The sequence below is a fragment of the Mesocricetus auratus genome, unplaced genomic scaffold (genome assembly GCF_017639785.1).
Source record: "Mesocricetus auratus isolate SY011 unplaced genomic scaffold, BCM_Maur_2.0 Super-Scaffold_15014, whole genome shotgun sequence".
In the NCBI taxonomy this organism is placed as follows: Eukaryota; Metazoa; Chordata; class Mammalia; order Rodentia; family Cricetidae; genus Mesocricetus; species Mesocricetus auratus.
Window position 1 is genome coordinate 10,362,641 of NW_024429186.1, and position 252,402 is coordinate 10,615,042.

Consider the following 252,402-nt stretch of genomic DNA (forward strand, 5'->3'; position numbering starts at 1 on the left):
CATTTATCGTCTGTATATAATAGGGCTACTGATTTTTTTTTAGTTAATCTTATATCCTGCCACTTTGCTGAAGGGCTTTTTTTTTTTAATTAAAAACAAGCTTGTTTCACATGTCAATCCCAGGTCCCTCTCCCTCCCCTCCTTCCATACTCCTCTCCAACTCCCCTAAACCCCCACCCAATCCCCACTTCACTCCTCCATGGGGGAATCTCTAGAGTCAGGGCAGGGCCTAGACCCTCCCCCATGTGTCCAGGATGTCATATGCAAGGAATAAATATTTGTCTACTACCTGAGGCCCCATAGATTGCCAAGGCATCCTCAATGACACCCAAATATGGAGATCTTTGCTTAAGGTTTTTATCAGCTGTAGGAGTTCCCTGGTAGAGTTTTTTTTGGTGGTCACTTATGTAAAGTTTGACTTCTTTTTTTTTTATTTTATTTTCCAGTTTAAATTTAGATAAGAAACAAGGTTGCTTCACAAGTCAGTTCCAGGTCCCTCTCCCTTTCCCTCCCCTCCTCCCATGCCCTCCCCCCAGCCCCCCCTCCGTTATCCCCTCATTCCCCCAGGGAGGGTGAGGCCCTCCATGGGGGTGTCCATAGTCTGTCATTTCATATAGGGCAGGGCCTAGACCCTTCCCCAAGAGTTCAGGGTGAGAGTGCACCTCACATTGTTCTATGGGAGTCCAAAGTCCGTGTGTATACTTGGGATGGGTACTGATTTGCTGCCCAAGGCTCAATAGATTACCTAGGCCTCCTCACTGACACCCAGATTCAGGGGGTCTTGATCAGTCCCATGCTGGATTCCCAGGCTGATGCCTGGGATTCAAGAGTTAACCTTTGTCTGGTCAGCTGTTTCTGGGGGGACTTCTTTCCAATCTGTATCACCTTGATCTCCTTTTGTTGTCTTAATGCTCTAGTTAGAACTTCAAGTACAATATTGAAGAGATGTGGAGAGAGTGGACAGCCTTGTATTGTTCCTGATTTTAGAGGAATCACATTGAGTTTCTCTAAACATAGTTGGCTGTTGGTTTACTGTATATTGCTTTTATTATGTTCAGGTATGTTCCTGTTATCCCTGATCTCTCCAGGATCTTTATCATGAAGGGGTGTTGGATTTTGTCAAAGGATTTTTCAGCATCTAGTGAGATGATTATGTAGTTTTTCTTTTTCAGTTTGTTTTATATGCTGGATTATATAGATAGATTTTTGTATGTTGAACCAACCCTGCATCCCTGGAATGAAGCCTACTTGCTTATGGTGGATGAGTTTTCTGATGTGTTCTTGGATCCCATTTACCAGTATATTTTGAGTATTTTTGCATCAATGTTCATGAAGGATATTGGTCTATAGTTCTCGTTCTTAGTTGTGTCTTTGTTTGGCTTGAGTACAACGGTAGCTGTAGCCTCATAAAAAGAGTTTAGCGATGAACCTTCTGCTTCTATTGTGTGAAACAATTTGAGGAGTACTGGTATTATCTCTTCTTTGAATTTCTGGTAGAATTCTGCACTGAAACCATCTGGCCCTGGACTTCTTTTGGTTGAGAGACTTTTGATGACTGCTTCTACTTCATTAGGGGTTATAGGTCTGTTTAAATTGCTTATCTGTTCTTGATTTAATTTTGGTAAGTGATATATATCCAGAAAGTTGTGTATTTCCTTTAAATTTTTGAATTTTGTGGAGTACAGGTTCTCAAAGTATGACCTGAAGATTCTCTGGATTTCCTCACTGTCCATTGTTATGCCCCCTTTTCGTTTCTGATTTTGTTAATTTGCATGTTCACATTCTGTCATTTGATGAATTTGGATAAAGGTTTGTCTATCTTGTTGATTTTCTCAAGAACCAACTCTTTGTTACATTGATTCTTTGTTTTCCTAGTTTTCTAGTTTCTGTTTTATTGATTTCAGCCCTTAATTTGATTATTTCCTGGTGTCTATTCCTCCTGGTTGAGTTTGCTTGTTTTTGTTCTATAGGTTTTGGTTGTGTTGTTAATCCTCTAGTATGACTTGTTCTCCAGTTTCTTCATATGAGCACTTAGTGCTATGAACTTTCCTCTTAGCACTGTTTTCAAAGTGTCCCATAGGTTTGGGTAGGTTGTGTCCTCATTTTCATTTAATTCTAGGAAGTCTTTAATTTCTTTATTTCTTCCTTCATCCAGGACCATGCAATTGTGCATTGTTCAATTTCCATGAGTCTGTAGGGTTTCTGCCATTTGTGTTGCTGTTGTGGGTTATTTCTTGATTGATGGTTGATGTAAGGGGGCCCAGTCCCATGTGGGCAATTTCATCCCTGATGTAGTGGTCCTGGGTGCCAAAAGAAAGCAAACTGACCAAGCCATGGGAAACAAGCCAGTAAGCAATGTTCCCCTATGGACTCTACATCAGTTCCTCTCTCCAGGTCCCTGCCTTGAGTTCCTGCCCTGACTTCCCTCAGAGATGGAGTGTGGCCTGGGAGTGTAAGATAAAATAAAACCTTTTCTCTCCAAGTTGCTTCCTGTCATTGAGTTTTATCATAGCAACAGAACCTAATTAGTGCTGTTTTTATTACAGCAATAGGAAACAAACTAAGAGGGGTAGTGGTGGTGTACCCCTTTAATCCCAGAACTTGGGAGGCAGAGGCAGGTGGATCTCTGTGAGTTCAAGACCAGTCTGGTCTTCAGAGTGAGTTCCAGGACAGGCAAAGCCACACGGAGAAACCATGACTCAAAAAAGGAAAAAAGGAAGGAAGGAAGAAAGGGAGGGAAGGAGGGAGGAAGGGAGGAAGGGAGGGAGGGAGGGAAGGAGGGAGGGAGGGAGGAAGGGAGGGAGGGAGGGAAAGAAACTAGAACAGGGAGAGGATACTCAGGGTAGAAATATTCAAACATGGAAGGGGTGGGGAATATGGAAATGAGAGGATAGTGAGGATTCAACCAAAATAAAATATGAATGAAACAGCTATTTGGAAACCCATGGTCTTGCAATCAAAGTAAAAAATGTAATTTAAAAAAAAATAGCAAAACACAAGTGACAAGAGGGAATACTCCCAGTGAAAGGTTTAAGTGGGGATGGGGTCAGGGAACACAGCAGGGATAGGATGTAGACTAATAAACATTAAGGGTTATGAGGGAGCTTCATAGAAGGCCACTAGTTTACAGGCTAATTAAATAACATATTTTAAAGGAGTTGCAATGGGTGGACAATGTTTCTGTCAAAAGACATGAGTTGTTAAATGAAAATCTCTATGCTAGGCACAGGTTATCTCCCTATAAGTTATTGGTCAGGGTAGCCCCAGAGATACCAAAAGAAAGACAGGCTATTACCATTGCTTCTGGCTGTCCATCATAACTAGATGGCAAGACCTTATTCCTGAAGACACTATTCATTTGAATGCAGGACACAGAGAAATCAACTATGATTGACTGGAAATATCCTTCCTGCTAGCTAGCTTAATTGGTGCTAGATAGTTCTGTCTAAGCTGCTGGGGAAAAGAAGACATAGATGGGTCTACCCAGCCCTGGACCCTGGATGTTACAATAACCATCTACCAGGCAAGATATGCCCAATAGGACAAGTACTAAGTGTAAGCAACTGTAAGTTCTCATCTGTGACTCACCTATATCAACCCATCTAAGGTTCAGAGAACAGCATGAACAATGAATAGAAAGAATGTAAGAGTTGGCAGGTGAGGGAAGCTACGTAATGCTGTCTTCTGTACATAACATGGCTACTGCACACATTGTCTCACAGAAGGTGCACAGGATCGCCCAGCCAAAGTGCCATGGGATTGTTAGTAAGAAACTTCTCTGAGTAAGGCCTGAGAGTGGCAATTGCCTGAGGGAAAAACACACGTTGTAGTTTTAGAAGGCAGCTAAACAACAGAATTAAGTTTCCCCCTGGGACCTATGACTTCTCCACCAAGGGCTTTTGACAGGGTTTACAATACCAGGAACAGATCCCCTTCTGTGGAACAGGCCTCAAATCCAACCACCAAGAGACTGGTTACCCCCATAACTCATGCCACTGTTACACAAGTGGGCACATCTTGGCTAGCAGTCAACTTGCAATTTTTATTGTAGGTATTGGTGATGAACATGTCACTGAAGAAATGACTTCTTTAGTGCCCTTGAGAGGCACAACTTATGACTAGCAAGACACAAAATAGCTATATGCATGGCAAAAATATGTTAAAGCAATTTTCTTTGTCCATTGTCAGTATATCTGGTATAGTAACTGATGCTCCCATATCTATGGCAGATAAAAGAGAGGGGAGTTTGGAAAAATAGTAGAAAGTGACACAATTTCCTCCCCAAACTCAAATTTAATGAATTATGATTGCATAGTTTATCAAAAAAATGTAAAAGCATTAGAAATGGGCTGGGACAATGACTCAGTTGGTAAGGTGCCTACCACACAAGTGCAAGGACCTTATTTGGGAACCCCAGCACCCATGTAAAAAGTGGAGCATGGCAGCATCTGCCTATAGTCTCAGCCTTGGGTATTTGGGCACAGGGTAGGAAGGAGAAAAGTAGATACTTGAAGTTCATTGCTTCACCAGTTGATTAGCTTTCAAGTTCAACCAGAGACTATGCCTCAAAAAACAAGAATGAAAGTGATCAAGAAGAAACACTCAAAGGCAACCCCTGGCCTCTGCCCATATTAGTGCACACACACACACACACACACACACACACACACACACACACGCACGCACGCACGCACGCACGCACGCATATATGATTTACAAATAAATAAAGTCATACAAATCATCAAGACCAGACTTCATTAAGTCATCACCAGTTCTAGGTACTCCTTAAAAGTGTTGATGGTGATGTGGGCAGGAGGATGGCTGAATGGAAGCCAAATGTCAAAGAAAAAAAATATTTTATATTTGTGACACAGCAAGTCAAAAGCAAAGTTTGTGCTGGTACCTAATGTTGAAAACAGGTCCATGGATTTGGCACATGGGCTGACTTAACCTCTCGTTTTTAAATGGGTAAGAGCTTTGTGTTCATGGTGAAATCCAGCTTAATACTGTGTTTCAAAACACTGTGCTTCTAAATGAAACAAATTATGGTGAACTCAAATTAAGGCAAATAGTTTTAATCATTTCAACAACCTGGCTAACCACAGTCCTGCAGAGAGCAAAATTATGTAGACTTGGTTTTCTATTTGAAACAGGAATTTGAAAGTGAATTCTGAGATTTCTAGGAAAATAATATCTTGGTATGTTTACGACTCCATTTTCAGCCAGCAGAAATTATAACAGTAATTCCCAAGTGGAAAGCAGAAAGAGGACACTGGACATGCAACACGGAGACAGACATGATCTGATCTCTTTTCTGATGTCCCTCCTCACAAGCACACCTCTCTGGTGGCACCTGCATGGTGGACCACTGCTTTCTAAGAACAAAGGCACAAAACATAAAATTAGAAGCCACATATCTGACAAGTCAACGAGAGTTAGAGGGACATATGTGGACTAGGAAAGTGGAAGCAGGATTCGTAAAGATGGCTACCTTTTCCCCAGAAGACACCGCAAGAGAGTGGATGGAGTGAGCACACAAACGGGAGCGATGGGAGAAGGGAAGGACTTAGGGACCCTATAAAATAGCTGAGCCGGGCATTTAGCAGACTTTCAGTCTCTGCTGTTAACCTTCCCCTCCTCCGCCTGGTCTTCCATCGTTTCTGGTCATTCAGCTCTTTGTTGGTGCCTGGAAACAAGCTTGACAACCCTAAACAACCGTCATCGCTACCATTAAAAGGAGCACAGTGAGATCTCACTGAGAGTTGAAAACTTCCATTGTATTTGAGAAAGGAATGTCAAAATCCCACTGTTTTACGCTGCCCTCTTTTTACTTGTATATTTTAAAACATAAAAAAATAAATCAACGAAATTTTATTACTTAGGCATGCTCTTTATCTTCATTAGTGATCAAACTTGAGACCCACTAGGCGATTTCAAAAGGCTCTCCTAATGGGACATTGCTTAGTAGGACGACCATGTGAGGATTTTGCTGATTGCCAGTGGTTTGCCTCCTTAGTTTTTACTTTTGAGACAAGGTCTTACTGTGTAGCCATGGATGTCCTGGAACTCCGTATATAAACCATGCTGGCCTCAAACTCACAGAGATCCAACTTGCCACTGCCTCCTGAGTGCTGGGATTAAAGCCCTGTGCCACCACCCTTGGCTTCTCCTTCACTCTTGTGTTTGTGCATGTGATAGGTGACCCAGAGAAGGCTGAACGCACAAGGTCTAAACAAAGAGGCTGAATAGATGGTTTGCCATCTTCTGTCTTTCTCTAGACCAACTATCCTACAGCCAACAGCCACACCAGATTAGCGTGTTGGGGCTAGCTCTTAACCCTGGGAGCTACATGGATGCTGGTGGAACAAACCCCTGCTCCCTTCCTTACATGCGCCGAGCCCTCTTATTGCCTTGGCATTAGGCAGGGCTGTCTCTGAATCCCCAGATGTGGAATCAGGCACGGCCTAGTCCCCGAGTGCTGCAAATTGAACATGATGGGGGAGAGCGTGAAACTTCTCCCAAGAGACTCTCCAAGGCGTTTTAGAGACATCAGTCCATGAATTGAAGGAAACTGAGGCAGGGCCTTCCTACGACATATCCCAGAGGACCTTTCCAACTTCTCGGGGTCTGCTCTAGGGTTAGCACTTGCGCCTGCCCACTGCAGTGGCTTAGTAGACTCACACTATGGGCAGATAAAGGTCCCTCCAAGACAGAGACCTGTCTGCACTGTGGAGAGAAGAGCAGGGGCTCTGTTCTGACCTTCCTACACAGAGCAACTCCCAGCATGAGTCGTCCAGGTAATACAGTTAAAGAAGGGAGATTGCAGATGCTCCCAGTATCCAGGCAGCCAGGCATGTTCTTCATTTTCTCTCCCTGCAAAGCCCACAACACTGGCTGCAGCTCACCATAGTTTCACAGCTGCAGGAATGGCAGTTTCCTACCAAGAGCCACACCCAGGAGGGACATTCCCATGGGAACACAGGCAAGGTCAGAAGGATAACTCACATCTAGGAGGGGACACAGCAGTGACTGACACCTTCCACCCCACATGATAGGGCCCAGCACCCTAGACATCCATTCAGTCGGAGCTCAGAGGCTTCAGGAAGTGCATCTGAGTGTTCTCTGAGGTTTGAGAGATGTCATGCCACTCTCCAAGAATGACCACAGCTCAACAAGGCTCACTCCATTGCCACCCCCAGCCCTGATGTTCCCCAAAACTCTACCCCTGTCCTATCCATGTGCCATGTCTACCCTACCAGGTGCTGCCTGGCATCCAGAAGGCCACAGAATGGATGTATTCCCAGGATAGATTCCAGGCCTGTCTCCCACCCTGTCCTGGCTGTCTGGTAACCTCCTCGTCAGGCTCTGGGCACAGGTGAGAGTGGGCCTGTGGGTAGGAACCCTAGGCCACAGGCCCAGCCTCAGCAGGAACTTCAGATACAAGGTCACAAAGAATGGTGACAGATGTGGACTGAGCCACCGTGGGGGTGGGACATGGGTCCACCAGGAGTGAGCATCGAGCAGACTGCACATGGCTCCCAGGGAAGCTGGGAAGAGGCACACTGTCAGTGCCCTAGCAGCCCAAGAAGAAGGCGAGAGTCGTCACCAGAGCAAGCTGTCCATGTGAGAAGCATGAGTCTGGACCTTTCCAAACGAATGAGTGCCTGTGAGCCTGTGGGGCCCAGTGACAGGGTCTTTGAACAATCAGAAAATTGAGACAAGGTAGGCAGGGATCTCCCAGACAGAGCAGAGGAGAGAAGCGGGCAGCGGCTAGGGTGCAGGAGGCTGCCAGAGAAGGGGCTTTCGGAGGACAGAGCACAACACCCCTGCTTTTGCCCAGCCTTGAGATCCTGGGGTTTGAAAGTTCCTCACGCCACTTCGGGAGACTCCAAGCAGCCTTCATCCCTACTGAAGGTCACCCAACTCCTCCCTTCCTATCACTTGTAGCTTGGTCCCTAAGTCCTTGACACCCTGACTCTTACCATCTCCAACTATATCCTTTTTTTCCTCTGATGCCAGGCTCCAGGCTCCGGTCACTGCTGGTTCCATTACCATTCTACACTGTGACTCTGGGTCTCTGGGTTGGCAGTTCTCAACCTGTGGGTCGGGACCCCCCTAGGGTTAGAACCACCCTTTCATAGCATTGCCTAAGCCCATCTGCATATCAGATGTTTGCACTGCAATGCCTAACAGTAGCAAAATTGCAGTTATGAGATAACAACGAAAATGATTTCATGGTTCGGGGGGCGGGGGTCACCATGACATGAGCATCGCAGCATCAGGAAGGTTGGGAACCAGGGTTCTAGATTAAAGATTCTAAGCTCCAGGCGCCACTGAACCCCAGTTCTTTCCCAAAGATACTCGGATGCTTCTATCACTAGCCGGCTAGCTCACTGACCCCGTGAGGCCCCATGTCTGCCCACCCACCCACCCCTACAGTTTCTCTACATTCTCCATCCTCAGCAGTGTACATGCATGGCTCCAAGGTGTCCTCCCTTCCACTCACAATCACATCTCTAGGCTCTTCCACACTGTTTCTTCTGCTTACGGGCCTCCCTCCACCTTCACCCTCTAGACCAGCCCATGTGGCCCTGCTCAAATGTCAAGAGCCTTTCTATCCTCCACCTGCCCCCCCTCACCAACCCCTGCATTCTTATGGGTGGACTTCTCCACCCAGACCACACCTCCTCTACACATTTGACCTGTGGGCATCTTTGAGACTGAAACGCCCAACCCTTCCCTTCCTACCCTGAAGCTGAGACACCCAGCCCCACCTCATCCTGCTGCGTCCCCCTAGTCCTTGGTCCCCTTTACAGGTGACTGCAGCTAGGAGCCCGCTCAGTAACTATTAAGTGGGGGAATTAACAAACAGGTCCTAATGGAGAGCTAAAGCCGTGCTGCCCTCCGGGGCCTGACCCACTTTCCCAGCCTACACCAGCTGCTGGAGAGCCGCTGCCCCACTCCTAACAGTCTGCTTCTTGGTGAGCCTTTGACTGAGTGGCTCAGCCTGCTGCAGGACTCAGGTGGGGGTGACACGGAGGAGTTCCCGTGCCAGCTAAGTGAGGTCCTGTGTGGATGAGTCTTCCCGTCCTATGTGCCAAACCCCTCACGTCTGACCATACCACACGCTTGTGGTAACGGTAAGCTAGTTCAGAAGTCATCACACTATACAAAAGGGATAATGATGATGGTGGTGGTGGTGGTGATAGTGGGGATGACGATGATGATGACGATGACGATGACGACGATGATGATGATAGAGAATAATAAATATTGCAGGCTTTGTGGCCCAGATCTTCTCAGTTGCAGTGAACTCTGCAGTCTTACATGAGATGCACAGGCAGGGTCAAGAGTGTGGAGCATGCATGGATGTGACTGGGCTCCCCACTGACATGTGCTGTAGAAATATGCCCTCTTTGACCCCTCCATGATAACACAGGCTATTGCAATTCCTCTTGGCTGCCCACCAGAACTTGATGGTGAGACCATGATGTTGAAAACACCATATGCACTGGTCACAGGACATGGAGAAATCAAGTGAGTAAACCTCCTCCATGTTCACCAGCTTTTCTATTACCAGAAGGAAGGTGCTATGTAGTCTACTAAGGGAGAAAAGTCATCAACAACCTTTCCCAACTAAGAACCTGTGAAACTACAATAATGACTAGCATGGTGACATTTGCCCATTGATTAAAAATAGTGGTACAAGTGTTATGAGAGTAACGAAACATTCTGAACTCCACTCCACAGAAGGAAACACACATCCGGTACCATAAATCTGTTCAAGAACCCATGGTTGGGAAGCTCACAGGCCCCAACCATGAATCCATTCCTATTATTCTGCTAAATGGACATAGTCTAGAACTTCCCTCTATGTCTCTCTACACATAGATTAGTGTTGTTCTCGGCCCTCATTGGAGAAGTGTGTACTGTGGCTGGTGATTAACACAGGAACTCACAACCGGTCAAGGTGAAGAGAATGGCAAAGGAGTGTTCTGCATCGCTCCACTCCCCAAGGCCCAGAGACCATCATGGAAGACATAGTGGAAAGTCTGTAAGAGCCAGAGGTGCAGCTGGACCAGAGAAAGTCTTCCTGACATGACAGGACCACTGCACTCATGAACTCGCTGTGGTTGCCTCACGAGACCAAGCCAGTCAGTGTTCTAACATAAAGAGGGAAGTGATTCATGAGCCCCCAACACTGACTGAGGAGCTGCGGACAGCTGATGGCTTCTGGGAGACGCAGAGTCAGTTTTATTTAACAGCGTGGACCCTGGCGAGTCAACCATACTCCAATGGATGACCCTAACCGTGGGAATGTGGGAAACACAATTGGACTCCACGAGTTAAATGTTTTAAAGAACAGGAAGGTAAATGGGGTGGGAGACGGAGAGTGGCTCGAGGAAGAGTTAGGAAAAAGAGTGGGGAGAGAATTAAGCAAAATCTATCTGTGAAAATCTCCAAATATTAATAAAACTATGATGCTTTCTGAAAGAAACATTTCTCCTTTCCTCCCACCTTGACCCGTGGCCCCGTTCTGCTTCTTTGCTTCAGCCATGTACTCAAATTCAAGACACAAATCTAAATACTGGAAGCTAGGATCTACATATGGGAGAGAACACACAATGTTTATGTTCGGGCCTGGGTCATCTCACTCTATAGGATTTTTTTACAATTCTAATCATTTCACCTACAAAACTCATAGTTCCTTTCTTGCTCTCCTTTTTTTGGTTTTTTTTTTTTGTTTTGTTTTTTTGTTTTTTGTTTTTTTTGTTTTACGAGACAGGGTTTCTCTGTATTGTTTTAGAGGCTGTCGGTCCAGCCCGGCCTCGAACTCACAGAGATCCGCCTGCCTCTGCCTCCCGAGTGCTGGGATTAAAGGCGTGCGCCACCACCGCCCAGCTTCTTGCTCTCCTTTTAAAAGTATATGTCTTTTATTTAGTCTGACAACTTTATACAAATAAACAATGTGTCTTGATCACACACTCCCCAAATGCCCCATCACCTCCCTCCAGGAACCTCTAACAAGTCCCCTCTCCCCTTCATCCCCAACCCCACAGAATCCAATTAGTGCTACCTGATCTTGTTGGCTTGATCCTGTGTGAGTCTTGAGCAAGCATCTGAATGCAGTACGTTCTTGAGTGAAATGACTGTGTCATAGTCATAGGAAACATTTCATGGCCCTTCCCTGTCCCCATTCTTTGTATCTTATATTCTTTATGTCCCCCTTCCACAGTATTCCTTAAACCTTGTTGGAGGGGGGTGACGTAGATGTCCCAATTAGAGCTTAACACTCTATAGATACTTAATCTCAGCACTTTAACCAGCTACGTGTCTGATTTAACTGCTGATGAGTGCAGAGAGAGGCTTCTCTGGACAAGACTGAAAGCAATACTAATCAATGTATAAATATAAATATTTAGATGGCAGTTTGACAACATGCCCACTTAGCAAGACAACAGTGGTAGGTTCCCCAATGGAGGCCTTTGGCCTCCTGAGTCATGGCCTTTTGACTGGGTTTATAATACCAGGCATGAGTCTCCTTCTGTGGAGCAGGCCCTGAACCTAATCATAAAGTGATTGGTTACCCCCTATCACCCTCACACGGTTATTGCACCAGTGAGCAAGTCTTGCCAAGAAGAGAAGTATTGCAGCATTCAGGGTTTCCCTCTGGGTAATAGTGTTGACTAATTTTCATCCTCGATGCATTTCATTTTTTTCTTTACGGCTGAATAAACATCTCATTGTGCACATGTGCCATGTTTTCATTATCCATTCGTGTGCTGATGGACATTAGGGCATTTCCATTTCCTAGCTGCTGTGAACAGAGCATCGTGGTGTTGAACATGGGTGTATATGTGTCTCTGTGGCAGGAATAGAGTCCTTTGAGTAAATGTCCAGGGACAGTGCAGCTGAATCACACAGTAGTTTTACTTCTAGATTTTTGAGAAACCTCCACACTGATTTCCACAGTGCCTACACCAGCTTGCATCCCCACCAACAGAAAGTAAGCACTAACTGTCATTTGTTTTCCTGATCTTAGCCATTCTGACTGGGGTGAGACGAAACATCAAAGCAGTCTTCATTTGCATTTCCCTTATGACTAAGGATGGCGAACACTTTTAAAAATACTCCTTAGCCACTTGTGGTTCCTCTTCCGAGAACTCTCTGTTCAGTTCCAAAGCTCATTTTTAACTGGGTTGCTTGCCTTCTTGCTGTTTGGGGTTTTTTTTCCCAGGTTTCGTGCATTCTGTTGGATGTGTAGCTGACAAAGAGGTCCCTGTTCTGGAAGCTGCCTCTTCACCTATTGATGTTTCTTTTGCTGTATAGAAAGAAGCTTTTTGATTTCATGAGTCCCATTTGCCCACTGTTGATCTCACTCTCTGAGCTCCCGAAGTTCTATTCAGAATGCCCTGACCTGTGCCTACAAGTTAAAGAGCACTTCCTATTTTCTCTTCTGTAAGATTTCAGGGCATCAGGTCTTATGTTGAGGTCCTTGGTATACTGGGAGATGAGGCTTGTGCAGAGTGAGAGATAAGGATCTAGCTTATTCTTCTACCTGTAGCTACCCAGTTTTCCCAACATCATGTATTTAAGATGCTGTCTTTTCTCCAGTGTGGCACCATTCTGTGAGCATGTGGTCCTAGGCTGTATAAGAGAGCTAGCTAACTGAGTATGGCCTGCCTGCATTGGTTCCTCATGTGCTTTGGCTGGAAAGGGAGCTCCTTGGTCAGAGGTAGTACCATGTGGACTGGCAAGCAGACTTGCTTCCATTTTCCTCCTTGAGTTCTTGCCAAGGCTTTCCTTGAATTATGGACTGTAAAACTGTGAAGTGTGAGGTAGAACACACCCTTTCTTTCCCTAAGTTGCTTTTGGTCATGGTATTTGTCACAACAGAGTGACACTGATGCAGTTAACCACAAGACCTATGACTGACAACACAACACACTTGGGCCACAGGACGTAGAGAAGTCAAGACAGTTCTGATCCGGCTTTCCCGGTGCCGTGAAGGTTTTTGTAGGCTTTGTAGACCACCTAGACCAATTTAAGGCCCACTCCACAGAATGCTGCAAGCTAGGCCAAGAGTCCATGGCTTGGGATGTCATAGAACATACCGCTATTATATCCATAAATGGACATAGTAATATCACACTGCCTCCTAAACAATTGAATCATGCTGCTCTCAGGAATCACAGAAGCTCCTGCTTGCGGTAGATGGTGATTAAGACCAGAGACCCACATGGATCAAGGTGCAGAGAATGAGAGGCTGTGGGGTGCTCAGGCCTAAGCGAGACGTCTGTATCACACCCTTCTCCTCACCCTCCAGAGGACACTGCGGAAGGGAGAGTGGAATGATTGGAAGAGCCAGGTGGCAGCGAGGACAGGACTTAAACGGTCTCCTCTGGACATGACAGAACTGCCACTCTCATGAACTCACAGCAGCTCTGGCTGCCAACACAAGACCTGAACAAGTTCACACCAGCCACCATTCTCACATGGATCAGAGAGGCTCATAAACCAACCCCTAGCTGGGGAGTGATTGGCAGCTGAAGGCTGCTGGTGGGGGAAGAGCTAGTTTTCCTTTAAGGGTGTAGCCCTGGAAGGACACTGATACTCCAGTGCATGGTCTCACACCCATGCACATGCACACACCACTATTTGAAGCCAGGGGGCTATAGAGGACAGGAAGTTGGGGGGGGTGAGGAGGGGTGGCTGGGAAGAGCTGGAGATGGGCAGTGAGGGTAGATGTTGTCAGAATGGATTGTATACACGTGTGAAACTCTCAAAGAACAGCCCAAAAATATTTTAAAGAAATATCCCCATTTTTCCCAGGGCATGTCATAGCTGCCCAGGTGGGCCCTCAAGCTCCCAGCTCTTAGCTCAGAGGCTCTCTCCAGCCCTGCTCAGGAGTTCCTGAATATGACAGGGTCTAGGCACGGTGGGAGAGACGTGCTTGCAAGAGGCAGAGAACCCACAGACCGGTCATCTGCTCTTCTGGCCGAGAGCAGCAGCCCCCAGGAGGAGCATAAGGGCCTGGCAGGGCAAGACTCATAGGACTGCTGGGCAGGCCAGGGACACGTCCTGAAATCAGAGCAGGGCCACTCGGCACCCTGCCAACGGGCAGCCCAGCGTCCGCTGTCTTCCATTTCAGAAGAGTACAGGAACAAAGCCAGCACAGCTGCGTGCTGCCACCAGGCAAGGACAATGACTGGCATTCTGTCCTGATTGTTTCCACTCTCTCCCTTTCTAAATGTAAAACCCAGAAACATGCCTAATAATATTGAAGTCCTCTGTGTGCCCTGTGGCAGAGCCAGCCAGCATTTCCTGCCATCCCTCCACTTCTGCTCAGGGGATAAAGTGACCTTCTGGGGCAACGTGTACCCAGAACTGCTCAGGAGTTCACCTCCATCAGCCTTTGTGACTCTGGAAGAGGAGTACCAGGGACAAGCTCTCTCCCTACTGCGCAGAAAGGGGCTCTAGGCAGACACGTGGAGGCTGATAGCTTTTCTAGCCTGGAGAAGGCACAGTGTCCACACCAGCCACGAGCAGATTGTTTCAAGCTCTGGGTGTCTACACCAAGCACTCTGACTCTCCTTCCTCCATTCCTTCCACTGGGGTCCGTGGTCCAGGCAGGCCATGGCTCAGACATTTGCTTTCCATAGGTGTTACCTGCATGTATTAATGCATCTTCAAAATAAGGGCCACTGCTGCTTTCCTCGGTCTCTGGTAAGTGGTGAGATGCCGTTTCACATCCCTGTCTGATCCCCTTGGGCAGCCCCGGGGGCTGGCACACCCTGTACTGAGCCACAGCTGGCAGGAACAGGGCACCTGGCACCGTCAGCTTGGTGGTCCTCGTAGACGAAGCGGCACGGAGCGATGGGGCTCCTCCCACGGGAAGCGAGGGGAGCACCGTGGTTTGAAAGAGAAACGTCCCCCATGGTCTCCATCGTTTGAATACTTGGTCCCCAGTTGGTGGCCCTGCTTGGGAGGTGTGGTCTTGCTGGGGGAGGGGTGACACTAGGGGTGGGCTTTAAGAGCTTAAGGCTGCGCCCTACTCCCTGTTTCTCTCCCTGCTTCGTGTCTGAGCATAGTTCTGCTCCCTTCTGCGGGCACCATGCTGTCCTCACCATTACAGATGTTAACTCCCTGGAACCACAAGCTAAAATGAACTCTTTCTTCTATGCGATGTCTCGTTTATGGCATTTTATCACACCCAACGGAAACGTAACTAATACAGGGAGGGAGTCGTGTGAACAGTCTTTTAAGATCAGCATCAGGGTTAGCTGGGCATGTTGGCGCAAACCTTTGATCCCAGCACTTGGCAGGCATAGGTAAGCAGATCTCTGTGAGTTCAAGGACAGCTTTGTCTACAAAGTGAGTTCCAGGACAGCAAGGGCTACACAGAGAAACTCTGTCTCAAAAAACCAACCAACCAAATAAATAAATATATATAAATAAATAAAAAGATCACCAGGGTTGCTGCTCTTAGGGGTAGGCACCAGTGTTTGGCAGGCACGGGTGAGGGGGCAGTTCATCCTGCAGTCACACCCTGCCTAGCACCTCTGTGTGAAACCCCACCCACTTCCAGGACCAAGCCACGCCCTATCAAGCTCTCAGAAGACCCTGACAGAACAGTTCTCAGAAAAGCACCACCTCAACAAGGCGTCAGATGACCGACCACCTAGGCTCTCAGAGAACAGGACCTGCTTATGAATCACAGAAGCAGGCCTGAAGAAGGGTCCAGGTGTCTCCCAGTAATTTGGACTTAGAGAAAAGCTGAAACACATTTAAACTGGAACAGGAAAAAGTCCCGTACCTATCAAGGTCGAATTCCAGCTCCTGGCATCCAGTCAAAGTTACCAACCAGGCAAAGGAAAAAAACAAAAACAAAAACAAAAACAAACAATGGCCCCTAAGAAAAGGAAACATAAGTGAATAGAAAAGGTTCTGGAAGTGACCAAATGACAAGAGGAGCCAGGGGACGGAGAACAGACAGATGCCGGGAAAACAGAGATGCCAATGAGCATGGACGAGAGCAAATGGGGTAGACTTTCAAAACTACAAACTGAGCGTGTAGACAGCGTTAAAGCCAAGTGCTTGGGGGCCGGTGAAATGACTAACTTGGTGAAGGCATGTCTTAGCCACATTGCTATTGCTGTGGAGAGACACTGTGACCACACAGCCACACAGCCACACTTGTTCTGCTGTAGGGAGACACTGTGACCACACAGCCACACAGCCACACTTGTTCTGCTGTGGAGAGACACTATGACCACACAGCCACACTTGTTCTGCTGTGGGGAGACACTATGACCACAACACTCACTAAGGAAAGCATCTAACTGGAGGTCATCACTTCCAGTCGCACAGGTTTAGTCCATCATCGTCATGGCGTGGAACGCGGCAGTACGCAGACAGATATGGCGCTGGAGAAGTAGCTGATCAATGAGCCTACGTGGGCCACTCTTATTCAAACCACCACAAGGTGTCTGAGAGCAAGCCTGACCATCTGCGTTCAGTTCCCACAGCGTGCCTGGCGGAGGGAGAGAGTAGACTGTCCTCTGGCCTCGCACACTTGAGCTGCTGCAGGGATGCACGTGCACACACATACAGGCACCTGTGTGCGTGCACACAACAAATAAAAGTAAGAGAGTTAAGAAAGTGGATGAGTTGGCAGTGGCTAGTTGGGACTAACGGCGGGTTTAATGCGAAGGGAGCTCCAAGCAAGTACAAAGGCATGTGACCGCGAAGACAGTGCAAAACGAGCGAAGAAGATGACCCCAAATGAAGAAGACGCATTGTGCTGTAAGACGCCTTGAGGGGACTAACGCATGTGCAGCTGGTTCTCCTGGGTGGGGAAAAGAACCCAGAGAAACAAAATGGAATGTCCAAATCAGAACTCTAGGGAGCTGAGAATCCCGGTGAATGCAATGTAGAAACAGAAAGAACCAAAGAAAGAAATGGAGTGAGCAAGCTGGGCTCGGTGGCTCACACCTGTAATTTCAGCAGTTGGAGGGGTCACCATGAATTCCAGGCAGGTCTGGGCTGCAAAATGAGACTGCCGAGAGAGAGAGAGAGAGAGAGAGAGAGAGAGAGAGAGAGAGAGAGAGAGAGAGAGAGAGAGAGAGAGAGAGAGAGAGAGAGAGAGAGAGAGAAGAGAAGAGAAGGAGTGGAAGGGGAGGGAGGAGAGGAGAGAGAAGGGGAGAGGGGAGGGGGAGGAGGAGGGGAGAAGGGAGAGGAGGAGGTGGGGAAAGAGAAGGGGCAGAAGAAGAGGAAAAGGAAAGAAGGAGAAGAGAGAGGGGAAGAAGGGGGAGAGGGAGAGAGTCGCATCATAATCAAACTGCTGAAAACCCACAAACGCACAGGAGAGTTATACAGCGCAAAGAAACAACAGTGCAGGATGTCCCACCCAGCAGCGGTGGCGGCAGCAGCAGCATTGTCCTCCTTAAGGGAGCATACCACATTTGTCAAAATAACATCTCCTGGGGTAATCAAGGCCCCAACAAATCTGTAGAGGGCTTGCGTCCTACCAAACATGCCCTCTGTTCACTGTGGGATTGAGTTAGGCACCAGCTGCAGGAGACACCTTGCGTGCTGGACAGTTTGATGTCGCTAACCAGAGCTGTCTGAAAGAAGGGAAGCTCATTTAAGAAGACGCCTCCATGAGACCCAGCTGTAAGGCATCCTCTTAATTAGTGACTGATGTGAGAGGGCCAGCCCCTTGTAGGTGGTTCCATGCCCGGCTTGAGGCGCCTTGGTTCTGTGTGGAAGTGGGCTGAGCAAACCATTTGGGAACAAGTCAGTAAGCAGGACTCCTTGGTGACTCCTGCCTCCAGGATCCTTCCATGTTTGAGTTCCTTTCCTGACTTCCCTCAATGATGAACAGCGACGTGGAAGTGTAAGTCGAATAAACCCTTCCCTTCCCAGCTTGCTTTTTGGATGTGGTGTTTTCATCACAGCAACAGAAACCCAAACTAGGCCATAAAACATCTGGAAAGCACAAAATATCTCGGTGCCAAATGACACACTTTTAAGTAACCCACAAGTCACGGGGGGGGCAGGAATCACAACGGATTAGAATTTCTTGGGGCTCATAAGATGTCTCAGACAGGGTAGTGGTTTGGATGAGAACGACACCCATAGGCTGGTGTATTTGAATGCTTGGTCTGCTGTTAGTGGGGCTGTTTAGGAAGGGTTAGGAGGTGTGTCCTTGTTGAAGAACATATGCCACAGCGGGCTAGTTTTGAGGTTTCAAAAGCCCTTGCCAGGCCCAGTCTCTCTCTCTGTGTCTCTCTCTGTCTCTCTCTCTGTCTCTGTCTCTCTCTCTCTGCCTCCATTTGCAGGTAAGTAAGATAGCTGCTGCTCCAACATCATGCTCGCCTGCCGGCTGCCACGCCCCCCACCATGATGGGCATGGACTCACCCTCTGCAACTGTGAACAAGGCCCCAGTTAAATGCTTCCTTTCCTAAGTGGCCTTGGCCATGATGTCTCTTCACAGCAACAGGACAGTGACTAAGACAGGCGGTCAGGGAACCTGCCAGCCAGCCTGAACACCTGAATTAAATTCCCAAAACTCACACAGTGGGAGGAGAGTGCCAATTCTTCCTGCAAGCTGTCTCTGACTTCCACGTGTGCACTGTGGCTTGCGCACGCAAGCAGGAACACTGGACAGATGGAGAGAGGGCAGGCAACTTGAACTCAAAGAACAAGACAGCAAATCGTTACCAATTATCTAACCACGGATGTGAAGAACCGAGACAACCTGTCTCCTCCAAACACGATGAGCGTCACATGAGTGATCGATCACCTATCAAAATGACTTTGATGACATTTCGGATACAGAATTCAAAAGACTGATTATAAATATGGTTTAAAAAATTGAAAGGTGTGGTGGCACTTGCCAGCACTCAGGAGGCAGAAGCTGGAGGGTCTCTGTGAGTTTGAGGCCAGCCTGGTCTATACAGCAAGTTTCAGTCCATCCAGGGCTACCTAGACCCTGTCTAAAAAACAAACACATAACTCAAAGAAGACCCCAGCATTTTCCAAGAAAACACAAACAGACAGCTGATGAAGTAAGGAAGTCAACCCATAATATGAAAATAAAACTTAATAAAGAGTTAGAAATAGTGAAGGAAATTCAAACCAGAATGGTGATGGTAACAAAAAAATGCCATAGGTCAAATAACAAGGTCAGTGGGTACTGGAAAGAAGGCAATTTTCCAGAGGACCCAGGTTCCATTCCCATAACCTATGTGGCAGCTCACAGGCATGAATAACTCCAGTTCCAGAAGACCCAGCATTGTCTTCTGGCCTGGCATACGGTACACAGACAGGCAACACAATCATATACATGAAAGTTTGAAAAGTTAATTAAATATCAAAAATATTTGACTTTAAAAACAAAAAAGTTCAGCAGAAATCCTCACCAATAAAATGAATCTTATGGAGGACAGGATATCAGGATATGAAGAAAAGGATGGAGGAACTGGATCATTTAGTCAGGGTGCAAGACAAATTTTTAATTACTGATTTATTTTACAGCCAGACCACAGTTTTCCCTTTCTCTAATCCTCCTGTTTTCTCCCCCTCCCCTTTCCTCCCCTCCCCTCCACCTCCCCCCCAATCCACTTCTCTTCCGTTTCTGTTCAAAAACGGGCAGGCCTTCCATGGGTATCAACAAAGTATGGCACATCTAGTTGCAGTGAGACTAAGCACCTCCCCTTGTATTAAGGTTGGACAAGGCAACCCAGTATGAGGAATAGGTTTCTAAGAGCCAGCAGAGGCATTAGGGACAGCACCTGCTCCCATCGTTAGGAGTCCTACAAACAGACCAAGCTACACAACTGATATGTATGCATGTATGTATGTATGTTTGTATGTATACGTGTATACATGTATATATGTATGTATGTATGTATGTATATAGAGGGCCTAGGTCAGTCCCATGCAGCACCCTGGTTGTTCAGACTCTTGAATTCCTCTGAGCCAAGTTAGTTGTTTTTGTGGGTTTTCTTGTGAAGTCTTTGACCTCTCTGGCTCCTACAATCCTTCCTCCCTCTCTTCACCAAGATTCCCCAAGCTCAGCCTAATGTTTGGCTGTGGGTCTCTGCATCTGTTTCCAATAGTTAGTGGATGAAGTCTCTCTGATGACATTTGGGGTAGTCTCTAGGTCTGTGGATTGTAGAATACTTTATAGCTAATATCCACTTATAAATTAGTATATTCCATGTTTGTTTTTCTGGGCCTGGGTTACCTCACTCGGGATGATTTTTTCTAGTTCCATCCACTAGCCTTCAAATTTTCTTGTGTCATTGTTTTTAACAGATGAGTAATACTCCATTGTGTAATTTACCACATTTTCTTTATCCAGTCTTCAACGGAGGGGCATCTAGATTGTTTCCATGTTCTGACTTTTATGAATAAAGCTACTGTAAACATAATTAAGCAAGTGCCCTTGTGGTATAATGGAGCATCCTTTGGGTATTTGCACAAGAGCTAGGTCTTGAGGTAAATTGAAACCACCATATCGATTTTCAAAGTGGCTGAACAAGTTTGCACTCCCACCAGCAATGGAGGAGTGCTCCCTTTGCTCCACATCCTCTCCAGCATGAGCTGTCACTTGTTTTTTGATCTTAGTCATTCTTCCAGGTGTAAGATGGAATCTCAGAGTCATTTTGATTTGCACTTCCCTGATGGCTAAGAATATTGAACATTTATTTAAGTGTTTCTCTGCTATTTGAGATTCTTCTATTGAAAATTCTCTGTTTAGGTCTGTACCTCATTTTTAATTGGATTACTTAGTCTAGTTTCTTGATTTCTTTATATATTTTGAAGATCAGCCCTCTGTCCCATTCTGTAGGCTGCCATTTTGTCCTATTGACTGTGTCCTTTGCCTTACAGAAGATTTTGGTTTCATGAGGTCCCATTTATTAATTGCAAAGACAAAATTTTTATGTATAAACAGAACATGATGAAACTCTGGGATTTCCAGAAAAAGCAAAGTCTGTAGGGTAAGAGCACATAGGAAGATAGGTTTCAAACAAAGCGTATAGAACATAGTTTTAATAAAATCAAAGAAGAAAATTTCCCAAATCTTGAAAACTAGAAGCCCATCTAGGTGCTGGAGGTACACGGAATACCAAACAGATAGGACCAGAAAAGAAACTCCTCACGCTGTATCATAATTAAAACATTGAACGAGCAGAGCAACATCAAAGTATCCTGAGAGCAGCAAAAGAGAAGAGCCAAGTTACATACAAAAATGGGACAAACAGAATAGCCACTGATTTTTTTACCCAAATCATGGCAGTAAGAAGGGATTGAACTGATGTCTTCTTAATTCCAAAAGGCCACAACTGCCACCTCAGTCTAACATACCCAGCAAAACTCTCCATCATAATCCACAGCACACACACAGAACAAACTTTCCATCATAAAGGCAGATTATAGGAATTCAAGCTTGCCCTACAGAGGATGCTGGAAGGAATGTTTCAGTCTGAAGAGAAAGATAAATACTCTCAAGGGGCTACACTAGGGGAAAGTAAATGATGGTAAGGCATGACTCAGCAAAAGGAGACTAAGAAAGCCCCAAACACTACCAAAATCAACAAAATAACAAGAAACAACACACACTGCTGTTGGGGAGGTCCTGTTATTTGCTTGTTATTTGTCAATAAAGTACTGTTGAGCCAATAGGAATCTAGATGGGAGGGACTAGGAGTCCAGGAGGATTCTGGGAAGGAGAAACACAAGAGAGTTCGAGATGTAACCGCCATGGGGTAGGAAGCCTGGAACTATTCTCTGGTAAGAGAAATACTTAGATTAACAATTATGGGGTAATTACTTAAGTCAGAGCTAGCCAGTAAGAAACAAGCAAGGCCAACAGCTTCATAATTAATATAGGGTCTTGTGTGTTTATTTGGGGACTACAACGCGGCAGAGCCCAGGCGACTGGCGGGGGATAAACCAAAGCGGCTGGCAAGAAAAAGCTTCTCTTAACACACTGCTTTAATCAGAGTTCTGTTGCTATGAAAAGATACCATGACCATGGCAACTGTTATAAAGGAAAACATTTAATTGCAGCTGGCTTATGGGTGCAAAGGTTTAGTCCATTGTTGTCATAATGGAAGCATGATAGCATGTAGGTAGACATGGTGCTGGAGTGGTAGCTGAAAATTTTACATTGGATCAGCAGACAGCAGGAAGACAAAGAGATAGTGGGTCTGGCTTGAGCATTTTAGACCTCAAAGCCCACCCCCTAGTGACACACTTCCTCCAACAAGGCCACACCTCCAATAATGCCACTCCCTACAAGTCTATGGGGGCTATCTTGATATGTTCAGAAAATCATGAAGACATATTTTAAAAATTTGTATTTTTTAAACTGGAAAAATATAAAAGAAATAGATGAATTTCTAGATGCATGTAACCTACTAAAGTTGAGCTGAGATGAAGTAAATAGATCTATAACAGTGATTTAAAATATTACAACTAAATCAGCTCAGATCCTGGTGGGTATGGTGTAGAGTTCTACCAAGCCTTCAAAGAACTAACACCAATATTACCCAAATTAGTCTGTAAAACAGAAAAGGAAATAACATGTCCAAACTCTTTATTAAGCCAAGATTCCCCCTGATATTAGAACCAGAAAATAATCCAACAATACAAGAGAATCATGGGGCCAATCTCCCTGGTGAACATAAATCATAAACTCTGGAACTTCTGCAAGAATAGGGAGTATACCTCAAGATATAGGCTTAGGTAGATAGGAGTCTGGTTGCCCAGGAAATGAGAGCAATAATCCAATAATCAGTAGGTGGGACCTTTTGAAATTAAAAGGCTTCTATACTGCATGGAGATTGTTAAGCAACTGAAGAGACCAGAGATGGGGTGGGAAAGTCCTTCCTAGTTGTGCATCTGACAGAGGGTCAGAGTCCAAAGTATAGAAGGGACTCAAAAAACTAAATGCCAAGTAGTCAAGCCACCCAATTAAGATGTGGGTGTAGCTGGAGTTTTCTTGTCCGTCCTGGTATCACAGCTGAATTGGCCCCAAATAAACACATAGATGCTAATTAATTATAAAACTGTTAACCAATGACTAGGGCTTCTTATTGGCTAGCTCTGTCTTAATTATTAACCCATTTCTATAAATCTATGTATCTCCACCTGGTCTTGGCTTATGGGAGAATGCCCGGACCTGTTTCTCCTTTGGTGGCTACAATGCATCTCTCTGTGGCACCTCTCTGCCTACCTTTCCCAGAATTCCCCTTGTCTCCTAGTTCTGCCAATATTCCTGCTGCCTCTATTGGCCAAACAGTGTTTTATTCATCAACCAATAAGAGAAACATACATACAGAAGGACATCCCCCATCATGTGGGCTACAGAACAGAGAGTTCTCAGAAGAGAAAATGCAAATAGGTAAGAAATATTTTTTTAAAGTGTTCAACATCCTAAGCCATCAGGGAAATGCAGATTAAAACTACCTTGAGATTTCACCTTGCCCCCGTCAAAACAGCCAAGATTAAGGAAATGTAAGACAATAGATGCTGGTGAGGATGTGAGGAATGGGGAACCCTCATCCACCATTAGTGGAGATGAAAATGATGCAGCTCCTATGGAAATCAATGTGATGCTTCCTTAAAGACCTAGGAATGGGTCAGCCATGTGACCCAGCTTTATCACTCTTGGACATCTACCCAAATTACCCAACGCCTCACTATTGAGGTGTATACTCATCCTTGTTTATAGCTGCTCTATTCACAGCAGCTAAGGCATGGAATCTCACTGGATGTCCACCAACCGACGAGTGGATAGTGAAATGTGATGTGTATGCACAAGGGAATTTTAATCACCTGTAAAGAAAAAAATGAAATCATGAAATTTTTAGGTAAACATTACAATGAACGAGGAAACACAGATCCAGCTAGACAAATGTCACATGTTCTCATGTATTTGTGGAGCTTAGTATTAAACCTTTAGGTTTATGTGTTTAACACAGAGTTTCTGTGGGACCCAGGAAACTAGGAAGGGACCGTTGGTGGGGAATGGAAAAGAAGGTCTTATTGGGATGGGGGAGGGGATAGCAGAACATAGGTGATACAAAGAGGGAAGGGAAAACAATGGGGAGAGGGGTTTAACTGGGGAGAGGGCTAAACAGCAAGTCAGAGGAGTGGGGAGAGGAAGGGGAGAGGCCCATAACATTAAGAATATTTAAAAGCTATATTTTATTTTATAAGCTTCATAGATAGATGCATATGTAGATAGATGATACATGCATAGAATGATAGATAGATAGATATTTATATTTTATAAATCTAGTTGGAATTGCTCTATACAGGGATTTATAGTCCTGCCAGAAGCCAGAGGGTGCCAAACAAAGATGCCAATACTGGGTGTGGGCTACCTCACCGCAAGTTATTGATCAAAGATATTTTGGAGAACACCCCCAAAAAAAAGCATTTCTCTCAGTTACCTACCAGAACTTGATGGTAATATCCTATTACCACACGGCATGAAGAAATCAAGTTGATACTGACCAGGGGGCTTTCTCTTGACTGGATAACTTTCTTTTTTTTCTTATAAAGGAAAAACATTTAATTGAGGTGGTAGCTTACAGTTTCAGAGGTTCAGTCCATTATCATCATGGCAGGGAGCATGGCAGCATGCAGGCAGACATGGTGCTGGAGAAGGAGCTTAGAGTCCTACATCTTGCAGGCATCAGGAAGTCAGCTGAGACACTGGGCAGTATCCTGAGCATAGACAACTTAAAAGCCCACCCTCGAAGTTACACACATCCTCCAAAAAAGCCATACCCACTGCAGCAAAACCATGCCTCCTAGTAGTGCCGTTCCCTGTGAGATCATGGAGACCATTGCATTCAGACCACCACATTCAACTCCCTGGCCTCATAAGCTTGTAACAATATCATGGTGCAAAATACATTCAGTCCAACTTCAAAAGTCCCCATAGTATATCACAGTCTCAATAATGTTAAAAAGGCCAAAGATACAGTTTCTTCTGAGATTCATGCAGTCTCTTAACTGTAATCACCTGTAAAAATCTAAATTAAAAAGCACATCATACACTTGCAACATATAATGACACTGGATATACATTACCATTACAAAACTCAGGAAAAGGAGCAGAGTGAGGAAATACTGGACCAAAACAAGACTGAAAACCAGCTGGGCAAACTCTAAACTCTGCATCTCCATGTCTGATGTCAAAGCACTCTTCAGATCTCCAATTCTGTTCAGCTTTGTTGGGTGCAATACACTTCTTTCTCTTGGATGAGTTCCATTCCCTGTTAGTAGTTATGTAGTTAGTTAGTAGTTCCATGCCCCTGGAATATCTCTAATATCTTAGGGTCTCCAAGGCAATCCAGGCTTCAACTTTACAGCTTCACACAATGGCTTTCCTAAACCTCCATCCAGGGACACCCCTGACATATGCCTGGTCTCATTGGCTTTCTTTAGGCGTGGAGGCAAATTCCATAACCTGTTTCTTCTATCCTTAACTCTAAATCCAGACCATGTGGGCAAAACTGCCAAGTTCCGCTGCTTCCCGAGGCTAGAACATGCCCTCCTTGTTCAATTCTTCCCCCATTTTCTATACTTCACTGTCTAAGCTCGGCTATCCTGAAACTAGATCTCTAGACGAGGCCGGCCTGAAACTCAGAGATAAGTTTCAAAGGACTAGAAGATGTATACAGGCTGTGGGGTGGGAGTGGCATCACCAGTATCACCCAATTGTGAGCATGGCAATAATGACCAGTGGGGCAACATAACAACCATGGGTACAACAATGGCACCAATGTTATGTGGGTAACCAGCTTCCTTCTGGGTAGATTTAAAGACTCCATGTCTGCTACTATGAATCAGGTCAACGGCCCATGATCCAGGAGCTCACAGGCCCCAGGGTGAATCTCCTATTGTCATTCTGCTAAATGGACACAGTATCAAATCACACTCTAAGTTTGTAACTGTATGCCCTGATGCCGCTCAGACCTCATCAGAGAAACCCCTTTGTTCAGTGGACTCAGTTAACTCAGGAAACTGAGTGGTGGAAACCCTGAAAATGAGTGTCAGTGGAGAGAGTTCAGCACAAATGCAACACCTATTTCATCTCCCCACCCCCACAAGTCCCCGGGACCATCACAGAAGGGCGGGGTTGAGGGCTGAATCAGAGGTTGTAGAAGACTGGAGGGAATCAGTATTTTCCCAACAAGACAGTGCTACTGCTTTCATGGATGGTGCAGGCCTGAGAGTTTACAAGCAGCACAAATTGAACTCAATGAGTAATTTTTTTTTTAATCTATGGCATGAAGTTGTTGTGGGCAGGGAGGTTGTCTGGGGAAAAAAAAAACAGAGTGATTCTTTGGGAGTAAATATGATCAAAATACATCATATGAAATTCTCAAAAAATTAATAAAATACTATATTTAAAAATAAACACATTGAAAGGCAACGTTCTCTTGTGTGGAAATAATAAAAACATGACATGTGAAAATGAAGCTACAATGATGATTTTAGGGAATATTGCAGCACTAAAGTGCTTATACGATAAAGAAGAAACAGAGCCTTGTGTGGTCTGTGTGTAATCACAATATTTGGAAGATGGAGGCAAAAGGATCGGGCTGACCTTGGCTACTTAGTGAGTTAGAGGTCAGCCTGCGCTACATGAAATTATGTTTCAACCTCCTCTCACACCCCATCCAAATAAGAAAAAAATCCCAAATAAGTAGATTTAAAAAAACAAAAAAACAGTAGAGGTAAGAACAGAAGTCAGTGAAATGGAAAACTCAACCCCACGGGAAAATCGGTTAAATCAAAAGTTGGCTCTTTAAGGATCAGAAGTCAAGGCTGTAGTGCTTGACTAGGGTTGCTAGAGCCCAAGAGGGTCCAGAGGAAAGAGAAAGGAGGGAGGGAGGGAGGGAGGGAGGGAGGGAGGGAGGGAGGGAGGGAGGGAGGGAGGGAGGGAGGGAGGGAGGATGAGTTACTGGTACCAGTACTGGGGAGAGCTGGAACACTGTAGATCCTACAGATGTGGAATGATAACAAGGGAATATTTTAAACAACTTCATGTTGGAGAATCTGATACCTTAGGTGAACCAGAAAAAAATTATTTAAAAGAATTCATAGCCACATTCATTAAAGAAATGGCATTTTTAGTCTTAAAATGTCTACAAAGAAATTTCCAGAGGCTATCAATTTGCAAGGAAGTAGGGGTGAGGGCTTGGAGGAAGGAAAGGGAAGAAGGAAGTGTTGTAATTATATTTTAATTAAAAACTTCTTCTTAAAAGAACTGCAAAGCTCCTCAAGACCTGAGGCAGCAAACTGCAAGATTTGAGAGAAAAAAGAAATGTTCAGATCCGGATGACTTTTCTGGCAAAACTACCAAAGTCTTAATGAAGACATGGGAGTCATTCTATTGGAACGTTTTCAAAAACCCGAAGAGGAAAGGAAGTTTTCAACTGGTTTTTTGAGGCCAGCGTTATCTCAGTACCAAAGCTAGACAGCAAGATCACAGAGAAGAAGGCCACAGAACAGACACAGAAAATGTTAGCATATTAGGCTAGGGTGACAGGGAGATAAGTAAGTAGAGTGTTTGCTTCAGAAGCAAGTTCCATCCCCTGTGTCCTTATAATCCTAGACCTGGGGAGCTGGTGGCAGGTGGATCCTGAGGGTTGCTGACCAACCAGCTTGGACAAATGAATGAGTGTCAGGGTTCAGTGAAAGACCTGGTGGACAGTTTCTGAGGAACAGCACCCAAGATTGCCCTCTGGCCTCTCTGCATGAACACACACACACACACACACACACACACACACACACACACACACGTGTGCATACACACAAATGTTTTCAAATGAAGTGCAATAGAATACAAACCCATCAATCATGTTGAAGGAGATTATCTCAGCAATACAAGGATGGTTTAAGATCTGAAACTTCATGGAATCTAACGTGTTAACAAGCTAAACAGAAAACACCCACAATTCTCTTGATAGATACAAAGTTATTTTTTGAGAAGCTTCACAGTCCATTCCTAAAGATCCAGTAAGGCTCAGAAGTGGCACCTAGAAGAACCGGGCACTGGCTAATTTTTTTGTTAACTTGACACAAGTTAGCATCATAGTGGACAAAAGAAACTCAGTCCAGTAAACACCCTCCATCAGATTGGCCTGTAGAGCAATTCTGTCAGGCATTTTCCTGGTTAATGATTGACATGAGAAAGTCCATCCCTGGGCAAGTGGTTCCTGATTTACATTTGAAAGCAGGCTGAGCAAGCAATTGGGAACAAACCAGTAAACAGCACCCCTCTGAGGCCTCTGCTTCAGGGCCTGCCTCCAGGACCCTGCCTTGAGCCCCTGCCCTGACTTCCCTAAGTGGTGGACTGTAAGATCCCCCGTCCCAAACTGCTTTTGGTTATGGTCTTTATCAGGACAGCTGTCTGGTGGGTTACAGTTAACCAAGGCCTTAAAGCTTATCCCAGGCAAGGATGACCACGCCTACCACTTCTCCCAAGCATTACATCCAAGCCCTAGGTAGGGCAGGAAAGCAAGGAAGTGAGAAAAGTCACGAATTGCAGATGAGAGATTAAGCTGCCTTTGCGTACATACGACAGCACACTGTTGTGATGGAGTGTCTATGGTTTGTACCCATGTGCAAATGGCATTGCCATAACAGTTGGAAGGAGAGCCTTTGAAAGCAGCTTTGTCATCAGGGGCTTGGTGCTGGGGATGGACCCCGAGGCCGCCTGCATGCCAGATAGCTCCTTTGCCACTGAACCTCAGACCAGCCCTTTCTTAAGGGACTGGGTCAATTCCCACCAGAGTGAGCTCTTGCTTTGGGGACTGGATAAGTTTGTAGGTGGCCTGGGCCAGGGAACCCTTGTGTTCTTCCTCTCCTCCTCCTCGTTTCCCTTTTACCATTCGATGCTGCCAGAGTCATATGAGAGGCCGGCCAGCACCCTGCTACCTAGAAACCTCCAAAGCCATGAGCCAAATAAACCTCTTTCCCTACTCATTACCCGGACTAATGTGTTATTGCAGCAACAGAAAGCAGGCTGAGATAGTCACCTACATAAATGTTGCTTTGGGCTTTGCAAAAAGATACTGCTACAACAGCAAGCCTGTAAGACACCGAGGTGTACTAGTGGGCAGAAACTGTGTTAGCAACAACTGCTTAGAAACACTGTCCCGTTTGTTTTTCCTCTTTTCTTCTTCTTTTATTGATTAAATCTATTCATTTATTTTACATGTGACCACAGTCTGCCCCCTCTCATTTCCTCCCACTCTTCCCCCCATCTACTTCTCCTTTGTTTCTGCTCAGAGAGGGGCAGCCCCCCCCCCAGGGTGTCAACAAAGCATGGCACATCAAGTTGAGGCAGGACCAAGCTCCACCAAGGCTGGGCAAGGCAAACCAGAGGGAGAGGTTCCCAAAAGCCAGTCAAAGTGTTAGGAACAGACCCCACTCCCACTGCCAAGAGTCCCACAAGTACACAACACCCTACACAACTGTCACGCATATACAGAGGACCTGGGTCGGTCCGTGCAGGCTCCCTGATTGCCAGTCCTGAGTCTGTGAGCTCCTATGAGCCCAGTTAGTTGTTTCTGTGGGTTCCTTTGTGATGACCTTGACACCACTGGCTTGTACAATCCTTCCCTCTCCTCAACAGGATTCCCTAACCTGGCCATGAATTTCCACATTTTTTTTCAACAGTTGTAGAGTGTAGTCTTCCTTGCCAGTCGCCTGGGCCCTGCCACGCTGTCTGAACCCCCAAATAACACACAGGACACTATATTAATTATGAAGCTATTGGTCATTTGCTTGTTTCTTACTGGCTAGCTCTGACTTAAGTATTTAACCCATAATTGTTAATATAATATTTCTCTTACCAGAGAAAAGGGTCTGGACCTCTTAATCTGGTGGTCTACATCGTGTCTCTCTCTGCCTCTCTTTCCCAGAATCCACCTCGACTCCTAGTCCCACCTATCTTGCTTCCCTGTTAGCCAACAGTGCTTTATTTAACAACCAGTGAGAGAGAGAGATTTTAATATAGCCTCCAGTGTGTTCATTTGGGACTGATGCGGCTCTGGAACCAGGCTGGCAGGAAGACAACACTCTACAGTCACTAGGTGAAGGCTCTCTGATGACGATTGGGGTAGCCACCAATCTGATCATAGAAGATGGCCAGTCCAGAATACCCACCCACCATTGCTAGGAGTCTTAGCTGGGGGTCATCCCTGTAGATTCACGGGAGTCTGTCTGCATCAGGCCTCTACATGACCCCCATCAAGACATATTTTTCCTTACTCTACCCCTCCATACACCCCCAACCTGATCCTTCATGTTCCCATCCCCACTCCCCCAGTCCACCCAGGAGATCTCTTCTAGTTCCCCTTCCCAGAGATCCCCACTTGGGCCCTTCTTATTACCTAACCTTTCTGGATATGTGGATTGTAGCATGGTTACCCTTTACTTTACAGCTAATAGCGACTTATGAATGAGTACATACCGTTTGTTTTTCTAGGTCCAGGTCTGATGGGGAAGTCCTGTGTATATGTAAGTAAAGCACTGTTGGCCAATAGGGAAGCAAGATAGGTGGGACTAGGAGTCTAGGAGGATTCTGGGAAATGTAGTGAAGGAAGCCGGGATTCCCGGGAAGAGGGGACGCAAGTCTGCGGTCTCAGAAACATGAGTCCTTATAAAAATATATTGGTGACTATGGGTCAATAATTAAGTCAGAGGTAGCCAATGAGAAACAATAGCAAATAACCAACAGCTTAATAATTAATATAGTGTCCTGTGTGTTATTTGAGGGCTGAAACTGTAGCAGGGTCCAGGCAGCTGGCAGGGAATACTACACATTACACAGGTCCATTTGCTTTCAAATTTCCTGATGTCATTATTTAGAAAAGCTGTCTTAACACAACTTATTAGAAGCTACTAAGGATGGACTTCATTACAATGAAAATTCCTCCTCTCAAAAAAAAAAAAAACACTTTTAAGAAAGTGAAAAAGCCAACCAAAGACTTTATAAAGCCTAGAATACATAAAGAGCATTACAACTGAGTAATGGAAGCACTAACAACCCAATTAAAACATGGGCCGAAGTGAAGTAGGCCCCTCCCCCACGCAGTGTCTGCTATCCTTTGGAAAATGAGAACTGAACGCAGGCTGCTAAAAAGAGCATGCCCAGTGTTGACAAGGATCGGGGCAGCCAGAGCACTCAAGCTCTGCCAGCAGGAATGGAAGATGCTTCCAGCATTTGGAAACAGCATGGCAGTTCCTGGGCATAGCACCTACTGTGTGGTCCAGCTCTGCTCCAAGGTTCTTACCCAAGGGAAGTCAAAGAGCTCTGTCTACACATGGTGATTTTTGCATGGATGGTCACAGTGACTATGTTTACAGTAGCCAAAGTAGACCTGGAAAAAGCCAGGTGCCCATTCATAGATGGATGCATTTTAGAAACAATGGCATATCCAATGGAATACTACTCACCCTTTAAAAAGGATGAGCTATTGAGACACAGGCTTGGGCAAATCTCAGGCTCATTCTTTGCGCACAGACACACACACACACACACACACACACACACTCGTCCACACACCATGAAAAAGAGCTTATAGAATATTACTCCACTTACAGAAGAGTCTAAAACATGCTAGGTAATCTGTAATGATGGAGGCAGATCAGTAATATTGCTAGGGCGGAGGGAGGGTGATTTACTACAAACACCAGAAAATGCTCGCAATTGACTGAAATCCACGTTCTCTTGATTGTGGTGATGGTTTCTCGGCATCTGCATATGTCAAAACTTATCATGTTACACTGTAACTATGAGCTGTGTACTTCACGCCTCAATAAAGCTGTAATGCGCACAGCAAAAAAAAGATTTCCAAAGGCTCAGCCTGCTTCTGAGCCATCGTCTTACAACCGCGCCATCGATGCAACCTCCTAGGCACACTGGGACCCAAGAGGGCTATCACAGTCTCTGTTCCCTATCTTCAAAACAGATGGTGTTCTGGAGAGGGGGCTCAATGCTGCCAACGGAAATAGCATAAGCATCTCAAGGAGAGGTAACATACCCATGGGTAGCAGAGCAGATGGTCAGAATGTGTGTGCACAGTGAGCCATGGGCACAGTTACGGAGCTCTCTCTCTCTCTCTCCCTCCCTCTCTCTCTCTCTCTCTCTCTCTCTCTCTCTCTCTCTCTCTCTGTGTGTGTGTGTGTGTGTGTGTGTGTGCGCGCGCGCGCGCGCGCATTCTACATGTTTACATATTCTTGTGCACACATGTTTGAGTCCTTAAACATGTACAAAAGGCTAAGGGGTGGATGTTGAATGTCTCTATTGATCACTCTCTTTTTTTTGAGACAGGGTCTCTCACTGAGTCTGTAGCTCTCAGGTTCAGCTAGACTGGCTGGCCAGTGAGTGTGAGATCTACCCATCTCTCCCTCCCTGATGTTGGGATAAACAGGTGTGCGCCATGGTCCCCAACTCTTTCCGTAAGGGGTCCAAACTCATGTCCTCATCCACGCTTGTGGGGTAAGCACTTTACCAGTCTGAATCCTCTCCCTAACATCTTTATGTATTTGAGCTGGAATTGATCCAAGAAATCCTTTTTTTTTTTTATCTGACCATTTTCTGGACCCCCATGAGACCCTGAGGCCATGATCCACCCCAGGGCAAGGATGGGCCAGTTGGGCACAGAATTTAGCATAGCCCTGGCAAGCACCAGACTCTCAGGCTCCCCTGTCCCTGGAGGTGCGTGACCAGCCAGAGAAAGGTGCTAAGGAGAGGCAGAAACCCAGGTGGCCCTGGTGTAGGGAGACCAATGGTGATAGAGGGTGAATGCAGGCCTGAAGCTGGAACAGGCAAATCCCATGTCAAAGCAGCCTACCTCTGGGGAGTGCCCACGGATGCTGGTGGAAGCTTAGCAGACGCTGCCTCCAGAGCTAAATGCTCGTTTTCCCTAGTGCTGGAGCCCTCACTACTTGCAGCCAAACTCTTTGCCTTGAGTCATCAAAAGTTCTTTATTCTAAGCCTAACGAGACCAACTTACCGTCTGCTTTGTTTGTTTCTGTTTTTCAAAATTGTCCCATTTTGAAAGAGAGAGACTTGTTCTAGGAATTTGGGCAAACCGGCCACCTTACTTGTGTTTCCAACCCTACCCCAGCCTCTGACCTCACAGGAATAACACTCCGGTCTTCTAAGCCTCAGGTCTGGCCACAGAACATTGAAGGTAGGGCACCTATTTTGTGTCCCCTATGCCCAGATTGAGGGAAACAGACCACCAGCCCGTCCTGCTAGAGACAACCTTGACCCTTGCCACCTCTGACTGTTTTGAATCTGTTCAGACCAGTGACCATTACAGAGACTGGGCATGGGGTGGTCAGATCGCGCTGACTCCCATCCTAGTACCTCTTCTAAGGTAGGCCCAGGGGCTGTGGGTGTCTCCATTAGCCGAGCCGTGTGCCTAGGAGCCCCTCTAAGGAGCACCTTGTGGACCCTCTATCCCGGTGTGTGAATCTGGGAATGAAGCCAACACTCTGGTTGGGGGTCACGAGTAAAGTGCCCAGAGAAAGAGATGCTAAGGCTGGGAATAGCCCTGCCAACCTGCAGGCACCAGAGGAGGCTAGTGGCTGAACTCTGTCCACCTGCTCAGCCAGGGCTTGTTCCCCCCTCCTGCCATCCAGTCTCACTGGACTAGGCCAGTCCTGTCCTCAGAACAACTCCAAAACTCCTAGGGCTGACAGACTAGATCTCACAGGCACGAATACTGTCTGGGACACACAAAACCGGCAGAAATCATTTTCCTGCCCAGTGGAGTGAAGAAAATTGGTGGCCGCTTCAGAGCTCCTGTTTTCAATGAGGGCAGCCTGCTCATGTCCCGGCGGCTGCTGTGGCCCTGCTGCCACCTTGCGTCCCGGTGGGGAGTCCGTGCCTGGCACACTGGCTGTGCCCGGTGTCGAAGCGTCCGGGCAGTGTGACCCCTGCCTGAGAATGCAGACTCTTCCTGCAGGGTGAATCTAGCCCAGACTCTGTCCACTCTGTCTACTCTGAACAGTAGACGGGAAAGCGCACCGACAAAGGTGGTTTCCCATTCCAAAAGGGACATGAGGACACTCAGAACAGAAGCATAGCCATGCTCTCCCAGGGCCCATGCCAGCGGTCTGGCCAGTGGCCATGTGGGGGACTCAAGCCTTCCTGGGTGGGAATGGAAGAGAACGGGGACATTCAGAAAACAACACACCCACAAGGGGCCACGTTCTTGCTGGGAGACGAGTGTGTGAAGGTATTGGAAGTTGGAATGGAAACCCAAGTATCCCCTTAGGCCCAGAAGTCGGGGATCTGGGCAGAGCTGAGGCCAGGTAACCCTGTCCCACCCCACCATCCCAGGGGCCACTGGAGCTTTCTTCTTCAGAGAGTCGCCTCTTGTTTGAGCACGCTACAGTAAGCATGCCCGCGGGTGGATGGGGCTGGAGAGGCAGCCCGGAAGGACTGTGAGATGGAAGAAGCTTCAGGAGTACCTGAGGTGGGCTGCCCTGGGAACCAGACTCCCTGCTGTAGATTTGGGGAGATGGCAGGAACCTTGCTTGCCTGCCAGACTCGCAGAGTGACAATAGGTGCAACCCTGTGACGTCTGGGGTATGTAGAGACGCAGCAGTGACCTGTCAGGGAGGAGGGACCATGGGAAAAAGGGAGGTCTCTCTGAGACAAATGCTTCCTGAAGAACCCTCCTGCGACTGTCCAAGCCCAACAAGGACCCTGATGAGGGAACGGCCCCACCCCGTTTCCTACACGGCACAAGTATAGGGGACAGGTATGGAACCCAAGGATCCAGACATCTGGGGAGGTGATGAGGGCTTCGGGGACAGTGTCCCTCCCAACAGGAGCTAAATGGGGACAGGAGCTGGGGACAAAGGGTAGTGCTCCCCCAGCCTAGACACCTTCTTCCTAGCCCAGCTGAAGACACGACTCCTCTAGGAAGCCTGTTGGGTTGCTGTGCTCCGCGGACCTGAACACAAAGGCCCTGGGCTCTGCAAACGTTTGGCTACTCCAGGTGGAACCTGATGCTTTCCTCCACCGGGGAGAGGGTCCCGCGGCAGGTCTGACATGGGTGGGAAGCGTTGAGTCAGACTGAACCACGTGCTCAGATCCTTGGTCAGCTTTCTCCTTGCCAGTGGCCTTTGGGAAGGGACATGGCCACCTGCAAAGGGGTCTAGTACCACCTCCCCTACGGAGCATGGCACGGACAGGGACCCACAGCAAGGGCCAGCTATCTGCCTGCCTCCCCGCCACGGAGAGGAGAGGGAGGGGGCCTGCTGGGGGACGCGTGGAATAAGACCTTGGGAACACTCTAGAGCAGGCCTGGGCAAAGCCTTCCCAGGCAAGCCTGGCCTGAGTCTGCAGACTTCCTGAGTGTGGCAGGAGCCACCAGCCCCTCCTCCCGCTCTCCAGCCATCTGTGCGTTGGCAGCGGAGGAGGAGGAGAACGTTCTGGCTTCATCCGAGCAGGACCCATCTCCAGGGAAAGGCTACAGCCCAGGGCAGGAAATGCAGACAGAGCCTTGTTCCATGGACTGCACCCGCGTTGTTTTCCCTTCGGGCCTTTGGGGGTGTATGTGGAAGGAAGTAGGACCTCACGGGCTGCCTGGGCCCTTCCACCTCTGTTAGAGACCTGAGTGAGGTCAGGACCTCAGAGATCAGGCGTGGTGGTCCACGGTACCCCTCTACTCAAGATGTCCCCAGAGCAAATGGGTTAGCCTGAGCTGGCCCCCATGGGCTGTAGCTGCCTTCTTGTACCTGTCCCAAATGTGCTTCATGCTGCAACAGTCAAGAAGGGCACCCTGAGGCTCGCTCACACCTTCCCTTCTGCACCGGTTACCCAATAATGTCCCCTGGTGCCTGTGGGGGCAAGGGAGGACAGTGGGTAACGTCTACCTCGTTGGCTGCCTGTCCCTTCTGCAGACTCGGTTTTATTGCCTTCTCTCTCTGTGTGTGACACCGGCGCCTTCTCTGCACTGTCACAGTGCCTGAACGCCCCAGCTACTCCCTAATTAAAGGAGAAAGAAGAAGCTGCAGTGTACACAGCACACGGGGCGGATGGCGGTGACAGCCCCGTGACAGCGTGGATGGACTAGTTGCCCCTGGACTATACATTTATCTAAAGGTGATTAAAATGGTAACTCTTGACGTGCGTATTTTACCACAGTACAGAACCAACATACATGCCTTATTCACCAGCAGTACCCTCTTATCTGCCTTGTGTTTGGAAACCATTAACAAGTGTGGACCACTGAACCCACCGGCCCTGAGGGAGGCCAAAGGCAGACTCTGTTTTCTCCTCTCACCCCAGAATCTTCCTGGCCCCATGTGTCCTGCACTCATATGTTGGCTGCTGCTGGACTGGAGACAGACCCCAGGGAGACCCTGGAGTTCTCAGGACTTATGCTGGCCTCACCCAGGGCCAGGATCGGGCAAGTCCCCCCCCCGCACAGTGGCCCTCCTGTAGTCACTCTCCCTTTCTTGTTACATATATACGCCCCAAAAATAAAAAATAACATTTACGGGTCAGGCTGGGAAAGGGGTGGGGAGGCTGTGGCAGTTTAAGGAGTCCCTGACTGGGATGGGGTGGTCAGGCACTGGCCTGGAGTGTAGGCCATACCCTTGGAAGCTACTTTCCTCAACTGTAAGCTCCCTGAGGGTAGGCACCTGTCTCTTACTGCCAAATTAGTCCCTGGGAACCTGTGGGGGGTGTGGGGGGGGCGCTAGCTGGTATACACCAGGTGCCTACTAAATGCTGAAGCCCCCACCCCCAAAAGGTTAATCTAGGCAGGGCCTGGGACACAAGGCACTGCGCCCCGCACTCCTCCATTCATGTCCGCCGCCATTCATGCGCGCGGGACTCATTCACCCCGCGCGCCGCCATTCCGCGCCCTGTGAGCCCCGCGCCCACCACGTGCGCCCAGCCCGGCGCGGCGCGGGGAAGCGCCGGAGCAGCCGCGGCTGCGCGGGGCCGGGGCTGGCGGGGAGCCGGGCCGGGGGCGGGGGGCGGGCGCTCCCTGCGGGAAGCGGGGCGCTGGGGAGCCCCGGCCGCGGGCTCGGGCGCGCAGAGCCGGGGCCATGTGGACGGGTAGCCGGCGGCCGGGCCGGCTTCGCCGGGCGGTGAGTACCCGTGAGCCGGGCGGGTAGGGCGCGGGGCGGGGCGGCGGGCACCACGCCGGGGCGGTCCCTGCGCGCGCCCGCGGCGGCCCTGGGTGGCGCCGGGGCCCGGGGCCCTCGCGCGGGGCGGGGCGGTTGGGCCTCCGCGGCTGCAGTGCGCGTGCGGCCTGAGGACGTGCGGAAGGCGGGTGCGGGGGACCCGGCTGAGCCCACCCCGCTCGGGGAGGGGGGCCGGCCGCAGAGAGGCCGCAGAGCCGGAAGGAGACTGGACAGGGGCTGGTTCCCGAGCGTGGGCCGCGCGTGTGCCCGCGCAAGGCTCGGGCACCTTCATCTCAGGCGGCCTTAGCAGGCCTCCAGCAGCCCTCCCATTGACAGGAGAGAAAACTGAGGCTGGGGAGGCAGGGGCTGGGCCGGGGCCCCACTGCAGGCGCTGACCTGCTCACAGAGCCCCAGCACGTTGGCTGGGAATGTCTGCCCCTAGTATTTCCGCTTCCTGCCTGGTTTAGAGGTGTTTTCTTCCTCATATGTGCCCACTCCATCAGTGCAAGGTTCCTTTGGGGCAGGAGCTGTATGGGCAACATCCCAGAATCTCCTGAGTGAGCAGGACGGACCAGGAAGGTCCTGAGGAGCAAGGGCAGGAGAAGTGAGCCATGCAGGTGTACAGCCCTGATGACCAGGGGTGGCCCAGCCCTGCAGTCCCTGGACTAGCGCCTTGAGCACAGATAGGGTATCATCTTCATGGACTCCCATACTGCCATGGGACGGTCTCTTCCGTTCTCTGAGCCTCAGTTCCTCCACCGGCCAGGAGCAAGTGGTCATTGCTACTCACAAGTCCAGGCCATGAGAAGGTCTCTAGGAAGAAGCCCCTTATCCACTGTGGTGTGTCTGGACAGCCCACTAGGGCGAGTGGCCTTTGGGGGCGGCTCTGCCTGGCATCTGTGACAAGCAGGGCGGGGAGGCAGCAGCAGGGCCTGGCAGTCTCCTGCAAACCCTCAATTTTCCTACATCTCACTATAATCAGGGCGGCTCTGGAAAGCGAGCAGTGGCAGATGCAGCACAACACCTAGGACCCTCGCAAGTTACTGTCTCCCGTGGGCACATTCCCGTGGCCTGTTCTGTGCGACAGAACCTGGAACTTCTGGAGCCTGGGGAGTGAAGTGGGGTAGCAGGAATGCCTGGGGTCATACCTGTAGGAGCTTCCCATAGGCTAGAGGTTGGGTAAGGGGCCCTCAGGCGCCCAAGAGCGGAACTCAGTTTGAAGCAGTCCGCACAGGAACTTTCTAGCTACTCTCTCTCTCTCTCTCTCTCTCTCTCTCTCTCTCTCTCTCTCTCAAAGGCCATGAGCACCCGGTTGGCCTGTGGTGGCTGTCATTTATAGACTACTGACTGTGTATTGGGCGATGTTATCTGCACCCTCCCTATGGCAACACCTTGGAGAATGGATGGATGAATAAGTGAATGAATGAGTGGGTGGGAAGGAGGGACAGAAGTCCATCAACCCATGCCATCCGTCCATGGCTTGGAGACAGTCCACAGGATTTCCCTACAACTCTCAGGAGAAGTCCCACAGGCTAAGTTGGAGGGGGTGCAGTTAGTGTTGGGGTAGAGGAGCAAGGCTTGCAGGGAGGGGTGAGAAGGCATGAGCCTAAGGACCGGAAAAAGCATCTTGATGAAATGCGGCTGTCATAGGTCAGGGGAGCCCTCCTGGCACAGGTCTGATGTTCAGAGTACCTAAGCTCACTGTGTTAGTCCACAATTGCCCCAGGGTCCCTTCTCTACTCTCATCCTGCCTCAGAGCTGGTCTTGAGACTGATGAAGAAATCTGGATTCGGTCTGAAGCCCTGGGTTCCTTTCTCTGTTCTGTCAGTGGTTTGCTGTGTGACCTCAGAGGCAAGGCCCTAGACCTCTATAGAGACCAGTACCAGAGGCCAAGCACCTGACACAGCCTGAAGAGTGACCCAGAGCAGGCCCCAGCAGGTGACTGGTGGCTGCAGCTGGACAGTGTTGTCCCTGTAGGGTCAGTCATAGGAATATGAAGAGATGAGTGAATGAGTGAATGAGTCGGGACATTCTCTGTTCACCTTGTAGAGTTTCCTTGGACACACCTGTCACTTAGGTAGATGGCCTTCAGGAGTCCACAGTCTAGTAAGAGATGTGGCCCCCTAGCCAGTGCAGCAGAGGATGAGAAGGTACTCCTATGCCTCGGTAGTTGAGCCTGGAGGTCAGGATGGTGCCTCTAATGGCATCCCCTGCAGGAAAGCAGTAGCCACCCAGCCCTAGGCTGAGCCAGGGAGCTGCAGTTGCGTCCGATCAACAGGCTCTGAACCAAGTTGGGAGATTGGGTAGGGAGACACGTGAAAAGATCCTAAGTCGTGCCACTGGTGATGCATGCTGGGATGGAATGGAGGGGAGACATCGGGCCTGGGGAAAGTGATGGAGATGGGTGGTGGTGATGTATTTGTGGGAGTTTGGAGCGGGACAGACAGCGCATAGCGGGACAGACAGCGCATAGTGGGACAGACAGCGCATAGGTGAGTAGAAAGTTGGAGAGGCAGGTGATGGTCGTAGAGGAGAAGAGGGTGGGGGGCGATGGAAGAGGGTGGGGGGACGGTGGAAGAGGGTGGGGCCGATGGAAGAGGGTGGGGGCCATGGAAGAGGGTGGAGGCCATGGAAGAGGGTGGGGCCGATGGAAGAGGTGGTCTAGGCGGAGGACCCAGGGGGCAGAAGGAAGCGTTTGTGACTGAAGACCCTAGTGCAAGGCAGATGGCTGAACGGATGCGTGACTGTGTAGATGTCGGGGGACAGATGGGTGAGCTCAGGGGTGGCATCAGACTGTACGATTGTAGACATGGGAGAATGGGTGAGTAAGTAGATGGGGTAATGAGAGGGTGCTGGGGTAGGCAGGACCTCCGATGGCGCTAAGATGAGGGTAGGATCGGATGGGCGGAGGGACTCAGGAAGAGCGGTGGCATGTGGGCCTAGGCGTGCAAGGGCAGGTCTGCGCACAGATGTGCGCGTATCAGCCCGTGAAGACAAGCCAGGGGGATGGTGCACGGCGGAGCCGATAGATTGAGGAGCGAGACAGCGAGTAACGGGTGGGTAAGTGCCTGCCAGCGGATGGGGCGTGGGCCTGAAAGCATGGGTGGATAGTTACAGGCCCTGTGGGCGGAAGACGGTGGGTACAGTGGCAAGGTGGAGCGTCAGGCCATGACCTGACTACTGTCTGCTCATGTGCCCCTCAATCCCTCTGCTCCAGAGGAGGACCACTGAGCAAGGCTGAGGGAGGATCAGGCCCCGGTGCTGACTACTGACGGGTTTCAGGGTCGGGAGGAGGCCCAGGCGGCCACTGAGCTCACCCCACCAAGGGATGTGCCATCGGGAACCACGTGATGCCCCATCCAAAGATGATCAGGCAGCCTGACAGCCCCACAGGGGCTTCTCTCCTGGGTTGGGTGGTGGACCCTGTGGAAGGTCTGGGTGGACAGAGTAGATAGGAAGTGTCAGATATCCAAGAGCTGTGACTGTCCTGGAGGATGCTTGGGTTATCAGTAGGAAGCTGGGTGTCCCAGGGCACTTTTCAGAGTTCCCCCTGTGAAGGAGAGCATGGTACAATTCGGTACTTGGAGGAGAATGTGGGAAGGAGGCCAAGGTCTCTGTTGTGCTTGTTCCATAGATGGTCTGTGTGGGCTGTGTGAGGCTGTGGTCTTTGTAGCATTTGCCCCAAACGTGGTCTATGGTGGCCGTGTGCATTTCCCAGTAACCCTGCCTCTTCCCAGTTCTTCCTCTAGATACAGAGTGGCTGGCCCTAGCTTGGGTTTCCAGGGCTTACCACCCAGGAGAAGCAGGCAGCACCTACCTCTTCTTCCTGTCCGCAGGGCCTTTGACAAGCTACTTCACCTAAAAGACCAAGTTCCCTTTGCCACTACAGGGGAGACTGAACCTGCCATGCAGGACACCAAGTGGGACAGTGGTACTCTGAAGAACTCGGGCAGTATGCATGCTGCTCAGGAGCAGGGCTCACCTCCTGAGATGGTAACCCAGACTACCAAGAGGCCCGCAGGCCCAGACGGCAGCTGTGATGGCCTCATCTTCAGGGCAGAGAGCCAGTGAGTTGTTATGACAACAGAAACTTGTCTCAAGTGGCTGGAACTCAGGAATAGGCTCAAAGTACCTGTTGGCCAAGGCCCTAGGGCTCTCCAGGGACCATACATGCTAGTGCCAGAGACAAATGAGCGCCCCTGCAAGTGAGCTCCAAGTCCTTCTGGGACCCCTGTCCACCACACTCCCTACTGCCCTGACCACCCTGCCAGTCTGGGTAGTTAGATGAGGTGGCACCCTAAGGTCTGATGGGTCATTGTTCTTGCAGGCAGTGAGGTAGGCGATGGAGGGATGTTGGGAGTACAGGGGAAGCTGTTGGGGATTGTGGCAGGGTACACTGGTTCTTCCAGGAACTGGAGATTCCTCCTGATGTCTTCACCCAAATTCCAGCCCACAGCAGGTTTCCATCAGACTGGGGTGATACTTGTGAGTCAGCATCTGAACCTGTAGGTCTTTCACTCTGCCCACCTAGCCATTGACATATATTCCCTACACAGCCCTCCATTTATTCATCTACCCTCTCACCCATTCATCCATTCATCAATCCACCCACTTCCCTACATACCCATCCGTCTTTCCACCTACTGATTGATCATCCTCCTACCCATCCATCCACCCATCCACTCACTCCCTTAACAACCCATCCACCTACCCATCCATCCACCCATCCATTCACCCATCCATCCACCCATCCATTCACTCATCCATCCACTCACCTATTCATCCATTACTCTGTCCATCTATCCACCTACCCATCCATTCACCCAATGATTCATTCATTCATCACCTATTCATTCATTAGCTTGTCAGTCCATCCACCTACCCACCCATCCATTCATCTACCTACCCACTTAGCCATCCATCCATTCACTCATCTCTGCAGTCATCCATCCGTCCACTCACCTACTTCCTTGTTAAGCCTGTGCCATGAGCCAGATGCAGTGCAGAAAGCTGGCATTCACATGAGAGCGACGGAGACTACGCAGATGAGCTCTGGGGGCCATGTCATGAGAAAGGCAGTGGGTATGAAGGAGACTGTGAGTGGCACATATGATCTAAATGTGGGGACAACAGGGGAAAAACTATTGAGTTGAGCCTCTAAAGGGTAGCCAGCAGTTAGACGGTGAGAAGATTGGGGGGTAAAAATAGTGGTTGCTAAGGCCCCTGGGCCACACAGAGTTTGATCCATCCAAGAACTAGACACATTCCTCTGGGGGCAATGGAGGGAAGGCTCTGGGGTCTTCAGAATTCTTCCAGCTATGTGGACATGTGACACTGTCAAGTCGTCCAGGCTGGGGATTTACAAAGCCAGTGCTGCCATACGTAGGAGGCAGATGATCACAGGGGTGCAGGTAAGGCTTGGCGGCACCTGTGGCCTGAAAAGTGACGATGGAGATGGTAGGGAGGTGATCAGGACAGAGCGGAGCTGGCTGTGGTTTGCCCGCGTTGGCCCGTTGAGCCTTCTTCCTTGGTGCTGCTGCATGCTGACTCGTGCAGCCCTTCAGCTGGCTAGTATGGGCCTCAAGGAGGGACCTAGCAGCACCCAGAAAGCCAGGACCCCGGGGGCTTGTCCTGTGGCATCTCAGCAGGCTTCCAGGTGCACAGTGTGGATGGGCAGTGCCAAGGTGGTGGTGGAGGCTGCCAGCTGGCTGAGGGCCTGGGCCTGCCACAAGCTTTAGTTTCCTTTGAAGCCCAGGGGTGACACAGCTTCCCTCCCTTGTGGCTCTACCCCCTGTCACCGCACCTGGGCCAGAGCTACAGGTCCCTGCTCCAGAGTTGGCAGCCGCCACCACGCACCCCATGCCCGTGTATCTCAGTTGTGTGTAGTTGCTAGCAACCAAGGCTGGAAGTAGCTGTGAGTAAAGCGACACAGGGCCATGTCTCTCCGGCTGAGTGACAATGCAGGCGGGAGGTGTGGGGCTCACGTGAGGTTTCAGTGCTCAGCAAGGGTCCACCTTCGTTTCGTCTTCCCGTTCCTCCTGTCTTTGTGTGGCCTTGGCCACAGGTATGGTTCATGGTGCAGTGTGGCTGCCACAGCTCCAGCTATAGAGCGTGATGAAAGAGGATATGGAAGCGGGAGCCTGAAGGACGTAGGAAGCCACCTGGTCTGTGTTAGCTCCCTGACGGATGCTCCCGGCGGTTTTATATCTCCCTGGTAGCAAGGGAGCCTGGGAAGTGTGGGGTGTTAGTTGTTGATGAAAATGCGGGTTCTTTTTGAGAGGGAGAGGTGTGTGTGTGTGTGTGTGTGTGTGTGTGTGTGTGTGTGTGTGTGTGTGCGCGTGCATGTGTGCACATGAGAAGGCTGGAGGTTGAGACTAGTTGTCTTCCTCCATTGCTTTGCACCTTATTTCCTGAGACAGACTTTCTCCACTGGACCTGGAGCTCACCAATTCAGCTAGGCTGGCTGACCAGAGAGCTCCCGGGGAGCCTCCTGCCTCCACCCATCCAGTGCTGGAGTAACAAGACATGCACTGTCAGCCCCACCTTTGTATGAGTTCTGGGGATCTGAATCCAGGTCCTGATGTTTGCATGTTACCCACAGGGCCCTCTCCCTGGCCCTGGATTCCGACTCTTGGTCAGGAAGAATAGGGATGCAATGGGCGCCAGATTATAATCTGATCCAGTTGTTGAAGTTATGCTTTCCCTGTGCCTATACTGAGTGGTGGCTGTGACAGTTGTCTGTCCTTCTGTCCTCTGTACCTAACTCCAGCCATGGCAGCCCCTGTCTGTCCACCAGGCAGAGCTGAGGACATGACTTTCTCTTGGATACCAATCCCCAAAGCTTACATTTAGTGTCGATCAATTTTTGGGGGTGGGATCACCACGTGCTGGCATGGGGTCGATGAATAGGAGGGCATTGGCTGGCTGTCGTGGCCTGACCCAGGAGGGCATTAGTGTTCGGCCGGGGGAGACAGATGATGGAAAACATGACTCTGGGCCACCTGAGAAGAACGCTTACGGGGGCCAGCTGCCAGGCCCAAAGCCCTGGCCCTGCTAGCACCGGGTGGGGAGATTCCAAGTGCCTCCTGCCATCCAGGGCAGAAACCCACACAAGGGAGATACACAGCCACAAGCAGAACCTCGGCACAGGCCTGGAGAGCACTGTTTCTCACCCCACCTGGAAAGCAGGTCGCTGCCAGGCCAGGGCACTGAGGTCTCCTGGCTCTCCTTCCCCAGAAGAACCCCCTAACTCAGGCTGCAAGGTGGCTGGGGGATCCCTTGCCTGCTTGGGCCGCCGGCGGGAGGCCAGGCTGCCTTTCTCCAAGTTCCTGGATGAGGTCACTGTGCGTGTGTTGGACCCAGTGACCCTGGAGGGCTTCAGGGGTCCTCGAGGCCACAGCCAGGAGACCTCTCCAGGTGAGCACAGCAGCGGCCCAGCCCAGGAACCCCAGACCAGAGCCACAGCCTCCGAGGAAAAGGACCTGACTCAGAGCCCCTGGCATTCCTTGGAGGCTACAGGCACCGGGGGCCCTGGCATGGGCAGCAGCAAGCAGGGAGATCCAGCCGATTCCCCCAGCACATACCGGGTGAGTCCCCATCCTACCCCAGTCCCCAGCATGAGCATGAGTCTGCTCCCCACAGGTCCAGTCCGACCCCTCATCACACTGTTTTCTATGATTGTGTCAGAGGCCACAAAGGCACAAAGCATGAATCACTGAAGATGAAAGTGCGTGTGCTGGCTTTGGTGTAGCAAACTGGGTGGGGTCTGGGCTCAGAGTAAACAATACTAGTAACAATATTAACATCATTGCTGGGTCAACAGAGCCTTCCTGGTTCACCACAGGTTGGAGGCTCCTAAAGATATCCCTCCTATACACTGAGGACAGTGTTCATTCTATGGTTCCGATTCCATCTAAGCTGGCTCATTTAGCAAAGCACTATAGCTACCAGGCTAGTTAGTGGTCTAGAGAGAGGCCCACCTGCCTATTGATTGGTTCACCCTGCTCTAAGCTCCTGAGTGCACTATCTCATTCTCTGTTACTCAGTGTGCAGGGAAGGGCACTGAGAGCCCAGCTGCGGTGAGCCTCCAGTCTGTCCTCGTGGCCTCCAGGTGGCCTGCCTGCAGGGCCCGTCTTATGAGGGGGACATAGAGTTCTGCTTCTCAGAGGTCCCCAAAGCATCCCCTAGGGTCCACCAGGACCAGCTGCCTGCTGTGTGATTGGATGACTTTGCCTCCCCTGGCCTCGGTTTTCCCAACAGTACATGGTTCCCATCTCTGCCATGAGGTACTGAGGTACTGATAATCATCTGGGATCCCCACTGTCTGCAGCTCTGGGCTCTGTATATATTCTCTCTCTCTCTCTCTCTCTCTCTCTCTCTCTCTCTCTCTCTCTCTCTCTCTCTGTCTGTCTCTCTCTGTCTCTCTCTCTGTCTCTCTCTCTGTCTCTCTCTCTCTGTCTCTCTCTCTCTCTCTCTCTCTCTGTCTCTCTGTCTCTGTCTCTCTCAGGACTGAGGACATGGCCCCAGGGGAGTTGCTGACACCCAGGCTTCTGGAAGGCTCTGTCACAAGGCTCCAGTTAGAACCTTGGAGGGGTGCCTTGCAGCCGAGAGTCCTGGGGACTTGATAGCCCAGGGGTACATGGTGAGGCGGGACCACCCTGGAAACCCATCTGTGAGAGCCAATGCCTGGCCTTCAGCAGCTCCCCTGGGGACGGAATGGATGACTAGCATGAGGTGCTGGGTTTTAGTCCTGTCTCTGTCCTGTCTGAATGAGTGGCCATGGGTAGATGAATAGGAAATCAGTGTGGAAGGTCACAGGAAACTATAGCTACTACAGACTTGGGACTGAGGATCACTCATACCCCACTGTGAGCGACTTAAAAGTCAACTCTTTTTTTTTTTTGAGAATCAAAGTATCAAAAAAAAAAATCAAGAGGCACCGAGCCAATGATATGGAAGAGTAGGGTTGTGACAATATTTTGATGTTGAGTGACCTTGAGCAAGTGGTTACACATGGGTTTGGAAAGTACCTCCCTCATGGTGCCCTGGGCGCCTCTGAAGGGCGGCTGGTGCATGCACCCTGTCTCCTACCATGTGGGAATGTGGGACGGAGTTGCTAGATCTTCCAAATTTTTCAGTAGAAGCCAAAAATATGGATTTTAAAATGTAAACTCTTCCAATTTTTAAATGTTGGCTCAAACATTTAAAAAGAGAGAGAGAGAGCGAACGAAAGAAAGAAACCTCAAACAGACCAAATACAACATGCTAGCAGGCCAGATTTAGCCTGGGAGGCCAGTTTGCAGGCACAGGCCTGGGTGACGAATGTAATGGGGTTGGAGGGGGATCCCTGTGAGCCCCGTAGCTCCCAAAAAGCCCAAGGATGCAGGGCCTCTGTACCCAAGAAGGATGGCTTGCCCCCTTCTTGGGACAGCGCCAAGCCAGGCTAACTTGCCAGGCAGCCTTGGATGGGCATTCTTCTTGCCCCCATCAGCTGAGGTTGCCATGGGGACCCCACAGCACAGACAGAGCCCTGGGGGTTGCCTGGGGATGCTAGATCCTGTCCTTAGCTCTCCCATGTCCCAGCCGTGGCGTAAAGATGACCTCTCCCTCGTAGAGACTCCGCATGGAGCCTGCAGGTACCCTCCTGAGTCCTGTGACTCTCTGTTGGCTACACCGACCAGCGTAGGGGTCTTAAGTGCCACCTGTGGTCTGACCACCCCCAGATCTGCATTTCCTGTCCCTGTTCCCCAACTCCAAGCGCCTATGTCTCCATCGATGCCTCCATTGACTGTGTGGGCAACTTGAGACCCTCTAGAGCAGAGTCCTGTTCTCTCTTCCCCACCCTCCAGCCAGTCTGCATCCAGGAGTCTTTCCACCTCTACCCGGTACCCACCCGGCCTGATGCAGGGGCCTCTGCTAGACTCCTGGAGTGCTGATTGTTCCCAGCTGGGGTACACACTACCCTTCTCCAGTAGTGGGTCTCGGCACCCAACTCGCGCTTGTTGAACAAATGCAGGAATGCCAGGAGCACGGGAGGAGTCTTCCCCAAATAGCCATATAAAGACTGCCTCTCTGGGGCAGGCACGCTCAGCCCCTCCCTTGGGGCCACCTGTCACTCAAAGCATCCCCCTCCCCCAGAGGATTGTTCTTCCTTCCTTCCTAGAGGAAGCCTGGGGCTCAGACAGGGAGATAGCCTTGCCTCAGGTCACATAACTGATGGAGGGATTCTCACATTGCAGTCAGTGAGGGGTAGGCCCTGCCCATCTCCCACGTTTTAGGCTGTTTCCTCAGCTCCTGTTAGGATGGACGTGAAGGAGAAATAGTCAAGGACAGAGAAGTGAGAATGAGCACAGGTCTCAGGGTAAGTTCGGAGCCCAGGCTTGATGCAGGCCCTCCCTCCTCCAACCTGACTTCCTCCTTTGAAGTGATTTTGGTATGTACCTCAGATGTGTGTGGAGCAGGTAATGTGAAGCCATTTCCATGTCTTCAATGGACAGAGCTATTTGCTGAGTACCCAGGGGCCCAGGCCTCCAGCTGGCAGAGGCAGGCTCCTGGGAGGGCCAGGGGTGGCCTGTGGCAGCAGGACTGGAGTAAAAGCACTTTCATTCACAGACCGTCCCTTACCTGTGTGTTAGAAGGCCCCCTTGCTCTGGCCACAGTGTCATAGTAGCCATTGAAGGGCATTCTGTGCAGCCTGGGAAGCTAGAGAAGGCATCAGCTGGACAGAAGTCTGAGCGTAGCATCCTAGAAGAACAAAGCTCCTGAGACAGAAAACTGGGTGGCCCAGTGGTGGCCTGTGTAGGGAGGGATAGGGTCTCTGCTAGGCAGGATTGAATGTTCCAACCCTCACCAAGGCACAGCCACCTACCTCCTCAAGGGAGTATGTGGGGTATGCAAGCCACCATGCCTAGGTGACACAGGGAGGGCGCCAAGTCAAAGCGAGCCTCTGGGCCTCTGGCCATTTTGCACTTGTTTCATGGGGATTTTCAGGAAATAAAGACAGAGGTGACAGGAAGAAGATGGTCCATCCTGGTCAGAAGGAGCCCCGTTTGGGGCTTAGGACATGTAATAAGGAGGGTGCTCAGGGCATTCCTGCGGGCCCTGCAGGAGTTGGCAGGTGCCTGAGAGAAAGGCATGTCCTCAAGCATGCTCAGGTGAAGGGGCTGGGAAGCAAAGGTCCCCTGGACCACGCTTCCCCAGGTTAGTGAAGAGGAGCACCAGTCCTGAACAGTACCAGGGCCCAGGAGGGCCAGCCTCAGGTTCCCAGTTCCCTGAAATTCCTTGTGTCTGGCTGCCCCTCCTCCACCAAATCAGGGTACTCTGGATGGCACCAGCAAAGACGTGGGCTTCTATCTGGCTGGAACTAAACACAGTAGCTACCCTGCATGCAGAATTGCTTGTGAAGGTAGACTGTAAAAGCCAGGGCCATGCTGACCCACCAGTCCTGGGAGAGAGGAGGATCAAAGTCGTGTGCCAGAATCAGGGACAGCCAAGGAAAGGGCAGGGGCTGCGATTCCATTGTCTCCTGCCCGGCCCAGCCCCCACCCTAGCCACTGAGCTGCCCATCGCCTCCCTTGCTTCTTTCCCAGTCCCCTGGGAGGTGGGGGGTTCCCAGACCAGCCTTCTAGAAGAGCTGAAATAGTCAATGTAAATAATTGATGCTAGCTTTTTAAAATGAAATTTTAATACATTCTTATTAATTCCAGACAAATGCCCTGGCAGGTCATTCACTGTGAGTGATTGAGGAGGCCGAAGCCAGATGAGGGATGGCCCTACCTTTGGGTAGAAGAGGCCTCTTGTGAATGGCGTCAGACCCTGAACAAGCACTGTCATGTCAGCTTGAGGGCCCAGCTCCCTGGTAGATCTAGGGCCCTGATGACTGGAAGGAGCTACTACCCTGGATCTGGGGCAGGTAGCTTTCCATAATATAAACCCCAGACTTGGAGTGGAGGTGCACCTCCAGATTGGCCCCTAGAGAGCCTGCTGGCCTCCTTTGCCCTCCTCCCGGGTGGTAGAATTCCCGTCAGCCACCGAATGAGTGGGGAGCCATTGGTGGATGGATGGGTAGAGGAACACTTGGATTGGGGGGGTTGGTTTCATCCCGGCTGGCTCTGACCCTGCCAGTGGACGGCTCCTCCCACCCTGCGCTGGCTAGAGGAGGCCAGGACTGCTGGGTGCTGGGTGTCCTGGGGAGATCCGGGGCTCTTGCGTAGAAACTCACAGCCAGCCTGGGGAAGGCTGGAGAAGCCATACTTCGGTGCCATAGGACCCAGGCATGCACTGTCCGTGTTTATTGAGTGCCTGCTATGTGCTGGGACCCAGTGCGAGAGATGAATGCTGTGATGGGGACTCGGAAAGGTGGGCCTGGGAAAGAGGGTCGCTGGGGGTCGTGCTGGTATGCGTCAAACTCTTAACTAGAGAACTCTGATCTGAAGGAGGAGTCTTAGAAGGGGGTCTGGGCTCGTGCTTTTTGTAAACTTTTATTAAAGTGTTCAGGGAGGGAAGCCCACCGGGCGCCCCAGGGGTCCTTTCTCAAACCCAGCCCCTCTGCAGCCCGCCAGAGCTGGAGGGCAGCAGAGCGCCTGTCCGAGCTCCTCCCGCCCTCCCACCTCCAGATTTGAGGGGAAGAAACTGAGGCTGGGGGAGAGCAGGGGAGGCCTGCTCGGGCGCCCGGGAAGTTGCTGGCCGAGCTTGGCCGAAGATACGAGGCCGGGCTGCGCCCTCGCTCGGCGGGGCGGTGGGGGAGGCGGCGTGGGGCCCGGACTGAGCAGAGCGCGCTCCCGGCGGACGCGGCGGCGGCGCCCGGCGCGAGGGTCCGGGATGGGCAGCCATCAGTCTTCTCAGGTCTGTGGCGTCGTCCCAGAGCTCAGTCTCCAGCACAGCCTTTAGCGGGAGGGCGGGGGCAGCCCCGGGGACGGCCTCGGCCGGGCTAGAAGAGCCCGTTGTGCGCAGGAAGTGCGATCCAGCTCCGGCCGCTCGCCGTCCCCGGGGTTCGCCGGAATCCGCAGGGTTAACAGGGGCTGGTGGGTCCCGGACGTAAGGAGGTGCCGTCCGGCACAGAGGGTCTTCACATCGCACGCGGGCGGGTCTGCGCCAGCGGCTCGGATCCCCGCAGGAGAACCGGGCGCGCCGGGGTTAATCCCTCGGGCCCAGAAGGGGGGGCAGACCCCGAACCCCAGGATCAGAGACAGCAGGGTCCCGGGCCAGGACCAGAGTGCCTGCTTCCGATGCCGTTCCCCTCGGGCTGCGTGAGCGCCGGCCGGGTACGAGGTTCCAACACTCTCTAGCGACTCAGCGCTCTTGCGCTGCCGGGCTCGGGAGGGACAGAGGGAGGGAACGGGGCAGCAGGGGTTAACGGCGGGCCGGGGAGCGGCGGGGGCCGCGGCTGCCCGAGAGTCGACGGGCACGGAGGGGCCCCTTTTCCAGCGAGACCGCTAGCCGCCCGGGCCGCTGCATCCTGCGTCCCCGACCCGTTCCCGGTTCCCGGTTCGGTCCGGGGGGCGTAACTCGGTGGCGGCCCGGGCGGGCTCACCTGTTACACGGCCGTGGCCCGGCGCGCCCACTGAGGCACGGTGGGTACGGGTTGGGGCGCGTGCGGGGCTGCCCACGGAACGGGCCGGCGGGGCGCCCAGCCGTGCGCTGACCCTTTCCTTTGCTCTCCGCAGGCCTCTGCCGCAGACATGGACAAACTCAGGTGAGTGCTGCGGGCGGGCTGGGGGTGAAGGGGAGAACGGGCCGGGGGTGCGGCGGGGTCCGGTGGGTGCGGGGTGGGCGCAGGTGACGGGCCGGGATGCGTGGATGGGCGCGGGACAGCGCTTGGGGCTCGGGGCGGCCGCTGCAGGGGCGTCATCGCGGGCCGGTCCCCGAAGCCCTCACGCGCTCGCCCCCCTGGGACCCCAGGACCCCGGTGATGCGTCCCCGCCGTTGAGCCGACAGTTGTCGCGGCCGCGGTGGCGAAGTTTTCGCCGATGGCGACGGGAGGGGATGGAGCCCGCGCGGCTACCCAGGCCCCGCATCTTGGAGCCATTTTGGGGGAACCCCGCGGCCGCGGCCCGGAGAGCCCCCAAGGCCTTCCCGCGCACCCCAATTTAGAGCGGGGGCCCGGGCTCCGAGGGGCCCGGCGCGCGGCAGACCCCGGACCAGCCCATTTGAATATTCTCGACTTATGACGATGTCGCCCTTACCTTCGGACCCCCCTTCCCCCCCCACAGTATTTTCCTCCCGAGCCAGGGCCCAGTCTATGTGGTCAGCAGGCCCAGCCCTTTGGTGCTGGGTTCGGGGCCCTCGCACCTAGCCTGAAGGGTCTTTTATCCTCCCTTGTCCAATACCAAAATTGTCAGTATGGAAAAAATTGGGTAAGAGGCCCCCAGTCCCTGAAGGGTAGAACCTGATCAGGCCTGGCCCAAGGTGGGGCCTGCCTCTAGGGGAGGGGCTGGGCCTTAGCAGCTGACCTTCAATACTGGTAAGTGGTCTCAGATACCCAGGTATCTGGAGACAAGAACAGAGGGGTCAGCAGATCCTGAGCTGGGAGGGGTCCAGACTCTTGGGACCTCAGAACAAAAACTGATGTGTCAGTGGGCCAAGGCCCACCTTGCATGGTCCAGGCCCAATTGGAGGCATCCAGGCCTAGGGAGCCATGTTCTGTCTGTGGTCATTGCAATGACCTCAAACCCAAACCCAGACTTCCTCCCCAGGCCAGACCCTCCCTGGTACCCCTCACTGACTGTTATTCATCACCACCCCCACACTGAGGCCTGGGGGGGGGGGAACACTGCTCAATCAACTGGGACTGGGGAAAAAATCAGAGATTTCCAGAAACATGATGGATTCCCTAAGGTTCCTTCCTCTCTCCCTGTCCTCATGCTCAGCCAAGGGTCTTGAGAGTGGTCTGAGTGTCGGTCTGGGGTCTGATCCACCTGATGGGGGACATAGGTAGGCAGATGTCCAGCCCTGGACTGAAAGGGGAGGGCTGGGAGCAGTGATTAGGACCTGGGGCCCTGGACTGGATCAATGACCTTCCAGACTAGGTGGGGTCTTGAAGATGGGATTCACTCTGCCTCCTGGAATTGGGGTGGGAAGGGTCCTATCCCCTGGGGTTGGGGAGGGCCCCATTCTTGTCAGCTGCTGGCCCTCCAGCTCTCTGCTTGCACAGCTTCCTCCAGAACGTTCCTCCCCTGATGGTATGGGTACTGAGAGCCATAATGGGTTTCTGTCTGGAGATTAGGGTTGTGCCTGAGGACCAAAAGAACCAGAGGCTAAGGATAAGGAAATCCAGTCACATGACCTCCTTTCAGGGTGGTCACAGGATTTGGGGTCCCACAGATCTAGCTTTTAGCAAAGCCTTCCCCTTGATATCGAGTTTCCTCAGCTGCAGAATGAATGTCCCTATCAAAGGATGTTAGGAGGGGGAAAGGGGTCTGGGGCCAGGAGCACACCAGGGGCCCAGACAGACTGTCCCCCTGCCAGGAGAGAATGTAACCTTCAAGTCCCAGACAAAAGGAATGGTATTTGTGGTTGAGTGAAGGGGTCCTGGTCATCCAGAGATAAGGTGGTAGGTATGAGCTTGGTTCTGCTTCCTGGGACAGGGAATGGGGACCTCTGTCTCTGCTGTAGCCTGGGCTTTGGACCTAGGCTCAGTTCTGGGAAGTCTAGCCTTGGCTCCACCCACTCCTCCGCCCACCCACTCCTGGCTTGAGCCTGGCTGGCTAACCTGCAAAAAGACATGAATAGCAGCCTTTTGTGAGCAGATAAGCTGCTGGGACCTCACTGCCTTCGCCCCTCTGCTGGACTCGCCCCCCACATCATGATCCCGACATGAAGCTCACAGCCCCATGGCCCTCTCTGCCCGGGGAAGCCTTTTCCTTACTCGGTTAGTACACAGCCAACTCAGGCTCAAATGAAGCCTCTTCACCAGGATTCTTACTCCATCTGAGCACCTGACAGTGCATTGGATGCTGAGAGGCAACCCAGCTGTCCAAAGCAGGCACACAGGACAGGGATAGGTGACAGTGAGGTCTGCCCAGGATGCTCCAAGTACCTCTCCTGAGGTATTGAAGGATGATTCTTAGGATGCCTGAACTAGGGCTCAGAATGACAAGTTAGACAACACCCCCCCCCAAGAGCGCAGGGACCTCCAGCCTTAGGAAGCAATGCCCGACAGAGGAGGGATGGGGACTGGAGGTCAGGGGGCTGTCCCAGACACTTGGAATGAAGTCTCTCTCCTCCCTAGTGTCACATGTGAGCACCCTGAGAACTAGGTTTGGCTACTCGCCCCAGTGCCAGGAAGGGACTTGCACACAGTAGGACTCCTTGGGCCCAGTGGCACATAGTGGGTGCACAGCCACACCTATTGATGACCTGGCCACGTGGCTGTAGCCCAGTATCTTCCCCCTCCCTGAGTCCTACACACCCCTGCTCAGCTACTCCACCCCCTGCTCAGCTACTCCACCCCTGCTCAGCCACTCTGCCTCCAGCTATCTGTAAGACTCTGGGTGACACTGCAGCATTGGGAAGTCCCTGCATCTCAGCTGCCTGATGTGTGGTGGCCATGGGCCCCTCTCTGCTGCCATCTTAGGCAGCACCCCCCCCCTTGAGCTGCAGTTTCTCCTCCATCCTGAGGTGCAGGGGGGGCTACTCAGCAACCCAGAGATTCCCTCACTGGGGACCACGCCTTCTGCCCAAAGCAAGTCCTTAAAGGGATAGTGCAGAAAAGCAACACAGAGCCAGTGATCAACTGCAAGACTAGCTGTGAAGTTAGAGCAAGCCTGGGGACCGCCTACCAGCTGCCAGCCACCACAAACCTCCGAGGTCCTTCCCCCAGTACAGCCCCCCCCCCTTCAGAGTTACCAGGACCCTGGCTTTGTAATACAGGCTCCTGGCTTTTGAATTCATGAGCAGCTCCACTGGGTCTCACTGGGACCCCCTCTGGGATTCATCTGTGTCACCCAGTGACTGGCCATCCCACTGAGCCACAGGCATTCCTTAGTGATTGGATCAAGGTAAGCAGAGCTGCTGTGACCATCCGTGGACAAGTGCCCTGGGTATGCCCAAGTCCCCACCAACTTTGCCCAGCAGATGTGGGCATGGGGTCCTCCCTAGCCGGATTCCTGTCATTTGATGTCCCTCTTGGGTGCCATCTGCAGGCGCTTTCCCCAGGGATCCCACTGTGACTTCGGATTGTGGGAAATCTTTATACAGCCGACTCCAGCAGGCCGGTGCCTCCTGCCACTGTGCACTGCTCACCGTGGTCCTTGGGTAGATGGGACTTGGTGGCTTCGGCGCTGTGGCTCAGACTGGGCTACTGGGATGGCCTTGGGGCGTCACGGTGCTGGCAGGCACTCCACCACTGAGCGAGCCCAGCCTGCTCCTGTTTTCCTACTGAAGTCTTCTGTGTGCTGCTAATGGATTTCCAGGTGCCCTGCACGGCCTTCCTCTCCTTGAACTTGGTCCCCGTGTCCCGAGGCCAGCATTATTTTCACACAGACCTGCTCTTGCATTTTCCCACAGTTTGGTCTGTTCACTTCACGGTTTCTCAACCAGCCGCACACAAACCAGGCTGTTTTTACTGCTGGGGCAGTGGAGGGTGGGGGAGCAGCCACTGGCTCCAGATAAACAAGTGGCTGTCAGGCAGCCTTATGCCTGTCTCAGCGCCCCCTTCAGGACAACAAGGGTACTTTTCCTAAAGCCAAAGCTGAGGACGCATAAGGCAAGCCTCCAGACCTCTGCTCCTCAGCCCCCCCGCGCTCCCCTGCAGCCCCCACCCCACCCCTGACTTGGCACATCTGCCCTCATGCACTGGATCTGCCCTGCCCTGGAGGCCTAGCCTTAGTCCTCTGACTTGTCACTTAGACTTTAGTTTGCTCGTTGATCACAGGCTCAACTCACTTATTAAGCACCACTGTTTACCAAGGGCATTTTAGTCAAAGGAGAATATAGAAAAAAACCCTGCAGTTAATGGAGACAGAGACCTTTTCTAAGCAAGTAGAATTTGCAAGCGCTTTGGGGACAGAGATGGGGCGGGCGGGGCAGTTGTGCAAGCCTGAAAACAGCAGGGAGGCAGGAGATAACCGCTGCAAGGGCCGGGTAGGGATGATGGGGATGGGGGTCCAGGGGTAGAGGTGGCCCCAGAGATGGGTTCTGGGTGCATAGGGGGTCCATGAAGCCGAAGCTGCCGATGAGAGGGCTGCAGTAAGACAAGCAAGAGCTGGGCCTGAGCTCCTGACAGACGTGATGGGGACAGCCGTGGGCAAGTCTGTGCTCTGGGGGTATGTGGGCTTGGGGCTCCTTGCATGTGGGGGTGTCTCCCCGCATTAGACCCCTACTCAAGCCCATCTACCCACTACGCCAACTGGCCAAGCCTCTCACCAGATGAGGTTCTTCAAGGCTCCCACCTCTACTTCTAAATCTGATGCTCCTAGAAGAGGTCTAATTCTCACTAAGGTGTGAGTGACTACCTCCTCTTGAATTCTTCCTTTAGGGGTCAGACCATTGTAAAGGGTCCTGGCACATGTATTTCCCACTCTGTTTCCCAGCCCGTCTGGGACCCTGCTCTGCCAGTCCTCCTTCATGGAGCATGCCATTTTATGAAAGCGGGGTCGCCTCCCTAGCTTGAAGGCCAGTTCTCTATTTAGTGGCTGTGTGGCCTTGAGTAAATGTCTGACCCTCTCTGATTCTCTGATAATGGTGCTTGCTTTGATATATTGAATGCATTTGCATAAACTTGGCACTCAGCTGATGCTATAGAGACTTAACTCATTATAGCAACTACATGCCTCTTTCAAAGGGTCAGTTATTGCCCCTCAGGGACTATGTTGCCCCACCCATTAGGCAAGTGACATTATTCCCATAGTGAGGAGGAGAACGGAGGCGGGATGGAGAGAGTCTAGGGTTTGTGGCAGGACTGTGTTTAGCGTTAACCCTATCAACCCTGGACAGGAAAACACCCACGGGACTAGAGCAGGTAAGAGCGTTTGGTTCTTGCGAAGAACTCAGGTTCAAATCCAAGCCCATACACAGTAGTTCAGAATGGTCCATAATTCCAATTCTAGGGGCCCCAACACTCTCTTCTGACCTCTAGAAGTACCAGGCACACATATGATGCACAGACATACATGCAAGCAAAATATTCATACTCATAAAATAAACCTCGTATGTGAGTACAGGACTTCCTCAGCTGAGCAGGGGTTGCCTGCTCTATACACACCTGGCAATGGTCCAGATAGCCCCCCACCCACATTTAGGCATTCTATCCACAACCATAACCAGGGCACCACATGTCAAGAGGCCTCGTGACCCTTCTACGGGGCTGGAAGAAGGCTCGGGCCATGGAGCAAGCTTCTGGAGAGAAGCCATGATGGTCACCAGTGACTCCATGGGATTTTGTTGCAGATAGGGAAACTGAGGCACACCGAAGACAGCCTCCTTCCACTAGTGAGTTTATCTATGTCTGTTGATAGTGATGAGGACCCTGAAGGTTTGACCTCAAGACAGATCAATGCCCAGGTGGCTTTGCAGCCCCCTTATCTAGGCTCAGAGGAACATGGCACCCAGGAGACGTTTGGGAGCCCCTGAGGAGACACTGTTGACATTGAGGCTCACTTTGAGGCTATTCATCCATTGTGCTGTCCTGCATGCTGACCCTGTCTTAGGGTGGGACACAGCCTCTGGGGAGGGGACAGGGATGAGAGGGCCAGGCAGGAGACTCAGGAGCCCCAATGAAGCTGGGGGCTGTAGATGCCCCAGGAACCCATGTAGCTCCTCTGCTTAGCCTGTACCAGGCTCCCGCTCTGACTCTACCCCCCAAGGGTGGCCCCCAACACAGCACTTCCAGCTCTCCAATGCCGGGCATCCCTGAAGCCTGTGCTTTTTTTTTTTTTTTTTTTGTGGCTGATCCAAGCCCCACCCCACTTCCAGACCCCAACACAGTCACAGCCCATCCCAGGATACAAACCCCAGCACAGCCTGGTGACCCCCCCCAACACAGGGTCACTGATTCAAGACTAGGACCCGAGGCTGAGAGGGGAGCACGGGGGGGGGAGAAAACCCTTCCTGAAGGCAGAGAGGCTGTCTGTGGAGAGCCCCTGAGCCCTGCAGACAGGTAGAGGCAGTGCTGTGGGGATACCTGGAATCAGATGCACCAGGGGACCGTGGCAGCCCGTGATAGTTGCTACTGGGGATTATTGTGAGCGTGTGCACCCAGGGGAGGAGAGCGATTGCTGATGGGAAGCAGAAATGAGGAACACTCCAAGGATGCTGGGAAGGAGTAGCCAGCCAGCCAGACACCAGGTGAGGGACAAGAAGGAACTGACAGGTGCCATTCAAAGGTGGGGACATAGAGACGGACAGCAGGGGCGGACTGCCTGGGGACCAGAGAAGGTGGTTACTGAAGTGTGAAAAGAAGCCACCTACTGGACTGCTGGAGAGAATGATCTAGAAGGAGGGGGGGGCTCGCTGATTCAGAAAGGAGGGGTTTGCTGGAGCTGACAGAGAGCAGGCAGGGCCCAGAGGGTTGTCCCAGGCGCATAGCACAGGTGTCAGGCAGATGTAGGTAGGTGGCACATGGGGGTGACATCTGTGGAGGTTCCCTTGGATGGCTTCCTGTGCTCCATGCTGTAGGTGGTGGGAGGAGGAAGAGGAGGGTAGGGCAGAGACACGAGGATGCTGGTGGCAGGATTCCAGGTCAGTCCATCTTTAGGGGCTGAGGCCAGGTGGCAACCTCCTGTCCTTGGGGTGGGGGAATGGAGTGACAGGGAAGCATGGAGGAGGAGTGTAAGAACAGAGAAGGGGGCATTCCTGGGGGCAGGGGGGCTCTGTGTACCCAGGCCCTAGGGCTCTGTAGCTGCCCTGGACGCCTAACTCTACCCACCCGGGGGCCTCTCCATGACATGGGACCCAGCTCTCAGCTCTTGGCAGGGGGTGGGGGGTGAGGGTGGATCAGGACTGCAGCTATCTGATGAGGTGAGGAGCTGATTTTTAGAGGCAACCCCCTTCCAGACAGCCCCCTGCTGTGGCCACAGGACCACATATGACAGTCCTGTCCCCTAGCGCATGCCCAACAGGACGTCACAGAGGCGTGCACGACCTTTCCACGGGGGCTGTTCCCTTTGTGACACCTTAGTGACCATGATGGCAACACAGTGCTGAGGCTTACATTAACATCCACCGGGGTAATAAAGACAGCACAGAGCTGAGCCCGGCCAAGTTCTGTGACCTGGACAGGCTTGACCTTACCCATGCTGCACCTGTTTCCCCAGCTAGCAAGTGGGGGTGGGGGAGGGGAGATCTAAGAAGACGATGAAAAAGATGGATGGGGACACCTGGGCAGGAGCTCCATGACTCACCTGCCCTTGGGGGAAGGCAGTCGCAAGCATGAAGGATAGAATCATCCAGGCTGTGACCAAGGTGCGTCAGACCCTGAAGATGGACAGAAACGTAGCCACGGGCATAATGCAGCACAGGCCAGAGCCCCTGAGGGTGTCCCCGGCAGGAGATACCCCGCTGACGTGCTGAGGGTCAGTTGCCCTGGCTGGTCCATAGGAGCAGAGGTGGCCCGCACTCTCCACAGCGAGGCTGATGTTTCTACCGTTGGGTATGTGGTCCCCAGGGAGCTAGTTTGAGGCTTGGGAGAGGACAGGTTAGTTCTCTGGGGCTGTGTTAGTAGATAGAGATAGCCCTTGGCAGTGGCTTTGAAGAGTGGCATTCTAGGTTGGTTGAGAAGATGAACTCAGCCCCCGGTAGTCATGCCTGGCCTGGCTCCTTCAGCACCAGGCAGCCATGTGCCTCCCAGCCTGGCTGGGTGCTGATACCTGAGGTGGCCCTGTAGGCTTTAGTGGCCAGGTGACAAGCCAGACCGCCACACCGTCCACTCAGTACTAAGACTAAGCAGGTTGCCAGAGGAGGTGGTCTGCAAGTGGAGATCCTCCTGAGGGAAATCTCCCAGGCCCTGAGGAAGCAGGAGAGCAGTCAGGGGCTCCAAGACAAACAAGCAGAGGCCAGGGGAGTAGTGACCCAAGAAATGAGAATCTGGGCGTTTAGACTGGGTACAGAGGCCAGGGCAGGGTGTGGTCTGCTTAGGTTTAGAAATGAGCTACCCAGTTGCCAGAAGGTCTTGGAGCTGAAAGATCTGTGCACCCTTTCACTCAAAGGTAGACAGGCTGGTAACCTGACCATTCAGGGGAGCAGTTCTTTTCAGGTGAGGAAGAGTTAACCTGGGGTAGACAGAGAAAGATGCTGGCAGAAGGGACATGGGGACAAAGTCACCAAAATGAGAAAGTGCTTGCAGCATGTGAAGAATGACAAGCAATTTGGCGTTGTTGGAGCATGACTGCCGGGGCCAGGCTGAGCTGTGCTGGAGAGCAAGGCAGACTGAGCGCAGGCCTTCCGCGGGGCCCCACAGAATGCCAGTGACACCGAACCAGACCGACCCCCGGCCCTCCCCTGGCCCTGGAGCAGTGACCAAGAGTCCAGCCCCATCCCTCATCACCATATGGAGCAGCAGGCAGTCACCAGGCCAACATAGATAAGAGTCCCCGGCAAGACAGGTAGCCCCAGAGACCGGAGAGCTGTCAAACCGTGCATCCCAAAAAGGGGAGGGAGGACAGATGTCCCGGTGCGAGGGACAGCCCAGCGGGCAGGAGCGGGGGCAGTGGCTGATAAGAATTAGGAAGGATGCAGAGGAAACGGATGCCCTGGCTAGCTCGGGAGCCTTCAGCTACACGTGCACAGAGTCCGCAGGTGGGTCTGGAACCTTCCTTTTTGCCTGGGTATGCTAGAGCCAGCACAGGCAGCCTCTAGACTGCACAGGTGCTGTGGTTATCATCTGCATCTAAGATGAGTGGTGACAGTAGCCTTCTTGTTTGTTTTGAGAGGAAGGCTCTGGTCTATGCCTACTGTTCCCTCAGTGTCCTGTGCTTTCTCTACCCTCAGGGACCCTTGCTGGTCCCTGGGGTCCCTCGGAGCTTATTTGCCAGGCATTTCCTGGGAGAGGAAGACAGTTTTGTGTCTACAGATTCCCTCCATGGAGAAAGGATTGCTTCCATGCCTAGAGGGAAGGAAACGGGCTAGGAAGCAGTGCATGGCAGGGCCCCGCCCCGTCTCTTCCTGAGAGGCACCCAGTGTCAGGGATCACCTGCTCATATGCCCCCCGGGGCACTCGTGATCAAGGTAGGGCAATCACTGGCCCTGCTGGGTGCGGGTACAACCCACACCATCCCCCAGCAGGCTCAGCTTTCTTCTGCCTGTCTTCTCTCCTGAATGGGGCGCAAGAAGGTAGTGAGTTAGTCCGCATCTCAGCCCTGGGACCTGCCTGGTGATCTTCGAACCGTGGTATAGCCTCCCCAGAGCCTGCTTCCCTCATGTCTGTACCAAATGCTGCACTGACAGTTTCCATGTGTTTACCTGGCTCAGAACAAAAACAGACATTCGATGGTGCGTGAACATCCCGTAAGTGACCACAATCAGACCTTGCATCCGCTCTCGGCCCAGGTACATCCAGCCCCTCCCTGCACCCCAGTTTCACTAGTGGTCCCAAGCTTCATCTAGTGCTGAGGCCTCCAAACTGAGGCCCCCCGCAAGGGGCTATTAAGTGGGAATTTGTTGGTTAGGGCTTCAAGGAGAAGAGTGTGGTCACTGCTGGCCTTGGCCAAACCAGGAAGGGAGACAGCCTAGACCCTTCCACCCTCTACAGCCCCTCCACACCCCCTCCCCGCCCCCACCCCCTCTCCACCCCACCCCACTCCCACCCACCAACCACTGATGCTTACAGTGACAAAATTTGATCCTAAGTAAATTTTTTCTTCTGATTTTCTATCTGTAGAAAAGATGACAAATCCAGAAAAGTATACATTTCTTTTTCAATTACCCAGCATTCCACCACCCAGGCATAACAAATGAACATTTCTCTTCTTCTGTGATGGCCTGTACAGCCAGTCTTTTGGATGGGATCGAGAGGCTCCTCGGCACATCTGCCTCATCCTCCAGCCCTCTCTGAGAGCCTGGTTTCTGGGCCAGCCGGGGAGCTCTAGTGGGTGTTACTGGCTCACCTCAGTGGTCAGCTCCGAGCATGCCTGCACATGTGCCCCTCAAGTTCATGTGTCAGGCCTGACCACAAAGGCTCCGCGCCCACCATGACCTTGCGGCAGGCACATGTGTGGTACTGTCCTCCAGAGGGGCTGAGGCAGACCTGTGTCCTTCATTATAGCCACAGTCACAGGCAGGGGTGGATGGGCAGGGTCCCAGCAGAGGATGAAGAGACCCTTGGTATCGCAGATCCCAGACTCGCATGCATCAGCTAATGTGGGCTCCCTGCAGACAGGAGCCACCTGCCCCTCCTTGCCCCTCGGACCCAGAAGTCACGCATACCAGGAGCAGAGCCTTCCAGAAACCAGACCCAGGACAGGACAGGCACTTGATAGATCCAGAGGGCGGGTGTGGCTTCTCCCTACAATATACCTGAAGCTAAGATAGAGGATGCAGGCCTGTGGGTGGGAAGAGAAACCCCCCAAATAAATCAGAGATACCAAGAAGTAAGGGTGAGGACCTGGCAGCCCTGCAGGACTCGGGGCTGCCTGAGGCACAGGGCAGCCAGGGACTGTGCAGCCCTGTGGGAGACGAGGACGGAACTTTTCAGAACATGTGGGGCCTCAGGGTGGGGCTGCAGCTCCTGACTGAGGCCAAGAGGGAAGGATTGCTGAGGAGCAGCTGTGCATCTGACAGCCCTTGCTGGTAGCGTTAGAGGCTCTGAGCTCTTTGATGGCACCGGGTCCCACTGTGGTAGTGTTCCTTGGTCACTGGGGGTTTCTGCCACCATAGCAGATGGACCATGCTCTCACCTCTCCCGGAGGGCACAGCCTCTTCCTATAGCTTCCCAACCTCAAGGGCTGCTGCCCACTGCGACTCTGCTTTGCATGGAGTGGGTACTGCTGGAAGCTTGCCACCCCACAAAGGAGGAAGGGCCTGAGTAGCGGCTGCCTGGAGTGGGCTGGTGCAGCTGGGCAGGCTGCCTGGAGGAGAGCAGCACAGAGACAGCTGGGTGAGGCGGCAGAACACCTGGCAAGCCGGGCCTGTGTGGGCAGCAAGGCCTTGCCTTTGGGTTTCCCTTGCTACTTTGGATTCTCTTTTGGGGACTGACTCTCAGGAGGACCCGCCCCCTTTCCTCAGGTCTGGGCAGGAATCCAGGAATGCGTTATGGGGGTGGCTGGGAGCGTGCCTGTGGCATGTGTAGCTTACTCACGGGGTTGGGGACACTTCTGGTGGTGCCTGCCTGCCCTGCACACCCCTCACTGGGTTTTGGAGTCAGGGAGGGGGTGCCTAGACCATAAGCCCCACAGTGCATCTGGGCAGTTGGGTCTCCCAGCTCCTCCCCCCTCCTGCCCGCCAGGCACCTGAACTTCCTTCTTGCTCCCTACCTACAGCAAGTCTACTACAAGTTACACTCTCAGGTGTTGGGGCTAAGATGGGATGGAGTGTGAACAGCGGGCAGCAGAGTCCTGAGGCCGCCTCCGAAAGGGACATGAGTGCCGGCAAGGCCGCCACAGAGAGGGCAGGGCTACGCCTGAGCGCGCACACTCAAGTATTAGTGGGGTCGCGAGCACAGTGCGTGCCCACGGCATGCCTGGCTGGCCAGTGTAGCCTCAGTTTCCCCGTGCTCAGCGGCACAGCAGGGCCAAGCTGCCTGTTGTCTTGCAGCGCCCTGCAGGAGCAGAAGGGCGAGCTGCGCAAGCGGCTGTCCTACACCACTCACAAGCTGGAGAAGCTGGAGACGGAGTTTGACTCCACTCGCCACTTCCTGGAGATTGAGCTGCGGCGCGCTCAGGAGGAGCTGGACAAGGTCACTGAGAAACTGCGCAGGTGAGCACGGGGCTGGGCTGGGCGCAGGGGAGGAGCTACATCATGGCAATGCCAACTGTGGCCATGACTGGCAAACGTGGAGCAGAGCAGCCTGCCCAGGTCTTGAACCTGCGGCCCACTGATGCCGTTGGCAGGCTCTTCCAGTGCCCTCTTCCAGACCCGGCTTCTCACCCCCTCACCCCCTCATACGTGCACTGCTCTGACACTGGACGAGCCAACAGCCGAACAGGAGGGGCTGCTTCCAGACCCCAGCCCACTGGCCACAAAAGCTCCTGAGATGAGCGTGGACATAAGAGTGGCATCTTGAGTGACTTGGGGACTCAGGATGCATTGAGAGGAGGACCATTTTCCTTCTGGCATTGATTTTTCTAAACCCTATTGTGGGTATCCCCAGCTTAGAAACACAAAGAGAATGCAGGCTGCTGCTGGCTGAGTTTGTTTTAAATACTTAGAGAAGCAGCTGGCACTGTCCCGAGGGCAGTGTGTCCCTCTTCGAATGGTCCCATTCTTCTGGGTTTTTGAACATCACCACCAAGCTGTGTGGGAGCCAAGCTTGGTTAAAGTCCCAGCTCTGCCACTTAACTCCATTAAGCGTCTTTTTGTGTCCCTTTCCCATCGGCAAGGCAGCAATAAGACTGCAAAGGTTGTCTAGAGGACACTGCTACCATGCCCGGTCCCCCAGCCACCAGCAAGAGAAGCCCAAAGCATATTGCTCTATCTCTACCTGCTTCTCCAGGTGGATCCATGTCCTCCCGGTCGCTGGCACTCATGCCAGGGCCACATATACCTGTCTCCTTCTGGTGTGCAGTTGACCTGTAAAGCACCTGCCAGTTTCTAAGACCTGAGCACAGCTCTCACAGCCTCTTATGCACACAGGCCTCCCTGTGTCCTCTCTAAAGAGCCCTACTGTGTGTGGGCAGAACAATGGGGCTTTGACCATGGCCTCGGAGAAGCCGTGACAGGAGTTAGCTCTGATCAGATCTTAAGTGCAGACAATGAATCAGGTAGGGCTGGTGGGACAAGCTTGGGTGCCTGACAGCCATGTTAGGCAGGGCGTGATGGCTGTGAGGCTGCTGGGGTTGTAGGGAAGGCCAGGCATTGCAAGTCTTGACTCTGCTGCCTCCTGCTGCAGGATTCAGAGCAACTACATGACGCTGCAGCGTGTCAACCAGGAGCTGGAGGATAAGCTGTACCGGATGGTGAGGCCCCAGTTCACGGAGTAGCCCCTTGTGGCTTGTTCCCCAGAGTGGGAGGTGCTCTCAGGATGAAAATGAGGCGGGGTCCAAGGAAGCCAAGCCTGTGCAGGCGGCACAGAGGATGGCCGTGGGGTTCTGCCACCCCCCTGTACTAGATGAGGTTCCTGCTTGATCTGGTTTGGTGACAGTTGGTCAGTGCCTGCGTGCCTTCAATCTGAGAACAAAGGGGGCAGGGTAGGAGGGGCTGGGCCATGCTGAGTAGCCCTCTCTCAACTCGTTGAGATAGATGGGCAGGGCAAGCCCTACTTTTCACCGCAGGTGCAGGTAACTGAGGCTCCGGGAAGGACTGGCCTAGGCTAATCCGTTTTATCATCAGTGCGATGGGATTAAACCTGAGTTAGTCTGTGGTCTTAACTCTTACCCAGTTAGCCTTTTGAGCACCTTGTCATCAACAGCTGTTGGGCTCACAGAAGCCTTGACCCAACAGCCGGGCTTTGGCACTAACCATTCCTCCCCTGCCCCTATAACCTAGGGCCAACACTATGAGGAAGAGAAGCGTGCGATGAGCCATGAGATTGTCGCCCTCAACAGCCACCTGCTGGAAGCCAAGGTGACCATTGACAAGCTGTCGGAGGACAACGTGAGTGCCGTATTCATTTGGCTCCTGGAGGGATGTGGCAGGTGGTTTTTGTTTGGAGGGGGGGCTTCCTAGGGGAAGCCTTGACAGGCAGGGCCTTTCTGATTCAGAGGGATTCCAGCCTGGCTCCAGACAAGGGGAGGGACAGGGCAGCGAGGACTTGTCGAAGTGGCCAGGACAACTGGGAAAGGGCAGACTTCCTGATGTGAGGGCTGAAGATGGGATGCAGGAGGCCATCTTCCCCACCCACACAAGACCTTTGGCTTCAGCCAGCCCCGGTGTCACACCACGGCTGTGTGACTGTCCAAAGGAGCCCCCTGAGGTGCTCAGCTGCTCCCCACCGTCCCCCACGGGCTGACTGCGGACACACTAATTAGCCCGTGCTCCCTGCCATGAGATTGTACGAGGTTCTGAGATTCTGGTCTGACCAACACAAACCAAGGAAAGAAAAATGGCTGCCCTTGTGAATTTTGAGTCCATATGGGGAGAGCAGACAGTACATCGGGCAGTCAACAGTCAGAGTAGCCTGTTAGAAGTGCTAAGTGCCGAACTAAGTGTGCCAGTGGAAGTTTCTGTTAGTTCCAGGAGAGCGTGTCACTTAGGATTTGGAGACAAAGCACTCAGTGGCCAGGTGGCAGAGAGTAGGGCAGGGAGGTCCCAAGCACAGGCGACTCAAGCAAGGAGAGCCCCATGTTGACAGGACATCCTCCATACACCAGCAGCTCCAGGTCAAAACAGGCCCTTGACTTCAGGGAGAGCGCAGAGCCCGGGCAGGGACTGGCGAGAACCAGCTGTCCTGCCTGCCCTGCTCTCCCCCCTCCGATCGCCCTGCTGGCACTGAGCACTGGGGGGGGGGGGGCTGTGCCAAACACTTCTCTTGTCTTGCAGGAGCTCTATAGGAAGGACTGCAATCTAGCGGCCCAGCTGCTGCAGTGCAGCCAGACCTACGGCAGGGTCCATAAGGTGTCCGAGGTAACGTGGCCCCGCCCCAAAACCAGGCCCGCCCCGTCCCAGGACCACCCGGCTCCTTTTGGGCCACCCCACCCCGAAGCCTCTCCCCACCCTCCAGGAAGAAGCTACCCGGTGAGCCTGAACCCTCGTCCCTCGTGCACCTGGGTCCTGGCTTCCTGATGGTGAAAGGTGTCCCCACACTGCACTTCCAACGGCCACTCTGACCTACTTGGGCTACATACCTGTTTCCTTTGGGGGCTGCACAATTAGAGCCAGGTCCAGAAACAAGACACAGACATCAAGGACAGGGCACACACTGAAGGCATATACAGATAGATCTAGCAATAGAGCCTAAGTCAGCCCTAGGCCTCGGGGTACCAAAACTGGACAAGACAGAGCCCACCCTGCCTGTCTGAGACCATCCTGGCCAGACTGTCCCTCCCAGCCCACATGCGCAAGAAGTCTCCTACACAGACCCCTGTTCATGTCCCCTTCCCCCAGGCCTGACCAAACCTGAAACACTCACAAAATAGATCAAACAGTAGCTGGACACCCCCCACCCCCCACCAGGCACTCCTTGGAAACCTTTGGCACTGACCCCTCAATCTTTGTTGCATCATCTATTTTCCGAGTCTGTCTGTTCAGACACTTAGGGCCGACAAGAGCAAGTCACCGCTCACTAGACAGGACCCAGAAAGGGTGCAGAACAGGAGCGTAGCCAACCTCTGCTGAGCCGGTTGGAGTAGGGTGGGGTGGGTAGAGGTGATGGGGAACCCCCAGGTACTTGTCCTTGGGAGTTAAGTTGCTCCCACTAATGCGAGGTGAGATGCCTGGGGGGGGGGGGCTGTTGTCTGTCTGTCTCTCTGTCTGTCAGTGATGCGTGTGTGGCCCTGACCTCGAGGCTAGGGCTGAGCGGCTTTGCTGACTATGACCTGTCTCCATTCTCCCCTCCTCTCCTCACGCCCGTTCCAGCTACCCTCGGATTTCCAGGAGCGTGTGAACCTGCACATGGAGGAGCATGGCTGCAGCCTTCCTTCTCAACGCTGCCACCCTGTCTACGCTGACAGCGTGCCCACCTGCGTCATCGCCAAGGTGCTAGAGAAGCCAGACCCTGGCAGTCTGTCCTCGCACCTGTCGGATGCCTCGGTCTGCGACCTGGGCTTCCGCGATGGGGTGGAGAAGTCGGGCGCACGACCCCAGTACAAGGAAGACATCTACTGCAGCGACACGGCTCTGTACTGCCCCGAAGAGCGTCAGCATGACCGGCGACCCAGCGTGGACACGCCGGTGACCGATGTGGGCTTCCTGCGGGGGCAGAATTCCACCGACAGCGCAGCGGATGAGGAGGAGGAAGCCGAGGCGGCAGCCTACCCTGAGGCCTACCGCCGCGATGCCTTCCCGGGCTACGCGGCCTCGCTGCCCACTTCCAGCTCCTACTCGAGCTTCAGCGCCACGTCCGAGGAGAAGGAGCACGCGCAGGCCAGCACGCTGACCGCCTCGCAGCAGGCCATCTACCTGAATAGCCGCGACGAGTTCTTCAACCGCAAGCCGCCCTCCGCCACCTATGGGAGCAGCCCTCGCTTCGGCAAGGCCTCGGCCACCCTGGCCTCCCCGCTGGAGGCCCAGGTGGCCCCAGGCTATGCTCGGACAGTGTCTCCGTACCAGGCCGAGTCCTACCGCTTCCCGACCTCTCCAGGTCCCCAGCCGGCTCTGATGCCTCCAAACCTGTGGAGCCTGAGGGCCAAGCCAAGCGGTAACCGGCTTGCTGGAGAGAACATTCGAGGCCAGTGGCGCCCCGTGAGCGTGGAGGATGTCGGCGCCTACAACTACCAGGCTGGCGCCGGAGGTCGCGCCTCGCCCTGCAACTTCGCAGACCGTTTCTACCGCGGCTCTGGCCGCGGTGGCGGTGGCCGCGGCAGCCCAGGCAACGCTGAGGGCCGTGGCAGCCCCCTCTACGCCAGCTACAAAGCTGATAGTTTCTCGGAGGGCGATGACCTCTCCCAGGGCCATCTGGCTGAGCCCTGCTACCTCCGAGCAGGTGGCGATCTGAGCCTCAGCCCTAGCCGTTCAGTTGACCCTGGCTACGCAGCCAGTGATGGGGATGGGGATAGGCTGGGCGTGCAGCTGTGCGGGGCTGGCAGCAGCCCCGAGCCCGAGCATGGTTCCAGGGATTCCTTGGAGCCCAGCTCCATGGAGGCCTCTCCTGAAATGCACCCTCCTACCCGTCTCAGCCCCCAGCAGGCCTTCCCCAGGACTGGAGGGTCCGGGCTGAGCCGTAAAGACAGCCTCACTAAGGCCCAGCTCTACGGAACCCTGCTCAACTGACTGCTACCAGCAGGCTGCAGTCAGGGGCCCCCGCCTGTCCTGCCCCAAACAGGGAGTAGTCAGCCCCCACGTGCCCAACCCCTGCCAAGGAACTCTAGTTCCTTTGACCCCCTTACCAACACCCCAGTAAAACCTGAAAGAGCAACCCTCTCTGCTAAGCGTCTTGTTCACCCCAGCCTCTGCTACAAACTCCCCCCAGAATATTTACACGCTGCGCCCTTCCCTGAAGTGAGCATCCCCCGTTTTATAAGTGAAAGTATTTTTGTAGGGAAAAGGGTGTTGCTTCACGAGCTTGCCTCCAGCTTTTGGATGGCAGCCTTCGCATTCCCCACATGAAGCTCCTTCACTTCCAGTGAGGGTGTATGGGGTCTGCCCTGGAGAAGGGGAGGCAGGGGTCCTAGGGGGACCAGTCTCCACAGGTGGGGAGAAGCTAGCAAGCCAGCAGCAAGGAAAGCCAGATGTTCTGTCCACTGAGAGGGGGGACCAAAGCCACTTAGGGCGCAGAAAACGTCTTACGCACCCACCCCATAGTGCAGTCAGCACTCTGCCCTGATCTACCCTGAGCTCTTCTCCCATGGCCCGGCCTGTGGGCCCAAGAGGGGCCAGAAACACCCCCAGAACAGCCGGTGCTCGCTCCTCCGCTCCCCCTCCCAGTACCACCTGACTCTACCTCAGGTATGAGGCTCCTCCCACTCCCCACCCCTACCCCACTCCTTGTGAAGTTGTCTTCTGTGATGCATGCTGTCAACTAGTACTGTGTGTTCTGTGGTCCGCACTCCCGACTCCTTCAACTCAACTACTCCCGACTCCTTCAACTCCTTTAACTCCTTCAAGTCCTTCAAGTCCTTTAACTCCTTCAACTCAACTCCTTCAAGTCCTTCAACTCCCGACTCCTTCAACTTAACTCCTGACTCCTTCAACTCAACTCCCGACTCCTTCAACTCCTTTAACTCCTTCAAGTCCTTTAACTCCTTCAACTCAACTCCTGACTCCTTCAACTCAACTCCTAACTCCTTCAACTCAACTCCTGACTCCTTCAACTCAACTCCCAACTCCTTCAACTCAACTCCTGACTCCTTCAACTCCTTCAAGTCTCTCAACTCCTTAAGTCCCTCAACTCCTTCAAGTCCTTCAACTCAACTCCTTCAAGTCCTTCAACTCAACTCCTGACTCCTTCAAGTCCCTCAACTCCTTTAACTCCTTCAACTCCCTCAACTCCTTCAACTCCCTCGACTCCCTTAACTCCTTTAACTCCTTAATAAAGCACAGCAGTGAAGAGTTCGGCTTCACGGTTCTTTTTTTCTCCGTGTTAACCACTTAACCAGAAGCAGGAACCTTGTGTCCCTCGCTGGCCCCTCCCTCTCCTTGCAGTCCTCCCTGGCTTAGTGTCCAAGCTTTCATCTAGGGCTCATATGGCCTTCCAGCCGGCTCAGCATTTCAGGTCCCTGTCTGCTACCCTAGCCGGCTCCTTTCTCTGAGATAACCTCTCCAGTGTTGCCTGCCCAGCCCTAACCCTAACCCCTGCAGACTGTCCCTGTCCCCCCTTGTGCCCCAATGGGCAGTCAGTACATGGCTATGCTCCCACTGGTTGGCTATCACCAAAGGTATGGCTAAATTCCCCTTCTGTAGCCTGAGGACACTGGTCCTTTCCTGGGGCCTTCTAGAGCTGGCACACTCTGTATGGAGTCCAGCTGGGTTGGGGGAATATAGAGACCTATCTGGGGAGTCAGTAAAATGAACCAAGAGTACAGGCTGCAGGAATGGGTGGTCCCAGAATGTCTCCGTGCTCTTGGAACGCAGCCTCCTCAGTAGGACACTGAGGGTCCTGGCCACGCCATGGGGGCCTCGCATGCTAGTGCTACACCCGCACAACCTGACTCGGTGAACAAGCCGCCAGCAGATTCGGCCTGTGGAGGCATCTCTGGCCAGGGCTGCTTTCCTCCCGGGGCACCTCTGATCTGACGTTGCAGGCTGCAGATGTGAAGCGGGATGGGGTGAGTTCGGCCCAGGAGAGTGGGTGGAGGGAGAACCCACACTCCAGGTTCATACTGCTCTGTGCCTTCCAAATTTAGCTTTCCTATTTTTAAATTGCAAATGGTGAACTCCCGACACCTCAGCCGGGATCAAAGTCAATCTTCCTGAATGTTCTTTGGAAGGAGACATTTGAAGAAAGCAGGGGCGCAGGGGACACACCTGCCCTCCTGCCCAGAAGCACAGGGCACCAGCTCCTACAGGACAAGCCAAACACTGGGGATGACACCAGGAAACAACCACAATGAGACTCCTGGGGACCCCTGAATGGTCCCCCCGGACCTGAGTTAGAGCATGGAAGATTCAGATGGTGTCTGCCTGTCCTGGTAACACCAACAGGGTGACAGTCTGTAGAGCACCTTCCTCTAACCTTTGCCCACTGTGTACCCGAGAAAGAAAGCAGAGGTTCAGAGAAGCCAAATCCCACACTATCAGGGGACAGGCCCAGAGCCTGATCAGGGGCAGGGCAGGAGGGGGCTGGGCACTGAGGCAGACAGGAAAGCCCTCTACAACCATCTGCTAGCCTTCCCTGAAAAGCCTAATGGCCAGAGCCAATCAGTGATGACACAGTGGGGACAGTGATCAGAAGACACCCTGGAGTACGGAGAGACCTTGGGATGGTAGCTGGGGGAGGGGGGCATTGGGAGAGGCAGGAAGAGGAGGAGGATATCAGGAAAGGCTGAAGGAGGAGGAGGAGGAGCATTGGGAGAGGCTGAAGGAGGAGGGGGAGCATTGGGAGAGGCTGGAGGAGGGGGAGCATTGGGAGAGGCTGGAGGAGGGGAGAACATTGGGAGAGGCTGGAGGAGGAGGGGTGAGCATTGGGAGGAGGCTGGAGGAGGAGGGGGAGCATTGGGAGGAGGCTAGAGGAGGGGGGAACATTGGGAGGAGGCTGGAGGAGGAGGGGGAGCATTGGGAGAAGCTGGAGAAGGAAGAGGAACATTGGGAGAGGCTGGAGGAGGGGAAGCATTGGGAGATGCTGGAGGAGGGGGGAGCATTGGGAGGAGGCTGGAGGAGGGGGGAGCATTGGGAGGAGGCTAGAGGAGGAGAGGGAGCTTTGGGAGAGGCTGGAGGAGGAGGGGGCACTGGGAGAGGCTGGGGAGAGCATTGGGAACAGCTGGAGAGAGGCTGGGCCCACTGCGTCCTGTTCTATCTGGCCTGAACCTGGGGAGACACTCATGAAGACACCATCAGGGGCCCTGAGTCCTTCGTGGAGCACATCAGCCCTCTGGCTCAGGATGGGAGCTACTGATCACAGCTCCCCATCTGTCTGGGCAAGGAGTCCTAGTCTAGTAGGGCTTGAGGCAGTAACCAGCTGGTCTAAAGCTTCCAAGAGTTTGTCAAGTGGGGAGGAAAGAAACAGCCTTCTGCCAGCTTCCTCTACCAGAATTAATTCTGGGCCATGCTAAGACCCCCAAAGCAAGAGGGACAGCAGCAGGGTCCCACTAGACCCTGGGCTGCCACAGCAGAGCCTCAGAATGGGACCCGGCCCTGGCTCCACCCAAACAGGCCCAGTTAGACAAGATGCCGCAGATCCAAGTATCCCGAGTTCTCACTGCACTCAGGCTCCACACTGCTCTTTGGGAGGGGAGACTGAGGCACAGCTTGACTAAGGCCACACAGCAATGAAGGAAACAGAGGCAGAGTTCAAATTCAGGTCTGACTGACCCTAAAGTCTGGGTCCCGACAGGCTACAAGGCCATTATTTATAGCATGCTTATGTGCCGGAGACACAGCAGGACACCAAGCTCTGCCCAGGGAGCTTCCTCTATACCTGAGTGTCAGTCACACAGGACAGCAGGGGGTGGAACCCAGTGCTTGAGGGAGAAGGAGGCTGTGTTGCCTCCCTGCGGTTCCCTGAATGAGGGAGAGGGGTATCCTTGTGAGAGAAGGACAGTAGCCTAGGGCCAGGACGTGGTACAAATGGCCCTGAGGCACCCAAGCACTGAGGAGGCAGCCATGAGCTTGGGGAGAGGGCACCTGAGCTGACCTATTGTGGCAGCAAGAACAGAGGGGCTTTAGCACAAGCCTCAGCCCAAGCCCTGATCTGCTTTACTCTGGTGGGTTCCTTGAACACTAAAATCAATGTCCTTACACAGCATCCCTCAGCCACCTTTGGCCTCAGACTTGGGCTTCCTATGACCAACAACACTGTTCCAGCCCCCATCACATCCCAGGCTGCTCTCCTGACCTGTGGCTTCACTGGTGAGGCATTGGGGCACAGAGGGAAGGCAGCAGGTCTTGCCTGGGACTAGACTGTAGAAAGGGGTAAGTTGTGAAGTCACTCTGCCAAGTCCCCTCACCCCAACCTATAAGTGAGTCCCTGGGCCATCAGGCAGTTTCTAAGTGACAATTCTGGTAGTGTTTGAGACTCATGGGCCTGCCTAGTTTCCTAAAGAGCTAGGCCTCCTTTCTCAGTCACTGTTCTATTGCTGTGAAGAGACACCATGACCATGGCAATTCTTGTAAAAGAAAGCATTTAATTGGGGCTTGCAAACAGTTTCAGAAGTTTAGTCCATTATCATCATGGCAGAAAGCATAGTAGCAGGCAGGCAGACATGGTTCTGGAGCAGTAGCTGAGAGTTCTCCATCCTGATCTGAAGGCAGAGGGCAGGAGAAGAAAGAGGAAGTGGGGGGGAGGGGAGAGAGAAGATAGGAGAGAGGAGACAGAGACAGAGACAGAGACAGAGACAGACTGTGCCTAGCATGGGCTTTTGAAACCTCAAAGTCCATTTCCAACTACACACTTCCTCCAGCAAGGCCACACCTCCTAATCCTTTCAAACAGTTCCCCTCCCTGGTGAGCCATATTTCTTATTCAAACCACCACACTCCCTACCAGATCCCAGTCAGTCTCTGAAGGTGCTTCTGGGACCCGGCTCCTCGTCACCCCTTCCAGGATAGTCACATAGCTGTGGCCAGCACAGACCACCCACCTGGCAGTGGGCAAGCAGCAGGGTAGAGGACCAGAGAGGCGACTAGGATGGAGCAGAGTGGAGCTTTGGTGTCTAGTAGGGAGCAGCTGAGTGGCAGGGCCCTGTGGAGGTCCTGCACAGAGTTCCTGGGCAGATCACAGACCCAGAGTCCCGTTGTCCCAAGGATAACACTCTCAGGACCAGCAGGTGACAGTCCCACCTTAGCATCCCATACCTGCAGTATGAAGGCAACAGGAACTGCTGGTCTGTGTTCATTTCCAACATCACATTAAGAGAAACCACAGAACACACACTTATTGATTGGGTATCGCCAGCCATTTGGCAATGCCTTTACTAACACGGTCCTTACACCCTGAGACAGCTTCTCATGTCCATTTCACAGAGGAGTCACTGAGGCCCGGCAGGCAGAGGGGACAGCCTCCAGCCAACTTCAGTGTCACCCACCCAGGGGCAGGGTCTCAGTTGCCATTAGTGCCAGATCTTGATGTCTCCTCCCCAGGAGCAGGTGCCAAGGACAGAAGGCAGCACAGGGTGGTAGGTGGTGCCAAGGCAGGCCTGAGCATGCCCTTGTAGTGTGCACGCCCGTCTGGCAGTGCGGAAGCTGAACATCAGAACCCGGCCATCAGCGCTGCCTGTCACCAGCAGGTCACCACACGGGGAACACTCACAGCCCACAGCATAGCCTTCCACCTGTGAAGAAAGACAGAGCAGGCAACCTGTAGGGTGACATGACTCCACACTACAATGGGTAAACTGAGGCCTAGAAGCAACCAAGCACAGGGTTGGTTTTACACCCAGTGACCCTCAGGCCAAAGGCTGAGCTCCTGCTATGAGACTACAGGACGGTGGGGGACCTGGTGTCTCAAGGCCACTAGCCTCAACAGTCATGTCACACCCGTGGCCCGTGGGCTGCAGGTCTCTAGAACATGAATGCCCACACATTAAAGCAGTATGTCGTTTGTTTTATTGTATGGTGGTTTGTTTTATTTTACTGTGGCTCAATTGCACGGCACTTGGGCGTAAACTGAACAGATGACAGCATCTAACCACAACGTCCTTGTAATGGAACCCAGATGCTGCACCTTCTGCAGAGCTGGGGTTTGGCAGCATAGTCATTGGGTCCCCAGCCTCTTCCACCCCAGCCAAGTGGGCCTCAGGCAGGAAACGGGTACACAGAGAAACGGCTCCCGAGACTAGCTCACCCTGTCGTCACGCCATGACACGTGAATGGGCATGCATGTGGCTGTCATCACGCCAGGACACATGAATGGACATGCTCCCTTGCATGTGGCTGAGCATGTGTTCTAGCCCTGAGTGGACCCTCATCCACATGGCCAGTAGTCATCCACCTAAGCAGCAGGATGCCCACAGGGGCCACATGCCCCGGAGTCCTGGTGATGCCTGGCTGGAAGCTTTGCGGCCAGTGGTCAGCGTTTGACCTAGGTAACAAAGATGGGGTACCTTGTGCCCTTCATAACGGCGCCGTCTGCTCATCCGGTAGGGCCACACAGAGGAGAAGAGAGCCAGGTAGTTGCCATTGGTTTGCGCCAGGAACACAGGCTCCCTCGGATGCAAGGCAAGGCTGGGGCAGGTGTACCTCTCCTGTGAAAGCAGGACCATGGAGGGATGGAGGCTACCACGGTGGGGGTTCTGCCTCCCACAGACCCCTACCCAGCCCGCACTCTGCTCTTGGGGTTATGTCCGCTTCTCCTGAGCCTTGGCCTGGGAGTCTGCATGGGCTGTTGTTACTGTAATAAGTTACCACACACTCAGAGTTTAAAACAATGTCCTGGCCGGGCGGTGGTGGTCCACGCCTTTAATCCCAGCACTCGGGAGGCAGAGGCAGGCGGATCTCTGTGAGTTCGAGGTCGGGCTGGACCAACAGCCTCCAAACAATATAGAGAAACCCTGTCTCGTTAAAAAAAAAAAAAAAAAAAAAAAAAAAACAATGTCCTGTCCTGCGGCTCTGCAGTCTGAAGTGGAGCTCAGTGGCCTAACCAGTGTCAACACAAACACACTGTGTCCCTTCTGCAGGGTGCTGAAGAGGGTCCCTCTCATTCATATACATACATACATACATACATACATACATACATACATACATTCCAACTCAAAAAGATCAGCCTCTCTGCCTCCTCAGTGCTGAGAGTAAAGGTGTGTGCTACCACACCCAGCTCTAAGACAGCCCTTAAGCCACCTTCTTGAAAGCATCCCGACAGAGCAGACAGCTCTCTGGGAACAGCGTACTGGGATAGCAGGTGATGTGCTGGTGAGGTATATCAGCAAAGTACTCACCTGTCCCTGAGCGTGTGAAGAAAGAGGAGAGGTAGGGGACCAGAAGCACACTCACCCCGCTCACCTCATCTCTGCCAGGCTCTCTGATGACGGGGAGCACAGACGTGACAGTGGTGACCATTGCCACAACAGTGGTGGAGATGGAGGTGGCGGTGACTACAGTGTTGGTGATAGTGGGGGAGATGGTGGTGGTGGTGGTGGTGGTGGTGGTGGTGGTGGTGACTACAGTGTTGGTGATAGTGGAGGAGATGGTGGTGGTGGTGGAGGTGACTACAGTGTTGGTGATGGTGGAGGAGATGGTGGTGGTGGTGGAGGTGACTACAGTGTTGGTGATAGTGGGGGAGGTGGTGGTGGTGGTGGTGGCGGTGGTGGTGGTGGCGGTGACTACAGTGTTGGTGATAGTGGGGGAGATGGTGGTGGTGGCGGTGACTACAGTGTTGGTGATAGTGGGGGAGATGGTGGTGGTGGTGGTAATGACTACAGTGTTGGTGATAGTGGGGGAGATGCTGTTAGTAGTGACTACATTGGTGGTGATGGTGGTAGAGACGGTGGTGGTGATGGTAGTGACTAGTGTTGGTGGTAGGGGTTGAGATGATGGTGATAGTGACTAAAGTGTGGTGGTGGAGATGGTGGTCATGGTAATGACTACAATGTAGATGGTGGTGGTGGTGGTAGTGGTTATAGTGTTGGTGACGATGGTGGCTGTGATCGCCGTGTGGCTGAGTTGGTGGTGGTGGTAATCACTGATGGTAACAATTGTGGTGGCAGTGATGGCTGTGGAGGTAATGAGTACAGAGATGGGAATGATGGCAGTCGTGAAAGGAGTGATAATGATGGTGATCACAGTGATGGTGAGAGGTGTGGTTGCAATGGTGATGTTGGTAGTGATGAGTGGTCTCTGTGTCTGACACCTGACGCTCTGTTAGATCTGTGTAAGCATTTTCTCTCTGTAGTTCTTAGTACTCTATGAAATGAGTATTATTTAAAATATTATTACCACCATGGGTAGCTGAACCAGAAAGGGCAGTCTACAGAGGCTGTGTGCACCAGACCTGGGCCTGACCTACGCCTACCCCTATCCTAGATATTTCAAATAGCTGATCTCCTCCCCCAGACAGAGAGGGGTCCAGGACTCAAACCTAGGGCTACAAGAATATCCCCCATGGCTGATACCACGAACAATGCCACACAAAGCTTCTCACATGGTAAATTTGGTTGGAGATTTTTGCAGCAGTCCGGAAATCCCAGGCAATAATGGTTCGGTCAGCAGAGTCCCGAGTGGATGCGTCAGTGCTGCTCAGGAACTCGGACCCTTCTTGGAGGAAGAGGATGTCCAGGGTCTGTTGGATGGTTGCCTTGTAGCCTTTCACCACCTGCAAGAATGGGCACTAGTCACCGTGGTGGGTCCGGGAGCATGGTGTAGGTGCCAAGGAGAGCCAAGGAGAGTTACCAAGTCCTGGGCATGGGCAGAGTTAATAAAAACATACTAGGCCAGGCACACATGTAGTTTCATAGGACTTTCCAACCTCACCAGGCCAATGAGTACTGATCTTGGGAGTGACTGACCTCCCAAAGGCAAGCTGACCTCTGGTTATGCCCATCCCACCTGTCAACACATGGGTGTGTCCAATGAGATGCACTTGTCTCCTGGGATGACAGGGTCCCTTGACAGCGGCTGCATACAATGGAAGCACACTAGGAATGGGGTTCCCACCTTGCTCTAGGTCCCTAAGGGGTAGAGTGACATCCAGTGATAATGGTGTCATACTTCTGAGAGACAAGTCAGGACTACTTACTGTCCCTGAATAAGTAAGGATAGCACAGGGAGCACACATTCTTCTCAGCATGCATTTTGCTTTTGTTGTTGTTTGTTTGTTTCCTGGAACTAGCTCTGTAGACCAGACTGGCCTCAAACTCAGAGATGAGATCCACTTGCCTCTGCCTCCCAAGTGCTGGGATTAAAGGTGTGTGCCACCACAGCCAGGCAGAATGTATTTCACTTTTAAAGGCATTCTCTATGTTCTGGGGCCCAGAACAAGGACTTGATGCAACTACAGGAATGATCACACAGCATGATGCCAGCTGCAATACGGGAGGACTACCCGACCCACTGCGGTCTGGACAGAAGAACAACAGGATGACAGCGCCCCCTGGGGCTGGCCACAGGGTTATCAGCTCCCTGGGCGCCACCATGTGGCTACAGCAGACACACACTTCTCAGGTGATCTGCTCCACTGGCTACCAAATGAGCTGCAGTCACATAGCCAGGTGAGGCCAAACCTCTCCCAGCCCCGCTGCTTCCCTGGGGCACACAACTGGGTTACCTGATGGCCAGTTTCTGCCTCTGGAAGTTCCTAGGGACCAAATGGGAAAATATGGGTAACAGATGACTTGGCCTCTTTACAAGCAGCCTTCTACTAAGGTGACATGCGGGTGCCCCCCCAGCCCTGCAGAACCAGGAAGGCAGATGGATGCTTGTAGCAGCTCCTCAGGCACCAGGAGCTGCTTGTTTTCTTGCAGGTCACTCCCCAGCACCAGAGCTCAAAAGCACAGCTCATAGGGTAGCAGGCAAGGGCACCAGGGAGCCGGGGTCCACACTCATGCTGAGATGTATCCTAGGTAAGACCCAAGAGAGGACAGGATATATCAGTCCCCAACACCTGCTCCCACAAGTTTCCACAGCATCCAGTGTTTGAGTGCAGTTGCTGGTGGGCAGAGGGGTCTGGAGCCGGCAGGGCTCACCTTGACTCTGCAGTGTCTTTACTGGCTTTGGTCATCCCCCTAAGCCATCGAGTGGTTCTCAACCCTCCCAACACTGGGACCCTCTAATACAGCTCCTCATGCTGTGCTGATCTCCAATCATACAATTATTATTGTTTGCTATTTCACAACTGTAATGTTGCTATGTTATGAGTTGTAATGTAAATATCTGTGTTTTCCAATAGCCTTAGGTGACCTCTGTAAAAGGGTCATTTGACCCCCAAGGAGGTTGAAAACCACTGCCCTAAGCAGTTCAATCCACCACCCTGAAAGCCCTTTTGGTGTCACTTGGCATCTTGTGGCCATGTTAAGATACACCTCCTCTCTCCTCTCTCTCTCTCTCTCTCTCTCTCTCTCTCTCTCTCTCTCTCTCTCTCTCTCTCTCTCTCTCTCTCTCTCTCTCTCTCTCTCTCTCTCTCTCTCTCTCTCTCTCTCTCTCTCTCTCTCTCTCTCTCTCTCTCTCTCTCTCTCTCTCTCTCTCTCTCTCTCTCTCTCTCTCTCTCTCTCTCTCTCTCTCTCTCTCTCTCTCTCTCTCTCTCTCTCTCTCTCTCTCTCTCTCTCTCTCTCTCTCTCTCTCTCTCTCTCTCTCTCTCTCTCTCTCTCTCTCTCTCTCTCTCTCTCTCTCTCTCTCTCTCTCTCTCTCTCTCTCTCTCTCTCTCTCTCTCTCTCTCTCTCTCTCTCTCTCTCTCTCTCTCTCTCTCTCTCTCTCTCTCTCTCTCTCTCTCTCTCTCTCTCTCTCTCTCTCTCTCTCTCTCTCTCTCTCTCTCTCTCTCTCTCTCTCTCTCTCTCTCTCTCCTCCTCTCTCTCTCTCTCTCTCTCTCTCTCTCTCTCTCCCCCTCCCCCCTCTCTCTCTCTCTCTCTCTCTCTCTCTCTCTCTCTCTCTCTCTCTCTCTCTCTCTCTCTCTCTCTCTCTCTCTCTCTCTCTCTCTCTCTCTCTCTCTCTCTCTCTCTCTCTCTCTCTCTCTCTCTCTCTCTCTCTCTCTCTCTCTCTCTCTCTCTCTCCTCTCTCTCTCTCTCTCTCTCTCTCTCTCTCTCTCTCTCTCTCTCTCTCTTCTCTCTCTCTCTCTCTCTCTCTCTCTCTCTCTCTCTCTCTCTCCATCGACCACAGGCCCAGTTGGCAAGCACTCAAGAGACAACTAGGAAGAAGATTAAATGCACAGTAAGAAGTAGGTCTAGCCCAACACCCATCTCTGGAAGTGGCCTGTACGCTTCTCCCTGGCGAGTACAAGTCAGAGCCCTCCAGTTCCTAGAGAGCAGCAGTTAACAGGTGCCATGTGTGCCTTGGGATCCATGCAGCCTTAACATCATGTACTCTGCAGCCTCCTTGAGCTATGCAAGGGCTAGGGCAGGAAACGATGGAGGCACCTGGGAGCTGGGCTTTCCCTGTGTTTGCTGAGTCAGGACAGCATCCCAGAAGCACCTTTCTCAGAAAGACATACCCAGAGGCTATCAGCCACCCATGACCCAGCTTCCCACACCCATACCTTCCAAGTAAACTTTATCAGAACAAAAGGCCTGCATCTTCTCAGAATGGCTAGAAATAGTCCAGTTCATTAGGGCATCATAAAATCAAATGGATGGGAAACACGCCTCGTTATGGACGTAGCCTGCCAAAGAAGCACAGCTGTGGGCAGGAGGCTGGCCTTTTGAGTGCTCGTCACCCAACATGACAGACTTTCCTTCCCACTGTGACGTGCCCTGTAGAGCAGACACGCCATTTGTGCAACTGGCTGGTGAGTTTTACGGCAACCTTGGTTATTACCCTGGCAGCTGGCACACCCTAACCCAGGACTAGAGCCAAGGATCAGAACCTCCACTGGCAGCCGCAGGCCCGCTGTGAAAAGCCTGGCCTTGGGGAAAGTAGAGGACAGCCCGTGCCGAATCTGGATAATGAAGACCACCTGTGGCCAATCAGCCTGGCCCCCACTGTATTGTTGGTGCTGACGAAGGCTCAGCTCTGCCTCTTTTGGGCCCCTGGCTCTCTCAGTGAGAGCTGCTACAGTGAGGTTCTGGCCCTGGCCCAGGTCTCCGCTCCCAGACTGTTCCATTTCCCTGATAACAAGCATATGGGCTTCTTCAAGTGTGAGCATGTGACAATTTGTACATGGCAGCTCAGAGCATGTGTGCAGGGCTTGTCTCTAAGACTCAAAGTAACGTGGGTAAAAGCAGGCAGTCACATGACCATCAAAGTGTCTGTAGACATTAAAAAAGCAACTAAAATTTTACATTGAGAAGATAAAGGAAACCATATAAATCCAAGAAGGCAACATGGTTCGATTCCTCTATGGGCCAGGTCTCGGGGAACTTCCCGGCTATGCCTCTGGAGCCGGGCAGTGGCAGAGAAGCCAGTAACACTGACCAAGTGAAAAAGTAACTAACACGACTCACTTGCAGGCAGCAAAAGAGCAGATAAATAATAGATGCATAAAGGAGAGCCAAGCGGGAGAGGCGTTTGTAACTTGTATTAGACGCTAAGGTCACCATCTGCAGCACCAGAAGCTTCTGCGACTAGACGAGAAAGCCTGCGTTCCACAGAAGCTGGTGAGAGGATGCGGCTCATCAACAGGGAAATGGCTTCGACCTTGCTCATAACAAGAGCAATTTAAGCAAACTTAAATGTCATCCTTGCCTATTAAATGAGCAAACTCCCAGAGTTTGACAGTACCTCTGTTGGGTGGTGTCAGGGTGTGGACAGCTATAAGCTGCTGGCAGAAATGTACAAACTCAGGGGGAGCCGAGCAACACTACAGATGGGCTGGTGTTCAACTGCCCACCCGGTACGCCCCCGCCCCACCCCGCCCCATCTAAGAACTGGTCACAGAGCTGCACCAGCAAAGTGCACTAAGTCGATGACAGTCAAGAACCAGAAACAGTCCAGCATCCACCACAAGAAGCACAAAGAGAACATGGGTACCGCCGTGCCCATCACAACACCAGGGAGCGTCTTGCTGAAGCCATCTCCAGGGCCCCATGTTGCTAAGGCAGAAAGTGAGCAGAGGGTGACAGGCAGATACGTGTGCTGGTGTTGAAATCATTAGGAACAGCCAGGAGAGGTGGAGAACATTTGTAATTTCAGCACTTGGGGGGGGGGGCAGACAAGAAGGTCTGAAGTTCAAAGTCATCCTTAGGTACGCAGCAAGTTTCAGACCTTTCGATACTTAAGGTTCTGTTTAGTACCCAAACAATGGAAAGTTAAGCTTCAAGTCAAAACAAGTAAGGATGCTTTACCTGTAGAGGAAAGGAAGGCAGAGAGTGGGGGAGATGGGGTTAGCGGTACAATGTGATTCTGTCTCTGGGGGCTGGAGAAATAGCTCAGTGACTAAGAACACCCACTGCTCTTCCTGAGGACCTGGGTACAGTTTCCAGCACCCACACCCGCTCACAACTTCCTTAGCTCCAGCTCCAGGGAGTCTAACATCCTCATTTGGCCTCACTGGGCACCTGTACACACATGGTACACATACATACATACTTACATACACACACAAAAATTTTTTAAAAAGCCTTTTAATAAAGGTATCTTATTTTGCAGAATTTACCCACAAATAAGGATTACTTTTTTTTTTCATTTTTGTGCAAAGGGCCAGATGATAAATAGTTTAGGTTTTATGAACCATGCTGCAGTGTGTGTGTGTGTGTGTGTGTGTGTGTGTGTGTGTGTGTGTGCATATTATAGTTGATTACAGGCATAAAACTCACTTTTAGCCCAGGGGCCATATAAAAGCAGGTCATAGGCCAGATGGGGCCTGTATGCTCTGGCTGCCAACCTTTTCTCTAGATTCATGGACATATTTTATTAAATTAAATTATACTACAAAATTAACTTAAAAAGCAATTTTTAAAATGTGAAGGCATAATTAAGCAAATCAAATTAACCAAGTATTGATTTGGTAGGTTAACCACACAAATAGGATTGCTTTTAAGAGAGTTTAAAGCACGATAATTTAATGGCAGCTCCTTAGTTGAATACACATTATTAATGGGAAATCAGCAATATGATGGTAGGTCCTAAGTGGAGGTACACTGTAGACCAAAAAAAGAAGAAAAAAGAACCTACAAGAAGGCCAGAGCATTTCCCAGCTTCCACTGCTAATACCCAAAAGAAAAGTATTGGGGTGAATAGAAGTAAAAATTCTCATAAAAAAGTGTAAAAAATAAATGTAAAGTAAAATAAAAAAAAGCCTGCAACCTTACATTTGCACTGGAAGTCAACACAGGTGATATATTTTTGTCTTAACAAGAAAAATACTGTGGGGTGTGGAGGCAGGGGGATCTCTGAGTTCAAGGCCAGCCTGATATGCAGAGCTAGTTCCAGGACAGTCAGGGCTGCACAACCTGTTTCAAAAAACTGACCAAACAAACAGTACTGCCTCACTCTGTCCACAGAGAGGGCAGAGAAGTGAACCCCACCAGACAGCAGACTGTGGTTCCTAAACTCAGCAAGGCTCCCCAGAGCAGTAGAGGCGACAGGCCAGAACTTTTTACTGCTGTAACTGTGGCATCATTCACTTGGTGGAGGGGGACCGAGGTGAACAACATGTCAGACAGCACCGATGGCAGACATGGCACTGCAGAGGGTATCTACACAGAGCATGGGGGTGGAAATGTCTCAGCATTTGCCATGAAAAGAAAAGTCACTGATTTTAAAGGAAATGAAACAATGTTAACACGAGGTGTTAAGGGTCCCTGCTCCTAGCCTACCATCTACACATGGCAATGGAAGCTCTGGGTTAAGCTCCAAAGGCAGCTACCTGAAGAAAAGCAAGCAGGGGCAGGTGGGCTGGGAGGCGGGAAACTGAGGCACACAGACTAAGTAAAACAGCACACAGTGGGCACTACTGGCAAGCCCACTGTTCTGATCAAATTACTGTTCCAAAGTAAAATCCAACTGCATCTTAGCTATCTTGTCAATGGACTCCCTGAAGGCTAGGGGGAAGGGAGGAAGGCACTATGTACGAGCCATGGGGACACTAACCCAAGTATAGCACATGACGTAAGAGAAAACATTCATATAATCCAAAGAAGACAGGAGAGGAGGAACAGAGAAAAACCAAGACAAACAGAAAACAGTAAATGGTAGGTGGTAGGGCCCAATTTAACCACATCAATAATCATTTTGCATGTAAATTATTTAAGATACCAACTAAAAACTATCAAATTGGATTTTCTTTTTTTTGAAGACCCAGCAAAGCAAGACGCATTACCACCCACCTTCAGGCCAAGCTGCATAGGAGGCGGAGGAAGGAGGGTTCCTTGGATCTAGGAGTCTGGGGCCAGATCCTGTGTCAAAATAAATAAATAAAAATGTAAAAAAAAAAGACTCGATGGGATCAGCACCAGAATGCCACTCTAAATAAAATGAAACAGATAGACTGTAAGTGAATGGGTGAAAACCACACCACATTACAGATAATCAAATGAAAGCCAGAGCGGCTGTGGTAATACGGGGAAAAGCCACTATGAATAAGAGGAACATTTGCAGAGACGCAGGTGTCAGGTTACGTAGCAAATACATACCGGAGGACTGGTTTAGTGTGCAGAGCAAAGATGGCCAGTGTGCCAGGCAGGGATGAGCCCAGTTAGACCCGGGGGTCTTTGTGACAGGTAAGACATACCATGACCAGGCCATTCTTCACGTGGGGAAACTACACAGGCCCATGACATAAACTACCAGACAGGAAGAGGCCAAGCACCCTAAGGGCTTCCTACGGTCGGACAGAACTGCACATGCCCACTGGCCTGAGTGTGAAACCTCACAATACACAACAGCTCCCTGCTAGGGCTTGGACCTTGTCCCCCAGGCTCATGTTTTAAGTGCCTACCTCCCCGCCAGTGGTCATGTTTAAGGACCTATAGGAGTGGGTCACCAGGGGCAGGCCTTTGAGGTTCCAGTCTGGCCCTGGCTTCTGGCCTTCCTGCTCCTGGCCTGCTGTGATGAGGAGCCGCTACCATTCACCCCCCTGCTGTGAGCTCCCCCATACTGTCTGCCAGACTCTCCACTATGCCAGACTGAAATTCGGAAGCTGAACCAAAAGCAGCCCTCTCTCCCTTGAGCTGTTTCTCATCGTGGGTTTTGATCACAGAGACACAAAACTAGCAATGACCACAAGTCAACAATACGAAGGGAGCTGCATGGACAACCGTCCTGTTTCCACTAGACAAGCCTGACAGAATATGGCATATTAGTAAAACATACAACACGTTTCACTGTCCCATTTTTAAAAACTAACTATCCCCACCAAAAACAATAGCAATGTATCCTGGAGTGAAGAAGTCTTACAGAAAAGAGATCACATGACTGAGGAGGCCACACATTAAGAACTCTCGACCCGGGGCTGGTGACACAGTTCACTAGGTAATGATGCCTGCTACCAAGCCTGATTAATTGAACCCAAGTTCTGGGACCTATATGGTGGGAGGAGAAAACTAACTTCCAAAAGCTGCCCTTTGACCTCCATTGTGGTACACATGTACACATACACACCAAATAAAGATAAACGTAAAAAACTTTAAAACCATAACACAGATTTAGGGGACATTGGAAGCAGTTTCATGAAGTTTTTGTAGAAACAGCTTTTGTACAGCAGAAAATAAGAATCCTGGCCCTTAGGCAACTGGTATAGAACTTCAAACAGAAGCAGTGAACTTGAAACCGAGATAGGATCAGATCTGAATCTACTCACCAGCATCAGCCAGCCTGCTGGGGTTCAGTGGGATGAGAATGTTATTTCTCACCGTTTTGCATTTGGAAAGCTCAAGATCAAGGCACCAGCAGACCCAGTGTCTCGTGAGGTTCTGAGCCTTCCTGCTGCATCTCGCCAGGCAGAGGGAACAGAGAAGAGAAGCACTGTCTTCACAGGGCAGGAGGGCCATTTTATAAGGATGCTAGTTGTACTTGAAAGAACAGCGCTTTATGACCTAATTGTGAAGGACTCCCAGAGCACCCATCCCCTAACATATCACTCACTGCCCAGAGCACCCATCTCCTAACATGTCACTGCCCTGAGCACCCATCCCCTAACATGTCACTGCCCTGAGCACCCATCCCCTAACATGTCACTGCCCAGGGCACCCATCTCCTAACATGTCACTGCCCTGAGAACCCGTCTCCTAACATGTCACTGCCCTGAGCACCCGTCTCCTAACATGTCACTGCCCTGAGCACCCGTCTCCTAACATGTCACTGCCCTGAGCACCCATCCCCTAACATGTCACTGCCCAGGGCACCCATCTCCTAACATGTCACTGCCCTGAGAACCCGTCTCCTAACATGTCACTGCCCTGAGCACCCATCCCCTAACATGTCACTGCCCAGGGTACCCATCCCCTAACATGTCACTCACTGCCCTGAGCACCCATCTCCTAACATGTCACTGCCCAGAGCACCGATCTCCTAATATCACTCACTGCCCTGAGCACCTGTCTCTTATTTAAAAGTTTTGAATTGCTTTAAAATGTATTAATATGATTTACAGTATGTGTCTGGCACATGAACCACCACACACATGTAGAGGTCAGATGATAACTTTGCAGAGTTGGTTCTCTCCTTCCATCTTCCCATAGGTTCCAGGGACCAGACTCAGGTCACCAGACCTGGACCCATCTCTAAATTTGTCACTGCTGTCTGAATGTGAGCGGTCCCCCCGCAGGCTGCAAGTGGACACTGGTCCTCGGCTGGTGGGGCTGGTGGGAAAGGCTGCAGACCTTCACGAGGTGGAGCCTTGCTGGAGGAAGTGGTTCGCTGGGAGCTGGGCCTTGAGATTCCATAGCCTGTTCTACTTCCTGTTCACCCCCTGCTTCCTGGCCACAGATGCATCTGAGGGGCCACCATGTGCCTCTTCAGTAAAGGATTACCCCACTTGAACTCCAAGACAGACAAAAGCCTCCCCTCCTTAGATAGTGTCTTCTCAAGTGCCAGCAACATGAAAAATGAGCATTACATTCACATGAGGGTTCATGTTACAGCACATGAACATTGGAAAAATATAAACATTCAAACAGCCCAGCTGTTCCTATAGAAAAGACAGAGAACCAAAAATGATTTAGAAGACCTGCACAATTCTGCCAACCAAGCTGATATAATTGATGTTTGATATCCTCCCAATCACAGTAGAATATCCACAGTCAGGATGAAACAAACTGTGCTAGAACGTCAGACAAGCCTCCATTTAAAAGGACTGAAATATACAATGTACATCCTGTACCCACAGTGGAATTAAGTTAGAAATGAATAACAAAGGCATTTGGAAAACTCTCGTGTGTTTGGAATCTAAATACAAACTTTTAAATAATCCACAGGTCAAGAATAAATCAAAAAGGAAATGAGAAAGTATTTCAAACCGAATGAAAATAAAAACACAATGCATCAACATTGTTCAGCAGAGATGTGATGCCTACAGGGGAATTGACAGCGCTGATCAAGTAAAAGAATAGAAGTCTCGAGCAATGACCTCAACTCCCACTGAAGGGAACTAGGAACAGAAGAGAAAATGAAATTCCACAGTAGGCGGAAGGAAGGGGTAAACAGGATAGGAAAGCAATTCCTGTTTCTTCAAAAGGCAAAACAAATACAGAAAAACAAGTGAAACCAAAGAGTGCTGCTTTGAAAAGACAACATTTATAAATCTTTAACTGGACTGACCAGGTTTGGGGAGGGGGTGTGGGACAGGAAGACACCACTAGGGATTATTCAAATATAAACCACCATCAAGACAAACATTGTATCCAAACTGGTAACTTTGATGAAATGGATAGCCATCTTGAAAGAGAAATGACACCAAGAGTAACTCAAAGACAATACATAATAGGATTAAGCAGGGGTTTATTAGATACATTTTACTTAAAGTTCCAAACCTTTCCGAGAAAATCTCATGCAAAATAGCTTCACTGGTTAATTCCAGCAAATATTTAAAGGAGAAATAACATTTCGATTTAACAACTCCTTCAGAAAACCAATGAAAAGTTCACTCCTGAGCTCACCCTGACACCAAACCCTCAAGGTGGATGCAGGAGCCCTGAGATCCATCCACACCCTCACAATGGATGCAGGAGCCCTGAGATCCATCCACACCCTCACAATGGATGCAGGAGCCCTGAGATCCATCCACATCCTTACAATGGATGCAGGAGCCCTGAGATCCATCCACATCCTCACAATGGATGCAGGAGCCCTGAGATCCATCCACATCCTCACAATGGATGCAGGAGCCCTGAGATCCATCCACACCCTCACAATGGATGCAGGAGCCCTGAGATCCATCCACATCCTCACAATGGATGCAGGAGCCCTGAGATCCATCCACACCCTCACAATGGATGCAGGAGCCCTGAGATCCATGCAGGAACCCTGTGATTCACACTCTCATGATGGAGGCAGGAACCCTGAGATCCATCCACACCCTCACAATGGATGCAGGAGCCCTGAGATCCATCCACATCCTCATTATGGATGCAGGAACCCTGAGATCCATCCACACCTTCATGATGTATGCAGGAGCCCTGAGATCCATCCACACCCTCACAATGGATGCAGGAGCCCTGAGATCCATGCACACCCTCACAATGGATGCAGGAGCCCTGAGATCCATCCACACCCTCACAATGGATGCAGGAGCCCTGAGATCCATCCACACCCTCACAATGGATGCAGGAGCCCTGAGATCCATCCACACCCTCACAATGGATGCAGGAGCCCTGAGATCCATCCACACCCTCACAATGGATGCAGGAGCCCTGAGATCCATCCACACCCTCACAATGGATGCAGGAGCCCTGAGATCCATCCACACCCTCACAATGGATGCAGGAGCCCTGAGATCCATCCACACCTTCATGATGTATGCAGGAGCCCTGAGATCCATGCAGGAACCCTGAGATTCACACTCTCATGATGGAGGCAGGAACCCTGAGATTCACACTCTCATGATGGAGGCAGGAACCTGAGATTCACACTCTCATGATGGAGGCAGGAACCTGAGATTCACACCCTCAAGATGGAGGCAGGAACCTGAGATTCACACCCTCAAGATGGAGGCAGGAACCTGAGATTCACACTCTCATGATGGAGGCAGGAACCTGAGATTCACACTCTCATGATGGAGGCAGGAACCTGAGATTCACACTCTCATGATGGAGGCAGGAACCTGAGATTCACACTCTCATGATGGAGGCAGGAGCCCTCACATTGACAGAATAAAAACAACAACAAAACATCACACAATCACTTGCATCAAAGCAGAAAAGGCATCTAATAAAATCCAACAACTCCCAACTGAAAGATCTCAGAAAACCACAACAAAAAGGAAATGCTCCTTGACAAGACAGCCACAGTCAGCATGACCTGAAAATAGGGGAAGAATACTCCTCTAGGATCAGACGCCAGTCAGAGCTCTCCACTGACAATGCTGCTATACATGTCTGAGGCAGGGCCCAAAGCAAGGAAATAGACAGGCAGGTAAAACACGGTAACTGACAGACGTGAATAGCATCTAAGCTGGAAAAGAACTACTACAATTGGCTTTGTTTACAGGTGGCATGATGACCTGTAAACCCACTAGCATCTTCAAAGGATGCACAAGAAAAGGACTACAATAGAACTGCAGGATTCAAGGAGACTATTCAACTGCTTATTGTTTCTCCAACAATAAACACTCATAAGCTGGAAATTTAAAAACTAGTTACAAAACTAGCTCATAGCTACAACTATAGCATCAAAAGCATCAATACTCAGGGATAGGCCTGACCAGGAACCAGGAAAACCACAGACATTCCTGACAGGTATCCGAGATTACTCCTGTATCGGAAACCTCACACTCATCAGGAGCTCAGTTTTCTCTCACCTGCAGACACAATACCAAAGCTCGTCTCATTTTGTTAGCATTTGGCAAAGTGACTGAAAATCAAAAACGTGTATGAGATAAACTCAGAGCAGTTAAAAGAACTGAAAAAGAACAAGGCAAGTGCCAGATAGATCCAAGATCCCTCATAAGGGTACAAAACAATTCACAGTTTAGAGAGACAAGGAACTCAGAGCATGAAGACAGACACACACAGGCTCAACTGCTAGCACCCTACTGAGTAGAAAGGCACTACATACAGGAATATGGAAAAGCCATAGCTGGACACACGAAACGCCATCCAACCTTGACCATATGCAAAATTAATAATAAATGGATCCAGTAAAAAGCCCCAAACTATGTAACATTTAGAAGTGAACACAGGGCCATAACAACTTGAAGGTGATGGATAGATTAATTATTTTGATATTGTGTGGTTTTGTAGAGATACGTATTAAACATATAGACATTCTATATATCTATAACATATGTAGCTGAGTGTGGTGGCGCACACCTTTAATCCCAGCACTCGAGAGGCAGAGGCAGGGGGATCTCTGTGAGTTTGAGGTCATCCTGGCCTATAAAGCAAGTTTCAGGACAGCCAGGACTGTTACACAGAGAAACCCTGACTCAACCCCCCCCCAAAAATAGTATGTATATCTATATATGTCAAAGTTCATGAAACGTCCTTCATGCTTAAAGCATGTGCTGTTTATGATTTATCAACCAAGCCTCCACTACAGTATGAAGAGGGAGAGAAGGACATTTGTCATGGCTGAGAGGACCTGCTCTCATCACAGCTGAGTATGAGAAATGCTGAAGGAAGCTCAGGAGGAGCTGGGAGCTGCTTCAGTACGAAAGGGATGAGGACACGTGGAAGACAACGGAGTCAATGATCTTAGATGACATTCAGACTTCCTTGAAAGGCAAAGGGCCCAAAACTAATCAAAGGAGAAGCAGAATGCCTGTGGAGCCCTTTATTACACTAACATGACTATGTATTACATCACATTGTTTTATATATATATGTGTATTACATTATTATATATCATGTTATTATTATTATGTGTGTTATTACATTATTATATATCATTATGTCTATTATACTATTACATGTTGTTATGTGTGGTATTATGTCATTGTATATTGTTATATGTGGTAAACTATTATGTAGTGATGTGTGGTATTACACTATTATATATCATTATGTGACATTATATTATTATATATTGTGTGATATTATGTTATTATATATTGTTATATGTGGTGTTATTACATTATTATATTTTGTTACAGCATTTTATTATTATTATTATTAATATTATTATTATCACCTTCCTACTAGAAGGTGAACTTCAGACGGCCTCTCAGTGGACTCTGTCAAGGATTAAGAAAGAACCAGAGCCAATTCTACACAAATAGTTAGAAAACATGAGGGGCGTCTCAGCTCACTTCTCTGAGTCCAGTATTAGTCACACACTAAAACTAGACAAGAAATGAAATAGAGATTAATGATCCCCACAGATTCAGAACCTTTAACAATTCATTGCCAACTTGAAGCCAGTCACACAGAAGAAGGAGGGCGTATCACATGTGGGGTGGACTCGTGCCAGGAATTCAAGGGTCGCTGTTTTTAATGACACAGCCCGTTAACAGAATATAGGAGAACATAATGCAGTAGGAGTCAGATGAAAAAAAACAACAACAACAACATGGAATTTTAGAAGTTCAGGTGGCATGTGCCTTTAATTCCAGCAGGCGGATCTCTTCTGAGTCTGAGGCCAGCCTGGTATACACAGAGAGTTCCAGAACAGCCAGGGCTACACAGAGAGACCCTGTCTAGAAACAAACTAACATCAAGAGAAATGTGAGCCACTTTTCTCTCATAAGAACTGACATCATGACTGGTTCCTGGAACAATGGCCTCAACACAAGCCGCCCCACTCCAGGGCCTCATGTGGTGACCCCACCAATGCCCAATCTCACCAGACTGAGGACCATTCCAGAACATTAGCCCTGGTGAGACAAATCCTATCCAAATCAGTCTGTGCATGCCATGGAATCTAACCTGTAACTCAAGTACAAAAAGAGATTAATACCAATAACTGAAAATTAAATGGGACAATGATAATGATATACCATAAAAACAGCTAAGTAGATCACGGTGTGTGCTGAAATGTCTTCATGTGTCGGGGTGTGGCAGCTTGAATAGGAATGGCCCCCACAGGCTCATGTTTGAATGCTTGGTCACTAGGAAGTGGCACTACCTGACAAGGAGTAGGTGTGGGCTTGGTTGGAGGAAGTGTATCACGGGGGTAGGCTTTGGGGTTTCCAGAAGCTCTCTCTTCCTGCTACCTGTGGATTAAGATGTAGAAACCTTGGCTCCCTCTCTAGCACCAAGACTGCCTGCAAGTCACCATGCTCCCTACCAGGAAGATGATGAACTAAACCTCGGAACTGTAAGTCAGCCCCAATTAAATGCTTTCCTTTACAAGAGCTGCTGTGGTACAGAGAAACCCTGTCTCGAAAAACAAAACAAACAAACAAAAAGAATTGCTGTGGTCACGGTGTCTCTTCACAGCAACAGACATGGGGCTCTCGTCAAAGCACCAACCACACATGACCGACCACAAGGCTCTTCCCAGACGGCTTCCCTCCTGCCTGAAGGAGGTACCTCACATCGTCTCCTCCACACATGGAGCAGTTGGCATCACTATTCTTGGACTCTGGGGTCTGTACTGGCTGGGTTTGCATGCCCACTTGACACAAGCTAGAGTCATCAGAGGAAGGGGCCTCCGCTGAGGAAATGCCTCCATGAGATCCAGCTGTCAGGAATTTTCTCAATTAGTGATCAATGGGGGAGGGCCCCGCCCATAGTGGGTGGTGCCATCCTTTGGCTGTTGGTCCTGGGTTCTATAAGAAAGCAGGCTGAGCAAGCCAGGTGAAGCAAAACAGTAAGCAGCTCCCCTCCATGGTCTCTACATCAGCTCCCACCTCCAAGAACCTGCCCTGTTTGAGTTCCCGTCCTGACTTGTTTCGATAATGAACAGCAATGCTGAAGTGTAAGCCAATAAACCCTTTCCTCCCCAACTTGCCTTAGTTGTGGTGTTTCATCACAGAAAAACAAAACAAAACCCTAGCTAAGACAGGGTTGTTATTAAGTAAACAATGGTTATGTGAACACGACCCCTGGGATGCCGCAAGACTCTGAAAACGGCGACAGCAGCAGGACGACTGGCAGGGGGTGGCATGCAGAGTGCAACTGTAGGCAGGGTGGGACTATGTGAGCAGCTTCAAACTTGTGGACTGCTGATTTTGGAGATTTCCGTTGGGTAGTGTGGGCCGTGGCTGAGTATGGGTCGCTAAACCCTGGAAAGAAAGGCCCGGCTGAAGTGGCCCCGTGTCACGGGGAGGGATGGCGAGGGCTGGAGCGGTGCAGAGTACAGCCCCCCCCCCCCCGGTGACCTGTGTGCATGTGCCACGGTCGGGAGCTTCGGGGCGAAGAGGCTCATGAGACTCGCAGAGACCACAGGCATGGGTGAGTGATTCCACAGGGACAAACGTCAGGAAAATAAGGGACAAGCAACCAGTTTATTACCCAATAAATACGTTACAAGGAAAACCTGCAGATTAAACAAGACTGGAGAGACTTATCAGCCAAATGTTTAGGCCCTGATTTGAACAGGGCAACTATTTAAGGCAAATTATGAGGCTATAGGGAAATCTGAACAGAGACTGGATATTTGATGGTATTAAGGAATTACTGCTAAAGTCTTAGAAGGGATAATGGTATTATAATAATTTTTGAAGTCCTTATCTTTAAAAAAAAGTATTTGCAAATGAAATGGATGTCTGAGACTTGCTTCTAGATGATGCAGTGGGGGGAGTGGAGGCTGCTGGTGGGAGAACAGAGTGAGGCCGGCCACCAGCTCCTGACTGCTCAGAGGGCTGACGGGTGTACAGGGTCATTAGGTAGCGCCTCTACTTCGGTGGATATTTAAATTTTTCAGTAATGAAAAGTTTCTTTAAAGTGCTCTGCAGGGAGGAATTAGCTCCGCAAATGTTCATCCACCTCTCATCAGCTGGGCCTGAATAATAGGCAGGGTGGGGACAGCTGAAATCGGGCAGTAGGTGGAGAAGAGACACAATTAATATCACATGTTACAGCTGTAGCAACGCACATCTGTCCCCGCGTCCCACAGGAGCCACCGTCTTCAGAGGCTGGGTGTGCCCAGTGTTGCGTAAGCAAACCTGGAGCTTGGCTGTTCTCCTACCTAGGTGCAGGCCGTTTCTATAGAAACCACCAGAGAGATGCTATTCCAGAGCGCACAGCAAATCACCACTGGCCTTACCGCTCTGAGCACACTTGCCCATCAGCATCTGAGAGCTGGCCTATCAAAGAGCCCTCGCCGCTCACTTTTAAAATAGGTACAGCTCATTATAAAGCACCTGCTCTCAAATGTTTCCAAGGAAACAGCGGCCCCAAGACACCCCTCTCTAAATTCATTAGCATTTAACACTCCCTAATGAGGCTTAAAGACGGTGCACTTTAATAACCATATGCTGGGAGGGCACCTTCCCCTTCACACCTAGGTGTGACTGATGAGCTGCCTGGCTCCCTGGGGACAAGCTGAGAGCAGTCTAGGATACGTGAGGAGGTCCCCATATCCAAAGGCTCCCTTCAGAGCGTTTGGCTCTGGGTCACAATCCACAAATAGCAGGGGTGGAGGCCCTGCCCTGACTACCACAAAACATCAGCCTGACTTAACCTTCCTCTGAATAAGCATGTACACACACATGCATGAATGCACGCATGCATTCGTACTCACACACGCGCGCGCACACACGGAAACAATGTGGTCTCCCGCCACACAACCCTTTACCACACGTTCTCTTATGTATGATATCCTGCCCAACACTAATGTTGGGCCTAAAATAACCCTAGTGTGACTTGTTACCTGGAAAACTGCTATGCAAACTGTAAAACCCCAAACGTTCCTATGTGAAATCACTAGCTCATCCCTTTGAGATCTGTCATCTCCACTGTCTGGCCCCCCCACAGACCACACAGTGGAACCAGTTCCCTCCTCAATAGTGACATCAGGGCCGGGTGGAGATGAACCTCCGTCGTCCTCCGTCTCATAGCCACGCAGCTCTTCCTTGTTTGTAGACTCCTGAGAAGTGCCAGGGCTCTGGCGGAAGCACAATCGGCAGTGGAGTGCAGCCTGCATGGGTCCCACAGTTCTGAGGGAGGAGCTGACTGCCGGCAGTGTGGCTCTCAGCTGAGCCCTCCAGATGGGCACTGGGGTTCTGATTCCCACGGGCCACACCATGGGGCTTGACAGGAGAAAGAGGATCTGAGGGAGTCAGCCGACAAAGACTTCCAGCCTCCTAACCCAGGAGACTTGGGGACACTGGCCTCCAGCACTGTCCAGGCCAGAACAGCCCCACACATGGTCTTCCTGGTGTGAGCCTCACGGGGCATCCCAAGAGCTGTCCTGGGAGTCCTGAGGCCTTGGACTTAGGAGTGTGGAGCAGAAGCAAAGAGAAGCCTGGCCCCACTGCGACCATGGCCACCTCTGTGGGCCTCAGTGGCTCCTTTCTCAGCATGAGGTGTCAGTGGCCAGACTTCCATGTGAAATGACAGTTCCTGGGGCACCTTGAGCTACACCCTCCATGGCTGACACACAGTTCCTGGGCCATCTTGGGCTACACCCTCCATGGTTGACACACAGTTCCTGGGCCATCTTGGGCTACACCCTCCATGGCTGATACAGAAGACTCCACCTCGGTTATTCCATGCAGTCTGAGTGCCCACACTTACTTGGAAATAATTAATTTACTTTTGCCTTTTAAAAAGTTATCAAAGGTGCAGGAGAACCTTTGCTGGAGCCTGTGATTCCCTGCGCTGGCCCTGCCTTTGCCCTGAGTGATCATCTTGCGCCCTCAGCAAGATCATCTTGGCATTTTGGTCAGAGTGCACCCAGCTACAGGAACAGATCTACCCACTGTTAGCAAACAGAAGACAGCTCAACTACCATGAGCTCACAGAAGAGGGCTGGGTTGCTGTGACCATTTGAGCAACCAAGATCTTCCCCGAGGGCATTCTGGGAAGTCAAGGTTAGCACCCTCACTGTGCAGATGAGGACTCTGATTCAGAAAGGGGCTACACCCTGCCCAGGACCACACAGCTACTTGGAGGCCATGCTACAGTCATGACAAATCTGCAGTCTGACACTTGTGCCTGACCCTGCCATGCTATAGTCCACAATAGCAGTTGCTCAACTAGTGTCTCCTGGGTGTGACCGAGACCATGGCTCAGAAAAAAGCAAAACCCTGATCACTGTGAAATTTCAAATTATGGATAAAGAACACGAGAGTGTAAAGCAGAAAGAGCCAAAGGCACATGTATCCATGTTGCCAGTCCTCAAAAGTGAAACCCTGCCTTCCCTCGCAGTGGAGCCATGAATTAGGAATGGCTTCCAACAGTGCAGCTCCCCAGCCCCCCAGCACTAAGGGACCCAAGCTGGTGCTGCAACTATACATCAGTCCATCAGGCATTTCCAGCCCCAGAAAGCAACACAGTAGGAGGCAGAGAGGCTCTCCAGGCTATACAGGATGCTGGAGGACACAGACTCACCTACTCTAGTCATCACCAAACCACAGAGGCCGTCAAACCAGGCACTGACATCCCTGGAACCTCTTAGAACTTTAAGGGGGAGTGGGTCTCTCTTGGATGGGGCCAGGGTGCCCTTGACTGGGCTGCAGGGATGTCTCTCCCTGCTTCATGTTCCTGCAACAGCAATCACCCCTGTTTCTGTACTCTCCAAAGCCAGGGCACCTGGGAAGGAGAGTCTGAGAGGAGCTGGCCTAACTAACTAACTAACAGGCCAGTGAACTGGGGACAGAGCCTCCTCTAGGGACAAGCAGACCCTGAGCAACACAAAAATGCAAAGGAACAGAGGTAAGAAAGAGGCGCTCCTGTGCCCACATGCCTGAGCATACACAGTGCACATCAGAGAGATCATATGATCCAAGCAAAGGACAGCAGCAATTGCCTGGACGCTCTGGGTAAGGCCAGGCAGGCTGCAAGACCCACTTCCTGATACTGGCCACACAGGGAGCAAATCCCATATCTTCTTAGGGCTCCCTCTGTCTCCCCATCCAGTGCCTGCCATCATCCCATCCATCCAGACAGACCTTTGACTGCTGTCTGAATGTCAAGGATTCTGTGGGACCAATGAGCAAAGAGCAGAGGCGCAGGGACATCAGGAACTTCATACCCTGGACCTGCTCCAGACCCAGGACGCCCAAGGGAAGGAAGGCAGTCTCCCCCTATCTATTTACCTCAGTTTCTGCCTGCTTCCTCCCAGGACCCTAGCCCAGGACCCTCCTTGGCCACCCTACCTATCCCCTCTCCCTGTACCAGCTCCTCTCCAGACAGAACAGGGCCTACAAAAGCCTCACAGCGCCCCAGGCAAGCAAAGTGATGAACGAGTCTGGGGCTCAGGCAGGCAGCTGCTCTCTGGAAGGAGGTGGGCTACCCAGACTTAACAATGATGCACGCATCTGACCAGCACCCCACCCAGGAAGCCAGACGCTTGTCTCAGTGTTGTAATAAAGAAAACACTGAAATATTATAAATACCCACAACAAAGGACTGCTTAAATACATCATGGCATACTGGATAATTGTTAAAAATTATAGCGTCCAAAAGTCTTTTAACAATATGGGAAATGCTAATGATGTGATATTAAGCCGGAGAAAATCACATTAAAATGCAAATGCATGAGCCCGAAGAGCTGCAGTGGAGGGTGCCAGCCACTGGCGGAGGGTGCCAGCCACTGGCGGAGGGTGCCAGCCACTGGCGGAGGGTAGCCAGCTGGCTAAGCAGAGCACTGGTGGGCATCTTCTTCTTCATACCACTTGGGTCATCATGTGACATAGAGATCATAACTCCCCAGCCCACCCACACCTATCTGCCCTGGTCCTGGGCCATGCATGGATCTCTAGTGTCTCTCTATTCTAAGGCACTCTAAGTGACAGGGGACATCACCACACCCTCTATACAGCTCATGGTCCCTCTCATACCAAGTAAGGAACAGCAGAGAAAGAGACGGAGCCACTACTCTTCTGGAGGAGAAGGGACAAGAGAGGATAATGGGGTGAATATGATCAAAGTTCATTATTATATATGTGCATAAAATGCCATAATGAAACCAATGTTTTGCATAATATACACTAGTAATTATGTATGGAGATAGTCCACATAAGGAAAAAGAAACAGGCACCCTTCGGTGGAGCTCACCTGCATATGGCCATTGCTTGGATGCTTACCGTCCTCTGGCCAGGCATCTGTGTGCAGTGGAAACCTGAGTGGCTTAACAATGTCCTGGAGGAGGAAAGTATGAGGACTTGGATGGGGTAGGAGACTGTAACCCTAAAGCTGTCACAGAGGTTTCTGGTCTGGGCCAGTATCTGTGTTTACGGTGCTTCTATAGCCACAGGCAGCCTCTTTGAGCCTTGTGAACCGGGGAGAAATCATTCATACCGCAGAAGCCCAAAGCATGCTCAGTGAGGACGAGGTAGAGCAAACAACATCTTATAAAAGAAAACAACAAAACTTCAACGTTCTGGTGAAGAGCTAAGCAGTGTTCTGGATGGGGGAGCGTGCCGAGGCCCAGCCTAATTTTATCTCAGAACGTGTATGGGGCACAGACACTACATGACTACAGCCTGGACATGCCACTTCCTCTTAGCATGGCCAGCACATGCTCAACCTACCCATGGGACCCACTAAGAAGTGGCCATCAGTTTTCTGTGGGTGAGGGGAGGCTGTGCCAGACAGCTTGTCTACTGACAGATATACCCACATATGCTGCATGAGCATCAACTGGTATGCAACAGAGCTCTGACCTGTGAAAGCCTTCTGAAGTTAGACTCTGCAGAGCTCCAGATTTACACAGGTGAGACCCATCGGTCACTGAAGTCCAGTTGTCAAGCCAGAGTATAAGCAAGCTTCCTAGTGATTCTAGTCAAGTGATGGCAGGAAGCCTCAGGACAGCTACAGCCCAGGCTGTGGAAGGCACAGCTAGTGATCTGGTAGGGGTGAGGGGCTGCGGAAAAGCTCCTGAAGAGGGACTTCCATAGGGACCCACAAGACAGCTGACATCGAACCAAAGGAGGCCCAGAGGAAGAAATGAGCTAAGGGCAGACCCAGAGCTGATGGGAACAGGTCAACGATAGCCCAGTGCCACCAACCCCAGCCAAAGTTCTAAGAAAAGACACAGGTACTAGCTGAGGAGAAAGCAAGTGTGTGGGGAGGAGTACTGGGACCTTCCTTCCTCCTCTCCTTCCTCCCTTCTCTTTCTTCCTTTCTTCCTTCCTCCTTCATCCCTCCCTCCCCTCCTCTCCTTCCCTCCGTCACCCCTCCCCCTTTCCTCCTTCCTTCACCCCTCCTCTCCTTTCCTCTGTCCCTTTCCCTTGCTTCCTTTTCTCCTTTTCTTAGTTTCTCTAGAAGCTTCGGCCTAACAGCAGGACCTTGGTGGAGCTGTAGAAGACAGAGACAAAAGGAGAGACAAATCCACAACTACAGCTGGAGACCTCAAGGCTCACATCCATGTATTCTCCCAGTAATGGAAATAGCAAGGGCAGAAGAGAAGGCCCCGGCTGCAGTCTGACCCCAGCGCACTGCTGGATCCCCTGCCTCACAAGGGCAAGCATGACTTCTGAGCAAGCCAGTCAGTGAGTAGGTACGCCCCATTCTGGGTGAGGAGAACAGGGGGCCACACAACTTGTGTTTTCCAATCGCAGCAGAATTAGGTTAGGAGTTAACAACAGAAAGATCTGGAGAATCTCTTCATGTTTGGAAATTAAATAATATGATTCTAAACCCATATGTCAAAGAGGACATCAGAATAAGATTAGAAAACTTTTAAATTAAATTAAAACAGCATATTTTATTTGTAGCGGGCAGAAAAGGAACCTGCGTAGCATTTAGCTGTTTCCATTAAAAAAAAAAAAATCAAATGACCTAACTTGCTTGATAACTAGAAAAAAGACAGGTAAAAACAAATCAAGAAGATAAAGAAAATGAAAGTTAGGGCAGAAATCAATGAGGTTGGAAATAGAAAAGCAATTAAGAAAATCGATACTTCGCCGGGCGGTGGTGGTACATGCCTTTAATCCCAGCAGAGGCAGGCAGATCTCTGTGAGTTCGAGGTTGGGCTGGTCCGACAGCCTCCAAAACAATACAGAGAAACACTGTCTTGCAAAAACCAAAAAAAGAAAAAAGAAAGAAAATCGATACCTCATCGAGGTGACCAGTAAGACTGATAAACATATGACATGAACACCACAGTCAGAAATGGAAAGGAGGCACCATGACAAACTAAAGACACCATGGACATTAAGGGACAGTCAACAAGTTTTTGCAAGCACATGTCACAGCTTCCATGAGATGAGATTGTTTTCTGAGATCGGAAGGTGCTTGAGATCACTCATGAAGAAACACATGTTTGAAATAGTCTTTTCCCCAACCTCTGAGAGACCAAGTGACACCAATCCGCTCCACTGGTAGAATGTAGAGGACACCCAAATGGTCTGTGTTACTTCCAGGAAGACCAGAAGGAACCCACACCTGCTTAGACATTCCAGGGTCCCCAACCCCAAGCTCTGGAGAGCACTTCAAAGACTGAAACCTTTGAGCGTCAATGAGATGCCACAGTTGAGAGTCCACACCTGGCCACGTGGGATGCACTGTAAGCACACTAAAATTAGTATAGTAAATGAAGATCAAGCCATGTACACAAGGTGAAAATGAAACATAAATGAATTTTATGCTTAGTCTTCAGTCCTGTCCTCAAGTTATATCAGCATGCATATGCAAATATCCTAAAACCCAAAGGAATCAGAAATCCAACCCCACTTCTGGTCCCAAGCAATTGGGATGAACACACATGGGAAGGTCCTGAGCATTCTGTCAGTAAGGCCTGTCCTCAGGAGGAGGAGGCCTGCCCTCAGGAGGACTGCTTAGAAGAGCCCAAGACACTGAGGCTTTTCATAGCCTAACTAACAGGAAGGAGACAGTCAATCCCAGCTGGCTCAACCAACCCTCTGTGTGGCAGGAGAACACACAGTTCCTGCCATGCTGGCTTCCATTTGGGGAGGTAAATACCCAACCCAGCTCATTCTTGCTTGTCCCATCTCAAGGGTAGGACATGGGTGCTGAGGCACAGATAAAGATTCACAGGACTAGGTTCAAATATTAAATATAATTTATTCCAGGGAGAAGTCACTTACATAAGAAGCAGATGGCCGCTGCAGGTACCCGCTCTAAGGATCCACACACAAGAGAGCCACCTGCCCAGATCCCAGACCTAATCTCACTTCCCATCATGTCCTCACCCATGAACACGCCCAAATGGGCATGGCCAGCGCTACAGGTGCTGTTGGGGTTGACATCTCACTACAATTCCCCCTTTAGTCTAAAGAAAAAGATTTAGGCTTGATATAAAAACCACATACAAAGACAGTAAATATCAAGTGTGCTCTAGGAGAAGGAAAAGTAAGAACAAGCACACTTAAGACCCACAGCTAGAGCCAAAGGCAAGAACTACATATCCAGTCCTAGGGTGAAGACATAACAGAGATTGCTACAGAGCTGTCCTAAGCTGGAAAGCTTTCGTCTTGTGCCTAATATTTCTGTCTAGGAGGAAAGAACATAACCTTCAACATCATCAAAGACCTGAGAAGGAAGATAAAAACACTAGGGTATTCAGGAAGCGCAGGTGAGCAGCTTCCAAAAGGTGCAGCGAAGACAGAGACAGCAGGCTACCTGGACAGTCACCCAAAGTCTCACAGCAGCGTAGGGGAACCAGCTTTGGCTAAGGCCTGGAGTATCTGACTGACCAACACAGAAGCAGGGAGGTAGAAAGTCTGTCTTACCCTGACTTGGCAAGGTTCAGCAGTCTTCTAAGTTTATCTCCTGCAAGCACAGTAGGACAGCTCATCCAAAGTCAACAGTCAAGGTGGAGGCCGTTCTTTGCCCAAGAGGTCATTAGCAAAGGAGAGAACGGACTCCAGAAGGAGTGACATCGATGCCCAACATTTTCTTGGGAATAGCTTGGTGCTATCAGGAGCAATTGTGTCTCATGTCAACAGAGTACTAATATTAAAACATTTAAATGCCATATTCTGCAGGTCTGTGAAATGCTTGAAGATCAAATATCTATGTCTGGCTAATCTCATAGATATGAAACATGGGTGGTAACAGTCTATAATCTTCAGAAACATAGTTGTACAATGACTGAAGCTTCCCAAAATAATTTAACAAGGACAATGGCTTCAAAAACTGAGGGAAGATGGACATCGAAGAAACTTGTTATGGAGTTTGCTTCCAATATGGCAAGACTAGCTACTTGGGCAAGAAACTGCTCTAGTCTGGACTGTTTGACTTTATGATGTATAAAATGGACATGCAGGACCCACAGGAAAGTGACTGCTGAAACAAGATGGACATTGCTACAGGGTTTCTGCTTCATGGAAGAGTCTACCAGACATCCTACAGGACACAGAGAAAAGTGACTGACAAACTGCCAATACAGGCAGACAGTTTAAAGTTTGTGCTTTGCTGAGGAGTCTGCCAGACACACTATGGCCTATGGGCCAAAGATGGAACATTACGGAAGAACTTTGGGTGACTGACCAGGCAGCGAGTTGTCTCTGTCAATTCTAGAGTTTATATATTATCCTTCTGTGGTTTTTGATGGAGTTGAAGACAGATAGTCATGGTTATAGTTTTCCTTAGTTATGATAAAAGATAAATTACAGATAAGACTTTAGACTCACAAAGATAGGATAGATAAAATATTTTCTTTAAATCTTGCTGAATGTTATTGGACTAAATATTGTAATTATAGCTCTTGCTTAATAACTATTTTGTTATATATAATTTTACTATGTTAAAATCTTTTGTAGGGAGAGATCTTATTAGGCGCTTTGGCATTTAAACAGAAAAGAGGAGAGGATGGGGGATGTTCTTCTGTACATGTTTCTCTTATTGGTTGATGAATAAAATACTGTTGGCCAATGGGGAAGCAAGATAGGTGGGACTAGGAGACAAGGAGGATTCTGGGAGGTGTAGGTACAGTGAGTCATGATACTGGACACAAGAGGAGTAACACGTCTCCAGACGTTTCTCCGGTAAGATAAGACCACGTGGAAGTGCACAGATTAGAGTTACGTGTTAGAAATTAAGTTAGAGCTAGCCAATAAGAAGCCCTAGATATTGGCCAACAGTTTCATAACTTATATAGTGTCTCCTGTGTTATTTGGGGACTCTGTGGCAGCTGCGGAACTGGTGGGAATCCAGTAACACATAGGCCCTGAGAAACACATGAGGTTTGGTAGAGGCACAGCTCACTAGAGGCTTGCCCTGCCCATAGGACTAAAGAGCAATACCTCCCCAATACAAATAACCTTCACCATCCTGGGAGCCCTACGTCAGATGTGCTCACCTAGCACACCCACCTGACAGACAGGTAAGCATGACAAGGAGCATGAAGAAAGATAAGGTGAGGTCAGAAGGAGCAGAGCAATTTGAGGCGTGAGGGAGGCGGAACCGACTGATAAAGAGAAATAGCTGTGGTCTCCGTGCTATGGGCTCTAGTGAAGTGAGTGACGTGGGCAAAAAAGGGCATTGTAGGCAGAGGGAAGAATCCCAGAAAGGATTGCCAAAGCAGAAATAAAGGATCCCTTTAATGGGCCAGTTAGCACACTGAGATGGCTGAGGACATTTCAACAGAGACCTCCAGAACTTATAAAGGCAAAGAGAAGAAAGACTAGAGGAAAACCCCCAGAAGGGACTATGGAACAACTGCAGGACACATGCAGGACACACGCAGGACACACGCAGGACACATGTAGGAGTACAGTATCAGGGTGGCTCCGGGAGTCTGGATCCTCACCATCAACACAAAATAAAAAGCTGGGCAGGCACCAACCCTCAACTGTATTTCCAGCACTCAGGAGGCAGAGGCAGGTGATCTCCTGGGTGAGCTAGCCAGCTAGACTAGTCAAATCAGCAAGTTCTGGATCTAGTGAGAGACCCTGCCTCCAAAAGCACAATGGAGAGCAACTGAAGACCTGCAACATCAACTTCTGACATCTATGAACTCCCACATACAGGAGAAACACACACACACACACACACACACACACACACACACACACACACACACACACGCACGCACGCACGCACGCACGCACGCACACACAGATGTAAGGAATGACATAGCGGAACAAAATACTTAGGATGGTAATATGTGATAATTTCCCAAAATTAATGACAGGCAGTACATGGGGGGGGGGGGAGTCCAGAAGCCCCAGGGAACACAAAGTGGATAAAAGGGAGAATAGACAAAAATATAACACAGCTATATCTAGGTGTAGAATTTTAAACTACAGAAAATTGGAGAGGAAGAAGACACCATGCCAGCAGCCAGGCAACAAACAAAGAACTTTGCCGAGGAGCAAAGCTAAGAACCACACTCAGGCTCTTCCCAGATTCACACAGAGAACAAGGCAGAGTAGCCAAGGAGCGGAGAGAAAGAACCCGGCGGCCAAAAATTCTTTACCTTGCAAATCTAGCTTTGAAAAGTGGACAAGCGGCCAGTGAGAGGGCTCGGTGGGGAGGAGCCCTGGATGCAAAGTCTGACCACCTGAATTCAATCCCGGAATCCACAGCAGAAGGAGAAAACCAAGTCCACAAGGTTGTCTACCGGCTTCCAAAGCACTCTGTGGCACACATGCGTGCCTGTGTGCACACACAATAATAGTGATGATGGCAACAATAGCAATATGGAAGAAAACTAAAGGCTTCTCAAAAAAGAAAAAAAGCCACAAACTTGAATGAATTTGTTTCCCACAGGCCCGTCTTATAGAAATGTAAAAAGAGATGTTCTTTAGAAAAAAAAGAAAATGATAGAAGTGAGGAGCTCAGTACAGAAAAGGAAGAGGAGCCAGTGAACTAGCTCAGAGGGTAAAGGCACTTGCTGCCAACTCTGGAAACCTGACGTCAGTCTCTGGAACCCACTAACTCCCCAAAATTATCCTCTGACATACCACACGAGTGCGTACACGCACACACATATACACACACCATATACTGACACAGAAACACACACACGTACACTTAAATAAAAACAAACCCTAAAAAAGAAAGGCAGCCAGGTGGCCAGGTGTGGTGGCTCATGCTTTTGAAAGTCCCAGCACTCAGAGGCAGAGGCAGGTGGATCTGTGAGTTGGAAGCCAGCCTGGTCTATTGTGGGTTTCAGGACAGCCAAGGCTATGTAGCGAGATCCTGTCTCAAAAACAAAACAAACAAACAAAAAAACAAAAAAAAAGGAAGGAAGGAAGGAACATACAAGAAGTATAAAACGGAGTTAAATAGAAACCCAGTTCTCTTAACACAGCAAATAATGAATCTGTTCAAAAGAATTACCATAGCTATGTACTGCATGAGTGGCAGCTATGGCAGAGGGCAGAGGGCAGAGGGCAGAGGGCAGAGGGCAGAGGGCAGAGGGCAGAGGGCAGAGGGAAGGATCAGGATTACTTTGCTACTATAAGGTACAGCTCCTACACAGAACAGGGGTCCTGTAACTCAACATGAGGGTCACAGAGACAGGCCATGAGGGGTTTCTGAATGCACAACCACTAAACAGTAATTCAAACTCTAATATGTGCTTAAGTGCACCTGTTTCGGGCAGCACGCCTCCCAGTTTCCTGAACAGGTGAATGCCATCACATCACAAGGCATTGACCAACACTGCCTGCCACGCCTTGGCTCCAATTCTAGGCCATTCCATTATGAATCATGGGATTTTTCACTGTATGTAAGACTTTTCTATCCTTATATAAATGCAATGGTCAAATGAACAGAAAACAAGACCTTTGATTACTTTCCTGCGGTCATTCTTTGGCATGTCAGTATTAAAGCCACACAACATGGGTTTGTGTTAGAATGTCTGGCTTAAAAGCTGACCACTACCACAGTTACTAACTTGAGTTTCATAAAAATCATTAAATGAGACACTAGGGAAAGAGTCTGTTGGTAAAGCGCTGACCTCAGCAAACATGAGAACCTGAGTTCAATCCGTGGGACCTACATTTTAAAGAGCCAAGCATGATGGACGGCGTTTGTTTGTAGGCCCATTGCAGGAAGGCAGAGGCAGGCAGACCCCTGGGGCTTGGTGGTCAGCCAGTCTAGCCTACTGAGCAAGTTCTAGGGCAGTAAAGAAAACTTGTCTCAAGAAAAGAGAGAGAGAGAGAGAGAGAGAGAGAGAGAGAGAGAGAGAGAGAGAGAGAGAGAGAGAGAGAAGAGAAAAGGTGGACGGCACCTGGGGAATGACACCTGCAGCTGTCCTCTGGCTTACACACACACACACACACACACACACACACACCTATTAAGTGGGTTTTGGCTTAGCTTTAGGGCAGAATTTCTAACAATTTTTAGTGACCCCAAACATACCTATGCAGTTTTATACTTCATGTTTATGCGAAGCACTGTTCTCAGCTTCGGCAATTAGAACATCCATCAAGTCTGGGAAATGATGAAGATGCTCGCCCTTCAGCGTCAAATAGTCTGCCAAGACTAAATGCATCGTGTAAAACACAAGTGCACCTACCTACCTCATTAGTACACACATTTGTGTTCTTCTTTAATAATGGTATGTGCGTAAATCATATGCACATCAAAGAACTGTTAGAATAAATTTCCTTACGATTTAGTACCAGTAAGTGCTTGATTTATAGATGTATTCTTATATATCTAGACACCTGGAATTGCATAAAAACTTGGGCAAAAGGGGCTGCAAGTGGGAAAGCTGAAGAAGCCCTCTTGAAAAGCACTCAGCATAGACTAAGGAGAGGGCTCAAGAGAGGGTAACAGCACTTGCTGAGCAAGCCTGAAGACCTGAGTTCAAATCCCCAACCCCCATGAAAAACCTCCTGGTATGGTTGCGTATCTATAACTCCAGCACTGGGGTAGGGGTGGAGAGACAGAAAGATGGCTGGGGCTTGTGGGACGCTGGCTTAGCTCCAGGATCAATGTAAAACCCCGTCTCAGGGGATAACATGGAACAGTGACAGAGCAGAGTACCTGACATCTTCCTCTGCCCCTGTGCACACATGTTCTCTCTCTCTCTCTCTCTCTCTCTCTCTCTCTCTCTCTCTCTCTCTCTCTCTCTCTCTCTCTCTCTCACACACACACACACACACACACACACACACACAAGTATTTAAAAAACAAAATTAAAACACTAAAATGCTCACCAAGCCTGGGAGTCCTATCCTACAGTATCAATGGAAAGTAGACTTGAATTTAGCTTTAACGTAGCAAATCCCATAGAAATCATCGGAAAGTTAGAGACGTAAAACCAGTGTGCTAAGAAAGCAGCAAAACCATGAGTGTACAAACACTCAACTACAGCCAGAGAAGGGAGCAGGTTTGGTGGCATGGGCCTGTAATCTCACCACTGACAATACAGAGGCAGGAAAATCAGGAATTCAAGAGTAGCTACATAATGAGCGCAAGCAGCAGAGGCCACGTCACAAATAAACAAGCAAGATTATCTCACTGTAATCAAAAGAGAGCAGAAACGCCATCTTAACAGATGATGGGGAAAGCTAAGTTATTAGGAACGCAGAGGGGACAGTTCTTCAAGCCTAACAGTGTAAGCAACGGATAATTGCTGGGGGTGTCCTTCTGTTTACATGTTTCTCTTACTGGTTGATGAATAAAACACTGTTTGACCAATAAAGGCAGGAAGACAGGAGGGACCAGGACATGAGAAAAATTCCGGGAAAGGTAGGCAGAGAGAGACCTGAATAGATACCATGTAGCCACCAAAAGAGTAACAGGTCCGGAAATTCTCCAGTAAGCCAAGACCAGGTGGAAATACATAGATTAATAGAAATGAGTTAATAATTAAGACAGAGCTAGCCAATAAGAAGCCCTAACCACCGGCCAACAGTTTATAAATTATTATAAGTCTCTATGAGTTCATTTGGGGCTGAAGGCAACTGCGGGACCAGGCTGGAAAGAAAAGGTCCAGCAACACATGATAAAGTATCAAAATGCATGAGGAAAGCTGACAGGCTTGCAGTGTGAGACTGATGTAGCCACACCACAGCTGGGCCTTCAACTCTTCCTTCGGGAATGCACAGAGCCATGAAGAGGAGCACAGTTACAATCCCAGCACTTTGAAAGCGGAGGCAGGGGGATTGTTGTAAGTTGAAGGCCAGCCTGGGCTACAGAGTAAGATCCTGTCTCTTTAAAAATGAAAACGAGAAAAAAATCTGATATGAAAAAGAAATATGTCCAGTGGGGAGAAAAATCAATAAGGACACCAGTAAGCTCAACAAGACTCATAACTGACAGCTAGAGACAGGAACAGACCTGTGGTCTCAGGGCCCAGGGACAGAGGCCAGGCTGCTTTAGGCACAGGGCTCCTTTACGAGTAATGAAAATGCTCACAACTGACCGGGGTGATGGCTGCTGCGTGCTGGAAACACACCAAAAACTACTGTACCAACACTCTAAACAAGCGAGATGAATGGTTTCTGACTAATGTTGTCACCAACAGATTACCAAGTATTTAAAGCATATTCAGACAAAATAAAAAGAACTTGGACATCAAGTCGGTGAGTTCTGGACACTGCTGGCCATGGAAAGGAAGTCGAGTAAAGGAAGAGAATCGATATTTAAATTGAAGCTGTAAGCACCTCAGAGTGAGACATTGGTTGGGCACAGAGTAGAATTGTCCTTAGTGGCAACATGTTTGGTAGAGGACACACAAATCAGGAATTTACATAGTCACCACACATCTAAGGACCAGGTCTCTAGTCTCTGCTCTTCAAACTCTAGTTTCCTAGGGGGTAGGTGCTAATGACAGTCCTGGGCTACCAGGTCTGCGCTCCCACAGTCTCTCATCAGCAACTCACCCAACAAAACAGACTCATGAAAAAAAGCGAGGGGGCAAGTCATCTGGACTCTAGGAACTAACTGCCCTCCTCTGCCTAGGAGACCACAGGGGACCCCAGTCACTTGTAAGGCAACCAGTGGGGCTAACAAATGCATCAGACATCCTAAGGCACAGATGCCTGTTTTTAACAATGGGCTTTACTCTGCGGACTGAATCCCTTGAAGGAATGGATGGTCCAGCTGGGCTGTGTTATCATGCCCTGAGGCAACACCTGGTATCTGGTGGGGCTCAGAAAAGCATCTGTGACATTGACAAATGGCATGCTTCCTCTTCCTGCACTGGCTTCAGATCCAACCCTCCATGGCTGCCAGTCCCTGCCTTCAGAGCTGACCCTGCCATGATTAGCTTCTCCTCTAGACTACAGGCAGTGGGCTTACTCTTGGAGAGGGCTAGGGTGATGCTTCCTGGCCTGAGGGTGTACTGCAGATGTTGCCAGCTCTCCCACCCCCCCCCCAGGTCTACTAGGACGGAAAGAGCTATAAAACAGGGTAGACCCACAGTCTGATAGCAGAGGTTTGGGGGTGACCCAGAGCCTCAGCCACCTCCACCTGACAGGTGAGGAAATGCGTCCTGGGGAGCAAAGCACCCCCGGAGCCCTGCGGCATGCCTCCCTCTCCCCGCATCACTGCTCTGTGGCTCTCCTGGCCTCATCTGCATTGAAAAGTTTGCAGCACAGCTTAGTCAGAACTGTAGAGAGGACAAAGAGTCCGGACAGAAAGGCGTTTTAATATGAAACAGATGAAAGAGACGGATGGAAAGTAATCAAAACCTCATTAGGGCAAATAAGCAACCTGCCTACAGTGTCACCAAAACTGATGGCATGGAGCACAGCGTGGGCGAAGCTGGGTCTCAAACGGCTGCCGTCAGGGAGATGAAGTCACACGAAACCCTGGCAATCCCATTCAGGCACTGGCCTAGCACCCACACTAAGGCCTCAAGGCTGTGGTCACCAGGAGTTTTCAAACACCCCAACACCAGGCCACCCAGACAGGGGCAGGAAGGCAGGCAGCCCCCAGATGCGTCCATCCATTGGACCAATGCAGCTCCTCTCAGCTCAGGCTATCCCTGCCCAGAGAGGAAGCTCCACCGGGAGAAGGCCGCCCACAGCAGGGGCCGGCAATGAAATCAGTGGATTGTGCCTCTGCTTGCATGCCAACGGACTGGTTAATTACTCGGGACCTTTGCATCAGTCTTGATTAGAGCTATTAGTCATTCTTGTAAATTTTTCACTCCCAGAGCCTACTATGTGTTTAGCACCATGGCAGATGCTAGGGCACTGCAGCAAACAGGCCCAACCCCTTCCTCGGGGGAGGCTGCCTTTTCCTGGGACATTCCAACTTAAAGGCAAATAACTGCAATGGCAAAAAGCCAGGCTGAGGTCCACAAAGTAAGGGCCAGCCAGGGCCCTGCTGTCTGTCACCTCACGTTAGGGCACATGCCATAGGGGACTTAGCACATGGCTCCAGAAAAGGGGGGGGGGGTCAAGAAGCCAATCAAGAAGTCAAAATGTCCCTTTAAACACTTAAGGAAGGAAGGAGGCATGGAGAACAAGCATGAAATATTGACGATCCGTGTCAAGGCAGCATCAGGGTGTGCTGAGCCACAGTCAGTTGGCCTGTCAGAGCTGGTACTATCGGGAGAATTCTGGAGGCTCAGAGGAGCAGCAGGGGCCTGCAGCAGGAACGCAGCAAGTCTCAACTCATCACAGCTGTCTTTCTCAAGGGTCGAGCAGGAGGCAAGGCCACAGCGCTCAGCCCTCTGCCTGCCCAGCGTCTACCCCACACAGGGAGGAACTGGGCCAGAGTCCAGCCTCCCTAGTTCTGGGAGACACTCGTCCTAGATTCTCAGAGGCTGCTCCAGTTCCCAGCCCAGGCCTGCCTTATTTGAGAGGCAACTTGCTGCGGCTGGCGCTCCGTCATCCACCCTTGCAAAAAGACAGTTCCTGAGCACGGGATACAGTCTCTGAACGTCTGTGGGGTTTCCTTAACAAATGTTAAACAAGAGGGTTGGAGTTGCTTTGATGACTTATCCTAACTTTCACCTCCAAGCACAATGAACTTGAAGGTGATTGTCATGGAACACAGTGCTGGTGGGTCCATGTCTCAGTGTTCTGTCAGCTGTATGGCTCCCACACCATGCAGGGCTCAGAGCCAGGCCAGCGCCAGACTAGAAACCAGGAGGCTATGGTTCCTGTTATTATTACTCGTGTTATAGCTGTTATTCCACTAGAACCCAGGAGCTGGAGGCCAGTCTTGGCCAAGAACCAGAGAGCCTGGCTCACACAGCACCTCACCCCACACAGGATCTCCTGGGAATTCCCTGCAGCCGTCATTCTAAGCTGAAAACTGCCTTCACATTCATTGTCAGAGAGGCCTCTCCCACTACACAGGTCCCAGAACCACCACTGGTCAGGCCACGTGATCCTGGGTGCAGCTAAAAGATACAGTGCAGAGATAAAGAGATGACTGGGTAGCCACTGCTAGGCATCTGGGGATGAAGAAGCCACTGGTGCCTAAGGAGACTAGAAGCTGCCACCGTCATGAAGAAAGGTCACAGCTGTGGCAGATTCACTGAGATGAAGGCCCAGAGTGCTCACATGAGAGAAGCCAGGGACCACTGGGTTTAGAGGTCCTTCCAGACTGGCTTCTCAGAGATTTTCACTCTCATCTCCTGCATCCTCTGGAGCCTGATGACACCTAACCCTCCCCACCACAGGAGACTATGGAGGCAAAATCTACACCCTACTAAGGGCTGGAGCCCTCCTCCATGGGGCAAGCATGAGAACCCTGCTCTGCAAACTCCCTCACTATTTCCCTCTGCCACAATGATGGCGGACTGTGCACCATAGCAGGTTTGCCTGTTTTGCCTCGGATCACCCAGGTAAGCGAGTAGGAAAGGGAAGATTTGAACCTAAGTCTCCTGTAGCTCAAACCCCTGGCTCTGGAGAGAGGGGAACTCACAGCACCATGAAAGCCAGACTAAGGACAGCCTGAGTACTATGCAACAGCTCTCCCAGAGAAGATGCTGGAAGAAAGTAGTCACGGAATGTGACCCCAGCAGCATCCAGCCAGCTCGGTGTGACTGAGCGCATCCTGCAGATGCTGGAAGTGAAGCACAGCACTTTGCTGTGATGAAATGGACCCCAGTCATCAGGTCATGCCAGAGAGAACAGCCAAGAAAAGGAGGAAGGAAGAGAGCCAAGCAGTCCATTTTTCATAATGAATTGGGCTGGGCTGGATGGAGTCGGAATCCCAACGTTTGACATTTTGCTGAGTTTAAAGATTCAGAAAAATCTATTGCCTGGCATGAAGCTTTAAAGTTATACTTCAACTATTCATCAAAGCCTGTGCCTGAAGTCCTTGGTTGAGGCTACTGGCCTGAAGTGGTCCCGCGGCGATGGACTTGGGACGGGACTCCTGGTCCTGATGGCAAAAGCCTGCTTCTTGCCTGCAAATTGTTGGCTTGCTTTGACTAAGAACCTGAGTTATTACACTTGAGCTTAAGGGTCTAAATCCCTGGTGTGGAAGCACTCCCAGAACAAAGATGCCACGACGGTGAACTGCATGACAAAGTAAACCTTAACAGTCCACTGTGAAAAAACAAGAAAAAATAACCCCAACACCACTGGCTAGAGAAACATCCAGAAAAAAAAAATTCTCTGAGTTAATGGTATCTGTAAAGATGCATGCAAAGGGGCCAGGTACATCAGGCCCCACTTTGTCAGCAGCTCACGAAGATTGGTCCCTACAGTTATCAGAGCTCGGTCCCTCTATGTTCGGGGTCAGCCAGACTGTACGTATCTGGGGCTCTGCAGGCTCTGCAGTCTCAGCTCTGCCACCGTAGTAAGAAAGCAGCCACAAACAGAGCATAAATGAATGCACGTGGCTGCGTTCAAATAAAACTTTATTTACAAAAGAATAAATAAATAAACGGTGAGTTGAAGAAGTCCTTTTCCTGATTCCTTCTATGTAGAAATCTACCAGATGCCTAGCAGATACTGTGCTGGGCACAGGAACCAAGGCAGGAGCATCTGAGGAAGATACACTAAGCTAAAGGCATCACTGAAGCTTGATCTCCAGAAAAACCCTTATAAGCTCCATTAAAAAAAAAATAACAAGGGAACCAGACTGTCTCTATATTTAAAAGAGACCAGAATGTGCTGGAAGCAGTGGGAGGAAAGCAACCAAACATCTCCATGCCCCTCTGGCTGGTTGGCTCTCTGGCCTCTCCCCTAAGTTGCCTGTCCTAAGACTGCACATTGCTATCCCGTAAGCACCCCTTTCCCAGGGTGGAGACACAGGGAATCTCAGCTCGACGGTGAGCCAAGGTCTCTGTCTCTCCTGCTTCTATCCACTGAGCCCACTGCAGCCCCGGCAGGAAGGTCAGACACGGACCACACTGCTAGGTGTGGAGGGAGAGGCAGGCAGATCCCCTGTGAGTCTGAGGTCAGCCTGGTCTACACAGAGCTCCAGGACAGCCAGGACTACATACTGAGACCTTCTCTCAAAACAAAAATGAAACAAGAAGAGGGGAAAGGGCCGCGTTGTTCAATGCAGACTTCAGCACCAGGGACAGAACCTCGGCAGGCCCCACTCAGAGGGCCCAGTAGCAGCAGTGTCAAAGCAGGAAAGAAAGGGCCTTGTCCCCTGAGCCCAGCTGATGCAAACAGAGCCACTGTGCCCCACTCTCTGTGACCCTGTGTGGGAGGACTGTTGGTGAAAAGAAAGCAAAAACAAACACTGCACAGATCCCTTCACCCACGTTATTAGCTTGGGAGAGCCTCGCAAACGTGCCCATAGCAGCAACAGCAACATCTGCTTCTAATTGCTTCTCCCCAGAACTCGTCAGCTGGCGTCTGCCCCAGGAGAAAAGCTGGTATTTGCAACAAACTCTTAAATCAGATGGCATCCATAGTGAGTAATTTCTTACATGTTTGGTCTTTGAGGCTAAAAACACAGAATGTACCTTTACGGGAGAGCTGGGCCATGGGGCGTCCCACACCAACGGTCTACTTCCACAGTTTCTCTTTTGGTTTTTCAACACAGGGTTTCTCTGTGTATCACTGGCTGTTCTGGAACTCACTCTGTAGACCAGGTTGGCCTTGAACTCAGAGATCCACGTGCCTCTGCTACCAGAGTGCTGGGATTAAAGGTGTGTGCCACCACCACCCAGCTACAAGTTTTTGATTAACATACCATGCTCAAATGTTTCCTTCTATTAATTATGTATTTGTGTCCTAAAAAAAATGAAGAAGAAGAAGGAAGTGTTCTAGCATTTTCAAAAATTCCTCTGTGTCCACTAGTTTATGGGTAATATTCCCAAATAATTTTGCAAAAAGTTTCTTTTGCAAAAGAGAAGTGGTATTTTGAAAGTGTATGGCTCTATGCTGCCATTTAACGTGTCTCAAGTAAGAGACCCACCAAGTACTCTGAAGCAAGGGTCTCTGTAGGTTCTGCTCAGAAGCCCACAGACCTTCACAGTCTGCAGGGCCCCAGATTTCTAGGGGGTGCACAGTGTGGGCATGAATATAGAATCTGGGCTTCGGAAGCTTTGATGTGCTGTCCACACCAACTCCACAAACAGGGTCTCCAGGACAGCAGCATCCCCAGGTCCACCTAGTGCTACAGACCCTACAATACTGGTCCTCTTCGTGAGGAGACGAAGAGGACGCTACCTGGGTCCGTACCTCTTCCTTCCCTTTGAGCTTCTGTGCAAGTGGAACTGGGCACAGGAATGGCACAGGCTGAGCCTATGTCTTCCTAAGACAAACAGAGAGCAGCCTGGAGTCACCAGGCCCCTCGGTCACAGTCCTGACAAGCCTCATGCACAGCTCTGGCTCCCCACCTCCTCCACAGGTCCACAGCACGCCGTCCAATTGTACAGCCCTCCTCAGCCCAGGCCGAGACACAGCACTGAAGGATTCTTCCAAGCCTGTCCTCCTGCCTAGCACCCTCACCACCCAAGCCCACACAGCTCTCACACAGCTCACACTCGCACTTCCCCTGTATGCACAGTCCACACGGCCATCTTCCTTAACTCATTCAGACAGTCAGGACCAGGCATTTCATCAAACAACAGAGCCTGCCCCCCAAAAGCTCACATTTGAGTGGAGAGAGACAGGCAAATACAAGAACGTGAAAATTCCTCACTGTGCCAGGTGATGGCAAAAACTATGGAGAGAAAGAAAGTGAATTCAGAGAGGGTGGTGGGCAGGGAAGTGACATTTGAGTGACACTCCCTCTGGGGACATACTATAGTAGAGAATCAGAGAAGCACCAGTCCACGGGGCTACGGCAGAAAGTGTGCAGCATGTTCTGGGAAAGGCAGAGCATGGCAGGGCTGGGCTGATAATCAGGGGCTTTGGGAAGATCGTTTAAGCCTTGTGGATCATGGGCTTTCACTGCAATTAAGACAGGAGCCTGGAGATGCTGCCGGCCGAGCCATCTGACTTAGATCACTCTGCTGCTACGTGGAGAACAACGGAAAAGTCCAGCAGCAAGGCTAAGCAAACAGAAACCCCAGGCTCTCGTAGTGCAAGACGATGACAGCCCAGGCCAGCCACACAGCCGTGGACACGGGCAGAAGGGCTGATGCTGTGAATGGAGGAGCACGCTTTGCTGGCAGTCACCACGGGGCTTCTATGGGAAGAGCAGAAGCTGCTCGTGTCTGGGGCCCAAACTGGAGTCATCATGTGTTTGTTAAAAGACAACTGGAGTAGCAGGCTGCAGCAGGGCAGGAGTGGAAGTGCCCCCTCCCCCAGCTTTTAAGCCCCCTGAGGTCAACACCTCCTCCAGGAAGCCCCTGGAAGACAAGCCGACAAGTATTGTGCAGTTCACGTGTACACACAGAACGGTCCCCACTGGAGTTGTATATCTCCTGGAGACCTCAAGGCTTTCCACACAGTAGGTACTCAACAAATCCTCACGGTGATACGCTGTAAAAACTTGTACCTCTGATATTTTACTATCTAAATTGTTCTCTAAAACCTCTGAAAATGATGCTCAGCCCTTGTGAAATATGAAGCCCAAACCATTCTGCCTCAAATATGCAGGTGCAGATCTGTCCCTACTTAGTCAATCAAATTACAAAGGAAAATTCTCCCATAGAAAAGCTGTCCCAGCAGGCACTAAGTAGATGGCTTAGTCAGAAAGTGCTCACCTCGAAAGCCTTGAGTCCCTTAATTCAATCTCCAGAGGCCATGTAAAATGTCAGGTGCAGTGGTGTGAGCCTGTATGCTCACTGCTGGGGAGGCGGGACAGGTACAGCCCTGGAGCACTCTGACTAGCCAACCTACCCAATCCGTAAGGCCCAGGCCCCAGTGAGACTCTGTCTCAGAACACAGGTGACAAATCCTGAAACAGCCAGGGTTTATCAGCCAGGGTTGATCACCGTTGTCCTACACACACATATGCACAGCCACACACACACACACACACACACACACACACACACACACACACACACACACTTCACACATGAAAGGACAGCCTCAGTAAAAGAGTGTCACCTTGCCAGTCCTCATGTCCCAAGCTTTGATTTCAGAGCTGAAGCCGCCACATAAAAAGACGTTGTGATCTTTTGGATGGAATTTCAAGGTGGTGACTCTGAAGTCGCTCCGACCACTAAATACTTGGGTTCCTGCAACACAGACAGACAAGAAAGAGCGAGAAAACACTCAGATCACGAGTAAAGTGGAGACATCCACACAGCTCACCAGAAACAGAGCAGGGTGGCAGCTTATTTATGTTCCCTGTCAAAGCCCTCCTCCAAGACCCCAACTAATCCAGGCAGCTGATCCCAGGACTCTACATTTCCCTGCCCTCTGACGGTTATGTGTGTCATCTCCTTTAAAACATATACCATCTAACCACGGGACAGCCAAAAACAGGCTCAGGGGGGTTTGGGGAATTTCTCAGGCTGCATAGGCAACACAGAGGATTGTATATCCAGGAATCTAAAATCTAAAAGCAGAGTCCATTGGGATTTATTTCAGGGTTCATCTTCTAACCCTTATGACAATGAAGATGGGTTTGTGACAGAGTGCAGCAGGCGAGTGACCTGACGTGCTGGGCCACAAATGACCATGACACGCACAGAGGCCCAGCCACAGAATGAACATCAGGCATGGCTCACCGGGGTCTCACTAGCTCTACAGGACTCGAGACAGCCCTGGTCATTTTTCACATCATCATCAATGGTTGTTGATCCCCTGTGTGCACTGTGGTAAGTATCTGACACAGACAGATACACACGGTGTGGAAACAGCTGTCACTATGGTTTCCTAGAGGTGAGCAATACGAACTTCAGAGGTGTTCATCACTCAGGGACAGTTAAAGCCAGCACCCCCTCCACTGCCCAGTGTGACTTGTACGCCCCACGGCACGGATGGGATTCTCATCTGTCAAAATTAATTTGTCCAAATCTGCACCAAGAAGTCAGACCTGCTTTGAGAGACACCACACAGGGAAGTGCCTATGTTTGGGCCCTGACACATCCCTAGGGGCCAGGTTCATACATGGGGACAGCACCTGTCACCTTCCAATAGCATGGAGGAGACTACTCTAAGAGACAGCTGAGGGGATCTTGGCCACCTTTGGCTCCCAGGACTCTTCCACTGAACCAGCGCAGTGGTAGAGTAGAATATGCCGGGGAGCTGGGAAGGTAGCCGTCTCTAAAATGAATGCCAGACAAGTCTGAGGAGCTGTTTGATCCCAAAACCCACATAAAAAACCAGACTTGGTGGTCATGCTTACAACCCCAATACCAACCAGAGAGGGGGAGACAGGCAGATCCCTAAGGCTCGCTAGCTGGACAGCCTTGCCTCATCAGTAAGCTGAGCTCCCAGTGAGAAGGTGAAAGGCACCTGAAGTTGGCCATCAGCTTCCACACACATGTAAACATGCAGGCCCTGCATGTACACTGCTGGCGGCAAAGACAGCGACGAGATGCCGAGACCTAAGCCCTAGAAGTCTGTGTTGGTGCACTGTGTGCAGAGAGCACACCCAGATAGCCTCCTCTGTCTGCTGACCCACAATATACTGAGTGAGAACTCAGCCAGCTCCAGGTCGTCGGGTAAGGAAATGAAAGTCATCAATCACAGCTTATGAGAGCCACAGAGGGACCACACAGATCCAATGACCAGGGCCACTGTCTCCAAGCCTGTCTGCCTATACCCCATTCAGGACAGACCTAAACAGACAACACTGTCGTGCAGTGGTTTGTTTATGAGTGACAAAATGTACCAGTATGCCAATATAACATAGACATGGTTTTTAAAGACTTTTTAATTGTTTATTTGTGTGTGTTTGTCCAGTATGTGCCATGTATGTGCAGGTGCCAGCATAGGCCAGGAGAGGGAGTCAGGCTCCCTGGAGCTGGAGTTACAGGCAGCTGCCTGACATAGCTGTTGATCCTCCGAAAGGACAGCAAGTGCTCAGAACCACTGTCTGTCTCTCCAGTGCTATTATCCACATCTTTCAAATACCAAAATTCAGACCTCTTACAGAGTGAGGCAAAAAGAAAACAGTCGCTTTTAAATATGTCTTAATATGCCATATATTAAGAGAATCAAGCAGCTTATTCTTTAACCTGTTATTTGTTAACTTGGGGTGAATGTGCATGCGATACAGCCTGCAGAGGTCAGTGGGTGACCTGCAGGGTTGGGTCTCTCCTTCAGCTATGTGAGTCTCGGGGAGAAACTTGGTTCTCCAGGCTTAGAGGCAGATGCCTTTACCTGCTGAGCCATGGTGCCAACCCAAGGGCATCACAACTTCCTAGAAATCATAAAAACCACATGAGCTATAGAGTTACAGCTATGGTACTTTTACTGAGAGCAATAGAACCAAATATGCTTTCTCTTATCTAAATGCAGATGGTGTCCTGTGACTCAGGGCTTGGAAGTCATCCAACTGTAGTTTCTGTTTACCCACTGAACCCAGTGAGGCTGACAGAGACTCCTCCAGGGGACGGGCCAGGATGCAGGGTGCTGTCTGCTGACCACATGGAAGGCATTCTCCACTCCCAGTCTCCAGTGGCACAAAGGACTTAGAGCCCATTTTCTCTGGCAATTAACAGCTCTGCAACTAACCAGAAGGTGTTATTACTATATTCTGATGTTTTCAACAACTTGGTTCAAAGTCAGATGAAATGTTCATTTTAAAGGTTTTAAAACAGGTCAGAAGGTCATGGTGCAGACACGGGTTGTTTTGTTTTCGTTGGGTTCTTTTATTTTGAGACAAGGACCTTGAGTGTGCTAAACAAGCATTCTACCACTGAGCTACACTTCCCACCCCCAAAGTAAAGTCTTCAGTATGTGACACTTAAATCGTTTTTGGCAACACCAAATAATAAATAAATAGATGCATTTTCAGGTACCAGGGCAGGCATAGTGCTATAGTAAAATTTGTGATTAATATGCCCACATTTCTTGGTTCAAATGCCACCACAGAAAAAAAGAAGGAAAGGAAAAAAGAAGTGTGTTTCAAAACATTCTCTCCAGAGTGAAAAACACTAATTATTAATTTTAAATTTGGTGAGGGCAGGGAGATATTTAGGTACGTAAAGTGCTTGCCGTATAAGCACAAGAATCTGAGTCTGAATTTCCAGCACCCACAACAAAAGCTCAGCATGGTGGCAAATTCATGTAATACTGGTGCTGGGAGGAGTAGAAATGTGGGGTTTCCCTGGGGCTCACTGGCCAGACAGCTTAGCTGAATCAGCGAGGCCCAGGTTCAAAGAGGGACCCTGTCTCAGAAAAATAAGGTGAAGAGCGAATGAGAAAGACCTCACTGTCAATCTCTGGCTTCAACCCATGTACACACACACACACACACACACACACACACACACACACACGGAATAGAGTCTTGTTGTGTAACCAACCCACAAAGGCCCCTACTGAACTGCTAACACTCAAGATACTGTCTCCTTTGCACAGACAGGCCCATCCCTGGGCAAACCTTGTTTTGTTTTTACATTTGTTTGGTTGGGGTTTGAGACCAGCTGGGATAGAACTCACTATGTAGCCCAGACTGACCTCTCCTGACTATCTTTATGCCTCAATCTCTGAAGTGCTAGAATTACAGGCATAAGCCACCACTCCCAGCTGGTATGCATTTCCCAGGGCATGGTCACTCTGACCCTGCACCTGCACCCACCCCTGCCCCTGCTCCTGCTCCTACACCTGCACCTGTCCCTGTACCTGCACCTGCTCCTACACCTGCCCCTGCTCCTGCTCCTGCTCCTACACCTGCACCTGTCCCTGCACCTGCTCCTGCTCCTACACCTGCACCTGTCCCTGTCCCTGTACCTGCTCCTACACCTGCACCTGCACCTGCACCTGGTCCTACACTTGCCCCTGCACCTGCTCCTACACCTGCCCCTGCACCTGCTCCTGCTCCTACACTGCACCTGCACCTGCTCCTACACCTGTACCTGCCCCTGCACCTGCTCCTACACCTGCCCCTGCACCTGCACCTGGTCCTACACTTGCCCCTGCACCTGCTCCTACACCTGCCCCTGCACCTGCTCCTGCTCCTACACTGCACCTGCACCTGCTCCTACACCTGTACCTGCCCCTGCACCTGCTCCTACACCTGCCCCTGCACCTCCACTGCACCTCCACCTGTACCTGCTCCTGCACCTGTACCTGCTCCTGCTCCTATACCTGCACCTGCTCCTGCTCCTATACCTGCACCTGCACCTGTACCTGCCCCTACACCTGCACCTGTACCTGCTCCTACTCCTACACCTGCACCTGCTCCTACACTGCACCTGCACCTGCTCCTGCTCCTACACCTGTACCTGCCCCTGCCCCTGCTCCTGCCCCTGCACCTTTGCCTCCAAGAGCACTTTTTTTTTTCTACTCTCTTCTGGAATGAAGGATTGGCAGTCACTTGTTGCCATAGGGAATTCTGGGAATACTTGGCTTTTTGTAAAGGAATACCTGTTCTTCTGTAAGCTACGCATGTGCTCAAGGCCTTCAGGTATGCAGCAAGGTGGATAATGCTTACCATCTGCCCTCCAGTAGCCCAAGTATTAAACAGAGTAAAAATGGACCAAGCTGGACTGAGAAGGAAATCAGAGAAACATCACCCTTTACCATAGCCACAAATAACATAAAATATCTTAGGGTAATGCTAACCAAATGAGTAAAAGACCTGTATTACAAGAACTTCAAGTCTTTAAAGAAAGAAATTAAAGAAGATGCCAGAAAATGGAAAGATCTCCCATGCTCTTGGATAGGTAGGGTAGGACCAACACAGTAAAAATGGCAATCCTAACAAAGCAATCTACAGATTCAATGCAATCCCCATAAAATCCCAGCACAATTCTTCACAGACCTTGAAAGAACAATACTCAACTTCATACGGAAAAACAAAAATTCCCAGGATAGTCAAAACAATCCTGTACAATAAAGGATCATCTGGGGACATCGCCATCTCTGACTTCAAGCTCTACTATAGAGTCATAGTAATGAAAACAGCTTGGTATTAGCACAAAAACAGGTGAACCAATGGAATCAAATCAAAGACCTCGATATCAACCCACACACCCGTGAACACCTAACAAAAAAGACAAATATAGCATGTACTCACTCATAACTGGATAACAGACATAAAGCAAAAGATAGCCAACCTAAAATCCACAATCCTAGAGTAATTAGAACCCTCTTCCAGAAACAGATGGAAGCAAATGTAGAAATCTACAACTAACCATAGGGCCGAGCTACTGGAGTACAATCAAAGTGAGGGAGGAGCAAAGAGTCAAGACCATGATGGGGAAACCCACAGAATCAGCTGACCCAAGCTAGTGAGAGATCACTGACTCAGGTCTGACAAATGGGGAACCTGTATAAGACTGAACTAAACTCCCTTAACATAGGTGACAATGGTGTGACTGGAACAATGTATGAGGCCACTGGCAGTGAGTCCAAGATCTAACACCAATGCACAAACTGACTTAGTGGAGCCCATTCTATATGGAGAGATACCTTGCCCAACTTAGACACAGCGGTTTGAGGGTGGAGAGGCGCCTTGGTCCTGCCTCAACGAGATGATGGGACAGACTTAGTAGACTTCGTAGGGGAGGCCTTTTCCTCTCCGAGGAGCAGATGGGAGGTGGAGGCAGGAGGAGTCGGGGAGAGGGAGGAGTGGAGGGAGGGGGGACTGGGATTGGAATATAAAAAAATGGACCAGGCTAGGAAGAGCCACTGACACCAAGCAGGCGAGAGGAGGGCCTGTCAGCCTTTGTCACCCACTGACCCTTTTCATCCGAGACGGTTTATACAACCTCTGGGACACAGGCACACACAGCAGGGGCAAAGACCAAATATTGGCTGATAATAAGCATAAAAAATTAAAATAATTATCTGGTATACATATAATTTTACCATTTACTAAAGATGGAAGCAAATTTTCATAACAAGCAGATGGATTATTTGTTTAATTTTACATGAAAAACTAAGTCTTGAGTATGTGTGGCAGGTCCTGTGCTTCCAGGACTCGGGAAGAAGAGGTAGGAAGATAGCCTGGGCTACACAGTAAGTTTCAAGCCGGCCTAGGCTACAGAATGAGACCCACACTCAAAATATAAACAACAAAAAGAAACAAGAATTGTATTTGACACAACAGGATATGTCATACTTTCAAGGTTTTTAAAAAACTAATGGATGTTCAGAGATTTGAGAACACGACTTTGCATAAATCCATTTTAAAAAATGGTAGAAGTCTGTCTAGAAACTGTTGGAAATTTTGTCCCAGGTCAAACTTCATTCAACACTTTTTTTAATGAAGCCAATTTTAAGAGCAATTTTCAAGTCAGCACTCTAACACGATACAATCCAAGGATGTACTAACCTGACACCTACATGCTGAGGAATGTAAAATATTAAAAGCCCTTATTTCCCAGAATGGAAATTTCTGTTACATTTCTGCAAGAGCAGAAAACTTTGTAAATACGGGATTCGCTCTGCACTGTATCACACAGCAGTCTTGCCTCTGAGCTGAGGTGTTTGGGCAGGGCTCACTGGCATTATACTGCCCGGTGGCATTCACAGTACATAATGCCCACAGTGTGTGCTCAGGCCAACGCTGCAGTGAGGTCATGCAATACAACTTAGGTGAGTACTGCTAGAAACATCTTGGATTCACTACTCATTTGAGCTGGAGTTAATTTTTGGTCACTACACATTCAGAAACCTTTAACAGTTGCTGAGTTTTTCACAAGCCCACGTTCAGTGACACAACCCTGTGGAGCAGTGATCACAGTTTTCAGAGCTGGTGTTCTAGAGAGAGGATGCTGGCCTTTTAAAACTACAGCATGTTGTGTTATGTTGTTGCTCGGGGAACTCAGCAGACTGTGGGTGCCCCACTAAGACTTCACACCCTCAAACCACCCTCATCAACAATCACTGTACAAAAGCTATCTAACTGAAAATAAGCTTTCCCCCAGCTTGCTCTGATTTTCTTCCACAACCCAAGCTTTTCTTCAGCTGTTTCCTAAGTGTATGCTTGCATGTGGGTGTACAGGGAGGATATGGAGACTAAAGGTTGATATTGGATGTCTTCCTCAACTTGCAATTCGAAAAAGTCTCTCACTGAACCTGGAGTTCTTCTATCTGGCCAGACTGGGCCAGTAAGTCCCAGATATGTGTCATCTCTGCCTCCCCAGTGCTGGGATGTGGGTGCCGGGGGTCCCAACTCAGGTCCTCATGCCTGAAAGGCAGGTGCTCTACCCACTGAGCCATCTTTCCAGACCCTCTTCCATACCCCTTATATATAAGCGGCAAATGTGCCACTGAACACAATGAGGAGAGGGTCTCTTCCCCTCTGCACCCCCAAACTTGAATTTACTGACCATCCTCAGACCCACAGCAAAGGGAAACTCTCAGGGCGAGGTGGGGGGGGGTGCTTTCCTGGGTCCATGGACCACAGCACGGGACCAGTCATGTTTTTATTTTGAAATCACAGCAAGTCGCTGGATGCTTGTTAAAAGGTGGGTGACAGGACCTTGCTGAGGACAGGGAAGACAGGGAAGGAAGGCTGAGCCACTAAAAAGTGATGACTGAAGTTTTCCTGCTTACAAAGAACAAAAAGCTGAATGTTATTTCCCTCAATTCCCAAAGATACTGAAAATCTGTCTTTGAAAGGACTAACATTTACCACATAGAAAGAGGCTGTTACATGTTATTTCCTCCTTCTAAGAGCTGGGGTCTTGCTTTTTTCTTTGTTAAAGGGGGTCCAGATTTTTAATAAGCTAACAGGTACTTAATGGAAAACACTTGGGAAAAATTCTGCTAAGACTTTGGTTCAGAAACCAGCATCACGGCCACCATCATGGCGGGACATTTGAGGCAGTTAGGGATGATGATGCCAGAGAGACCCAGCTCTGTCACTTGTGATGGGACCTTGGGTGGTCCCTTCACTTCTGAGTCTCCTGGAGTCAGGAGTACTGAACGCTAAGTGCCACACACAGCACTCTGTGGAATAAGCAACCAAAGTGAACCATTATTATTTGAAAAATTAAACCCCAACCAACTTATTGAATTCATCTGTGGTTAAATTAAAAGCTGAAGCCAAGGGATGCTGGGTTCTAACAGCGGGAACCTTAAGAGACTAATGACTGCCGCATCTTCTGCATGAGGCCGGGAGAACAGAATACAGCAGCCTGGGCCGGCTTCTGCCTTTGCTGAAGAGCAAGACTGGGGGACATTCACCAGGGAGCAGGCTTGACTGGGACTACTAGCCACTAGGTGGGTCTTTCTCCTGGAATCTGTGGCCACTCTCTCCCCTCCCAGATGGTTGCCTGTCTGTCAGTTGTCCCCTTGGGTAGGGCTTCTTCAGCTCTTGAGCTAGCTGTAACAGACCTTTTACCTTGGGACTATCTTGCTTGTCTGCTTGTTATAGGAAATTCTGTTTATTCACTGCAGCTTATAGGAAATTGAGCTTTAAAATATGGAATCCATTGGCACTTGGCTGTATTGATCTGGTTATAATGAGCTCAACCAGTATAAAAACTGTTTGGATCTTCTTGGAGTTAAGAAAAATTACTTCTTTTCCTTTTTGGATCAATAATGATACAAATAGAAAATATGTTTCTGGGTTGGCGGGATGTGGCTTGGTGCAGAGTACTTACTTATGAGTATGAGGCTCTGAATTTCAATCCCCAGCCCTATAATAAATTAAATCATCCTGAAAGCAAAGTCATGCTTCAAGAATTCTGCAGAAACCTAGAATCTTCTCCTGACACCATCACTCCCATTGCTCTATCATTCAGTATCACTGAGTGATGCTGGGATACCCTGGAACCCAGGATCTTTTCCTGACATCATCACTCCCATTGCTCTATCATCCAGTATCGCTGAGTGATGCTGGGGTGACCCTGGACAGGCAACTCCTTTGAGTTGCACCTCTTCCTTTCTTAGGTAGAGCCGTTACGCTTCCCTGAGGTAGCCACCCATGTAACCAGGGTAACCTCATCTGTCAGCCCAATGTCTGCACCAGGGGACACGATGGTCAGTCAGGCTTCAGGACCCTGAAGGCCCTCTATTTTTATTCAACATGTCTGGCTCCCAGACCATTCTGCCACATCAATAGCATTTCAGGTTAAATGAAAACCAAGTGCTGGTCCCTAGGAAGGAGAGGGTACATGGGTGCCCCTGCAGAAGCTCACCTTAACTAAGTTACTGTGAATGCACAAGTGGGAAGGGACCCAAGATGTACAATAAGTCTGTCCTTCAGGCCTCTCTGGACCTTGCACCACAATCCTGGGTGATGGCAGGAATTAACCTGCGTCTCAGAGCTGAGGAAAGGGAGTTGGTAGGGGGAGGACATCTGGCCCTATTGTCCAGCCATGCAGACAGTGACTGGGCTTGTGTGACCCCAGAGTCCCTCTGTCTGCATTCCACCTCCAGACCCGCCAGATACTCATGACCTTTCCTTCTCCACGGCTCTTTGTTCCTAGCCACAGACTCACGAACATGTAGGAAAAATGTTGACAAGGGAAAGCTTATGTTGTTGGCTCGTGGTAATTGAGCCTGTGTTCCCAGGCAGCAGGCATATGACTCATTTCGCTAAAATCAATATCGTTACACTCATCCTCTGGGAAGTACTCAGCCAGCTGTAAATTTAACCATCCTGACTCAAAGTTAACGAGAAAAGAAGCTTGCTAACTTTCCAATCAACCTCCATGGATCAGGAGCAGGGCCATGTTGGCAAGTGGGCAGAGGCCCGGCAGGATGCCGGCGGAGGGCCAGGTAGGCCTCGTCTGGATGCCCACCAGCAGGGCTCTGGACTCACTGGCAGTGCAGCTCTGAGTCTGGCATCCTTATTGTAAAACCAGGCTCAAAACTGCCCCTCAGAGGCAGCTGTGGGAAAAGACACAGCAAAAGCAGGAGCAAGCCCCAGAGCAAACACAGTAGGGCCACATGAACGGTGGCTGCTGGAGGCTGGCAGTTGCCATCATGCTTTTCTTTCCAAGCCCAGCCAACTTTCAATTATCTGGACAAAACTGAATTTCTTAAAATTAGGGGGTGGGGAGTTAGCTTGCAAACCAGCTGTGTTTAGCTGTCAGCGGCTTTGTTGAAACACAGAGCCAACCACGCTGAAACCGAACATGCCCTGGCCTCGTTCAGCTCCAGGGTCAGTCAACAAAGGCAGCCTAACCTAAGAAGGGCCAGTTGCTCACTGGTGACTTCTGCCTACACACAGGAGACACATAGCTTCTGGGAGCCCATATCAATTGACACAATCATGCCGGGGCCTGGGTGCCGCCTTCTTCATAAGGAGGGCTGACATGAGCTTCCCAACTAAGGGTGACACTGGTTTATGGAGATACAGAGACCCTCTCTGGAGGGAAGCCAATGAAAGGCTGCTTGGAGAATGTGCAGGAGAGGGGTCATAGATGGCTGACACATACGGAAGGGGGTGAGAGGGAGCTCTTGGGGTATGGCTAATGAGGGTGGTGAGCGGGCAAGACAGTACCCAAAGGACAGTGACCAGGGACCATCATCAGCTCAGACCCTGCCAGACCTAGCTGCAACATCACTGGGCCTCGAGTGGTAAGCAGACAAGAATGCCAGTCGGAAAGGCCTGGGACACAGCCAACACAGGCTGTTTCCTCCCTGGTGGTCAGGGGCGCTAAGGACCCTAACTAAGCAGGTTCTCCTGGAATGTGCTGGCAAAACGTGAGTGTGCCACAGAGCTTGGCAACCCACAGAGGCCCTGGCTGCAGTAAAACACTTGCTTCAAGCACCAGTGGGAGCCGGTGCCACTTCAGAGGCTTAGCCTGACGCGGAGCCTTCTTCCACGGCCTCTCCTCCAAAGCTTCAGGAGCCGGCAGTGCTCTTCCCCTCGGCCTTCATTTGGACACTACTCACTCTTCCTAAGCCAAGTGCTCGGGAGCTGTCAAGGCTAACACTGCTCCTCCTGGAGCGCAGCTGTCCGGAGCTCAAGAAGCATCCTTCAGCCCGTCACTTCATCAGAGGCTTAGTCAAGACCGTGCAGGCACTCACTCCATTCTCCCAAGGCCTGTATTCAGCAGATGTTGAGCCACTGCCTGCAGACAGCCAAGCACCCTGCCAGGAGTTTGTGAGGGGAGAGGGGAGTGGAGAGCACACCAGTCCATGTACTGGCTGTCAACACTTCAAGGAAGTCACCAAACACTCCAAGTCTCAGTTTCTGCATCAAAAAAATGGGGATAGAGATGGGTTTCTCACAGGCCAGTGCAGGGGGGGGGGGCTAAGCATGATACTCAAGCAAAGGGCCTATTCCATTTATCTGTATCAGCTCAATATAGGCCTAGTGGCACATGGGACACCAGGGCTACAGCAGGGACTTGTGACATTAGCCCAAGTCATGATGGGGCCGAAGACAATTCTTAGAAAAAGAATAGGCATGTGGAGTGCAGTTTCACCTGGCCAATCCCTCCCAAGACACAGTGGCACTGAGACAGGAGGATATGAGCATCCCAGACAGGAGGGCAGATGTCCCTGGCCATGACTGCCTGGAGCTCTGCAGGGGGCTGGACCTACCTCAGACACCAAATATAAGTCACATGTCACCCCACTGCCAGGAGGAGCTGCTGCCCACCAAGAAGAAGAAGTGCAGCTCTGAGGGGCTAAGATATGCAAGAGGGACCCTCAGAGCTGAGCAAGCCCAGGGACTCTAAGGAAACGACCAGCTGACTGGTTTGCAGGACAAGTCACGCACAAAGCCGGTGACACTTGGGACCTGGGTGGCGTCTGCCAGTGTTCCCTGAGGCCGCCTGTGCCTAATGTAGCAGAGACGTTTGTTAGGGAGATTGCAGACGGAAACAGGAGCGCCAAAAATAATTAATCTGTGAGCAGATTTGATTAAGTGTTGATTCATGGCTGTTCCGTAAGCCAACAGCCCGTCAGAACTATAAATTAACGAGATAAAATGGTACTGGCCCTCCATATTTCAGGCCGGGTATTGACATTTTAGAATCCACAGATTTTTAACTGTATTGATTGAGGACACCAGGATAAATGGCCTTGGCGCCAAATTCCCATTAATGACAATGGGCACCGAGTGACTAATTCCCAGAGCACTGCAGAGAGAACGCCCTGCGCTGCCTTCTCCTGGCAGGGCGCTCTAATTAGATTGAAATGAAAAAGCCAACTCACCATGGGCGGGAGAAGCAGAGGAAGAAAATGGAAGATCAGACTTGGGGAAGAGAAAGGACGAGACTGGTTAGAGTCGAGCCGAGGCCACAGGGTGCTCAAGTGCTGGGACACAGGCCGAGGAGGGGTGCACAAACACACGGGCCCACCCCAGCAGCCCGGAGTGTCATCACTCGGGACAGGAGGATACAGCAGCGGCCAGCCTCAGCTCTCCAATTATGGAGATGAGAGTCAGCCTCGCCCAAGCAATGGACAAAGAGACCACCAGGATGGACCCAATCCTCAGGGAGACACCCTTGCCAGGACACAGACAGAAACAGCAGCTATCCTCACAGGAAAGGCCTCATTTGGGGTCTAAAGGCCTTCCTGGAGGCTGAGATCCAAACCATCCCCTCTGTCCTCTCTGGGGACAAAAGAGATCCAGCATACCCCAGCACAGGCTCTGCACACAGTAGGTGTATAGTAAGTAACAGATTAAGGGAATGAAAGCAATCCTTCAGTAGAGGAGCCCCATGCAGACACCATTCCTAGCAGAGAAGGATGAAGTGCCTTCTGTGGCCCCCTACTGGACAGTAACACTTGGACATGGGACCATGTCTCTCTAAACCTGCACACAAGAGCCCCAGCATGCTGCCCTCCATGACCCACCTCCTCCCCTCCCCCTCCACTAAGACACATGTCACATGATAGCAGCTGCAGTTCCTCCAAGATGGAACGCTCCAGACTCATCATCAGTCACCTACTGCCATGAGTCCCTAACTTGTCAGGCTTCAGGACCCACTGCCGCTGACAGCCAGAATGAGAATTCTGTTAAAAGTCCCAGAAGCGAAGGCTGAGTTGGGCAGTGTAGTTAAGACCCCTTATCAATAGTCTCTAGTCTCCCTTGCTGTCCCTGAGTGGCCCATCCCGGGACTCCTGCGTAGAACCTGTCTGGAAAATGCTTCTTTTGCTGGCTTCTCCCTCCCTCCCTACCTGATGAAGGGTTCCTGAGGAATTTCCTACATGAAACTGCCTTGCTCCGATGCCTCTCAGTATAAATGCTGGGAAGAGCCCCTCTGAAGACTTCCCTATGGAACTCAGTTCCACCCCATGGACTGACAGGAATTCTAAACTGATGCCAACCAAAGGACACCGTGATATTTTGGTCCCAATTACACAGCACAAGTTGATTAAAAATCTGCCTCTTTATCCAGCCCTGCAGCTTGGGGCTGAGACAAGCGTGGCTGTCCTTTGCTGACTGGCGGAGGACTAGTTCCAGGGCTTTGCAGACAGCTGCAGTGACACTGGCAAATGATCTGCACACCCGTGAGGGAGAAGAGTCTGTCCCGAGGCCCCCACCACACCATGACTGTGGGTGGTTTGCAATCAGGCTGGAGAGGCCTGCCCAGCGAGAGGGCTGACCCAGGGCAGTGAGACATCAGAACACACCTGTTTCCAGGTCCGTTAGGTGCAGGGCAAAGTCGAAGCCACCACTGAGGATGCGCCGGCCACACGGAGACCATCGTGCAGCCCGCACTGCCTCGCTGTGTACAGAGTAGGTCTGCAGGCAGTGCCCCGAGTCCACAGCATTCCACACCTGCAAGGGAAGCACAGAGAGGCAGCACCAGACGCTGTGATGAGGGCCTGAGCTCCAGGTAGCAAGGGGCTCCCTTGTTTCTATTATTTCCCATCGTTACGACAGCGACAGCTGCTTTTCCTCACAGAAGCGCGCAAGCTTCCTTTTTCTAGGGCTAAGAAAACAGCATTCCTGTCTCCACTCAGCCTTCACAGCTGCTCCTACCTGCTAGCCACAGACACGTCACAGGCCTGCCCCAGCCTTCTATAGCCTTCTATGTCCTGGAGCAGACAGAGCACATGGCCAGGCCACAGCCAAGGGATCTCTTGAGGACCGAGACCCAGACAGAGGCCAGTCACAGAGTACAGGGAGCAGACTCAGGGCAATCGTGCATCTTCTCAGGAGAGGGGTTCTTCCCCCACACGTCATCCTGGCTCCCCATCGAGGAACGAGGCTCTCAGGAGAATGTCCAGTCCACAACTGACCCCTACAAGTGGCTTACGAGCCCAGGCAGGAGAGCTGGCAGACCCCAGCTGGCAGGCCTGGTTCTCCTGTCACTACAGGGCGACTGGGACACACTGTGAACACCTTCCCCTTGACAATGCATCTTGCTGGTCATGTGATAGATCCAGTGACTCTACATCCCTGGGCCTTGTTGTCTCACTCCGCAAACTGGAGAGAAAAGCATCACCTCAGACAGGAGTAAGGCTGCAGCAGGAGCAACAGCGGAACTGCTGGACAGGGCTTGCAGAGACTGGGAGGGGGCTTGAAGGGATTGGGGGTTTGCAGGAATGGGGAGCAGGCCTGTGGGGATTAGGAGGCTTGCAGGGATTGGGGTGCAGAGACTGGGAGGGGGCTTGAAGGGATTGGGGTGCAGAGACTGGGAGGGGGCTTGAAGGGATTGGGGGTTTGCAGGAATGGGGAGCAGGCCTGTGGGGATTAGGAGGCTTGCAGGGATTGGGGTGCAGAGACTGGGAGGGGGCTTGAAGGGATTGGGGTGCAGAGACTGGGAGGGGGCTTGAAGGGATTGGGGGTTTGCAGGAATGGGGAGCAGGCCTGTGGGGATTAGGAGGCTTGCAGGGATTGGGGTTCTGAAACAGCAAGGCTCCATGGGCATCAGCAGCACCAGATTTTCCTGAGTAAGTTCTAGAAAAGCTGAAGCAAGCACTCCCACGCACTTCCACAAACCTGCTCCTAGGGCAACTCCCATTAAAGATGAGCTAACTCCACCTGCCAAGTCCTGAAGGCTCTCAAAATCAGAGTTCTGAAAGGTTTCCTGGGAATATGTAAATGTCTACGCTTATGCAAACAAGAGGTCATGAGGAGAAGGTCCCACAGAATGTGGGGAGGGCCCCTCTATTCTTTCCTTCCACACCAGGGGTCAACAGCTAGGTCCCATACTGAAAAGAATAAAACCCGGAGGCAGCCTTAGTTCCATTTAAAGACACAGAGCTAACAGGAGCAGCAGCCAGAAGGCTGGCGAGCACAGTGAGGACTGGCAGCAGGGCAGCAGAGAGCAGAACGTGGCTGCTCCTTCAGAATTATGTGCAAGCAGGATGCTAATAGGAAAATTAAGTGAGCACGTGAAGCTCTGCAGGGCTCACACAGCTAGACAGTGAGAGGCCAACACCACGTACACAGGGCACACCGCATCTGCAAAGTGTGATGTCACTGTCTAAGACACATGAACTACAGCATCACACTAATTAGGCAGGCTGGTATTAAAAAAAAAAAAACAAGTGTTGGCATGGACGCAGAGAAGTCAGGACCCCTACACTGCTGGCAGGAAGGTAAGGAAGGTAGTGTGGGCATGATGGACCATAGCTTGGTGATTCCCAGAGATCTGTAGCATTACCATGAAGGCCAGCAATTCCACTTCTGAGAATAGACCCAAACATCTGCTACTGGGGTCTCACAGATGTTTTGCCCTTACCTATAAGGAAAGAGGGTGGAAGGAGCTCACTTGTCCATGCACAGCTGAGAGGATAAACAAGAAGCAGCCCACCCCCACAGTGGAGCGCCTCTTAGACAGGCTTCCCGACAGCAGCCGCAGCATGGAGGAGCTAGAGCCGCACTGTGGTCCGTGGGCAGGCCGGCCCCAAAAGGACGAATTCTGTGTGGTTTCCCTTCATGGTGTTCCCGGAGTAGTCAGAATCACAGGCAGGAAACAGAAAGGCTGCTTCCGGGGTCAGGAGGAGTGGAGTGTGGATGGAGTAAGAGTGTCCTGGGGGTGGACGTTGGCAAGGCTGCCCAACAGTTTGAACTGCATCCCTAAACCTGGCTACGGTGGTGAAGTTACATTACACTGAGTCTTTCCAAACACACACACACCCTCGTTCACTCACTCACTCACTCATTCACTCATTCACTCACTCACTCACACATTTGCCGTGAGACCCTAAAAACAAGCTCAGGATGGCTGTTACTGCAAGCACTGCCAGGAGCCGTGAGCACTGCTCAGCATTCCTTCGAGAGAGTGAGCGGCATGTGGGAGGAGCAGATGGGGAGGAAGAAGGTGGCTCGGAAACAATGGCGTCCAAATGTTTTCCCCGTAAAGTTCTTCCACTTACTCACTCAACAAACACTCCCGAGTGCTCGCTAACTAGCCGGACGCTGCTCACGGGAAACAACCAAAATCAAGGCTCTTGCCTTCCAAGAGTTGACCTTGCCATCAGGAACACAGGTCCTACACAAACTAGCAGAATGGGATGTGTCAGGCACTAAGGCTAATGTCTCAAGGTCAGCAAGAAAGGGGGCTCTAGAGGCAAGAGAAGGGGCTGGGAGGGTGGCCATGGTGGACCACTCAAGACCTGAAGGGAGAGAAAAGCGTTCTGCCTGAGTATGCAACAGTGCAAAGGCCAGTCCGGCCAGAGAGGTGACCAGGATGTGGCAAGAAGGGACATGGCGAGAGTGTCCCTATGGGCAGTAGGGCAACCAGGGTCTCCTGGGGTGGGGGGGGGCAGCTGGCTCTAGCCTACAGGACCCCTTTAGCTGCCCTACAAGAAGAAGATGTGGGGGAGGTGGTTGTGCGGGAATTGGGGACAGGCAGCAGCAGTGGGGACGAGGTCCATACGGGAGTGAGGAGCAACAGAAAGCCCTTGGAGTACAGGCGGCAGAGAAGGACAGAGGACAGGACCACTTTAGGTCTGGAGCCTGTGCAGCAAGAGGAAGCAAGGCCAGAGCTCAGCAATGAGGGAAGGAAGCAGGCCACGAGAAGGGAAGAGCAGGAAAGTCGCTGCCCCTACACTTGTGTGTGACACACTCACTGACAACCCTTCGGTGACGGGCAGGGAGATGTCCAGTTAGCGAGGATGGAGAAGAAAGAGGAGGCGTAGAAGAGATGCGGGGAGCAGGGCAGAGAGGCAGGGACGAACATGGAGCAGACAGGGGTAACAGGGAGCAGGGAGGGGTGGAAGGAATAAGGCAGAAGAAAGTTCAGACTCCAAGATGCCGGGAACGGAAGGGCAGCACGGTGTGGTGTGTATTAGGGTTCTCGGCAGGGTGTCCTGGTTTAAGGAGACAGAGCTGAAGCAAGGTGTGACAGCCCCCCCCCACACACACACCAGGTGACACTGCACACCTGTCTGCTGCTGCACTCTGCCCACTGCAGCAGTTGAATCGATGAGGACCAGTCAGTCCCGGCTTGCTTACCAAGGGCGAAGGCGAGAGGAATCTTCGCCAATTGCTCTCCCTAATTGAATTGAATGTTCACTGTCAGGCTTTAGAGATTAATTCCCAAACACTGCTGCAGCCCTGAGTAGTCTGCCTTTTTTCAACCAAGTAATTAGAGATCCCAAACTGCCTTCACAGGATTAAGGAGCTCAGTCTACTGTCGAATGTTCTGAGATGGCTCCATGTATTAACTACAATTATTAACACGGTCTGTGTGTCCAACCAAAGCCACAGATTTGACAAGAACACGACTAGTAAAATGCAACAGGATTGGGTGTCTGCGCCCTGGGTGCCGCCACTTCCACCGTGGATTTTCTGGGTCTTCAAAGACTGTCCAGCCTGTTGCCTCACTCCCAGGCCACGGTCTTGATTGCCTTTTGGTTTGGGCTTTGCTTTCGTTTTATCTAACTTATCATCATTATTGGGAGGGGACACATGCATGCCACAGCAAACGTGTGGAGGCAGAGGGCAACTCCGAGGGTTCAATTCTCTCATTCCACCATGGGTTCCAGGGATCAAACTCCAGTGGTCGTGTTTGTGCAGCAAGCAACTATACCCGCTGAGCCATCTCTTAGACCCTATTCCATTCTTTTTTTACGAGACAGGGTTTCTCTGTATTGTTTTGGAGGCTGTCGGTCCAGCCTGGCCTCGAACTCACAGAGATCCGCCTGCCTCTGCCTCCCCAGTGCTGGGATTAAAGGCGTGCACCACCACCACCCGGCCCTTATTCCATTCTTTAAGAGAAATGCAATCTCCTTACAAAGCACTCAGACTTTACAAAAATGCAAAGAAGGAAAGCCCTGTAGGGACCACGATGGAATGGTTGTTTCTCAGGTTACATGGGAAATAAGCAAAAAGAGTTGCCTGTATCTCCATACCTGGAGACCATGACTGTCACATTTCTGGGGGTGTCTGTGTGATCCAGCCTCAGTAGCTCCTCCAGTCAGTCTTTTACACAGCTGAATGTGTTGACGGAGCTGTCTTTGTGGAAAGCTCTTATTAATCTAGAAAGGCTTCCTTGTATTTACTCAACATTGTTTAAAACAAAAAAAACTTTTGTGTGAAAAAAAAACTGTTCTGTGCATGCTCGTGTGTCTTTGGGGTGGGGGGGGGGGAGAGTTGATTCTCTCTGTCCACCATGAATTCCGGGAACCAAACTCAATCATCAGGCTTGCTTGGCAAGCATTTTCACATATGCTGAGTCACTGTACTGGCCCTGAAAAGTTGTTTTGTTGTTGCTGTTTTTTACATACGCAATCAGGAATGAATGTTAAGTATTACCAAATCCATCTACCTAAATGGCCTTATGGCTTTCTCTTTATAGCTAATCACTAATATTACAGTTCTACTGCCAAGCACTGTACTGATTGATACTCACACCCTTCACTAAGATCCCATTCCTGGGACTGACCCTGCTTAGTCATGACATTTTAAGTGGATAGTTGGATGAATTTGCTAAAGGTTTTTTTTTTTTTTTTTTGTCAAAAATACCTTGCCAGTTCATCAGAGATAATGGATGGATGCTCACTTCTATCATGTCTTTTTCTTGTCTCGGTGTCAGGAGAATTGGTTAGGGGAGGTGCCTCCTCTTTGATGTCCCAGGATAGTTAGTGTAGCCACTGTAACAACATCCCCAAGCTGAGTGGCTTGGACAGCAGATGCCGACACAGTTCCAGAGGCTGGAGCTCTGAAATGAAGGTACCAGCAGGCGCCTGGCCGCTCTGAGGGGGGGCTGGCTCCTTTCTCTGATGCCCAAGGGCTGCCTTCATGTCTGCATGCCAGTCTTCCTCTACAGATGCCTGTCTCCTGACCTCCCTTCCATGGTCACACAGCACTGGAAGCCACCTTATGGCCTCATTTTGCAACAATTACCTCTGTATAGATTCAGTCTCCAAACACCGTTATGTTGTGAAATACCAGGGGTTAGGAATGTAGAAAGAGAAATTGAGGGTGACAGGGATACGTGTAATTCAACCCACAGCAAATGGATACTCCTTTTCCTTAGATGTTTGTTAGAACTCATTAGTGAAGCCATTAGGGCCTAGAGTTTTCCTTGTGGGAACAGTTTGAACTAAAAATTCAATTATTTCCATAGATATGAGCTATGTTTCTTCTTGAGTGGATTTTATTATTAGGGTCTTCTGGGGGATTGTTCGTGTCACCTAAGTTGTAGCATTCATTAGCACACGCTGATCATGCATTACCTCTATATCCTTTTAATATCTGTAGCATCTATAATTAGCATACTCTAATCATCTCTCATATTGGTAATTTGTGTCTTTTCTCTATATTCCTGATTCTAGCTAACAGTTTAGAATATTCATTCATCTCCGAGAACCACCTCCTGAGCTGGGCGTGGTGGCTGGCTCCTCTAATTCCACACTCAGAGCATCACTGGGAGTTCAAGGTCAGCCTGGGCTGCAGAAAAAATAAAAATAAAATAAAACAGGGACAGAGAGATGGTTCAGCAAGCAACGGTGCTTGTCATGCAAACCTGATGACCTGAGTTCAATCCCTGGAACGTGGTAGAAGGAGAAAAACATGCATGCCACACACGCACACTAAATAGATGTTTTAAACTTTGCCAAAAATTTAAAAAGGCAGTTTTTCACTAGCTGATTTTCTTTGCTGCTTCCTTTCCCCGTTTGAGGTCCCTGCTCTGCCCTCCATTATTTGTTTAGACTCGGTTGCTTGGCCTTTCCTGGTGTTTAAATGGAAGCTGAAGTCACCGGAAATTTCCCCTAACAAGCTGAGTACTCAGTGCTACCCACCTGCAGCAGCAGTATGCTCGTCTGCCCTCCCTCAGAGCACTTCCTAGAACCATGTCTTCCTAAACATTCAGCATGGTTTGTTCTGTCTGTGATGGGGTTGGGGCTGGAACTCAGGCATGCTAGACACAGATCTACCACCGAGCCACACCCAAACTGACCCGTCAGCCATTAGAAATGTGTCTAGTTTCCAAATATTAGGGAGTTTTCCAGTTATCTTCATTATTGATTTTTTTCTCGTCTAATCCTATCCTAGGAAATCAACTGAGAATGATTTCAATACTTCTGAATTTCCCAATTAATTTGTTTCACAGCCACACCATGGTTATCTTGGTAGATAGTCCATGTGTACCTGAAAGGAATTTGCACTCTGTCTCGGTGATGTGGAGAGTCAATCAGGCCAGCTAGTGACACTGCTGTCCCAGTCCGCCACATCTAAACTAGTTTTCTGTCTATGTGATCTACGGATTATTGAGAAAGGGCTAGAAATTCTCAAGCCCGTTGGTGGGTTTTACTGTTCATACATCCCATCCTGGCAGCTCTACTTCCTGTGTTTTAGGGCGCTCCTATTCTGTGTGTATATAAATATCTGTGTGTCTGGTGTTATGCACCTTGGGGATGTGCTGTGATGAACTGATCCTTCCTGTTATTATAAGATGACTCTCTTTATCCCTGCAATATTTCTGCTCTGGAATCTGCTTTGCCTGATATTTATATAGCCATGCAAGCTTTCTTTTATTACTGTTAGTACTGCTTATCTTCCTCCATCCTTTCAACTTAACCTTTTTCTGTCTTTATATTTAAGGTGGGTTTCCTGCGGGCACTGTATAATTGTGTACTGCCTTTCTATCTGACCAAACAATCCTTGTCTTTTATAAAATGGAGCGTTTGAACCTTTCCACTTGCCTTTGATAAGGTTTAAGTTTTTTTTTATTTACCCAGCTTGTTTTTTCGTCACTCTCTGTGCCTCTTTTCAACCTTTTGTTATTTCATTATACTTCCCATAACCATAACCATAAATCTTTCTGTTTCTCTTATTATTAGTCACTTTAAGGTTTACAGCACACATCTTTAATTTATCCTGACCTACTCTCAAGTCACAGCACTTCTCATATAAGAACAAAAACCAATGCACCCCGTTTCTCCATCTTTCATTTCGTATGTTACATCTCTACACGTTACTGCACGCTGCATTACAATCTTACTTCAAAAGGTCAGTTGTCATTGAGAGCATTTTAAATAAGAATGGAGTGCTTACATTGCCTCCAATGTGCACTGTACATTCACCATTGCACACTCATCATTCCTGGAACAGATGGAGAATCCCACCTAGCATCAGTTTCCCTCTGCCTCAAGAAATCCCCTTCCTAATGAAAATTTCCCATAATGCAGACTTGCTGGCGATGCGTCATTTCGGCTTTTAAGTGTCTGAGAAAGTCCTTTGTCCTTTCAAGACCTTTCACTGGGGATTATGAGCAAAGGTTCCTGAAATGACCTCACCTTCCAATGAGTTTCTGCAAGACCGGTTCACTGATCAGAACTTCAGGGAACTGTAGAGAGGCTGGAATGTCGAAGATCCAGAGCCTAATCACATTTATCTTGGGCTACCTTTCCCACCTCTGTGTGCAACCTAACATCCTTGTATGTAACAGGTCAGATCTTTTGGGATATATTAACCCACCACTAGCTTTCACTGACCCAAAGACTAAAAAACCATCTGAGGCCTGGAGTGAAGACTCCCCTTAGTTTAACCCCCCCCACATGAGACTCCACAAATGCATTTGAGAAGTGTCATGACTTATGACTTTGTCTTGTTACTATAAAACCCCAGTCACACGGAAACATGAACTTGAGGCAGCCTGCATCTGTTTCCAGGCCATGGACATGCTCATCTGCGGCTCAATAATAAACTATCTCTTATTCCCACTAAGGTGAGAATTGTGTTTGGTTGTTTTCTAGTGTTTTCAGGTGGGTTTTTTCTCTATTCTCATTTCTCTGTTTCTATTATGTGGATGAGGGTTTGCAGGCACAGATGCCTGCATACACACGCATACCTAGTGCCTGAGGAGGCCAGAAGGCATCGGATCCCCTAGAACTGGTGTTATGATGGGGGAATGTCCTTCTGTACATATGTTTCACTTATTAGCTGATGAATAAAACACTGATTGCCCAGTAGCCAGGCGGGACGTATAGGCGGGGCTACAAGACAAGGAGAATGCTGGTGAGAGGAAGGCAGAGAGAAGCCCCCGGGGAGACACTACGCATTTGCTGAAGGAGTAACATGCTGGATTATGGGTAAGCCAGTCTCGTGGCAATACACAGTTTAATATAAATGGATTAATAATTAAGAGAGAGCTAGCCAGTAAGAAGCCTAGGTCATTGGCCAAACAGTTTATAATTAATATAAGCACCAGTGTGTTTACTTGGGACTGAAGGGCTGCAGGACCAGGAGGACAAGAACCTCCATCTTCAGAACTGACAAGGTTTGGAGCACCACGTGGGTGCTGGAAACTTAGATCCCCTGCAAGAACAACCAGTGCTCTTCACTGCTGAGCCACTGCTCTAGTCTGTGAGGTGTGTTTTTATATTGACAGTATTAAATTTTCACTTGCAGTGGCTTGGGTTTCTCTTCTCGACGCTTTATAATTGAATTTCTTCCGGCATTAATCTTCGCTGCTCTGTATACATTGTGTCTTTTTCTCCTTTTAAGATTTCTAAGTCAAGCATGCATGAGCACCTGAGTCTGAATGCCAAGACGTAAAGCTGGGTGCAGCAGTGTGTGCAATCCCTGTGTTCCTAGCCAGGCAGCTAGGCAGGCACACACAACAGCGAACAAAAGACCCTGTTTCAGCTGTCTCAAACAAGAGGGAAGGGGAGAGCCAACACCTGAGCCTGTACCTACCTCCACATGTACCACAGCGCGCGCGCGTGCGCGCGCGCGCGCACACACACACACACACACACACACACACACACACACACACACACACACACGACCGGGGGAAAGGGCTGTCCTGGAAACTGCTATATACCAAAGGTCTACCTGCCCCTGCCTCCTGAGTGCTGCAAACTTTAAAAAAATAATAATTTATTTTTATTTTATTTGCATTGGTGTTTTGCCTGCATGTATGTCTATATGAGGGTTTCATATCTTGGAGTTACAGACAGTTGTTAACTGCCATGGGGGTTCTGGGGAATGAATCCTGGTCCTCTAAGAAGAGCAGTCAGTAAGTCTCTCTCTCTCTCTCTCTCTCTCTCACACACACACACACACACACACACACACACACACACACACACACACACACACACACAATGCAACTTCAAAACAGTTTTGAAATACTTGGAAAGTACTGCCAGTGTTCAGCTTTCTCTTTACTTGGTGAGTCATGACTCCTTACTGACCTAACCCCACTGTGATCAGAAATCCTTGGAATTATGCTGACCTCAAGGAAACAGGATTGAAACTAGGAAGCGCATGTACCCCGCACTTACATAGTCAGTCCGTGTCAGAACCCAGGTGGGCTCTCTGGCCTACTTTTGCTGGCTTGTCTAGTTCCTACAACCAACTGCTTGGAGAAGGGCATGAGGACTGCTGCAGCAGCTGTGGATTGGCTCTGACTCTTCATTCTGTGAAAACTGCTCTCAAGGACTCGGACACCCTGCTGTCTGACGTGCACGCATGCCTGATGCTACCTTCCTAGGGGACCTAAACTTTTTTTTCCATGACAGTCTCTTCCTGGTCAGCCTTCACCTCCCCTTCATGTCCACTGTCTGAAACTGTTTCTTTGTTCAGTCTGCTTACCTTTACCCTGGTTCTCCCTCTCCTGCCGAAGCCACACCACCCCTCAACAGCACACAGGCTGACCTTTTCTTAATGCACCTTTTAAAAGACTTTTAGAAACATTTATAGGTGTTTGCCTGCCTGCATGAATGTTTGTGGAACACAGAGGCCAGATGAGGATGTCTGATCCCTTGGAGCTGGAGTTGCCATATGGGTTCTGGGATTCGAACCCAGGTCCTCTACAAGAGCGGCCAGTGTTCTTAACCACTGAGCTATTCCTGGTCTAACTTTTTAATCCACTCTGACAATCTCTTTTCATTGTCTCATTTACTTCATTTAATGTAGTTGTTGATGGAACCAGATTTCTATTTGCTATTAGTTTTCTTTTTACCTCTCTTTTTATTCTTATCTTTCTCCTCTACTGCCTTTTTTAAAATAACTGAATATTTTGCAATTCCATTTTACTTAGCTCCTGGCCTTTTCGCTATCTCTTTACATTATCTCTTAGTGGTTGCTCTGGGGATTATAATATGCATCCTTAATGTCTTGTCACCTTCTCACAAATAAGATTGCACCAGTTCCCACACACAGAACTATAAATGCACTTCCACTAAGCCCACCAGTCACCCTGGAGCATCACGTATCGCACTGATGTCTGTCACAAACCACACAATGCAGCACTGTCTGCCTTTAACAGTTATGTGTGTTTTTAATTTAAGGTGAAATTGTCTTCCAAACAGCCGCATGCAGATGGCTGCTCCTGGGTCCTGCAGTCCTTGCTCTCACTACCTAAACCGTGAAGGGACTCTAACACCCAAGGCAGTGAATTCCCCGAGTCTTCATTTACCCAAAACACATTCCCCTCACCTTCATTCTTGAAGGACACTGAACCACAGCTGGGCAGTTTGGGGGTTCAGTCGGCCCTCTGGAGGCACTAACCCACTGTCTCTGGACACCACAGCTAGGCAGTTTGGGGTTCAGTCGGCCCTCTGGAGGCACTAACCCACTGTCTCTGGACACCACTGTTTCTGGTGAGGGTCAGTGAATTACTACCACAACTCTCCTTGGGTGAGAGTCATTTTCTCTGATTGAGATCAAGATTTCCACTTGAACCTCCAGAAACTTGAGTATGATGATGTGCCCTCAGGCTTGCCCTGTGTGCATTTTTTTCTCTTCTATTAATGGACTTGAGACGTTTCCTGACACTTCATGCTCAAGGTATTTTTTTTTTTCTTCCTCATCATTTGAAACTTGCACTGTTCATATAATCGATCCACAGCACTGTGTACAATCCCTGGGCGTCTGCTCTTTCTCTCCTCCTTTCTCCCCTTGGTTCTTAGGCTGTGTAGTCTCCACTCAGACACTACTGTTTGGTGCTGGTGTTTCTACTTGCTTACTTCGATTTCTCTGCTAAAACTTCCTGTGTTTACTTATTGGAGGTGTTTCCCTTTATGCTCCTGGGCATATCTATGATGGCTAATTTCAATATCTGGACCACCATGAAAATAAGAATGTTTCTGGAACTTCCAATCCTCCCTTTGCAGTTGCTGCGGTTGTCCCCAACTCTGCCCTCATCCAAGTCAGCAACGTTGCTGTCTTTTATACAACTTCTCAGCACTGGGCCTGCCCACAGGGGAGAGCACACTGATGCGGGAAATCAGTGCCACCATCTCCCGTCTTCTCTGCCTGCTTCTGTGTCCGTCCGGTACTTTCCGGGAGCATCACCACTGTGCACTGAGGACAGGTATTAGTGATGAGGGGGTCAGCCCAGCAGGTACCCTAAAGCCATGCCTAAATTCCAGTTCTGAGCTTCTGCTTTACAACAGGGGAGAGTGTTGGCGGTCAGCCAGCACGTCGCGCGTTTCACTGGCCCTCCCACCTGCTCCACACATGCTCCAGGATCTCATTACTCAGGTAAACATCTCCTCCTCACAGCTGGGGACGGTTAGGACAGTTGGGGAACAGAGGTCTTATTTCTGGGGTGCATCATTACATCACAGACAGCAAGAAGGCTCATAGGAACGCAGAAATGGCTATAACCCACTGCGGGCATGAGAGTGGGGCTGCACCACAGTGCAAATGAAGACACTGAGGCACACGCCTCTTTACTCTCAACAGCGCGGGCAATCTCAGGTGGATTCCTAAGGGCAGAGTACCCCAGTCGATACCTTGCATTTGCTCACCCAGCAAGAACAAAACCAGTGTTTTCTTCTTACACCAGCCTCCCACCCACTTCCAAAAATGTCCTGGATGCCTCAACACACAAGGTGTCCCGGAGTATGGGCTGAGGAGAAACTTAACCAGAATCTGTAAGTTCATGAGCATCCATTACAGAGAATTCCAAGCACTTACTCTCTCTATTCAACACCATCAGAACAAAGGACAGAGTTTTAAATGTCAACAAAAGATGTAAAGTGCAAAGGAGAGAGAGAGAGACAGAGAGAGAAACAGATTAAGAGCAAGGTATCACAGAATGCTCCAGAATAGGAGGTGGGATGTGGGGAGATCACCAGGGACACCCACTTGAGAGTGGCCCAGCAGGTGACAGTGGGGGACACAGTAGTGTTGGGAGTAACTAGTCCCCTTTCCTAAAGCTCTGCATCTTATACCTTCTTCTAAGAGGGAAAAGAAAATCTATTGTGCTTACCACCTCCCAGTGACAATGATGTCTTGAGCAGGTACGCATAGAATGCCTTAAGGACTTCACCGGAATTAACTAGGTCCTTACCACAACCTCATGGAGCAGGTGTCATCCACTCCCCTGCCAGAGATAGAACGAGTTCAGGAGATGGTGTTAGCTGTGTGTTTAATACCACAGAATGATGTATCTTTACGGATGGTTGTGAAGGAGCTGGGCATGGAGGTGCACATTTGTAATCCTAGCAACAGGGAGCCAAGAACTCAGAGTTCAACGCTGGCCTGGTCTATACAGGAAGACAATATATTGGACATAAAAAGGTTACAATTAGAAAAAAAAAATCTTTTCCTGCAATTAGAAGGTGTGGAATGCAATAGGGTTTTGGTGTGCACCTTTATCCCACAGTCTATGGCCACAGAAAGCAAAACTGTGCTCAGCTGAAGCCCATTCCATCTCTCCTCGCTCAAAACTCTTGTAGGTTCTCATCCTATGCTAAAAACCCGTCAGGGGCCCTGACATAGGCGTCCCCCGGCCCCACCCTGCCCCGCCTCCCAAGACTGACATCACACCAGGCCACCTCTTCCAGCCATGATCTTTGTACCCTCCTGTCCCTCACTTAGAGGTACCTCTCTCCTGCTCTCTAGCAGCCTGACTGATGCCAACACTTCCTCACTTCAGGCGAGACATTTCTTCCTCCAGAAAGCCCCCCCCACCCTCCCCAGGCCAGGTGAAGACTCAACAGATGTTTCCATGGCACCTAAGACTTTCATGGCCATGTTCTGCCCCCTCCCCCAGGCTGAGGCAAGGGTGTGCGGTTAGCCGGCTCTACACTGTCTCGTCCACCTCTCCTCCACTGTGTCACCTGTAGTGTTTTCGGATTGAGAAGAAATGCACACATCGTTACGATGACCCTTGCTGCACCTCACACATCGTGGCTTAGATCCCCGCGCTCCACACTGCCGGGTGCTTACCCAGCTAACAGGGTCCATGTGATGCCTGTCACCCTCTGACATGGCTGTGCCCAGGATACTTTAGAGATGAAGGGGTGGAGACTCTAAGCAGAAGGCACTTGTCCAAGTTGTACAGCTGAGCTAGGAGAAGGCCGGGGCATGGGCCAGAGTGCTCGAGCTTGTGGCCTGGGAGGCCTCCGCCATGTCCACAGCTGGGCAGCCGAGAAAGTGCAGAAAGGAGACAGAGGGTGACACCGGGTCTAACCCTCACACGCACACACAGGCAAGAGCTGCGAGCCTGCCAGCAATTTCCACTCAGCATGCTTCTGTGCCTGCTGTTCTTTCTGGGGATCCCACAGAATATAAAATCGTCATCCTGTTTCCACAGCTTAATGGCTTGCAGTGTTCATAAAACCCCATTTTCAAAGGTGCTGTTCTTCATCAATCCCAGAATGGAGAGCACGGATATGGCGGGGGCCTTGAACTTGACCGTTTCCCCTCGATGCCAACAGCAACATGCACACAGCAAGAGGATGTAATGGCCTGATTTGGCATGGTAGGAAGGAGTAAATTGCTTGAGTCTGCAAAATACATTACCTCAATCTCACAAATGGTTTCTGAAAATCATTAGGCTGCAGGAACGTCCCCTGCAAGCCTGCTTCTGCCGCCTTCCCCACCCGCTCAGTGCCACCCGGTCCCCCGGTCCCTGCTTCAGGCACCACTGACCTCAGAGTGCTCTCACGCCTGGGTGGAGCAGGCCGAGGGTCTAGCCTGGGACTACCCCCAGTCTGGAGCCCCATGAAAGGCAACAGGATGTCCGCAGCTTCCCTAGTAACAGCAAATCTGAGACATGAAGACTGACCAGATTTGAAAAGTAGTGCTTTCCTGTCTGGGACCCACCATCTCTCCCGTGTGCGGTAAACCCCAATCCTCACACACATGGTGACCCACATGCCACCACCCATGTACTGCAGTGCACGCACTGGACCTGCCCACACGACGTGATCACGTACCTCCTCCACAGGTGTAGCTGCCACCTGCCTAGACACCATCTTTGAAGACTCCCTGGCTCTGCAGAGTTACAGCTCCCTCGTCCATCAGTTCCTGAGAAACAAGCTCAAGGTCTAAAGGGATAGTTGGGGGCCAGGTGGATGGCTTTCAGCTCACCCAGCACGAGGCAGCACAAAGCTCATGCCCAGGCCTGGGGTTCCTTCAGGATGAACATGTACTGGACCTTCACAAATAGTTCTATGTACGCTCCACTGGAGTAACCATGATGGGAAAGAGTATTGAATTCATCTGTATACTTATGTGGCTTCAGTACATATAGATTTATTTTTCCCATAAAAGTTCAGCAAGTGACCCCAAGGATGAGGCTCGGTCATGGGACGGTAACAATGTGTCCAAGGCACCTAAGTTCACGTATCTCTGTGGTCTTGCAGCCTGAAGCTGACCGAAGCAGGATGGATGGAGCACAATGGGTAGGAACCACTGAGCTGGGCCCGTGCAACAAGTTCTCACGTGTGAGTGCAAAGCAGCCCCTGCAGAGTGGTGTGGGCTACCCCTGCACCAACTGTGGATTATCTGTCACTCTTAACCAAAACTTTCAGGTGTGGTACATGACTTCTACATTTTTTTACTTGTTTGCATGTGGGTGTGTGTACACATATGGACATGTCACAGCACACACGTGGAGGTCAGAGGACACCTTGCAGGAATCAGTTCTCACCTTCCATCATGTGGGCTCTAAGCACTGAACTCAGGCCGGGCTTAGCAGCAAGCACCTTTACCTGTTGGGCCATCTTGTTGGCCCCCAGAGTTTTTAAAACAGGAAAAAAGCAACTACTGCTGCACTGTGTTTCTTACCAGTTGTGGGAAACGCACTCACCAGGAGACTCTGGTTCTGAACCCCAGCTGCTCCAGCCTTCCACAGTAAAAGACAGTTCTGCCAGAGTGCACTAACACTCAGTTAAGTCTTCACTCTGCCTCACCCTTACAACCCTGCCCTGTCTCAAAATTAAAAGTTTTGTTTTGAGTAGATAAAGAAAAAAGTCCAGGGATATATTGCTTGGTATGCTTGGAGCATATACAAGATTTTTGGTTTAATACTGTGTGTGTGTGTGTGTGTGTGTGTGTGTGTGTGTGTACACCCTCTTGTGTAGAGATTTAAACCTCTTGAAGCCACCATGGCATATATTACAGACAAAAGAACAAAGCTGAGTCTCCGAGGCACAATTTTATTAGTACCTTGAAGGAGTTCCATATCATTTTTCTTGCAGTAAACATGCAAATCTGGCATTCAAAACAGTCTAAGTTGCTTTATTCTGTTCTTATTTGCATGACTTTTAATGGCAAACAGTAATAAAGTGTAACCGGATCCTCTAATCCTGAATGCGTCAGCCTTTGCTGTAGAATAACGCACTGATAATAGACTTCAAAGTTCCTAGGAGGACTTGTAGGGCAGAACCAGGAGACATGAACAGTGCCAGAGGAGCCTGGGTGACACAGGAGGACAGCAAAGAGGACACAGACTCCTGCTCTCCAGGATGCCTCAGGTTCTGAAATCTGCTCTGCCTCCCTGACCCGAGGCCTGGGTGAACGGCCATGCCTCTGAACCTCCAGTCCCATAGCTAAGGTTATCTGTTCCCAAGGCCATGGGGGCACTTGAGCGCATTAAAGCAATGGCAGCAAAGGCACCACAGAAGCCATAATTAGCTCTTGGCTCTTTCCCAGCCTTCCCTGCGTGCTGCCAAAATCTGTGTTGGTATACAAAGGGCTATGGGCCAAAAAGCATATGGGGAAGGGGGAGATGAGGCGTCTCTTGCTTCCTTTAAAGACAGCCCTCCAATGGGGCCACCAGCATGTGGGAGTGTACATAAGCCCTTGGTTTAGACCCGGAGACCCAACACAAGGCCAGTATAAGCGCTCATTAGCTAGATACGGCATGAGTAAGAAAGGCAGCCACTCCACATAGACCCAGCCTGGGATGGGCACCATGCACTCTTACTACAAAAGACATTTGTCCTGCCCTTCCCTGGGGCAGCTCTCCTGGAGAGTTCATCGCAAGTACACCCCCCAGCCCCGCCAAGCCGACCAGAAAGGAACCACCATGTTCCAAGGAACAGTACTGCCACCAGACACTGGGAAACCATGTGTTCAATATTTACCAAGACACACTGTGACATGCCTCTCAGGCAACCCCAGCGAAGGAAGAGACAGGGGTGTCTTCTTCCTGGGGACTACACCTTTGTGGTGCTCAGAGGGCTAAGGGAGCCCTGGACAAGGCAGGCCCAGGCCTTCATTCTGGAGGTTCACCCCCTGGAGGGGCCTCAGCTCCTGGGAAGCGGGGTAGGGACGGTAGCGTTGCTGCTGGAGGTGGCCAGGAGGATAAGCATATGCACAAAGAGCTTCGCCCAGAGCCCAATTATTACTCATGCGCCATTCAGTCAGCAAATATTCCTCACGCCTTCCAAAGGCCCTCGCTTCACATCAGCCTGCAGCACTCCCAATTAATGAGGGAACAAATTAAACTGTCATTACTTTGGTTTAATTCTGTAATTAAAGAACTTCAAGAGGCGACAGGCTCTAAATAATGCATGCTTTTGTCAGAGGAATGTGGAGTTCTGGGCAGAGGGAAAATAAATAAATAAATAAATAAAGGGAGGAAGCTTTTGGGGGAAAGGAGGAAGCAGAGAGATGAGGTACGAGCAACGCTGTTCACCCCCAAACGTCAGGGAACAACCTAGACAGCTAAAGGACTCAATTTGGTTTTGAATTAAGGCTTCAGCTATCAGAAAGGCAGGGGAACATGGGGCCCCTCCCCTCGGCACATCTGCCATAAACGGCAGTGCTGAATGGCATCAGGAGCGATTCAGTCGGTGGCTTTTCCAGTTGACGAGGCAAAGCTCAGCCGTCATTCTGACATCTGCTTCTTGTGACTCTCCTTTTTATGTCAGTTCAGGGGAAAGAGAAATTTAAAAAAAAGGACCGCATGTGGCATGTAAGATTTTTTAAATGTGTGTCCCTCATCCAGCAGATCACGCAGCTACCACATGCTACAAACCTAATGAGGCTGTTACATGCAGCTGGGGAGAGAGGCCGGCTGCACAGGATGCAAACCCATCTCAGGGCGCCCTGCCCCAGGCAAGAAGACACTCACAGACCCAGCCTCCAAGTCCCCCACCTTCTTGGGCCCAGGACTCAAGGAGACAGGCTGCAGGGGGCATGCATGCCTGTGCCCTGGTACATAGTGCAGGAGGCCTGAATTAGGAGCCAGCACCCAGACCTGTAACTCCAAATTAAATAAGTTACTGGAATGTTTTCTCCTTGTCAAGCATTAATGTTTGCATAAATCCCATCCACGGTGTAATTGCTGTGTCCCGATTCTCTGAGTCGCATAAAGAAATGGTATTCAGACACAGCCTCTGTTTATGTTTCTATTAGCCACAGAGCCCAAAGGATGAAACATTATTAAATGGGACTTCTGTTTCCCCTGCTCCATTTCGAAGTTCCAAGAGCAGTTTGGAAGTTTCCCTGAAAAGACTGGCAGTGTATTCAGTACACAGAAAGACGCTGCTTTACAAGCTGCACGCTCTTACCTAATTACTGCCCCTGCAGCATCCTGCCAGCCATGGGATTAAGAAGCAAAAGAAATTAGGCTGACGGGAAAGGCTCTAAGCAACAGGTTGAAGGCAGGGATGCCTCTAACTAAGACCATGCTGTCAGGGCAGCAGAGACAGATCAGTTTATGCAGGTTATCTGGCACATGAAGTACTGAAAGTTCTGATTCACGTTGCAAAATGGGACAATTTCCCCTTTCCAGTCTGAAAGCCCCGGTCTCTGGCTTACACTTACCTAGCCAGTACCTATTAGACTGCCGGGCATTCAGTAAACGCTTACTGAATACAGGCTTACTGGCAGGTCCATCTAGACGCAGTGTGAGGAGCCCACTATCACCTGTCAGGGAGCATCCTGACTCAAGGAAACTGAGTTGTCAAGGAAGAGCTCAGGCTGCACAATGAAGGAATTTCCTCCTCTGGCCCCTGAACAAGTAGCAGGAAGGCCTGGAGTGGCAGGAGCTCTGGGATGCTCACTCTGCCTCTTTAGCACTCTGCTCCCAGAGCAAAGAGGGACTTCTTGGCTATAAACAAGGAAACTGAGGAACATACTTCAACATAACAGGAATTATATACCACAAACCTAAAGCCAACAGTATACTAAATGGGAAAAAAGCTGAATTTCCTCTAAAAGTTGGGAATAAGACACGAGTGTTCACGCCACCATTCTCATTCACTATAGTGCTTAGAGTTTTAGCGCAAGCAAGAGGACACGAGAAAAAAATAAAAGGATACAAACCGGAAAGGAAAAGTCAAAGGATCCCAGTTTGCAGGCATTATCCTATACTTAAACGACCCTGAAGATGCCACTGGGAACTCTGAGACCTGATAGACTTCAGCAAAGTAGCAGGATACAAAGATCAATACACAATAGTCAGTAGCTTTCTACATATCAACAACATGCCGAAAAAGAAACTGGTAAATGCAGTTTAAAAGCTGCTGAACATTCTTATCCACAAGGAAAATGAAAATTAAAACAGCTCTGTGATTCCCTCAGTTAAGAATGGCTAAAATCGGGGCTGGAGAGATGGCTCAGAGGTTAAGAGCACTGACTGCTCTTCCAGAGGTCCTGAGTTCAATTCCCAGCAACCACATGGTGGCTTACAACCATCCGTAATGAGATCTGGTGCCCTCTCCTGGCTTGCAGACATACATAGAGGCAGGATGTTGTATTCATAATAAATAAATAAAATCTTTAAAAAAAAAAAAAGAATGGCTAAAATCAAGCAAACAGACGTATGCTGGCAAAGATGTGCGGGGCTTCCTCACTGCTGGTGAGGGTGTGAACTAGTGTGTTCTCTAGGAAATCTACCTTAAAATAGGAAAGGAGACAGGGACCCCTGCGGGGCAGGGAGACAGGGTAGGGTAAGGAGAACACAGCAAGTGAAGCATGGTGAGCAAGAGCATGCGCGCTGTGCGTCTTCCTGAGCTCATGGTTGGCTTTGCTGGTTTTGGTTTTTGTTTTTTGTTTTTTGTTTTTTTTTGTTTTGTTTTGTTTTTTTGAGACAGGGTCTCACTATATAGTCCTGGCTAGCCTGGAACCCCCCTATATAGACCAGGCTAGCTTGGCTTGGAAAAAACAAACAGGAAAATACCAGCCCCTGCCTCCAGAGTGCTGGGATTAAAAGAGCACGCCACTACATCTCTCTTGAAATGGGGGGAGGGGGGACAGAAGGAGAGCTACTGGGAGAAAAGGACCCAGAGAGAAGGATCACCTATGAGCTACACACAATGGCTTACACATAAAAACACAATGAAATCCATTCCATCACACATTAACCAAAAGTGACTCTTTAAACCGGCTTCCTGCACTGGCTCCCTCTCCCACGCAGTCTGGCAGGACTACCCTGCCCCAGTAAGAGACTATGACCATTCCCAAGCAAACCTTCCTATGCTCCTACTCTGCCATTATTGCTCCTGTGGAAAGCCCCCCAACCCAACACCTTAGAATGCAGCACACAGTAGGAACCCTAGTAACTAAATGGGTCATTGAACAGAGTGCCTCCTATGTGTCCAGGATGGGGATGCCAGAATGTTCTGGAAAACAAGCCGGAAAGCAGAGTCTTGTCTCTGGCCCAGTTTCAAGACCAAATCAGGCAGGGCTCTGTCTGCCTTGGCTGATTAAAATGATGAACAGGAAGTAAACACAGGCTGTTTATTGGCCCCACACCGTATCCTCTCAAAATGCCAGGGACCCAGTACTTTGACACAAATTCAGCAACAGCATCTTTAATCATTTCAGGGTTAATAAAAAATGTCAATTACGTTTGTCATCATGGTTATCCTGGGGGAACAATCCCAGCACAGACAATCTCTGGCCAAATGACAGCCTGGTCTGTTTGTCACACATCCCTCCAGCTGCCTCACTGATGAATTAATCGGGTTGGTTGCCTCCCCCTGGCCTGTCCGTTCATAAATAATCAGAAGTAATACGGATCTTCCCAAATAAGCCTGACCTGCTCATTGTTGCTCTGACCATCCCTAAATAAGAAAAGGGAATGAAAACTAGGGACAAGGGTCTGAGTCCATCCAAAGATGTGCTGACTGCTTGGGAAGGGTGGCAAGGAGGCAGCAGAGCAAGCAGGCATCCACCGCAGGGACAGGACTCCTGTCCTGTCTTTACAATGGTACCCTCTCCCTCGGAGCTCAGCACAAGTCCTCACGGGATTCATCCTTTGAATCAGGCTCATCAGCCTCTCTCTCCCTACCCCCACCCCCAACCTCATTATGGGGCCTCATTCTCTAGCCATCACAAAACAGATCAGAACAGCCTGGAGAGGCAAGCCTCTCGGGGACTCAAAGCCAGGTGTCTAGCGCCACCCTGCTGCCTGCCGCCAAAGGGCTGGCTGAGCAGCTGCCTGTCTCCATTGCAGGAGGTGTCTGCAGCCAAGGAATCCCTGAGCACTGGCTCTGGCAGGAGCACAGGCAGCAGGAGAACACTGCCCAAAACAACTGCCCCCAACATGCAGAGGGAAATGGAGTGGGGGGAGACACACTACCTTCTACCCCCCCCAGCTGCTTCAAACACTGAAATCAGAAAACCTGTCTCAATTAAATGCTATCAAAGAACAGCTTGACATGAGCATGCAGCTTCAGGGCCTTTTACGGGACAGCTCTCCACATGTGTCTGTCTGTCTCTCAGGAGTCCTCTTCCCTTGACATGTGGATCCGAGCCCTGGGGCCACCTTCCCACCTTCCCCTAGGCACCTGAGAACACGCCGGCTCTGTCCCCATTAAGACAGATGCTTTACCAGCTCCTCAAATATTTGAGCCTTTGTATTTTCAGAGAGAACATGAGCAGCATGAGGAATCTACAACTGTTCCCGGAGTTGATGTTAAAGCTGCAGCAATTCAAAGGGTTAAGCTGAGCATAACTCCTCAGAGATCACTGTTAGCTTCCCTGCCTTGCTGTCACATAAAAAGTGTCCACCCCCACGCAGCAATCGGGAGATGCCAACTGTCCTTCCAGTGAGTTCTGTTGCCAGTGAGAAACCCAGATGACACACTGCTTCCACAACCCAACAGTCACTAGGTTTGAGGGTTCACTTTCATGACACAGGCAAACCTTCATTCTGACAGCTTCCCCCAACTGTTGGCAGTTTTATCTCCTTCCTAAACATTAAGATCCCTTGAATGACTACTATGAGTGGAGTATACAGTGCCAGGCTGCCCTTCACAAAATGCCATCCCCGTCCCTTTTGGCGGTCAGCCATGTGGTGCACAGGGCTGAGGTGGGTCGGTGGGCGGACCTGACCAGCCGGGGATGCCCGCGGCAGAATCCTCCATGTTCCAAGTGCCTGTCAGGATCAAGACATGACGTCAATCCATGCCTCACACACGCTGCCTGTGGCCAGCAACCACCTGCGATGGCATAGTGCCATTCACTCACCAACAAGTAGCGTAAAGGTGACGAGGGGACACGCACCTGCCCAGGACACAGTCAGAGACTGCCCAGGAACAAGCCTGGCTCTACCTACTGCTCCACACTGCCCTGCAGGGCTGTCTCACAGGAGTATAATCTGCTCATGAGCCAGAAACAGCACAGACCCTGAGGGAGGCTCTAGAAGGAACTACAATTTGGAAGACTGACCATTGTGAACTGAAACCTACACTCTGCCTATCCTCAGCTGTGTGACCCACAGCCTCAGACTACACCTCTCTGAGTCTTCCATTTGTCGGATGTAAGATAGGAAACAAGGAACTTTATGGGGTGTCTGAGAAGACAAAATAGGCTAAGCAAGAAGCACAGCCACTGACCTAAGCCCCCTTAGTCAACTGTGAGGAAAGCCATCTTCAGAAGAATGAGCTTGAGTCAGACTCACTTCCAAACCCACCGCCAGACGGGCCAGCCGGCTGCAGGAAGGTGGATGTGGAGGACTAACTCTTCAGGCCCTCACCGGCTTAGCTCCCCACAGCCACGGGGCAGTGCAAGGGTTAAGGAGCTGGTGTCTGGCACAGAGTGGGTGTTCAATAAAAGCTCATTCAATTCAATTTGACTTAATTAAAAAACCTTACTCATAGCCCCAGGAAGGGCAGGAACACAGAGGGCTAAAACTGCAAGCTGAAATCCATTTGAAGCCATAAATCCCATGTCCTGCCAATGGATGCATTTTCTTATTAAGCGACAATATTATAAAGCTCTTCTGGATTCCTAGCAATGTTTAAGAGCCCTGTCTTCATCGGGCTGGAAGCTGCTGTCAAGTCACAAAGAACTTGAGGGGGAATCTAAAGACAACTGATGAAAAGGAACAACGGAAACCAAGTTTGCCGAACATATCAATGATTCCGCGGCTGTGCCTGCCTTAGCAAAGCCCCTCCAAATTACACTTCATTATGAGACTCGGAAATTAGACACCAGTAACAAAATGAGAGCGCCAGAACACATAAATATTTACATAATCGTCGGGATGATATTCGTCTCCTGTGCAAATCGACCTACCACTTTGTTTATTCTTATTAACTCAAGTTTAGAAATGGGACAATCATGTGAAATGGGACCCTGGGGATCGTCTCCCCCAACTTAAACCATTTCCTTTCTTCTTTTGAGAAAACAATGGTATGTCAGGAGAGGACACCACAGAGGAGCAAGGAGGGAGGGAGGTATCCTCAGCCTCCGAAGGATGGGAGCAGCTAGGAAGTGGGGGACATGGGGTATGGCGGTGGGGACGGGGCACAGTAGCACCAGCAGAAAGAGTGACAATAGAAGCAGCTTCTGTCCCTACACAAGGTGCCAGGTCCCTGTTGTTTTAAATCCCCACAACTGTTCTGGGCCAATGGGGATTCTGATCCTCATTTTACAGTGAGGGAACAAAAGGTCACCAGGACCAAGGACCCACCATGCCCAGGCCACATGGCTAGAGAGGGTCAAGGCCAAAATCATGTCTAGTGACTTTTTCTGCCTTGCTAGTACTACTTCTAGGGTGCTAACAACTACATTGTAATGAGGCTCAACCCTTGGAAGGGCACCAGGCTGGTACCTGCCATGGAGTCTGAAGGAGACACTGGGGGAGAGGCTGCAAACTGTGAGAATGGCCCCTGTGCCACCAGGCACTCCTCCTGACTGGCCATGCATGGGCGAGGCCCTGAAGAAGGCCCCTGTGCTGGGCCTCTCTCTCCTCTCCTGCAGTGGTTTCCAGCCTCAGGCACATTCAATGCACACGGTGTGAGTCCTGGTTCCAGCTTAGCCCACCACCATGCACTGGGGGCCGCATGCAGCTCTGGTCCAGTCCATGCTGAAAGTCCTCCGGGGCCCACTAGACAAGACTTTGCTAGGTTATAGTCTCCAAAACCAAATGGTGGGGTGGATAGCTCAGTATCTAGTGTAGCACAGGGACAGTTGAAAGCAGGGCATTCACATCAAGGTCCCCGGGAGGCTTCCAGGTGAGCTGGTCACCTCCTCTACCACAGAGGCTAGAAGGAAGAGACTTGAGCGTGCCCGACACTGCTAGGTACAAAACAAACGCTAGAGAGCTCAGTGGCACGGCATGGGAAAGCTGCAGAGGACAGCTAACGCCAGGGGACTCTGCACATGTGGCTCAGGAGAGAGTTCATAGCCATCCCACGGGGATGTTCCGGTGACAAAAGTAACTGATGAGGCAACATTAAGATGCCATTAAAGCCCCATCAGAGCATCTGAGCCTCAGGTAAAGCTCTTCAACACTGCTGCAGCAGAAACAGATGAGTTTCAAAAGGCACTGAGCACCAGGAAGGGAAACTGAGCCCTTCTCGGTGCCAGCGAACTCTGGGTAAGACAGGCTTGCAGCTGCAACAAGAAGACAGGCGTGGCAGGCCCGTGCTGTACCTCGCCGCAGCCTCCATGGAGCATCCTGAACAAGTACCTCTCCTCTCTGACTCCAACTTACCCTGCCCTGGGAGGCCTGGAAAGAGAAGTCACACAGCAGGCCCAGGCAGACAGGGTCCCAAGGACAGCTATTAACTGTGGCTCCGGGTATGGTCTCTGAGCAGACGCCCAGAGGCAGCACCGCCTTTTCCCTTTCTAGGGAAGGTAACTGTAGGGGTGAGCCCACAAAACGCTCAAAAGGGTGGGTGGGGATAGGGAGATTAGCACAGGTGGGTATTGAAGGAAAAGAAAAGTAAACGGTCTGTCTCTTTGGAAGCCTGCCACGCTTCTGACCTTTCAGCTTGTGTGTAAGTTCTTTCTCTGGTAAATAGATATATTATATTCCATATGGCATTGACCTCCTTCGTCAGGTAACAGAGGCCCAAAGGGACTCTTGTGAACTTGATAAGCACACGGTCAACTCACCTGTGAGCAGGTGAGCTCCCTCCACTCTAAGCCCACACACACACACACACACACACACACACACACACACACACACGGATACTCTCTCCTAACCTCTGTCCAGCTGTCCTGATCACTGTATGGGCTCTACTCCATAAATGCATGTCCACATGCCTCCCTATATAGACCACAAGCTTTCTTCTGTGGATACCAGGTCAGCCAGGTGCTCACACTCCCAAGAGCTGAGAGAAGGCCTCTTTCAGTGGTTTCCCAACTACTGTAAGCACAGATTGCTACTAGTTTTCAAAACTTTATGTATACACATATGCCATCCTGAAGCACACATGCAAATCACAGTTTCAAAAGACAAGTGGAAAAGTAAGGATGAGAAGGGTATCTCCAGATCTCTTATGGAGCCCCTTCCTCCCTGAGGTCTTAGTGGTATGTGTGCTGTTCTTGGCATCTCAGGAGTAATGGATCCCACAGGAGGGCCTAAAGGCAGCCTCATGCCTGGCTCTAAGCTCTGACACCAGACAGCCTGATCTGGACTCCATGACAGCAAGTGGCCACACTACCACCCAGCCCCTCTTTCCACCAAACACAGCCACTCTCCTGAAGTCAGACAGCAGACACGAGGCCCAGTTAGGGCCTCTATTATCTGTGCTATTAAGGGCTCTTAGAGACCCAGCACAGTTCCTGCACACCTAAATAACAGTCCAAATGGCCCAAATGATGGTGAACAATGGGCAATGGCTTTGCAGCCACAGAAGGAATCTAGGCGGCTCTAAGAAGTACTGGTATGGCCTGATTGGATGTATTGTTAAATGGGGAAAAAAAGCAAACTGCAAAAGAAGATACATAATGCCCTACTTTTATGAAGAAAGAAAGGAAAATGAGACTAGTCATTTGTGGGGACAGGGGTGGGAAAAGCCAAGAAGCCTGGTTGTCTACCTAGCAACACGGGGTGGGGAGCTGGGATCAAGAGAATTGGGCAGCGTCAGGGGACTCCTCCCAGAACAGAACTTTTTGTGCTGGCCTGAGTTTGAGAGGTATCATGAGGGAAGGGAGAGAAGGAGAGACCTGAAACAATACAAAGAGAAATAAGTAAGCCAAAGTGTCTTTCCGGTGAGCAAAAGGGCCAGAGCGAAGGGAGAAAGGACTATCTGAAAGCTCAGCTGCATACTCTCAGGCCAAAGGCAAAGCACATCAGTAGACTTCTTCTAGACCAAGTCAGCAACCCTGACCTCTTCTTCATGCTGGGATCAAACAACTCTACAAATGGCCTATGAAAATGAGAGCTTCTGGGTGGAGAGATGGCTTAGAGGTTAAAAGCACTAGCCACTCTTCTAGAGGGCCTAGGCTCAATTCCCAGCACCCACATGGCAGCTCACAACTGTCTGTAACTCAAGTTCTAGAGGATCTGGTTCCCTCACACAGACATACCTGCAGGCAAAACACCAACGACATAAAATAATAATAAATCATTTAAAAGTGGAAGTTGCAAATGGTAGACGGCAGGAGGAGCTTTGCTATACTCAAATAGAACTAGAAACATCAGTGTTCAGTCCTGGGTTTCCACACAACTTGTACATGAGCATGTAGGATGTCCAGATCAGACTGCTGAGAAGTGCAGCCCATCAGTGATGAGCAGAGCTAATACCCAAAGCCTGGTTTCCAAATGCCTTTCTCTACCCAGAGGAACCAGGACTCCTGGATACAGCTGGTTTTAGAACTCAGGCAGAGAAAGAGCAAGTGAGTCTGGAGTCTGGAGTACTCTGCTACACACACACACACACACACACACACACACACACACACACACACACACACACACACACACACAGCGCACTCTAATGATGGATTCATCTCAACTAGACAGTGAGCTGGCATGAAGGGGCTTCATTAACCAAAAATGGATACAGTGTATCATTAAGCTAAGAGTACAGGGAGTCCACAGAGATACAAATTAAATAAATAGACTGCTGGGAAAAGAAACAACTCTTTGCAGCCAGCAAGCAATCTGAGAATTAGAAACTGCCTTTTGACAACCATCATCAGAGGTCTGGTTCCCGTAAGAAACAACGCCAAGGCCAATGAACAAAAGTTTGGGAAATAGCAGGGCTTTTATGTAGACTCAAAGTATGTCCTATATAATTTTTAATGTGGAAGGTGTCATCAATAGGACTAGCTGGTGGCTATAGCACCCACCTCCTGACAGGATGCTCTGAAAGTATACAGCAGGTCACAAAACATTCCTGCCCAAAGTGCAGAATTAGAGTCCATCACAAAAAAGCACGTGGCAGAGCCACAAAGGTAGCTGTTGTGTGCCTTCTAAGCTGTGGGTGCCATGAGACACAAAAGCTATCCATACTAAAGGAGACAACAAGGGACGACAACGCAGGTCCCACCAGGACCTGAGCTCCCTTTGACCAGACAGGACATTCCTGGGCTGGGGACGTCTCAGGCAGTGAAGTGCTTTGTCTAGCATGCCACGAGGCTTGGGTTCCATCCCCATCACCACGCAAATGGAATGGGCAAGAAGGCCAGTAATCTCAGCACTACTTTGACTACCTTGCTGGCTTATTTTATATCAACTTGACACAAGTTAGAGTCATCTGAAAGGAGGCAACTTCAACTGAGAAACGGCCTCCATAAGATCCAACTTAAGCCGGGCAGTGGTGGCGCACGCCTTTAATCCCAGTACTCGGGAGGCAGAGGCAGGCGGATCTCTGTGAGTTCGAGGACAGGCTGGACCGACAGCCTCCGTAACAATACAGAGAAACCCTGTCTCGTAAAACTAAAAAAAAAAAAAAAAAAAAAGATCCATCTTAAGACATTTTCTTAATTAGTGATTGATGGGGATGGGCCCAGCCCATTGTGGGTGATGCTTGCTATCCCTGGGCTGGTGGTCCCGGGTTCTATAAGAAAGCAGGCTGAGAAAGTCATGAGGAGCAAGCCAGTAAGAAGCACCCCTCCATAGACTCTGCATCAGCTCCCACCTCCAGGTTCCTGGCTTCTGTCTTCACTGCTTTTGATGACAAACTATTATATAGAACTGTGAGTGAGATTAACTCTTTCCACCCCAAGTTGCCTTAGGCCATGATGTTTCATCACAGCATTAATAACTCTAAGACAACTACATAGCAAATTTCAAGCCAGCATAGCCTATGCAAAACCCTGCCTCAAAAAACAAACAAACAAACAAAAGGCATTTTTAAGACAACTGACAAAAATCTCAGGAAGGTATGCACACAGCAGATGAGTCGTTAGTATTTCAGTGCTGAAGAGTGGAAGAGGCTCTCTCACTTTAAGAGACCTACCCTGGAGTATTTAGGAACAAACACAGTGGTTCAGGAATGTGTGTGAATACATATCAATGACACACACACACTGGGTGTGAAAAGATGCTGACACTCAGAATTTAGTAAAGAGTGTCAAAGAACTCTCTAACTTAAGAGGAGGAAGGAAGAATAGAAGATGGGTTTGTGGGAGCGCGTGTATTTGCTAGGCTTGTTTGTAAGGTCTCCTTCAACAGGCTACACTTTTGAAAGATTCAGACATTGTGACATGAGCTTGCAGAAAATAAGAAGAAGAAGAGTCAACTCTTCGAGGTGGATAACAACCCAGCGCTTGCTACACTTTGCAGCCCGGGCTCGTGTGGGGCTCCTTCCTCTTCCTTCGCTCTTTCGTTTCCTTCTTTCCAAACTGCCAGCTTTGGCAGACTCCCTAACCCGTGTGGGAAGAGAAAGAAGCTCCTGGATCCACCTCAGGTTCCCATTTTGACCACTGTCATAATGTCAGCTTGCTGACCCTGAACTCGGGATGCTCAGTGTAGTGCGTGACAGCACTCGGGGACAGCGGGAGAACAAAGCGCTCATCTTTGAGAAGGGGCTGCAAAGGACAGAAGGGAGCAGAAATGCAGCCCTGGCTCTCTAGGCCAGACTGCTCTCACAGCCGTGGGTGCTTCACATCATCCTCACAATTAATCCAGCTCTTATGGGTGTTACCCGATACAGAAAGAGGGAGACGTTAACAAATAATCCTTTAACTGCCTTTATCAAATATATATTGCTTTTAATTTGAATTAAGAAAAAAACAAATAAAAAACCAATTTCTTTTCATTAACTAGGGAATTGATGTAACTTGCCTGGACAGTTATGTGAGTCTAGAAAAATCCTTTGGAAAATATAATTAAGTATAAAGGCTCTAAAACCATTGCTCTTATCAAAAGTTATTTTATTAACTGAAGTGCCAATGATACAGATACTCAAATCAATCTATGATGATGTTTTAATGCCATACGTTAATTAGCCACGCTAATAAAATCAGAATGCACCTAATCACATGTGTCAGGGGCCAACCAGAGTGACAGGTTAACTGGCTGAGCAGAAATGGCATCGACTGAAACCTGGAAGTGTGCTTAATGTGTTCTTTCATTGATTTGCTCAGAAAATACTTACAAAAGGCTGGTCCCATGGAAACCCAATGCCAGAAGGAAGGACTTCTCCAGCAGTATGTCCCACAGGCTCAAGTCAGGGGTATCTTGGGCATTTCAAGAGTCAGTGGCTAAAAATGACCCACAAAAAAAGGGCGTAAGCACCCCCCAAGGCCCCAAGCAGCCAGTCCAGAAGGTGCAGCCATCAAGCTGGGAAGCAAGCGGCAAGGCTCCCCCAGCACAGCCTACTTCCTGGGACTGCTCAGCTTCCCAGCCCCACCCCCACCCATCAGGATGCAGGCTGCCTCCCCCGAGTTACCCACAGTAAACCACCCTTTCCTTCTGTGCTTCAGTGGCCTCGGCAACGGAGGCGACGCTACTTGTGTAAGCTGTGAGTCCACAGTCATTCTGCACAGCGACCATTCTAGTTCAGTCAGCACACAGTGGGTCAGCAGTCACTCTGTGCCAGACAGTTCCCTCATGTGTTTGCAGTGCTGGAGCTAGAGGCAGGGCCTTGAGCCCTCTGTGCAAACACTCCACCACTGTGTCAACACTCCACCACTGTGCCAGCTCCCCAACTCTCACTCGAGCAGGGTCTCGCTCTATAGCCCAAGCCAGCCAAAAGCTGTCCTCAAACTTGCAGTAATCCTCCTGCCTCAGCCTGCTGAGTCCTGGGAATACAGACATTCAGCTCTTACTGGCTAGAAAAAGGGCAACATTAAGTTGCTATGAACAGAAACACTGAGAATCTGAGTTGAGAGTATCGTGCCCCTCTTCTTAGTCAAGGTCACAGTTTCTCTGTTGCAGAAGGGGCAGGGGTGGAGGAGTGTCAGGATGTGTCCCAGGCTTTCATCTGATATACTCACCAGAGTAAACAGGCAGAGCTGGGCAGGCCCAGGATAAGAGGCCACTTGCCCTAAGGGCCCTTTTGGGATCTAGGTAGAGCCTCTGAGACCAGTTCTGTCTCGTTGTTTGAAATGTTTCAGACTCAGTCACAGCACAAACTCATGGAGCATCTGCTAAGGACCAGGCAGTATCTGGGTATGCTCAGGGTCATATCTTTCCCTGGAGTCCCGTATGACTGCATTTAGAGACAGGCTTCTAAGGAAGTAACTGTCATCCTAAGACAGGGGCCCAGGGTTCATGTCCTTCTGAGAACAGCCATTTGGCAGAGTATGTGAAGTGTGATTCCCCTGCCCATCGTGCGTGCACATGCACACGCACACCCACTGCAAACGCCTGTGAGCACACAGTGATCAAGCACTTTTCTACAAGGAAACGCGAGGGCCCCTGCTGACCCCAGCCCTGCTAGCACTTTGATCTTGGGCCTGACTGTCTCCAGAGCCATGGGAAAGAGTTTCCTGCGGCATGTGCCCCTCAGTCTGTCACACGCAATTGCACATGGTGAACCCTCCGCTCCCGGATACTCACAGGTTGAGTGCACAAAGTGTTGCTTAGGCTTCGCTGGGCAAGGGGCGCAAGTGGGTTTCTAAAGTCTTGTGATGGATACCCCTAAGACCTGAGAAGCTGCTCCATTTCCCGTCTTTATTTTCAGTCTGCATACCTACGTTAGAGGACTCTGTCTCCCACCCCCCGCCAGGGTGCGGGGGAGGCCGAGGAGGCTCCCCATTCACGGCATGTGGCCTCTGCTGTACCACTTCTCTTCCCCAGGAATGGAGGAGCCAGGCACAGGACAAGTGAGGCCCCTGGAGAAGGGCATACTGTGCCCTCTATGAAGTACAGGGTCACTGAGAGGTGCGGCAGGTCCTGCTCTACAGCCCTGACTGAAGCTCAGGGGATAAACCACCTCAGAGTTTCACAAGTGAGTGCCTGAGGCTAGGTGGAAAGTTTCCAGTGGCAGCAGCACACTCTGATTCACCCAGGGCAGGATCTGAGAAGGTTGATGGGAAGCGAGGCTGACACGCTTGCTGAAGAAAACTGCATTAGATGAGTCAGAGTGGCCCGGGGGATAATGATGACACCGACGCCAAAGACACCAGAGGAAGCTTGGCAACACCGCCTTGTGAGAGGTAGGAAGGAAAACAGCCCGATTTCATGAAATTAATTCCTATGAGATTTTAAATATGAATGTGCAACTGAATTAAAGTTCTATTCGGAGAGCAAAGCGAAGGCACAGTACTTTGGAAAGCCGTGTCTCAGATTTTTAAATGTCTCTACCTGACAGAGAAGGAGTGCAATGGCTCCTCACAGGGGCAGCTGTGGGGAGGACACCTTACGGAGAAGTAGCAGGGCACAGTGGCTTCAGCCAGTGAGCCACAAGGAGTCTCCTGCGTAGCATAGGGATGAACTGAGGGTAGAAACAGGCAGCAACTGCTGTAGGTGACACTGCCAATGAGCCCTCGGAGTGACCAGCACAGTGGAGCATTCAGTACACGGAGGAAGAAACTGAGTCCAGAGAGCCTAAGCTGCCCGTCTGCGCTCCATCAGTGGCAGAGCCAGTACTGGCACCCAGGCAGCCTGACTCTTGACTCCATATCTGATCTGCTTTACAAACACACTAAGCCCAGTCAGTTGCTTCTTCCTGCCTCCTGCACTACTCAGAGGTGGGAGAGCCTAGGATAAGCAACACAGCCTCGACTCTTGTCTTGGGCTCTGTGCTCTGAGGCTCAACATTTTGCTCACATGCACCAGTGGCTTTAACACCACACTTAGAGCACATGACAGGTGTTTCCTGATGGGAAAGTGACACTGGGGAGTGTTCCATGGGGAACAATGGTGCATCCCCAGCTATGAGAGAACCAGGCAAGCCAGGGAATGAAGGAAAGAATACTGGGTCTTCTGAAGGGAACCCCCACCTCTCAAAGATGCATCCGGGCCACAATAGCAAAGTCAGAGCAAGCTATCAGCTGCGTACCTGGTACAGAAACTGGTCCTGGCCACCATGGGGGTAAACAGACAGATGTGCATAAGGAGCCCTCCCAGCCTGCCACTGGGTTCCTGCATACATGGAAGGAAGGCAGTCAGGGCGGCCATGGGCACGGCACACACCAGCCTTTCCCAGCCTAGCAGTGCAGGCAGCTCTTACAGCAGTATTGGTCCAGACACCCTGAACTTGCACTGTGACCCAGGCTACTTCTCCATGGCTTGGGAAGGAGGCTAAGTGACAGGATCCATCCACTCAAGAGAGTGAGATCTGGGACCACGGTACATTCTCCTCCCTGTGGTCTCCAGCTGCAGCCCGGCTGCTGCTGCTAACCTAGACTGGCTGCACAGGAAGCTCCTTCGTGCAGTGTTCACAATGTTCCAAACATGTGCCACCTGCTGTGACCACACCAGGCGCAGCAGTAAACAGGACACACAGGTCTCTTCCTCACCATCCCTGGGAAGTGGTCCAGGCGGCACTTAAGTGCTACGATGGAGGACAGGGGAAACAGCAACAGAGAGGCATTCAGGGTGGCCTGGGGGGGGGGGCAGGGAGGGCTCCCTGGAAGGACAAGCAGGAACTATTCAGATACAGTGGGAGAGACAGAAAGAGGCAGCCAGGTCATGACAAAGACAGACACATGAAGCCTAGCATGACCGTACACACCTGTAATCCCAGCTGAGACACATGACACCTGGCATGACTGTACACACCTGTAATCCCAGCTGAGACACATGAAGCCTAGCATGACCGTACACACCTGTAATCCCAGCTGAGACACATGAAGCCTAGCATGACCGTACACACCTGTAACCACAGCTGAGACACATGAAGCCTAGCATGACCGTACACACCTGTAACCACAGCTGAGACACATGAAGCCTAGCATGACTGTACACACCTGTAACCCCAGCTGAGACACATGAAGCTAGCATGACCGTACACACCTGTAATCCCAGCTGAGACACATGAAGCCTAGCATGACTGTACACACCTGTAACCCCAGCTGAGACACATGAAGCCTGGCATGACCGTACACACCTGTAACCCCAGCTGAGACACATGAAGCCTAGCATGACTGTACACACCTGTAACCCCAGCTGAACCTGGCATGACTGTACACACCTGTAATCCCAGCTGAGACACATGAAGCCTGGCATGACTGTACACACCTGTAACCCCAGCTGAGACACATGAAACCTGGCATGACTGTATACACCTGTAATCCCAGCTGAGGCTGACAGAAGGACAAGGCCAACATGGACAACACAGTAAGTTTGAGACCAGTCAGTTACATGGAATTCTGTCTTTTAGAGTGAATGAGTGAATGAATGAATGAGTGCCAGTTATGGTAGCACCAGCCATTGGGAGGCAGAGGCCAGCCTGGTCTACATAGCAAATTCTTTGACAACCATGGCTACACAGTGAGATCCTATCTGTGTGTGTGTGTGTGTGTGTGTGTGTGCGCGTGCACGCGCACGCAGGTATATAAAAGAGAAGGCCCAGTCCAGGCAAGGGTAGAGAGGCAGAAAGGAGAGGAGAGCCAGGAAGGATAAGGAAAGGTCCCGGATGCTCGTAAGATATACTGCGGACACATGGCTCTGTGTTCTAGAGGCTGAGGAGGACTGTAAGGGCTTGGGCAAGTCTCTAGGTCATCAATAGCTATCCCTAGAGAAGTCACCAGGGTAGGTGATAGGTACAGAGTCTCCTAGGGTTTGAGTAAATGATAGCAGGACCATCAGCACCCAAGCCAAGCAGCATAGCCAGGGCATGGGTATGTCTTGTTTTCCTGTGTCCCTAATGCCTGACATAATACCTAGTCCAGAGCAGTTCCTCAGTAAATGAGGGACAGAGGGCTGTCCTTCTGGGGACAGATGAGTAGTAGGACTGGGCCCTGGCTCTGGATAGCAGAGGCTGCAGCAGACCCCACCCCAGGCGAATCTGGGACCAGAGGATTAGCAGAGCTTAAATTCTTCCTCCAGCACTGAGTGGAGGGCAGGAGAGCATTTGACAGACACTGGCTGGGGTAGCAGGCCTCTGATGACTTGATGGACCTCTGATGGTTCTGCATGCCCACCTGACATTCAACGCCCAGTGCCACTGTGCGAGAGTCTCCATTTCTTCAGAGAGCCTGGAACAGATAGCTTTATAACTATTGTCAAACAGATGCCCACTGCTCTCTGGAAGGGCAATCTCACTCTGGAAAAATAACAAGTAACTCTGTTGAGTTGGGAGCCCATTCTCAGGTTGCTTTCCCAAGACATAGAAGAAGAGGAACAAGACAAAGTATAACTGCATAAAGCGACAACCCTGTGAACACAATCCAACATGGATTCCACTATCTTCTCTACACTGACGACAAATCTGCTATGGATTCTTCCAAAAGCTTAATTTGTACCTTTAATTGCAAGTTAGTGAGTCAGGAAAAAAAATTAATTCTAGCTTAGGTTCACAGAGAAAAACTCAGCGATGTCTGTTAATATTTTAACTTCTCCACCGGGGGCTCTAGGTGCACATTCACCACAACACTGTGCAGAGAGCAGCCTTGCACTCATTTTGTGCTGGCATAGATCTGATTTATAAACCTGATCTGTGGTGGAAGTATCTGAAGAGGCCCTCAGAGGGCCTGAGGTCTAACCCTGCCCCCGCTGCATACCCATGGTTCACACAGACTGTCAGCTCCCCCAGATCATTTCTCTGTCTGCATATTCTACGCCTGAGATGAGGCTGAAATTGTCTTAATTTTGTCCCTAGCACACAGAGCTATGGAGGAAAAAAAAAAAAAGCCCACAAATTTCAGCCAGGGACACTATTAGATTAACAAAGACCCTTGAAATGAAGCCTGTCATTTTCGAGAACTCCTTCAAAACAAAATCGTGACAGGGCCTTCAAAATCAGCCGGCTGAGTCTGCGTCAATGTGAGACCTTGCCCGCCATCATCTGCCTGTGACAGCACTGCCTAATGGGTTTTGTGCGTGGGAAAGCTGAGCTGCCATGGACGTTTACGTGAAATACACAAGCAGGCTCTGGCCTGAGTACCTGCCCTTGTCAAACTTCTTCTGTAATCAATGGGGAGAGGTGGAAAGGCCCTGGAAACTAACAGATGTAGGTCTTGCTGTTTTCTCTGTATGCATTCACCCTACAGCTGCCCCCACACACCTGCTACATGTCTCCCCACGCTAGGTGCTAGGGTAGCTGCTGCTCAGCCCTGCGAGGAAGAAACAGGACATGCATACTAAAGAAGATAGGCAGGAGACCAGCCTCCAGGAAACCAGGACCACCTGAGCCTGGTAGGCTGTGAGGCCAAATCCCCAAGCTTAGGATTATAGAAATGCTGGCTGCCTGAGCAAGGTGGAAGCGTCTGCCTGAGACGCTTGCCTAGGGCTGCTCGCTCACTCTAGCCTGCCTGAAAGCAGATGGTCTGGACCTCAGACTGAGTGAAGACACACCTGGCTCTTCAGAGAGCACACAGGCATATAACTGACCCAGCCACTGAGCAGCTACTAACATCACGTGCTAAGAGTGTTAGGGAAGGTGCAGCCTTGCCAGGCCTCTGTTTCCTTGTCAGTGGGATGGGACGATCACACTCTTGTGCTGTGAGATGGTAGGTGTGTGACAAAGCCAGGTCCAGACTAGATGGTGACAGCTGCTATTGCTGCAAGGACTCCTAGTGACAGTCCAAGCCTCACTAACTAGAAAACATTAGGCCAGGAAGGGTTGGTCCTAGAATCAAGTGCCACGTACTGCCCTGGATACTCCCCAGCAAGCTAGGACACTTGGATGAGTAGGAGTAGATTACACTTTATACAAGGAGCCATTTGGTTCCTCATTTCACCACAAAGCCCTGGGGTCAGTGAACAAATCTCCAACAGCACGGGCAGGCCCTGTAGACTCTCAGCATGCAAGTAGGGCCTGGGATTTGATGAGAACAAGAGGCAGAAGGGGTCTGTGTATGGAACTGCTAGGCTGTGAGCAGTCTATCTCAGAAATGGAAACAAAAGCCCGGCCCCTTGTTTGGCTCTCTGGTATCAAGAGCGCTGCTTGAAAACGCCAAGGCTCTGCAGCTTGGCTGCCTGGAGGGTGGCAGAGTGTAAGTGCATGGACTCAGGAACAGTAACCATGCCAACCTGGGAAACTGGCCTGACATGTCCAGGACACCCTGGTGGATCCATGGAGCGATGCTCAGACTCCAAAGCCTTCCTCCTTAAGATAACAGGAAATCGCCTGGTGTGGTGTGCACATCTTTAATCCCAGCGCTGGGGAGGCAGAGGCAGGTGGATCCTGTGAGTTTGAGGCCAGCCTGATCTATATAGCAAGTTCCAGGACAGTCAGAGCTATATAATAGACTGTATCTCAAAACAACCATTACACACACACACACACATACACACACACACACACACACACACACACACACACGCACACACGCACACACACCAGGAAACCAACTCCTTGTTTATACTCACTCAGTTGGTACACCAAGAGCCGCATGCAACGGCCGGTGACACACCTGGCTTTTTGGTCTCCCGGGGACTGGCATGGAGCCTATCCAGGATGCTGCTCCACCTACCATTCCTGCAGAGGCCTGTACCCTCTCACTAGCTCTGGACAGTCCATGTTCACAAGGCACACCACATCCAAACAACCTAGGACGGATGGCTTGGCACACGTGGCTCACAATGTGATGCTCTGGGGGCAGCAGGCCACTTCTGAGCACTACGGGGCTGCAGCTCTGCTTCCATGGAGCTCCTGTTTCTGCAGCCAGGCTCTAGGCCCAAGCACTGTAAGAGACCAGCAGCCCTTAGGAGGAAAGCAGAGCCACAGGCAGAGTTCTGAGTGTTCAGTCAAAACTAGCTTAACTTCAAAAGGAACCCCAACTTCACTTTTCAAGGGTAGCTAAGAAACTCATCATAGCACTCCTGGTCAAACACAGCAATTTTCTAGATGTTTCTGAGAGAAATTAGTAGGTCAGACAGATAATTGTAAGAACTAAGCACTCCGTATTATTTGGGTAAAAGTGTTATCTCCTGAACACCACCCCCATGTCAGGCTTCACCCCAGTCTCTAAAGGTTATGGACCATCCCTGTGACCTCACAGTTAAAGGTGTGCCTGAATAACTAGGTACTGTGTAGTCCACAAGGAATCGAGTTTCCTCCACAGGTTTTATATAGACCATTACAGAGATCGCAGTAAGGGAAAGAAGTACCAGAAGTAATCAAATGTCCACAGAACTCGAAGAGCTGGCTGCGCACGCATGAGGCCCTGGGCTGGAGAGGTGGCTCAGATGTTAAAGAGCACTGACTGCTCTTCCAGAGGTCCTGAGTTCAATTCCCAGCAACCACATGTAGATGGCTCATGGCCATCTACAATTCAATCTGGTGCCCTCTTCTGGCATGTAGGCAGAACAATGTATATGTGATAAATAAATCTTAAAAAAAAAAAAAAAGCAACAACAGAAAAATGCCCAACATTGGCCCTTGGTACACGCGCATACACACATATAAAATAAAAATTTTTAATTTTTAAAAGTCCACAAAGACATAACTAGGAAACACACATTGACACCATTTCTTACTTCTATCATTTATTGTGTTTCAACCTACTAAGAAAGTTCCCGGACGAAGAGAAAGCAAGCCTCAGGCATTTTTAAACTGGGTAAATTACAGAGAGGTGAGAGATTAAATGGAAATCTATGGCATTACAAATGCAGCCTGCAGTTACTGGGATCCTTTTTTCATAAATGAGTCATGCCAATAGTAACTCCAAGGTCTTCACAGCAGTTTGCAATAAACTCTGTGGGAAATTCACCACTTCTCTCTTGAAAGATCGACATCATAAGCCAAAAAATAGCACTTTGACGTTTCTGTCTTCTTCAAGGCAACCAGCTGGGAAGGGAACATAAAGCCATCCCCACAAGGTCCCTAGGGTTCAGCCTCACCAGTGGGCAGACAAATAAAACAACAAGATCTAATCCCACACCCACCAGAGGAGCAAAACTCAAAATCCAAACAGCAGGGACTGGAGGGGGTGTGAAGGCGGGGAGCTCTCGGTACATGGGTGGGTGTCAAGGAACAAACATGTGGGACAACAATTCAGCATCACCCAGTGGGGCCAAGAGGGGCCCATGCTAAGACCCACCTGTGCACTGAGCAACCCAGGCCACAGACACTCTCCTGGTGTATACAGAGAGGCAGACCTAAGGGTACTGATCATAAAACGCACCTGCCAAACCTGCCATACTCACCCCGTTCAAGATGAAATCCGACTGCTCTTGCCCTGGATGGCATCCAGCCTTATGGACTTGCTAAAGGGCAGGGCCTGGGTTAAAGAACACACGTGACAGTGAAGTCCTAAGTTTCAGCCTGGATCACTGATCATTAAGACCCTGAACCCTACAGTCCGGCTACTACAGGCCACCAGGACAGTGCAGGCCATGGATGGCAGCACTGCTTGGCTCCCAGTTGACAGACAATATCATTCGTCAGACACCAGGTAAACAAGCCTGCAGATGAGACCAGATTCGGCCTGCTAGCTACCCTGTACAGTACCAACTCAGACAGATGACAGCTTTATACAAATAACAAACGCCACCATTCTAAAGTGCCAAGTTCAGAGGTGACTATGCAGAGACAGAGAGCTGGAACACACATTCACCACCGTTTCATTGTCAAGAAATGAAGCATATAAAGAATGAAAATACTTAACTCTCAGTTATTCATACAGAGGAATGCTTCACAGCAATTAAAAGCAAATGAAGTCAGGGATAGAGAGATGGCTCTGTGGTTAAAAGCACACACTGCTCTTGCAGGGAACCCAAGTTCAGTTCCCAACACCCACCTCCTGTTGCTCCAGGAGGTCAGATGCTTCAGGCCTCTGCAGGCACCCACCTCAAGCACATATACCCACCACCTCCCATGGGCACAAGTAAAAATGATTTCTAAAAGTCTTTTAAAGATGAATGAAGTAGATGAGTGGATTGATAGGTAGAGTGGGTAAGCGGGTGGATGGATGGTTAGATAGCAAAAAAAAAAAAAGAAGAACCATAAAGCTTAATGTTTTATAAACTAAAAAGGGACAGAATATGATGACTTTTTTTGAATCTTAAAATTTTAAATGCAAAAACATGGCCAGCAGGATGCTTCATTGGGTAAAGGTGACGGCTGTCAAACCTGATGGCCAGACTTTCAGCTCTGGGACCCACACTATGGAAGAAAGAAATGACTCCTGAAAGTTGACCTCTGACCTGCAAGTATATACGATAGGGCACCCACATACCCACTAAATAAATAAATAAATAAAATTTGTAGATTTAAAAAGTGCAAAAACAGTATCATACATTGCTTATGTGTGGTGATATCTTGTTTGTACAAATAAAGCCTGTCTGAGGGCCAGTACACTTATGGATAAACACATAGGAAACATTCATACGCCCACCAAAGGCAGGAGTGCCGTGCCCAGACAGGAAAGGAGGAAGAGCTTCAGCTGCCTTTTCCCAATCTTATTCCCTATAAAGCAAAAAGAGGGTCCAACGTAAACACGGCAAATGCTTGCAACTGTAAAACCTGCTCGTAGGTATGTGGGAGGCTGTTTCTCATGCTTTTCTGTAGAGTTAAAAGAGGCCGCAGAGCACTCATTTCTACTCTGCCAAACCCAGTTTGCTTTACATGGGAGCAGTGAGGCAGTTTGGAGAGCTTCAGTCATGTGGCTCTCCTTTCTGCGAGTTCCCTGAGAGCTGCAGATGCCTACTCCCAACCACACCCAGTGGGAGCTCAACAAACTTCCTTGCAAGACTAGCCAGCGGACCACTGAGCCTGGAAGCCTCTGCCCTCTTCCTGGCTCCACCACATGGGGAACAAACGGTGTTTTCTAACTAAAATGCGGGAAGAAAGGCAGTCCTGTTAAAAAAGAATGGAGCTCTTTCCTGGTCCCAAGCTGGGCTCTTTCGCTTCTCCATCAGGACTAAGACAAGCTTCTGCTTTGGCCAGATGGAGTGCCATCAGATAGGCAGCTGAAGACTGAAGGAACACAGGAAAAGTAAGTATCCCATGGTGACCCACGTGCAGGAGGGGCTCTGAGAATCAAAACTGAGCAGAAATGGCTCAGCTGAAGCGGGAGAGGCCCATTAAAAGCAGGTGGGAGCTGCCAAGGGAGTGAGACTCGCAGAGGAAGGACAACCACCACACTGAAGGGCGAAGGGCACGGGACAGGAAGCGGCCGATGCCAGGCTCTCCAGTGGCACGCCATGATCACTCTGAGACCAGCCCAGCGTCTCCCTTAAACAACCCGGTTCCTACGGTTCCTGCTGTTTGCAGCCCAGTGCGATCCTGGCTGACACACTGCCTGGGGCCCATGGCTCATCTTTATTTCTATTTTCCAAAACTATGAGAAAATTTTAATTAAAAAAGAAAAGCTGTTCTTAGTCTTGGCTGGTTAATTCCAGACGTGAAATGAAGCCTAGGAAAACAACTGCACAGACACTAAATATTATGCACCTAAGATAATTGTTGCAGCACCACCTATGAAACTACAGTAAAGATGGCTGGAACAAACCTCCAGCACTTAGCACAAGGGGTGCAATTCTGCTAACCCTGGCTCAGCCACAGCACGGAGGGTGACTATCAGAGCCTGTAAACATGAGCCAATTTACTAATTAGTTTGGAAAACATGACCCAAAATGACACATGAAAAAAATCCCTACAGAACTAAACAATATGTTCACAAGTGAGAGACACAAAACAGAGGTCATTTGCTGTGGGTCTGGGTGCCCCAGCCAGCAGAGGGAGGCAAGGAGGTGGGCAGCCGGGGCCGGGTGCCATACCCAAACACAGCTGTGGAAACAGCAGCTTCAGGCCCCTGGATGCCTCTTGGCAAGTCTAGTGTTGGGAGGCTCTTCCCTGGGATGCTGTAGGCAGTTACAGACTGACACCAGGCAGGCCCTGGGGCACAGTTTGCTCTCAAGCCCCCATCCCACAATCCAGAAAAGATCCCAGAAGAGACTTCAGAGCATTTGATAATGTATGCTAAGTCCTTCAGCTTCCCATGATTTCAAATATCCACATCCTTGGGCAATTAGCACAATAAAAGAATCTAACCATATGCCCTGGCCTTTAGCACTGAGCCTGGACCAGGGGGCATGGGCTACCTGGGGGCACAGCACAGACCCATTTGTGAGATGCGGACATGTCCACATCTCTACCCACGATCTTCCTCCAGCTACAAAGATAGCTCTTGACATTGTTATCTGAAGCTACTTATCAAAGTTATTACATTAATGTGAATGAGCACAAAACTATACCTCGTCTCTAAATGAAAACACCAGGCTGCCAAACCTTCCAGCAGATACAAGATTGTTAATGTGGTAAAGACTATTACATCCCCAATGACATTACCATAGCCCCCACCCTTTCAACATGGAGAGATGCTGAACTATATTGGAAACCTCTGTGAATTGCCTAATTATAGTTAATAAGGTCATCATCTTCCCATGAAATAGCCTTTTTGTTTTCCAACAGAGCCCTCCACAATTCTAAAAGCTTCATTTGAAGACTCCCCAAGAAGGCTATCACAGTACAGGGCAGGCAATAGCAGAAAGGGGTGAGTCGTGAAGGAGAGGAAACGGGATACTTTAGGGTCAGCATCTCAAGGCAGGATTCTAAGAGAGAAAACAGAGGGGGAGGCAATGAAACTCCCATGAGTCATGGGTATGAGGGCTACCATGGGCCCAGGGCTATGTCCATACTGGAACAAATACAGCTGAGTGTGACTTCCATCTCCCAAGCTGCCCCACAAACTCACCTTAGCACTGACTGTGTGTGCCTATGGCTCTGCAGTCGAGACATCACTCAAATTTTTCACTTTTAACAGTTGCACAGAAGCCAGGCAGATGACTCTGGGGTACCAATGTGTGAGGCACAAAGTCGAAGGCAGCATAAAAGAAAGAAGCAAGAAACAAAAGTGACCTTTGAACAGAGTCCATGCTAGGAGCAGGACAGGGCAATGAGTCCCATGACAAGAGATGATGGAAGACAGATGACAGCAGGACCAAGAAGAGTCCAGAGTCAGGCAGAAACCATACTCTTGCCTCTGTGCCCAATCGGGCAGCCAAAGGGTGAAGGCAAGCTAATGTGTGCAGGCCTGCTCCCGGCTCTCCTAGCCACAACCACAGAAGGGTTCAGTGTCTAGTGCCCCCATCCATGAGAGGAGGAATCACCAAGGGTGAGGGAGGCTCACCTGAGCCTGCTCAACAGTGGGGAGTCAACTGGGAGGGGCAGCCAACAGCTCAGGACCTTCAAAGGTGTTCCCTGGGTCATGGGAGATTGCCTGGCGCTACAGATGGGCGTTCCCAGACCTCTGCAGGTGGAAATACTGCCTCCAATCGCATAGGTGACTGGCAGACCAGCAAGTGGGCAAAACATGCACCACACAATAACAACCCAAGGAACTCGCCGGGCTCAGCTGCTTACTGCCACTTCCACCATGAGCTGGTGTGGGTACAAGACTTGGCCCAGGAGACAACCAGAACTTACCATGACCGATGATGGGAAACGGTGGTCACACAATCACCACGTGGCACCTGCTGCTTGCCTGGGGCACATGAAGCACTTCAATGTGCTTGCTCTGACCATCAGAAAATGTACTTCAGTGAGACACTCAGGAAGACTGCAAGCCAATGAGTCACAGCTTGGTGACCGACAACTGTGAAGGCTACACTGCATGTGCCCGCTCTATGAGGGCTGGAACACAACCCCCACCCTCTATCTCCTGCCCCTGGGACCACCACCTGGTAGAATGTGCATCAAGAGCAGCAGGGTAGTGGGGAGGAGGTGGCACAGCCAGTTGTACATGGTAGCTCACGGGCACTGTCAAGAACTATGTGACATTTGAACTAACCCTGCCAGCAAACTCAAACTAGACTGCCAGAGTCTCAACACACTGCCAGAAGACACGGGGCTCCTGGGGGCAGACAGAAAAACAGCCCACTACTCATGGCAATGACAGCAGTCAGGAAACACCTCCAGATCCCACAGGTGACGAGAGGAAGGCCGAGTGGTACCTGAGAACACCTTAGGGTGCACCACGGAAGAGGGTTCCAACCCTGGGAAGGCCCAGCTATTTATGAGAGGCTATGCAACCTCTGGTCTGGGGAAGGCGCCATCTTTATTAACCTGGAATGTAAATAAACAACTCCACATAGACACGCTATCTTCATTTTCTAAGCTGCTTGCTATACAAGCATACTTGAAAGCATGCCTGGGCAAACTGTCTGTTCTTGCCTTTGATCAGGGGATGGTAGAAGGAGCTTACTTAAAGCAGGGGTCTGGACACGGGTCTGCTGGTAGTTGCTGACAGATTGCAGGATGAGGTTCTGGCTCCAGTAACTGAAAAAGTGATGTCAACCTTGACACATGACAGCCTACCCACAGCACACGGCATCCTACAGTCCATCACCAGAGTCCCCCGTGGAACTTGTAACTACCACACAACCTGTGGTTCCACTCCTAGGTATATGCCCAAGAAAAACAGAGTTTGTCCACTAAAACAGTCTGCCCTAACTGGAAACAAAGAAGATGTCTACCAACAAAAGAACACATGGTAAATCACAGTATTTTCACACAATGGAACACTATTCAGAAATAAACAGGAATTTAGGGTCAGTGAGATGGGTCAGCAGATAAGGATGCCTGCTGCCAAGCCTTACAACCTGAGTTGGACACCTAGAGCCCACGTGATAGAAGAAGAGAAGCAAGAGTCACACACATGTGCAAACACACACACACACACACACACCCCACACCACATGCATACGGGTGAAGAAATAAATAGATAAGTAAATAAAATGCAATAACATTTAAAGGACTACATGATGGCCATCATGAATGAATCTCAGAAATATTTTGTTACATGAAAGAAACTTGAGTTGGGCATGGTGGCTCATGCACATAATCCCAACACTCGAGATGAGTCAGGAAGACTTCGGGGAACTCAAGGCTACCTGTGCGTTCCAAACCAGCTAAGACTAACAGCCATACAATGTCTAGAAGACAGGAACAGTGAAAAGGGCATGAGATGGGAGGAGGGACAGGGGAGGGAGGGAGGGGCAGGGGAGGGAGGGGCAGGGAAGGGAGGGAGGGAGGGGCAGGGAAGGGAGGGAGGGAGGGGCAGGGAAGGGAGGGAGGGAGGGAGGGGGAGGGGAGGAGAGGGCGGAGGGACAGACTACAAGTTGCCTAGTTCCATTTCTGGAAACTACCAACAGCTATGTGTTTCCTAGAGCTGGGGCTGAAAGGGTGACTGACCGACAGAGGACACCAGTGACCCTGCACCAGAACAGATGGGATGACAGTCACCAATGTGTAGACTGTCACACTCACCCCAGAGTATTCTCACAGTGGCTACGTTTTTCCGAATGTAAACAAAACCTTACAAAGCTAATTTTCCAAGTTCTAACCCTTTGGCAGCTCCCTACTTTGCCATTTCGGCATGAGGCAAAACAGAGACCCAGTTTTCCCAAGGAGAAGATGACAAGCAACAACCAAGAAGGCAGGACACCTGAGTCCCAGTGGTTCATGACAAAGGGGAGCTTATCTTTGGTTACATTTGCAGAGGTGTAGAACATATAATTGAAGGTCTGTGTTTACATGGTAACCGCCACACACAAATATACTGACAGTCACCCACTGCCAGAGACACTGTACATCCAAGGCCGCCTAAGGAAGCACCAATGTGCTCCTCTCCCTGGGCATCGAGGGTGGCATCTGTTGTTCCTAGGAAAGGCACCCCAGGGCTGAGGGGCAGCCATCGCAGTGTATCTCATCCTGAGCCCTGTCCAGATCACCGTTTAAGGATCTTTGCACTGCATCATTTCCTTGGTCCTGTCACAGCAGTTCCCAGCACCTCCCAGGGGCGCCTGCAGGCTACTCTAATTGTTTAAGAGAAACCCAGCAATAGCTACTCAAGGGTGTGCCAAGGCTGCAGCCTTCATTTTGACATCCGATCTCTTGCCATCTCTTTGGATATTACCTCTCAGGATGACGTCACCTCTCTGCAAAGCTGGGTTTTGGGTAGCTGTTGTGACGAAATAAATGTAAGTATTGGGTGAGAAAAGCTAGAAACAGTAAAGTAAGTAAGGTAGCCTGAGAGCCTGTGGGTGCAAAGATAATAGGGCCATGCTTATCACAATCTTTGGTTCTCTGTAGCATGAATAATAAAAACCCAGAAAGATCTTGGGGTTCAAGCTGAAGATCAGAAAAGCAAAGTAGCCAGCCAGTAGCTCTTACCTCTACCAAGGCGACAATGGAGAGCCTGTCTTCCCTGTGACTGGTGACTGAATCTCACATGACACCCTTTGCTTCTTCCTTATATTACTTCCTAGTGCTGGGTTTAAAGGTGTGAGCTGTTTCTCTCGTAGACTGATTTACTCTCATTTAGCCCTGGGTGACCTTGAACTCAGAGAGATCCATCTGCCTCTTTCTTCTGAGTCCTGGGATTAAAGGTGTGTACCACAGCTGCCTGGCATCTACGGCTAACTAGTGTGGCTAGCTTTGGATTCTGATTCCCAGGCAAGATTTATTAAATCATAAACAATATATCACCACAGTTCTCCTTGGTGGTCAGGACTATGAAGTTGTGCTGTTCCTTCTGGAGGAGTTCCTTCCTTCCCCAAATCCCTTCCACTCCATTATGAGTTTCTGTGAGATTCCCACAGTTCTCCCCAACCTGTCCAGGCATTTCCCACATCCCCACTCTATGGAAGAAGAAAAAAAAAAACTTCCCAATTAAGAATCACCTAATTGAGGAATGGATTTATCATGTCACGAGTGAGTCACTGCCAGCCCTCCAGTAGTGCCTGGCCAATGGTAGGGAGTCATTAAGTGGCTGCTTTGGGGGCTGGAGAGATGGCTCAGAGGTTAAGAGAACTGGCTGCTCTTCCAGAGGACCTGAGTTCAATTCCCAGCAACCACATAGTGGATTACAACCATCTGAACCATCTGTAATGCCTTACAGTGCCCTCTTCGGGCTTTTAGAGGAGGCACATGTGCAGGCAGAATACTGTATACATTAATAAATAAATAAGTAGTAAAAAAAAAGTGGCTGCTTTATCTGTGTTCCCTCTTCTCATTGGCCTCTCTACCTTCATCACAAAGCAAGGTGCATACCCTCACTCCAGATCTCTGGGCATGGCCAAACCCTAAGATGGATGGTCCCAAAGTCCCAGAGACAGGTACCTGCTAGCATCAATGATGAAAGACACCTCTGCCTTAGCCTCAGCGGCTGCTGGTTCTAACACAACTCGATTATCTCCCTTCAGAAACTCAGATGGCTCTGGTCCAGAGTGTTCTTACTTTTAAAACACTTGTTTTCTAAAATGGTAAGCTTTTGCAGCTACTGCAAACAATTAAAATTGAGAGAGCCATGGAGAGATGGAAGGGGGAGGGTAATTATTACTGGCAAAACCAATGAGAAGGAACAAATGTATTGGGCCAAAATCTAATAAAATAAGTATGCGAATTCTGCAGCAGCGCCACAGGAAGCAAATTACTCTTCAGCATCTTCGCAGACAATATGTGGGAGAGGCAATTTATTAACTTGCACCACGTCGGCCTCAACATTAACCTGTCCCCCTCACGTACTTAACTCTTACCCAGGAAGCTGCTTACTTGACTTGCATTAGGACACGCAGGGCTGATGCACGTTTGCTATTCACAGCCACAAATTCAATTTCAAGGGATCCCTGTTCCAATTTCCTGTAGAAAGTTACTCCATGTTCTAATACATCAGTGTCAGGAAACATGGCCTTTACTTAATTTCTTCTCATTGTTCATACAACCAGGGATCACCCAGAGCAATTTCTCCTCCTTTATGTGCCTAACAACAATGATGGGCTTTTACTTTCCATCTTTTCAAGTGCCAGCAGCTCTGGGGTCTCCCTGTCTTCAAAAGCAAGCCCTTTGGGGACCCTCCATCAGCTTGGGGGGGGGGAGGTCTCTGCACAGTGCCATAGCTTATGACAATGATTCAGGCTAAAGTGCCAATATTTCTAACTGACTCATTCTAAAAGGCAATGGTGAGTCAGAAGGCTGAAGACTAGCCCAAGCCACCAACCCATCTTGGGTCAGTTACATCTCAGTAGCCTGAACTCTCTCACTTGTCAAATGAGACGCTAGGCTAGATCCTGGGTCTCAACCTGATTAACCCACAACCGTAATAGAGAGGCCAGTCATGGGCCAGCGGGGCAGGACTGTTTCAGAACTCTGAAGAGGAAGTCAATACAACTAGTTTCCTTTCCTGAGGTACCCCTAAAGACTTTCATGGAGCCTGTGGAGACCCTGAAGCATAGCCTGCAAACGGCCTATCTCATTACCTCAACAAGCCCCTCAAATAAGTCTGGTGCTCCAAATTCCCTTTGCATAAGCAACTCATCCTTAATAAGACTGTAATGGAAAAATAATTCATGCATTTTATTTCCTAGTTAATGCATTCATGTGTTTTCCACAGTGAGCATACATTAGTTCACTAATCAGAAGAAAACAAACATTATTGAAGAGAAAATCATTCACATAGACTTTTAAGAAGAAAACAAAACACCCTAGGCCCAAAAAAGAGCAGCCAGGCAGGTCTGCGCACTGTTGGCGTCATCTGCTACCGTCCTGGTAATTACTTTCATCCCTCCAGACGAGGAAAATATCACAAGTGTTTGGAAAAGGTCTGATGAGCTGCCTAACGCTGCAGCGCTCAGCTGCGTCACCGAGTCCTGTGCTGCCTGCGTAAATATTCATAACCTTCCAGTTCACCTCGGGCTTCAGAGACAGGTGCGGGGGTGGCATGGGGGGGGCCGCAGGCAAAAGACAGCACTGCGGGGTGAGGGCTCTAGCCCAGACCTTAATGTGCCTGGGTCTTTCCATGAGAATGTGACCTTTTCAGATCTCAGCTTTCCTCCACATTGGCACCCACCATTCGGGGCTGAGAAACATAGAAATTCAATACTCCTATGCAAAACACATCGGTTTTCTATAAACAAAGGGGTTCCTAAGCCCTGAAAATTTAATTACATTATGCTCATATCTAGAGGATCTATGAGGGAGGAGGGGAGTCATGGCAGAGCTACCTTCTGAAGTCAGGATCAGTACTACCCCACCGTCCTCAGGCCTGGAGCATCACAGGGGCCTTGTGGCAGGACGCCCTAGGAATCCTACTGAACAAATTGTTGATAGCTCCCAGTTATACAGTCAAACCTCCAGATTCACCCTCATGCCTCGAAAAACCCCAATCCTCATGGCAGACCCTCGCTATCACTAACCTGGCCATCCCTCGCCTGCCCACAGTGTCCCCTTACTCCTCCCTATCACTAACCTGGTCACCCCTCGCCTGCCCACAGTGTCCCCTTACTCCCAGGCCAGTTTAAGTGCCCTTTCCCACAGGCTGGGACTAAGCCATGGTTCCTGCCCATTTTCCTTCTCTGTTTATCAGGAAGGGCCCTCACACTTGGCACCACAAGGACCACAGAGGAACTACCATCTCTCTGTCCCCACACCCAGGCAGGCAAAACTGGGTGTCCGGGCCTGCTGAGGCGCCAAAGTGTGTAAAAAGTTTTGGCTCCTGGGAGAGCTATCTCCAAAGTCTAAGAAAGAATGTGCCACTGTTCTCAGGGTATTTATGGTCCAAAAGTTTTCTTCAATTTGTATGCGAGATGCAGCCACCGGGAGCCGCTGCTCTGGGAATGCACCAGCTTCCAACAAGGGCACACTGAAGGAAGAAGCATGAGAACCTAAAGCTAGCCACCTGCCCCGCCCACCACTCCAGCCCCGCCCAGGGCCAGATCACCACCACCCAGAGGGCTGGCTTCCCTCGCCTCATCAAGCCCCTCCAAATGTCCCGACCTGAGCCCAAGACTGAGAGGGCTGAGTTACAAGCCTCTCTGTACTGTCGTCTCCTGAACTCTCGGAGGTGGTACACCTGGGAGTGAATGGGCAACTAATGCCCCCAAACTGTACACACATCAGTAAGAACAAGAAAACTCAGAAACATAAGACACGTGCAAACAAATGACTGAGCACTGAATACATGCCATCAGCTGACCTTCCGGAAACTTCCCGGTTACTACTAAGATGTTAGCTGCAGGTTCAGTGAAGCATCCTGTGTTGACTCTGCTTGTCCCTGCTCACCCTGCTCCATTCCACACCATTACCTCATGCTGGTTGACTAAGCTGGTGGATCCCCACCCCCACAGGATCTCCACCCCCACACCTCTCTCCTTCTTCCTCTAGCCACCTAGAGTGTCCCTCATTCACATTCCTTCACAGCCTGGGTGTCTATCCAGCACTTGCTCTGTGGAAGGCAGGAGGTACAGGACCTGCCCTGACCTTGATGAGTCAGGTGGGACAGGTACGGCTCTAAGATGCCCCCGTGGGAATCTACAAAGGATGCACTCCAGATGTATCACCAGGCGGGATGACTTTCCATTCTGGTCCTTGTGTAAGCCGCCTGTGAGGGGCATGGGCCATCCACTCCCATCAGTGCATTCCCCTCTTAGACTCCAGATCTTCACATGAAACAGGCACCACGAGCACAAGTCTCAATTTCTTCAACGACAAAATGACGCAGGGGTGCCTGGAAGGGACTCCTGTAAGACTATGGCGATGCGTGTGCAGACCCTGCACATGGCGGACGCTCAGTGAAGAGCCGCTGCTGGAATGGCTCTTGCTCCACTTTCTAACTGCTGCACACACAGCCTCAGAGTGTGCCAAGAACAGAAAACACACCTTCCTGTGTGGTCCTTAGTCAAGCCCACATCCTTGGTACTAACAGTCCATCTGACCTCCAAGGCCACTCTAGGTCAGCACTGGAAAACTTGTTTTGATGGGGGGAGGTGATTCAAGCCTCTTTCTCTAGCCTATGCTATAAACATGGGCCCCAACCTTCATGTGTGGGCCAAAGCATCCATGCCCTGAAAGAGGCTAGTCCACCAGTCTTTCCCTTGCACAGACAGCTGGTCTGTCCTTGGCTAACCAGTCAGGAAGCACTGCATAATCTCTTTGGGCCCCATCTAAGTACCTAAAAACCCTGGAAGACTACACATGGCCAGGCCCTGCCTCCAAATGGCCACTTATAGGAGCCACACCCAGGTGAATTCCTTCCATAGTAGCTTCTCTTGACCATTGTCATCAGCCCTTCAAAAAAGTGCCAAAAGTCAAGGTACATCTAAGCTTGGCTTACCAAGAGCATGCTGCCCAAAGCAGAAGCTGTCTCTCATGAAAAGCTCAAGGAGAAAACAGATGAAGCACTTGGTTTCTGGAGACCAGCACTCACTGCCCACAGTTTCTCCAGAAAAACAAGAATCCAGGCTCCAAACTTCTGGCCACTCCTGGGAAGCATGGGAGAATGGAGAGCACATAGGTTCTGGAAACCAGCAACCCTAGACTAGTTCCAGTCCTGCTGCCATGTCCCTAAACACTATGTGTATGACAGGTGACTCGGAGGTTCTAGAAGGATGAATCACTTGCTCGTTACATGCTATGCTAAATGAATGGTGGAAGCTTGGAGAATGTGGAGCTTTCAGTGCTACCAAAAGTGAGCCTCAGGGAACGAGGCGTGGAGAGGTATAGGGACCAGACAGAGACCCTGATAGAGCGAGCTCCAACGTGGCCTAGCTCTACTTGAGGCACTCCATCAGGCAAGCCATAAACAGGCAAATGGGAATAACTTAATGCTCTCTTGGCAGTGCTTCCCTGGGTCCATCATCCATTCTGACTCCCTGCAAGCTGCCAGCCCAGCAAACTGGAATATTGATCGCTGCAATCATCTCGATGGAAGTCTGAGGGCCAAGCACTTTATGTGTGTTTCAATTAGAAAAGAAGGTTTGCCATCTGAATTCTGCTTCATTCCAGCCAGCTTCATTTTGGGCAACAAATGGGCTCCTAAAAAATTCAGTTAATCAGCCATCTATTAATGGAATCACACCTCTGCATTGATTTTATATTATCATTTCAAAATGATACATATTCATCTCCATCCTCAATTTTAAGCACAGGAAAGGAGCAGCAGCTACAGTGCCTATGCCAAGCTCTGGGTATCACTCCGGGCAGTCACCTAGCTGACCATGCACATGGTCCTGCAAGCTGTGCATGAGACCACAGGAGAGGCAGGGAGGGGTCTCCTGGGCCTAGCCTAGCCATAGCTCCAACCTAAGACCATGTTCCTTTCAGGAATCCTTTACCTCTAATCTCCTCCCTGACACATGGTCAGACACGCTTTGGAACAAAGGCAGCCAGGCAACAAGACCCAAGCCAGCTCTACCTCCCACAGCCGGCAGGGTGCCCTTAGGTATGGAGATGAGGCAGGTATAAACACCCCCCCACACACAAAACCAGGCAGGAATAGGGGGAGGGCGTTTTTCTCTCTGCATCCTTTTATCTCTTTTGAATTTTGTACCAAATTCATGAAAGAAATTCTTAAAATAATTAATAATATTTTAATTCTATTCTTAAAAGAAATAAGAATATTTTCTTGCCCCTGCAGAAGAAGCTTACAACAAGGAATCGGGTGCAATCTATACAAGAAACTTTAATTCGCCTTGACAACAATTTATCGGGCACTTCTGATACAGAAGAAAGGTGAGACAGGGTCACAAATGTAATGAGACTCAGCTGTCAGTTCCTCAGAGAAGAAAAGACCCTGTGCAACCTAAACAATACGCACTTAGCAAGGCTCTAGAACTCAGGCTGTCTGTGCTGTCCTCACCCAAGTGGCATTTTTTATACAAATGCATAAGAGACAGGACTAACAGGTACCTTGGTCACACCATCCAAGAAAACAAAGCCCGCAGGCTCACGTGATACTTTAAGCATCATTCACAGGATGCTGAGGAGATGGCTGCTCTTGCAGAGGACCTGGGTTAAGCTTCCAGCACCAAATGGCAGTTCACAAGCATCTGTAACTCCAGTTCCAGGGATCCAACACCTTCTTATGACCTCCACTGGCACCAGGCACACACCTGACACACATATATACACGTACAAGCAAAACACTTTATACATAAAATAAAAATTAACAAATCTTTAAAATATATATATATGTAAAAAAATATTCATGGGAGGTGAGGAATGCTGGTGCACATCTCGGGAGGGTCTCAGTGAGTTCGAGGCCAGCCTGGTCTACAAAGCAAGTTTCCAGGACAGTCAGGGCTCCATAGAGAGGCCCTGTATCAAAAAACAAAAGCAACAAAAAATTATCCATGGGCCAGAGAGATGGCTCAGCAGATAAAGTTTGGTTGCCACCAAGCCTGACAACTTGAGTTTGATTCTTTGGGTCTATGTCGTAGAAAAAAAAAAGAGAGAGAGAGAACCAACTCCGAAAAAATAATCCTCTGACCTCCATAAGAGTGCTGTAGCCCATGTAACCCTTCCCCGCCACACACACATAAACATATACATATATGAAAGTTTTTGCAATAAATAAATATTATTTATGACATCTGTATTGGAGTAGGTGTTTAAAGAATCAAAAGGAGCCTAAGGACACTGCTCAATGGTAAAGTGCTTCCTGCATGTCTTAGATAGGGTCTCTATCAATGTGGCAAAGCACCATGACCAAAGCAGGTTGGGGAGGAAAAGATTTATTCTGCTTACACTTCCATACCACTGTTAATCATCGAAGGAAGGCAGGGCAGGAACTCAAACAAGACAGGAACCTGGAGGCAGGAGCTGAGGCAGAAGCCATGGAGGGTGCTGCTTACTGGTTTGTTTCCCGTGGTTTGCTCAGCCTGCTTTCTTATAGAACCCAGGACCACCAGCACAGGGATGACGCTACCCACCATGGGCAGGGCCTGATCCTATGGAGACGTCTTCTTAATTGAGGTTCCCTCCTCTCAGATGGCCCAGCTCGTGTCAAGTTGACATAAACTATCCGGCACACTGCACAAGCATGAAACCTTAAATTCAGATCCCCAGTCAAGTCAGGTCCAACAATGCTGCCAGTGATCCCAGCACGGGAAAAGACAGGCAGACCGCAGGGGCTTGCTGGCCAGACAGCTTGACTGAAATACCAAGCTTCAGATTCGGTGAGAGTGACAGAAGACAACACTCGATGCTGTCGCCCAGCCCCCACACCCATGTGAGCACACATACACAAAGAATCAAAGGGTATAAAAATAAATGGTGAGCCGGGCGGTGCTGGCACATGCCTTTAATCCTAACAGTCGGACGCAGAGACAGGCGGATCTCTGTGAGTTCGAGGCCGGCCTGGTCTACAAAATGAGCTCCAGGGGAGGCTCCAAAGCTACACAGAGAAACCCTGTCTCGAAAATGAACAAATGAATCGTTTGAAAGGTGAGCACACAAGTTTGCACAGATGAACAAACTCGGGTGCACAGTGGCACTTAAGGGAGGCGAGGGTACAGACAGGTTCTGCTTGACCTGGCCACAGTGGCCTTCTAGATACACAGACGTCTCCAGCACCTGCTCTTCCTTGCCCTGGCTCACAGCCTACTATGGCAAGCCTGTGGCTCTATTCCAAAGTGGTTGCGAACTGTTAGGAACTTCTTCTCTGTTTGCTTAATGACCTCCTCTGGAGGTCACATGGGGGGAGAAAAAAATCAATGGAGAATAGCAAATGCTCACTGCAGTGGCTCTGCAGGAAGGGCTGCCACCTGCAATCCTTTCGGAACCGCACCGCTGCCGCTAATCTGGAGACCTCAGAACCACTGCAATAGAAAGGGCATCGGGGACTGGTCACATGAGGAACCCAGCACCCGGAGGCTGTCTAACCTGCCCAGGGCCTCAGCTGGTGACTCAATGTGAACCTCTGGCCCCTGGCAGCCAGCTTCATCCCTCCATCTGTCCCTTGGGTCCCACCTGCCTCATAAAGAAATGAGTCACTCCTCCCACAGACCATGCCTGTAAAGTCAGGAGGGCGGTTTTTTGTTTTCGTTTTTTTTGGGGGGGGGGGGGTTGTTGTTGTTTTGTTTTTAGAGAAAGTAATAACAAAGGAAAGGGGGAAAGTGTCTTAAATAAAGGTTGTCCTTCCTACACGACAGGTGGAAAGCTTTTGGGCACGAGATGGAATGGCGCGTGATTACACTAAAGTAATAACGGCTGTCACATGTCACTACCTTTTGACAGAGGGCACTAGGGAAGAAGAAGTCACAAATAGAAAGCTTTCCCTTTACCTTCTGAGGGGCAGAATAATAATTCACCTGAATTGTCGGGATCTGATCCAGGCAGCATTTGCGCAATAAAGAGAGGTTCAGAAAAGCTCCCGTGCCATTATGGGCATTCATAGGAGCAGCAGTAATAACTGGGTTTTAAAAGCCTCTCGCGATTGAGCAAAAGTACTTTCAGCACTTACTCCTCCTTCATCAGTACCAACCGATGCCCATGGCACCTCAGGAAGTGTGCTGAGAGTGCGCAGAGTTAGGCCCAGCCCTTCCTAGCACTCACAGCACAAAGACACCCAAGCCCTGGAGCCCGGGGAGGCCAACAGAAGCTCAACCACTGAGGGCACCCACCACGGCTTCTAGGAGAAGGCCAGGGGCCAGAGACGCCAGTGACTACCAGCTGCAGGGAATGATGGATCCGCCTGCTTCCTGTTTCCTCCAGTACTTTTCCATTCCTCTAGGCAATCGTGTTTCCCCCAGAAACAGAAGCAAAGTAAGAAGGCGGCCAATATGAAAAATTTAAACAAACAAAAAAGACCACAATCTGATAGCACAAAGCTGTAGGAGGGCTACGGATTCCCACAGGGAGTGAGGGGTTGCCTCCAAGAAAAGACCCAACTTGAGGCAGCCATAAAGGTCAGGAACCTACCTGGTGGGGGCATAGGCAGAACCCTCAGGGTCATGCATGCCAGGGAAGTCTGTGACCCTGAGTGGAGAGGTGCCAGCCCCCAACAATACTTGGAAATCAATGTGCAGGACTGCTCTGAGTCCCTGAGCCACCCAGAGGTGATTAATAAGGAAGTGCTTAATTAGGCAGTGCACAGGGGACTGCTGTGGACTGAAGGCAGGAGCAGGGCAAAAGCAGGGACCGGAGCAACCCCACACTCAATCGCTGAGTCTCAAGGGAAGCAGGAGGCCTCTCTGCCCCAGGAACGGGGGAGGGGCAACCACCGGCGCGCCCCAGAGGCCCAGAGGAAATATTATTGCAAGACAAAAACTGAATTATGAAATCCGCAAGCAATAATTAGTTTAAATTACTACTTCTACTTGAATAATTAAACACGCTTATTTTCACTCACTGATGTTTTATTCATTACCATACATCTTTCCTGAAAGTTGTTTTTAACATGGATATTCTTTTATTTGCAAAGATCCCACAGAGATTTACTATGCTAATTTCAAACCTTTCCTCTAAAATAAAAACAATAACAAAACACTCCCAGATTGTCACCCATTAGCAACTGCTGTGTGTGGTCCATTATCAATTTAAGTCCCAGCAACTGACTGGAAATACTGAGGGCAGCCGTGAAGTTATTCGCATAACATAGCATCCTCCCTTGAAAATTCACTACTGAAAGGGCGATATTTAAATAAGCTCCAAGTGATTATGAAAATAAAAAGACCCAAGTGCAGAAAGACCGTTCAGGCCGACGGAACTCGCCTATGCTTCCAGCACACCCTCTATTAATGAACATGTTTGTGCACCGCCACAAATAATATTTGAGTTTTGTAAGTCATATTTGTACACCCTGGAGCCAGGATACCCATAAGCACAGTAATAGAGGCTTAAGGTTTTTATTAAACAAAGTTACCTTTGGGAATAAGGACTAACTTAAATATAATCCATGGACTAACTCTTCCCTGCTGGGCTATTAGCTGGTGTTGGCTGAATGGCAGGATTCCAAATCCTCACTAATGCCAACAAGCTGGGCCTGAGTCAAACCCAGATGGAGTGTGGCTGCCACCACTGTCAACCAGCTCCATGTCGGACCAGGAGCCAAGTGCTTTGTGGTCCCTCCAACGGGACCACAAAGCCTAGTTAATGTGCAGGCAGAACAGGCACCAGCTGGACTCACTGGGCCAATGTGACAAACACCCATGTCACATTAGTGCAGCAGTGTATGCCTACACCAGCCCTGCTAATTAAAGGACAGACTCCTTCAGGCAGCACGGGGGCTCTGCACGCCCCTGACCCAAGGCATCAGTCTTAGAACCAGCGGGCTTCTCTCAAACACCTGCTGAAGGAGACTAAGAGCTCAGGTTTTTAAGTTCCAACTAGACCTGAAGTCCCTCCCCTAAAGCAATCATTCTTTCATCCCAGCAATTCAGCAAAGACTGTATGCAACTTGCTCCTGACCCCCTCTGGCTGGCATCCCCATGTGGGTGAGTCCAGGGAAAGCTCTTCCACACAGATGCAACCAATATTTTGGAGTGGCAGGAAAGCAGATTTCTCAAATTTTGCAGTTTCCAAATAAAAAAATGACCATCAGCTAAACAGAACTATGAGCTGTGGCGCTGGTTTGGCCTTTGGAAGATGAAGGGCCTCCGGAAGCCACAGGCCAGAGCTCAGAATCTTCTAGAAGTCAACACAATCTGCGTCATCCTGTTAGACGCACAGGGAAAGCAGAGCAGAGCCTCTGCTAGACTTCTGTTACCGTGGCAACAGCTTCACTGGCCTGTTGCTGGGAAAGGAATGCAAGAAGGGAATTGAGGAGGGAGTGAGGAATGAGGGGAAGGCAAGCGGAGGCGGAGGCGGACAGAGATGGTGGAGGACTAGGGGCAAGCAGAAGGGGAAAGTAAAAACAAGATGAGAGGAAGGAAGGAAGGGAGGGACAGGAGGAGCAAGACTGAGAGGGGAGTGCCCACAGGTGTGCAGCTATCTGTATGCAAAGACAGCTTGCCTCACTCATTAAAGGCAACACATTTCACTCTCAGTCGCTGCCTCAAGACACACTCAATTACCCGATAAACCACAGAAAAAAACTGTGAAAGCGTCAATGTGGTGGAAATGCCTAAACACAAACTCTCGCTAATGTCAGCAGTGGACCAAAGGGCTAGCCGGGTCAAACCTGGAAGGAAAAGAGGGGAGGAGGCGGGGGCGAGGGCATGAGGCACCTGTAGTGGGAAACAGCTACCCTTGCACGCAGCCTCGCTGAGGGTCAAGCCCTCACTCGTGTTCATGATTTAATGAGGCAGCAGGCCTTAACATCTGAGAAGTCTAGACTCACTAAGCATCACCATGCTTGACCTCTGGTGCACTCCAGGTAGGAGTTGGTGCAGCACAGGAAACTCAGAAAAAGTGGTCAGGACAAGTTCCAGGCAGATACCCCCAAACATACCACTGGCAAGTTTCAAGAGCCATCTAAAGGCAGCAGCATGGTGCCCTGACTTGACCCTGAAACAGAAAAGGGGCATCAACAGGAAAATGAGTAAAATTCAATGCCGTCCACAGTTACCAGGGCTGCCTGACGCTGCCTTCCTAGTCAGTCCGATGCACTGGGGCTAGGTCAGGGGTCGACCCTGGGAGGTGGAGAAGAATTGGGTGCTCTGTGCTGTTTCACAACTCTTCCATAAATCTAGGGTTATTTTTTAAAGTTTTACAAGGAAAATAAGAAGGGTTGTTAGAAACTAAGAGTCCCGTTTTTCTCACAGTGATTCATCTCTTTCGTATAAACCAGCACCCCTGACAGGCTTAACCGCCATAAAGTTTTATTGGAGTGCTGGCTGAAGCATTACAGCAAAGCTGCACTCACACAGCCAGAGTGAATTATTAAACCCTGAGTGTTCTGGCAGCGTCCTTCCCTCTGAAGCTGGAACACAGGAGTGACATGCCTCCACGTATCAAGGAGCTGCAGCTCGGACCGTGGAAAGTAGACACACTCTGAAGACCACGAGAATCTCTTTGCCCTCCCTGCTCCTCAGCTCTGGCTGCACAGGTCACTCTGGACCATCTCCCTCCTGGGCCTCAGGTGTCCAACCAGCCAGCCTCCCTGCACTAACTCAGTTTGCTGGCACGGGTGCACTCTACCTACCACACGGCTAGGCCTTTGCAGTCTGCTTGCAATACCCTTCCACGGCCTTGTGCGCCTACCCAGCCTCCTCGATGCCCTAACTAAGCCCCGTGCAGCTTCCCCATGCGTTCTTCTCTGTATCCCACTCTGTCCTAGCACCCGACTCTTGCAGCAGACGCGGGATGAAGGAAACACTGAGCCAGGAATGCAGGCCGTTCTTCCAACTCTTTCAAAGGAGGAGATACCATTAGCAACCTGCTGCCTCCTGTGAGGAGGTCGGGAGATTTATCAGTTAGAGGAAAGGAAATGACCCCTTCAGAAGAAACAGATTTTGCTACAGAAGGACAGGTCCATTCCCACAGACAATGTGAGTGTGGTACAAGAGTCTCTTCTGACAGGGAAGCTGAACAGCTTTGCAGAGGCTTTGGTTTCCTTGACAACAGCATTGCTGTAGACAAGCAAGGAAATAATTAAAAAGTATGTTCCCTTTGCTCCAAACACCCTAAGAGTTTGCAAGCAACAAGAAACAAGTCATTCTGGGTGAGATCACTGTGGACAGAGCCAAGGGCACACAGGGAGACCACCCCATTCTGTCCACCCTCCACATCCCCTCTGCACTCGGGGGACTGAGAAAAGGGCTCACAGGGAGACCACCCCAGTCTGTCCACCCTCCAACCTCCTCTGCACTCGGGGGACTGAGGAAAGGGCTCACAGGGAGACCACCCCAGTGTGTCCACCCTCCAACCTCCTCTGCACTCGGGGGACTGAGAAAAGGACAGAGACATCAGCCCAGTACAACAGTGACCACAAGAATTCTAAGTCAGATTAAGAGCAGTACTTTCCAAAGGCCAAATTCTTGACAGACACAGGAAAACAGTTCCCTGAACTGACTCTCATTAGCATCGTGTGCTGGAAAGAAACTGAGCCACATAAAAAGGAACTCCCGTGTGTCCAGGGGCCCACATGGACACAGCCTCTCCTCAGGCTGACTTCCAGAGGCAGCCACCCCTGGAAGGCACTCACTTCCTGTCCTCTGAGCTCTGGTCCCCAAGGACAGCCACTCATGCTGGGGAGCCCTGTGCCTCCTGCAGAGCAAGGGTACACAAAGCTGGGCAGCAGGCTGGCCCTGCCCCCGATCCGTGTGCACCCCTCTTTTTTCAGATGGCTCTAATGTTGTGTTTTAACAGCTTTACTGTGTTCGTGTCTTTTATTGTAAGCTTCCTCAAATCCTTCTTGGGTTTATGATTTATAAATAAGTAATAAATAAACACACAAGCTGCAAGCAGCGGCCCAAGACTATTACCTGGGGCATGAATACAAACATCTCAACACATGTGGCACAATCATCATTTTGATTTAGCTCCTGGCAGCTTCGAAGGCCCTTGAACAAACCTGGACACGGTTAACACATCACCCTCCACCAGGATGCTCCCTGCATGTCCTGGAGGCCAGGCCAGGACCTGGAGGGGAGTGCCTCTGAGACCTCTGGGAGGTCTCCCAGACTCTGAGGCTCAAGGGGTTCACCACAAATGTCTTCCTAGCACTGCCTACATCTCCCCCTCTCCTCTAGGACTGGAACTACATGAAAAAGAACTGAGTCCTGTGATCATGGAATCTGCGGTAGAGCCTACTCATGACAGACGAGCGCAACAAAGCACAGAAAGGTAAAGGGCCTTACCAGAGTCACGTGACTGTCCTAGGACAACCCCAGAGTGGAAACAAGGGCCGAGTCCAGAAGACAGCTCTGAGCTCACATATCCTTCAGAGGCCCCTCTGGTCCTCAGTGTTCTCACCTGTCAAATGGGTATGAGAAAGCAACCAACACCAGCTGGCATTAAGAAGTGTCCATCACAGGCCTGTCACTCACCTAAGAGCTCTCCCATGAATCTCTGGTTGGAACCTCAGAGGGCTCAGGTGGCTGTTATCAAGCTCCTTTGCTCACTAACTGGCAAACTAAAACCAAGAGTTGAAGCCAGTTAGAGAGAATGGGGTGTGAGGTAGAACCCCAAAATAGGACTTTTGACTTCCCTGTGCTCCAGCTGTGAAAATGGCATGGAAGCCCTGAAGAGGCCCAAGCCTCCAGGAACACAGGAATCCCGTGCGTTGACCATTCAGGCCCAAGGCCAGTAGCCAGGCCAGCTCTGTACACATCCAGCTCTGTATACATGTGACCCGTGTCACTGCCATCCTCCCCTGCCTGCCTAAGAACCTAACAGAGCCACCCAGCTCCCTTCTAGATTGCAGTGTCCCCAAACCGGGGGTCCCTACAAGGTTCACATCACTTTCATGCTGGTGTCAGTGTCAACGAGCCTTCCTGATGGCCAGAGTGTGCCTGCTCTCCTCACAGCCGCAGTCCTCCATAGGCCCAGTCTCCTCCATGACCACATGAGGGAGGGGACCGAGGACACGCCTTCTGAGAGTGCAGTAGGCCATGCAGCAATATCCCAGACACGTTCAGAAACCCATGACCTGAGCTATCTCCAGCTCTGCTACCTTGCCCATCACAGCTGACATCATGTTACTAAGCTAGAAAAGCCAGCCATGCCAGGAGGAGCCAAGGCCCCTGAGACACCTACTGGAGTGAGTAGGTCCAATAGACTGCGCTAATCAGCCAGGCCAACAAGTGCAGGCAAATTAGATGGCAAGCCTCCCCTGCTCAGCAGTGAGGCTTAGGAGGCAATTACAGAATAACCCCATTTGGAGCACCGGATAATACCTTCCATTTGTAAGGGCTTCATAGTTTACAAAGCAGCTTCACACATCTAACCTCCTGATCCTTCCAGCCCTAGGAGGTAATTAGTTCACAGAAACACGGGCTGAAGCTCAGAGCAAGGAGGGCATGGTGGTCCCTACTGTCAGTGGCATGCTCACAGCATGCAGCACTGCACTAGGCTGAGCCTGGCCGGGCATCACTTCAGGGCCACACACAAGCTCTCTCCTGAACTGCCCACAGCAGACACAGCACAGAATGCTGGGCCACACAACCCCCAAAGGGGCCTCAACGCCACGTAAGACTCCAGCCCCACCCAGCAAAAGCATCTTCTTCTGTCTACTCCTAACAGTGAGAGGGAGCCTGATGCTCTAGCCCTCTTTTCAACAGTCCCCATGCATTGGTGACTAGTCAGAGTACTAGAAAATTCTCAGTGCATCTTCCACATAGCAACTTCTGCCCTCAGGACCAACACACATGCACACAGGTCCCCTTTCCTTAATGGCCCTAGCCTGATGGCAGATGTCACGCCCCCAGGGAAGTGATGACAAGGGAGGGCCCAAGTTGCAGGACATTTCAGAACACATTTAGGGTGAAGGAATGTGAAAAGAAGCTCAGGTGAAAACAAACAACTTCCTAGCCAAAGGTTACAATGAAAATGGGATTTAATTTGTGTTTTTGTACCTTTCGAAATAACACTTTGGCAGGTGTAGAAGGAGACCACTTGTGATTATAAAAGCTCTCACATTTCCCTGCAGTTGCTGGGCCGTGTAAACACACTTTGAGGAGGGGGAGAAAAACAGCTGCTTGTGAAACTTTTAATACTAGCATAGAGGAGAATTAGAATTCTAAACCCAGCAGGTTAAAAACGTTCTGAAAGCAATTTTGGTGTTAGTCTAAATAATTATAGATGGTGCTCACTTAGATAAGGGCCTTTGCCCCCTCGGGGCTCCAAGGGAAAATTCTAGGCATGATAGTTAAGCAAAATAGTTGGTTATTACGGAGGCTTTACGGTGGCAGTGCAAATTGGTATAATCCTCCTGGAAAGCAATCTGACAGGAGACGGATCTGGACCCATGGGAATGTACAACCCTTTGACCCAGCAGTCCCACTTCTGGGAATCAATCTGAAAGAAATAATCCAACAGAAAAAAAGGGTTTCATGCATGAAGATAACCACTTCAGTATTATCTGTAACAGCAAAAATTAGAAACCACCTCGGTGTCCAAGGGCGGCTAAGTAAATTACAGTTAATCAACTCGATAGAGCGTCGCAGAACCAGTGAAAATTGACGGCCCTCCAAAGACACAGCTCGGCTGGTGGTGCAGTGGCGGGCAGGGCTCTGGGAGAATGTTAAGTGGCAAATGCAAGCTGCTGGAACTGTGTGTGCACTCTGAAAACAGCCCAGGCCTGTAAGCCAGAATGGGGCAGGAGAGTGACACCAGAATGGCCAGGGCTTCGGAGCTCACGGAGACGGAGGAGCCACCCTTGTAATACCGCTCAGCACCTGGAGCGAATGGTGGCTCAGGACCACCCAATCATGTTTCTGCCACTCAGTTTGAAATCTATCCAAGCAGAAAGCAGGGGCACAGCTACAGCAGAACCTAGTCACTTGCCCCGGAGCTGGGACAGGATGTCATTCCTACTAAGTCAGTTACATCCCCCAAATGAGATTGCAAGTTACTTAAAACTACACTTGTCAAACCTTCTGGTCTCTCCCACACTGCCTAGAACGACTAAGGGCCCCAGAGAGCTGTTGATTATGTACATGACAGCTACTGATGGTTAGCACATCAGCAATGAAAACAGGACATATGAAAATATTTATAACTTGTGTAGAATTAGCAATAATAAACCCATCACTTGTTAACATAAATAACGTATTTCTTATAAAAATAACTAGAGTCTTCACAGCATAGAGAAAATTAGTGAGAAGGCACTGTTTACATTTTGTGGGTCTCATTATTGCCTGGCTTAATACAAGACAGCTGGGCTTTCATATCTGCTTCGGTATTTAATCTACGGCAACAGCGCCCATCATGCAGCCTCTGGAAAAGTCCATTTACACTCCTGAGAGAATGAGAGCAGAAAAGGCAAATAACTTCTAGGTGTGATTATGAAAATAGTTTTGACCCTCTGGAAGGGTTCTGAGGACCCCTGAGGCTTTCAGATCACACTGAAAACCACTGTAATAAATTACAGCATTCCAAGCTACAGCTACAGGGTAGTGGGGTGGTTCATAGCTGGAGTGCAACCGCACTGAATTATTTCTAAGATTAGATGGAAATAACCCAAAAGTCTACAAGGCCTCCAGAGGAGATAGTGGCCTTTTTACTCCTTTAACATCGCTGGTTTATCGTTAGTGTGTGTGTGTATTTGTTTTAGGGTCAGAAAACATTTTTGAGGCAAGGTTTGGAAAGTCATGGTGTGCTCATGCCCTACAGAATGAACTGGATGGGAAGGTCATTTTAAATCATTAGTAGCCAGCGTCGGTGTGGGGGAGGGAGCATCACGAAGCAGGGCTGGTGGGGACAGCGGCGTGCCTCCTTAATATGCTGATCGATCCCTGGCACCCAGCACACATTCATCACTGCACCATGTGGCCTGCCTGGGACCCAGTGACGAGAATTGAAACTGGCTCAAGCTAATCACTGCTAGATGAAGGTCAAATATAGGTGACTATCCATCAGCTATCAGGGTATGAGTGGACATGCCACTGCCTAAAGCTGCTAAACACTTTCAAAGGGAGAAGTCCACACACTGGACTACAAAAAGGCGTCCGGATTTTCTGCTTTTAAAAAAATTGATAATGAAATACCAGAACTCAAACACCACCTGGGGAAAGGAGAGGTAGACATGATGAGGGTCGATACTGTTAGCATGTAAATTGCCTGGAGAAGGGGAACGCTAAGACCACAGGAGATTAATGGACAGGAACCCCAATGACAAACCGCTTAGTGAGCATTCACAAGGTGCCTGTGCCGAGTCTAACAATGCTGTCTATAAATGAACTCACCTGGTCCTCAAACGAGATGCAATTAATTAGCAGATGGTGGGGGGAGGTAATATTTCTGTCTGCATACAGGACAAGGAGACATAGTCACTGTGTACACAGGCTTTGGTATGAGCCACAGAAATGAATGCTGTGAGTGTGTGTACCCAGAAGAGAGATGCTGGTGACATGTGTGAAGACGTGAAACTAGATGCCAAGAGGGAGAGACAGGAGAGGGCATGCCACGCCCCCGAGACCTTCCTCCATCAGAGCACAGATGACAAGAGGCTACAGCGAGGGAGAGTATGGTTAGCCTGACCCTTAGCCATCGGCCAGTTTATAATTAAATGAAGTCTCTGGGACCAAATGACCACAGGACCAGGCGGACAGAAAGTTCTGTCTACAGGACAGTCCACCTGGGATTTAAGAGACACCACTCTGAGAGAAACTGCCCTAAAAGGAACTAAAACCAACTAAAGGAGCCCCCACCCGCCCCCACACACAGGGGTAGGGAACTCAGCATATCACCTCATAACCCTCAGGCAAGCTCACTGTAGACAAGTCCTTCCACCCCACCTGACCTATGAACACTTCATGAAGCTTTCTAGAGGGGAGGGTGGGGACCCTGGCTGACAGCAGGGCACCCCACACTGCCACCACACCTTGATGTTCTTAGCACACACAGGAAGGCCACAGGAGAGACACCTGCTCCTGCTTGCTGTCCGTCAGAGCGATAGAGCAAGAGGAAGGTGTGGCAGCCGTGCGTGATGGCGCACATGACTGAATTCCAGACCAGTCTAGGTTACAGAGTGACGCCCTGACTCAAAAGTAAGCAGACAAAAAGCAGCAGAAGACAGCAAACAGCCATTTGACCCAACATCTCTTCTTTTTTTTTTTTTTTTTTTTGGTTTTTCGAGACAGGGTTTCTCTGTGGCTTTGGAGGCTGTCCTGAACCAACATCTCTTCTTTCACTGGGAAGATTCTAGAACTACTGAGGGAAATCACTACTATGTTATTTTTGTGGAGGAGGTTTACTTTGTTTGACATAGAGTATGATTATGTAACCCAGGCTAGCCTCAAACTGTTTCCTGCCCCAGGCACTCAAATGCTGAGATTATAGGCATACACCACCCCACCTAGCTATCAAAAAAATTTTTAATCTCAAAATTTTGCAGTGCGGGTTACAAAAGTACCAGTGGTGTGGTTAAAGCCTGAGGATACTTGCAGAAAGAGACCAGAGGGAAATGCTGACCCTGAGATGGTCACAGCCATCAGGCAGAAGCGGGAGCACTAAGGCTTTGTTTCATGTCTGCCATTTTCTTCTCACAATCTGACCATTTTTAAAATGAAGCAAAATAAAATATAAAGCACTACCCCTTTTAAGGAGCAAAAAGACCTTGCTATCACTGGGCACAAGACAGGCTCCTTTCAGAGTCTTCTGTGTCCAAGTTTTAAAAGCAACAAGAAATAATTCACTAGACTGTCTCAACTCCTAAGTGTGCCAATTTTGCAATCTGCATTTTTCAATTACATGAAAAGCATTTTTCCAAATTGCTCTACTCTCCCCTTAATGACACGGGATGAGATTGGATGAGACTTGCTCCCGGAGGACAGAGCTGGCACCTCATGCCACCCTGCTTTCCCCAGCAGCACTTGTGCGTGAGCCATTCTTGGTGCGTGGGGCTAGTCAAGTTCAACAGCAAAGACTCCCAGAGAGCAGAGAGCACAGGGTCAGCACAGTGCTGCTTTTAGTCAGCTCTGCTTTGTTCCAAGAGCCACACTCTCAGAAAGCCACGGGAGCAGGAGGCGTCTCGTGTATTGGCCTCAAACTCATCTCAGCTTTCACTTGAGCGAAAAGGGTGTCAGAAACATTTCACCTCCCACGAAAAGAAAGTTCCAGCCCAGAAGCTTACAACTTTCCAGAGGCTCTGCAGCCTAGCCTGGCTGACAACCACCTAAACCACCTCAGGGACAGCTTGGAGGACCCCCAACCTTCTCTGGAAGGTTGGAAGGAAGAGAGGAGCAAACAGGGTCCAGAAATGTACACCAGGGGTGACTGCCTACCCCTCCCTTGGTCTCTGTCCGATAAAGAAGGACCAGATGATCTCTGCATGTGCTGGTGTGTGTGCGTGTGTTAACACACACACATAGATTCTCTCCTTGCCTTCACCTAATTACCCTCAATGCACTGTTAATCATGCACTCCCCAAATACCAAACGCCCACCACCACAACCCGCACCTCCTCCCCAGCTGTGCCTCTCGTTTCCAACAGATTTGCCTCGTGCTCAGAATAAATTGCCAATCATCTGCATAATGCTCCACGACTCCTTACTCCACGCATCAAATCACTTCTCAATCTCATTTCGTAAAAATCCATCAAGAATAATTCTTTCAAAACTGAACTAAACCCTTGCTCTGGCACTTGGATCCATAAATTCCTTGTCTTTGAATGTGAAATCTATCACTTTTTACAAAGCACATCCAAGATGCCCTAATATAATCAGATCCACTAACAATGATAAATCAGCAAGATCCTGTAATATATAAAAATGCAAATCCAAGCCACCATGGAAATCATTTCTGCTCCTCCTGCCCCTTAACAGGACCGAGCCAAGGAGTGAAGCCTGGGCCCATCTGGGAGAGGGGCTTGCTTTTCAACTGGGCATCTCCAGGGGTGGAAGAGGGAGGAGGGGACAGCTTGCGGGTTTTGCTCGGTCTCCATAGCCTACCAGGTCCCCATGTTGCCTCCATCATATACCTGCTGTGGAACGGGAAAGGAGTCCCTCAAGCCAAGGAGTAAAGTGTGTTTAAAAAAAAAATGTGCCTAGCAGCATGTGGTGGCCAGTGCAGCTGCTCACTCCCCATTATCTCATGTGCTCCTGGTCACCACAGAGCTGATGATCCACATGAGGAGGTCCCAGCTGGGGCCACCAACCTCCACGACAGGGCCTTCAGCTATTCCCGAATGCAGCTTGCCTGAGGGAGGCAACACAGCTCCCTCCTGGGTCTCCTAAACCGTGAGATTGCTTCCCCAGCACTGCCTGAGGCTCAGACGGTGGGAGAGCAACTATCCGCCAGCCACCCTGTGGTCTGTGTGAGCCAGCACCTGGCAAGTGGACCCGCCGTCAGCAGGGCCTGGCAGGTGCACAGCACTGAAAGGGCTGCATCTCAACGACCACGAATTGTAAAGGTTTTCATCTCAGGGACACTGAGAATGACGCTCTTTAAAATCCAAATGGACAAAAACAAACCATGAAGAGATTCAGTAGCAGAAGCAAGATTAAGTCAGGAGACCCTAGGTGAGGCATGCTTTCTTTGCACATTGTGTTTTAACCAATCGACACAGGTCCAGGGAGGAAATTCGCACTTATGCCAGGCACTAGGCTACATCGTTTCTTTTCATATCTCCAGCAACAGTCCTTGTCAACAGGCATTCTCTCTACTTTGCCAGTGATACCTGGGGATCAGAAAGACTAAGTGACCTTAAGAAAAGTCACACCGGTGCTGAGCACAGAGCGCGGCGCTGAAAGTTAGGTTCCATTTACCACATACAGGCCTTCTGCTGAAGCCAACAGTGCAGAGCCCATCTTCACTACATTAAGCAGCAGAAAAGATGGCACTTATGCACAGTGTGATCACTGCAGGACTACTTGCTTTCAAATGGACTCCAGAAGCTACAGGGAACCACACAGAAGAGACAAGGGCAAGTGTGAGGAATGAGATCATAAAAAAAATGTTTGTGGGCAGCTTTTCAGTGGGGGTTTTGGTTGGGGGTGGGCATGGAACCCCTGCCTTCGAGGCATGCATTCCAACTGTGAGCTACACCCTAGTCCCACAAACAATACAGAAGACAAACAGCACAGCGCATGACCAGCTGGATTGTGTCAACACGGGGGACAGGGCAGCCAGGCCAGGATGGCCCAGTGATGAGCGCTGCCTGGGAAACTATCATCAGTGAAGTCAACTTCTACTTTGTATCCCTTTGTCTTCATCTGTAAAGTTTTCCCAGTAAGCATCAGTTTGGCTTTTTTTTTTTAACGTTAAAGAAGCTTGTTGAAAAAAACCTCTAAATCAAATAAAGCAGTAAACAACACCTAACTCCCATGCTTTATGTATAGATCTGCCTGTGAAAGAGCTCAGGCCCACAGCAGGAAGCACGCTGGCACAGCAGGGAGTCCCCTGGGGGCCTGGCACAGCTCCTGCATGGACAGACAGGCAGGGCTGCTTGTTTGGCTTTTTCCCTCAGAAAAGGCATCAAAGGCTGAATTCTACCTTGACGTGGGTGTTCAAACATGTAGAGCCGACTGAGTTCACCGGGAAATGAGAAGAGAGTAGAAAAGGGTATGTGTGCTGGGATTACAGCCATGAAAGCCAGAAGCTCACAGGGGAGGGCAGGAAGGATCACTGCCTGAGACCACAGAGCAGCGGTGCAGAGATTGTGACTCATTGTTTTATTTTACTTAATTGCTCTGGCTGCAAATTTTTCAAAACTAATATAAGCATATTTTACAGCTCACAGAACATTTAGAGCATATTAGAATATGTATCTTTCCACAGTAACAGGGCTAGCTGAAATCTCTGACTCGGAAGCTGAGCTCCAAGGCAAGGAGAGACTGGCACTCACTCGGTGCTCTTTACGTCAGTCAGATGAACCATGTTGTTCTGCTCCGAATCAGAGAAAAATCATCTCAGAAAATGTTCGGGTGAGTCAAGGATTCTACCGCATTCTAGAAGCTCAGATGGGCCAAAGATAGTAAGTCTTACTGTGCCCCCTAGAGGCGAATAGGATTTCTGCACACACTCACACAAACCTTCCTAAAGCAAGGCAGAAAATGTCTTTAAATCTTCTTTGATCACTTTAACATGTACCAAATTTCATGCCAGATGCTACAGAGAATATAAAAATGGTCCGGCGTGGCTGCTGCCACTACAAAGCTTACATCTATCAACTCAGATCCCAGCAAGGCACCACCACCTGGCAGGGAAGGGGTTAAATCTCTTAGATAGCAAAACCCCAGCATTCTGGGTACCAGCAGCACATGGCAGGTTCCACCCCAGAGAAAGACCAAGCAAGCACACACAATGGCCTCCACTTCACAGGTGACCACATCTCTAACATCAGGGAGGGAGAAGCAGTTGCTGCCCACCTGGACCCTCCATGTCCTCATCCATCTTCCCATCACAGCTCTTTGGTCCCTACTAACCACTGCACTCTGAACTTACTCAAAGCCCCGCTCAATCACTAAAACTGCCGAACATATTAGAGCCTCTGCTCGGGTTCCAGCTCAACATTCACTTCTGGCTTCTAGAAGCCTCTTTCCAAGACCTCTCAGTGAGAAGATGAACAGGAGACACTGAACCTAGGAGCCATGGTCAGTATTGACCCAAATCAACTATGGTAGGCGCTGTGCCTCTGAGGCCACCCCGGGATGTATTCAGAGGACTAGACATGAGGGTGGGGCACTCCCTGAAGCTTCCTAACTGCCAAAGAGTCTCAAGCTACCAGCATCACTTCCAGCCCACATCCCTCCTGGGGACAGGCCAAACAACAGCATCCTAAACACAGGCCTAAACTTGGGTGTCTTGTCATCCCAAGCAGGATAACTGCGACCTCTCCTGGCCATGACCAATCCTGATTCGGATTAAGTGGTTTTGAGAACGCCGAGGACGGAGCAGGCTGAGGCCAACACTTACTGAGCTCCTGTGGGATCCAGCTCAGCAACAGGTGCTTTTTGTTTTCGTAGCTGTGTGTGTATGAAGATATGTATACACGTATGTGCATGTGGACATACATTTGTGTGGACATGCATGTGAAGGTTAGGGGACAACTTCAGGCACTATGCTGGCTAGCTTTGTGTTAACTTGACACAAGCCTGTAGTGCGTTTTCTTAATTAGTGACTGATGGGGGAGGGCCCATCCCATTCAGGGGCCATCCCCGGGCTGCTGGTCCTGTGTTCTATAAGAAAGCAGGCTGAGCAAGCCATGAGGAGCAAGCCAGAAACAGCGCCTCTCTGTGGCCTCTGCTTCAGCTCCAGCCTCCTGGTTCCTGCCCTGTGTGAGCTCCTGTCCTGACTGCCTTCAAGGACAGAAGTGTAGATGTGGAAGTGTGAGCCACATAAGCCCCTCCTCCCCAACTTGCTTTCCATCATGGTGTTCACCACAGCAACGGGGACTCTGGTTAGGACAGGCAGCACCCTTGCTTTTTAAGACTGCCAGCCTGGAACTCACCACATAAGCTAAGCCGGCTGACCAGAGAACCCCCAGGACCCACCTGTCTCCACCTACCTAGCACTGGGATTAGAAGTATGCACCCACATTTTTATGGGGATTCTGGGAATCAAGCTCAGGTCCTTGTATTGATTTGCAGGCATTTTACTGACTGAGCCACTCCCCCAGCCTACATGATGTGCTTTTTAAAACACATTCATCCAGAGATCATGTGACAGAGGTAGGAGTGCCCCTCTTGGTCGGACTCAGAGGGAGGCCCACTTGGGCAGAAACCAGCTACTCAGTACAGGCTGCTGGAAGTCATGTTCTTCCCAGGAGGCTTGTAGCTCAGTTAGTCAAGGGTTACCTGGAGTCACTCAGCAAATATCAGTATTTGATCTCCATAGCTAATTTGTTCTGCTGGCCAGAAATTGGAATTACAGGCTGGAAAATATGTCACATGGCTGGGCATGGTAGCACATGCCTTTCATCCCAGCACTTGGAAAGCAGAGGCAGGCAGATCTCTTTGCCTTTGAGGCCAGCCTGGTCTACATAGAGACTTCCAGGCCAGTCAGAACTAGCCACAGAGTGAGAGCATGTCTCAAAGAAAAAAAAAAAGAAAAAACAAATCACACTGCATCCCCCGGAAACAGATGTCTAATTTCTCTGACATCACAAGCAATAGAACATCTATCTTTTCTAACTGAGTTTCTCTCTCTCCCTCTCTGTGTCTATATCTGTGTTGTGTCTGTGCATGAGTCTCTGTGTGTGTCTCTGCGTGTGTCTGTGTGTGAGTCTGTGTCCCTGTGTGTGTGTCTGTATCTATCTGTGTCTGTCTGTGTATCTGGGTGTATCTGTATGTGTCTGTATGTCTGGGTGTATCTGTATGTGTCTGTATGTCTGGGTGTGTGTCTCTCTGTGCCTGTGTGTCTGTGTCTTTGTGTGTCTGTGTCTTTGTGTGTCTGTGTACAGGTCTGTGTGTGTGTGTCTCTGTATGTCTATGTGTATCTGTGTCTATATGTCTGTGTGTGTTTTTGTGTCTGTGTGTCAGTGTGTGTCTGTATGTCTGTCTATGTGTGTGTATGTATCTGTGTGTGTGCCTGTGTATCTGTGTGTGTCTATGTCTGTGTGTGTTTTTGTGTCTGTGTGTCTGTGTGTGTATGTCTGTGTGTCTTTGTGGGTCTGTGTGCATCTGTGTGTGTATGTGTGTATGTCTCTGTGTCTTTGTGTGTCTCTGTGTGTGTCTATGTGTGTATGTGTCTGTGTGTATGTGCCTCTGTGTGTCTGTGTGTATCTGTGTGTGTCTGTGTGTATGTGCCTCTGTGTGTCTGTGTGTATCTGTGTGTGTCTGTGTATATGTCTGTGTGTCTGTGTGTGTATGTCTGTGTCAGTGTGTCTCTGTGTCTTTGAGTGTCTGTGTCCATCTGTGTGTGTCTGTGTATATGTCTCTGTGTTGCTTTGTGTGTCTCTGTGTGTTTTTGTGTGTGTGTGTGTCTGTGTGTGTGTGCCTGTGTGTCTGTTGTGTATCTGTGTGTGCCTGTGTATCTTTGTGTGTCTGTGTGTATGTCTGTGTCTGTGTGTCTGTGTCTTTATGTCTGTCAGTGTGTCTCTGTGTCTTTGAGTGTCTGTGTGCATCTGTGTATGTCTGTGTATATGTCTCTGTGTGTCTTTGTGTGTCTCTGTGTGTGTTTGTGTGTGTGTGTGTGTCTGTTGTGTATCTGTGTGTGCCTGTGTATCTTTGTGTGTCTGTGTGTATGTCTGTGTCAGTATGTCTCTGTGTCTTTGTGTGTCTGTGTGCATCTGTGTGTGTCTGTGTATGTCTCTGTGTGTCTTTGTGTGTCTCTGTGTGTTTGTGTGTGTGTGTGTGTGTATGTGCCTGTGTGTGTCTGTTGTGTATCTATGTGTGCCTGTGTATCTTTGTGTGACTGTGTGTATGTCTGTGTCTGTGTGTCTGTGTGTGTATGTCTGTGTCTGTATGTCTGTGTCAGTATGTCTCTGTGTCTTTGAGTGTCTGTGTGCATCTGTGTGTGCCTGTGTATATGTCTCTGTGTGTCTTTGTGTATGTCTGTGTATGTGTCTGTGCGTATCTGTTGTGTATCTGTGTGTGCCTATGTCTGTATATCTTTGTGTGTCTGTGTGTATGTCAGTGTCTGTGTGTCTGTGTGTGTCTGTGTGTATGTCTCTGTGTGTCTTTGTGTGTCTGTGTATATGTCTCTGTGTGTGTTTGTGTGTGTCTGTGTGTCTGTTGTGTATCTGTGTGTGCCTGTGTCTGTGTATCTTTGTGTGTCTGTGTGTATGTCTGTGTCTGTGTCTGTATGTCTGTGTCTTTGTGTGTCCGTGTGCATCTGTGTGTGTCTGTATGTCTGTGTGTGTCTGTGTGTATGTCTCTGTGTGTCTTTGTGTGCATCTATGTGTGCCTGTGTCTGTGTATCTTTGTGTGTCTGTGTGTGTGGCTGTGTCTCTGTGTATCTGTGTCTGTGTGTGTCTTTGTGTGTCTGTGTATATGTATCTGTGTGTCTCTGTGTGTGTTTGTGTGTGTGTGTCTGTGTGTATCTATTGTGTATCTGTGTGTGCCTATGTCTGTATATCTTTGTGTGTATGTGTGTATGTCTGTGTCTGTGTGTCTGTGTGTGTATGTCTGTGTCTGTGTGTCTTTATGTGTCTGTGTATATGTCTCTGTGTGTCTCTGTGTGTGTTTGTGTGTCTGTGTGTGTCTGTTGTGTATCTGTGTGTGCCTGTGTCTGTGTATCTTTGTGTGTCTGTGTGTATGTCTGTGTCTGTGTCTTTATGTCTGTGTCTTTGTGTGTCCGTGTGCATCTGTGTGTGTCTGTATGTCTGTGTGTGTCTGTATGTCTGTGTGTGTCTGTGTGTATGTCTCTGTGTGTCTTTCTGTGTATCTATGTGTGTCTTTCTGTGTATCTATGTGTGCCTGTGTCTGTGTCTTTGTGTCTGTGTATGTGCCTGTATGTCTGTGTCTGTGTGACTGTGTGTATCTGTATATGTGTGTTTCTGTATCTGTGTGTGCCTGTGTGTCTGTGTGTGTATGTATCTGTGTGTGTGTCTCTGTATGTCTGTGTATCTATCTGTGTCTCTCTGTGTCTATATCTGCGTGTCTGTGTCTCTGTGTGTCTGTGTATCTGTGTCTGTGTGTGTCTTTGAGTGTCTGTGTCTTTGTGTGTCTGTGTATGTGCCTGTGTGTCTGTGTCTGTGTCTGTGTGACTGTGTATATCTGTATATGTGTGTTTCTGTGTCTGTGTGTGCCTGTGTGTCTGTGTCTGTGTGACTGTGTATGTCTATATGTATATGTGTGTTTCTGTGTGTGTCTGTGTGTGTATAAATCTGTGTGTGTGTGTGTCTCTGTATGTCTGTGTATCTGTCTCTCTGTGTCTATATCTGTGTGTGTCTGTGTCTATGTGTATGTCTGTGTGTCTGTGAATGTATCTGTGTGTATCTGTGTGTGTGTATGTCTGTGTGTCTGTGTCTGTGTGTACGTGTGTATGTATCTGTGTGTGTCTGTGTGTGTATTTATGTCTGTGTGTGCGTGTCTCTGTGTGTGTGTATGTCTGTGTGTGCGTGTGTCTGTGTGTATGTGTCTGTGTGTGTTTCTGTGTCTCTGTGTGTGCCTGTGTCTGTGTATCTTTGTGTCTGTGTCTGTATCTCTGAGTATCTGTGTGTCTGTGTGTATCTGTGTGTACCTATGTGTCTATGTGTGTCTGTATGTCTGTGTGTTGTTGTGTGTCTGTGTATATGTCTGTATGTCTATATGTATCTGTGTGTGCCTGTGTCTGTGTATCTGTGTGTATCTGTATGTCTGTGTCTTTGTGTGTTTGTATACATGTCTGTGTGTGTGTCTCTGTATGTCTGTGTATCTGTCTCTGTATTTATCTGTGTCTGTATGTCTGTGTGTCTTTGTGTGTCTGTGTATGTGTGTGTGTATATCAGTGTGTCTGTATGTCTGTTTGTGCCTGTGTCTGTGTGTATCTGTGTGTATCTGTATGTCTGTGTGTCTTTGGGTATCTGTGTACAGGTCTCTGTGTATGCGTCTCTGTATGTCTGTGAGTCTGTCTCTGTCTGAGTGTATCTATGTGTGTCTGTGTCTGTATGTCTGTGTGTGCCTGTGTCTGTGTGTGTCTTTGTGTGTTTGTGTGTGTCTGTATGTATCTGTGTGCCTGTGTCTGTATCTCTGTGTGTGTCTGTATGTCTGTGTGTCTGTGTCTTTGTGTGTCTCTGTGTGTGTATCTGCGTGTGTCTGATTGTATCTGTATGTCTGTGTGTCTGTGTGTGTGTGTGTCTGTGTGTTTCTATATGTCTGTGTGTCTTTGTGTACCTGAGTACAGGTCTGTATGTGTATGTCTCTGTATGTCTGTATCTGTGTGTCTTTGTGTACCTGTGTACAGGTCTGTGTGTGTATGTCTCTGTATGTCTATGTGTCTGTGTGTGCCTGTGTCTGTGTGTGTCTTTGTGTGTCTGTGTGTGTATCTGTGTGTCTGTATATCTGTGTGTGCCTGTGTCTGTGTGTGTGTCTTTGTGTGTCTGTATGTGTGTATCTGTGTCTGTGTGTATCTGTATGTCTGTGTGTCTTGGTATGTCTGTGTATATGTGTGTGTCTCTGTGTGTGTCTGTATGTATCTGTGTGTCTGTATGTTTATGTGTGCCTGTGTCTATGTGTATCTGTGTGTGTCTGTATGTCTGTGTCTTTGTGTGTCTCTGTGTGAGCATTTGTGTCTGTGTGTCTGTATGTCTGTGTGTGCCTGTGTCTGTGTGTCTTTGTGTGTATCTGTGTATGTCTGTATTTGTTTGTGTGTCTGTGTATATGTGTTTCTTTGTGTGTCTCTATGTGTGTCTGTATGTCTGTGTGTGCCCGTGTGTATCTGTGTGTGACTGTATGTCTGTGTCTTTGTGTGTCTCTGTGTCTATGTATGTGTCTGTGTGTATCTGTGTGTGCCTGTGCCTGTGCCTGTGTATCTTTGTGTGTCTGTATGTATGTGTCTGTGTCTCTGTGTAGCTGTGTGTGTCTGTGTGTGTATTTGTGTGTCTGTGTGTGTCTTTGGGCATCTGTGTGTGTGCCTGTATACCTGTGTCTGTGTATCTTTGTGTGTCTGTGTGTATGTCTGTGTCTGTATCTCTGTGTGTCTTTGTGTGTGTGTCTGCATCTCTGGGTATCCGTGTGTGTCTATGTCTGTGTGTCTTTGTGTGTCTGTGTCTCTGTGCATCTGTGTGTGTGCCTGTGTGTCTGTGTCTGTGTATCTGTATGTGTCTGTATGTCTATGTGTCTTTGTGTGTCTGTGCACATGTCTGTGTGTCTGTGTCTTTGTGTGTCTCTGTGTGTGTATGTGTCTTGTGTGTCTTTGTGTGTCTCTGTGTGTCTTGTGCATCTGTGTGTGTGTCTGTGTGTCTGTGCCTGTGTGTCTGTATGTATAGGTGTATTTCTGTGTCTGTGTCTCGTCTGTGTGTCTGTGTATATGTCTCTGTGTATGTGTCTTTGTGTGTCTCTGTGTGTATATGTGTCTGTGTGTGTATATGTGTCTGTCTCTGTGTGTGTCTGTGTATATCTGTGTGTCTGTGTATCTTTGTGTGTCTGTGTGTATGTCTGTGTCTATGTATCTGTGTGTGTCTTTGTGCATCTGTGTCTCTGTGTGTGTCTGTATGCATATGTGTGTTTCTGTGTCTGTATCTGTCTGTGTGTGTCTAGTGTATCTGTATGTGTATGTATCTGTGTGTGTGTCTCTGTATGTCTGTGTATCTATCTGTGTCTCTCTGTATGTCTGTGTGTCTTTGTGTGTCTGTGTACATGTCTCTGTGTTTCTGTGTATGTATCTGTATGCATCTGTGTGTGTCTGTGTCGGCGTATGTCTATGTATCTGTGTGTGTGTTTCTGGGTGTCTGTGTGTGTGTATGTGTGTGTACAAGCACACCATGCACGGCACACATGAGAAGGTAAGAGGACAGCCCTATGTGCCTTCTACCTTGTGTTTCAGATAGGGTCTCTCACTGGTCTGGAACTTTGCTGTATAGACCAGACTCTCTGGCCTCTGAACTTCCAGGGACCCACCTGGTGCATGCCACCTTGCCAGACTTTTTACTTAGATTCCAGGGATCCAAACTCAAGTCTTCATACTTGCAAGGCAATCACTTTACTGACCAAGTCATCTCCCCAGACTTGTTTGTTGCTTGATTTAAAGACCTTCAAAGCTAGAAGGGTGTGGTGATGCAAGCCTTCTAAACACAGCATAGGGGAGGCAGAAGCAGGTGTCTCTGTGAGTTCAAGGCCAGCCTGGTCTACATAGGCTGTACAAGTTCCAAGACAGCCAGAACTACATAGAGAGACCCGTCTCAATCAATCAATAAATAGGCTGGGAGGTGGTGGCACACACTGTTAATCCCAGCTCAGAAGGCAGAGACAAGAGGATCCCTGTAAGTTTGAGGCCAGCCTGGTCTACACAGCTAGTTCTATGACAGCCAAGGCTACATAGAGAAACCCTGTCTCAATGACAGACAGATAGATAGATAGATAGATAGACAGACAGACAGACAGACAGACAGACAGACAGGTCTCCAAAGCTAGATTATCAAAAGTCAAGTGCTGATCATTCTGTACCAGAGTTCAAAGTGAAGCAAGATGAAGCATCCCAGCTTATTAGCAAAGGGTTAAAAGAAACAATGTTCAGGGCTATGAGCACATGAGAAATGTGGTTCTTATACCTGGACTATTGTGGAGTAGCCTGGACTGCTGCTATGGGGGACCCTCTACAAATAACCATCAGGGTCTGGCAGGGGAAATGTATGAGCAGAGAGTGTTTACAGCAGCATGGCTCACGGGAATGTGCTACTGAAAGGTGATGAAGTGTCCAAATCAGGAAAGGAGATGAATTATGGCGTACTTGGGTACGTATTATAAAATAGCGCACACAATGAAGTAATGGGTTTATCGTCGTCTGGGCATACTATAATTTATTTAACACTGTAGTGCTATGGCAAAGCAGCTCTGGAAAAGGAAAAGAACAGGGCCGGAAAACCAAGTATCTGAGAACCCTCTCACAGATGTACCAAAAAGGAGCTACAAAAATTTGCAAAAGGGGGTGTGTAGCCTGTGTCCACCCACAGCCTGACGCTAATCAGTGTAGTATCCCAGGAAGGCCCTGTGAGCTCTTCCCCTCACCTTACCTTGAAGGTCTTATCCATGGAAGTAGAGAGAAGCATGTGGCTCTTACAGAACACTGGACACCACTGAATGCTGTTGACAGGGCCCCTGTGGCCTCGCAGGTGGAAAAGCACTTTCCTGGGGACCTTGGTCTCTCTATACTGACTGTTCAAAAACGGCTGGATGAACTCAGACACTGTGGGAGGCACACAGAGGGGCGCTGGGGCACATCCTGCAGGGGGTCCCGGAGGTTCTTTGTCTTTGCCCCCACCTTCTGGATTCGGTGCCTGCAGCTGCCTCAGTCTCTTGGGGATATAGGGGACCACACAGTCCTCACCTCTCTTCCTCTGAGAAGAGCTGGCGATTCCAGAAGTGCTTTCAACTTCGCTTTGAGCATGAGAAGATGAGCGGAGGGCAGCCCACGCAGCTTTCACTGGCTTTAAGCAGGCAGCTGCCAGAGGCACGTGGCCGGCTGGAGCGCGGCTCATCCACGAAGGGCGAGGAGGCTCACTGACGGGAAAGGCAGTATCCGGGTCCTCAGAGGGCCACTGTAGCCTCTGGCTGGGACAAGATCCCGGGGGACTTCTCCAGATCCGAGCCAGCGGCAGACGTCGGTCCCCTGTGTCTTCAGAAGGACTGTCCCCTATGTGTTGAGCTCCCTCTTTTGTCACATCCACTGTACCAGATGTAAAACCCATCCCAGAAGGTCTGGTCATGGCAGAGGCATCATCTATCTGATCTTCAGAGTTCACACTTGTGGTAGGCTCGGTCTCAGTCTCGGAGTCAGAATCATCATATGCCACCAGCGAGGCCATGCGTACACAAAGGGCTTCCTATAACTAAACAAGGTCAAGAGTCAGCAACTGTGAACAGGAAAATTGTTCTGTACTTGAAATCTAAGACTTCAAACCCCGCTAACACAAACACATAAACAATAAAACTACATTTTCTTCTTTTTTTAATTACTTTTATTTTATTGGTGTTTTGCCTATTTGTATGTCTGTGTGAGGGTATTGGATCCTGGAGTTACAGACAGTTGGGAGCTACCATGTGGGTGCTTGGAATTGAACCTGAGTCCTCTGGAAGAGCAGTGCAGTCATCCACTTGACTGTAAGTCATCTCTCCAGCCCCAAGGCTGTGTTTTCATTTCAACATAAAAGAAATGATGTCTGCGGTGGTACAGACAGCTCAGTGGCTAACGGTATATACTACTCTTCCAGAAGATCGAAATTCAGCTCCACATGTAGCCCCGGTTCCTAAGGGTCCAGCACCCTGCTCTGACCTCCACGACTACCCACATTAACATATACACACCCACTCACCAACATATATGCACACACACAAGTAAAGGTAGAAAGCATATTTTTATAAAGGAAAAATTAATAATAAATGATGTTTTGGCCAGCAAGATGACTCAAGTGGGTTAAATGCCCTTGCTGCCAAGCCTAAAGACCTGAGTTTGATCCCTGGAACTTACATAATGAAAAGAGAAAAATCAATTCGTGAAAGTTGTCCTCTGACTGCAACACATGCGCCATCACCCAAATATATAAACAAGTAAATGTTAAAAAGAAAGGGAGGGAGACAGGAAGGGAGGGAAGGAGGGAGGGAAGGAGGGGAATGTATTTTAGAGAGATGGCATGAGGAAATGGTATGTATACCCTATTTTAAACATTATATAATATATAAAGACTTAAGTAATTTTTAAAAATAAATGGATTTCCTATTCAGCAGACATACTTAGAACATGCAATTTTAAAATGGAAACCTATGTGGGGCTGGGGATGACGCTTGCTGGCAGACACTTGCTCAGACATTCAGGGTTCCGGGTTTGCCCCTCAACACCACAAAGCAGGAGAGGAGGGAGCGTGAAGAAAGGGATGAAGAAGGTAACAAAGGTAAGCTTAGGTGGCATCCGCCCGTGAGCCCAGCACTCATGAAGCTGAGGCAGGAGGGTTACGATTTCAGGCTACCCTAGGATATATAGCAAGACCCTGTCTTAAAAACAATCAAAGGAAAACACAGAAAACAAGCTTCTGGAGATGTAGAGCAATAGCAGAGCACCTACCTGGCATGCCAAAGCCCAGGGCCGGATGCTCAGGCACCAGTCTACCTACGCAAGTGTGGCAAGAGCAATTCTGATCGTGGCATTCAAATTTGTGTCTCACCCCAAATGTACAGATTCACCTGGTAATGGATTTCCTTTTCTAAAATTCTTCCTGGAATTCTGAGCCATCACAAAATTGTTATCAGCTAGTTCTCAGTAAGAGGTGTTTTGCTTTAGAATCCAATATTTCCCTTCCACGAAGGGAAGAGCAAGTACCAGCAAGGAATAAAATACGGGTGCTAAATGTATCACTACCAGCAGAGGGCATGGTGGGACAGGGCGCAAGCCGGGGCCATGGACCAACTTCCCAAATAAAGAAACCCCACCTGGCCTCACGTTTTCAGTTTTACATTTAATTCATGGATTGTTTGTGTGAGTGCATGCATACCTATGGGAGCGTGCGAACCTGTGCTCCCGCACACAAGGAGGCCAGAACATGGCATCCTGTGTCCTCCTCTATTGCTTTCCAACAATTCCTCTGAGGCACGGTATTCCTTTCTCTTACCTCTTAGAGGTTAGGTTACAAGCAAGTGTGTAATGCCTGGCTGGGTTCTGGGATCCTAACTTTGGTCCTCATGATTTCAAAGCAAGTGCTCTTAACAGCTGAGCCTCTCTGACCCCATATTCTTTTTTTTTTTTTTTTTGGTTTTTACGAGACAGGGTTTCTCTGTATTGTTTTGAAGGCTGTCAGTCCAGCCCGGCCTCGAACTTACAGAGATCCGCCTGCCTCTGCCTCCCGAGTGCTGGGATTAAAGGCGTGCGCCACCAACGCCCGGCTGGCCCCATACTCTTAAGACAAGGATCTCACTGCATAAGCCAGGCTGGTCTTAGTCTCACAGTCCTCCTGTCTCGGCTCTCTGAGTGCTGGAATAACAGGCACACATCACCATGCCAGGCGCACACTGGGTGTCCACATCCCATCCAAAGCCCTTGGCGCCTGTCCCTCTGACAGCACAGTTCATCTAAGAACTCCACTGCCAGGCACGTTCATCATGCAGTGTCTGTAGCCATTGTTGCCACCAGCCGCTCACTGAGTCCAGGCAAGCGCCAATGCCCACGTCTAACGTTGTCTTCTAAACAGGACTTCTAAAACCAGACAGCCACTGTCCAAATGAACCAAGAGCACACTGGGGACTAATTACACAAGGGTGGAACCATGCTCTTCAAACCATTGAATCTCTACATGCTCAGCAGGGATTGGAGGCCAAGCTCCTGTCCCTAGCTGTCAAATGGAACCCACCACCAGACCACATAGACCTCGTTCACAGACCTGGATTTCAAGCCACACAGTTACCTGCAGGGTTGACTCACAATAGTAGCCCGTCAGCTCCACAGGGCGGGGGGGAAATGTCTGAGTGACTTCTTCCAGCAAGATGTTGGACTCCTGACGCACTCCACCATGTGTAGATCTCTTTCACTCATTCAACAGCTGCAACATAGGCAAAACAGTTAATGATCTTCACTCTGCACACTCACAAGTCATAGGGAGAGAGGCAAAGACATCCCCCACTCCACAAGCAGCCCAGAGGATGCCATGGCAAGTGAACTCAAAGGGAGAAAAGGAAGAGGAGAGGAGAGTAGTTGGGCCCAGGACTGCATGTCCTTACGGAGCTGAGACAGGCCTCAGAGAGAGTACACCTGTGTGACACTCTGGAGAGGCTGTGGGAACCAAGGTGGTCACAGTGCTGAGTCAAAACAGCAGAACCAACGACGATCTAGAGGAATCAAGGGTGAGTCAAGAAAATATGCCTGAAGGGAGAAGGCTGACAGGAGTACACGCAGTTTAGGAGGTGATGTTTGCCATGTTGTACCCCACGTCCAAGAGATGTCATGGGAAAAGGGGGTGTGGTGAACCCGAGAGGAAGAGCCTAAATGGGGGGAAAGGCAATGAGGACGGATAACAAAATGTAAACAGCTAACGGGGGCACGGATATGTGGGCAGGGTGTCCTATGTGTTTTGCTCACTATCCAAGAACCCTTGCTCTAGATGTTATTTGTAGACTGAAATCTGGTGAGGCAGGATGCTGAGGAAGTTAAGGCAGACGGTTTTTCCCGTTAAACAAACAATTCCTTGTTACCTAGTCTGTGCTTAGCTCTATGCTGGATCTGATGTGGGAAGAAATTAAACTCGGATCTTGCCCCGGAGGCCACAGATCCATGAGGGGAAACAAAAAGATCGCCCTAGACACGGGCTTTGAAGGATGAGAACTTAGCCAAGCTGCCAACGATCGTGGGTAGCGTTCAAAGCACTCGAGGAAGAAATGGGAAGAAAAGGAAGACGAGCGGCGCCCTGAGCCTGACGCTAAGAGGCTGGAAGCACGCGGCCACCAGGTCCCGGCCCCATCCCGCCCAGGCCCGCGGCTCACCACACACACGGAAGCACTTGGTCCTCCCTTACAGCGGTCCGGCCTGCACCCGCGCCACCCAGTCGCGTTCCAGCACGACGCCAGGGACCTCAGCCAATCAGAGGTGGGATATGCCCCGCCCCTGAATGGACAGCCAATGGCGGCATGCCAGGACCGGAAGTTGTTCCGGCCGGATGGGGTTTCCAAGGACGCCCTGGAGGTACCGGTGACTGAACCAGCGGTACTGACCGGCGGGTGCAAACGGGTGCCGGTAAGTGAGAAGTGGGCGGCCGCCGCTCCGGGAGCAAGGAAGGGACGCCGAGGTAGGGCCAGGGCCTTGGGCTACCGCCCACGCCCTGAGCCCTGCGAGTCCGGCTCCGAACCGAGCTCGCTGTTCTCGGGGCACCGGCACCGCGAGGGGCGGGGAGGCTGCGGCGGCGCCGCCCACCCACGCTGTCCTGGTTTCCCACTGCCTGGAGCTTTGCCCTGTAGGGTCTCCAGCAGTCCCCTCCACGAAATGTTAGGAAGGTTCCTGGTGCGTATTTCACCGACCCGGAACCCGAGGGAGAAGCAGAGAAGTAACGCGACTTGCCCATGGTTTCAAAGCAAGCTGATGCTCAGCATCAAAAGCTGGCTCGCTCTGACCTTTCGGAGTTATCTTTCCGCTGCAGTACACCACTTCTGAGCGGGACAGCCTCAGGGAATGGTACAGGCTGACCTGCCCTCCCTGTCGTCTCTCCACTGCACACAATAGCAGTGATGCTGTGGGCGTGTGGGGAGGTCACATGGCGGTCAACCTCAAGAAGGGACAGCTGATGCAATGGCATGTAGCTCGGGGCTATTGAGAGTTTGATTGGTCTCACCCTCCTCCTCCCCAAGCCCAACCAGTCATTGGAGGGACTTGATCATTAGGGAAGCTGGCCAAGTGGCTAAAATGTTCTGAGAATCTGGGTGATTTCTCAGAAACCCCTAAGTAAGTGAAACTGAAAGAGTAGGGCAAGGCAGGAAAGAAAGACAATAGACCCTTCTAGAAACAGAAACTGAAAGAAAAGAAAGGGAGAGTATTAAAGACCTCCACCCTGCCTGGGCATTCTCTTATGCTCAACTGTCCCTTGTGACCAGCGGCCACAGACTCCACAGCCAGGGTATGTATTGCCAGCTTGGCCAGGCTTGGAGCTTTAGTGGGGTTTGGTTTGGTTTGGTTTTTGGTTCTTAACCTGCCTTATATGAAAGTGCTGAAGACTTTTGAGAAGGACCAATGTCAGGATTGGAATGGTGTGCGTTTATTTTCATGTAGTAGACCCAAGTTCAGGTCATGCCCTGTTTTTGAGGAGTAGGTGCAGTGGGTGCCCAGGGGCCTGTTTGCCTTCTGAGCTTGCCCTTCGACAGCTTTAAAGCTTTGGGCTGACTTGGCCTCCTTATGTGTTCAGTGTCTGACTACATGGGCATCCTTATCGTGGCAACCAAGTCTCTAATGTGTGTCTCTGTAAGTTAAGGTCTTTCTGTTTTAAGGCAGTGTTCACGGGGCTGGCCTTGTAGTTTGGCTGTTAGGAGAGGCTTGGTTGGCATGTTCCCGGCTCTGGGTTCTATCCCCAGTGCCTTTGTATGGGAAAATAACCTTTCAGTAAGTAGACTATAGTCTACCCCCAAGTTTAGGAGTGTAAAGAGCTGCTTACTGTAAATAGGTTTTGTCTTCTGGGATCATGTCAGTCTGAAGCTATCATTTCCTGCTCTTTGAGGTCACAGTCCCAAAGTATCTAGAAACTTTCCTACGCTAGCCCCTTTTTCCAAGCTGGAATCTGGCTGCCCTCTTCACTCAGGCTGCAGATTCTGTGGATCCTCCTCCCCGTGTGGGTTTCATGGTGGTCCAAGTTCTTCTCATCTCTTCTGCTCTCTCTGTGCTGTATACATTTTCTTTAAGAGCCCTCAGCGTTGATCCAGAACAATGGCGTCTTTCCAAATGAGCCATAGACTGAGTTCCTAAAAGGGGAAGTAGGCTTCTCATCAAAGGCCTGCTGTGGTTGCTCTGTGTTGGACAGTTTGATTTTTACAATCCAGGTACTTTTGTTACAGGGGATAATAGATTACTGCCTAGTTATAACCTTTCTTCCATGTTGTGTTAGTAAAAGAGCCTTTCCTTAGCAAAGACACAGCTTCTCATCTGGGGTTGACATGGTAAGTCCTCCAAACAGTGACCCTCAGCTTTTTGGCATCTCTGGACACCAGACGCTGAACTTAGACACCGCTTAAACCTGCATTCATCCAATCAATGTGCACATTAATGTACTTTAAGAGGTTCAAGAACTCCAGGCTAAAAAGTTAAGCTTAATTCTAAAAGCTAACAAACAGAAAAAGAAGAGAGCTCTTCGCACAATATACAGGTAAGTATGTAACTACATGAAATAAGGAAGATGGCGGCTGTTTTCCCTGTCTCAATCATTCCTACATCATTCACTCAAGAAACTGCCTTGGTCTCCCTCACTCTTTCCCTCATGCACCTACACATAAGGTTTGAATAGTGACCATGCATGAGTGAATGCCTTGTGATCTCACCCATCATTCCCACCGTCAGATTTAGTTTATGTGCCTCTTCTAAGTCAGAATTCTAATACTTGAAGAGATAGGTGTTCCCCTACAGCATGGAGCCTGAATGCAGGTCCCGTTCCCCTAGCTGACTACTCCAGCTTCCAGCCCTATTGCGGTGGGAAGAGACTACCTGTCCCAGGCTCACTCGCCCATTCTCCTTGGCACTTTTTCTAGGAGTTGAATGCAATTGTGACCACGACTGACTGTAGTCTTTACAGAACCCCACATCTGTGGGAAAGACCCTGGGTGGTCTGGCAGGCTCAGCTCACAGGACATGGCTCAGTGCCAGAGTGTTAAACTAGAGATAGCATTAGGTCCTGGCTTACTCAGCCATCAACTAGAACAAACACTGGGATTTTTTTTGTTTGCTGGCTTGGGAGGGGTTTTATGTGGTGGGGGTTGCAGAATGGTCTTACTTATATAGGCCAAGCTAGCCTAAAATTTACCTCAGTCCCCCTTCTCGGCTAGAAGTGATGTGTACACCACCATGCCTTAGCTAGAACCCACACTTAAAGACAATGTAAGAGAGAAGCCTAGAGGAAAATGTTGAACTTACCAAGAAACTCGTGGTCGTAAAGCTAGTACACACCCTCGCCAAACTCAAGATTCACCTAACTCAACAGCAGAGGAAGTGCTATAGCAAAGGTAGAAGGAGAATGTTCCAGGGTCACGGTGAGGATGGCCCCAGGGCTTGGAGGAGGGAAAGGACACGGGACGGGACATCCTGGACAGGAGGAACAGCAGGGACTCAGGACCTGTGACTGGGATGGGCTCTGGGCAGACCCTGATTTAGTATCTGGATCTGAACCTCAGGCAGATCCCTGTGGTTTCCCTGAGTTAACAGGATGAACAGTTACAGCTTGCTCTTCTGAGACACTGGGACAGTCCAAACTGGATATCGCTTGACCCCTTGTGTCTAGAAGTCATTTTTATTACATTCATTAGTATCTGACCCAAGTAAATATACCCAGAGAAAAGCAGGGACTGGGTGTTTTTCCTTACTCCCTGGCTTCCACATTCTTCCCTGGGCCACCAGACCTTGCTATTCAAGTCAATGTCTCAACAAACTTCCCTTAGGAATCAAGTGAGGTGATTTCCGATGGCCCTTGTCTCATCTTGGCTTTGGTATTATGAGTTTATTAACTTATATGAAGATGGTGGTGTTAAGTTTAATAAGTAGATAAATACAAACATCTCTACTCTCGACTCTTGAGATGTAGGTAGGTGGAGGACAGTGGCTGAGACCACCTTAGCTTGTCTCAGACATGGCTTCTGTAGCTGTTTCCTCCAGGTGAAATCTTCCATCCTATAGGAAGCTTGTTGTGACACAGAATGTTGACAGGGAGGTGAAACAGCAGTGTACTCTAAGAGGGGGGTAAAGGTCCTGTCCTGCAGGAGGGAAACTCATTAAACTGGGAAAGTAAACAACTTAATGGTTTCAGGAAATCCCTGAAACTAACCAGATTCCCTAGGTTCCTCCCCTCTCCCAAGCATTCACTTGAGGACTGCTGAGAGACGGAGAGGAGCTCTGCTTCCTAGAAGAGTCTCAGACCACCTGGGCTACCTACTGGCTGTGCTCTGTGCTCCAGGTGACTGGTTTTCACCCATGCTGCACTGGGTGGGCCTTGGTGATATGGTTGCCATTGAGTCATCCACCCAGTAAAACTTGTTGGTTCAGAGTCAGGGGGAGGGTCCACAACACTCACTGGTTCACCACTTTGAACTTTGATGGTAACAAGTGACTTGGTGCATAAATGAACTTAGACCAAGGTGTCAGGTCAAGGTGTTTGGAGTTACTGGTCTGGCACAGCCTGTGTCTCCCCTCAGATTGAGGTAAGTCAGGAGGCTGAGTTGAGTGGATCTCCAGAGCCCTCACTCCCAAACCCAGAAATAACAAGACTGGAGGTGCAGTTGTATCTTGCTTACAGTGTTCAATGTGTTCCTGCATTGTTTTTTTTTTTTTTTCTCTTGAATTTCTAGAACAGCCCTTGGGATAAGTTAATAGTTCATAGAGTTACATTTTATAGATAAGAAAGTGACTAACCCAACAGGTACTCCAGATGGCCCAGCCTCCACCCTTTCTAGTGTCAATAGAAATAATGACTAATAGCAAGAGGCTGCAGGCATACCTTCCCAACCTTAAGTAAAGGCAGCATGCCGGATGGCTAGGTGCATGATCCTTACTGGTCTAGAACTCAGGGCAGAGAAGGTCTTATCCTCCACCCAGACCTTGCTGTGAGATCACAGCCCCGGGTCAGCTGGAGGCCACTGTGGGGCAATACTGTGTTCTTTATGTCTACAAAAGCCTGAGAGTTTGTTCTCAAGGCAGTGAAGATAAAGAACAAACAACACTTTGCAGTATCTTTCTCTATGGTGAATGTAGCTTTCCTAAATCCATTGGTATTTGGAGCAAATATGTTCCTCCTCTGAGCACTAGATGGGAACAAATATCACTATGTGCCACTTACTGTTTACCTAGGGGGCCCTCCTTTGCTGGCCTCAAGTTGGTACCTCCCATTAATGCATGTCATTCTCATTGTCAGCATTGACGCTTCTTTTCATGACCCCAAATTTCTCCTTGTCTCTTTCCATTAATGCTGTTACCCAGTTTCTGTTACAGTTCAGCACTTTCCACATTTTTCTGGAAGAAAGGCTGAGTGCTGGGGGGGGAACACGACTGTAGTAATCTGCTCATGGTTCCCCGCCCTCAATCCCATTTCATTTTTTCCTCTAGAGTCTTGTCTCAACTGCTGAACACATCTGCTCACTAGCCAGCTGCAGGCCTAGGTCCTACAAGATGGCGGACATGCCCAGTGGCGAGTCCTGCACCTCTCCACTGGAGCTGTTCAACAGCATAGCTGCTCAAGGGGAGCTCGTGAGGTCCCTCAAGGCTGGAAATGCACCAAAGGTAGGTGATTTGTTGGACACTCCAGTACATGCATCTGCACCTCCACACCTGCACCACAGTCTGTTTACAAAGTCTGTTGATTCAGTGCCACTGCTATGCCTATGCTTTAAAATCCTTTGTATTGTAGGGAATTGGTCCCCAGATCCTAAAGATCCACGATGCCCAACTTCCTCACATCAGCAGCATAGGATTCACGTATAATTTGCCCTATACTTTAAGCCATCTTAGCATTGTATGGGTACTGTGTAAGTAGTTGGGATACTCTATGTATTTTTTTTCTTTTGCCATACTGTATCCTTTTGGGTTTTTGAGACAGGATTTCTCTGTGTTTCCCTGGCTGTCCTGGAACTCGCTCTGTATACCAGGCTGGCCCCAAACGTTAAAATACGCCTGCTTCTGCCTCCTGAGTGCTGGGTTTAACAGAGGTATTCTCCACTGTGCCCAGCTGCTATACTGTATCGTTACTGTTACTTTTTGTCTGTTACTATAATTTAAGGAAGAGAGCTTGTGTCAGGCTCACGGGTTGAAGTGTGTTGTAGGGCAGGAATGTGAGACAGCTGGACACACTGGAGCACTGTCAGAGAATGGAGATGAATCTCTGTGCTCAGCTCTCTTTGTCCTTGGAATAATGCCACCTGCATTTGCGGTGTATTCCCACCTTAATCAGCCCTAGTTAGAAAATCCCTCATAGATGTGCCCAGAGGTGTATTTCCTGTCTACTCCTAGATCCCATCAGGTTGACAGTGAATAAAGTGACAAAATGACATCTGAACATACTCGGGATGGGAGAATTTCTTTGTGTGTATTTAGTGTTTTCTGTCCTATGTTGTTGAACTCAAGGGTTTACAGAGATCCCACCAGCCCCAGTGCCTTCCAGCATGTTCTCCACAGTTCTGCTCATACACAGATGTTTTCAGTTCTTGTACAGGTTTGTAACTCTGCACGTCTAAGCTACATGCCTACTGTTTCCTTTCTTTCTTAATTGGCCACATACTTCCTGTTTTTGCACATACTTCCCATCCTCCGGTCTCCCAGGCTATATTGCAGTTCTGGTTAGATCATTGTTACTACAGGCATTATTACACTATGTAAACACATAGACAGCTGAACCATCAAGTACAGCATGAGGACTTTTCCTTTCCTTCCCACCATCTGTTTTCTCTGGAGTTAATGTTTGCCTGAATTTCTGTTTGCCTGGACTTTTCTGTGCTATTCATAATGCCATTGCTCACCACATAACACCTCCAGTCAGACACACAGGGCTCCAGTAGATTGTGAACATAGTCAACATTCTGTTTGTGGCAACATTAATCTTATATAGTTGTTGCTTTTGTTTCCTGTTTGGGGGCATTGTTTGGTATCTGGACAGTGGGGCGTGGCACATGCTAAGGTAGCATGCTGCCACCGTCTTAACTGCTTTTCTCCTTACTGCAGCCGAACAGCTGACCCACAACATGAGCTCCAAAGAGGAAGAGCCATTTTATCTCACTGTCTGAGGGTCCAGCCCCTCATGAGGAAGATGTTGCTGCAGATACACGTGGCGGCTGGTCATGTGATACTGCAGTCAGGGAGCAGAGAGAGATGAATGCTGGCTCTCTGCTTCCTTTATCCTTTTCCTTCTGTCTGAGACCCCAGTCAATGCGGTGGGTGACACTACCCACACTCTAGGAGGGTCTTCTGTCATCCATTACACCACTGTGGAAACATCTTCACAAACACACCCAGAGGTGTCATCTGGGTGATTGATTCCAAATCCAGTCAGGGTGATGATGAGGGTTAACCATCACAACCTCAAGGCCAGGCGTCCAGGACTGGTTTTTTCATTTAATACACTTTTTATCCTTAAGCCTGTATGCCTATTCACTAAATAACAGCAAGATTTGTGTCGTATTATCTTGGCAGAAATTCCCTATTCCCGGAGTTGACCCAGTCTCTGGATTGAATGAAAAGGTTACATCAAGTAGTGGGCCTGTACTGTCTAGGTTAGTGCACTGATGGTGTTGTATTTAATAACACATTCCTCAGACTGTCCCCACCATTAAGCAGTATAGGGCTGTCATGGTTCTGCTTTACTACTGTGGAAAGGTAATTTCTTGGGCTTCTTACAAGACCTCTGCCAGTTTCCTTTTGGATGGTCTTCATTCATCTGTTGTCATCTTCCTTTTCCGTTTTACTCTTGGGGCAGAATTTTTGGTTGTGAGCCTAGCTTTACCAGCTGAGCCATCTCTCTCTAGCCCCTTTTTTGGTAGAATTAAGTCTCCTAGTTGTGAAAAGTCGTGGCAAAGGAGACAACCTTGAGCTGCGCATGCCTGAAAACATATTTACCTTCCCTAAGGTTTGATTGATAGCTAAGCTGGGTATGGAGTCTTAGATGGAAGCAACTTTTGCTTAGAATTCTATTGCTTGTTTCATTTTGTCTGACATGGTGTCTCATGTAGCCTAGCCTGTCCTCACCATGCTATAGCCAAGGATAACATGATCTTCTGCTTCTACCTCCTGGTTGCTGACATTAGAGATGGGAAACCGCACCCAACTTCCCTTGGAATACTCTCACTGTGCCTCAGTCACCATTTTGCTGGTATCTTGTCTGTCCTCTCGAGGGGCATCAGGACCCTTCTTGTTCCAGTGCTCTGACATTCCTGGGCCAGGACCAATGCTCTTTGCAAACTTTAGTTCTCAGAAGCCATGTTGTTTCTTTGATCTCTTTGGTGCTCTGTCCTTTGTGTTTTTAAGTCAGAAAACACTCCTCTGGTTTTCTTATTTTTGTCTGCTACTTTCCATTTCCTTCTGTTCTTTCAGGGCTATTCCCTCACCTCAGCCTCCTACTGTCTTCCATTTCTCCTGTCGAGATAAACTCCCCAGCACCCCTGTAGGCATGCTCCTTAGTTCCCTGAGCTCCTGATGGCAGGTTTCCTGGTGCTCTGCTCCCTGTGTGCTCCCAGGGCCTCTGTGAGTTTCTTCCCTCCCTTTCATATCACACGCATCTCAGATGTGTGCTATGTCTTGCCAATCCACTCAAGACATCAAGTGTGAGGAGACGTCTGTGGATGGCCCCTTTCCTGAATAGCGTCAGGCTTGCTTTGGTTAAGGAATCTTTGGGTTTAGAGTCTTATTGTAACTTTCCTTAGAAATCAGATTCTCTGATCCGCTGCCACCTCCTCCCCTAAGTGGGATACGAGTCTCTGTGGTTGTCTCAGGCTGTTCCTAGTGCTTCCCTGATCGCAGCTGTGTACGGCAGTCTGTGATCTGCAGGCCTTTGTCTTCTGCCCATGGAAACCTCTGGATAGAGTGGGACCCCAGGCGTAAGCGGAACACCTGCTTCCTGGACAGTGCTGAGCCCACTGCCCACTCCCTCACGGTGCCTGGTCCTCTCTAGAGTCCACTGTGTGAAGTGGGGTTGCTGCCCGCCTTCCAGAAGTTCTTAGCATTTGTTTTTATCGTGTGCTCAGTCTGTTATTTGCCCTTGAATGTTGCCCCTTCTGGGTCTTGTTGCTGTCACCCTCCTCCTGTTTTCCTTATCCCCTGGGATTGTGCCTTTTTTAAGGATCTTAATGGCATAGTGGGTTTCAGGAGCGTAGTCAGTCTGCATTTTTAACGGCGTCAAAGGCACCTCGTGATCTCATGGTGCCTCCATTCTTAGGTCTCCATGGCTTCCTCCTCCTCTGCTGCTCTCTTTCCACTCCACCGTCCTGTTTTCAAACCTGTGTTGATGTTACCAGGTGGTGCCATCCACTGCTCATTCAGCCCAGTAGCTTGTAGGTCATTCATTGATCCAAGTAAACCATTACAGTTAAAAAAAAAAAAAAAAAGATGGAATAGAAAGAAATGATTTCCCAAAACCTGATTATCCAGAAAGACATTTACTCACCAGGAGGGCTCAATGATCTTAAGGCAAAAGCCTAAAATAAATAAAAAACCCAAGTATTGATCATTTCTTCTGTAAACCTATTTGGAAGGTTAGCAGTGGTATATTTGTCAGTTTAGTCTTAAATGTGAATAATACATTTAGTAATGTTTTTAATTGGTACTGCTTTTTTTTTTCACCCTCATTCTGAGACAGAGTCTCACTGTGTCGCTGTGGCCTGTCTGGAACTCAGAGATTCACCTGCCTCTGTCTCCTGCGTGTAACTCCACTAGAACACTGGCTTTCAAGTTGAGTCTCTGTGTTCTGGCCCATGCTACACAGAAGTAGGAAGCCAGGCAGGGCTATTCATCGCTTTTTTTTTCCAGGCTGCAGAAGTTTCCTGACTGGGGACAAGGTTAAGTGTCCCCTCTTTCCAGAGCATTCTAGTAGCAGGCAGACAAAGTATAAACTGTCAACAGTCAGTGATTAAACCGACTGCTATGTACTTCAGATAAAAGCAGGACTGCCCACAGATAACACTGCAGATAAAACTTGTTAAACATTACTTTTATTTCCAGAGCTGAGCCAAGGACAGCAGAGACAGCAGACAGCTACCCAGCGAAGGCATCTCTCTCTTTTGTGAGCTGTAGACATGGGGTTATTGATGGCATGAGGCAAACTCGTTTTGATAGCAAATCCCAGATATTTTATTGTTTGAAGCACTGATCACTGCAGAGCCCTAGCCCTCTTTGGCCAGGGTGCTATGCCCAGTGAATCACTCTTGAGATGAGGTTGGGGTCATGGTAGCTCTTCCCCAGGAAGCCCAACTTATAGTACATGCTGCATAAATTCTAAGTGAAAATATTTGATTGCCCTAGGCATACAAATTAGACTGTGTAGTCTTTATGCTCTAATCCAGCTATGCCTATTACTCACTGTAGGGCACAGTGTGATTTGATGGCCTTAGGCCTGCTCTTTTAAGCAAGGACACAGCTTGTGTTTGCTGCTGCTTCTGCTGCACTGTTCCCTTATTTTTACTATATTTTTTTTAATAAAGTCTTGTGTACCCACACTGGCCTCCAACTTTCTATATAGCCAGGAATGGCCTAGAACTCCTGATCCTCATGCCTTCACCTCTCAAGTGCTGGAATTTCAGGCATAATAGATATGTAGATACTAGAAATCGCTTGGTAACTAGCTAGAAAGATGGCTCAGCAGTTAAGAGCATTTGCTGCTCTTGTAAAGGAACTGGGTTTGGTTCTCAGCACCCACATGGCAACCCACAAAGATAACTCCAATGCTAGGAGACCCAATGCCTTCTTCTGGCCTCCACAGGCACATATGGTACGCATGCATACATAGGGGCAAATAATAATACACATCAAATTAAAAAAACTTACAAAGGAATAGCTTCTTAGGATGCCATCATCTAGTGGTGTACCTGTTTCTGAGCATCTCTGGGGACTCACATCTTTCCCTTGCCTTTATCTGCCTTCATGTCATGTCTTTGAGTTGCCATCACAACTCCTTTGGCATCTTGATTATGTCTGTAATTTCATTCTAACCTATGCAGGATGCAGCCTTGTGAACTCCACTAACGGGGCTATGGCACATGTCCCCTGCCACCAGTCCTGTTTAAGGGCCGTAGCACGTTAACCTGTGTCACTGCTGCCAGCCTGTGTGGTTTTGGTCAGTATCAAATAAAGGTAAAATACACCTGCACCTGGCTTTTTGTCTATTCAGGATGAATCCTGGTTCTCAAACTCCTCCGCAGGCACAGGACAGCTTGAGTGGCGCCCACTTGTCAAGGCTGTAGAACTGCACGAGGTGACGTGTGAAAGCTCTCGGCACAGTGCCTGACACCTAACTAGTATTCTGCAGGTGTTAGCTTTGTCAGCATTTTGAGCATTCACCTTTTTCCCTTTAGGATGAGATTGATTCTGCAGTAAAGATGCTGTTATCATTAAAAATGAGCTATAAAGCCGCCATGGGGGAGGACTACAAGGCCGACTGCCCTCCAGGGAACCCAACAGCTGGGAGTAATAATGATCCAGATGCCACCAAAGCCAACGAGGATTTTGTGGACCCGTGGACAGTACGGACAAGCAGTGCAAAAGGCATCGACTATGACAAGCTCATTGGTAAGTCCACACCTTCTTCCCTGACAGCATCCACAGTGTTTAGTGGTGACCACCGTGTCACTCCCATCGGTGTTGCTAGATATGTGTATTTATCTGTACAAGCGCTTTGATTCACCTTTCATATGTCCGTACGTGCGTACCCTGGATAGTGACACAATCAGGATATTTAACATGTGTGTTACCGACAACATTTTTGTTTCTTTGTGGCAGGAGCATTCACAGTCCTCTCTGGTAGCTGCTCTGAAATACACAATACATTATTATTGATGTCATCACCCTGTTAGCGGCCCACCAGAAGCTACTTCTCTAACCTCAATGTGACCAACCTCTCTCATTCTCTTTCCCTAAGATCTCACATAGGATGAGATCTTGTGGTATTTAATCTTCTATGCATTGCTGATCTGGCTTGTCCTTGGGCCTCATCTATTGTTGTAGATAACAGGATTACATTTCCTTTCATAGCTGTGTTGTACTCTGGTGTGTGTGTGTGTGTGTGTGTGTGTGTGTGTGTGTGTGTGTGTGTGTGTGTGTGTCAATGATAGACTTTCTTTGTCCATTCAGAAACACAAAGGGAGATTCCATCTTGTGAAATCCAGAATATGCTTTAAACATACAGATTTCAATATCTTTGCACATATGTGATATTTTTAAAATTTTGAACTATTCCCAAGTAAAAAGCTTCAATATCGAGAAGTAGATCTTAAAACCCTTTGGTTGTATGTTACAGTCCCAAAGGATTATTATAAAATTATATAACAATAAACCAGGCATGGTGGCTCATACTTGTCACCCTGCAGTTAGGAGTAGAGGCAAAAGGATTAGAAGTTTGAAGTCACCCTCAACCATATAAAAAGACCAGTCATAGCCTGGGACACATAGATTATGCCCCAAGAGACCAAAGTTCTACATTACATGAAATGACATATTTCAAAATCTTGATCTAAAGCAAGCAGCCTGGTGGTTTTACTGGTTTGGGGTAGTTCAGAATTTTGAACCATCATGTTGTTGCTGGGAACTGAACTCAGGACCTCTGGAAGACCATCTAGTGCTCTTAACCACTGAGCCATCTCTCCAGCCCCTGTGGTCCAGAACTTTGGGAAGCTCCAGTGCGGTGGGCATGTTTGCTAGCGAGATCTCATCATTACACTCTTGCTTCAAGGCACCCCTGTCCACTGATGTCATTGATAATTGTCAAGGAAGAAGCAACTGAAATGTCTGTGTCTGCATCAAAGCTACTTGCATAGCCTAAAACATAGACTGTCGCTGGGGGAAAGTGTCCTCAGGACCAACATGAATGTAGGTCAGCAGTTTGGAAAATGTGCAAAGTGTGGTTGTTGCTGGTGAGGGTAAGCTACGCCTTAAGGTGTGTGAGTGCATCAGAACTGGCAGCCAGACTGTGTTCATAGTCTCTACCCAGGCAGACGGCACTGCGGCGTATGGTATGCCACTCTTTTGCTGATTGGGGTCTCAGCTGTTTGGACACAAAGGTCCCTTCGCTTTGTGTGAAGGGAAGAATCACAGCCAAGAGCCTAAAGAGATTTGGGTCACTGGAACAGATCATTAAGTCTTCTGGTGTCTAAGAAAAGCATCTCTGTTTCCTGGTGTTTTTTGCAGTTCAGTTTGGAAGCAGCAAAATTGATAAAGAGCTGATAAACAGAATAGAGAAAGCCACTGGCCAGAGACCACACCGCTTCCTGCGCAGAGGCATCTTCTTCTCCCACAGGTCAGGGCCCTTCCTCTGCTCTGGGTTCATGGAATTGGGAGGTGCTGGGGAGGCCTGGTACCCTGGGCAAGTGGGATCGCTGTAGTAACTCACTGTGGAATCACCCTGTCCCTTCACCTGCAAGCCCTTGTTCCTTTGTAAACTGGCCACCTCAAAAGGTGGAGGTCAGTTCTTTGCAGGTGAAGTACAGTCATATTGCGTGCTCTGAATCATTAAAGGGCATGAAAGCGAGAGACTATCAGGTCCAACTTCAGTCCTCCCACACGGAAGCTGTAGGCCGCCTCCCACTCATGAATGACATCGAGAGAGTTTACCGCAGATCCCATAGGACCTGCCTTGGGCCATAAATTCCATGCAGATAACATAAAAAAATGGACAAGTTCCAGAAGACTTCTTGCCTCTCCCCTCCACAGATTGCTTTTCCTCGTCACAGAACTGACAACCTGAGGTCAGGGTGTTCTGTTCTGCTTGTGCTTCAAGAAACACTCAAGAAAGGACATTTCTGCCCAGGCTTTTCACATCATGTCTGCAGCGAGCTCTGGGCTCTGCTCAGCCCACATGCTGTACAAAATATAATCAGTATTTTTCTTAATTGGAGTTGAATTCTGGGTCAGTGATGTGTGTCAGCAGGGAAAAGTGCCCACTGCCAAGCCCAATAACCTGAGTTCCATTCCCAGGACCCATATGGTGGAAGGAGAGAAGAGCAGATTCCCACAGAGTATACTATGACATGCACATACACTCCATGCCATGAGTATACACACAGAAAGATGCACAAATAAGTCAATAAAATATAATTTTAAAAGTTGAGACCAGGTGTGGTGGCACACACCCTTAATCCCAGCACTTAGGAGGCAGAGGCAGGGGTTCTCTGTGAGTTGGAGGTCAGCCTGGTCTGTAGAGTTTCATGATAGCTGGGGCTACATAAGAAACCCTGTGGGTAGGTGGGGAGGGCGGGACTTATGGGGGTATTGAGGGCTGGTTAGATGGAAAGGCACCTGCTTCTAAAACCTGAATTCAGTCCCACCCAATATGAGGGAAGAACTAATTCCCAAAAGTTGTTCTCTGACCTCCACACACGCAAGAAAACACACACACGCACACACACACACATGCATGCACACACAGAAAGAAATGTAATAAAAATTCGTGTGAAGACATTTAATTGATGTACCATAAAATTCAACTCTTTACACTGTGCTATTCAGTGGTTTAGTATGTTTGCAAAGTTGTATAACCACTGCAACAATCTAATTACAGAGCTTTTTAACACCCAGCAGAAAAGCCTCCCTGTCAGCCATCCCTCCCAGAACTAGGTGATGGGACACACCTGTAGTTCCAGCATGAAGGGGGTGGAGGAAGGAGAATCAGAAGCTCAGGGGCATCCTTGGCTGCATCAACAGTTCAAGGCTAGCCTGGGAAACTTGAGGATCCTACCTCCAAAATAGAAAGAAAGCAAATCCAACTAATTCTGAGCTGAAAATGTGAGTCTTAAAACTCATTCTTTTTCAAGATTATTTTTATATTCTTAGCCCTTTGCACTTCGATGTGAGTTTTAAAATCAGCCTTATGTTTTCTACAAGAAAGACCTCTGGAATTTTAATAGCATTTTATCAATGCAAAAACATAACTCCCACCTCCTCAGTGAATAACAGTTAATTTATTCTTGAGCCAAATATGGGTGTGATCATAGCCCAGAGACAGATTCATTCCCCAAATGCCATGTCCAGTGTGGTGAAGGCTTAACAAAACTTTTATATTTAGAACAAGAGCAGCTCTTACTGCTCCGTGGCTGTTTTGTCAATGTAATAACTCAGGGAAGGCATTTACACATTCTGAAGTTTGACAGAACCCACTACCTAATGCTGTCTATTACCCGGGGTGAAATGACATCTACAAGCTCATCTCAAACAAGGCTCTTTTGGAAGGGTATGCATGAGATGGACCTTGAACTGGGCCTGGCCTAGTGAGCGCTCAGATACGGGCTGTGGCCACATGAAAAGCAACTCATGGAATGGGTTTTCTCTCTTCCATGTGCCCATTAAAAGTTACTGCAGCAGGGTATAGTGGCACATACCTTTAATCCCAGAACTCAAGAGGCCTCACGGGCAGGCAGGTAAGGCCAGCCTGGTCTAGATAGCAAGTCCCAGGACAGCCAGGGCTACACAGTAAGACCCAGTCTAAAGAACAAAAAACAAAACCCACCAGTTACTTGGATAAATTGGAGAAACAGAAGAAGCAGCCTCACAGTGCAGCACAAACCCTGTGGTCTGCGTATCAGCACCTGGACAGGAGGCAGGAATGGGATTCTCAGGCCACTCTTGACTACACAGCCAGTGCATGTCTCAGAAAAACAGGAAATGAGGTAATGGTACATGCTTCTAATCCTGGCACTTAGGAAATAGACACAGGCAAATTAGGGATTCAAGGTCATCTCCCACTACATATTACATTCAAGGGCAGCCTGAGCTAAATGAGCAAGACCCTTCCTATTTAAAAAGAAAAAGAAAAACACTATGTACAAAACACATAGTGTACACAAGCCAGAGACCAGCTCTGTGCCTTTTGCCTTAGATCAAGAGAGAAGGCACCACTAGGATGTCTGTCTGGCCATTTCTTTTTTGAGGCAGGGTCTCATAGCCCAGGCTGACTTGTAATTCATTGTGTAGCTCTCCCTGAACTCCTGACCCTTCTGCCGTCAAAGTACTAAGATTGGAGGCATGCGCTACCACTGCTGTCTATAGAACACTGTTGCCTAGACTCTTCTATCCAGGCCTCTGGGAAAGGGGGTTTCTTATTCTTTATCTGCAGGATACTCATGCCTAGCCTTTGGTTGGTTTCAAACATAGAAACACACATATACACTTAAACAAAAACAAATTTTAAAAAAGAGGCTAGACATAGTGGCTCAAGCCTTTAAACCCAACTCTGGTAAGCAGACAGACCTCTTGAGTTTGAGGCCATTCTAGTGTACACAGTGAGTTCCAGGACAGCCAGAGTTACATAGTGAGACCCCCATCTTAAAGAAAGAAGGAAGAAAGCAAACCACAAATTCCAGGCTAGGGGCCTAGCCTGGTAGGTAAATGCTTGCCATGCGAGCATGAGGCCCTGAGCTCAGGCTCCTGAACCATATGCTGAACCAGGTATGATGATGCCATGATATAATGCCGGTGCTTGGGACAGAGAAAGGCAGCTCCCTGGGGCTCACTGGTCAGCCAGCCTACCCTACGTGGTGAGATCCCATTAAGAGACCTTGTCTCAAAAGTAGCTCCTGAGAAACAATACCTAAAGTTATCCTGACCCCCTCCCCAGCCATACACACACACACACACACACACACACACACACACACGCACACACACGCACGCACGCACGCACGCACCAGATATTACCTCAGATCTTAGCACCTGCAGGCAGAAGCGGGCCTACCAGCTAATGCTGGTCATAGCAGCAAGGAGGGGCCTCCACAGCATTAATGGTGACCTCATCCTGGGGAAGGAAGGATGACTCTGGAATGGTTCTCAGAGAAAGACCCAAGGCCCAAGCTGGCCTGGAATGTCAAGTCAGCTCTTCAGCTGGAGGCTTCATCCTGGGCTGCCAGGACCTACCTTTCTGTCCTCCCCAAGCTAGGCCTGCATGGACCCTGAGATTTTCCTAGGCTTGGACTCTAGGGTCTCAGGATTGGTGCCTTCTAAAGGGAAGTGAGTGAGGTACTGGCCAAGTGTAGCATTTGCTTTGATCATTGGAGGCATTACAAAAGGTAACAGTGGCGTATTCATGCTCATCTTTTAAAATAATGGTTCAGAGACAGGATCTCACTATGTGGCACTCAGTGTCCTGGAGCTCACTGTGTAGACCAGGCTGTCCTCAAATTCACAGAGATCCACCTGCCTCTGCCTCCTGAGTGCTGGGATTAAAGGCCTGGGCTGTCACATCAGGCCCACATTTTAGACCTTTTACTCCTAACTTGCGTGTCTTAGCTTCCAAAACAATTATTCACAGAAGGAGCCTCTCAGAGTTGCTGCTGTGGTCATACTCCCCGGCTCCAGAGAGGTCACACTCTGATTATCTTCTGTGTTCTTCATGTGTCTTTACTTTTCATTTCCAGATGAGCTTTAGTGAATTGTACTTTTTCCAGAAAATGACACTGTTCTTTTTCTCTTTTCCTTTAGAGATATGAATCAAGTCCTTGATGCCTATGAAAACAAGAAGCCATTTTATTTGTACACAGGCAGGGGCCCCTCCTCTGAAGCAATGCATCTGGGACATCTCGTCCCGTTTATTTTCACAAAGTAAGTATTGCTCGTGAGACTCGTCACTTCCCTCGTGAAGCAAGAGTGGAAGGCAAGGCTGCTGCCTGTTAACTGAGCTTCAGGACCAGGACCTTGCCAGCTGTTCATTGCGTTTGCGCCTGGTCTTATCCTGAGAGAGCCACGTGTAATGGGAGACCACAGCAGAGTCAACCACACATGCTCTGCTCACATGCTCCGCTCACATGCTCCGCTCCTCTTCCGCTCCTCGCCTGTCCTTGCCACCATAGGCCCACTCTGCTCCAAATGCGTGTCCGTGTCTACCAGATGGCAAGAATCACTTATTCCCTCAGAAAGAGTCGCTAGTCAATGCATGGCACTGACAGTGCAGTTTTGTGGTTACAGAGTAGGTAGGAACTGTGTTCACACACAAAAGTGACATTCTTGCGCTGGATCTCCATCCTCCATGTCCCTAAGCTTGACTGAGGGCGTGTTCGTACTTACAGATGTCTTCTGTGTTTTGTAGGTGGCTGCAGGATGTGTTCAATGTGCCTTTGGTCATCCAGATGTCTGATGATGAGAAGTACCTGTGGAAGGACCTGACTCTGGAGCAGGCATACAGCTACACAGTGGAAAATGCCAAGGACATAATTGCCTGTGGCTTTGACATCAACAAAACTTTCATCTTCTCCGACCTTGAGTTTATGGGGTAAGGAGAAAACATTTGGCTGCCTCTAAGCAAGTGGGTACAAACGTCATGACTAACATGAAATGCTAGAGTTGGGTTTTGACCTGGTTTTTCTTCCGTTTTGATCTGAAATGTTGGTTTATATTTAGCAGTAATTTTTGAGGTGGAAAGCTGTGTATGTCATAGAAAGAAGTAATATCAGAAACTACTGTTGCCTTCATAAACATATCTTTAGAAATCATAAACATTTGTCCAGCATAGTCATGGTGTCACCCTCGGCTGTCATAGTGAGATATTTTGCACTGTAGTGTCCAAGGACAGCCAGTCTCACTTTCAATGGGACTTTTTCCTCAGAGGAAGTTCCACTTGTTAGATATGTTCTGTACAGTCCCATTTCTTAAATTGGCCATGTTTATATCAGCATACTTCACTCTTGAACTTCATCCCCAGTGATTACTAAGAAGTTTGGGGAAATCAGATTTTGAAGCCAGTATGTCGGTGTGCACCTACACTCAACCCTGTTACTCGGGCCTGAAGAAGCAGGATCAGGAGTTCAGGGTACCCCAGGGCTACATAGCAAGTCCCTGTCAGAAGAAACAAGATGGGGTTGAGGTGGTGCTGTCAGTCAGCCATCATAAGAATGAGATTCAAGCCCTGTGAGCTCCATCCCAGCACTCAGGCTGCTGATATACTCGGACTGCATAGTTAGAACCTGTCTCAAAAGTAAATAACATGAAACAGTGAATACTGTTTAGCTCCACAAATATTTTTTGAGGGCTGTGGTGTGGCTCAGTAGTAAAGCACTTCCCTAGTATGTGTGAGGCCCTGGGTTTTTTCCCCATCATGGTAGGGCTTGGGAGGCATCGAGTCTAGAGCTCTAGAGATGTGGGCCTCACTCAAGGGAGTTGGGTAAGCAGGTCTGATGGGCTTGGGGCTAGGGCCCTCTTGTGGTGTTACGGCCAGTGATTAGGCCAAGGCGGTGTGAGGAAGCACACAGCCTGTGGGACACACGTGGTTGGCTGGTGCTGTCCCCAGCTGCCAAGTGGGAGCTGTGTGTCCACCAGGACAGGAAATCTGACCTTTTGCCAGCTAGGAAAATCACTAAAATTTTAAAAAGTACTTGTATTATGCTGGCTGTGGTAGCATATATGTCTTTAATTCCAGTTACATTTTAGTGTGTGTGTGTGTGTGTGTGTGTGTGTGTGTGTGTGTGTGTGTGTGTGTGTGTGTGTAAAAGAGAGAGAGGACATCTTACAGGATAGTTTTCCACAATGTGAGTCCTAAGCATCAACTTCAGGTCATTAGGCTTGGTGGCAGACTCTTCCATCAGCGGAGCCTTCTCGCCTGCCCCTCCCCACCCCACAGATTCATTTTTGAGCTTTGCCTATCAGAGTCTTTTCAGTTATGTGAACATAGAGGCTCTGCTCTCCGGAAGGAATCTAAGTGGATCTGAGGTCAGGATCTGACGGTGGTCTTGGGTGATCTTACGGTAACACAGGTGCCATCAGACTCATCAGACTTGTCACACTTGTGCCGTTGTCTTCACCTCGTTCCTTAAAGTGACCTCCTGCAAGTGCTTGAGCCTCAGTCCAGAGACACCGAGGATCTGCCCCTCCTCTTACAGCCAGGCTGTTGACAGGGCACAGTGACTGGGGCTTTCGTTTGTGAGTCACCCTCCATGGCTTTCGTAGGCTGGCCTTGAACTCCTGGACACAAGTGGTCGTCCCTCCTTAGCCTCTCCCGTAGCTGAGCCGGAGTCCTGCACTCAGTTTCTGGTGGGCAGCATCCTTCACCACTGCAACCCCTCCTGCTCTCGTCTTCCACACGTCAGCATGGGCCAGCAAGAGCTCGCTCTGCTCTTAGTGCACACACTCTTGTGTTTGGGTCCTGCATTCCTTTGGCAGCTCTGCCGTCTCCAATTTGATGAACAGCTAACAGTTCACATCTGTCACCTTTGCAAACAAAATGTTATCCTCTGAGCCCTTCACCCCTGTGTGGCTAACTCTTTCACTTTTCCTCCAATGAATGTTAAAACCCCTTTTCCTGGGGAGATGCCCTTCCCTGATCCCTGCTACGCACAACTGCCAGTCTGACACAGGGAGGCCTCTTATCGGCCACCATCCAGTAAGTAAATCAAGCACATAGCACTCTAGGGGAAAGTCCCTTTCTGGGCCCTAAAAAAGACAGTGGATTGGCTAACTCTGTCCTCCCTGGACTCAGATGTCTGTCTGTGTTAGGTAAGGTTTCTATTGCTGGGAAGGAACACTGGGACCAAAGCAAGTCGGGGAGGAAAGGGTTCATTTGGCTTATACTTCCACATCACAGCCCATCATGAAGGAAGTCAGGACAGAGCTCAAGCAGGGCCGAAACCTGGAGGCAGGAGCTGAGGCAGAGGCCATGGAGGAGCTGCTTACTGGTTTGCTTCCCGTGGCTTGCTCAGCCTGCTTTTTATAGATCCCAGGACCACCAGCCCAGGGGTAGCCCCATCTACAATGGGCTGGGCCCTCCCCCATCAATCACTAATTAAGATCTTTTTATTATTATTATTATTATTTAGGTTAGAAACAAGCTTGTTTCACATGTCAATCCCAGCTCCCTCTCCCTCCCCTGCTCCCCCACCCTACATCTGGATCTTACTGAGGCATTTTCTCACTTGAAGTTCCCTGCTTTCAGACAACTCTAGCTTGTGCCAAATTGACACAAAAGTAGCCAGCACAGTGGCCACATGGGAGCAAGTCCTGCAGCAGTGCGCACAGGGGTGGGGAGCAGCCCACGGGCTCCTTTCAGCACATCCCAACGCGACATTTGTGTGTCTCTGGTGCTCTCAGCTCCTGACGCTGTGCGCCTTGGCCCAGTGAGAATTTATCTCTCCTCAGGAGTATGGGGTGAAGTTGACTATCAGAAAACACATCTGCCCCATTAAGGATTTCTTCTCTTTGTTTTCTTTTTTGAAATGAATTCTCACTGTGTTGCCTTGGCCTTGGATCCCAAGTGCTGGTGACTACGGTTATGTTCATGTGCAACCACACCCAGCAAGAATTTCCTTAAACATTTGAACATTTACTTTCCTGGCTTAAACTTAATCTAGAATCTCATCTATGATCTAACAAGCCTGTTGGTCCTTTGGAGCTACAAATACAAGGGAGCCAGGCTCCACTCTTCTTGGAAAGGAAGGAAGAAGTATGTCCTCCTCCCTGCCTCACACCGCAGAGGATCGTCCTTCCAGTGATATAGTCCCAATATGTCCCTCTCCCTCCTCCCCACCCCCACCCCAGAGAGGCCTCCTTCTAGTCTTCCAGTCCCTCTTCTGCTCTGGGTAAGTCCCTGTATTTCCCAGTTTGCTTTTTCTTGCTGGAAATGGAACTGAGAGCCTTATGCATGTAGTAACCTGCATTCATAGCCTCTACAGTTTATCTTCTGATGGGGCAGTCACTAAACACGATTGGATGACAGTGAGGTCACAGTGCTGGGAGATGTGGAAAAGGTGGGGGTGAAGAAGTCTAGAGACGATGGTCCATGCTGCCAAGCTAGTGACACTTTCTGAGTTGGTGCGCACAAAACCCCTCGGGCAGTGCCTGGCACCTAGTGGGCCTGGACAGGGTCGCCTTTCAGCTGTCTTCCAGTGTGGAGCTGTGTGTGGGAGGGAGGTCTTCCTGGAGCAGTTGTTCAGTTGTGGGCACAGTCAAGTGTGCGTCTTGTGGATGTGCTGTGCCAGGCAGGGCTAAGAGTCAGGTGGAGTCTGTCCCCATGCGGGCTCCATTCTGCTACTACCAGGGCACAGCTTGTGCAGCAGGATCTAGCTAGGAGGCCAGTTCACGGGCCATCCCCATCCAGTCATCTTCATCCCCAGAATGCTTGCCACCGTCGCTGGTCCCAGGTACATGACTGCTGCTTCCCAGAAGCCCCTCTGCACGCACTGCACCCTGTCCCAGCAGAAAGCACCCTGGTCTCTTCCCAAAGACTGGCACTGCAGTTTTGTTGTGCCGAGCATATGACTGCCCTCTCCCTGCTCAACCAGGGCCTGAACCTCTGCTGGCGAGTACATGGAAGCCATAGAGAATCCCCACTGCTGACCCTGTGCCCGTATGGACTAATGTGCCACTCTCCTGACCCACCTTCTGCCTGCCCAGGAGACACTCGGAGCTCTCTGTCACTCTCATCAAAGCGGTGCCACAACTATGGCATGAGAAAAAAGGCTCAGGCTTCGAGACTAGGTGAAACCTAGTTAGATCTCAGCTCCTGTGTACACGGGGCCTGCAGTGTACACGGGGCCTGCAGTGTGCACAGGGCCTGCAGTGTGCACAGGGCCTGTGACCGTGACCTGGACTCTGAAGCTTCAGCCTTCATTTGGGAAGCCGAGGCCATGCTTCTCGAGGGGGATTGTGCCAGTCACCGTGCCGCATCATACGTGCCTCGCTCATTCCCCGGTGTAGCATTGATGAAAACTTTGTTCGTGTGTGTGAGTGTTCCTCCTGTGTCCTAGGGTTTCTATTGCTGTGAATAGACGCCATGACCAAGACAGCTTATCATCCTCATGGTGGGGGTGTGGCAGCAGCACAGGTGGCGCTGCAGCAGCAGCTGGGGACTGTGTGTGCAGCTGGCAGAGGAGAACCTTGAAAACCTAACCCCGCCCCCAGTAACACACTTCCATACCGTGGCCACACCCTCTATCCAGTTCCCCAACTGAGGACTGACCATAACAAACATGATCCGTTCTCACTCAGGCCACACAACATACATGTGTGTCTGTGCACCCCGTGTATTGAGTGTGGATGCTGGGAACAAACCCAGGTCCTCTGGAGAAGCAGCCAGTGCTCTTATCCACTGGTTCATCTCTCCAATCCCAGGAAAGACATTTATCGTACCCAATTCTCAGTCCAGAAACGTGGTACTGGCATCTGACGAGGGCCTTTGTTCTGTGTTACCCCCTAGCTGAAGCCAGGAAGGGAAGCAAACCCTTGAACTGGAGAGAGGAAGGGAGGAAGGTGTAACTAACCCATTCTATAACCAGCAACCTTAACCCGGCCTTCCCAGTGCCTTAACACTGCACCCAGTCTCCACTGCCTCCCTTCCTGTCTTTCCAGTGCATAGCACAGGGTCACTGAAGAAAGGGATACTGTCAACACACACAGTGTAAGAAGTGGGTGTAGGGAGGGGAGGCCGGGAGGGATGTCTCTTGTAGAGGACCAGGTTTGGTTCCCAGCACTTACATGGCGGCTCACAACTATCTGTGACTCCTGTTGCAGGGGGCCAGCCTGCTCTTCTGGGGTACCAGGCATGCATGTGATACACATACATGCCAACAAAAGCACTCATAAATAAAAATTTTCAAAAGAAGCCACTCTGGATCTTGCTACCCTCTGTGCTCCGCCTCAGCCTGCTTCCCTCTGTTATCAGGATGGCTGTCACAGATGTAGGCATCATATCCATGCCTTCACCATCCAGGGAGGTCATGGTGCTCAAACCAGCCAGTAGGGCACACCCTGTTGCAGGGTACATCGTGCCACTGCAGTAGAGGTAATAGTGCTGGATGCTGGGAGGAGCATCTGTGCTGAGGCCAGCCAGGGATGCACAGAGAAGCGGGTCAGTTCCCATGCCTTCCATCTGGGCACACGCGTCTCCCCACACCCTGTGTCAGCAGACGGCAGTGGGGCTTCTTCCTTGAGATCTGCTGAGCACTGCCTCTTCACAGCCTTCACAGTTAGAGGTGTGACTGCTGTGGTTGTCTGCCTGCATTTGACTTCTCCATACATTCCTGTTACGCATGAGCTGAACTCGTGTGTCACCCGGTGTGTGTAGCACGCCACTCACTCATACCCAGTTTTAGCTGCTGCTGCTCTGCTGTCCGTGGAGGCTGTCGTCCGGCTCAGGTGTGATTCTGCTCATCCCTGCAGGCAGAGCCCCGGCTTCTACAAGAATGTGGTGAAGATTCAGAAGCATGTCACCTTCAACCAAGTGAAAGGCATTTTCGGCTTCACCGACAGTGACTGCATTGGTAAGGGGGGCTGCTGCTGCCTGGGGACCCCTCTCTCTGTGGGACAGGCGAGCTCAGAGGAAACTAGCCAGGGTTCATAAGAATCACAGATCAGCAGTGATGGTGCACAACTTTAATCCCAGCACTCAGGAGGCAGATGCAGGTGAGTTCGAGGCCAATGTGATCTACAGAATGAGTTCCTGGGCAGCCCAGGCTGTTACATAGAGAAACCCTGACTCAAAAAGTAAATAAATAAAATCAACAACAAAGCAAGCAGCAGCACCAAAGCCTGAGCTAAGATACCTGGGGTGTGGTGTGTACTCCACGAGATAGATTCATACATGTAGCAATGCTACCACTGAGCCCCACTCCACCCCCAAGTCTGCCCAGAGACCTGAGATGTCTTCATTTAAACCACTCAGAAGTAAGTGTTCCACCAGACTCAGACAGACAAGACTGGCTGGAGTTCCCCACCATGCTGGTGTGACGCCAGTCACTATAGGGCTTGGTAGAGCCCAGAAGAATTAGAAGAGGGCAGGTGGATCTTCTACTCTATTGGAGCATGATAGAGTCTCTCCACTTAGATTGGAAGTTTTAGCTGGGTGTAGCAGCTCACTCCTTTAATTCCAGCACTCAAAGGACAGGCAGGCAGATCTCTGGTTTTGAGGCTAGCCTGATCTATATAGTGAGTTCCAGTCTACTCGGGCCACAATGTCTCAAATAAATAATTAAGTATATATGAAGAGAGTGGTTTTACTAACTACAGCCCCCTCCCACCCCTCCTTACTCTCCTCCCATGGCTTTGCCCCCACTTAAACACACAGTATTTGCCAACTGTATACACATGGTTATGTACGCTACATGTCTCTGTCATTCCAATGTATTGGCCTTTGTAACAGGCCATCATCTTGAGACTCATGGCTGGGCCTTCAGTTCCCTGTGTCCCCCTGTTTCTGTCCCCGTTTCCAGTCCCCTGGCCTCCTCTTTGATAGTTCAGTCAGAGTCATTCCCAACAATTGGAACGTGATCTTCCTGCTTTTGAAAGGTTCTTGGCATTGGGGTCACAGCATCCAGAGTGGCCCACGGTGGAGGTGATGAGCAGCTGAGAAGCAGCATCTTGTAACAGATCCCTGCCCCGCCCTTGCCTGACACCCGGGTTCAGTCCTGGTTCAGCTACTCACTCGCTGTGTGCAGCCGTGGCAGGCTATGTAAACACCCTGCGCCTGAGCGTGCATGTTCTAAGACAGCAGGAGGTACTTTGTCATTATGAAGAGTAGCAAGCCCCTGGAAAAGGCCGGTGTGGTGTTGTGCTCTTAAGGGTGGCCCTGGCGGCCATGGCAGCCACATACATTGAAAGAAGAAAGCTGCACAACAGTGCATGTCACAGCTGAGCCCCCTGAGAAATGCAGAAAGAACCTGATTCGAGGCCTGGGGTGGGCTCAACTGCTCCTTAGCGCCCTTGCTGTGTTCTTAGGCTTTCTTTAGTTTGTTTTCAGTGCGAGGAGGCCATTGTTGATCCCTTTCACTGGACTGATTACCCAGAGCAGCGTTGGCCCAACACCTAAGAGTGTCTCCCTTCTTTCAGGGAAGATCAGTTTTCCTGCTGTCCAGGCTGCACCATCATTCAGCAACTCTTTCCCGAAGATTTTCCGAGACAGGACGGACATCCAGTGCCTCATCCCTTGTGCCATTGACCAGGTTGACTTGTGGGAAGTGAGGCGGGGCTGGCAGCGGTTGCGGGGTTCTCCTGGGGAGGGGCGGTGACACAGCGTTGGGAGGAGAGGCCGTTGGAAACTGACCACGAGCTTCTCAGCCTCCCGTGAGGGCGCCTCACTGGCCAGCCTGGCCACTGGGCCCAGTCTTCACCCCAGCCTTTTCCACCTAGGACCCTTACTTCAGAATGACGAGGGACGTGGCCCCCAGGATCGGCCATCCTAAACCTGCCCTGCTGCACTCCACCTTCTTCCCTGCCCTGCAGGGGGCCCAGACCAAGATGAGCGCCAGTGACCCCAACTCCTCCATCTTCCTCACTGACACAGCCAAGCAGATCAAGAGCAAGGTGAGCCTGGAAGGGGCAGGGGCGTGCGAGCTCACGTGACAGGCTCACGTGACATTACGTCTCACAGCTCACAGCAATGCCTGGTCCCACAGGGACTGCTGGCCGCTCGTGGGGAGCTGGGGTTTGGGTGTGGGAATTGGTTAGCCTTTGATCCCCTCCGTATAGATAAGAACCTGGGGGATTTTTCTCTTTCCTCTTTTCTGTCTAACAGCATGTTGACGCGGAAGTAGAGTCTTGGCAGTTTTCTTTAAAGCATAATCAATGAAGCTATTGTCAAATAATGTAGAAGATGATTCTCTGTCTGAACATCGGACAGGGCAGGGCCAGTTACTATGCTGATGGTTTCTGAGTTTCCTTTCCCTCAGTCCCCACCAGGCCCTCAATAAGCAGTTTGTGTCAGTGTAGACCAGGCTGTCACAGAGATCCACCTGCCTATGCCTCGTGAGTGCTGGGATTAAAGTCGAGCACCACGTCCGGCCACCATGCCCTGCTGCTCTGTTTGTTTGAAGCAGAGCTTCACTGGCATACTGCTCCAGAGTGAAAGCAGCAACTTGGGCCATTGTAGAGAGAAGGCTTTTCCTTGACAGCCACTTTGGTTTTTCCCCAACAGTTGCCTGGGCTCTGTTGCATTGTAGTCCCCAAATAACACACAAGATGCTGTATTAATTATGAAGCTGTTGGCCTTGCTTGTTTCTTACTGGCTAGCTCTGACTTAAGTATTTGTGCCAATCTAAGTATTTCTCTTACCGGAGAAAAGGGTCTGGGCTTCTTACCCTATGGCGTTACATCTTGACTCCCTGTGTTTCTCCTTCCCAGAGTCCTCCTGGACTCCTAGTCCCACCTATCTTACTTCCCTATTGGCCAACAGTGCTTTATTGACATATACACAGGACTTCCCCATCAGGCCATGATTCTCTGGAATGCTCTCCTGGAAAGAACTGAGACGCACCCTCCAACAGGACTGCCACGTCTGTCTCTGCCCTGGCAGGCTGTGGGTACTTGCTTAATATTTGAATGTCAGTTAGAAACTAGAACTAAAAAGGAGTTTGCACATCCACATGGTTCAGAGCCCAGTGCTGTTGCTCAAACCTGAGCTGCCAGTGAGTGTGAGCCCTTCATGGTTACAGGAAGTCACTGATGTTTCCTTTGGACCCAAGTATGTGTTTGTGAGTTGGATGGTCAAAGAGGAGTAAGAGGAACATATCTGGGGAATGTTATACAATAGTCAGAGTCCCTGCCAGGCCCCCAAGCCTTTGGAAAGTCCCAAACAGGTTCTGGTTGACAATGGGGACTTTTCATATCCAGCCCTTCCTCCGGAACTGGCTTGCGCTAGCCCTGCCTGACGTGAGAGCTAATAGGATTGGGGATTTGGGGAAATCTTTCTTTCTCTTTTGCTTTTGCCTGAAACTTCCAGAATGCAGATGGAGAGGGAGAAGTGAGGTATGTGGTGGGGACAAGTTCTGCTCAGTTTTGAGAAGTTGGTTTTTAGAAGCAGTTTGTGTGACTCTGGAGGATTTCCCATTTTTTAAAGCCAGCAGGAGAGCCTGCACGAGATCAGAACCACATGGTCCTGCAGAGGTCAGGGTCACCGACAGGTCCTCTCCAAGTCTCTATGCCCACCTTGGATCCAGACTTAGTCACCCTGGCAAAGGACCTGCAGACAGAATCTCCACAGCTCAGAGCCAGTCTGACAGTGAGGAAGTCTAGCTTCTGGTTAACACAGCTGCCAACAGTCAGGGGCTCTGATTATCCTGGCCTATAAGTCAGCAGGGCAAGGTGTTCCTGCCAAGTGGTCTCCAGCAGATACCAGCTGGCTGGTGTCTCCATCAGTTCAGTCCTGATGCTTTGTCCCTGGAGAGTGCAGGTGAAGACCTCACCCTCGCTCTGCCAGCCTGAGGCTGTAGCATCTGTATTTCTGACAAAGCGGCTCTGCACGGGTTCCCACTGCCCCTACCAAGGCTTCATCAGTTTGCTGGGACAGCTCACAGAACTCAGGGAAACGCCATCTGTCTATCAATAAGCACGAGGGCCATGGGTCCAGGCATGGAGGGCAGAGAATGGCCACTCAGGTCTGGACCCATTCGCTCTTGCGAGGCAGCAGCCCGGAAGCCAAGCCGTTCCCCAGGAGGATTGGGGAGATTCCCAGGTTCTAGGAACTTTGTTCCAGGACAAAATATTCTGACAAAACATGATCCTATCACTGTGGGGAGGGCCTTAGCCGTCCAGGCAGCTTTTGTGGGGTGCAAAGTCCTGGTGATGTTTACCCCTAGCTTTCATTCATTTTTATTTATTTACTTACTTTTCTGAGACAGGCTCTCACTGTGTACCACTGGCTGATCTGTAACTCTGGGTAGCCCAGGCTAGCCTCAGGCTCACAGATCTACCTGCAGAGGCCTCCTGAGTGCTAAATTAAAGGTTTACACTACCATACCCCGCTCTTTTCATTAGTTCTTTTGTTTGTTTTGAGATGGTGTTTCTCTTTGTTGCTGAAGTTTGCCTGGCACTCTTGAACACAAGTAATCCTCCTGCCTCAGCCTCCTGTGTGCTAAGTGCCTACTACTGTGCTCTGCTCTGTTTAGTTGGTTTCTGGGGTTTGTTTGCTTGTTTTATGTGGGTCAGTGTTTTGTTTGCATGTATGTCCATGCTCCTTATGAGTGCCTGGTATCCACAGGGGCCAGAAAGGACATTTGAAGTTACAGTTACGAGTTGACATATGCGTACTGGGCTCTAGCCCATCTGGGGCTTTCGTAAGCACCTGACACATCGCCCATGCGGGTGTAGCCTCCCTACAGGCCTTTGCTGCCACCGCATGTTAAGAGCAGCACTTCTGTCATGTGACCTCCTGACCCTGTGGCTCACGTGTGCGTGTGGTTGGGGGCTGCTTTTCTGCCACCCGTGGACCCGGCACTACCCGCCATCCTTCCTGTTGGCCACCAGCTCTGAAGAGGGCTTGGGCTCTTCCTTTTAGCCCAGTGTGCTTTGGTTTCCGGACTGTTCTGTAATTCATTTGTCAAAGACCTGCTCTCCTGCCTCCCTGCCCCTCCCCGTGAGTCACTGGTGGGCCCTGACTGATGTCCAGGGACAAGGCAGCACTTTGACTGACTTGTGTGCCCGTGCAGGTCAACAAGCATGCCTTTTCTGGTGGGAGAGACACCGTGGAGGAGCACAGGCAGTTGGGGGGCAACTGTGAGGTGGATGTGTCCTTCATGTACCTGACCTTCTTCCTTGAAGATGACGACAGGCTGGAGCAGATCCGAAAGGTGAGTCAGCCCTGCCACCCACCACGTGAGCCTGACAGCCCGGTCCTGCGCATTGCCGGAGCGTCCTCACTGGCTCAGTCCACACAAAGTAATCAGACTCACTCACACCCAGCTGCTCAGGAGGCTGAAGCAGGAGATTACAAATCCCAGGCCAGCCTGGGCTACACGGCAACATGCTGTATTTAAGAACTGGAACAGGTGCTTGCTTCAGCAGCACATACCAAAACTGGAACAATACAGAGAAGATTAGCATGGTCCCTGCTCAAGGATGACACGAATCTATGAAGCATTCCACATATAAAACAAAAGAGTGGGTAAGATCACTCAGATTGTTAACCACATAGGAAGAACCCTTGTTTAGGTCTCAAAAGTCTTTCTTGTCCTGGGAGGAATGTAGGTGTCCCTGGTCCTAGGACAGCCTCTCAGTGAGCTGGTGGGGACAAGCAGAGCCTTGGTCTTGGAGTCTTTTCCAAGGAAATCCTGTGGAATAGAAAACGGCTTTTCATACAGAAACAGTAGCAGAAAAAAAGGTACATGCACTGTCCATCCTGGAGGCCAGGTGAGAATTGTTGCAGATACACTGCCCCACTGTGTTAATGATTTTGGTTGTTACTGCTTAAGACAGAATCTCACTGTGTAGCCTGGAACTTGATATGGAGACCAAGCTTACATTAAACTTAAGAGAATCCTCCTGCCTCAGCCACCTGAGTGCTGGGGTTATAGGAATAAGGATTTAAAAGGTTTCAGTGACACCAGAACCAATGCCAGGGATAGGGAAGAAAGAAGCAGTGAGGAGAGACAGTAGTTTATGTTCACAGGAAACATTCTGAAAGGAAAAATGCCATTCCCTAGCAGTGGTCAGCGCCTGCGGCGTGGAGCTAGCTGAAGGTGGTTCTCCCCAGCCTTCTGCCACCTCCGTCTTGGGTCTGTGTTTTGTCTGCTTGAAGAGTGGCACCATCGGGAAGGAAAGCACCAGGGTGTGGAGAAGCCATACGGCCGGGAGCCACGGTCAGCTCTCCTTTCTCTTGTGGGGACAGAACTAATTGTGATTATGGCTTCCCTCCCTTACTGCTCCCAATTCTTCCCCACCTCCCCTCCTGTTTGTATCCACTCGCTCTGTGTCTCGTAGAAAGCAGACTCCTGCAGGATAATAATGAAGATAATATAATAAGATAAAACAAAAACTGACATGTCATAATTGGACAAAAGAAACCGGAGGGAAAGAGCCCAAGGCACAAGAACAGGCATTTTAATGTCCTGTAAGACCCAGGGTACTGTGATCCTTTCAGCATAGCTCATAAAGGAAGTAAGCAGAATTAGAGCTAAGGTAGGAAGGGCTGGGACACCCACAGCCACTGCTCACAGCATCCAACTTCCTGGCAGGATTACACCAGCGGAGCCATGCTCACTGGGGAGCTCAAGAAGACACTCATAGATGTCCTTCAGCCCCTAATCGCCGAGCACCAGGCCCGACGCAAGGAGGTCACTGAGGAAACGGTGAAGGAGTTCATGACACCGCGGCAGCTGTCCTTCCACTTTCAGTAATGCTCTTTCTGTGTGCACGTAAAGACAGCGTCTATCAGTAATCCCAGCCCCATCAAATCAAGTCACACTCCCGTAGGCTTCCTCACCTGTTAATTCCTGGACCTGGGTCTCTACGCCCTTGTGCATTCTGGATGCTGTTTCTTCTGTGATGTCTGTCCGCCTGGTGTCTGCTGATGGTCAGGTCTGCTCATGCTGCGTGGTCACGTAGAAACCCAGCCAAGAGTCTCCCACAAAGAGCCCCGGTGTGGGCCTCTGTAGCCCACAGAGGACTGTCCATCCAGCAGCCTAAGGTTCCAGATAAATTCCCAAAATCTATTAGTTTATTTGTGAGTGTCTGTGCTACACATGCTGGTACACACCTATGGAATCTCTGTGTTCCATAGGCAAAGGCACAAGTTCTGTGCCAGCCTGGGCTGCCTAGCAAGAGCCTGACATAATTTGTGTTTGATTCTATGTCTATAGAATCAGAATGTCCTTATTGTAAAACTAAAAAGTGCTGTGAAAGACTGATGAGGAGACATTTAGTGGGCAAAGATGCTGCGCTTGAGCCCATACCAACTCTCTATATATGTACTTTGCTTTATACTGACTAAGGAGTACTCGGCTTTGTCCTGCAGGTGTAGCTCAGCAGTAGAGCACTTGCCTAGCATGCATGATGTCCTGGGTTCAGTCTTCAGCACCACAACAGGGGGTGGGGGGTCTTCAGCTCTAAAAGCTGCCTTTGACACTGATTATGGACCCCAGGCTGGACTACTTCTGTTAGGCTGAGGTTACTAAACTCCAGATCACACGTGTTGTCCACTCCAAAATCATGCTTGTTGCCCTAGTGTACTGACTCTCCCACAAGTGGCCCAGTGATGACTTCTCCCGACCGTCCCTCTCTCAGGACAGTCTGTTGCCTTGGCAGATGCTCTTGGCACTTGACTGAAGTGGAAGGCAGCACAGAACGGTGCGCTGGCCGTGCCCGGGCCGGTGGGCCATAGCTAGACAGGAAAGAGCAACAGTTGTCCGGGCCCTGGCCTTCTCCCTCCAGGCTGACCATGTCTAACAAGCCACCGCTCAAAGTCTCGGCAAACAGAGGCCGTATCTCAGGGAAAGGCCCTGGTTGACGTGTCTGTCCTCTCTGAAGGCACAGAGGCCACTCTGAGTGTTCTGTCCTTGCATCACTTCCAGGCAAAAAATAAACTTTGCTGTGCCCCGCCTCCATTGTTGTCTGTCCGAGCAGGCTGCAGGGCACCTGCAATTACTGCCCCCAAGCCACACCACACCCATGCTGAGGCTGTGACATTCCCCGTGTCAGGGGTAGGGGACAGACATGTGCTTAGAGGCAGGCTCCCCAGGACCGGTTCTGTGTCAGCTACTTGTCCTGAGAAGCCACCCTCTCCCTGCAACTACGTTCCTGCCTTGTTTGATGTTCTAGCAGCCTGGAGAGAGCATGCGCATATGATGTCCTGTCTGCTGAGACCTCAGCTCAGGGGATGCGGAAGTGATGAGCGCAGGCAGAAATGGGGCCTCTGGGGTCCAGGAGAGACCCAGTCATAATGGAGTCCCACTTTACCTTACGCGCCTGTTCTCATTTGCAAGTGGGGAATAGGGCTTGGAGGGAGCTATGACTCGCCTAAGGCCACACAGTGAATTTGTTATGAGCAGTCTGTTCTGACTCAGCAGTGAGAACATTGAGGTTCATACCCTGGGAGGCCAAGTGCCTGAACTCAGAGCCCAAGAGAGTGCCTGAGTATGGCACGAACTTCATGCGGGCTCTCCTCGAAACCCCACACCACTGGACAGGTCCCACTTCCCAGGCCAACCCCTCACCTGGCTGCTGTAGCCAGGGTGGTGAAACAGATGCAGAGCCCCGCCTTGCTCTCACTGTAACCCGCAATGACTAGTCACTTGTATGCATTGTGCCCATGGGACGTACAGGTGTGCAGATGATGTTGCTGTCATTGTCAACCCAGCCAGAGCATCTGATGGCTTAGCTAGGATCTGGACCAGGGAGGAGTGAGCACCCAGGCCAGCCCCCTCCTGCCACCAGCCACACTTTGGGAGAGTCACCTGACTTCTTGGAGCTCCATGTCCTCCATGTAAAACAACACAGAGGGGATATAGAAGGCTGCTGCTAGTCAGGGGGAGGGCAGGGTAGCTGCAGGCCTTCAACACCCACTGCTACGCTTGCTGAAAAGCAGCAGACGCCTGAGCTCCCTGAGAGAAAGGCTCAGCAGGGTTTTAAATGGGGGAGCCCGGGGATGTGTCCAACACCAGATGTTCCAGAGACTTCCCAGGAAGAATGGCCTTCACTCTGAGTATCCACATCACGAAGATGCAGGTGACCCCTGCCGTCTACAGCAGTATGTTCAGGGTGAAACAGGCCTTGGGGAACCTCCAGGGCTACACTGTTGGCCCTTCTCCCGGAACCGTAGGTCTGCAGCCAGCACATGTGGGAGCTCTCGAGGGGGAGCTTTTGGCTCTGACTGTGGGGAGACCAGCCCTTCCCCAGTGTGTTACTCGGAGCAGCCGGCCCCTCTCTGCTTCTTTACTCTGGCAGCAGCGGGGAGGCCAGGGGCTGACTAATACCCGGTATCCCCACACTTGGGAGGCTGAGGCAGGAAGGCAGGGAGTATTTGAGGCAAGCCAGGGGTATGTAGTAAGTTCCAGGCCCTTCCGGCTAAGTCACTTACACCACTGGCAGCCTGGAGACCTGGGCTGGGCCAGCCGATCAGCAGTCTGGGTCAGCAGGAGCCAGAGCATCCGCCATGACCCCTGTGAACGGGGAGGATCAGAGCCAAGAGTGTGCTGTCTGAGCCCACTTCCACAACATAATGAGTGACACCTTTTAATCCCAGCCCTTGGGAGGCAGAGGCAGGCGGATCTCTGAGTTTGAGGCTAACCTGGTCTACATAGCAAGTTCCAGGCCAGCCAAGACTACATAGTAAGACACCCTGTCTAAAAAAAAAAAAAAAAAAAACTGGGCATTAGTGGCGCATGCCTTTAATCCCAGTACTAGGAAACTAGGAAGGCAGAGGCAGGCAGATCTCTGAGTTCAAGGCCAGCCTTGTCTACAAAGCGAGTTCCTGACAGGCTCCAAAGCTACACAGAGAAGTCCTGTCTTGAAAACCAAACAACACCCCCCCCAAAAAAAAAAATTCAAGAAAAAGAATGAGTGGCCCCTGACAGAGGCGGTAAATTATTAGGCCATCTTATTAGTTGTCCTTTTCCAGGCACTGTCCCAGAATGTCCCAGCATTTTGATCTCTCTGAACTAGGTGAACTTTCAAGTTCAGGCACTAAAACCAAAAGGACTTCAGGATTGCAATTCAGGGGACAAGTCGTGCTAAGTCAGGGTCTGAAGCATGCGAGGAAGGTGGGAGGGAGGCCACATACCAACTGTTTTTTTAAGAGAAACCTTACTGAAACCGGAAGAGAATCCAAAGGCTGAAGGAAGAGAATCCAAAGTGAAAAGAACACTTCAAAAAGTCTCTATTGCCCCTATGATGAGACCTTTTCACAGGCCGTACAGATTTCCATGAGGACAGTAACTCTGAGGAGGATGGGTTGGGGGTTCCACAGCAGCTGTATCTCGTGTGTGTGCCTCTCCTAGATACTTGCCGAGGGCGGCTGGACCAGCGCTCCCTCCAGGCTGCAGCTGGAGACATGCTGAAATCCTGTCTGTAGAAGCTTCCCAACCCCACAAGAAAGCTCCCTGGCTTTCATCATAACCAGGGCCTTACTGAAGAGCTTCCCGTTCCCCTGTTCACCAGAGGCAGAGAGGTCCTGGGCAGCTCCCAGTTTTGAGATGGAACAGATAAGCGGACAAGCCAGCTGGCCAGGCCTGGTAGTGAGACCTCCCTGGGGAAGGGGAGGCCCAAGAGATGACATCAGGCAGGGGGAGGCCTTGCATAAGATCTGCTGCCGAAGGACCTGCATGACCAGAGCAGACCCAGAGACATATCCTGCCCCTCCTAAAAATTGGAAAGCTTTGAGTGCTCCAGTGGCGCAATCGGTTAGCTCACGGTACTTAGATGAAATTGGAAAGCTTTATTGGACAAAGAAAACTGGAGACCATTAGATACATGCATAGCCAGGCTCTGCGTCTGAGCATGCGAAGCTGAGCTTTCCACAGGGCTGCTCTGTCAAGACCCAGTGGCTGACGCTGTACTGCCAAGCCACAGGGTCCCTGAACAGGAGGGGTAAGGCCTCAGAAGCACAGGCAAGTCCCACTGTGTGCCTGAGGGCAGATACTAGCCTACCCTGCCCGCCATGCCCTGGCTCATAAAACCTTTGAATGGTCACCCCGCACTTTCACACCCTTGGTGCAGAGCTCCAGCCAGGCATGGTAATGGCACAGATAACAGACTACACGGCCCAGAAAGTAACATCATGCAGGGGTTCACAGCGACCCTCAACATAACGGGGATCTGGCTGCCCAAGTAAGGACTCTAGTCCATCCTATCCTAGCCATCAGGGCCAGGGACTCACACCACCTCTCCCCCACGAGCTGACAGGATTCACAGTGAAGCTTACCGGATGAACACAAGGTAGGAGGACCGCTACCCCCCCCCCCAAATCACACAGCAACACCGCTGAGCAAGTTCAGAAACATGTTTATTGAAAACCACTCATGACCCAGGTCCCAGAGCCTTCGTGTGGCAAGCAGTGTGACTGTGGGTACCCAGTGAGGCACCACACCAGTTCCTCAGCCAGCGAGGACAGCCTAGGACACGGGACAAGCCCAGCCTGTAGCCCGGTGACTCAGCTTGCTGCCTGGTCCCTCGCTTGTCTCTTAAGGGACAGCGCGAATTGATGGAAGTTGACCGGAACTGGGGTTGGAGGATGGCGGAGCACTCAGTGGGGGTGGAGAGGGTATGCTCTGAAGTCACGGGTATGGACAAGGGAGTCCACTCAAGAATGAACAGTTGCTCAGTGACAGATGACTCCAAGTAACATCCTCATCAAGGAAACCCACACAACCTTGACTCATGACCCCCAGGCAGATGGCAGGTCAACCCCCTGACTTTATGGTCAGCGGCTGGGCAGGCCTCACCTAAGTCACTGCACAGAAGGCCCTCTGCTGTCCCAGTGACAGCCCTGTGGGGTCCTACCACCATGCCCCCCCGCTGCTGTGACCTGGCTGCTGCTGACCGGTGGCCCCTATGTGCACAGTTGCCGAGAGAGTCGCAGCACAGCCTCATAGGCCATGAAGACCACCATGTTGACAGGAAAGGCACGGCAGCAGTTGAGCGTCAGCCCTTTGAAGAGCACCCTGGGGCCCTCCTCCCGCACACTGGTCACCACACAGTGCAGGAGGCCCCGGTAGCGCTGCTGGCCCTGCCCGTCCGCCTGCAGGCGTGACTTGATCACGTCCATGGGGGTGGCCACGGCCCAGGCCAGGACCCCAGCACAGCCACCAGCCACCAGCACACCTAGGACATCTGCAAGAGAGACAGTGACCATACCTTACCGCAAGCTTGTCAGAGACAGGACCCAGCCCAGGACAGCTCACTAACACTGAGTCAAGAGAAACCCCTTGCTCGCTCGCACGCTCGCACGCACGCACGCACGCACACAGCGAAATGCAACGCATACCTCAGAAACCCTGCTTGAAAAGAGTAAGGCAGACAGATACTAAGATGCTCAGCTTGATTCAGTGTTGCGGGCTGCACTGTGCACAGATTCCTCTCCCTGCCCCATCCCACCTGGCCAACCCCACCACCTGTGCCTGCCTGTCACTCACCTGGCTGGCTGTGGCCAGCGGGGGTGAGCCACTCACAGAGCATGGTATAGGAGAGAAAGTACGTGGCAAAGGAGTGACCTTCACGAAGCAGCAGAGCTGAGCTGCCCTTGTAGAGTCCCCGAAGTCCCTCTTGGCGGGCCACTGTGACTAAACAGTGCAGCGGCCCGCGGTATGTGGGCCTGGGCTCCAGACACGCAGTGAGTGCAGGACACAGAGCAGGAGTCACTGATGGCCAGGTGGCTGAGGGCCGCCGCTGTGTCTGAGCTTGGGCCTGTGTCTGCAGGCGGACCTTGGCCACCTCAGTGGGTGACGTCAAGAACACCTGAGACAGAGGAGAAACCACACACTCAAAGACCCAGCCTTCCCATTGGCTCTAGGACCCAGTGCTGAGAGCTGGCCCCAGGTTGCTGATGGTGCTGGGTTAAAAGCCAGCTCAGCCGAATTAAGGCTGAAGCCAAGGTCTCCTTCATCTCTCCTATCTGGGAGCACCAGCTTGACACATACCGGGTGCTAAGTAAACGTGACTAAATTCAAGAGCATAGCTGACACAGTTGTTTGCACTGTAGTCATATTGCTAAAGGCGGGGCATGGTGGTCACTGTGGGACTCAAATGGATCAGGCTGCACTGGGGTCTTTACACCCCGGTCTCTCTTAATTTTCATCACACCTCTTGAAGATGCGATGGCGGCTTAGAAAGGCTCAAGAGTCAAGCCTGGCTGGCTAGGCTTATCAGCCATTTATCTCTGCACTGTGTGTAGCGGGTGTAACACTTAGCCCCTAAGCCTGCGGAGGCTCTGATTAAGGACTGAGTGACTTATCCATGCTCCATCCTGGCCTATGAAGGACCTCAGCTGCACCTGCCTGCCCTGTTCCCATCTGTAGTCCCTGACGCTCCAGCTCCACTGAGGATGAGGTGTGCCGGTGTCTATGGTAACACTAGATGGTGTTCAGGCATTGGCTGGACACCCTGAAGATGGAGACCTCGCAGCTGGGAGATCACAGACATCTAAATGCTACCTCACTGGGTCCCCACACCCTGACAGGGCTCTTTATGGTCATCCCCTCCTCTCCACTCGAGCATACTAGGAGGGACACCAAAAGGAGCCTAGCCCGTCCCAAGCAAGAGCCTGGTTCGACACCGATCTCCATGCCCTGTAGGCTCTACCTTCACAGGGCCTCAGTCGTGACACCTGCTGGGAGATGTGTGTGATTCAACCTCCCCGGGTATCTCTGACACCCTTCCACCCTCCACTGCCTCTCCTCACCCGGACAAGACCAGAGGCGCATCCTGAGAGCGTGATATCAGCCTTGGTGGGCTTGGCGTCAGGGCTGCCGTACCGGAAGCGACAAAGGTGAGCCAGGCACTGGTGGTAGGTGCCAAAAGATACAGATGACACCAGGGACACCGTGCACACAGGCAGTGAGAGGCCTCGGTAGAAACCCCACACCTGTTGGATAGGGATCAAGTAAGGACAAGACCCAAGAGAGAATCCCCCGGGGCTTGGACATCTGGGACTGACCACCATCTCCCTCGCCACCAATGCCTCCAGACATCACCCTTGGGATCTTAGCACTCGCCCTGATGTTTGAGGAGTTGAGGAGACAGCTGACTGGCCATGATTGTGGAACCAGCATGATGCTCAGTTGATCCCCGCCTGTACCAGGTCCCAAGCTCATTTCCGTAAGTGTCCCCAAGACCTTCCCCTGGATGGGCTTCTCCCTGGCCTTCAGAATCCCAGGTTCCCCTGTGTCCCCTCCCCTGGAGACAGGGACTGGTTCTGTACCATATAGGGTCCCAGGGTTCAGACTTCGGGGTGCTGGGGATCCTGGGGCTGGGCCCAGTCATACCTGTTTGGAGGGCTAGGGCTCAAAGGGAAGGGCATCACTAGCAAGTCCCAGCCCCTGATGCCACCCTACCATGGAGCCCCAGTCCTACCCGCTCTTGGCGATACGTGTCCCGGATGCAGTGCCAGATGCTTGTGTACTTGGCCTCAGTCTGGATCCTGACCTACGGGAAAGGGAGACGGCTTCAGGAAGGGCTGGCCCTAGGCCTGGGGTAGAGCCAGTAGAAGCCTAGGCTCTGCCCCCTTGACCGTCAGGCATGCTGCTTTAGACTGTGTAGGGACAGTGAATCACTTCTGGAAAGAGACCCCTGAGGCACAGGGTGAGGGAGACTGACAGTCCCCAGGACCATAGGGAACCATTGAAGATATTAGAGTAGGAGAGGGCTGGGTCCTATTAGCATTCTAATTGAGGACCAGAGCTGGTTACAGGAGCCACTGCGTGTAACCTAAACCAAGGTAGGGCCTTGCTGTACCTTCACTGTATCCAGAGGGTAGCCCACAGCAACACCGCAGACTCCTGCAAGGCAATCAGAGGAACCAGTGAGGCAGCAGGAGGTGGTCCTGGCAGCAGTGAGAGCCCGCCCATCCCAAGGGATGGGAGAAGGAAGGGGGCTTGCTTGGGAGAAGGGGGCTTGCTTAAGGGGGCTTGTGTACTTGGCCTCAGTCTGGATCCTGGGCCTTAAGCAAGCCCCCTTCTCGCACCTCCCGCTGACCCTACCTGGGTTCCACGTGTCTGCAGCCTCTGTTTTGCAGGTGAGAAACCAAGGCTCAGGATGGCAAGCTTGCTCACTATCTCCTGACCTCTTTCCTGGCCCATCAGTGCCTATCCCCATTGCCCAGGTCAAGGACATGCCTCAGCCTCCCCTCTGATGTCACATTTTGGGAGAACGTCTGGTTCTGCACTGGCTGACCCTGTCCCTGAGCCAGGCAAACTTTGCCCTCAAGCTTCGCCTGTGCAGGGTTTGCGTGGGAGCCAGGAGTGGGGGGGGGCACATTCCGAGTAAAGGCCAGGGGAACAGCCGAGACCCCACACACACCCAGGTCCCTGAAGGGCCAGGATCGCCTGGAACCACAGTTACGTGTAGGACAGCTGTGGTCTGGACAGACAGACTCCCCCAGCTGTGGGATTGATTGGCAGAGCCCACAGGATGTCCTTAAGTCACGGGGGTCACGTTTTGGAGGGGACTATGAAATCACAACCCCTTGCCTTTTGACTTCCTGGCCAAGAGAACTCCCTACCATTGTCCTCTAACGGCCACACAGAGGCCCAAGCACTGGGGCCACCTGCTGGTCATAGCCTTGGGAACTGCCCGCTCTTTATCATTCTCTGCGTGAATGGATTAACTGAAGACAGGGACGGACAGGGCGGCTGACACACCTTGCAGAGGGGCCCCTAGTGCCCACTCTGGCGTTGGACAAGGAGATTCACACTGCCCTCCTAGCCCTGCCACGCCAGCTCCACATCTAAAGTCAGCATAGCGCTGAGGAAGCTGAGGAGCCAATCAGGGCCTTGGGTTTTCTAACCCAGTGCAAGGATGCTAAGGACACCATGGAGGATGACAAGGCCCATGGGTGGTGTCCAGGGATGGGTTCAAGTAGCAGAATGAATGCCTGGGTGGGGGGCCAGAGGGTATAAAGTAAGCATCTGACAGGAGACTTAGCTAGAATAGCTCTCTGTCTCTCAAACACCTCACCAACTCCTATGTACCCCTCAAAGCCCTCACCAACTCCTATCTGTCCCTCAAAGCCCTCCTCTCTTATGCCTTCCTACTGTGCTCTTGGTTGCCTCTGCCTGGAAACATGCTGATCAGAACCTGCGTCACATGGCCTTGTTGCTATGCCCCCCATGCCATGGCCACCTCTACATCTAGAGTTCTTCAAGGAAAGGCCTTTCCTGTGGCTGTGAGGAGGGTGTGGCCCCTTGTGGTGCTTAGATTCCCAGGAGCAGCCAACCTTGGTATGGTACAGGTCAAGACGCCAGACAGCCTCAGGCAGGGCCAGGACCCAGTCCTCCCAAGACTGGTTCTGTCTTTGCGGTCCCCAGGCTGTTTCCAGTCGTGAGAAAGCCACCCACAGCTGTTTCGCAAGCACTGCAGGGCCAAGGGTGCTTCACTTAAAATAGCTACACAGCCTGAGGATCGATGGCCCATGGAGTCCCTGCGGCAGCCACCTCTAACCTCTGTCAGCTCTCCCCAGGAGAGACACAGTTTCAGCCACTGGGGACCAAAGAAGCCGGCCTGCTCTATGTTCTAGTCCCGCTCCCTGCAACAGAACTCCTGGGTGCACTGTTCTCCCCCCGAGCCTCCTGTCCGCCCCCCAGAACTCATTCACCCACACTAAGGGCCCCAGCCATCTCCTAACCCCACAGGGACAAGTTTCTGTTCCCAAGCCAGGGATCCCTACAAGCCTCTGCATCCTGCCTGGACCTCAAGGCCATGTGTGGGAACATGCCTCCCCTTCGGCATCCATAGCCGACACCAGGGGTCTGCTCAACTCCCAACTGCCTAGGGCTCTCTCTCCCCTGTCACATATACCATCCCCAGCTCTCCCCAGCTCCTGCGCCCCTCTATCCCTGTCTCATACCTCCAATGGCCCCAGCAACAAAATCCATGGACGGCGTAGGAAACGGGAAGGACTCCGGCCTCTGTCTGTGCCA

General features: G+C 50.0%; 4 protein-coding genes and 1 pseudogene across 13 annotated transcripts in view; 3 read left to right on the forward strand and 2 right to left on the reverse strand.

The window, feature by feature from the left end:
• The first annotated feature begins 37,062 nt into the window (after positions 1-37,062).
• Positions 37,063-69,442, forward strand: Begain (brain enriched guanylate kinase associated). 5 transcript variants are annotated; one of them, XM_040742491.1, is made up of 7 exons: positions 37,063-37,174; positions 50,875-50,903; positions 62,894-63,055; positions 64,188-64,254; positions 64,784-64,891; positions 65,777-65,860; positions 66,812-69,442. In XM_040742491.1, the coding sequence occupies exons 1-7, from the start codon at positions 37,133-37,135 to the stop codon at positions 68,162-68,164; spliced, it is 1,845 nt and encodes a 614-aa protein (XP_040598425.1). In that variant the 5' UTR covers positions 37,063-37,132; the 3' UTR covers positions 68,165-69,442. The 5 variants fall into 5 exon arrangements, with proteins under 5 accessions (XP_040598425.1, XP_012967683.1, XP_012967681.1 ...); XM_013112229.3 differs by lacking the exon at positions 37,063-37,174 and adding an exon at positions 49,408-49,567; XM_013112227.3 differs by lacking the exon at positions 37,063-37,174 and adding an exon at positions 49,962-50,053.
• Positions 69,443-73,427: 3,985 nt separating this feature from the next.
• Positions 73,428-211,986, reverse strand: Wdr25 (WD repeat domain 25). Of its 5 annotated transcripts, none has more exons than XM_040742494.1 (8): positions 211,840-211,986; positions 210,144-210,278; positions 206,766-207,581; positions 129,134-129,281; positions 115,571-115,701; positions 76,625-76,795; positions 74,589-74,729; positions 73,428-73,817 (listed from the first exon to the last, which is right to left on the reverse strand). In XM_040742494.1, the coding sequence occupies exons 3-8, from the start codon at positions 207,555-207,557 to the stop codon at positions 73,596-73,598; spliced, it is 1,605 nt and encodes a 534-aa protein (XP_040598428.1). In that variant the 5' UTR covers positions 207,558-207,581; positions 210,144-210,278; positions 211,840-211,986; the 3' UTR covers positions 73,428-73,595. The 5 variants fall into 5 exon arrangements, with proteins under 5 accessions (XP_040598428.1, XP_040598429.1, XP_040598430.1 ...); XM_040742495.1 differs by lacking the exon at positions 211,840-211,986 and adding an exon at positions 211,216-211,303; XM_040742496.1 differs by lacking the exon at positions 211,840-211,986 and adding an exon at positions 210,928-211,205 and having other exon boundaries at positions 210,161-210,278.
• Wars1 (tryptophanyl-tRNA synthetase 1) lies at positions 211,358-243,374 on the forward strand. 2 transcript variants are annotated; one of them, XM_040742499.1, is made up of 11 exons: positions 211,358-211,465; positions 216,515-216,688; positions 222,460-222,673; positions 224,288-224,396; positions 228,569-228,688; positions 229,173-229,355; positions 235,229-235,329; positions 236,894-237,006; positions 237,194-237,367; positions 240,487-240,627; positions 242,011-243,374. In XM_040742499.1, the coding sequence occupies exons 2-11, from the start codon at positions 216,578-216,580 to the stop codon at positions 242,170-242,172; spliced, it is 1,428 nt and encodes a 475-aa protein (XP_040598433.1). In that variant the 5' UTR covers positions 211,358-211,465; positions 216,515-216,577; the 3' UTR covers positions 242,173-243,374. The 2 variants fall into 2 exon arrangements, with proteins under 2 accessions (XP_040598433.1, XP_040598432.1); XM_040742498.1 differs by lacking the exon at positions 211,358-211,465 and adding an exon at positions 212,194-212,339.
• On the forward strand, positions 240,828-240,928 carry LOC121139662 (annotated as a pseudogene).
• A 3,381-nt stretch (positions 243,375-246,755) lies between the features above and the next one.
• The window catches only part of Slc25a47 (solute carrier family 25 member 47), a 6,096-nt gene continuing 449 nt past the window's right edge, over positions 246,756-252,402 (reverse strand). The window contains exons 1-6 of the mRNA XM_005068253.4: positions 252,330-252,402; positions 250,220-250,263; positions 249,839-249,910; positions 249,168-249,350; positions 247,903-248,224; positions 246,756-247,600 (exon numbers count right to left, since the gene is read on the reverse strand). The exon at positions 252,330-252,402 is cut by the window's right edge and continues 449 nt beyond it. Coding sequence (XP_005068310.1) covers positions 247,320-247,600; positions 247,903-248,224; positions 249,168-249,350; positions 249,839-249,910; positions 250,220-250,263; positions 252,330-252,357 — 930 coding nt within the window. The 5' untranslated portion in view covers positions 252,358-252,402 and the 3' untranslated portion in view covers positions 246,756-247,319. The remainder of the gene's footprint in view (positions 247,601-247,902; positions 248,225-249,167; positions 249,351-249,838; positions 249,911-250,219; positions 250,264-252,329) is intronic.

Coding starts and splice junctions, on each gene's coding strand:
- Begain (XM_040742491.1), top strand. CDS start 37,133: ATGTGGACGGGTAGCCGGCGGCCGGGCCGGCTTCGCCGGGCG. Junction 37,175..50,874: donor CGGGCCGGCTTCGCCGGGCG/GTGAGTACCCGT, acceptor TGCTCTCCGCAG/GCCTCTGCCGCAGACATGGA. Junction 65,861..66,811: donor GGGTCCATAAGGTGTCCGAG/GTAACGTGGCCC, acceptor CGCCCGTTCCAG/CTACCCTCGGATTTCCAGGA.
- Wdr25 (XM_040742494.1), bottom strand. CDS start 207,557: ATGGCCTCGCTGGTGGCATATGATGATTCTGACTCCGAGACTGAGACC. Junction 129,282..206,765: donor CCATGGATAAGACCTTCAAG/GTAAGGTGAGGG, acceptor CTTCCCTTGCAG/GTGTGGAATGCTGTGGACTC. Junction 76,796..115,570: donor GGGACATGAGGACTGGCAAG/GTGACACTCTTT, acceptor CCATTCTTGCAG/GTGGTGAAAGGCTACAAGGC.
- Wars1 (XM_040742499.1), top strand. CDS start 216,578: ATGGCGGACATGCCCAGTGGCGAGTCCTGCACCTCTCCACTGGAGCTG. Junction 229,356..235,228: donor TCCGACCTTGAGTTTATGGG/GTAAGGAGAAAA, acceptor TCATCCCTGCAG/GCAGAGCCCCGGCTTCTACA. Junction 235,330..236,893: donor CACCGACAGTGACTGCATTG/GTAAGGGGGGCT, acceptor CCCTTCTTTCAG/GGAAGATCAGTTTTCCTGCT.